General features: G+C 41.5%; 7 protein-coding genes across 21 annotated transcripts in view; 1 reads left to right on the top strand and 6 right to left on the bottom strand.

The window, feature by feature from the left end:
* The window catches only part of LOC134082992 (NACHT, LRR and PYD domains-containing protein 12-like), a 246786-nt gene extending 245163 nt beyond the window's left edge, over positions 1–1623 (bottom strand). For both annotated transcript variants that reach the window (XM_062539074.1, XM_062539083.1), the window contains exon 1: positions 1465–1623. The gene's annotated coding sequence lies outside the window, so the exon portion shown is untranslated. The remainder of the gene's footprint in view (positions 1–1464) is intronic.
* A 5533-nt stretch (positions 1624–7156) lies between these two features.
* LOC134083012 (uncharacterized) lies at positions 7157–15206 on the bottom strand. Its single transcript, XM_062539108.1, has 4 exons — positions 14396–15206; positions 10675–10837; positions 8819–9846; positions 7157–8647 (listed from the first exon to the last, which is right to left on the bottom strand). Exons 1-4 carry the CDS (start codon positions 14628–14630, stop codon positions 8376–8378), a joined length of 1698 nt encoding a protein of 565 aa, XP_062395092.1. The 5' UTR covers positions 14631–15206; the 3' UTR covers positions 7157–8375.
* Positions 15207–15509: 303 nt separating this feature from the next.
* On the bottom strand, positions 15510–70585 carry LOC134083005 (NACHT, LRR and PYD domains-containing protein 3-like; the record flags this gene model as incomplete). The annotated part of the gene is made up of 13 exons (XM_062539095.1): positions 70473–70585; positions 56078–56247; positions 55518–55616; positions 54851–54964; positions 52990–53055; positions 40305–40396; positions 38192–39989; positions 30853–31023; positions 26624–26797; positions 26232–26402; positions 22021–22194; positions 16827–17000; positions 15510–15657 (listed from the first exon to the last, which is right to left on the bottom strand). Coding segments are annotated over exons 2-13 (3321 nt in total), but the record flags the coding sequence as incomplete, so codon positions are not given.
* A 3134-nt stretch (positions 70586–73719) lies between these two features.
* On the bottom strand, positions 73720–117500 carry LOC134082663 (NACHT, LRR and PYD domains-containing protein 12-like). 8 transcript variants are annotated; one of them, XR_009939651.1, is made up of 18 exons: positions 117424–117485; positions 107968–108082; positions 107732–107836; positions 104159–104299; positions 103696–103812; positions 103078–103200; positions 102764–102886; positions 102174–102275; positions 90392–90483; positions 88253–90164; positions 87041–87211; positions 86105–86275; positions 84379–84549; positions 83905–84075; positions 81829–82002; positions 79903–80078; positions 78465–78511; positions 75981–76057 (listed from the first exon to the last, which is right to left on the bottom strand). XR_009939651.1 is itself a non-coding variant. In XM_062538541.1 (17 exons), exons 4-17 carry the CDS (start codon positions 104197–104199, stop codon positions 75522–75524), a joined length of 3951 nt encoding a protein of 1316 aa, XP_062394525.1. In that variant the 5' UTR covers positions 104200–104299; positions 107732–107836; positions 107968–108082; positions 117424–117485; the 3' UTR covers positions 73720–75521. The 8 variants fall into 8 exon arrangements, 7 of the variants coding, with proteins under 7 accessions (XP_062394525.1, XP_062394543.1, XP_062394534.1 ...); XM_062538541.1 differs by lacking the exon at positions 79903–80078 and having other exon boundaries at positions 73720–76057; XM_062538559.1 differs by lacking the exon at positions 79903–80078 and having other exon boundaries at positions 73720–76057; positions 88253–90161.
* A 4597-nt stretch (positions 117501–122097) lies between these two features.
* On the bottom strand, positions 122098–147047 carry LOC134076681 (NACHT, LRR and PYD domains-containing protein 12-like). The gene is made up of 11 exons (XM_062531852.1): positions 146941–147047; positions 140558–140674; positions 139400–139510; positions 137880–137950; positions 134574–136416; positions 132333–132503; positions 130942–131103; positions 130301–130471; positions 124749–124922; positions 123866–123909; positions 122098–122633 (listed from the first exon to the last, which is right to left on the bottom strand). Exons 1-11 carry the CDS (start codon positions 147045–147047, stop codon positions 122098–122100), a joined length of 3507 nt encoding a protein of 1168 aa, XP_062387836.1.
* A 13343-nt stretch (positions 147048–160390) lies between these two features.
* On the bottom strand, positions 160391–284085 carry LOC134082629 (NACHT, LRR and PYD domains-containing protein 3-like). 4 transcript variants are annotated; one of them, XM_062538507.1, is made up of 22 exons: positions 279210–279285; positions 276841–277312; positions 276432–276485; positions 276148–276267; positions 263229–263342; positions 200522–200635; positions 199205–199318; positions 198965–199057; positions 188555–188646; positions 186434–188225; positions 180569–180739; positions 179683–179844; positions 178931–179101; positions 177363–177533; positions 176477–176638; positions 175725–175895; positions 175419–175589; positions 171041–171214; positions 168978–169148; positions 168067–168240; positions 166473–166646; positions 160391–161025 (listed from the first exon to the last, which is right to left on the bottom strand). In XM_062538507.1, exons 5-22 carry the CDS (start codon positions 263294–263296, stop codon positions 160842–160844), a joined length of 4329 nt encoding a protein of 1442 aa, XP_062394491.1. In that variant the 5' UTR covers positions 263297–263342; positions 276148–276267; positions 276432–276485; positions 276841–277312; positions 279210–279285; the 3' UTR covers positions 160391–160841. The 4 variants fall into 4 exon arrangements, with proteins under 4 accessions (XP_062394491.1, XP_062394470.1, XP_062394483.1 ...); XM_062538486.1 differs by lacking the exons at positions 276148–276267; positions 276432–276485; positions 276841–277312 and adding an exon at positions 283985–284085 and having other exon boundaries at positions 279210–279379; XM_062538499.1 differs by lacking the exons at positions 200522–200635; positions 276148–276267; positions 276432–276485; positions 276841–277312 and adding an exon at positions 283985–284085 and having other exon boundaries at positions 279210–279379.
* Positions 284086–286090: 2005 nt separating this feature from the next.
* The window catches only part of LOC134082783 (far upstream element-binding protein 2-like), a 19349-nt gene continuing 17081 nt past the window's right edge, over positions 286091–288358 (top strand). For all 4 annotated transcript variants that reach the window (XM_062538784.1, XM_062538765.1, XM_062538775.1 and 1 more), the window contains exons 1-2: positions 286091–286190; positions 287586–287663. In XM_062538784.1, coding sequence (XP_062394768.1) covers positions 286124–286190; positions 287586–287663 — 145 coding nt within the window. In that variant the 5' untranslated portion in view covers positions 286091–286123. The remainder of the gene's footprint in view (positions 286191–287585; positions 287664–288358) is intronic.

The raw sequence follows: 288358 nt of genomic DNA, 5'->3' as shown, positions 1-288358 counted from the left end.
TGTACCGTAATACACCTTTTATTTTATGGTTATAAATGCTGGTTGTTAAGAACCAATAATATGCTTTAATAAGGGCACGTGATGTGCGAGTATAAAAGTGTGTGTGCAACAATAAACTTTCTCTTTGGCTGAACTCTCCACAAGTTGTGTGTGAAGCGTAGTTCCTCTGTCAAGTCGATATAGGATAGTCTTTCTGAGTACGTCTCCCTCGTATTAACTCTGGTAACAGACATGTTTGTACACGTTTCTAAGGCAGAAATGTCAGACACGTTGTCTCAACAAGTAGCAAGGGGAGTGGAGGCGTAGAAGAACGCAGAGTTGGAAAAATTCTTAGAACCGGTTTATGAGGCACGAAAATATGCATTTGGGCTCCTCTGTTGTTATGCGCTACCTGTCCTTGGATTGGGGGGTGGAGTGGAGTGGACGTGATCAGGCCTATCCTATGCAGCAGATCTATTGGGCAGACGCTTCTGTTCAAAGTAACATATAGGCCTATAATTCATATTTATAATGTTGTAACAACTCGTGGCGTCAAGGCTCAAATCAGCACGTTTATTGGGTCAGGAGCGGGGAACACGGACAGATCAAAAACATCTTTAAAGAACACACAGTAGTCACTAAGACATGCATAATAGATGAGCGGGGTCACATACAACGCACAGGAATAAACACACAAGGAAAGACTAGCCTACACATGCATACACCACAAGGTAAACGCAAATAACCTGCAACTAGGACTAGGCTAAAACCGACATCATAGCCTACATTCCAACATATAGGCGTACACATATGGGAGTCCAATACACGCACCGACGTCATAAAATGTATTGCAGTTTAAACTGTTGCTTTAGCCTCCAAAACAGCCTATAAATGCATGATGTCGATTGTCCTTTCAGTGACATTTCCACTCTTTCTTCGAAGGGTGAACAACTTTAATCCCATTCCCGATGCAGCACACCTGGGCATAGGCTAAATACATAGGCCTATCGATCAAAATGAGAAGTTTGGAATGTTATGGCGATTATTGTGCAGATCAATCTCCTTCAACATCTGGATCTTGCTCTCTTTAATGAACATATAGGATAGTAGGCTAATAATCCATTCGGTCAGTGGAAAACATGTTGCTGACAGCATGCAGTAGTGAATGTTCGGTGCGTGGTCTTGCGCGCCTGGGTTTTAATTTTTGACTTGACATAAAAGGGATAAAGACTAATTGAAATGTACAACATTGAAATTGAAACCTTAGTTGTATATTGGATTATGTTTTCCATTTTTTTTTTCAATAGCCTACTTGAGTTTTATTTTTCTCTGGGTAGTAGACTAGGTAAAGGTCTTAAAATCCTTTTTTTGATAACTGTTTCAACCTTGAATCAAATGCACAGCCTACACGGACCACCCATCTCTCTTAATCAGGCCATTTCAGAAGCAAAATAAACATAGATTGTAGGACATAAGTCTACTCACCACAAAATAGGTTATTCCAAAATATCAGTGTTTTAAGTCCAACAACGACTGTCCATTTCGTCCGTCGAACAAAATCTCTAAAATTGTGTTAACTTTGCCAGCTTTCACTTCCGTCATCGGGGTGTAACCCCGCGTAGGCTACACAGTAGGTGCGTTGGCGATGAGCTGCGGCTGACTTTTAGGCTGGCTTCATACGTCAACGAGAGCTTGAGAGTAGTGGGTGGGGCAACTAGCACACGTAGCTGATCCCGGACACTCCACCTGAGATGCCATGTGACTGAATTCACTCGCGGGAGACCTCGCTGGAGGAGACCTCGCGGGAGATATTGCGGGATTTTGTATTAAATAGGCCTACAGTAAAACTTGTATTCTTACTCATTAAAATGAGCATGGTGACTGACGAAATAAATTGATATGATGTGTTTAAATAAACCACTGTTGTCATACAGTTATAGGCCTGCATTGTAGCACATTAATTAAATATCAAGTGTTTTCCGTATACGTAGGCTATCTATTTAACCAACAGCATAAAATAGCAGAATATCCTCACGTTTCCAGTAGGCTAGCCTACCGCTGTTCCAGAAATCACAAATAAGAAGGTATCCCTTCGATTTCTGTTCATTTTAGCAGATTCTAACGTAAGGAGCAAATATTCTAGAACAGAGCAAGATGGATCACAGGGATAAGCTCCAGCGTCGTCCAAGACGCATGGTTACAGCAGAGAGGGTTAAAGCGGAAGGATCTTTGGTTACAGTGCTGTTGAACTGATCCGTCTTGATCCGCTCTAGAGTCTTTGGTAAGGAGGCAGAATGAGACACCTGTCATACTTGGCATGGGGAGATTCCTTCCAAACGGCCCTATCACAAATTTGAACTGACGTCATTGGGGTGGGTTTCAGCCAGCGCAGTTGCTTAGAAGACAACTGCGCTGGCTTAAGCTAGACGCAGACGCCCGCGATATTTTAAGGACATGTGACATGATGTCACGGTGGTAACTCCCACCGCGACTGCAAGAAGTCAGACATGATTTCTAACCAGTTTGCATTTCGTTTGTCCCAGTATGCACTGTGTTTAACCCAGCATGCATCACATCAAGTCAGATCTGCGCTGAATCTAGGTGCGTTTGACTTGACGAAAATCTGCGCAGATCTGACTTGATGTGATGCATGCTGGGTTAAACAGAGTGTCTATGCTTGTGTGTGTGTGTGTGTGTGTGTGTGTGTGCGTGTGTGTGTGTGTGTGTGTGTACCTGCATTTTCATGTGCATGTTTCCAAGAAGTTTTCATGGCACTGAAAACAAAGACAACGAGGACTGTTACTGGACGAGACCCCATGGATTGTGTGACGAGGCGGTGGGAGTGCTGTGGGCAGCAGATCACCATGGCGTCCGTCTCTATGACCCCGTGCAGGAAGGCTCTGGAGCTGACCAGGAGCCAGACGACGTCCGGCGTGTGTGTGTCAGTGTGTGTTCCGGGCCCACACGCGCTCCTGACCGCCGTGTGCACGGACCTGCCCTTCTCCCAGAAGTGTGTGAGTGTGTAGTCTAGTTAGTGTGTGAGTGTGTAGTCTAGTTAGTGTATGAGTGTGTAGTCTAGTTAGTGTGTGAGTGTGTAGTCTAGTTAGTGTGTGAGTGTGTAGTCTAGTTAGCTGGAGTGGGTGTACTGTGATCAACCCCCAAATGTGTAGTCTAGTTAGCTGTAGTGGGTATACTGTGGACCTGCCCTTCTCCCAGAAGTGTGTCAGTGTGTAGTCTAGTTAGTGTGTCAGTGTGTAGTCTAGTTAGTGTGTCAGTGTGTAGTCTAGTTTGCTGTAGTGGGTATACTGTGGACCTGCCCTTCTCCCAGAAGTGTGTCAGTGTGTAGTCTAGTTAGTGTGTCAGTGTGTAGTCTAGTTTGCTGTAGTGGGTATACTGTGGACCTGCCCTTCTCCCAGAAGTGTGTCAGTGTGTAGTCTAGTTAGTGTGTCAGTGTGTAGTCTAGTTAGCTGTAGTGGGTGTACTGTGGACCTGCCCTTCTCCCAGAAGTGTGTCAGTGTGTAGTCTAGCTAGCTGTAGTGGGTGTACTGTGGACCTGCCCTTCTCCCAGAAGTGTGTCAGTGTGTAGTCTAGTTAGCTGTAGTGGGTGTACTGTGATCAACCCCAAATGTGAATATGTATCCTGGCCTATTTTAAGTGGATATATACTGAGATGATGATGCTTTTTAAGTGGGTATACTGCGTATCACGTAGACTACACCACTGGCGTCCCAGAAGTGTGTCAGTGTGTAGTCTAGTTAGTGTGTGAGTGTGTAGTCTAGTTAGTGTGTGAGTGTGTAGTCTAGTTAGTGTGTCAGTGTGTAGTCTAGTTAGTGTGTCAGTGTGTAGTCTAGTTAGTGTGTCAGTGTGTAGTCTAGTTAGTGTGTCAGTGTGTAGTCTAGCTAGCGTCGGGCGTGTCAGTGTGTAGTCTAGTTAGTGTGTCAGTGTGTAGTCTAGTTAGTGTATCAGTGTGTAGTCTAGTTAGTGTGTCAGTGTGTAGTCTAGTTAGTGTGTCAGTGTGTAGTCTAGTTAGTGTGTGAGTGTGTAGTCTAGTTAGTGTGTCAGTGTGTAGTCTAGTTAGTGTGTGAGTGTGTAGTCTAGTTAGTGTGTCAGTGTGTAGTCTAGTTATTGTCGGGCGTGTCAGTGTCAGTGCGTTCCTATAACGGCCGTGTGCACGGACCTGCCCTTCTCCCAGAAGTGGCGGAGAGAGATCCAAGAGCAGCTGGAGCTGGAGCAGTGGGCGGCTGCTGCAGGGGCGTCTGGCAGCACAACATGGTGCTGTTTTACTCCTCAGCAGGATGGACCCCGGATCAACACATTGAGAGCCAATAAGGCACTGGGGCCCCTGCACTGGCTCTTGGAGAAGAGTGGCAACAGACATGTGGACATGGAGAGGGAGAGCAGCTGGACCGAGCTGCTGAGGAAGGTGCAGGAGGTGCTGAGGAGGTGCAGGAGGTGCTGAGCAGGTGCTGAGGAGGTGCTGATGAAGGTCCAGGAGGTGCAGGAGGTGCTGAGGAGGTGCTGATGAGGTGCTGATGAAGGTCCAGGAGGTGCTGAGCAGGTGCTGAGGAGGTGCTGATGAGCTGCTGATGAAGGTCCAGGAGGAGGTGCTGAGGAGGTGCTGATGAAGGTGCAGGAGGTGCTGATGAAGGTCCAGGAGGAGGTGCTGATGAAGGTCCAGGAGGTGCTGATGAAGGTGCAGGAGGTGCTGATGAAGGTCCAGGAGGTGCTGTGGAGGTGCTGAGGAGGTCAGGAGGTGCAGGAGGAGGTGCTGATGAAGGTGGAGGAGGTGCTGAGGAGGTGCTGATGAAGGTCCAGGAGGAGGTGCTGAGGAAGGTGCTGAGGAGGTGCTGATGAAGGTGCAGGAGGAGCTGATGAAGGTGCAGGATGTGCTGAGGAGGTGCTGAGGAGGTGCAGGAGGTGCTGATGAAGGTCCAGGAGGAGCTGCTGAGGAGGTGCTGATGAAGGTCCAGGAGGAGGTGCTGAGGAGGTGCTGATGAAGGTGCAGGAGGAGCTGCTGAGGAAGGTCCAGGACCAGTGCTGAACCGAGCTGCTCTTTATGGGAGGGGAGTGAGAGGAGATGACCGGTCTGACATGGAGCTGCCCAAGAGCGTGGACACTCCAGCACAGAGTGAGCAGGGCGTGGACACTCCAGCACAGAGTGAGCAGGGCGTGGACACTCCAGCACAGAGTGAGCAGGGCATGAACACAGAGGATTTGAACAGAGTCACTGGTCATTCACCAGAAACCACAAATCACCTGTGGCCTTCATGTGTGTTTGACAGGAGGGAGACAGGTTTTATGTGTGTGCGTGTGTGTGTGTGTGTGTGTGTGTGTGTGTGTGTGTGTGACCAGAGGGAGACATGTTTTAAGTGTGTGTGTGTGTGTGTGTGTGTGTGTGTGTGTGTGTGTGTGACCAGAGGGAGACATGTTTTACATGTACATTGGGCTCTGTGTGTGTGTTTTTGAATAGATTTAAAAGTACTCAACTGCCAGTTTAACATTCATTAAAGGGAAACTATGCAGGTTTGGCGATTTCATCACCCTTTTCGTTTTCACTCGTTTTACGCTTGCAGATTTCTCTGCAAAGCTTTCCCCTACAGCTTTAGCGTGTATATTTGACAAAACTCCCCAATCGGTCAGTCTGCCTTTTCACGAGCATGATGGCGAGGCTGGAGAGTTTCTGTCCCGGTGGCACAAACTTACATGCGTGGTTTTCCCGCTCAGAGGCACTAGGGGAAAGCGAGACAGCAGTCATTCGACCCAAAATAGTTCAGGCAAATCAAGCTAAAGAAAACGTGCGTAGTTCACCTTTAAACACTGGTGAGCATTACACTGCTGGTCGAGCTGAATACCATTTCAAGTCATTCTGAACAGATCTCTGAATCTCTATGGCAGGTTGCATTGTAAGTTGGCTCTGGAGTAGCAAAGACCAAAGTGTGCCGTCTTCACCTACTGAAGATCACAGTTTTGTCCTCTGCCTTCGAGTGGATACTGTGAAGTGCAAAACGTCTGCATTTCCAGTTTCTTCATCCCTGCAAGAATTTAACAGGTGCGATGATTGAAGATCCCCATGTTATTTTCCCATAGAAAAAAATCTCAAGATACCGGATCTCCTTATTTGGGCGGAGATGGTAGCTTTTTTGTAGGTGAACTTCAGAGGTCTATTGGGGGCTGAGGGCACGTGAACAGTCAGAGCCTCTCCCTCCTATACACTGTTAACAAAACTATAGCAACCTATAGTACAGTATACTGTGGTGCCTTGTGGCCTCTTGGAGTCTTCTGTCTGCCCTGTTCTACCCCGTCTCTCTTTCTTCTGCGTCACTGGACTCAACTGGACTCTGAACTCATTCTGCTTCTGCAGGTGATCCACATCATTACCCTATTAGACTCTGATTCAGTCTCCCCTTATCAGTTGGGCTGAACTCCGACTCCTTCTACTCTGCACATACCAACCAGTGCAGCGACTCGCCACTGCCATCTAATGTTGAGACTGAAAATTGCATCTCAAATGTTAAAGGGGAGATGAGTGTTGTGTGGGTAGATAGCAACTGTATGGAGAATGAACTGGTTGGTTTAATGACTTCATTATTGAAGACTTAATGTTTCAAGACATGACTCTTACATTTGGCTTGACAATAAACTATCATTTGGGGTCCATATTGAAAGCCTTTTTTTTTTTTTTTTAAAGATTTATTTTTGGGCTTTTTATGCCTTTATTTGGACAGGACAGTAGAGAGAATGACAGGAAGTGAGTGGGAGAGAGAGTCGGGGTGGGATCTGGAAAGGACCACGGGGCGGGAATCGAACCCGGGTCGCCAGTGTACGGTGCAGGTGCCCCAGCCAGTTGCGCCACTGCCGGGGCCGATATTGAAAGCCTTTAAAAAAAATGTCAGCCCTAAGTTAATAGCTTTTATTTTTGTCCAAATGTTTCTCCTTCACTGCAAGGAAAAGATTGGTCCAGACTACTTTCTTATTAATATTAGATTATGCTGATATAACATACAAACATGCATCTTCATCCTTATGCTGGACAATCTGGATGTTGTTTATCATTCTGCCTTGCTGTTCGTTACTAGTGCTACTGCAATTTAAAATGGTTCAATGAACACCACTGTACTGAGGGAAAAGTCATGTTTTAATTTTCATTGCAAAAGCATTGATGGGTAAATGACCTACATCTTCATCTGTATACCTGTTCACAGGCCACACCAGCTCTTACAGCACTCAGTCACCAGGAACAAACTGCAGAACACACTAAACCTGCAGTCATCACCATCTCATGGATTTAAAAATATGTTTTACTGTCAAAACGAATAAACCACACTCACTGGCACGTCTGTGATGTATCCAATAATCACAACTCCACCATACGTTACTTATCTGCATTTATCATATTGACATCAATAGTCTACTACTACATTAATCACATCTCCAGTTTGTTCTCTTTTCCTGAGCAGTCATATTGTAATGTGCACATCTGTACAGTGGAGTCATGACATTCCCTCTCTCACCTGCAGGGGGCGCCTTTACAACAAACTGAAGGGCAATCGCATAAAAAAAACACTACCAGGAAGCCAGGAAGGCGTGGTCACATTGTTTATAGTCGCATGAAAAACACTACCAGGAAGGCGTGGTCACATTGCTTATAGGCGTATGATAAACACTATCAGGAGTCACATTCTTTATAACATTTAGTCATTTCACTGACACTTTTGTTCAAAGCCACTTACAACAATCAAGTTACAGTAAAGGTACAAATCAGTTACAGTTGCAGCACAATAAGGTACAAAAGGCACAGTGTTACTAGGATACTGTCTGTGCAGCAATACGTACAGTACGAATATATAGAATAGAATAACAGTTCACGGCAAGTCAAGGGATGGAGAAGAGGGAGAGTCCAGATCAGGGCTGGTGTGGGACACTTCATTTCACTGGGAAATTACGTAATTACAAGTTCCAGTGGCCCTTGGGGGTGAGGGGCCATTACAGTACATCACAGATCTACATAAAGAACAACAATGGGATAGTCTATCCCTTCTTCTATCTTTCTTTATGTAGATCAGTGAGGATCGAGGCCCGAGGAGCGAGGGAGGACGTATAAACGCTGCATGAGAGGCACCCTATCTGTAGAAGAACCTATAGCCTGCCCTAGACAAGATAGCTTCTGGGCTACCACATACTGTAACAGTGACAAGCCCTCTGCACACGGTCTTGTCGAATTTGAGCGCTCCTCGAGTTTCTCTCAACAGAGCTACTTGCTCACTGAACTGGACATTGAATTGGTCGACGTTAAAAAAAGTTGGTCATTAAAGTACATCACACTATGTGTAGAAGAACCTAGCCTGCCCTGGGAGGGTTTCTTCCTATAGGTCTTCACAGTTCCGTGCTTTAAGGTTCTATGCTTTCTTGATGAGGTCTTGATAAAAGTAATAGTCCAGTTCTTTAAGGAGAGAGAGCATGATGCCACACGCTGTGTCTCCCTTTTTCAGCACCATGTCGATGAGGGAGGTCACCTGCTCATGCAGCACGCTGGTCCTCTGCAGGATGACTTGTGTCTCCATATTGTGCATTACAGGAGGTTGATGGGATTCAAGCCCTAGAACCAGACCTTTCAGCACACCTTCTGACGTCCGCTTGATGAGATCAGGCCGAATACAGGACAGTCGATCTAGGAAGAGATAATCAAGGCTTTAAAATAGTCTTCCACTGCTGTTATGCTCTACCCAGAACATCAACACAATGAAAATAAGGTAAAATTAGTATTTACTGCTATTTCAAATGATTTGTTTAGTATCATACACAGACAGTGGTTAAAAAGGTTATGGGTTGAGTGGTGCACCTTGGTGTGACATGGAGGCCATGTTCCCTTCTTCCTCTTCGGCCCTGGCAGCTCTGCTCGTGTGAGCCGCTTCTCTGGGGATCACGCTTCGGGAACGTCCGGATGCTGCTGAGGGAATTTCATGACTGGGTGCCACATCTCCAGTTTCACCATATTCAAAACTTTCCAGTGTAGCTTTCCATATGGACTGTCCTTCACTGATCAGCTCCAAATCAAAACAGTCATCTGCTTTATCAATGACCAACCGGAATAAGTCTGGAGGTCTAATGTATTTTAGGGTGATCTCTGATGGGGAACTTTTAGCATGGCTGGCAGATGACTTCAAGCTAAACTTTGTGTGCATCCAAATGGACATATCAGGTCGATGTGTTATGATCGCCTTTGCATTTTGTGTCCTCAACAAATCCTTTTCAACAGCCTGAATCATGGATGCATCCCGCGGCACGACATATGTGAGAAGAACCAGGGGTGTCACTCTGGTCCGGTAGATTAACACGTCCAGATGGGCTTTCATTGGGATTCCGAATTTCACCAGGACTTCTGTCAGTGAGAAGGAGGGCTTGAGGAGCTTTGCGTGGAAGCGGGTCAGCTCACATTTCTCTAGAGTTACACTGCTGTCGACCCCATGCAGAACTCTCACAGCCTCTCTAAGAGAGGAATCTGAACCTTCCAGACAGGCAAAATGGGGCAGATGAGCCTCCAACAGTTCACCTGAGAGCACTTTGATGTCCATCAAGGGACCAATTGGTTCATACTGCAACATGGCAAGCTCTGCTCCGTATACATGGGGGTCACTTAAGTGATACTTTAGAGAGACTTCAACCGCACACACCCAGCGCAAACCAGACGCTGTGCACTCAAAACTTCCTGGTGGAGAGCTGTGTGTATACACTGGCACTCCTGTCTCCATGGAAACAGAGGGTTCCAACAGGATCCAGTGGGAAGTGTCTTCAACATCTTCACAGGATTTGCAGCAGTTTGGTCGTCTGTCATACATACACTGAGTTTCACCAGCCGAAATGTCCAACCTTTAAACAAGTAGATCATCATCATCATCATCATCATCATCATCAATACTTATTCAGGAGTCAGGACACAAGAAAACACTCCATAGCACAATACAACCATATAAACTAAAATGCCAGTGGTTTTGAGGTGAACCTGACCGCACTCATTGCAGGATTTACTCATTGTGTTGAAATGATGCTGTTGGGTGATTCATCAGGTGGCTGATGATGGTGTTCCCAACTATACAACAACTGCATTAAATGTTTGCCAAATAATGAGTTTCCACCGAAAATATCTGCATTCATACCACCCACAATAAAGAGAAGCAGATGCATTTAGGTATTTAGATATTCATCGTCAGATCGTCACCAATCACTCATTGAGTTTAAAATAATGACATATTTATCACCACAATTAAACTCAATTCCTATGGCCCAATCACCATCCAGTCTAAGCACATCAACCAGCTGATCATATCTGTAATGCCATAGCACTGCAACACCGCCAGTTATTTTACCATCCTGGTACTTAAGTCAGTAGATTCACCCACCACATAAAAGTCTTTATGCAGGGGATTTTAGTTAGGTCATTTTTACATGGCTTTTGTCCTCAGATAATCATCTGTTAGTAAACAGCCACCAAACTGACACGGTGACAGGCAAATGCTTAAATCCCTCTAAATGAATGACACTTTAAAGGTATGGTGACTGCAAAGAAATTGCATTAGCAAAACCACCAGTAAACTATGGCTACATTGGAGTAATGCAGTGCCTGTGATCAAGCACGGATTCATAATGATCATAAAACCTTTTTAAATGAATGTATTCTGTAAATCTAAATCTTCTTACTCAGCCATATCTCCAGACAGTCCTCTCACATCTGTCCTCCGGTCAGGATTGTCCACAGAATCCAAATCCTCTTGGTCCAGAACAGTGTTTTCTGAGGAATCTTCCCTGATGACTTCAGACCCATGTGAAACACTCGGCAGCTCTGGATTAAACACTTTACCAACTGTGAAGATAAAAGGCATAAAAAGGCACATCTCAATAAGATATATAAAAGATAAATGGCTGAAATGTGTTCAGTGCTCCACCACCCCCATAACATCTACACTGACGCTACTTTTGGCAATTTAGACTCGAGAGGCTCAGTCAGCTATTCAGTGATGTTGGAAATGAGAGGTCTGGCCACACCTTTCCCCAACCCCCCAATAGTTTAGTTCATGAATGTCAATTTCAATCAGCACTCCCACCATAACACAGTTCAATCAGCACTCCCACCATAACACAGTTCAATCAGCACTCCCACCATAACACACTGTGAGTGTAGGGCAGCAGGTGCTGTAGGGAGCCTCATAGATTTTTTCTTGATAGAAAGTGATACTCGGCTTAAGCCTGCACTCTCTGGGTGGAGTTCTAGTTTAAATTGTCATTTTCAGCATAAGTAATGCACTCATGGCCTAGTGATGTTCAAAATGAGCTTGTGATTAGTGTGGAACATGGGCTTTAAGCAAAGATATGAAGATGATCTGCACCTTCGCTCACAAAACAAAGACATGTTTGAAGAAGCACAGCCACAAGTACTCAAAAAAGGACATTTCTGTGAAACAAAAACATGCAGGCTAAATGATGTCCATGTTTCTCTTTTAGTCAAGCAGTGAGTAATATGGGGTAATGTTGTCACTGAAGACAGGACCCTATTTTTTAATTAGATTTAAATAAAAAACACGGGTCATATCCCAGATAGATGTTACATCAACATTGAGCCAAATGGTTGATTTACGGTAATGGTTGAAAATTGATGGTGGGTCAACCACTGAAATATTATTGAATCAACATTGTATTACGGTTGGATTGAATAAGTCTATGGACTTATTTGGAACGGTCCAGGGGTGCGTTTCCCGATAACGATGGATAGACACTCTTACGAGGGTTTTCTACGATTCATCTTAAGATCGATCGTTAGGATTTGCCGACTGTTTCCCGAACATGCTCGTAGCGTGAACGCGCGTGCACTGCTCTTACGATGCTCTTAAGGGAGCTGTCCACGATAAAAGTTCTGAAATATCCCCTAATTTGATGGTGATGTCAGGTGACTGCACGTCATAGCTAAGCCACCGTCTGAACTTCGGATCTATACATTAATTCACATCAATACGAGAATAGAAAACCTTTGACATCTGCATGTAAGCATTCCAATTAGCCTACCACACGCATACTTTTGTATTATTTAACATTAGATTGTTGCCCCGTTTTTATGTTGGTTGGAAGATATGTAGGCCTATATTAGGCTTCGGCTAGCTTAGTCCTACATAGTTTATGCGAGTTCTTTGCTAACCTACTTGTGAGAGCACGGCGTGCTGCCTGTGCAATAATGTTTCGCGGTGTCACTTAAGCAGACGTTTGAATAAAGAGGTTGATAAGAAAATGAGGAAATGTGGAGGCTTAAACAACATAGCCTATTTTGACGCAGAACAGACTATAGTCACATATTCCTTTCTCTGTTTTTACCTCATAGGCCTAAGCCTAATAAAAAATAAAAATAAATAAAAGGCTAGGCCTACACAAAAAGATAATGGCAAACTTTTCTGGCAACGTCTCCTTTCATAACTTGTAGGCTATTCTTGTCCGGTTTTAATAACATTATGTCCATTGAATGAATGCTATTTTGCACGCTAAAATCTGAATCATCACAAGTAAATTTACAATAAAGAATGGTAACGTAAGTTGGATCCTTATATTCTTAGTTGTAATCCCCCTGCATATCCTGCTGGTGACTCCACTGAGGCATAGCGTTACGACGCTCTTAGGCAGTAACGAGAACTCTGGATCACTCGTAGATCTACGAGTGTTTTCACGATGCTCTTAAGCTACGATGGTTTCGGGAAACAGTCGGCAAATCTTAAGACGGTCGTAAGAGGGACTTTACGATCATCGTAGGCTTACGATGCTATCGGGAAACGCACCCCAGAACTTTCAGTCAGCCACTTTGACTACTTCACTTCCAACCTGTTCAGCTTTCCTATTCACCTGTGGTAAGTTTGAACTTAAAAAAATATTCCTGCTGTTTGTTGCGCTCTTGGCTGCTAAACAGTAGAAGTAAAATGTATGCATGGTACAGTATGTTCTGGTGAATCATAACTCATCATAACTCCCAACGTTAACCACAACACAAATCTTTAGAACAACCAAGAGCAGCCTAGCGGTGAGTGCAGCGCGTGCCGTGTGCAGTGTGATCGGGCCTTGATAGAACTCTGACTGCAGCACGCACAAGAGCAGCAGCATGCTACTGTAGCACTGGGCTCTGCTCAACACTGCACAAGAGCAGCAGCATGCTACTGTAGCACTGGGCTCTGCTCAACACTGCACAAGAGCAGCAGCATGCTACTGTAGCACTGGGCTCTGCTCAACACTGCACAAGAGCAGCAGCATGCTACTGTAGCACTGGGCTCTGCTCAACACTGCACAAGAGCAGCAGCATGCTACTGTAGCACTGGGCTCTGCTCAACACTGCACAAGAGCAGCAGCATGCTACTGTAGCACTGGGCTCTGCTCAACACTGCACAAGAGCAGCAGCATGCTACTGTAGCACTGGGCTCTGCTCAACGCGGCGGTGGGCCAGTTCTAGAGTGTGCAAGCCACTGCAAAAAATGGGATTCACAGCAGGTTGGCCCTGATGAAATGCAGCTCCTATTAATGACATTAGAGTGAAGATGTGTATGTCAGACAACTTTTGTACGATTCATGTCTTTCTGTTTCTGCTCAGCAGTATGACAGAAAACATACACAGCAGGACTTCAGTGACATCATACAAAACTGCCCATGTTACGCCCCTTGGCGTACAGGAGGATTAAAGAAAATCTAGATGTGGGTGAGTTTCTTAAATTGCTGTTTGCAGGTGATTTGTAGTACTGTCTGCTCTGCAAAACATTCCATTGTGATGAGTGTTGTCTCTGCTTCTCTCCCACAGTGTCATCTTCACATGGAGCCCTGCTTTCAGCCATTTGTTTTCATCATTTCAATGTCAAGTTTTGTGTAGACATTAATTAAATAAACCTGAATGTAAAAACCCTCTTCTGTTATCTTGTTCAGTGATTCATATATTATTATGTTTTTTTTTTTATCTAGTATAGCTTTTAGATAATGGTTGAACCATATTGATTCAGTAACATTATTTCAACATAAAATGAACTGAAATTTAAATGTAGATTCCCATTCAGATGATGGCTGAATCACCATTGATTCAATGTCAACATGGTTGATTAAACACAAAACAGAGGTGACACTTTCAATATCATGTCAACATCAGGCTTCAACGTAGTTTCTATATTTCTGCTGAACCATATTTAAACGTTGATTCAACTGAATTTTGCTATCTGGGAACTGAGATGGAGAGATAATGACATGACTGGACAACAGTAACTCCCATTGAGAAAAACAACACCCATTGAGTAAAGACAGGCACAGTGGAGACCTGCCTATACAGTATAAGTGTCTTCCACATCACACTTATTCATGCACAGTGTGAACACATGCTTCATGTTGAATACAATGGGATGGATTCATTCACCTCCATATATTTGTATATGTTTACAGTTTGGATGTTTCTTCAGTTCAGAGAGCAGCTGCTGTGCTGAGGGTCCAGGCTGATTCCTCCCCAGCCAGAGATGTCTGAGGGCTGATGGGTTTGATCTCAGCGCTGATGCTAACATTCTGAAGCCTTCATCTGTTATACTGCAGCTCTCCAGGCTGTAGGAGAAAGAAGGACACACACAGACCAAAGAGGGAAGCAGATAACACCTCATGTGTTCTGTAAATGCTGTTCAAGAAGAGTAGCTGTGTGCACATCCCACCTTGCAGGTGCAGGACAAATGGAGAGTAACTATGGAATGGAAGGAATGTAACACTGATAAATGGTCACCATTTGCCTGATGAAGACCCTGTAGGGTCGAAACGTTGCATTCTTTCATTAAACCGGGAGCAATTTATCAGTGTTGCGGACATTACATTCCTTCCCTTCTGTAAATGCTGGACATGTAAAACATAAAACTGTATGTGTGAGTGTAAAATGTTTAAGCCTGAGATTCAGCAGTTGACACTGTGAATTTTGCAATAACCTATGACATACCATTGTTTGTGGTGTGTGTGTGTGTGTGTGTGTGTGTGTGTGTGTGTGTGTGTGTGTCTGTGTACGTGCAAGCATGCATGCGTGTGTGTGAGTGAAAAAGAAGTATATGAAGTGAAAAGTGAAAAGAGGAGAAAAGAGGAGGATTAACAGTAACCCTTTATAACGAATAAGTGATATGTATTGTGTGTGTGTGTGTGTGTGTGTGTGTGTGTGTGTGTGTGTGTGTGTGTGTGTATGTGTGTGTGTGTGTGTGTGTGTGTGTGTGTGTGTGTGTGTGTGTGTGTGTGTGTTTGTATGTATGTGTGTGTGTGTGTGTGTGTGTGTGTGTTTGTATGTATGTGTGTGTGCGTGTGTGTGTGTATGTATGTGTGTGTGTGTGTGTGTGGGTGTGAGAGAGAGAGAGAGAGAGGAGAGAGAGATGAAAAGGCAGAAATATAAGAAGTGGTTGAAGTGTTAACCGATTTCATGTGAATGAGGAAAAACGCTGTTTAATTACCTAGCAACTCAGTATTTGGTCTTGTGATACTCACTCTAGTTTCTCTAGTTTACAGTTGGGATCCTCCAGAAGAGAAGAAAGATGCTTCACTCCTGAATCTGTTGCCTTATTCCCCTCCAGAAACAGCTCTCTCATGTGTGAGGGGTTTGATCTCAGTGCTGATGCAAGAGCTGTGAAGCCTTCCTCTCCAATGCTGGAGTGCTGCAGGCTGCAAAGAGAAAAAGGAGAAATACTTCATCTTCATTTCCATTACAATCAAACAGTACTTTAATCATCTATTAAATACAGTTGTGTGGACAAACAATATGTGCACTGGCATGCAATGAGAGAGAAATGATTTTTACTCATGACTAAACAGTAACCCTTTACATGTGAATAAGTGATATGTAGAGTGTGTGTGTGTGTGTGTGTGTGTGCGTGTGAGAGAGAGAGTGAGTGAGAGACAGAGAGAGAGAGCAAGAGAGAGAGACCAAGAGAAAAGGTAGAAGGCAGATATATAAGAAGTGGTTGAAGTAATTTTAATCGATTTCATGTTTTTGTATAAAGTCTTAAAATTCACTGTCAAATTCACTGGTACCAACTCAGTAAGAGAAGTAGGAGAATTGCTTCATCTTCATTTCCATAACAATCAAATAGTACTGTAATTATCTATTGAATATGGATGTGTGGACAAATTATATGTACACTGATGGGATGACAGAGAACTTATTTTTACTCATGAATTAACAGTAACCCTTTACATGTGAATGAGTTTTATGTGTTATGTCTGTGTAAATGTCTGTGTGAAAGAGAGAAAGAGAGAGAGAGAGAGTGAGATGAAGAAAAAAATGTAGAGAGATAAGAAGTGTTTAGAGAATACGTTTCATGTATTGCATGTGTGTGTGTGTGTGTGTGTGTGTGTGTGTGTGAGAGAGAGAGAGCAAGAGTGAGTGTGTGTGTGTGTGTGTGTGTGTGTGTGTGTGTGTGTGTGTGTGTGTGTGTGTGTGTGTGTGTGTGTGTGTGTGAGAGAGAGAGAGAGCAAGAGTGAGTGTGTGTGTGTGTGTGGGTGTGTGTGCATGTATGTGAGAGTGAGGGAGTGAGTGTGTGAGAGAAAGACAGAGAGATCAAGAGAAAAGGCAGAGAGATAAAAAATAATTTTAACCAATTTCATGTGAACCAGTAACCCTTTATACAGTATGTGAATGACTATTGAGTGTTATGTGAAATGTGTTGACTGTGTGTGAGATCAAGAAAAAAAGGCAGCAACATAAGAAGTGGTTGAAGTAAAGTTAACCGATTTATTGTGAATGAATATCAACTTGTGTCTTTGTGTGAAGTTTTACAATTCACTGTCAAAATCACTGATAGCAACTCAATATTTGATCTTGTGATACTCACTCTAGTATCTCCAGTTTACAGTTGGGATTCTCCAGAAGAGAAGAAAGATGCTTCACTCCTGAGTCTGTTGCTTTGCTCCCCTCCAGCCACAGCTCTCTCATGTGTGAGGGGTTTGATCTCAGTGCTGATGCAAGAGCTGTGAAACCTTCCTCTCCAATGCTGCAGTTCCTCAGGCTGTAAAGAGAAGTAGGAGAAATACTTCATCTTATACAACAATTGGGTTCTATGGAGCTGTTTATTTGTTTCTTATTGGCCGAGAGACATTCCATGAGATGAAATATCACACGATAATCAACTCAGACTTTTCACAGCTAATAATAAATCACTCCGCGATACAATGTGAAGTTGTGAAGTTTTAAACAATGTTTTGAACGTGTTGTTCGGCCGTAGCCATGAGGCCGGAGGCCGAGTGGCGCAGGCAACAACACCTGGAATATCCAGCAACAACCCACTCCCACTCATGCTATATTGCTTAGTTCATTTCTATAACAACCATACAGTACTGTAATTATCTATTGAATATGGTTGTGTGGAATACGGTTGTGCACTGGGATGCAGATGAGAGAGAAACTATTTGTACTGATTAAACAGTAACCCTCTACATGTGAATAAGTGATAATATGTATGGAGTTTGTTTGTGTTTGTCTGTATGTGTGAGAGGGAGAGAGAGAGAGAGAGAGAGAGAGAGAGAGAGAGAGAGAGGGAGTGTTTTGTGTATCTCTGTGTGTGTGTCTGTGAGTGAGTGAGTGTGTGTGTGTTGAAACGTCTATTCATCTAGCCGTACACCTTGACCTAAGGATGCTAGGAACGTTTAGGCCTAACTTTCCCTAACACAACCACGATAATACCTGACCCTATTCTAAGACATACAAACATAAACACTCTCACCGTGAACCATACAGTACCGACCAAAATGTCACCCACACATCACAACCCAAGCCGTATGACCAGAACCTCTTCCCTCAGGCCAACAGGGAAGAAGCCGAGAACAACCTTTGACTTACCCCACTTTCCTCCGGATACGCAGGCACTCGCGAACTAGAGCGCACCGGCCCGACAACTGATCCCTCACGGGTCACCTCTAATCTCCCTTGGAAAGAGTAGGGCTACTTCATGCACACCGGGGGGAAAGAACCCCTTAAGATGGAGACTCGGACCAAAAAGATGTCTTTCTCTTCCGCACTGGAAGCGGTTTTATTAGTTTTTTTTTGGTTCCAATAAATGTAATAGTAAAGTAAAAATCCAATAAAAGTAAAAGCTAAAAAGGTATAAAAATAGGACTGGAATACAAAATAAAAGAACAAAGAAAAACCTACTGACTAAAGGTTAACATCCCAATCACCATGCAGGTTCAAAAGCAACGACCAAAAACACAAAACTTCAACAGGAAAAATGATTCAAATAAATGTAATACAAAAGTATTTCTGTCTTCTTCTCAATGTTATCTAAGAAGCGACCCTGCGTGACCACCCCCCACCAGGTCCCAGCAGCCCGCTTCCTCTGTCGCTACATCTCGGAAAAGCGCAAAAACCCAAAAGCAAAAGCCTCGAACTTATCTTGTTCTCTCTTTTTATACTCCTTTCCCTAAGACTCCAACACTTCACCCGATTCTGGTGTAAACCAGTTTTTTGACAGTCAGATGATTTACCTTGCCATGACCCCTACACCACATTGACGTGTGCTTTTCTGGGTATTGTTCCATTCAGATATCTCTGAGCACCTTGTGTTCTTTTGTGGTTTGTCTTGAGTGAGCTTAGCAGACAGCCTACCCTCGTGTGGTTATATGAACATCCTGTGCACCTGCAGTCACCACATACCTTACACAGGCTTACATTTAAAAATGATAACATTTCAAACATAAAAATGTGAAATACTTCAAAGTTATATCATTGGCCAAAACTCCCTAACCATTCCTTGTGCTTGGGCATCTCTCACATTTTATTCACACAAGGTTTGGTTCACAAATTTAATTTCTTTTTTGTTTTCAAAGTCTCTCGGCAGCATGGTTCGTTCCAAATTTGATACATTTATTTTACAGTGTGTGTGTGGGAGAGAGTGAGTGCTTTGTGTGTCTGTGTGTGTATCTGTGAGTGTGTGTGTGAGTGTGTGTGTGAGAGTGAGAGTGAGAGTGAGAGTGAGAGTGAGAGTCAGTGAGTGTGTGTGTGTGTGTGTGTGTGTGTGTGTGTGTGTGTGTGTGTGTGTGTGTGTATGTGTGTGTGTGTGTGTGTGTGTGTGTGTGTGTGTGTGTGTGTGTGTGTCTGTGAGTGTGAGTGTGTGTGTGTGTGTGTGTGTGTGTGTGTGAGAGTGAGTGAGTGTGTGTGTGTGTGTGTGTGTGTGTGTGTGTGTGAGAGAGAGAGAGTGTTTTGTGTGTCTGTGTGTGTATCTGTGAGTATGTGTGTGTGAGAGAGTGAGTGAGTGAGTGAGAGTGAGAGAGTCAGTGAGTGTGTGTGTGTGTGTGTGTGTCTGTGAGAGTGCTTGTGTGTGTGTGTGTGTGTGTGTGTGTGTGTGTGTGTGTGTGTGTCTGTGAGAGTGCTTGTGTGTGTGTGTCTGTGAGAGTGAGTATGTGTGTGTGTGTGTGTGTGTGTGAGCACGAGAGAGATAGAGAGAGAGGGAGAGAGTGTGAGAGCGAGAGTGAGAGAGAGAGTGTGTGTGTGTGTGTGTGTGTGTGTGAGAGAGAGAGAGAGAGAGAGAGAGTGAGTGAGAGAAACTGAGAGTGAGTGTGTTTGTGTGTGTATCTGTGAGTATGTGTGTGTGTGTGTGTGTGTGTGTGTGTGTGTGTGTGTATGTATGTCTGTGAGAGAGAGAGTGCTGCTGTCCCAAGCAACAGAGAGTTTCCCACGTCCAAACTAGTCATCTCCACCATCCTGCCCAGAGCCCACTTCCACCCAGACACCATGAAGAAGGTGAACGCCACCATTCCCGTGGATGTGCCCTCATGCCAAACGCCCACCTGGCACACCACCCAATGCTCGGCCTACCCAGCCTGCATGACCATGTCCACCTCCATAAAGATGCCATCAGTGTTTTCATGTTGAAATGTTGAAAGATGTTGCTTTTGGTGGAAGTCCAAATAGGAAAGCAACCACAGCCTCCCAACACAGCAGACCATCCCCTCCTGGACTCCATTACAAACATCATCCCACATCCAGGCACCAGGCAAACGACACCCTGCAGCCGTGGACCCTGCGCCTCAACAGCCAACACACGAGAGGCCCGCGACTCAACACTGCACACCCCCGAGGCAACAGCATGCTCCCCAGCCTAGAGAGCCCCGCGACCTGGCACAGACACCCCACACAAAAGAAGCATCCTGAGTAGCAGCAGAGGAATCCCATGCCGCCACAGCAACATCCGGTGAGCCATTCCCAGGAGCAGCTGCACCAACACCCACCAGCACACAGACACCGGGGTAGCCACCCCAGGCCGAGGGTGCCTGCAGCAGGGAGCAGCTCCACCACAGGCAGCCATCATGACCTCCAAACACCCCATGGTAGGCCAGAGCAGCAGGAGCAGCCTACATATGCAACTGTGCTGAGAGGCTCATGCAACACCAGCAGCACTAAACTAGCAGAGATCAGAGATCTGCTGGACATCATATGCACACGGCTTATGGACCAGCCATGAGTCATACCAAAACTATTCATTACAACTGCTTATGAATAGCAACCATAACAACAACACAATAATAGTGATTATATTAGCAACATGTGTATGGTAGGTACATGTATAAGTGACTCTCTGTCCTACAGGATACTGTGAAATAGCCATTTCCTCCAGAAAACACGTAAAAGTTACACATTAAAGAGATTAGGGAGGTATAATTATTTGGCTAAAATTAGAAATAGCTGAATACATTACTACAATCAAAATAGAATAATCACATATCTGGCTTAGAATCTACAAAAAAACGAACACAGACAGCAAATGACATATTCCTCTGTGCTCTGTACATTCCCCCCTCTGAATCTCCTTATTATAATGAAGAGATGTTTGATACTCTCCACAGTCAGATCTTCCACTTTCAGGCCCAGGGTAAAGTGTTGATCTGTGGAGACCTAAATGCCAGGGCAGGATCCTTAGCTGACTACAACTCAGATGAAGCCAATAACCATATATTTCACAACAGTTACCCATCAAATACGTTAAACTTTTCCTGTAATGCTTTTGACAAGTCAGTCAATAAACATGGGAAATTGCTCATGGAGCTCTGTAAAAGCCTTGGTGTGTACCTGCTCAATGGTAGGGTGCAAGGGGACTCGTTAGGGAGATATACCTACAGCTCATCACTGCTCAACAGTTGATTACATGATTACAGATTTGGACCTCTTCACTTTCAAAGCATTCACGGTCAAATCACTAACACCTCTGTCTGATCACAGTCAAATTACTGTGTATCTTAAAATGAGTGAAAATACCAACACACACACAAGGCCCAGTCTGCTGTATAGCACTAGAGAAACCTACAGATGGGCCCATAACAGCAAAGAGGAGTACCTGAAAGCTTTTTGTCAACCTAAAGTAGGTTCTCAAATAGAAACAGATAATACCTACCTGCATAGTAAAGAGGGTGTAAACCATGCAGCTGAGGATCTAAACAACATTTCCCATCACCTGGCAACCATTTCTAACCTTGAAACTACCATATTACTAGGAGAGGAAGAAAAGAGCGCAAGAGTCACAGGAAGATACATAGATGCACATATACAGTCATACACACACACACACATACACACAGAGAGACAGACACACACACACACACACACACACACACACACACACACACACACACACACACACACATACTGTACACTAACTGACACACACACAGACACTTACATGCACTCTCATCCACACATGGACACACGGACTCACACGCAAGCACATATGCACACTGCCGTATCAGTAATGTATGATACATGATGTTTTGTTTTCTTTCGTTAACATACATGTGTGTGTGTGTGTGTGTGTGTGTGTGTGTGTGTGTGTGTGTGTGTGTGTGTGTGTGTATGTGTGTGTGCGCGTGTGTGTGTGTCTGTGCCACAGCTGAAGAAAGGATTGTTTCAAGTCATTTTCACCAATGTGAAACTGTGACTCTTTATATGTACATGTGTGTTACATGTTTTTTGTGTAAAGTTTTAAAATTCAGAGTCAAGTTCGCTGATAGCAACTCAGTATTTGGTCTTGTGATACTCACTTTAGTATCTCCAGTTTACAGTTGGGATCCTCCAGAAGAGAAGAGATATGCTTCACTCCTGAGTCTGTTGCTTTACTCCCCTCCAGCCGCAGCTCTCTCATGTGTGAGGGGTTTGATCTCAGTGCTGATGCAAGAGCTGTGAATCCTTCCTCTCCAATGCTGCAGTTCTGCAGCCTGTAAAGAGAAGTAGGAGAAATACTTCATCTTAATTTTCATAACAATCAAATAGTACTCTAATTATCTATTGAATATGGTTGTGTGGACAAACAATATGTGCACTAGGATGAGTATGAGAGAGAAATTATTTTATTCATGACTTAACAATAACCCTTTATCTGTGAATAAGTATGGAGTATACTGTATGTGTGTGTGTGTGTGTGTGTATGTGTTCTGAATCTGAATGTGTGTGTGTGTGTGTGTGTGTGTGTGTGTGTGTGTGTGAGAGAGAGAGTGAGAGAGTACTGCTGGCCAGTGAATGTTTTGGAGAACAAATTACCATATCATCACACATGTGAGGACAAGGACAAATGACCTGAGGACAAAACAAGAATGCGTGGCAGTGTCTGTCAGACATTTCCCACGTGTGCATGTGTGTGTGTGTGTTTGTGAGAGAGAGAGAGTGCTGTTGTCACAAGCAACAGAGACACTTTCCACGTGTGTGTGTGTGTGTGTGTGTGTGTGTGTGTGTGTGTGTGTGTGTGACGTTTCCCACGTCCAAAATAGTCATCTCCACCATCCTGCCCAGAGCCCACTTCCACCCAGACACCATGAAGAAGGTGAACGCCACCATCTCCCGTGGATGTGCCCTCATGCCAAACGCCCACCTGGCACACCACCCAATACTCGGCCTACACAGCCTGCATGACCATGTCCACCTCCACAAAGATGCCATCAGTGTTTTCGCGTTGAAACGTTGAAAGATGTTGCTTTTGGTGGAAGTCCAAATAGGAAAGCAACCACAGCCTCCCAACACAGCAGACCAAACCCTCCTGGACTCCATTACAAACATCATCCCACATCCAGGCACCAGGCAAACGACACCCTGCAGCCGTGGACCCTGCGCCTCAACAGCCAACACACGAGAGGCCCGCGACTCAACACTGCACACCCCCGAGGCAACAGCATGCTCCCCAGCCTAGAGAGCCCCGCGACCTGGCACAGACACCCCACACAAAAGAAGCATCCTGAGTAGCAGCAGAGGAATCCCATGCCGCCACAGCAACATCCGGTGAGCCATTCCCAGGACCAGCTGCACCAACACCCACCAGCACACAGACACCGGGGTAGCCACCCCAGGCCGAGGGTGCCTGCAGCAGGGAGCAGCTCCACCACAGGCAGCCATCATGACCTCCAAACACCCCATGGTAGGCCAGAGCAGCAGGAGCAGCCTACATATGCAACTGTGCTGAGAGGCTCATGCAACACCAGCAGCACTAAACTAGCAGAGATCAGAGATCTGCTGGACATCATATGCACACGGCTTATGGACCAGCCATGAGTCATACCAAAACTATTCATTACAACTGGTTATGAACAGCAACCATAACAACAACACAATAATAGTGATTATATTAGCAACATGTGTAGGTAGGTACATGTATAGGTGACTCTCTGTCCACCTATACAAAAAGATTTATTTTGAAATCTACAAAAAATAGAAAACAAGAAAAAGGCTAATTTAATTGGCATGATTCTTTTGAACTAGCGCTGCTTTGGCATGGCGTCTCTGGCTTCACTTGCGCACACTGGCACTTCAGCACACCCAACAGGCCTCTCACAGGTTCAGGTTGATTTTATGTGCGGATTGACGGCTCTGATCGGGACTACCTTGTGACGTCCTGATTGGCAATTAGCTCGACCTGCTTTCACACACACACAAAGTGAAAAAGGCGCAACACCCTGCCTGACCTGCTGGGCGAGTTTGGATTTCGCCCGGCAGCTCAGGCTGGAAACCTGCAATTCTATCTCCTCTATTCCCTGTCAGAACCTTTGGCTCCAATCACAAACTAGCTTATGCAAAAGATGCACCGGATCGTTGGTCTGATTGGTTGAAGGATTATCCAATCTTACGGAGTCATGATTTGAACGGTGCCAATAGAGCTCGACAGTCCCGGCCCTCCTCCGGAAAGAGCACGCCTCTCGTGCAGTAGAAATAAAGCGCAGACTCGTCATACTAGTGATGATAGCCAGACTAACACGCCACAGTTTTTCATATTATTCCCTTAACTAAGACCAAGTATGGTGAGACAAAATAAAACGTGGCGCTTTTCTAAGCAGGAAAGAAGGATAACTATAATGTGTGTCGGAATAGCAATTTGGACTGGGCACAGTAATATCCTCACTCCAAAGTGAAACTGAAAATCCAAGAGTGATGATTTCATGTGAATGAAGAAAAACAGATGTTTCTGGGTAAAAAAATCACTGTCAAATTCACTGATAGCAACGCAGTATTTGGTCTTGTGATACTCACCCTAATATCTCCAATTTACAGTTGGGATCCTCCAAAAGAGAAGAAAGAAGACTCCGCTTCACGTCGTGCCTAACAACGCCCCTTAGCTGTTCGATTATACAGTATAACGCACGGCCTCTCGGGGCTTATTGCTTAAATAAACATTGCGTCTTAAATCTTCTTCTAGTTCAACTCAGTTACATTTATATTTAATTTACATTTATTCATTTAGCAGACACTTTTTCCAAAAGTGACTTTCCAGGGCTATACATTGTGAGCATTCTACTCGCATATGTGCCTAAAAATAGTTTGCGCAAGTAGAAAAAAATAAAAAGAGCACACACATGTGAGTACGGATTTCAACCCTTTCACTCTCATTTTGCTTAATTATACCAGGATTTTTAATGAAGACGAAGGAGCGAAGCTGAGGTGAGCCAGGCAATAAAGAGGGCTCCACGGTAATTGTGAATCTAAAATCAATTTTACAAAATCCAAGAATAAGAACAGAGACAGTAACTGGACACATAATATAGCTGAGGTGAGGCAGGTGATAACGAAGGTGGCCAATGAGGAGGGACCCGACGGGAATTGTAAAGCAATTTACTAAAGATTCACAGACAGAAAAATGCTGATCTGGTACATGAAAATGTAACTAAATATGTGGAGAATGCAATGCAATTTAGGAGCACTCATGCATGCTAGCCTGACTCATGAACTCATGTTTTGCTCAGTATACAATGTTCATATATCCACTTGTAAGTAATATTCCAGTTGTTTGTGATCCTCAGGGGCAGATGTACTAACGCTTTTGCGCCCACTTCAGGCTTATTTGTTTCGCAACGTGCACATAGAAAGATGGCGAGGTATGTACTAACTAGCCGCAATGAGGTGAAGGCGCAGACTGCCTGTCGCAGGAACTGAAAATGGCAAATTGCGCTTTTCCGTCTCATGCATATGGATTTATGGGAGTGTCAGCTGACAGTAGGAGGTTCGTGTAAAAAGATGGGAGGAGAAGCGTTAAATGCGCCTAATTATGGATTCGCCTGTATGTACTAAAACTGCCCATGAAAGCGCCTAAATATTTCCGCCTTGTAAAAGCAGGTGTTAAATGCGATTTGCTGTTAAATGCATCTATAAGAGAATCATTCAAAGACAACAAAATCGCTAATTAGACCACCAGTTTTGCGTCTTTGTACTACACCAAAAGCAACCTTAACTTTCGATGGCTTTTCGAATGTTTACTTTCACTTTCACTCCATCCGCTTAAACTTTCCTACTTGTTAGATTTGATAAATCTTCCATAGCCTACGTGCACAAGTAAGCCTAGTTTGAGTAGAACTACTGCTCTAAATTATCTTCCTGCTTGCTGACATTATGCATTGTATTATTTCATGATCGCTAAACCTCGGATTCCTTTTAATGTTGTCATCAGTTAACTTCATTCAACTGCGCTTCTGATTGACGTGTCGTTCAGTTGTCCTTCGCAAACTGCGTTAGGGGGCGGAGAACGGCGCAGATTACCCAACGAATTTCAGGATTGGTAAATAGGACGTAAACTGAAGTATTTTAGCGTGCGCTTTCTGCGTGTTGGCCTTGGCGCAAAAAACGTTACGATCGCTATTCTTAGTACATCTGGCCCTCTGTGTACTAAAAATCTGGTTACGTTCATTTTGAATGCCCACACTGCAGTCTGGATTCTACTTCAACATTAGTCACTTTGTGACAATATGGCACAATGTAATACAAATAAGCTAACACCAACCTTAATGTCTGCAGTCTGCAGTGGGGACTAGACAGACCTTTAGAGAGAAGCTGAGCTCCAGAATCTCCCAGGTCATTGGTTTCCAGGTCCAGCTCTATCAGGGAGTTTGGAGACTGCAGAACTGAGGCCACAAGCTCACAGGACTTAAATGTGAGTTTGCAGCCAGCAAGTCTGTATGACAGTGTGACAAAATACAAATGATTAGTGATTAATGATAAAGAAGGGATGTGTAGGGGAATCTTCACATTAACATGTTCTCTCCAATTTCATGTGTTGAACCTGTACACTCCACCTATTGTTACTTTTTCTGTGTGAACAAAACTGTCTCAGGAAAACAAAACACTTGTGAAACTAGGAATGTAACTGAAGTGTTCTGTTTCTAGAGTACATACTGAAGGGCTTCAACTTTGTGGTGAGGATCCTTTAGTGTAGCAGATAACAGTTTCTGTGCTGATTCTCCAGGATGATTGTTGCTCACATCCAGCTCTTTCACACAGGAGGGGTTTAACATCAGGGCCAGAGCAAGACAAACATATCCTTCACTTGAGAAACCACACTTACAGAGCCTGTGAGAGAGAGAGATAGAGAGAGATAGAGAGATAGAGAGAGAGAGAGAGAGATAGAGAGATAGAGAGAGAGAGAGAGAGAGAGAGAGAGAGATGATGATGATGATGATGATGATGATGATGATGATGATGATGATGATGATCTATATTAATCCTGACAAGGGAGTTCAGTAAACCTCCAGGATTCAATGCTCAAACAGAACCAAATCAGACTTGAGTCCATCTCTAGGATTGCAGGTTTCCCCCAGGATTAAATGATATATTAGACTCATTAAACTGCTTAATAATGTAGCCTACAGGCCTCTTTGTTTTTATGAGATTTAAAATGAGACTTGAACAATTGCCATTTTTGCATTACGTTCTGACTCATGACAGCAGTGATAAAAAGTGTAAAAAGTCACATTAGCCTTTTCAGTCTCTCAGAAAGAGGCTCACATGTTGGCCTGGGAACCCATTTCAATCTGAGAGCACATTTGAATTTGCCCTGGCAGATCCATCTGACCACCCATCCATTCAAATCCATTTCCTGGAATAATTAACGCCCAGTCTGAAGAGTTGTGCCCACAACCCCTGCTCTCAGACCAGATGTGAATGCCTTCTATACTGTACGTTCATTTCTGTTTTGGATATCTAAGGGAAAGAATAAGGATTCTCCTATCTCTCTCGATTTACTCTCTTTGTCTTTGGCTGGCTAGGCTATGCCCTGCTCACTCTTCTGAAGGAACTCTCTCTCTCTCTCTCTCCCTCTCTCGCTCTCATTTAATCTGATGTATTTGTGATTGTTTCATTATTTTTTCAACTGACATCTAACTTGTATATAGTTTATTTGCTATAACAAGTGAAGTTAGTATAACTTGTTATAGTGTATCTGATTTGAACTTATGTCAAAGGCTGTGGATTGATGTGCATTTTGTTGTGTGTTTGTGCACCTATTTTGATGTGACGGTTTGAAGTCCTGTGATTGTTTACATTGTTGTGGACACCGCTATGATCACTACGTAGATCCCTAGAATGCTTATTATTGGTTGCTGTGCTGCACGTGTGATGAGACTGCATGTAAACATACACACCTGAGACCTTTCCCTACCAATGATTCTATTAGCCAGCCATTGGCTAGAATGCTAACTCCTTCCCCCATAAAAAGCCATGGACTCCAAACTTACGGGATCTCCACGGCAATCGAATGACAACAGCCTGAGCTAGCACGGTTTCTTGCCAGCGCTGGTTGACCCGCCTCCTTTAAGTGCCTCGGTTTGCTACTGGTAGATGTCAGAAAGCGGATTGCCGAGTTTAAACCAATAACACTCTTTCCGCTGCCTTGAACACGCCTCTACCCAGAGCCGTTGGAGCTGCTCAAAGTTGATTGGTTCTCGACCAAAGGGGGCAGTTCCGCAGATTTCGGGAACTCAGAAATCCTACTCAATGAGCAGTTGACCAGACCAGCAGCAAAAGCCTGAAGGCGTTGCGTCACTGGGAGGGCGTGCCAGGCTAGCTTGGTGATATTACCCCAGAGAGACTGTGTTATTCATCAAACTCTGATTCTACTTTTATTGAATAGTATTTTTATAATTTGTTTTCTTTTCTACTGTGTAATATTAATAAATCAGATACTTTTATATATATACTGGTTTCAGTGTTTTGTGTTGTTGTGGCCCGGGGTCTGAAATATATAATTACTGGTTGACCGGTGACACTTAGGCCTACATTCAATTGAAGTGATATTGGTTATAAATACTTTTAATGTTTTACTGGTAAAGAGCATGCAGTGATAAGAAAGAGATCATAAGTTTAATCTACTATGAATTTGAAGTAAACTAAACTTATCAGGACTTACAATGTAATTAAGAAAGCAATTCCTATAAGAAAGATCTTAAATTGAATCTACTATGAATTTCAAGGCAACCAGTTTCCTCCTTGAGTAAACTCAATTTGTCAGGGTTTATAGACAGGGAAAAATCCAGAACGATCTAATAAAGGTCACTACCAAACTTTTCTCAATTGATTCTATAGTACTTTTCCGCGTAGAATCCATTTCTGCTTGGGACATTTGTATATCACGCATAGTTAATGAGATAATTTGCATATTTGAATACATTAGGGCAATTCCATATCAGTTGGAACAGGTCCGACACCATGGTCCTCAGTTTTTCCTGATTTTTGGTCCAAATGCTCCATGTCTCATTAGAAGAAAACCAAAATTTTAGCTGGGTATCTTGTTTAGTTTCTGAGATATGGCTCTTCAAATGTGGTTAGACGTGTCCTAAAAAAAAGGCTGAAAATTCCTGAATTTAATGAGCACAACTTTTTTTTTAAACCCCTCTCCTCTCTTAAGGCTACCATATTATTTTCTAAAAATTTGAACACTGGGGCAGTACCCTGTGTTGTTGTCCAAAATCACAAAGGAATTACTGTCCTTCCCACCATTGGAGACTTATTCATCGAAACAAACCCATATTTTTTTTTTGAAAGCAATGAAAAAAAAGCCTGTTTTTGTTCTCTTATGGTCATGAATGCCTAGCACTCACATTGTTAAAACTCTGCATATATATAGTCCATGAGTAAGAGAACATGTTGACAAAAAAATTGAGATGTTTTTTTTTCTTATTTCGAGGCCATGAGCCTTCAAAGTTGGCCAAAATGGCGTTTTTCCTAAAAATGCCACTTTTATTGCCTTTTTCCAAGGACAAGATGAAATGCAAATCCAACATTTCTTTTTTCTACAATAGTGTGGCACTTTGTAGATCATGTGAATGTGGTAGATCCGACCTGTCCATTCTAATATCCCCACAGCACATGTCTGAAGCTAGAAAAAATGAAAAAATGTCTTGGCTGAAGGAGGTGTTGGTTTGGTTTGTATGAACCTCTTAGAAGGACAATATGGGATGTAAATCCATTTTATCTTTTTGAGGGATCAGAATGCCATCTTGTAAATAGGATAAAAATGTTGTATCCCATTTCTACTGTTTAGTGATCCCTTAAAATATGTCCAAAAGTTACTTTACAGCTCCTTATTTCTGAGTAGCAACATTACTATTATAATCAATTACCTATCTGTAACTTTTTAACCAAATCAACCAATGCATTGTCACTCTATGACTATGACTCATTCATAATTCTGCCCCCACTTGTGTGTGTGTGGTAATGATGAAGTCAACCAGCTACATTAGAATAGATGGATATAGGGCTAATCAATTTCCCAAGGGAAACTCTGATGCTGAAATTCTTTTCAAACTTTTACTGTAAAACTAAGCAGAACAACAGAGTACATTTCAGTTATTTCCTTCAATGTTTTGTTAGAGTGCAGTCACGAAGGCTAACATTCCAAGTTACAGAATAGAGACTAATGCGTTAGCTTATAATGTCTATGAGAAATCCAATAGAAATGCTAACGGTTAGCATAATCGATCAAATTAGATATTTAGAGCGAACTTCAGTCCATTTACAGCTTGGGCTACATAGGAAGATGTCTTTGTTTACAACTGAATATTAAAATACTCAAGGCTAATGTTTTCTTTCCATACAACAACGTTACCATGTAGGAAAAAACGACTGTTTAACTTATCAATGCCAATTGAACACAGCCGCAAATCCAGCGCAAAACATAAACATTAGACGTGCCTGTGACAACGTGCACCGTGAACATGTGACTTGCACTTGCACTGCTGCAGCCAGTGCCTTCTCTCACTTCTGTTGCACATCTCCTGATTTCGTGAATGTAGGCTATGGAATTTTAATGCGTGATGAGACGCCTGTGACCAGCCTGTGAGCAACAGACTTCTACAGTATAAAATAAATAATAAAAACTGCGTTAATGCACGATAAAATAATTGTCGGCGTTAAATGATTGATGAGTTAACGTGATATTAACGCGTTAACGTGCCCAGCCCTAGAACTGAGAGAATCCAGAGCCATTCTCTTTTAAAAACTGGATTGGTGTCAGCCAGGCTACTCACAATTAGGTCACCACCATAGTGGGATGTAGATAGACTGCTTGACTGTTCTGTTGATGTGGCTCTCTTCAACTATGATACAATAAATAAATATCAATCACCAACCTTAATATCTGCATCTTGCAGTGGGGACTAGACAGTCCGTTAGAGAGAAGCTGAACTCCTGAATCTCCCAGGTCATTGTGACTCAGGTCCAGCTCTATCAGGGAATTTGGAGACTGTAGAACTGAAGTCAAAAGCTCACATGACTTATCTGTGAGTTTGCAGCCAGCAAGTCTGTAAGATAGTGTCAAAAATACACATTATTACTCATTAATGATAAAGGGATAATGTAGCAAGTTACATAAACATTGCAGAAGTAGTTTACTACAGCAGAGTCTACGTTTTAATTGACAAATGTGAACCACCTTCATGCCAAGGCAGTGTTATGTCAAGAACCTGAACTCAGTCCAATAGACATACTGTAACTTGCGATCTACTTACATGATGTATAACAATTTCTATGTCAATAGGTATGCTTCTAATTGTTTACAAACAACTGAAAATGTTACACAGTGTATCTGTAAGTAGTGCATGGCTTGGGTGTGGTCAAAAAGTCAAACTGAGCACAATTACATTTTGTTAAAGAGTCACTTCACCCCTTAACTCCACCCACTTCACATTTCTGAAAAAGGCTTTCAAATTGGGCGAGACATTCTGAAATTTGGAAAGGGAGTGCAGCACTGCTGCAACCAATCAACCATGGTTTTTTCGTGTCAATCTGGGAATGAGTGCTGCAGACATGGCTTATCACAGGTAGGCTAATCAGGGTAGCAGGTGTTGGGGCGTTTCATTCCTAATTTGTAACGACCCGGTGACGTAGTGTTGGACGAGAAGTACAGGACTTCGTCAGCATTCCTTCCTTATTTTGGACCAACATGCCATGGCATGTTTCAACCTGTAGAATGCGCGGAGAGAGCAATATCTCCACTACAAAATCAGACGAAATGTTACTTTTGTCAAGAAACACGATTTTTGTCCATATTCTTTCTTCTAATGTCAGTTGGGGCTCCGCCCCTTTGGTCTGTGCTTTACAGTTTGCAGAGCATTTTACACATTTCGTTTGATCACCCCTAGACATACTTTGCATTACACATTCCTTTTCCACATTATTTTAAAAGTTAAAATACATTTATATAATTGAACCTTTAGCTATGGTGTGGTCTGCCATTTAATTTCACAGCTGATTTGACCCAGATAGCTGCGACCATTGCATTGTGGTGCATAAGTTTGCATTCAGTAAACTTCATAGTGACAATCAAAATTATTGCTCTTTCTGTATGTTCTGTCTGTTTTTACTGTACTGTTAATTCATTAGTATAAATTCATTAAAAAGGGCCTTCATGTGTTTCTGGTATGCAAACTACCCAACTACCCAGATACCAAAAGACATTATCAGGGATTAAAGCAAAAAAAAATCCTGAGCCTGAACTTTTTTAGACTCGTGCATGCGACTCTATACGACACTATGTTGGTCGATCGATTGGAAACCGGTTTACTTTTTGGAGTGTTTGCACACGACACAGGCCTTGTTTGTGATGTTGGACAACAAGAAAGGCCAATAGGTGCCAATAGTAGCCTAGTCCAACACACTACAATTGTATCAAATTTTTATATCAAGTCTTGCTGCTAATCTTTGTCTTTGACAGGTTACAAATTGACCTACAATCATAAGGTGTCATGTTGTAAGGATATGTGAAATTGGAAGGCAGGCATTAGAAGAATAAGATTTAGTTGCAACCATTTAAGTTAAAGTATTCATTCTTTCCCACAGATTAGAAGGCAATGTGTGGTGGTCGCCTCATGTCTGACTTTTTATCGCTTTGCTTTCATATAATGTGAATTTATTTATTTAATGATTTTTTAACAAAACGTAAAGCACACACACACACACACACACACACACACACACACACACACACACACACACACACACACACACACACACACGTGTGATTATTTATACATTCTGTATACTGACATTTCTGATATTCATAACAGCAAACTTTATGCAGCTTATAGCCTGCTATTCATATTACAACTCCACCTCTTAAATTCAGCTGTTTGACTGAAGCCTAAAATATTGTAAACAAAGTAGCATATTGGCTAGTTTATCATACTCTAGCTAGCTGGTTGGACTGCAGTGTCCCCACGTGTGTTTAAGTTTCAAGGTAAGCTCATACCTTTTCTCCTTGGGACAAGCCCGTTAAATCTTGGAGTTGAAAAACATTGGTATTGAGATGGTCAGTCAACTTGAATGCAGAGTTTTAATCAGATGTGTGCAGCATAGCCTACTAATGATGCTAACCGTATTTAACAATAGAGATCGCTAAGACATGTGACCAAAGTCATCAAAACACAAAGAATTATGGGTAGGTTTGGCTCGCCTGATGCCAGCCCATGTAAACTAGTGTTCTGGGTCTATGATCTGGCATGATAATAATGAAAACTAAGCGTGAAAAAATTGTGTGAAAAACAGAACATAATCTCGCGCTTCCTTAGTAATGCTATCCAAGCCATTCCTCGCCTTTTTGTCACCTCTGAAACATGACGTATACTATTATTTTTCCACGCTGGAAAACTATAAAAGATAAGCTTCATGTTACTCTATTGAATTTTATAACACAGCAGGTAAACGGCATTTCGACAACTGCACTTCGTTGTTCCCGCACGTCAGTAAAACAACTTAATTTTGGGCCACCTATTCCCAAAATGCGTTGCACGTCACATTCTCAATCTCTATAATTCAGCTAGTCGTCTTCTGTGCGTCATTGCGTTCACGATTGTGAATGTTTTTTTGGATTAAATGTGCATGTCGAGGGGCGGGTGTCCATTGAGTGCGCACGAGAGCGGGCCAAGGAAAATTCGTTTACTTCTATACTGTTTGGTAAAGTTGCACGCATAGTCTACAAAATTTGCGGAAGAACTTATGCTTCCACCCGCAGCGTCAGGTGCATCAGTGCGGCCACGCTTCCAGGGATGATCTCGTTATGGAGACAGACGCGGTGTGCACTAAGGGGAGTCTGTGTTTGTGTCCGGGTGTGTGTGTGTGTGTGTATTAAAGGGCGCGTGACGCGTGAGTGACAGAGAGGGAGAGCAGGGAAAGGAAATTCAGCTTAACGAATGCTGCGTGTTTTTCAATAGCGTTAACAAATAAATAATATTTTAAAAAATGAACGCAGTCAATGGCCGCACGCCAGAATTCCGGCATGGTGCCGGAAAACTTTAATCCCTGCGTTGGGGTGCAAGTGGGTGTTCTTCTAGGTGAGACTATTGGGAGGGGGTTTCATATATTTTAAATTAAACACAATGTGCTGTGGACAATATTTTCTGATATTTCTTATTATATGTGAAACATGTGTTAAACCTGTAAGAAAAACAAACGGACATCTAAGTAAAAAAAGTAAAAACTATCTCCTATGGACTTAGTTGGAATGGTCCAAATAGCCGTTTTGTTACAGAACTTTGTCAGCCAGCGTGCCAGTTTGACTGCTTCACTTCCAACCTGGTCAGGTTTCCCCTTTGCTTATGGTAAGTTTGAACTGAATTATGAAAACATATACCTGCTGTTGATTGAGTACTTGGTTGCTAAACGGTAGCTGTAAAGTCAGGTTGAAAGAGGCCAAGGAGGATTACAGGAAGAAGGTGGAACAGAAGCTGCAGGAGAACAATATGAAGGAGGTCTGGGATGGAATGAAGACCATCGCTGGCCTGAGGAGGAGTAGCAGCTCTCTTGAATTGGAGATTGAGCTTGAGGAAGCGCATGGCGAAACGCGTTGCTCAGAAATAAAAGCTTAAAAGTGTAGTCCAATGGTGTGCGGTGATCCTTTTTTCTTTTTTACACTTCTATAACAGGTTTGACTGCCCTGCTCCAGCTTCAATGGTTGGGCCTGTCCACCACCACCCCCGGACACTCTTGCTAGCTTAACTGCCAATACCCAATTCACACCTCCCCTCTCATTCTCAGTGCAGCACGTCTCCTCCTCCCCTCCCCCTCAGGGTGACCAAGACCATGGTAGCCCCTCACCCCCTCTCCTCCCCTCCCCCCTCACCATCACGGCAGATCAAGTTAGAGGACAGCTGAAGAAACTCCATCCCAGGAAAGCAGCCGGGCCTGAAGGACTGTGTCCAAGACTGCTCAAGGCCTGTGCTGCTGAACTGGGAGAGCCACTGGAAGTCTAGGTCTCGGGAGAGTCCCAACACTGTGGAAGACATCATGTCTCATCCCCATCCCCAAGAAACCACATCCAAGTGAGTTGAAGGACTTCAGGTCAGTCGCTCTCACATCACACCTGATGAAGACCTTGGAGAGACTGGTTCTCCTGCAGATTGGTGTGGATTGCAGACTACCTGACAGAGCAGCCACAGTTCATCAGACTGAAGGACTGTCTCTCTGACACGGTAATCAGCAGCACCGGAGCTCCACAGGGAACAGTGCTCTTTTCAGTCCTGTTCACCCTGTACACGTCTGACTTCTGCTACAACACGGAGTCATGCCACATGCAGAAGTTTTCAGATGATACTGCAATTGTGGGTTGTATCAGGGATGGGCAGGAGGAGGAATACAGGAGCCTGGTGGAGGCTTCATGCAATGGTGCAGACACAATCACCTACAACCAGGCATGCAAACTGGTCAGGGGTGAAAAAGGTGAGACTCTTCTCCGACCCCCCCCCCCCCCCCCCGAAAAAAAAACAAACAAACATGGAAACAAATCTTCCAAAGTGTGAGGGACCCGCTTTCTTTCTTTCTTACCATCTCTCTCTTTCTCTGTGCTTACTTATTATGTACTTATTACACATTTCTGTTGATTTCATAGGCCTAATGGACACTTAAATCAGAATAAGGAAAAGTCTGAATATTTGTTGGACCAAACCAGGTAATCAATAATCTTGCTTGAGACACACACTATTTCAAACTAATATTATTATATAAAATAGGGTAGATAGGCTTTAATTTTTCAAAATGTTTTAAAACTGTTTATTATGCAGCCTAGGCTACTACAGTACATATTGTGGTTTTTAGGCTATATTGTGCTAGTGTGTTTAACCAACCAATAAAGTTATGTGAACTGTCTTCATATTACATGTTAAACTGTAGGCTACCTGTAGGCACAGACTAGGCTACTGATCAGGGTCCTCCTGTAACTCGACAATCAAATGTAAATTTAATTTACGCATGGCTTACGTACTCGTAATGATCCAGGTGTTACTGAAAATTGTTGCAAGTCACACACATAACTCAAACGGTTACATGCGTTACGTGTGGTCTGAAGCAGTCGCAACTCTTTTTTGGCTACATTACAATAGCGAATCATTTGAGTTGCATATCTTTTGCGTAGGCTTTGCGTAAGGTATATGCGCAGTGTGCTTCGAGTAACAGGGCCCACTTTTCTTAAAGGTAGGGTATGGAATTAGCTTTGTTGGCCATTTTTGCAAAATCACTTGAAATCCTATTCCTAGCCCACTTATAGCCACTGAGTTGGAAGCACTGAAATGGAAATTAAACACGTCAATCATCTGCGGAACGGGCAGGGCTCGAAAAACTCCAGCCAATAGTATTCCTCACCCCATACCATCATTTCACAGCTCATTCGTCAATCTAACGTCTTACTCCTCCCCCTCCCCACCGCGCGCGACCCTTTCGAAAGCTGGTGACCGCGAGTCAGTGCTGAAACGAAACCAACTGCCTGCTGCTGCACGTCCATGTTCCCCTCTTGTTGTATGTGTCACTTCATTTCTATACAAACTAAGGCAGCGGATACCTACGGCAACTCAATCACCCACGCAATAAATAAGATATGTAGCAAAAATTACATTTTACCGTGACACGAAGAGTGTTGTAAACATGAAATCGAAACTTAACAGCTTGGAGCTACAGTGGAATAGGCGAACCAACGGGCCAGCACTAAACTCGGATATTTCAGGAGATAATCGCCCTGGTAAGAACAAAACCAGATTCTGTTCAAATATACACACCTATGGCTACTGAACCATAGGTACTACAACCCTTTGGAGGTGAATAAAGAATGTAATTGGGGAAGTTGATGTGAGTGATTGTATGGAGACTAGAGCTCATAGTGCTGTAGACGCCAGGCTGGCATTTCATTTAGCCTGGCTCGCTCTCGCGCTGCGCATTTGAATTGTCGCTCGTGCATGGAGGGCGGGACTTGAGGTTGTACAGTATATGTTCAAACTCTGCCGTCTGTTTTGCGACTTCCGTACCCAACCTTTAAAGACAGCATTATCATGTCAATCAACTAAGTCTCTGGACAAAACGAACCAGCCCAGTTTATGAGCATTTAATTCAACTGTCACATTAGCCTTTGATATACTGATAAACTCTGCCTATTTGCTTCACCTTTTGACGATCTAGATGGTTCAAACTGCACGCATTCTTCATCAAAAGAACTCGTTATGTCTACATGTTTGTCTAATTTCGCTAACTTTTATCATTAGAAGAAAACAACCTATGCTACGTTGCTACACTAATCTCAGCGTCTTTTTCTAATAGAAGTTGAAAGTTTTAACTAGCCCACCTGTGAAATCCCTGGGCATCTCTTCTCGCCAGAATCACTATATTCCACCTGACATCTCAGACGCATCTATCTGCGCTCACAACATATACTTGGTGAGCGCGTTCTGTTCTCGTTGCGTCTTTGTGAACAATTAGCCTCCACTAATGTTTATTAAACGCATAGGGGCTACATTCACGCATCCCTTGCTGAGCAGACACGTTTTAAATGCGGCTCTAGAAACACCTCAAGATACGTTAGCGTCTGCGCATGATTTCTAAACTCAGTTGTAAATTCAATTCACCTTGATATTTTCTCATCGGATCTGCACGAACCATGTAAGTCACCTATTTTTGATTCAAAACGGCGAATTTCGCCGAAAGGTGAGGAGTTTGCATGCCTGTACAACTCAACACGGCCAAGACCAAGGAGATGGTGGTGGATTTCAGGAGGTCTAAGCCTGCTCTGCTGCCAGTCACCAGTCACCTGGCTCTGTTGTGGGAGCTGAACTGGAGTGCATCACTTCAGTATCAGGCAATTGGACCCTGAACAAGCTACTCAACATCCTGGACAGTGACCGTCATCCACTCCACAGCACTATCATACAGCAGAAGAGCTTGATCAGCTGGAGACTACGCTCCCTGACATGCACAACGGACAGACTGAGGAAGTCATTTGTACCCAGGGCCATACAACTTTACAATGCTTCACTGAAAGTTGCTAAACGGTAGCTGTAAAATCAGGCTGAAAAAGGCCAAAGAGGATTACAGTAAGAAGGTGGAACAGAAGCTGCAGGAGAACAATATGAAGGAGGTCTGGGATGGAATGAAGACCATCACTGGCCACACACTGTAACATCAATAGAATCTATTCCATTTTAATCAAGAACTCACCGTGCTTTTCTGAAACACCTCACAGCTGGGATCAGTCTCTTGCGTCCCTCATCTGATGTGTTGTATTTCTTCAGATCAATCAGCTCATCCAGCACCTCCTCAGACATCAGAAGCATGTGGGCCAGTGCTGAACAGTGAGCAGGAGACAATTGACCTTTGAAATCCTTTGGTGACTCCAGATATTTTTTAATTTCTTGGTGCATGGAATGATCATTCAGTTCAAACAAGCAATGGAAAAGATTGATGCATCTTTCAGGAGAGAGATCTTCACGGTTGAGCTCTTTTATATACTGACATATGTTCTCAATGCTCTTTGAGGTGCGGTGTGTGTGGTTCAGTAGACCTTTCAGAAGTGTCTGATTTTTCTCCAGAGAGATGCCCATTAGGAAGCGAAGGAAAAGATCCAGGTGTCCATTCCTGCTGTCCAAAGCTTTCTCCACTACCTCCTTCAAAAGCCCATACAGTAATATCTTCCAGTCAATGATATCACTACAAAGACTTTGTAGTGTCTCAAGATCCCTCTGCTGATATGATATGAACACATGAAGTGCAGCCAGAAACTCCTGAATGCTCAGATGCACAAAGCAGTAGACTTTCCTTTGGTGAAACACAGACTCTTCCTTGAAGATCTCAGTACACATTCCAGAGTACACTGAGGCTTCACTAACATCAATGCCACAATTTTCCAAGTCTTCCTCATAAAATATCAGATTACCTTTGTTTAGATTTTTAAAAGCCAATTCTGATAGCTTTAGAATGAGTTCTGTTTGTGATTTCAAGAGCTTATTCTGATCTGCTTCATGTCTTTTCTGATATTTCTGATTCTTTCTGGTGGTCTGGATGAGCAAGAACTGTATGAACATCTCAGTCAGAGTTGTGGGTATTTCCTGGGTGTTGTCCTGTTCCAGCATCTGCTGAAGTACAGTGGCTGCAATCCAACAGAAGACTGGAATGTGGCACATGATGTGGAGACTCCTGGATGCCTTAATGTGTGAGATAATTCTGTTGGCCTGACTCTCATCACTAATTTTCTTCCTGAAGTACTCTTCCTTCTGTGGGTCATTGAATCCTCGTATTTCTGTTACCCGGTCAACATACTGAGCAGGAATTTGACTGGCTGCTGCTGGTCGTGAGGTTATCCAAATGAGTGAAGAGGGAAACACAGTTCCCTGAATGAGGCTCGTCATCAGAAGATCCACTGATGATATTTGTTTTAAATCAGATATCACATTGTTTTGAACATCAAAACACGATCGACTCTCATCCAAACCATCAAAGATTAACACAACCCGACAGTCTTTATATTCTTCACCATCATTCAGCTCCTTCAGCTCAGGGTAGAAGTCAAGCAGGAGTCTGTGAAGGCTATATTGTTCACCCCTCACCAAATTCAGCTCACGGAAAGGAAGGGGAAACATGAAATCTACATCCTGATTAGCTACACCATCTGTCCAATCAAGAATGAACTTCTGCACTGAGACTGTTTTTCCAATGCCAGCAACACCTTTGGTCATCACAGTTCTAATGCACTTTTTCTGTCCTGGTAAGGGCTTGAAGAGTTCATTGCAGTTGATCGGTTTGTCTTCTGTGGTGTGTTCTCTGGATGCTGACTCTACCTGCCAGACTTCATGTTCCTTATTCACACCTTCACTCTCTCCCTCTGTAATGTAGAGCTCTGTGTAGATCTCATTAAGGAGTATCTCAGCTCCTGCTTTGATGATGCCTTCAGATATGTTCTCAAACCTCCTCTTCAGACTGGCTTTATGGTTCTCTTTAACTCTCCCCAGGACCTCGTTATCTGTTTGGCATTAAGAAGGCCATAAGCAGAAAAAGCAAATTATTTTCTGATTGTATTATCATTAGTCAATCATAGCTCATGGTAATGTTCACACAACTGGCAGAAACAGGCTTCCATAGTAAATCAGTAGCCCCACTCCAAATCAGCTTGTTTTCATTCCTCTACAAAAATGCACTTAATGGGATGGTTCAGAGTAATTTCACCCAACCCAAAAATTACAAAAATGAACTTAAATAATTATCCCAATTCCTTTTATAGTCCATCAATATAATCAATATTTTTCTAATTATACTAGTAATCATCCCTGATCTTCACCTGTGTTTTTGTTGATGTTGTGTTCACAGGTGATGGTGTCACTCGGTACCTGTTCATGCACTCCACCCATCGACTGATCAGCCGTCAACTCACTACAAGCACATACACATGGAGTCAGTTAGCTAGCATACATATAAACATTACTATATGGTTAGGTTAGGAAGACATGGCATCAGTGTCTCCAAATGGATGCAGTAAGCATAAAGGTATACATTTAAAGCCAAAGTTGAGTGGTATTTAGCCGACACTTTGATCTAAAGCGACTCCCAACAAATTGACATAGATAGCTACAGTACACAGTTCATGCAGATTCATATTCCATATATGGCTGCAGCTAGATTAACAATATGGTATGTTGCTAGACTAGATGTGGTGGTTGCTATGCTAATTAAAATGGCTGTTATGCTGGTTGCTAGGATAACACAGACACATGACAGTGTCCACATCAAAATGTTTAGTAGTGGACAACTGGACACTGATAGCAGAGATCCAACAATGTCTTGCTGGCAAAATAAACAAAGTGCTCCTCACATCATCCACTCAGCAACTTGTATCAGAGGCTGTGTCTGAAACATCAGTACGCACGCTGGGCAGTGTGCATTTTCCGGAAGTTACGTCAGAATAGACTGTCTGAAAGTGAAGCGCTCTCACTAGTTGGGTACTTCGTTTGCCGTGATTTCCAAGCGTGCATCGATGCATCTTTTTTGCCCTCAGATATCCCATAATCCATTGCGCAGCGCAGGTCAAGCTCCACACGTCATGCAAATCGTCAACACACCCCCCTCCCCGAGTCAGGTGACGCCAACTAGTTAGTGCTGTCCAAATGTAGGTAGGGACGCATACTGAGGAGCAAGCTAACTAAGACGCTACTGGAAAGAAGGTACTATCCAGCGTGCACGCTTGACTTCTGGACACAGCCAGACTCAGACTCAGACTCAAAGCACATAGCCAAACTGATGATTCATGGGTGGCCTACAATGTGTTATTTAAAAACGAATATGAAGCGATTTTCTTTTGAACATTATGTTAACTATGACAAATCTTATGTTTTGGAAGAGCAAAAAATGTTTCAGACGAAATATTTTTTCAGACCCCCTGCAGTACCTACGCGGACCCCCGGTTGAAGACCTGCATTAGACTCAAAGCACATAGCCAAACTGACACATAAGAGACTATTGGGTCATTCCACGTCAAATCAACCAGAGCCCACGCACTTGCGTCTCAAAAAAATCTGAAAAAAATACCATGCGTGCCTATGTTACTCAGGAGACACTCTGTAAAATGTTTTTGTGCTAAGATCAATACTTTTCAAGTAACAGACAGTTTTGCGGGGGGAGGGGGGTGTCAAACTTGTTCTGCCTCTTTTTTTTGTCAAAGTTCACAAGCTCGTTGCTCAAGAACTAGAATCTGTAGGAGGCTCAAATTTTGCAGGCTGGTGCATAAATAGGAATAGTATGCAGTCAAATCACCACGAGTAGTCTGGAGGATCCTCCATGGTCATAGCAGTCCCTCAAAGTTGATCAAAATATTTTTGGAGTTCTTGGCTGGGCTCTGTTCTGTTTAGAACGCACAGTTTTACTCAACATAGGCTCTTGATTTTTTCCCCCTTATTGAGATCAGTAGAAACACTCTCCGAAAAAGCAATGAAGAGAAAAGAAAATCCATCAGGGACTGAACAGCAGACCTCACAAGTTTGAAAAATAATTTTGGATCTCATATTCAGAGCACCCTAACACCTTGTGGGAATATCCGAAGATTTTTTTTATATTTTTTTCTTTAATCTGCATTACCTCTTCTTTTTAAAAACACCAATTTGACTTGTCTTATGCAAATCTTTCTTTTTCATTTTCCACCCTAAACATGGACAAAATGCACCATTGGTTACTCTATACAAAGCATATCTCTCAATAGATCTCAATGGTGCATTTTGCCCTTGTTCAGGGTGGGAATTGAAAAAGAAAGATTAGCATAAGACAAGTCAAATTTGTGTTTTTAAAAAGAAGAGGTAATGCAGATTATAGAAAAATATATTTAAAAAATCTTTGCATATTCCCACAAGGTGTTAGGGTGCTCTGAATATGAGATCCAAATTTATTTTTCAAACTTGTGAGGTCTGCTGTTCAGTCCCTGATGGATTTTCTTTTCTCTTCATTGCTTTTTCGGAGACTGTTTCTACTTATCTCAATAAGAAAAAAAACCCAAGAACCTATGTTGAGTAAAAATGTGTCTTCTGAAGGCCTAAACAGAGCCCAGCCAAGAACTCCAATAAAATTTTGATCAACTTTGAGGGACTTCTATGACCATGCAGGATCATCCAGACTACTTGTGGTGATTTTACTACATACTATTCCTATTTATGCACCAGCCTGCAAAATTTGAGCCTCCTACAGATTCTAGATCTTGAGCAATGAGCTTGTGAACTTTGACAAAAAAAAGAGGCAGAACAAATTTGACACCCCCATCCCCCCGTAAAACTGGCTGTTACTTGAAAAGTGTTGATCTTAGCACAAAAACATTTTACAGAGTGTCTCCTGGGTAACATAGGTGCACATGGTATTTTTTCAGATTTTTTTGAGACGCAAGTGCGTGGGCTCTGGTTGATTTGACGTGGAATGACCCTATTGGACATCCAGTGCAGTTCTGTCTAGGAAGCATGTCCAGTGTGCATCACCACCACGGGCTACTGGATCTCCTCACATCCAAATCAGCAGCAGTGCTGCTCTACAGTCTCCATGACTACATGAACATCCACCATGTTCTCCCCCACAGGAGACACACAGGCAGCTCACCATGGACATGTAACACATGCAGCACCAGCTGTATGGCTCCACAGACTCATTACTAGGGTTGGGTATTGTTTTGGGTTTTATGCAGCACCAGCTTTATGGCTCATTACACACAGACCTGGTGAGCCAGTGTTACATCCACAGATATCCCACTGTACAGCTGGGGTAGGGCTGGGCGATATGGACCAAAAGTCATATCCCGATATATTTAGGCTGAATATCGATATACGATATATATCCCAATATTTTTCCCGCAAAGTAGCTGCTAGAACAAAGCACCCTTAAAATTTGATTTAAGGCCCCCTTAACATAAGATCAGTCACACAAACACCTCTAAGTATTCTCCTTAACATTTTCCCTCATGTATTTGAGTTTTCTCCTTATTATCTTAAGAAATCCCTCAAACCGTTGCACAAATGTCCAGCAGCCTAAAGGAAAACCCATATTATTATCTGAGTCAATGCTGATAAATGTAGTTAATTAACCACTTTTAACAATTGAAAATAAATAAATCTTCTGCTAATATTACTCTTCAATCAAATAGGCCTATCAGAAGTTATGTCGTTTATTTAGGCCTAGTGGTAACAGCTTGCTCAAGTTGTCCTTACTGATAGCCTACCATTATGAGCTTTGGTTTGGTTCACCAGGCAACATGTAACAAAAATGTTTTGGTGCACAAATGGTCTTGCTCTTTGGATGACAGCCAGAGGATAATATCTAACTAGCTAGCTATAGTTCAATTCATGTCTCAGGATTTACTTGATGAATGGATAAATGTCACCGAAAATTATCACGGTAAGATTATAGATCATTAAGCTTGAGGCTATTGTGTTTGGTGGATTGCTTTCTAATTGCATAACTTATTAGCAAGCTAGTTAGTTGCATATGTTGAACGTACCTGTTGAGTTATTTATCGCTAACATTAGCTACTTATAGGTACATTAGATGTACAGTATAACATCGTGAAATTAACGTCACTGTTCTAAGGTGCGCCGTGTTTGGCTGCGTCACCCGTCAAACTGGTCAAAGTTTATAATCAGATTTGTCGTGTTATTCGCTATACCATTTTATAGACAATATGTGCTCATATCTTGATATTAATTTGGACAGTCAGTCCCGCATTTCACCCTCAGAAAAGCATGCACATATTAGCAAAACGAACAATCTCCGTGGGAACTGGAATTTGTCGTGCCAGAAAATCCCTTTTAATGCAAATGAAAATCTAAATAACTTAACGAGTTTCCTTACCTAAGGATACCATTTAAGACATTTTGTGCAACACCCTTAAATAAATTCCTCACATAAGCCTTATGGTTGATACTTAAAGGACACAACTTAAGTGCTGTGTGCAACCCCGCTCTGTGTCAGAAAGAGGAGGGGCGGGCGCGGGGAGCAGCGCAGAGCTCCGGCCAGCGGCTTGCCTGGAGCAATCAAAGCGCAAATTTGAACTATATCGGTATATACGATATGGTCTAACTCCATATCTCATTTTTAAAAATATCGATATATCTAAAATATCGATATATCGCCCAGCCCTAAGCTGGGGTGCTGTGTTACATCCACAGATATCCCACAATGCAGCGGGGGTGCTGTGTATGAAGGCAGGACAGCCAAAGGTGAGGGGACAAGCATGCAGAATGAATGAATGAATCCACCACATCAATTATGCGTTTCTGACTTTGTTTCTCACAGTAAGCCTCAGAAGCTCTCACTAGATTCAGTAAGTGGGTATCTATGCAGAAGAATCAGTCAACAACTGTTATTGAACAGAAACAGAAACACGTTTGCAACACATTTTATGGCGTTGTAGCCTACATTTAACAATAGTTCACAGATGTTGCATCAACAGATGTCAGGTAAGTCTTTGAGGGTTCAGGGTTTAACATTTCAGCCTGGTGAAAACTAGAGAAGATGGCCAGCCATGTGTTTGCCCAGTACACAAAACGAACCTCTCTGCCACACTCCAGCACTAGTGAGTGCTCCGGCCATAGTACCGTGACCACCAAGATCACTTGTGTGTTACAGATGCACAGCCTGTGCCTCCATTACTGTCTAGCCACCAGGAGATCTAAAACACCTCTTCTTTCAGTGTGCCAACTTTGACATGAAAACTAGAGATACATGCACAGCTGGAATGTTATTCTTGAAGCAGCAAAACAATGTTTTTGTTACTCCACATAAATGTTCAATAATATGAATGAACATTTTAGTGAAATAAACGATACAACGTTTGAGTTCAGAATCCATAAAGAATAGGAGCAGCACACAGAGGAATAAGAAATAAAATCAACATATGAATCCATTACCAAAATAATTATGCGCACGTGCACTCATTCTCTCACTCTCTCCTTCCCTCACTCACTCACTCTCTCACTCACTCTCACACACTTGGGTTCAATGATGCATTCTGTAATAGCCATTCTTCTAAGTTGAATAATTTACTTTATATTTGTTGGAGAATTTGTTTGGTCTATTTTAATTAGTTATGAATGTTTGCCATTACTTAATTTGAATTATGATTTTGTTTTTTGTCTTTTATTTTTGTGCACTTTTGGGCGTAACATGGAGGTGACGTAGGTAGGCATCACAGCATATGGTGCCGGCATTCCAGGTTAGAGGGCATGGAGTACGGTAGTCTGGTGAAAAACACTTTTTTGACCACGCTTTTCTTTTACAAACCGTTTAAACAGTTATTTCGTTCAGACTTTACCTTGGATTGTCACGGGTGTGTCACGGGTGTAGCCAGGAGAGCAGGGTGTGGACCCAAGTGCGAGGCAAGACACAGCACGATGAGGCAAAATAAGGCAAATCAGGAATCTTTATGTAGTCTAACCAAAATTCAACTACACACACACCACGTAACACGACTAATGACAGACAAAGACTGAGGGAAGACAGAGGGCTTAAATACACAAGGGAACAAGACACAGGTGATGACACTGAAACAATAACCAGGTACAGGTGAACTTAACAAGGGAATGACAGGACTAATCATGAGAGACAGGTGAGGGGCGGAGACAAGAACAAACCAGACCACATGGAGAGGGTAAACAAAGGAGCACATGCAACAGGACACAGGAAGTAAACAGGAAGACACAAGAGTAGCAGACATGATGGAAAACACTAGACAGGGAGGACAAGACAGGACAGGATCATTACAGATTACTTGCAACATTCATTTTTGTTTCTGTAAGGACCAATAAACATCTTTATTTACCACGTAAAACGAAAAGGCGCGTCAATTCAGCCAGGCTCTAGTGCTTCATCGCCACCAGGAACTTTTTAGAAAAATGGACATCACAAAGTCAAAAAAGTTATTGGATTGAAAGGATTTCGTTACCAGGACTATGGACAAGGAGCTACATCAAAGTTTCAAAGTTGGATTCATGGAAGATCGTGAGTAATAAAAGATTTAAGCAACGTCGGGCCGCCGCGCTCGAAAAAGTTTTGAACTGTTTGCCGGGTGGGAACAAAGGAAACATTTGGACGTGTTTTGAAATGTTTGAACATTGAATGCTAAGAAAAACATAACGATAAATGGCAAACATGCATGAGCAAAAAGAAGACGAAGCAGAGGAGGAGGAAATCTTGTTTGAGAAGGAAAACAAATTGTATAAGTTAATCGGAACGCGTAGAGGGAAATTGGGTGTTCTCACCAGAAAACGCAACGAAATAAATGCTTTGATCGAAGCAGGACACACAAAAGAAGAGGTGAAAGGACCAGTTATGGACTTTATTGCATACTTGGAGGAATTTGCGGAACTGCAGAATAACGTGCAATCTTTGTTATCAGAGGAAGAGAAGGAGCCGGACAGAATCGACTGGTTTGAACCGAAGATGGCTAATTTTAGACAATTTCTAGATGGCGTAGAATATTGGTTTCAAGCCGATGAGGTAGACCCCGATCCTCGAGAACCAGCCGAAGGTTTACAAGGTGCAACAGCCGAGTCCGTGTCACCGTATGACAGTGTTTCACAGGCCGCAACAAGGCCGCGCAGTGCAGCCTCCAGTCGGGGCAGCAAGACCTCGGAGGCCCTGTCCGAGGCGAGGATACAGCGCGCTGTTCTTGCAGCGCAATCAAAGTCTTTAGAGGAGCAACTCGACCTCGACATGGAAGCTTTAAGACTGACATCAAAAAAGGAAAAACTCAAACTGCAAACAAAGATAGCTGAAGCAGAAGCCAGAATTAACATTCTATCAGAGGGTGAATTGTTGCCTGCTGATTTAAGTAACCTTGTAACATCTAGGGATGGCGAAAACTAAACATTTTCTTGACCGACCACCGAGGCTCATTAGCCGGTTGAAACCGGTTAACCGATTCGTTTAAAATAAATTATGCTATTTGAAATAACAGCCACGCAATTTCCCAACTCTCATCTCTCTGTCCTACGCTCATACACACAGCCCCGGCGCCCCCCTTTCACTCACGTCACTTTTTTAAATCCTACAGCGCCAATGAGTCCTGCAAACCAAGGAGCTTGTAAATGGAGGACAAATGGTTCCTTTGCTCCGAAAATGGTTTGGGTACAAGGTGATCCCGTTGCAAATAAAGGCGTTTGTCTAGCGTTAGAAGCTCATTTGAAGCTGAAATGGCTGAAACGGCTCACTTATGAAAATGACAGCTCCGAAGAGACGCAGCTTAGTTTGAGGAAGTGCTAACAACAATAACGAAAGATGATCATTACCTTATCTGTTAACATTGATGACCCTTCCTGAAATGTAGATGTAATGTCTTTCCAAATTTAAGCCCATCTTATGCGGAAAGTTGCTTAGACTGCAACATGATAAAACGGCACACTTCCAGATTGCAAAAGACGCACTGGCCACCGCTGTGACCTCGTGCCAAATGTTTTTATTGGTTTATTACGTAGCCTAGCCTACAAGCAGGCGTTATGAAAAATTGAGTGAGAGGGATAATTTGTTAACTTCACGCAAAAAAGATCTTCTTGGAATGAGATGGCTAGCTGTAGTAGCGTTTAGTCCACTGTCTTTAGCCTAATTTAAAGATGCCTCTTTTTTTTTTGTTTAACCGACTAGCGACAACTTTGGTCGGCTAACGTGGATACGGTCAACCATCGGTCAAACAGTCACCGGTTAACATCCCTAGTAACATCCAGAGCGTCAACCGAATACATTCTTCCAACAACATCAAAGAAAGCACAAACAAAGCAAAGAATACATCCGGAACATTTCAGACCTACTTCAACAGAAGTTAAACCAGAATTACAAAGTTCATTCTCTATCCCAGTCAAGCCATCCCAAAGCGCATTAAAACAATCTCCAAAATATACCCCAGTCTCCCACAATGATTCACTCCTAGAAGTGATGAAGAAACAAAACGACATAACAACACTACTCATTAAACAACAGGTTCTGTCTCAGCTACCACCAAGAGCCATTTCTGTCTTTTATGGAGATCCGCTTCAGTTCAGGTCATTCATGAAGTCATTCGAACAAACAATTGAAATTGATATACATCTGGGGAACCAAGAAAACTTGTGCACAGCTGCTTTCATCTGCCACCTGATCAAGGCTATAAGGAGGCCAAGAAACAACTGGAGTGGCACTTTGGGAATAAAATCAAGATCTCTTCTGCATTCCTGGACAAAGCGCTGAGATGGCCTGCAATTAGAGCAGAGGATGCGTCCAGTCTAAGGTCCTATGCTATATTTCTCAAAAGTTGTCACAACACTATGCAAGAAGTAGACTACGTTTCGGATCTTGAAACACCGTCTAATTTGAAGGTCATTGCTTCCAAGTTGCCTTTCAAGCTTCGAGAGAAGTGGAGAGGAGTTGTCAGCACCATATATGACAAATACAATCAAAGAGCATCTTTTAGTGATCTACTTGCTTTTATTGACAAACAGGCACGTATAATGTTCGATCCAGTTTTTGGAGAAATTCAGAGCCCACCGAGCAAAACTGCAGAGCAGAGGCAAGCTAGAGTCACCTCCACGTCCAATAGGGGGAGCAGTTTAGCGACAGCTGTGTTACCAGCCTCAAATGCAATCAGCATCAGCGCATTCACAATTCCCTGCATGTTCTGCAATAAAAATCACCCAATGGAAAAATGTCATGCATTCCAAAGCAAACTCAATAACGAAAAGGTGGAGTTCCTGAAAGGAAGAGGAATGTGTTTTGCATGCCTTCAAAATGGACACATGAGTAAATACTGTTCGAACAAAATGACCTGCAATGTGTGTAACCAGAGGCATCCTACAGTTCTTCACATACCAACCAAAGAAAACCAAACAAACAAAAAAGGTTCTGCTACTGTGGTCTCGCTGGCTACCGGTAGTGATACTGGGGCCGGAAAAAAGGAATGCGCTCTCGCAATTGTGCCCGTCAAAGTTAAATTAGAAAATGGAACTAAATGTGTTCAAACATACGCCTTCCTGGATCCTGGAAGTTCTGCAACCTTTTGCACTGAAGACTTATCCAGACAGCTACAAGCACCGGGAAAGAGAGTAGAAATTATTTTAAAAACCATGGGTCAAGAAAGGCCAGTAACCAGTTACAAAGTGTCCGGCATTGAGATAGCTGCTCTTGACAGTGACACCTTCCTCAAACTCCCAGACGTTTTTACTCAAAAATCTATCCCTGTGACACATGACGATATACCGACTGTAAAAGACTTAAGAAAATGGTCTTATCTGGAGGAGGTTGACTTTACCCCTATCAATGCAAGCATCGGGCTGCTAATAGGAGTCAATGCTCCAAGAGCTTTGGAACCTTGGAAAATCATAAACAGCAAAGATGGAGGACCATATGCTGTTAAAACCCTGCTTGGTTGGGTTATTAATGGACCTCTCGGCTATGGAAGTGTGAATAATGTTAATGTTCATGTCAACAGAATATCCATCACAAATTTGGAGAATCTGCTGATAAAACAATACAACCAAGACTTCATGGAACAGCATTATGGAGAAAAGAGTGAATTGTCTCAGGAAGATGAACAGTTTATGAAAATTGTGTCTCGGTCAGCTGAACTTAAAGATGGTCATTACCATTTGAAACTTCCATTCCGCAATGCTAACATAAACATGCCTAACAATAGGCAAATAGCATACCAAAGAACTAAACATTTGTTGAAAAGATTTGAAAAGGATCAAGTGTTCTTTAATGAATACAAAGCCTTTATGAATGAGGTCATGGCAAAGGGGTATGCTGAGGTTTTACCTCAGAATGAGCTGCAGCATCAGACTGGCAAGCTGTGGTATTTGCCACATCATGGTGTCTACCACCCACGCAAAAAGAAGCTGCGTGTGGTTTTTGACTGCGCTGCAACATTCAGTGGAACCTCTTTTTTTTTTTTTTTTTTTTTTTGATTTTTTTTTTGGGCTTTTTATGGCTTTAATTGGACAGGACAGTAGAGAGTATGACAGGAAGCGAGAGGGAGAGAGAACTGGGGTGGGATCCGGAAAGGACCACGGGGCGGGAATCGAACCCGGGTCGCCGGCGTGCGGTGCAGGTGCCCCAGCCAGTCGCGCCACGGCTGGGGCCTGGTGGAACCTCTTTGAATAAGGAACTTCTCCAAGGTCCTGACCTGACTAATACGCTCCTTGGCGTGCTATTCCCCTTTCGTCAGGGTCCTGTTGCCTTCATCACTGATGTAGAAGGGATGTTTCACCAGGTTCGCGTGGCAAAGGAAGATATTAACTTCCTGCGCTTTCTTTGGTGGCCCAATGGAGACATCTCTAAAGAGCTGGTCGAGCACAGAATGACTGTGCATATCTTTGGTGCAGTATCTTCCCCTAGCTGTGCCACATTTGCTTTACGAAAAACAGCAGATGACAACCAGGGTCAGTACTCAGAAGAAGTCACAAACACTGTAAGACAAAACTTCTATGTGGACGATTGCCTGAAGGCAGTCAACAGTACAGAACAGGCTTTGCTTTTGTATCAGCAACTCACTGAGCTATGCACAAAAGGTGGCTTCCATCTGAACAAATGGATCAGTAATGATCGCACTGTCCTCGCTGCAATTCCTGAAAAGGACAGAGCTAAAGAAGTGAGAACTTTGGATTTAAGCAAAGAACAGCTGCCGATGGAAAGAGCACTTGGTTCTCAATGGGATGTGGAAAAGGATCAATTCACCTTCAGCATTGACATCAAGTCTCACCAAACAACCAGAAGGGGAATCCTGTCTGTTGTCTGCTCAATATACGACCCCCTTGGGTTTCTAGCTCCCGTAACTCTGGTCGCAAAGCTGATCTTGCAGAGTCTATGTAAGCTGAAACTGAGTTGGGATGAAAACATATCACATGATATAGCAAAGACCTGGGAAAAATGGCTTGATTCACTTCATCTTCTGAGCAGTGTTGGTGTTAACAGAAGCTTTATTCCATTAGGCTTTGGTGACATTACATCTGCACAACTACACCACTTCTGTGATGCTAGTGAGGTTGGCTATGGCGCCGTATCCTACCTCCGGCTCACAAATAGTATGGACGAAGTTCGTGTGTCCTTTGTATTTGGAAAAGCTAAAGTTGCACCGCTCAAGTGCACAACCATTCCCAGAATGGAGCTTGCAGCAGCAGTCTTGGCTGTACAACTAGATCATATGCTTAAAGCAGAACTGCAGTTCTTATTCGCAGATTCTGTCTTTTGGTCAGACAGTATGACTGTTTTGCAGTACATCGCCAACAAAAGCAAACGATTCAAAACCTACGTTGCAAATCGCGTCACTGTCATCCATTCTCTCTCAAAAGAAGAGCAATGGAGGCATATCTCCTCAAAGGAGAATCCAGCTGATGCAGCTTCCCGTGGCTTATCAGTCAAGGCATTTCTCCAGATCCAAACCTGGTTCAACGGGCCAGAGTTCCTTCGCACCCGTTCTCAGTGGCCAGGAGCAACTAAGGATGTGGATTTTATTCCGGATGACGACCCCGAAGTAAAGCAAGAAGCAGCTGTTCATGTCCTGTCTGCTCATTCTGTGAAAGAGTCTTGCCCTACCAGCAAACTGCTTTCTTATTTTTCCAAATGGGCAGATCTGAAACGTGCAGTTGCATGGTTTTTAAAATTCAAGGATACACTTCAGCAGAGGTGTGATGAAAAGAGAAATCTGCAAATTGACGTCAAACCTAAAATGAAAAAGAAAACATGGACTTACCAACTTTCAGTGGATGACCTTAAAAGAGCTGAGAAAGCAATAATCAGTTTTGTGCAAAAGCAATACTTTTCTGAAGAAATCTCAAATCTGACTGATGGAAATCCCATAAAGAAATCTAGTCACCTATTAAAACTGGATCCTGTAATGGAGGACGGCATCCTAAGAGTAGGTGGACGGTTGAGCAGATCAGCATTACCTGAAGAGGCAAAACATCCTGCCATCCTGCCAAAGAGTAGTAACATCTCCGAGCTCATTCTCCGCTGTGTACATGAGAAAGTTGGACACAGTGGGAGGAATCATATGCTTTCCACACTCCGACGGCAATTTTGGATTCCTCATGCAAATGCACTAGCTAGAAGGATCATCAGAGAATGCATGACATGTCGCAGACAACGTCAAAGACCTGGGGAACAGAAGATGTCAGACCTCCCATCTGACAGACTTGAGATGGACCTCCCTCCGTTTACTCTGGTCGGAATGGATTATTTCGGGCCTATTGAAGTAAAAAGGGGAAGGAATACTGTTAAAAGATATGGTGTCATATTCACGTGTCTAACCTGCCATGCTGTTCATCTGGAAGTGGCTCATACACTTGATACAGACTCCTGCATCAATGCCATGAGAAGGTTCGTCTGCAGGAGAGGACAAGTCAAAGAGATAAGATCTGATAATGGAACGAATTTCATAAGTGCAAATCGCGAATTGAAACAGGCACTACGAAACATGAACCAAAGCAAAATTCAAAATGTACTCAAACAGGATGGAGTCAAATGGACTTTTAACCCACCTTATGGAGCTCATCATGGTGGCGTCTGGGAGCGTCTGGTGCAACAAACCAAAAGAATTCTCTGCTCTGTCACCCAACAACAAATAGTAGACGACGAGGCTCTCAGTACCATATTCTGCGAAGCTGAAGCTATTCTGAATGACAGACCAATAACACCATCTAGTGATGACCCAAACGACCTTGAGGCTTTAACACCAAATCACCTTCTTTCGTTAAAAGGGAAGCCCACTCTACCACCTGGTCTGTTTGAGAAACATGAAACATATGGAAGAAGGCGCTGGAAACAAGTCCAGTACCTCAGTGACTTATTCTGGAAAAGATGGGCAAAAGAATATCTCCCCTTAATGCAACAGCGCCAAAAGTGGAACAGACCACAGCGAAGTTTCTCAGTAGGAGACTTGGTCCTTTTAGCTGATGAGTCTGCCCCCCGAAATTCATGGCCTTTAGGGCGCATTATACAGACAATGAGGAGGGTTTGTGAGAAAAGTATGTGTTAAGACACAAACCAATGAATTGGAAAGGCCCATCACCAAGTTATGCCTTTTGCTTGAGGCCAATTAAGTTTGAAGACTTTAATTTATTGAATTGAATAGTTTTCAGTTATGTTCTTTAAATGCTTATTGAAATGAGATTTTAATTTTTTCTATGAAAACTGAACTATAATGCACATTAGGTGCAAAAGTAAAAACTACAAAGACATTATCTATGCTAATGCAAACACTTTCGTCTTTATTAATGACTAATGACTATTAATTTTGAAAGGTCAACTTCCCTTTTTTGGATCCAGTGGACATTTTTGTCTGAAGACTGAGTTTTTCATTACCCCTTTTTTGATGGATTACCCTTTTTTTTGATGGATTACCTACATTCGCTCGTACATATGCATTCAGACCCACCTATATTCGGATGAACTATTGCACACACTTCAATGGACTATTGCACACACTTCAATGGACTCCTTTTATGATATACATAACTATGGACATTCAAGTTATGCAATAACAACTGCAATACATTGTAATAACAACTGTATAAAGTGTTTGGACGTTCGTTGCGTACTACTGTTCTATGAATGATGATGATCATAAGTAATGGCTATTCATGTACATAATTTATGTTGCACATGAAATTAGGGGCCGGAATGTTATAGCCATTCTTCTAAGTTGAATAATTTACTTTATATTTGTTGGAGAATTTGTTTGGTCTATTTTAATTAGTTATGAATGTTTGCCATTACTTAATTTGAATTATGATTTTGTTTTTTGTCTTTTATTTTTGTGCACTTTTGGGCGTAACATGGAGGTGACGTAGGTAGGCATCACAGCATATGGTGCCGGCATTCCAGGTTAGAGGGCATGGAGTACGGTAGTCTGGTGAAAAACACTTTTTTGACCACGCTTTTCTTTTACAAACCGTTTAAACAGTTATTTCGTTCAGACTTTACCTTGGATTACTTGCAACATTCATTTTTGTTTCTGTAAGGACCAATAAACATCTTTATTTACCACGTAAAACGAAAAGGCGCGTCAATTCAGCCAGGCTCTAGTGCTTCATCGCCACCAGGAACTTTTTAGAAAAATGGACATCACACATTCTGTGCATTTCCTTGTTTTAGTGTGCTGCTTTTACTTAGTGTGTTTTTTCCCCCCTGTATCATAATTCATTTCATTATTTATTTATTTATTTTTTGCACATAACTTTACTTATGGACTTGTTATGTATGATTTTTTTATGTTTGATGAGTGAATATGAATGTCGAGACAAAATTTAATTTCATTGAAAATATATTTACTGAAATAAATGTTCATTGTTTTATCCCTACTGTACACACTCACACTCACTGACTCACTGACTCACTCACTTGGATTCAGAGTGTGGTGGGTCACTGCTGAAGTCTGGACCTTTAAACATGGACCCATCACTCTTCATAGACACACAGCTGGGCACTGGAGATGGAGGTCTGTGTGTCTCTGATCTGGTAACACAAAGACACAATAAATCAACTAACATTTAGATTAATTTACACTGCTTTTTAAAGAGACCCTATGCAACTTTTTCATAGTCATAAAATCGCTCAGAAATCGTTGTTTTGCTTGACTGACCAGTTTCATCGAAAACAGTAATATTTCCTCCCGCCCCCAGTGTCCCTATCCGCTATTGCAACCTTGCAGTTTCTGCAGGAGACGATCGCTCCTTGTTTACATCTGGAAGTCAGAGACGCATAAGGAACAAGAAGAACCACGCTCGCAATTTATATATTTATATATAGCCTATACAGTATATGTATAAATATACAGTACACGCTAGAGCTGTCGGGGAAGCTCTGCAGAGAAATATGCAAGCATAAAACGAGCGCAAACGAAAAACGAAACCGAAACCAGAGATGAAATCGCCAATCCTACATAGTTCCTCTTTAAAGACTGCTATAATATAGTCACACACAGATACACACAGCCACAGACACACACAGATACACACTCGTGCACATGCACACGCACACACACAAACACACACTCACACTCACTCACTTGGATTCAGAGTGTGGTGGTTCACTGCTGAAGTCTGGACCTTTAGGCATGGACTTATCACTCTTCATGGACACACAGCTGGGCACTGGAGATGGAGGTCTGTGAATGAAAAGAATATATACTTTTTTGATCCCGTGAGGGAAATTCAGTTCTCTGCATTTAACTGAATTAGTGAACACACAGTACACAGTGAACACACAGTGAGGTGAATCACACAACCCAGAGCAGTGAGCTGCCTGCCCAACCAGCGGCGCTCGGGGAGCAGTGAGGGCTTAGGTGCCTTGCTCAAGGGCACTTCAGCCGTGGTGGACTGGTCGGGGATCGAACCGGCAACCCTCCGGTTACAAGCCCGAAGCCCTAACCAGTACACCACGGCTGCCCTGTGTGTCTCTGACCTGGTAGCACAACCACACAATCAATCAACAAAACATTAGATTAATTTACACTGCTATTTATAGACTTCTATAGCACACACAACACATACTCACACAAAAGCAAAGATACAGAACAGTATGTATGAGAATGAGTGGAGCAAGTAGGTCTGAGATCAGGAAACTCACCCTCCACCAGAGTGTGTTGGTGACCCAGGATCAGCCATGTCTTCAGCATTCTTCATGGTCCTAAAGCCGTGTTCTGCAGACTCTGGTCTGAGTGTCTCACTGGGACCTGCAGCCTCCTCTCTCTCCTGAGAGTCACTCATCCCAGCAGCAGTGCGAGAGTCTCTCTTGACCTGAAGAGGAATAATATAGCTTTACATATCACAGCAGTAGTGGGGTAATAATTATTCTTCCTACTAACATCATTTGCAGTGCATGGGGTCGGCAAAAGGCGGTCTGTGAGCCAAAGCGGTATTACACATTGCCAGCCTTCATTGGGCCTAGCAAGAAAGCTACTTAAGATTACTGTGTATATCGCAGTCACTTCTATAAAATCTTTACTAGCCCAGTCTGTACCAAACACATCCCACCTTATTAGGCTACCTGCTTGCCGACTATGAGGGCAGTGGAAAGTGAAAGTAAGGCGATCGCACAAATTACAAAGCAGTTGAAGTAAACAGCTTTTACAAATAACGAATCCCGATTTCCACTCCGTTGCTGCTGGGGCTTTTGCTTGAAAGACGTAGTAGGCTATAGCTTCTTAGCCTCGCGAGCCATCCACGTACTTCCGGCCAAGGATTGCCTCCACTACGAGTCTGGCCGTGCTCCTCTGTGGAGCATTCTGCTCGGTAGAATTGTAACAGAACGCCCCCCCTCCAGAAAGCAGCCAATAAACGAAGAGACGGGTTGGTGGGGGCGAAAGGGGGAGGGCGCTCGTGACGATGACGTTAAACGCCTGCGCTATGTTGTTATGAGTAACTATCGCCGATTGGGTGAGAGCTGTCCAATCAATTCAAACCAGAAATGGGCGTTACTTCCCGCTTCCTGCAAGCGCTTCAGAGCAAAGAAATTCCAGACCATAATACGAAATGAAATGGTAGTATTATGGGATGGTCAGGACCAGGCTAATAGCTTCTTATCCTATAACGGAATAAATGGTTTACTTTAACACGGTGGAGAATGACGCATTTGCCGGTTCAGTGCTGTAGCCTCGCAAAAAAAATTAGAGCTAGAATTTCCTAGTCATAACAATAATAATTTCTTTGGATTATTTTCTTCTTAAATATTATTGGGCTACATGTTTTACGTTCAATGTAGGCTACACTGCGAGACATGTAGCCTTAAAAAGACAATAACACATTCACGTTGCAAGGAGTCAAGTCAAGTCAAGTTTAGAGCGTATTTCATACACAGCTAGGTCATTCAATGTGCTTTACATAAACAAAAAACAAATTATATCTATATAAATAAATATTATTTTTATTTATTTATTCATTTATTGAAGACATTAGTGAAGGTGGAAGCCCTGTGTTGTTAAGGCGGTCGCCTTAGCAGGAAAGCACTGTGGGAAACCCTGGGCACAGCAGCACAAGGGTATCATGCAGCACCTGAAATAGTCCCTGTAGGCTTCCAGCAACAAGGTTGAGCTGCAGCAGCCGTGACTGGATTAATACACTTGAATGAGAGTAGCCTATAGTCCCATGTCAAATCAGCCTAGAAAATCACCACCTTTCATTTTCCGTTGGTCTTATTACACTTTCTAGCTTCAGAGGAGACAAGTATTAAGTAGGAAAATTACCGGAAATCTTAGTCACTTTTAAATGTGATGCTAGCAAGCGAGATGCTAACGGTCTAATCCGATTCTATGATCTAGGCTGGAACTAAAAGTGGTATGGCCAGACTCAGAGAATGGCTGGATAAACTGGAGAAAGGTAAAAATCAATTGCTTAACTCAAGGGGAGGTGAAAAATGAGTGTAATTCCCCAAATGGTGGAATATCCCTTTAACTATCATCATTCCACTTAATTTGGACAAGGTCCTCGGTGCGAAATTGTAAGCATTAGGCTACTGGGCAATCTGAATCCTGTCCCACGCCACTCGCAACTGTCTCCTACTGCCTCGTGCCTTGCCTACTGTCTTGTGCCAGTTGCTCTATGGGTTAGGTTTAGAGTTAGGGTTGATATATAGCCCAGTAGGGACAGTAGGTGAGTGACACAAGTCACACGATAGTAGCAAGGGACAGTAGGCAAGTGGCATGGGATAGGAGGAAAGTGACACAAGACAGAAGGCGAGTAGCAAGTGCCACCAGCAGTAGTAATAAATAATCTCTTGATAATTATCTACCATGTTCATTTGTCACATAGGCTATATCTCACTTCTCTTTTGTAGGCAACGTCTCATTTGCCATGTAGTCTGCAGCTTTCAGGTCCACAGGAAAACCACAGACATCTACTTCAACAAAAACTTTTTTTTTTTTCCTCTCGGAGTCGAGAGAACAGGAAATGGGTTTTGTGACTATACCAACCATGGACGGATTATGAGCCCCTGGGCACAGACGGGAGAAGGGGCACCTGCCTGCCTGCCTTAGAATGTTGGTAACTGTGTTGTTGCCTGGAGTTGAAAGGATGGCCTGTACGATAAGCCCTCAGCTGTCCGCACGTACACCGGCCACCACAATCGAATCTTATAGCCGAACTATAATACCAGGCACCTACTGTCAGGTTAGGTTACGCGCCGACCTCTGCGATGTCAATGACCTAAGACTTCTATGTATACAGATAAACCCCGGACTGTCTAGAGGAAGGTGGTCAAGTCTTCCCAAAGAATAACCAAGCTTTTTAGTACATAAGAAGTCAGTGGAACATCAAGGCCCTGACAGTTAACTCACGCGTAAAACATTCGGTCTCAGTAAACAGCTGAAACTCAGGTCATTTATAAGAGGGGCTTAGTTTCAAGGCTTAAACTAAGACTCAGAAAGAATAGAAAAGAATCACAGAAGAGAGACGTTATCTTTACCATCCTGTTTGGGAAGTGGTAGCCTCATCCCAAAACAGAATACAAGCTGAAAGAATCGGACGTTGGATTAAAATAGTTTTATAATTCAGCATTTTTAAATACAGCAAAAATGCGGCACAATACAGCTTGTTGGTTACAATATGTAGGAAAAAGATAATTCCATGTTGTGGTGAGAAGGAAAAACAAAAGAAATTAATCCAATAGACGTAGTAATTCCATTTTGTGTTGAAAAAGGAAAAACGAAAGAAATTAATCCAATCGTGTCGAAAAAAGCAAAGAGACAAAATGAATTCTCGTTCCGTGATCTCCCTTGTCCGGGTGTAAGGCCACGAGCAGCAGGTGGATGATGCGGAGTTCCGATGTTCACTGGAGCAATAAGTCCCGCATACTTGGTTTCGCGACGACGTACGGAGTTCACATAATAACTATCAGGAGCTACAGAGTAACGCAACACGTAAGACGAGGAAAGAAGAAGAAGCAGCCTCGGACTTTGGTTGACCTGCTTCTTATAGTACTGATTTTCCGTGACCCCATGGTCCTCCCCTACACATTCCTGGGGCGGTGCCCTCTTCGCAGAACTTCATGGAAACTAAACTTACTTCAGAACTTTCTAGACAGTCAATGGCACACATCTCCGGGTTACAAAGCGGAGTTTTACATACATTCAGTGTTGACGAGAACATTCTAATTGAGACAAAGATGCGTTCAATATCGGCATTTACAGATTTTAACACACAAACAGTTTACATTTGATAACAGGCATTACACATTAAGATGTAGCATGCATATTACATTCTATTGAGAGTTTCTATCAACAGTGTATAGCCTACTTAAACATGTTGGTTGGTCACGTTCAAACATCGTAGGCTACACATTTGCGTTCGCAGGGAGTATATTTGTTACATTCAGGATTATAAGTATTTCATTGCATTTGGTTACATTGTCGTGGTTTATTAATCAGGTAGGCTAAGAAGAGGCATGTCTTTATTGAAGGCACGTAAGTCGTTTAATAGGATTTTCATACATTTTTATTTTCACACATTATTCCCCAAAACCCCATATCTAACGTAACACTTCTTGTATGTTGTTATTAGTCAGCACTTTCATAGCATAACATTGTGTTCAGTCATTCATTCTGTCGTTTATTGGATAAGAATTTTATAGCGTCATTCATCCAGCCTTCACAACTTTCAGTCTCACACGCTCCTCATCACCAAGCGTTCAATTCAGTCTTTCGGAGCTATTTGTTCAAGTAGGCCTAATCACACACATTCTTCAACAGTTAAGCACATTCCTTCTCTTTCATTCACACTGGCGCACTTGATTCAATAGTGGTTAGCGGGACAACAGTGTACTATATGGTTTCTGTTACGTTACTTTCTTTATCTACTTAAGCATAGTTTTCAAGGCAGGTGTCTATCCTTGAGAGGACATCTCACATCTGGCTGATTTGCGCTGACGCAAAAGCAGCGAAGTGGACGCGAATTCACGCATGCGTTCGGTGCTCCATGGGTGGGGCCTAGGAGTCACGACACCCCCTACTTGGAGCAAAGGGCGCACAGGGGATTCGAGTCAAAATGTATTGCAAAGAAGCCCAAAGGGCTCAAGTTTGAAAATCATGAAAACACATCAAAACGACATGGGTCACTGGGTAACTGTAGGCTAAATAATTGAGATCTGTCGATATGGGGACAGAGTCCACAAGCATAAACCAAACGTGTTTATCAAATCAAACAAACTATCAGAATACACTCTATCTAAAGCCATGGGATCAGAGGGTTGTGTAGTAGTCCCTTGCCCACCACTCAGGCCTAGCGGAGAGATATGTTCCACACGAAAGGGTGTAAGTTTAGCCTGGAGCAAAATTAACAATACTATCGTCTTTCGGTCACCTCTCGCGTCGCCGCACTCGAGCTTGGGGCCAAGGTGAGCTACAACAGAACCCAATCCGATATGGCTTGATATTCCGTGGTTTGTTGAGGTGGAGCTTGAGCCATATTTGAGGCTGTTCTCCTCCGTTCGGTTTGGACTACATTAAGAAATAAACAAAGATTTACCCAGCGCCCCATTGCCATACATGTGAGGCTTTTTCAAAGATTTGTGTGATGCTTGAATATGCGGAGTGACCACACGACTATGTGCAGGATGCTATTAAGACTCTATAGGTTAACATGTTGGTGGATGCAGAAAAGGGAATCAAATCATCCCGCGCAACATTCAAACTTCTCGTGCATCACAGAATACATTCAACATTGCATAATGTATAGGGTGGAATAACATGCAGGGTCATAAACCAGTACATTTCCAAAGAGGCCATCAGAAAAGGTGAAAGTACATACCAGGAATGTTAAGATCACACAATATTAGTCCAACAAAGTTAGTCGAGGGTAGCCCATTCAGTCAGATGGAAAACGAACGTATTGTTATGTTTCAGTCTTCACAAAGACACAACATAATTACTAGAGGAAAGATTTCGTTGTATTTTAAAGTTAGCAAAAAGTCCATCAACAAATGATCATACAAAATCAGTAGCATAATTGATCCTACGATACTCACCCATGTGTGAACTGGCCCAGCAACATAGCACAAGGTATAATCAATGGTTAGTTTTCGCAATGACATGCGGATTAAGATCATAAGTGGCAAATTGTTAAAACCATGCATACTAAATGGGAAGCCTACTCTGCTTGTAGAATAATTAAATTATCATATCTGTCAATTGTACTACTCACGGAATAAGCAAAAGTTGGAAAAGGCCTATGCCTCCGGAGATAAGAGTTCGTCCGAAAAGTGAAGTCCAAGCGCAACTTGGGCAGAGACCCAAAGCTTTTACGCACAGGGTCGTTCTACGTTGCGGCAAATAATGTCACAAAAAAAATGTAATGACAACGTAACTTTAAGATGGTTAGAACTATCTTGATAATGACTAGTCCCATAATGGACAAAGAATTTGGAATACATATTTCTTTATCATTTAACTCTGGGGAAATTATTGACATTATTCAACTGTTCAAAAATTCAGAGATTTTATATATTCTGGCCTACCACATTTATAAGGCCGTCAATAACGTTGAGAAAGTTAAATACTGTGGCACAATATTTACCTAACTAAGTATAATGAACAAAAACTTACGTATAGACCCAATTACGGAACTGCTTGCCCATAGAAGTGAGTCCTCACTGTTGCTCAGCACTTCGTGAGCTTTCAGGACTATAATAAGAGATGGTTGAGAGAGATGCTTTGTCATGAAAGGTCTAAAGACATCTAACTGCCTTACTTCGTACCTACATCGTACCTACATGGGAGGCTCCTCCCCTACCAATTCTTCTTACCCACTCTGCGTCGGGGTCATCTGCAGGACCATCATGTCTGTTTGCGTTCACTTCTACATAATGTCTTTAAATTTACTGGGTTTAACAATATCCAAGATAAAATGTAAAATACAAATTCCCCTTCTAGTAACTAGGACATTCCCTAAATGTGTCTAGGAATGGACTGATTGATTTTGGTTAGCATCTGCATGAATCCTAACACCTCTAACAATAAACCATTAACGTTGTCTTCCACTGGGAAACATCCAGCTGTGTGGGTGTCTTCACACTATCCCGTATGGAGAACTTTGCAATGGAAATATATGTTGTCTCTCGTAGAAAGCACTTTAACATTATTACTACAGCTGAAATCCAAATAAACCTATTAGACCATTCCTATTCCTGTCACCGAATATGCATCCACAAGTTTGAGGTAGCCAAGATGATTCTGTACGGAGTAACTTACGTTTAAGTTTACTCTACGTTTCTGAGAGCCTCGCGCATTGAAAATCCAGAAAACCAATTTCACTTCTTCCAGCGCAAATATGCGTAACTGATTTCCCTCTTCACACTGCGGTGTGGTAACTTAGACAAAACCTGTAAATTCAACTACATCCATATGACTTTTGTAACATGAACAACTACTAAGGATAACCGAGCAACACACAAACTGTTTTCTTGACAACGTCACTATAATTATCCTATTATTGTCTACTTTACGCGCAATAGATAACATGTCAACTTGCGGGCGCGCCTTTAGGTGCGGACAGAAATCTCTCAATGCAATACCATTCAGCACGAACCAATTCCAGAAGGGACGAGGTTATCGGGACTTTCGAGATAAAATGTCATAGGCTATGGGCAGAAAAACATGACAACAGTCTCGCATTGAACTGTAACAACATTAGTATTGAACTGGCAATTACCCAAGTGTGACATTCTCCACATGAAATTTCGTTTCCTCTGCATAAAGTTATCAATAACTAAAGAGGCTCATCTTGCTCATCAATATCATAACAGCACAATGCCCTAACCTTACCGGACTTTCACGTAACTTGTTCTTCATCGAAAGTTATATGCATGATATTACCGAGTGATATGGAACTATTAAAACCTATAGTAGGCCTACAAAGTTTGCATTTGTCTAGCACAGTGGTCTTTGAATTGTATCAAATCGCATAAAATGATAGTCTCAACAGGACGGTTCACGGAGGACTATCAGCAGAGCCTATTCCAACTCCGACATTGTACAATTTCGTTTTTACCTTGCCCAAAAGTTTTCCATCGAACCATTTAACGTCACTTATTTCTACAATAAGGGTAATAGTATGAAACTTGAAAAGGATATTCTACAAGTCCTTGGTCTACTGACTGAGAACCATTATCTGATCAGATCCCCACAACTCCACAGAGTTGGTTTCCGTCACGCATCACTGCTTCCAAGGCTCCTCTACCCAAGCCTCTAGAGGGCTGCCAAGATGGTTGTAAAGTAACTCCAATATGCATCGCTGACGTTTTTACCAATCAAGGTCATTCAGAGGATAACTACCCAACTAAATCACTATAAGTCCAAAATGATTTGTAAAGCAATGTTACAATATCCAATACATGCAATCTAACTACAGTAGTTTAACAACAATGTTTGAAATGGCCAACGCTCCTCTGAGATTCTACGTGTTGACTGAAGCAACCTACTAACGAGGACCCTGCGCAAGATTCACTACGGACCCGATGAAATAGACTTGAGAAGTAAAGCCCCAAATATCTAAACAGTTACCATTCACATTTGCAACCTCCAATTAACGTAGTACGTTGTTATAGCACATATGCCTAGCCTACTCAACGACGAAATTCTAGGCTATCTACTGACTCCAAAAAGCCTATGTTAGGGAAACCATCTAATGAGAACGAGGTGTGATATCCTACTGCGCACTTAACAACACAATTAGTCGATCTTTTTACTTGATAAGGAATTCAAATTCAACCTTTTGAGAAGATCAGCTGCTGGACTTTGGGGGATTCATTCGAACTCTGCCTCACAAAACTCATGTGATTGTAAACGTCTGGAAATCACTATCAGGATCGTCGGTTCCCTCAAGGAAAAACACTCAGACATGAATCAAAGGACAAGTCCTTGTGGTGAAGGCTAAAGACTTCCAAAATGTAATATTTACCCAAGTAACAACGGTGAATCTGGCTAAAGCATCGTCCTCTGCCCGAAACAGAAATTAACCTACAGAAAATATATGTTCCAGAGATAGCCGAACTGTCAGGAAAATGTTGGGAAATTCCACTACGCACAGATGTTGGGAAATTCCAAAACGTTGGAAACTCCAAAAATGTTGGAAAGTCCGCTACCCCCAACAAGGGTCATAAATCCGACTCTGTCCTGATGAGACAGGCGACAAAAAACAGAACACCTTGGGATCGTGAGTTCGAGAAGCTTCCCATGTCAGTTCACAATTAATGGCCTTTTTGGTTGCACCTGGCACATCGTCGGAATGTCAAACTCCCAAGAAGTGGCGCCGTTCCCTAAAACAGTAGTCCAAGTAGGCTACTCACAAACTCCGAATACAATTTTCAGACTATGGTTATGTTGGACAAAATCACGATTAGTAAAAATAATACACAACATCAACGCATCTTCCCGCAACTTTGCTTCATAGCACAACATATAGTCATGGGCTGATGTGAAACATGTCGAATATAAAGATTACCATTCTATGTAAACTAATATTCTAAAGATTTGTTGCGAAGACTGTCTAGAGCGGAACCCCTGCGCCCACAATGAGCAGTGGGTACGGTTCGCAAACATCTCCTTATCTACTCCAAAACCCAATAAACATTGTCCTTTCCGCATAAGAATAATTTTAATCTCTATTCGAACTGCTGTTTGCTTAATGTCCAAAAATGAAACACTAAAGGCCGATGATCCGGCAAACATAATCTAGTATGTCTATGTCTAGTGGCAACTGTACGTAACTATCAATTTATCCATTCTGCAAACTTTCAGCTAGACAGGTTACCAAACATGAATGAAATCAAAGACGCATCTTGGTGGATTAGTTGCAAACGAAACAATTAGGCTACCTTTGATTCGTACTTCCAATAGTTTACGTAGGCTACGTAACCGAAGCCCTTTTCTCCCTTCACTGACCACAGCATTACATTGAAACTAAGCGCAGGCTATTAACTTAAGACGTGGCACTTACACTTTCCTCTGGTTTGATTAACAGTCGTCTCTCTCCGTCTATGCGGCGCACGAGATTCAAAACATAGTCTTTTTAATTATTTATTTTGTTTTCTAAAGTATTTTACTCGCTATGTTGAACTGTCTCTCATCGTCCTTGCTTCTTCAGCTTGTGTCACAGACGGGTGTGACTGATCGCAATCTCCAAGAGTCTATCCACTTTGCATGATAGCTGCGGCCGTGTCCTACGTCCTGTTAAGTAGCCAGAGTCACAAGAATACATTTCTAAGAACTTTTAACACAAATGGGAGGATATGTAAACGAGGTTGTTTACCGCATAAGGCAACACCGAAGTACTATGGACAACGTTTCATCCCGATCACTATGACAAATCAAATACTGCATCTTCACGCAGCCATGGATTCCCAAACTTACAGAGTGGGCTATCCCTCTGCAGGAACTGTTACAAGTTATGTATTGAAACACGACGGAGTCAGGATCATTTAGATTATCTATAAACCATTCAAAATCATACTATATCCAATTAGGCTACGAAACCAACACTAAAGCACTTTCACCTATTGCGCGCACGTTCTTTGATTACCCAGTTTTATGTATCATTCTGTCGGATTATAGATTCGCTACCTGAGCTGGTAGACGGGATGTAGGGAATGCAGAAATGCCATTCACCATTCTATGCGTTGGTAAACCACTGAAATGAGTTTTAGAAACTTTAGTTCAAGGTACGAAAACTCTTTATTGTTGTCTTAAGGACAAGGCAGTCGGGAGTTTAAGTTATTTCTTATTTTGCTTACTTAAGTAACGACGATAACACATTATAGCAGCGAAACAACATGGGTCCTGGCCAGACACCCACGAAGCGTCACCACCACAATACATCACCGAAGCACAAAAGTTTTATGTAACTATACAAGTTATTAATCACTTTTTATCCACTTATTTATCCTATTGCTTTACTATTGCACGCAACTAAGAACTCATCAACTATACATGCATGATTAGAGACCGAATGGTTGTAAGCGCGTATGCTCTCGCAATGGTATCCATACCAGTGATGCCTTCAGCCTATCTGAAATCTCGGTGCTTACTGGAGGGGCGCGACCCCCTCAACCACAAGTAGGGAGACTCAGACGGCCGTGGAATTTGAGGACTGGTGGTTTAACCGCAAATTATTAAAAGTTTAAAAGGTTGAAGAGCCCATGGTATGGCTAATATTGTAGCAATTAATGCAAGTAATCAGTAGCATACCTGATGCGTTCTATGCATCGTTACCGCAAACACAGGGCACGAAGTATGAAGTATGATTCACAGGAAAAGTGTAATATCACATCAGACACTTGTTACATACTTTTACCGAGGGGTTGTATATTAAAGCCATGTAGTCTTTTACGTGTTCCTTTAGTAGGAAAAGTCTCGTCTACTGATAGAGAACCACATAAAATTAGGCCGAAACAGGAGATTTCTCTGCCACAACCAACATAACATAAAGCGCCAGCACAACGCAATGCTCCTGTGGCACCAGGCACCTGTTACACGTCCACTTTTGACGATGGGTCTTGCTAAACCACATATGCCGTTTGATATTGTCTAGCTGATTGTTCCTCCTGCTCCAAAACTTGTCTCTATCACAGTAGGAACAAAGAAAACAACTCAGTCTGCCATCGTTAAAGTTCAAGCTGGAATGCGCTGACATCCGTCTTTACGCACAGCTCTCCGACTATAAACTCGCCGACACAGCACGAAGTGGCGGGGATGTGGGTATAGATCTTCTCCAAAAACTTAAGATATTTGTTTAGATATCTATTTTAAGTTTCATGTACCACTTGTCTAGGGTAACCCGTCCTCTGGCGCTTTTATGGCCTTCTGCCTTATCACCACACGCAACAAGTGCAGCCTCTTATCTGATCTACGCAACCAGTGCAGCTTCTTTCTGACGCTACACCTGCTACTCTCCCAGTATGCCGGCTTACTGGGACCCGCTCCAACAGCGGACTCGGTACACCAACTTTCTGTAATGTTTGTCGAGGAATAACAACGTTAACCCGTGGGGAAGAGGACTTTTCTGTTTCTCACAGCATGCACAAACTAGGACGACCAAAGGCGTCTCCAATGCAATTATTAGCATGAGTCTTAGAAAAAATCGTTTCTACTCAATCCTCTAATAATGCTCCTTATTAGTCCGTTAACATCCCACTTCTGACACCATGTGTTGTTGCCTGGAGTTGAAAGGATGGCCTGTACGATAAGCCCTCAGCTGTCCGCACGTACACCGGCCACCACAATCGAATCTTATAGCCGAACTATAATACCAGGCACCTACTGTCAGGTTAGGTTACGCGCCGACCTCTGCGATGTCAATGACCTAAGACTTCTATGTATACAGATAAACCCCGGACTGTCTAGAGGAAGGTGGTCAAGTCTTCCCAAAGAATAACCAAGCTTTTTAGTACATAAGAAGTCAGTGGAACATCAAGGCCCTGACAGTTAACTCACGCGTAAAACATTCGGTCTCAGTAAACAGCTGAAACTCAGGTCATTTATAAGAGGGGCTTAGTTTCAAGGCTTAAACTAAGACTCAGAAAGAATAGAAAAGAATCACAGAAGAGAGACGTTATCTTTACCATCCTGTTTGGGAAGTGGTAGCCTCATCCCAAAACAGAATACAAGCTGAAAGAATCGGACGTTGGATTAAAATAGTTTTATAATTCAGCATTTTTAAATACAGCAAAAATGCGGCACAATACAGCTTGTTGGTTACAATATGTAGGAAAAAGATAATTCCATGTTGTGGTGAGAAGGAAAAACAAAAGAAATTAATCCAATAGACGTAGTAATTCCATTTTGTGTTGAAAAAGGAAAAACGAAAGAAATTAATCCAATCGTGTCGAAAAAAGCAAAGAGACAAAATGAATTCTCGTTCCGTGATCTCCCTTGTCCGGGTGTAAGGCCACGAGCAGCAGGTGGATGATGCGGAGTTCCGATGTTCACTGGAGCAATAAGTCCCGCATACTTGGTTTCGCGACGACGTACGGAGTTCACATAATAACTATCAGGAGCTACAGAGTAACGCAACACGTAAGACGAGGAAAGAAGAAGAAGCAGCCTCGGACTTTGGTTGACCTGCTTCTTATAGTACTGATTTTCCGTGACCCCATGGTCCTCCCCTACACATTCCTGGGGCGGTGCCCTCTTCGCAGAACTTCATGGAAACTAAACTTACTTCAGAACTTTCTAGACAGTCAATGGCACACATCTCCGGGTTACAAAGCGGAGTTTTACATACATTCAGTGTTGACGAGAACATTCTAATTGAGACAAAGATGCGTTCAATATCGGCATTTACAGATTTTAACACACAAACAGTTTACATTTGATAACAGGCATTACACATTAAGATGTAGCATGCATATTACATTCTATTGAGAGTTTCTATCAACAGTGTATAGCCTACTTAAACATGTTGGTTGGTCACGTTCAAACATCGTAGGCTACACATTTGCGTTCGCAGGGAGTATATTTGTTACATTCAGGATTATAAGTATTTCATTGCATTTGGTTACATTGTCGTGGTTTATTAATCAGGTAGGCTAAGAAGAGGCATGTCTTTATTGAAGGCACGTAAGTCGTTTAATAGGATTTTCATACATTTTTATTTTCACACATTATTCCCCAAAACCCCATATCTAACGTAACACTTCTTGTATGTTGTTATTAGTCAGCACTTTCATAGCATAACATTGTGTTCAGTCATTCATTCTGTCGTTTATTGGATAAGAATTTTATAGCGTCATTCATCCAGCCTTCACAACTTTCAGTCTCACACGCTCCTCATCACCAAGCGTTCAATTCAGTCTTTCGGAGCTATTTGTTCAAGTAGGCCTAATCACACACATTCTTCAACAGTTAAGCACATTCCTTCTCTTTCATTCACACTGGCGCACTTGATTCAATAGTGGTTAGCGGGACAACAGTGTACTATATGGTTTCTGTTACGTTACTTTCTTTATCTACTTAAGCATAGTTTTCAAGGCAGGTGTCTATCCTTGAGAGGACATCTCACATCTGGCTGATTTGCGCTGACGCAAAAGCAGCGAAGTGGACGCGAATTCACGCATGCGTTCGGTGCTCCATGGGTGGGGCCTAGGAGTCACGACATAACTCAGTTGAGCTTAGGGGATGAAGGGGCATTTTATGGAGTTTTGTGAAATTAAATGGACAGATTGAGACTTGAATGGTTGTGATTGAGACTATTAGGCCTAAATAATAATTAACTGATTCAAGGCAACTTGCTGTAGAAAAAAAGATGCCAAATACAAAGCATGATAATCACACATAGCATAACTTGCATTATTTCAGATATCAGGGATGAATATCATAATCCATGGTAGGGCTCTATTAAGACATAGCCTGCCACAATTTTGTTATGTAGCCTAGATGACTCACAAGGTTATGCTCTCTATAGCCTGTGTGTGTGTGTGTGTGTGTGTGTGTGTGTGTGTGTGTGTGTGTGTGTGTGTGTGTGTGTGTGTGTAGGCTATAGTCACCTGTCTGCCAATGTTCAGCCCTTATTACTGTATTACACGGCTTATTATCATTTGGGAAGGAACAATTCAAGGAAAAGTCATGCTACATTAAACCACCCATGTTGTTCCTTTAGGCGACTTTGTGTAGGCATAGCTGCACTGCAGACGCAATTTCACACTTCACTGTCTACAATTAATTTTGACTTTTAAACAGTTAAAGGCCTTGACTACGGACACAATCCACTGCCTACAAAAAGTGATCCATAGGCATATTAGGGCCTACTCACCCAGAGACATGTCAAGTTGCATTTAGGCTAAACATGTTTCAAAGATCGACAAACCATCTTGACATTTTGTGCACTCGATAACACCACTCCCTTTCCTTCCGTGCATCTTTTCTTTCCGTTACTGAAACTAAGTGCGCTAGATACCCATCTCTCTTAATCATGCCATTTCAAAAGCAAAATAAACATAGAAGGCAAAATATACATAGATTGTAGGACATAAACCTACTCACCACAAAGTAGGTTCTTCCAAAATATCAGTGTTCTAAGTCCAACAACGACTGTCCATTTCGTCCGTCGAACAAAATCTCTAAAATGGTGTTAACTTTGCCAGCTTTCACTTCCGTTATCGGGGTGTAAGCGTTGGGTGCAGGCCGACTGTGATCAGGAAGTCAGGGTGTTCTGACTGATGATGACGCCGCAGTCTGTCTCACATCGGGCACATTTACAGTTTTTTTCTGATTGCTTAAACACATTTTTTGTAACTATTGGCTATTTTTTTTGCAAAACTCTAGGCTACACAAATAGGAAAATCTTTCACCAAATTAGAAAAACATTGTAGGCTAGTTCTTGAATCTCTTGCAAAAGGTAACACACCTAACTCTTCAAACATTCGTAAAAATTGTGTTTTCGTTTCACAAGCCATCATGGCATAACCACACAATGTGCCAACACATGGTATATGACATAGCAAAGTAGGCTGTCAGTTTGAGGTCATACTTTTATAAACATACAGGGATCCAAACTCCAGTATCAGTATTTATTTCAAAACAAGTGTGTGCTTCCAAGTCAAAACACAAAACAGTGATTTCACTGTGACAGAAAAGCAAAGCAAAAAAACAGTCTACATCATGTTGTATATTTGGGTCCGGCCATAAAATTTCATCTACATCACATGCAATGTCCTCCAGTCCAAGGCCCCGGGGGAAATATCTTGTGGAATGCCGTATCCAGGCCTGACATGATGCCTGGTCAATATCCCCGCCTCCTCCATTGCCTGTAAAAGGGCTATGCATTGATGGGGATGACGTTCATAGACCTTTCAGCGCCAGGCAGAGAATAGCTCTTCAATTGGATTCAAGAATGCAGAGTATGAGGGGAGGTTGGGTACAACGAAGAGTGGGTGATCTGTAAACCAGTTGCGGACCAAAGCAGCCCTATGGAAACTAACATTTTGGCTGAACATGTTAGGCTGAACCTGTTGGCCAGCTTCCCTCAGGCTCAGGCTCATTCTATGTTCCACTGTTGTAGCTCTGATGCCATCTGAAATTATATTTCTTCCTCTTCTTACCCTTCCTCTTCCCCCTCCTTGTGCCCCTTTTTCTCCTCCTTGTCCTCTTCCTCTAACTTCACCTCCTTGCCATCCTCTCCCTCTCCCTTCTTCACCTCTGCATCCTCTTCCTCCTCCTCTTCCTCTTTCTTTTCCACCTCCACGTCTTCTTCCTAGGCCTCCTCTAATTCTCACTCTTCTTACTCTTCCTGCTCCCTCCACTGTACTCCACAGGGACAGCTTACTTAGGCAGCTTGCAAAGTGAACTAATGATCTAAAACAGTTTTCATGATAGATGATCAAAATAGTGTAAATATAGCATATGATTATACATGTGTATAATTTTGCTATAGGAGTGTGTTGGAAATGTGTAAATTGAGTGTAAGCAGTGGGTAAGAGGTTTGGAGCGACTGTTCACACTCAGCGACACTAAATCTAAACAGTCCACACAGGCACCACAGATCACTCTGTATGGCACAAAATAGAAGAGAGCCAGAAGTCTTTGTTACGTCCAGCCAGATCACAGACTCTTAAATTACACATCAATTACAAATGTACATGGAGACAACATTCACATCTGGAGATCTTTAACCTTTAACCCAGGGTATCCTTATCATGGTAACAGGAGGTCATTCACATCTGGTGACCTTTAACCTTTAACCCAGGGTATCCTTATCATGGTAACAGGAGGTCATTCACATCTGGAGATCTTTAACCTTTAACCCAGGGCATCCTTATCATGGTAACAGGAGGTCATTCACATCTGGTGGACATCTCTCTCTCTTCTCTCCCTCTCTCTCTTCTCTCCATCTCTCTCTCCTTCACCAGGACCCCTCTGCACTGTGCTGCCTCTCTCTCTCTAATCTCTCCATCTCCCTCTCTTTTCTCTCTCCCTCTCTCTCTCTTCTCTCCATCTCTCTCCTTCACCAGGACCCCTCTGCACTGTGCTGCCTCTCTCTAATCTCTCCATCTCTCTCTCTTTTCTCTCTCCCTCTCTCTCTTCTCTCCATCTCTCTCTCCTCCAGCAGGACCCCTCTGCACTGTGCCGTCTCCTGTAAGAATGTGCAGCTGTGGAGGTTCCCAGTGCTCACAGTTCCCCCTACACCCAGTGTCTGTGTGTGTGTGTGTGTGTGTGTGTGTGTGTGTTTGTGTTTGTGTGTGTGTGAGAGAGTCTGAGTTTGTCTCCATGTCTCCATGTAGACAAGGCTTCCTCCCACTCAGGCATATTACATTTCTTCAGCGATATGAGAAGGTTGGACGTTTGGGAGAAGCTGTGTCAAGGCGGGAACTCTGAAATGGGTGAGATCTCTCTGGTGAAGTGAATTTGAATAAACCAATCACACACAACCAGCGTTAAACTCTGATCTATCTCTCAGCAATTGGAAACAACCCTGTATCATAAGAATGGGACATTCAGTCATCCTGTGTGACATACTAAGCAGGACAGTATACTATACCTACACGCCATTGGCTGCAATCCTATCATTAACATGTCATGATGACAGGGTATCCAAATCTGAATCAGTATGTCATTGCATCAACAAAGTAATTTGCTGAATTTATATTTGGAGTTCATTTGGAGTGGTTTTACTTCATTATTCACTAATGTCTAATCTCAATTTCATACATGACGACAGTAACAGTTCAAGTGAGTCTTATTGTAGGGTTATTTTACTACTTTCATTCATGTTCATTAGCCATTATTATAATTTCATGTAGGATGTGGGTGACTGGTGACTATGGTTGACATGCCGGGATGGTGGGATGGAGTCAACTTTTCAGACACTCCTGAACTCACCAAAACAGGAGACTGTGTCCTCCAGAAGCACATGCCCTACTGGTCGTGTCTGTGGAGGGGTCCTTCATAAAGAAAATTATTCAGGGAAAATATTCAGGACCACTTGACGCTTCTCGGTGAGAATGTCTGGGGTCATATCCTGGTATTGTTCATAGATAGAGACTGGCTGGGAGATGCCACTGAGGGAGAGACCCCCAAACCCCCCCCCCCCCCCCATAACAAATCCCAATTGAAACTTAAACTAGATTAATTTCATTCAATAACATTTGGTGAAACTAAGCTAGACCGACTTCACTTCAACTTCCTAAATGTAATGGTTCATAACTTAAATCCACAAAAACATGAATGGGTACCTACTCCTAATTAATGGATATAAATTCTCAAAAATATTGACAGCTTTGATACAATTAAAGTTGTTTATTCAGAACGTTAAAACATTTACCATCAGAGGATGAAACATACTGCAGCACTCAGAGAGTGCAAACCTCCGCCAGGCAAGAACATAATCACCTCCTGGATCCAGAAGGTGATACAGATCACTCCCAAAATATACTTGTTTCTTCTTTGGGTCATTACAGACCTTCCCTTAAAAATTTCATTGAAATCCATCCATAACTTTTTGAGTTATCTTGCGAACAAACAAACAAACAAACAGACAGACAGATAGACAGACAGACAGACAGACAAACCCAGTTGAAAACATACTGTAACCTCATTGGCAGAGGTAAAAACACAATTGAATATTTCAGTGTCTAACATGACATTAAGAAAAAAAAAATCTTTATCCAGGTTAACTCAGGAGTTCTCCCTCACTGAGTATAGCTTATGCTTCAGCTGACTCTATCAAAACATAACATGTTTATGTCATATTGACACAGCCTTTTTAAAGGTACTCACAATCCTTATCAGTATTTGAAACCCCTATACATAAACAACAATCATGCAGAGCGCTAGCTTTTTACAACACCAACAACAATGAAGACCTTCTCTGCACTGAACGGGTCTGCGTTGGTTGTAAAGAGAGCAACAGGAGTGTCACTGATACCTGGATTTCTGCTGAAAAATCTCATCATCAGAGTTCCAGAAGGTTGATATGCTCAACACCTTCTGTCATGATTTTGATCCTTATATCAACCTCAATGAAAACTTAAAGGAGAGGTTCGGTGTGAAATTGACCTTAGCTGTACTGAAAGATGTTGCCGAGTACTTAGATGTGTCTAGATGTCGCTCACCCCCTTGCAGTCCGAATTACGCCGTTTTTAGCCGAGCTTGCATTAAGCTTGTAGCTAGCTGTGGGGGAATAGCTTAGCCTATGCAGCTAAATCGCTATTTTTACACCATTCAAAACTCAATACTGCATTGGTAGACTTCTGAGGGTCCTGACATGTAAAATGAGATACTGAGAACTTTGGAAGTGCACAGGAAGTTCATTAAAAAAGACTGTTTATACAAGCACAGACACAGTTGATGCAAAACTTCAAAAGATTCGTGCTGGCATCGAGGCAGCAGCATAGTCAATGTGTGTCAATGCAGAACCATAAAAGAGCCTTAACTGTTAACTGTGCCTAACACACACAGTAGGCCTGCACTCCAGACTCATATAATATCTACAAACAAATGCAGCAAGTTACAAGCATAAAAGCATAAAACATCATAATGTTGCCGAAAACATTCTTATAAACCCCAATTTCAATAACGCATAAAATAATATGAAACTACTAATATAAATAACTTTGAACACTATCAACACAGAAGCATTCGTCTAGAACACATTTCCACTGCATCAGACCATCACACTGTTTGTATGAACAGGAGTGTGAGACTGGTGCATAAGGTCATGTGATCTGGCACGGTGCACAAAGAGGACAGAAAGATGATGATGAGGAGATATATATATATATATATATATATATATAGAGAGAGAGAGAGAGAGAGAGAGAGAGAGAGAGAGAGAGAGAGAGAGAGAGAGAGAGAGTGAGAGAGAGAGAGGGGGGGGGAGGGGGAGAGAGAGAGTGAGAGAGAAAACAGGAGGAGAACAAGTGCGGGCAGTAGGAGGTGAAGATGAGGAAAGAGAGAAGAGACAGAAACAAAGAAAAGGGGAAAGAGAGAGGGCACACACACATACAGACACACATGAAGAGAACACAAGTCCAAAGGCAATATCTACTGCTGTATGAACAGGAGATTGATGGAAGTACTTGTTGGAGGAAGAGCTCATGTGTTCTGGCACAGGGACACTGAGGATTCATAAGCAACCCAAAATGCTGGACAGAGAGGCTTAGTAAATGTGGAGTTAAATGTGTGCAGGTGGGTGAGTGTGTCAGAGGAGACACTGTAGAAGGACAGAGTGCCAGCTGGACAATCCAGGTACACTCCTACTCTACTGGAGCCAGAGGAGGGGGCAGGTATGTCAGTGTGTTCATTATTGTGGCAGGCAGAGTAACTGTCAGGAGAGCACTGCAGACTCCAGGACTTGCCATCTCGTCCCTTTATGATGTCCCCACTCCCCCCTTTCCTCGTGGTGCTTTTATAGACCACAGCTATATCAGCACCATTCCCACTCCACTCAGCCTCCCAGTAGCAGCGTCCAGACAGACCCTCTCTACACAACACCCGAGACCTCAAATCAAATCTCTCTGGGTGGTCAGGATACGGCTGATCCTCTCTCATACGTGTCACCTTCCTGTTCCCCTCAGAGAGAGAGAGTTCTCTTCCTGCTGTCTTTGGGTCCAGTGTCAGCTTACAGGCATCTGCAGATAAGAGCAGAGGAGAGAACATCCTCATCAGAATATGGGATATGACCAGAGGCGGACATTCCATCTACCTATCTATCCATTTATCTATATACCTGGCAGCTAATTAGGATGCGCTGGTTTACTAAATGGTTGGATGAAATACTTGGCAGGACTTTTACTCTCTGAACCCGGGATGTCCACCTCTGGATATGCCCAGAAATACACTCCTAAACTAGCCTGGGTTTTCCCATACTGCCTTGCGCGGTGATTTCAATCCCGCTGCTAAGCCAGTCTGGAAACTAACGCCCAAATGTTCGCCTGATGTTGGCGAACCAATCACAGAACATCCGAGAAGTTTCCGTTGCCTTCTTGCGTCTACATTCGACGCCAAAGGATTTACGGCAGCCCTTAGCGTTGCATACGAACGAGTTGGGTGAGCTATGCGCATTTGATAGACATCCGTGGCGCCCAATGAACGGATCTGGGCATTTTTTCAAATACGAGAAAATGAACGCCTGGTTGCCAGACCACGTCTCATTTGAGAAGTGGTAGGCGTTAGCCAGGCTACTCCTAAACCTTGTGGAAGGCCTTCCCAGAAGAGTTGAAGCTGTTAAAACTACAACGAGTGGACCAACATCATATTAAACTCTATGGATGAAGAATAGGATGTGACTGAAGTTTCCTATGGGGGTCAAGACAGGTGACCCAAAAATATTTTGGCAATATAGTGTATATATATATATATATAAAAAGAAATACAACTGAAAACGATTTTCTGCGGCAGGGCACCTTTAAAGGGTAATGTGAACAGTCAAACAAAAATAAGATCTGAACAAAAAATCCAAATTGAGCATTAAAGGGATAATCCGGAGTGAAATGCACTTTAGATCAATTTTTCGGACTATTGGGAGTACATACGTTGAGTTGACACCAAACCGTACCTTTCCGGAAATGTTATTAAAATGTTGTTAGCGCGTTGCTAGCTGCAGCAGCGACATTTACGGAAAGGTACTGACTCGATTAAATTCATTCTGGACTCTCTATCCGACCACATAAAGACGTGGGGATACTTCGGTTTGGCTTTAGGGACCCTCTACTCACTACCACGTAAGTGTAGTGTTGGTTGGAACAGTAGAAGAGGTATAAAAATAGCGTTTTGTAGCGGCGAAAGGACTTGCCCCGGTCACTTCCAGGCTAACGAGTTTTGGCTAAAAACGGTGAACTCGAACTTTCTCAAAATACATCCGAATGACATGATTTTGGTGTCAACTCAACGTATGTTCTCCCAATAGTCCGAAAAATTGATCTAAAGTGCATTTCACTCCGGATTATCCCTTTAAGACTTGTGGTGTGAACGGGAGTGGGTTTATTGTGCAATAATCTTGCTGTGTAATCATCTTGATTTGCCATACCAGTGAGGTGGATGGATTATATCAGCAGAGAAGAAGTGCTCACCTACACAGATTTAGACAGACTTGTAAACAATATTTGGAATAGGCCTTTGGTGTATGAGAAAGCCTTAGATCCTTAAGTGCAGCTCATGATAAATGGGGCAAAAGTAAAAAACATAAAAACAAAAAAAAGTGTTGCGTTAATAATTTTGTTTGGTGTAGAAGAGATATTTTCCAAAACGCTATATCCACTAGCCTAGAAATCTAGACGCACCCTAGCGGCCAAAAATATTTTTGCCTAGCGGGATGGTCTAGGGTCGCACCGTTAAGGCCAAGCCTGCGTTCGGCACCAAGTCAGTCAGTCCAATCAGAACGCTCTATCTGTGTACGGAGTCCTTGAGCCCGCCTTAGCTCACCTTCGGCTTCCGATATTGACACCAAGGGGCTGGACCATGGGTCCTCGTTCGACGAGTTGGGTGTGAGACCGTGTTGCACAACCATAGAGAAAAACGAAAGATGGATGAGGCTAACGAAGCGCGCTCGTTTGAATTGGCTTTGGAAGAGTTAGACTTGGGCTTTTCTTTGCAAGTTGAGCAGAAAGAAGCACTCAAGTCATTTGTTTTAAAGAAGGATGTATTTGCCGTTTTGCCGACCGGCTACGATTGGTCACAAATGCTGGCCTATTACGTGCAGAGGCAGTTTAAAAGACAACAGGCTTCAGCTCTGTGAATGGTCCAACCCCAGACTATACATTTCTGTATGGTTTGACTTGCCAGGCTATATATCCACCATTTTAATGAATTTTCGTAAATCATTTTTTAAACATTTTTAGAAAGAAACCCCTGCAATGGCACAGGGCACACCAGGGCCTCAAGTGAAAAAGGTCCAAATAAAGAATGCTCTAACAGAAGTGAGCAATGTAATAGGCTGACCCTCTAACTCTAAATCTCTACTATTACATACTGCTACACCTTTCAAGCTTTTGAACTCCATCTTCAACTATATCAGGAGAATGAACCATTAAAACTTACATTTCTGTAATCCTGGTCTCAATCGGAGTTTTGCCCAGTGGTCAGTCCTGTAACACACACACACACACACACACACACACACACACACACACACACACACACACACACACACACACACACACACACACACACAAACACACGTTGTGTTAATCAACAACAATATGGTAATGATAATGAGATTTTTAAGACTCTTTTGGCCAAAGCACCTTTTACAATGACATAATATGTGTAATAATATGTAAAAATACATTTATTCATTTAGCAGACATTTTATCCAAAGCAACGTAAACATTGCAACTATATTACAATTAAGTGTAAATGTCTACATTAAGAATAATAGCAATTAAAAAAAAAAACAATATCAACTAGATAACGTAATTTCGAAATTACCAGTGCATGAAAATGGAGTCATAGTTGATGACAACTGACAGTTGGAGCGGTTAAACAGTTGCATAGTTGAGTAGTTCAAATAGTTAAAATATTTAATAGTGAATTATATTAGTGAGGACTTTTATTTTTGAACAGTTGTAGGCAGAGGGAACAGTTGGCAGGAGTCATAGTTGATGACAACTGATAGTTGGAATGGCTGAACAGTTCAATAGTTGAGTAGTTTAAATAGTTAAATGATTTAATAGTGATTTTTTGTAGTGAGGACTTTGAATTTGAAACAGTTGTGTTTTTATAGATGTCGATAGTGTAATGGATGTATAACAGATTGTATAATGATGTTGACAAATAGTTTAATGGGTAGATGAGTGAATGCTTTGAAGAAGATGACTGGATAGAAAGTTGGATGAAATGTGTCATATCGTTGTAGAATGGAGAGAGACGGAGAGAGTTGGCCTGGTTGAGCAGCAGCAAAGATCGTATAGTTACTAAGATGAATCATAAAGGGGTTTTTCAATGGAATGAAATGGCACCACTTCCGCCTCCTAAAGGGGCGTGATCAGTGACGAGATAATCGGTTTAGAACGGTGTAGAATCAGCAGAAGCAGAGCAGCAGGTGCCGTTGATAACAGGTTTATTTCTCCCATAGCAATGATACCCGTTTGCCTCCTAAATGGGAGTGGCAGTTGCGTCACAATGAAACCAGAATTTACCCTCATATGAATCGTCTCGCTTTATAAACCGCCTCTGGCAGCAGGCTTGTGCAACATTCCGAATTTTAGAACTGAATTGGAATTTGAATTTAATTGATTTCGCCCCACAGGAAGTTGAATTGGAATTGGAATTGGAATGTCCGGAAGTGGAATTAAATTCATGGCCATTCAAAACAATACCAGTTACACAACATATAGAGAATGTTTGAATCTCATACACATTCAGTTTTGGGAAGGTTACTTTGGAAATGTATTTGGTTACTGTCTTAAATTACACCTTGTGTGTTTGATGCAATCATATCTGACATATACTGTGGAGCTTCATTGTTAAACACTACCCTTGTCAGTTTAACTGGCTCTTTGATGGGGCCTAGTTGAGCGGCGGGCAGTTGATACAGGTGCAAATCAGTCTTATTAGCCCATTGTGATGCCATAGTGCCAAGTCTATGGGGGAAAATACGCTTCCATAGACATCTTATTTGTAGGCAAACTTCAGAGGTCTATACACAGGAAACTATTGAGGGAACACAAACCATTGGACACGATCAAAGAGACACAGGTGAACATGGAACAAGATAATCAAGGAACAATTACAAAACTTCCCACTGAGCAACCAACGTCTATGGACGTCCAAACAGTGGTCTGTCCAGGCTGTGATCTGGACGTCTATTTTACAGTCAAAATGAGTTGATAAATGACACTGGGACAATAGTCCAGCCTGACCCCATTCGGGACGTCTATAGACCGCCAAAATTAGTTGCAAATAGTTCTGCCATTCTGGCTACTCTGAGGACGTCTTCTGGAGGTCTAATTAAGTCTTTCAGACGTCTTCAAGCGACGCCTACATCACACCCAGAACAACACATCTATTCAACATCCAGGAAATACGTCTTAAAAACTTTCATTCTGGCTACTCTGAAGACGTCTTCTGTAGTTCGGCGACCACGTCTTCTGGACATATTTTGGACCAGTTTTTGCTCAGTGGGTTAACAGGACTCAGGTGAGCAGCAGAGGCAAAATGAACAATGGAACACGTGGTTGACGGCGCTAAAAAAAACAGGGATGTAGAACAAAGAAATCACGGTAACACTTTACATTACAGATCGGTAATAAGTGGGTAATTTTATGGTAATATGTATGCAATTCAATGGTAATAATATGTTTAAACCACATATTACAAATAATTAATGTGTAATTTCTAGACAATTACTGCTCAATTACCATACAACAACAATGCAAATAACTTGGATTTAAGGGTAAAATAAGATGGTAATAACTGCTGTAAATATGTACTTACCGAAGCGATAAATATTTAGGATTTAGTTATTGTGACAAAATATGTGACCTGTTATCTGTTGTTATGATGAAATAAATTAGGTAATTTCACAATAACAATATGGTATTAGGGCTGTAAAATACTGTTTTGTCTTTTCGAAAGGTTTTTAGTACGGTGGGGTCAAAAAGACAAAACAGTATTTTACAGCCCTGATACCATATAGTTATTGTGAAATTACCTCATTTATTTCATCATAATAACAGATAACAGGTCACATTTTACCATCAAACTAACTACTACAAAAACTTTGACCACTGTGTAATTGTGCCATATAACACTTAGAAGTTACTAAGTTACTGTAATTTAGTCCTTCATAGCACCATCATGTTGGTATAATTACAGAAATATTATGTCACAATAAGTCAATCCTAAATATTTATTGCTTCGGTAAGTACATATTTAGAGCCGTTATTACCATTTATTTTACCCAAGTTATTTGCATTGTTGTTGTATGGTAATTGCACAGTAATTGTCTAGAAATTACGCATTAATTATTTGTAATATGTGGTTTAAAAATACATAAAATACACGCCCCCAAAACCGCAACCCGCAACTTCACAAAAAAACAAGCCCAAGTCGCTTATAACAAGCGGACTATGGCAATACTGGAGCTCTGGCCTAGGGTGTGGCTCAGGGACAGTATAGCGACACGTAGTGCATTGTCTGTTGTGGTTGACACATTCTCGATAATGAACCAAATTTGGTGGACATGTGTGTTGTATTAATCTGTAACTTTTACATTAAAACTACCTAGTGAATCCTAGTGCCTAAACAATTGAAAAAAAAATACAAATGATAATTATCTAATAACTAATTATATGCTGTGATCTACAGGCTAGTCAAGTCAAGAAAAATGGTCTATAACTGGAGTTGATTTGCAACCACTACATATAAATAATTATTCAGTGACAGATGTCTCTGTTCATACTTAAGTTTCTTCAGTGCACAGTGAAGATCCTTTAGTCTGGCAGATAACAGCTTTACTCCTTTCTTTCCAGGATGATTGTAGCTCAGATCAAGCTCTTTTAGATGGGAGGAGTTTGAAGTCAGAGCTGAAGCCAGAACATCACAACTGTTCACAGAGATGAAACAACCTGAGAGTCTGAGAGAGAGAGAGAGAGAGAGAGAGAGAGAGAGAGAGAGAGAGAGAGAGAGAGAGAGAGATAGGCAAGGGATAATCCAAGAGCTACATTCACCAGTAACATGAGCACAGAAATTAAGTCTGTTTTTTTATTCTGAATTTTCCATGGGGGTATTCCATAAACCTTGCTGGCTAGCCTGGCTTGAAATAGCATAGACTTTCACTTGGGGCTGAAGCCGTTCCATTAACTCAAGTTAGCTGCATCTTGCCCTCCTTTATCTAAATGAGGCTTAGGTCAGCTTCATGTCTGCTCGTGCACGAGGTAGAAAAGTAGACCAAACCCATAGATTGACAAAAAGAGGATATATGTCGTAAAATTAAGGCAATACTATATATGTTCTATTTACAGTGCCATCTACAGGATTTTCATCTTGAATTGAACATCGAGAGAAATTAGATAGTTGCCTTCATAAATAGGAGAATAACAAAATCATACATTTGGGCTAAACAGCAATGATCATGGTTTGAAATGGGAGTTTGATTGTCTTCACCCTGAACAAAACGAGTGAATAAAAAGTAGCCTGTAAACTCAAAAACTCATATATTCAACAATATAGCCTATGTTCACTGGCAGCCGTGGCCTACTGGTCAGGGCTTTGAGCTTATGACCAGAGGGTCGCCAGTTTGATCCCCGACTAGTCCACGGCTGAAGCAAGGCACCGAACCCCTTACTTCTCCCCAAGTGCCGCTGAATGAAGGCAGCTCATTGCTCCGAGTTAGTGTGTTCACCTCACTGTGTGTTCACTGTGTGCTGCGTGTGTTCACGGATGGGATAAATGCAGAGACTGAATTCCTTGTATATGCAAGCATACATGGCCAATGAGCCTGATTTGATTTGTTCTTATATTAAAAGGGTTCACTCCAAATTATTGTTTTGGTGGTCATAAAAGAAATTGATATCAAAGTAATAGCCTATTGTCTCCTGTAAGTAGCCTTCTAGTTCTGCCAAAATGTTTGTGAAATGTAATTGTCTGTAATGCAATGGCTTTCAATTAGTCATTTAATAGGCCTATGTAATTTGTGTAGCACACAGTTGATTTGATATCCATGAACTATCCTCAACACATGAAGCGGTTTTAATTATTAGTATCCTATAAAGGCTACAATTTGGCTTGCATCAGATATAATGTAGCCCATGCACTGACATACAGTAGCCTATTTACTGTCACTGAACAGGATACTAAATGTGCATGACCATTTATCAATAGTGGACAAGCCTTTCATTAAAGTATATAACAAACATGACATCATTAATGTGTTAACATATGTAAATTCATAGTATGGGAAGTGAACCCGAGGACACGCAAAGATTGAAATCAATTACTAACCCGTTGCGCTGCGCATTACACCATGAATGACGTAAATAATGCTGAGTAGCAAGACTAAAACTATGCAAAAATAAAACCAAACTATGTCTTTATGGACCTTGCAGTGCACTGGCAAATTTGTTTTCCGGTGTGTTAAGCAAATTTGTCTTGATAATACTCCTTCAATTTTTCGTAATGCACTCACTAGCCTTGCAGGTTTTATGTCCATTTGGACAATGCTCGCACTCGCAAGTCAAGCTAAGCTCATGCCATGAAGCTAACATGACAGCTGTCGCCAAGCTGTCATGTTAGCCAACCAAAGTCAGCAGCTTAGCTTGCTGAATATTAAATCTCATCAAAATGATCTTTCCAGCATGATTTGGTACCAATCAGTCACACCATCAGTCACACCATTATCACACCTCATTTCACATGTGATTTAGTGCTCAGCTGCATGATAACTCCAAAACTTCCATTTTAAGGGGCCTGCAAGTCTAAAGTGTAACACAGCTGGAACAATGCTAAGTGAAGGAGCATTTGCCCCATAATTACCTACCTTAATTTCTGCAGTTTACAGTGAAAACAAAACAGTCCTTGGCATAAAAGCTTAACTCCAGAATCTTTCAGGTCATTGTTACTCAGGTCCAAGTCTATCAAGAAGTTTTCTGACTGCAGAACACTGGCTAACCTCTGACAGGATTCATCTCGGAGGTTACAGCAAGTTAGTCTGTAAAAGGAAATATAATAGACAGAACAGAGACAGATCACATTTAAATCACACTCTCTAAAATGACAGAGGGACGCTCATTTATGGGTCTCAATCATATTTCCCAAGACCACTGTTACAATGTAGTTGTGTCACTAGGTGGCACTCTAGTGTTTAGCTAGTAACATACCTATGGTGCTGGCCTGTTTAAGTGAGGTTTCTTGGTGAAAAATTGTAAAAGGCCGTCAGAGGTCCAATGCACAAGTTTAGTGAAAAAAATAATGTGACAAGATGTAAGGCAATAAAAAAATGTCAAACACCAACCTTAATGTTTGCACTTTGCAGCGGGGACTAGACCATCCTTTAGAAAGAAGCTTAACTCCAGAATCTCCTAGGTCATTGTCACTCAGGTCCAGCTCTATCAGGGAGTTTGGTGATTGCAGAACTGAGTCCACAAGCTCACAAGACTTATATGTGAGTTTGCAGCCAGCAAGTCTGTAAGACAGTTTCACAAAATACAAAATATGACTCATACAGTATATGATAAAGAGGGGCTAATCGTTACCAATTCTCCCTATACATAAATATATTGAATGAATACTCTAATGTAATGCCATGTAAGGTAATGGTATACCACCAAATGATTGAAGAGCTTTGGAAAATGCATTGGAGGCAGAGGCAGTAATATTCAAATTTGTGACTTGGTAATAAAATTGGCGGGTCCGCCTCCGTCTATGTAAAAAGGAAAGCCGTTCTGCCATAAAGGTGCATATAGCATGGAAAACCTGGCAGTAAAAAAAAGACCTAGAGGCTCATGTTTGACTAGGACTACATGCATGCCCCAATGGAACCGATGGCAATCTGTTCACTGCCACTAACAAAAAACGACTTTGTAGGGTTGGGTATTGTTTGAATTTGAACAATTCCGATTCCTTCTTTAGATATTGGTTCCTATTCTCGACTCTGATTCATTTAAAAGGCAGGGTCAAAAAAGTTTTAAATGAAACGGCCTTTCTGAATGAAATTTCTGAATGATATGAATTTCTCACACGGCTGTTTTCAACTTCAATATAAATATATAAAATGTATGAACTTGAACATAAATCAATTATTAATACATTTTCACAGGGGTATATACTCTACTCAAAACCTCATGAAAACAAATTTACACACTAGTGTATGATGCTGCAGGTAGGCTGCTGAAACATGTTTCTGTGCTCCCACTGATGGGCTAGCCTGGTGCAGAATAGCAAATCAACAATAAGAAACAACGTAAGGTTAAAGCCTGCTTTGGGCAAAGTCCATCGGCTATTTGGCTTTCAGACTCACTTGTTTTTCTCCATAAGCAGCAAAATCAACGTATTTTTCCACTATTCTGAGTAGCTTTTCTGAAAATGATCTTACTCACTTGTTTGCCTCAGCCTAATTTATTTTTTTGCAGAAGCCTGGACGTTACCCTTCAATATATCATCTGGCTGCACAGCTACAATAATTACTCTGTTAAAGTTAAGTGATGTAATTTTGCGTTCGCTAAAAGAGGTGATGATTTGCAAAAACCGCCTGGTTGCGCAGTAAAGCTGTTTGCCCCCGTGACGCCGGACTTAATGGTTACATGCCGTCAGTCCGACATGCTTTTTGTCAGACACGCCGCTAATTCTGACATGTTGCCAATCTGACACATTTTAGTACCGCTATTCCTACCAGTTCTTTTTTTTCAATGCAATTTATATTTGCGGTTCCTGTATCAAATTCCAACATGATTCTAGCTTGTGTCTTTTATTTTTCAATTTTCTTTTTTATTATAATCTTTACTTTACTATGTTTTTGTATGTTACTGTTTTGTTTTGTTTATGTAAAGCACATTGAATGACCTATGTGTTTGAAATGCACTATATACTGTAAATAAACTTGACTTGATTAATTTCACCTTTGGAGTCAGCCAGGTTACTCACAAGTAGGACACCACAGCACAGTGATGTAGGCTGACAAGGCTCCCTTAAACTATCAGGAAATGCAATGTCATGGTCATGAAGGGATGTCAATCACCAACCTTAATGTCTGCAGTTTGCAGTGGGGGCTAGATAGTCCTTTAGAAAGAAGCTGAACTCCAGATTCTCTTACATCATTGTAACTCAGGTCCAGCTCAATCAGGGAGTTTGGTGCCCGCAGAACTGAGGCCACAAGCTTACAGGACTTGTCTGTGAGTTTGCAGTCAGCAAGTCTGTAAGACAGTGTGACAAAATACAAATTATTAGTCATTAATGATAAAGAAGGGATAATGACTGTCTACAAAGTCTCCTTATAAATACATCTAATGAATGAATAATGAATCATTCCAAAAAATGAATGAATGAATGATAATCATTCCAAAGAGCACTTCTACTCTACAGTACTGCCACACTCCTCACAGTTCTTTCAATCTAATTTCATATTCATAAACAGCAAGTACAAAAGAATTTTTTTCACAGATCTGAGCTCATTCATATGTTCAACAGCTGTACAACCAATTATATTGTTAGTAATTTAATTCAATTACGATTTACCAAAGCATGATTTAAAGGAGAATGATTTATACAGTGACAGACAGAGGAGGACAATCACTGCTTTTGAACACAATAAATGGCTGCCCTGATGGAATACGTATAGAACAACACAGGCATGTAATATTTTTTAAATTGAGTCAACAACTATACAGCATTTAAAACCTTCATTGAAAGCTGTACTGTCTGTGCTGTATACTTGCTGTACTCAAACGGAGTTTTATGCACCAACAGGTTTTTACTGTTGGTTGCACCCTTTGGAAATTGAAAGTGAAGTAAGAGAATCCAAATCCATTCTTTAAATAAAAGTGACTTGGCATCAGCTACTTAGAAATAGTACATCACAGTGCAGTGATGTAGGCGGACTGTTTGACTGTGATGCTGCTGGTATGGCTCTCTTAAATGGTCAGAAAATGCACAGCAATAAAGAAATGTAAAATACCAACCTTAATGTCTGCAGTTTACAGTGGGGACTAGACAGTCCTTTAGAAAGAACCTGAACTTTGTAATCTCCCAGGTTGTTGTCACTCAGGTCCAGCTCTATTAGGGAGTTTCGTGACTGTAGAACACTGGCTAAAATCTTACAGGATTTATCTGTAAGTTTGCAGCCAGAGAGTCTGTGACAAACACAACATATTACCCATTAAAGATAAAGAAGGGATCACGTTTACAAATGATCCCTATACTGTAAATAAATACAATGAATTAATATCCGAATGTCATAATATGCTGTAATGTCAGTTATATACGTAACTGAGTTTCTGCCCTACAGTATACTGCCATACTCCTCACAGTGCTTGCAATCTAATTTAATGAAATAATCTCATTTTCAGCAGCAGCTTGTGAGATGTAATCTCTACACAGATGAGAACAATGTATTTTAGTTAAAAAATAAATTTTCCTTTTTCTAATTTTCCTTCCAGGGTGGATTTTTCCTCAATGTTTTCAATAATTCTGGAGGGTACTGTATATTTAAGCAAAATAATAGATTTTTCATGCATTAGTATATTTTGGTAGTGAACACCAACGATGATACGATTCACGGTTTATTAAATAAGCTGCGGCCTAGTGTTTCTCACAGGAAATATGTTAGCTAAAAAGTGTCTGTTGGTTGATATTATTATTATTATTATTATTATTATTATTATTATTATTGCATTTTGGTTAGATAAACAACTGCTCGTTCTACCTCTTTCTGTGTCTTGCTGCTTCAGCTGTCAGCAGCAATAGTTGGACCCTGGAAATATTGTAAATAAAGTAGGCCTAGCCTAATTGTCTAGTGTATCATACTGTAGTCTACTGGTTGGGCAAGTCCGGTTCAAGTTTCAAAGGGATATTTTTCTCCTTAGAAGTCTGGGAAAATACTTGGTGGGTTCAGTAAGTAAGTGGGAGGATTCACTTATATTAGGCTGCAGGCTATACAATTGACTCACACGCTACTGATCAGAAAGCCATCAAACTTCTATGTATTGACATTTTGTGAAGCAGCATTGTCATCAATACATCAGCAGAGGCATTTAAAGTATAATCACGCACAACATCATCATTATCACATCATCATAACATTATCTCATAAATGCAAGTTTCAATATCATCAATAATAATGAATTTATTCATGATATTACTCATACGTTTATTCATCTCTATCAGAAACTCACCGTGCCTTTCTGCAGCACATCACAGCTGGGATCAGTCTCCTGCGTCCCTCATCTGTCGTGTTGTATTTCTTCAGGTCAAACTCATCCAGCACCTCCTCAGACATCAACAAGATTTGGGCCAGTGCTGAACAGTGAGCAGGAGACAACTTCTGTTTAATGTTTTCTGGTGATGACAAGTATTTCTGAATTTCTTTGTGCATGGAATGATCATTCATTTCAAACAAGCAGTGGAAAAGATTGATGCATCGTTCAGGAGAAAGATCTTCTCTGTTAAGCTGCTTAATATACTGGCATGTTTTCTTTATGCTCTTTGAGGTGTTGTATATTTGGTTCAGTAGACCTTGCAGAAGCATCTGATTGCTCTCCATAGAGATACCCATAAGGAAGCGAAGGAAAAGATCCAGGCGTCCTCTCTTGCTTTTCAAAGTCTCATCCACTGCACTCTTAAGCAACACATGTAGATGGTCTTGTGATTCTATTCCCAGCCCTGACCAAAGGTAAGATATAATTGAGGGCCTGGGGTAATATTGTGAATGTAAGCCCAGCAATGACCAGAAGAATGATACAGTTGAGAGGCTGGAATCATCATGTTCTTCATTGAGGGGGAAGTCCAGTGCTTCAAGGTTCTCAGTCATGTAAGAGTGAAACGCAAACAGAGCTGCCAGAAACTCTTGAATGCTCAGATGCACAAAGCAGTAGACCTTCTTATGGCGAAACACAGATTCTTCCTTGAAGATCTCAGTACACATGCCAGAGTCTGAGGCTTCACTGACATTAATGCCGCAATCTCTCAGGTCTTCATCATAAAACATTAGTCGTCCATCTTGAAGATTCTTGAAAGCCAGTTCTGCCAGCTTCAGCAAAATGTCTTTCTGGGAGTCTAGACATTTATTTTTATCCACTTCATGTCCACTTTGATACTTCTGATGCTTCCTGGTGGTCTGGATAATCAAAAAGTGTATGAACATCTCAGTCAGAGTTTTGGGTATTTCTTGGGTGTTGTCCCGTTCCAGCATCTGCTCAAGTACAGTGGCTGCAATCCAACAGAAGACAGGAATGTGGCACATGATGTGGAGACTCCTGGATGCCTTAATGTGTGAGATGATTCTGTTGGCCTTACTCTCATCACTGATTTTCTTTTTAAAGTACTCTTCCTTCTGTGGGTCATTGAAGCCTCGTACTTCTGTCACTTGGTTGATATACTTAACAGGAATTTGACTGGCTGCTGCTGGTCGTGAGGTTATCCAAATGAGTGCAGAGGAAAACAGAGTTCCCTGAATGAGGCTTGTCATCAGGACATCCACTGATGATGTTTGTTTTAAATCAGACCATGTTACGTTCTGCTGGAAATTCAGAGGTAACCGACTCTCATCCAAACCATCAAGGATGAACATAACCTTACAGTCATTGTATTCTTCACCATCCTTTAGATCCTTCAAATCAGGGTAGAAGTCAAGGAGGAGACTGTGAAGACTATACTCATCATCCCTGACTAAATTCAGCTCACGGAAAGGAAGAGGAAATATAAAGTCTACATCCTGGTTGGCTACTCCATCTGCCCAATGAAGAATGAACTTCTGTACTGAGACTGTTTTTCCAATGCCAGCAACACCTTTGGTCATCACAGTTCTGATTTGCTTCTTCTGTCCAGGTAAGGGCTTGAAGATGTCATTGCCGTTGATTGGCGTATCTTCTGTGGATTGAGATCTGGATGCTGACTCTACCTGCCAAACCTCATGCTCCTTATTCACTCCTTTACTCTCTCCTTCTGTGATGTAGAGATCTGTGTAGATCTTATTGAAGAGTGTCTCAGCTCCTGGTTTGATGATGCCTTCAGATATGTTCTCAAACCTCTTCTTCATACTGGCTTTGTGAATTTCTATCACTCCCCTTGGGACCTCAGTTCCTCCTGCTTGACATAGAGAAGGTCATGTTAACTAGATGTGCAAAATATGACCAGAACTCAGTCCTGCACATTCTCTCGGCAAAATAAATCACACTTGTCAATTTGTGTCCCTAACCCATTCCATCTCCTACCCTTGCAACTCATGTTGAAAGCTTAATAAAGGCTGTGCGCTGAAACGTGAGTTAGCAAATAAAAGAGAAAAAGAGATCATTTCTCATTTCTCTAATCCTCACCTGTGTTTTTGTGGATGTTGTGTTCACAGGCGACAGTGTCTCTCAGTGCCCGTACATGCTGTCCACCCATCAACTGATCAGCCATCAACTCACTACAGGTAAAAACATGTGGAGTCAGTCAGCATAAACATTAGTGCAGTAGAGTCAGATGAGCTCTAAACTACACAAACCCTGACAAGGAATAATGGATACAGTGTTTTTTTTAAAAAAAATGCAACAAAAACTCCACTGGATTCCACTTTGGATGACCATCTAAAATACGTTCCTTATTGACCCATTTAGTGCAGGCAATTGTGTACAATACATGTTCTGTTCATGCTATATTAACACAGCCTGCATCCAAATCACTGTCGGTGGGCACAGGTCGAATCTTCTAAAATGTCCTCACTTACACAACATTTACCACATCTTTGTTGATTGTGGGAAACTGCATTATGAATGTCTTTCTTTCTTCCTTTCTTTCTTTCTTCAACATTTCAGTTCTGTTCAACTAGATGTTATTTAGTTTGAATATTCAATACCCAACACACATTCCTAAAAGTAAGTGGAGTAAAATGTCTGCATTTCAGACTTTGTCATCCCCAGAAAAGAGTTTAACAGGTGCAATAATTACAAATACCCATGTTACTTTCCCAAGCTGTTACTTTCCCAAAAACAGCAAGATATCAGATGTCCTTATATGGGCAAAGATGCCAGCCTTTTTGTGTCAAACTTCAGAGGTCTGAGTCACGTGACATCTTGACTGCGATGCAGGTGTAAAATCTTCAGCTCGCCCAGAGATTTACCCCAAAACCGTTTAAAATCAACTAAAACTCAGTTTATCTTTACCAACTTAACTATGACTTCAACGACAACAAAAAGTGGCCAGAAGAGAGAACTGGAATTGTCTCCAGCGAAGAAAAAACCCAAAGAAACAGAGTCGATATCTAGAGATGACTGTAATGTATTGTTCCACCACTGGGTGGCACTAGCAGTCTAGTATATATATTAGGTCTGACTTGATTCGTGGTTCAGTTGAATAATGCTACACACAATAAAGTTGTGAACTGTGCATCCGTGGCTCATCGTGTATTCCGTGACATCCATTATCTTACATGGTGTCAGAAGTGGACCATGGCTATGGCTACACCACCGTTTGAGCACCCAAGGATCGACTGGGATGCGGCTGATTTATATCAAGAATTCAGCAGGTTTCGAAGTCACGTTGCCTTCGTGTTTGATGGACCCCTATCCGAGCTAAGCGGGAAGCAACAGGCCGGCTGGCTAGGTATGTGGATAGGAGAGCAAGGCAGGGAAATTTACAAAACTCTGACCTGGGCTGATGGAGATAAGGAGGATCCGGAAAAGGTACTGGATAAGTTTGAAGCCTACGTTAGACCGAGGAAGAATAAGAGGATCGCTCGTCACCGCTTCAAACAGAGGAAACAAGGTACGAGTGAGGGATTTGACAACTTTGTGAAAGACTTACGAATACTGTTGATGGACTGTGAATATACAACCCCAGATGACATGCTTATCGATGGCATTATCGCCGGTGTCTATGAGAAAAAAGTACAAGAACGATTGCTTGACAAAGGGGAAACGTTGACGCTGGATAAGGCTTTAGAGATTGCGCAGCAATATGAAATGTCCCGAAAGCAAATGAAAATTGTCCGCGATGAATCCTCATGTTCGCAAGTGTCTATGGTAGCGGAAAACGCGCCACCCAGAGCTGCTAGTCAAAATCGGAAAACTCGCTATCCCCCCGAACGTTCAAGGTTTGCTCAGCAGAAGCCCCTAGCCTCCTGTCCTAGCTGTGGCAAGCACCCCGAGCATAAGTGGAACGATGGAAAGTGTCCAGCCAAAGGCTCTACATGCTCATACTGCCACAAAGCGAACCACTGGATGGCTGTGTGCCGCAAACGTGCTGTTCATTCACTAGACGTAGCAGAGCACGAGACCGATGAAGAGATTCTAAACATTAGCCTGACTGACACTGTACACCCTGTTAACTCGCTAGCAGCTGATAAATGGGCAATACACGTGAACATTCTGTCTCAGGAAGTCACGTTTAGAATAGATACTGGGGCCAAATGCAATACTCTGACTCTGAGCAGCTACCAGAAGCTCGCGCATGCAGGTGAGTTGAAGCGCTCCAACAAGCTGCTGCGCTCTTACTCGAATCACAAGCTCAAGCCAGTAGCTGCAGTTGATCTGCCAATTCGCCATAAAGAGCAAACAGTGAAGGCCGAATTCGAGATAGTGGATATTGCCCAGGAGAGTGTACTTAGTGGGTCCACAGCTGAAGCTTTAGGCTTGATAGCAAGACTTAACTCCCTGCATGCCACCTCTGAGAAACGACAGTGCAAGGCCAGCCTTTCAGAGGCTATTCCACAAGGCCTGTGTGACTTTCCTGAACTGGTTCGCACAACAGGGACCTTACCTGGCAAGTACACAATAAAAATTGAGCCGAACGCCAAAGGGGTTGTCCATCCTGTGCGCAGGCAGCCCGCCGCGCTTAAAGAAAAGATTGTGCAGAAACTACATGAAATGGAGGAAGATGGATACATTGCTAGGGTGGAGCAGCCCACTGAATGGGTCAGCTCTATGGTGGCAGTCTACAGGGGAGACAAGATCAGAATCTGCATAGATCCCAGCGATCTCAATAAAGTAATCAAAAGAGAGCACTACCCAATGCGGACCGTAGAGGAAGTTGTAGCCTCCATGCCGGGCGCACAGATCTTCTCTGTCCTCGATGCCAAATCGGGTTTCCTCCAAATTGAACTGGATGAAGAGTCCTCAGTACTCACGACTTTCAACACGCCCATTGGCAGATTCAGGTGGCTAAGGCTACCATTTGGCATCAAATGTGCACCCGAAATATACCAGCGCATCATGGATGGCATGCTTGAGGGCATCACGGGAGCCATAGCCATCATGGATGACATATTGATTGCAGCCCCCAGCGTAGAAGTGCACGATGAAATCCTACGCAAGGTGATTGAGCGAGCAACCAGCTACAATTTAAAGCTGAATTTCAATAAGTGCCACATTCGCCAAAGCCAGGTGTCATACGTGGGCCACTTACTGACTGCAGATGGTCTGAAACCAGACCCAGCCAAAGTCGAAGCTGTCAGAGCCATGGCAGCACCCACTGATAAAGAAGGGATACGCCGATTCCTGGGATTTGTCACATATCTGTCCAAATTCATACCCAACCTGAGTGAAGAAGATGCACCTCTGCGACAACTTCTGAAAAGCAATGTGGAATTCTCATGGCAACCAGCACAGGAAAAAGCCTTTGCCAGGCTCAAAGACCTCTGTTCGCATCCTCCAGTACTGAAGTACTTTGATCCAGCGCAGCCTGTGGACATTTTCTGTGACGCCAGCAGCAGTGGGTTGGGCGCTGTACTACTGCAAGACAATCATCCAGTCGCTTTCTCATCCAGATCTCTGACGGATGCTGAGACTCGCTATGCTCAGATAGAGAAAGAGACGCTGTCTATCGTCCACGCATGCGCCAAATTCCATAATTACATCTTTGGCAAGCCCGTCACAGTGTATAATGACCACAAGCCACTGGAGGATATTTTCAAAAAGTCCCTCCTGGCTACACCCATGCGCATTCAGAGGATGCGCCTCCGCCTGCAGTGGTACGATTTGACGGTCAGATACAGGAAAGGGAAGGATATGGAGCTGCCAGACACACTGTCAAGAGCCCAGCTGCCATACAACACTCCAGAGCTGAAGGAGTTGGAGTGTGTGTCCATGCTGAACTACGTGGCTGTGAGTGGGGAGAGGTATGCTGAGCTCAAGGAGTGCACAGAGAGGGAACTTAGCTCTCTGCAGAATTCAATACAGCGCGGATGGCCATTGAAAAGGAGGAAGGCACCAGCAGCTGTCCAGCCGTACTGGGACTCAAGATCCCAGCTTGCGATAAGCGATGGAGTGATATACAAGGGGCTGCGCATAGTTGTCCCACCCACTATGAGGCAACGCATGTTAATGCTCATACACCAATCTCACCTTGGAATGGTGAAGAATAAGCGAAGAGCGCGGGAAGTACTTTACTGGCCAGGCATGAATGCTCAGATAGAGGAAATGGTGAGAGATTGCACCATGTGCGCAGAATACCAAAATAGGCTACCCAAATTGCCACTGAAACCGACAGAAACTCCTGAGCTTCCCTTTGAACAGGTGGCCTCAGACATTTTTGAGTTTGAAGGTAAACATTACATTATTTTAGTGGACTATTTTTCAAAGTTCATTGAGGTAGATGAACTAAAAGACCAGCGCAGCCGCACCACCATCGAGGTGCTGAAATCTCAGTTCAGTAGACATGGCATCCCCGCCGTCATTCGAACCGATAACGGCCCGCAGTATGGATGTGAGGAGTTCAGAGATTTCTGCCAAACTTATGGCATTGTGCATCAGTCCTCATCCCCTCACACTCCTCACTCTAACGGAGAGGCGGAGAGAGCAGTGCAAACGGTGAAAAGAATGTGGAACAAGGCTTCAGATAAACACTTGGCCCTGCTCAACTACAGGACGACCCCCCTAGAATCAGTGGAACTGTCTCCTGCACAGCTCCTGATGGGTAGGAGACCCAGGAACCAACTCCCTGCTGCCCGACAGCTGCTGATTCCCAAGGCGTACGACTCCTCTAAAGTCAGAGACATACTCGACCGATCCAAAGCCCTCCAGAAGCATTACCATGATAGAAACAGAACAACTCCACACCGCTCGACACTGCAACCGGGAGAAGAGGTGAGGATGCAACCATACCCAGGCAACAGAAAGTGGTCTCCGGCAGTCGTCATCCGAAAACACAGCGCGCCCAGGTCCTACGTCGTGGACCATGGAGGTAAGGAGTTCCGCCGCAACATACAGCATCTCCGAAAGAGCACAGCAACGGCCAACCAGTCGCGACACTTCATGCCAGACGACACATGGGGAGAACCGGCCAGCGATCCAGATCCAGCCGTCCTGCCAGGCCCAGCCATCCTTCCAGCCGTCCAGCCAGGTACACCCATCGACAGAGCAGGTACAGCAGAGACACTTCCCTCACTCGGTGAGGCTTTAGGCCCACCTACAGAGAAACATTTGAACTCTGGCCAAGTGCCAAGCCCTATGCCCTACATCACTAAACAGGGCAGAGCAGTAAAGCCTCCTAAAAGACTGGACCTGTAGGCTTTTATTATGATGGTAGTTCATTCAGTAACTTTCTGATATAGTGCCAAAGTGCTATAGTAGTTGCTCAGACAATTTATATTTTTGGGCTAAACAGTTATTTTGTTACTGTTGTTCTTTGTTATCGGTTAGGCCACCTAATGTTTAATTGTTAAATAATGTGAATCACATTATGCTTAAAGTTGATTTCGCTGCTGAGCCCTTTCTAACAATGTTATGTTTTCTTTATAGGCTGAAGAAAGGGAGATGTAATGTATTGTTCCACCACTGGGTGGCACTAGCAGTCTAGTATATATATTAGGTCTGACTTGATTCGTGGTTCAGTTGAATAATGCTACACACAATAAAGTTGTGAACTGTGCATCCGTGGCTCATCGTGTATTCCGTGACATCCATTATCTTACAATGACCTTGATGCAGCCATTTTAAGTGGAGTTAGCAGGGCACTTCAGGAACAACAGCGAAGTTTTGATGCTTCAGTGGCCCAGGCTGTAAAGGAAGCTCTGGAATCTACACTCCTACCTCAACTTACATCTTTGAAAAACGAGATCTCATCGGCTAACCATGCCATTCGGAACTTAGCGTTGGACGTGAGCCACCACGCTAGCAAGGCGCAGAGAACCCAAGCTACAGTGGAGTCTCTTCAAGGAGCAGTTCGCTACAACAAACATGACCTCAATGCTACTGCCTCCAAGCTGGTCCACTTACAGAACAGCCTGACTGAAATGCAGGATAGAAGCAGACGAAACAACCTCAGGCTTATAAATCTTCCTGAATCTGTTGAAGGATCTGATCCGGTGGGTTTCCTGCAGACCAACCTTCCCAAATGGATTCCGTCCCTGGCTGGACGCAACATAGAGATTGACCGCTGCCATCGCATATACAACAGCGACTTTGGCAAGTCTGGAGCTACCCAAAAACCCCGCACTATCATTTTCCGTCTGCTGAGATACTCCGATAGACAAGCTATTCTGAAGGGGTCACGCACAGCTCCCCCAGTCAAGTATGGTCAAGCCACTCTTTACTTTTTCCCGGATTACAGCCCTCCTACTGCCGCTAAGAGGAGAGAATTCACACCAGTGATCAAAACGCTCAAGGCCGCCGGTCTCAAGTCCTTCCTTTTATACCCTGCAACCCTCAAAGTGGAGCACGGAGGATCTCAACTCATCTTCAACACCCCGATTGACGCCGAGAAATTCTTGCAGTCAGTGGATCCCAACACATCGGCCATCCCGGTCAGTGTGGAGAACATCTTCGAGCCACTGAATGCTAACACTCAACCATCAACCTCTGCAGCTGAGACCCAAGATCACCGAGCGAACACAACTTCTCGCCTTGATACACCACTCATGGACATGTAGGCTAATGCACACACCGACGATAATACAAACATTATGGGTGAATATCAGACCTTATCAGATCTTAAAGTATTTGCTTTATTCCTTAGCAGTTTTCATTACATGAGTGTTGCGTTATTATTCTTACGATACTAGCTTGTTAAAACTGAGTGTTATAACTTTAGCATGTTGCTAGCGTTTTGGGGGGTCTTGCGGCGAGCTAGACCCAATCTGCGTTGCTGTTGATAATGCCACGGATCTACGTGATTTTGTGTTCTGCAAAGCCTGAAGGAGCATTTGGCGTCCTCGCGGCTTGCAATTGTTCTGTGTACATAGTTTCCCTCATCCCTCCCTGGTTTTCTTTTGGCAAACGGTACTATTTGTGTATAATATACATTATAGGTAAAGTGAGTGAAAATGTGTTTTTAAGCTCAACGCTCGTTCTGATTATGAGCACGTCTCTACTGGATTATGCCTTTATCTCTCCCGGCCCGTTAATATGTCTGACCTTTCTGTAATAACATGGAATGTAAATGGCTTGAATTCCCCTGTCAAAAGAACCAGGTGTCTGGAATTTCTCTTCCGTAAAAAAGTTTCACTAGCTATCATTCAGGAGACGCATTTAAAGAGCTGCGATGTACATCGATTTCAAAACAGGCGTTTTAAAATTCTAACCCATTCTTGTGCTTCTAACAAAACAAAGGGAGTATTGATTTTGGCTGCAAGACATCTTCCACTGACTGTCCAACATACTTTCAGCGATGAGAATGGTCGCTTTACTTTAGCCGTCGTTACTATATGCCGAGCCAGATTAGTGGTAGCCTCAGTCTATGCCCCTAACAACCTTGATCAGGATTTCCTTCACTTGATGCGCGATAAATTTATAGGTATGCCAGACTCTAATTTGCTTATTGGGGGAGACTTTAACTGTGCCATGACTGATATTGATAGAACTTCTTCTTCCATAGATCCACAGTCTTCCTTAGCTCTTAAGAATTTTGTTACAGACTTGAATCTCATTGATATTTGGCGATTTCAAAATGAAGGTAGCAGAAATTATACATTTTTTTCCAATAGGCACAAGTCATTTTCTCGAATTGACTACATATTTCTAAGCCAATCTCTAGTCCACTTGGCCCAACCAGACATCTTGCCTATTCTGCTGTCTGATCATGCACCTGTGCTGTGTTCTATTCATCTAAAGGATATCCCTAAAAAGGCCACAAGGTGGCGCTTTAATGATTCCTTGTTATTAGATAAGAGATTTGAAACTCAGATTCATGAAAAACTGAATGAATTTCTTGAAGTAAATAAGGACCAATGTGATAACCCACAGATCCTATGGGAAACTGCCAAATGTTTTCTAAGGGGCTTTTGCATCTCTTTTTCATCCCATTTAAATAAAATTAGGAATAGAAGATTTGAAGAATTGGAGCTTAACATCAAAAACCTAGATCTAGAACAAAGACAAAATCCAACTGATACTACAGCCAATACACTTGCTGCCTTGCGCTCTGAGTATAAAATGCTAAGTCTCAAAAAGGCAGAATTCACGCTACAACGTACTAGGCAAAGATACTATGCTGAAGGAGAGAGACCTAGCCACCTTCTAGCACTAAGGCTGAAGGAAAATGAATCAAAAGCGAATATATATGCTATCAGAGGCCCAAATGGTTTGACCCTCACAGACCCGATAGCTGTTAATGAGGTCTTCAAACATTTCTACTCAGATCTCTACTCCTCAGAAGTTTCTGAGGATCACATGCAGAGTGGGTCTTTCTTTGATGATCTTGATTTACCAAAACTTTCTCCTGAGGAAGCAGATCGATTACAATCACCGCTTACTCTGGACGAACTGAGTATTGCCATTAGGTCTCTTAACAAAGGTAAATCACCAGGACTGGATGGTTTACCTCCTGAACTTCTCCTTCTTATTTGGGATAAGGTTGGTCCTCTCCTCTTAAATTCAATTAACTATGCCCTGGAGACTGGTCAGTTCCACAGAGATCAAAATGTGGCCCTTATCTCATTGCTATTAAAAAAGGGAAAGGACCCACTTGATTGTGCTAGTTTTAGGCCCATCTCCTTGATTTGCTGTGATGTTAAAATATTTGCCAAGGTGCTTGTACACAGACTAGAAGAATACGTAAGCAAGTTGATTAGCTTTGATCAGACAGGCTTTATTAGAGGGCGCACAGCATCAGACAATATACGTAGGCTCTTACACATTCTAAACTCAGCTGACTCCTCCCCTGACCCTATTGCTCTTTTTTCATTAGATGCTATGAAAGCCTTTGACAGGCTTGAATGGAACTATATGTGGGCTGTCCTAGATAAGTTTGGTTTTGGTCCAAAGTTTATTGATATGCTTAAAACTTTGTATAACTGCCCAACTGCATGTGTAATGACCGGTTCAAAAATATCATCCCCTATCAAATTAGAGAGAGGTACCCGTCAAGGGTGTCCCCTTTCCCCTATCCTTTTCTGTCTTTGTGTTGAGCCTTTAGCACAAATGGTTAGGCAGAGTAAACAGATTATACCTGTGAGATTGTATGACAAGGATCATCATATATCACTTTTTGCTGATGATATCCTCCTGTTTTTATCTAGGGTTGAATCCTCAGTCCCCCAAGTCCTACAGCTGTTTGATCATTTTAGACGTCTTTCAGGCTATAAGATAAATTGGGATAAGTCTGTTTTGATGCTCCTCAACAAAACATCACAGGTTGTTAATCTACCCCCATACATCCCTATCAAGAATTCTTTCATTTATTTAGGCATTCACATTCACCCAACAATTGCGCAAATTGTGAAGGAAAACTTTGTCAAGGTCATGAAAACTATCCAGTCTGATATCCAAAGATGGATTAGGTTACCAATGTCTCTGCAAGGAAGAGCGAACATAGTCAAAATGAACATACTACCCAGAGTTAACTTTTTATTTTTTATGATTCCTTTAGCCCCTCCTCCCAATTATTACAAGGATATTCATTCGGCGATCTCTCATTTTCTTTGGAGCGGTAAACGCCCAAGAATAAAGCTAACTACATTACAGCGTCCTAAACTACTTGGAGGCCTTGCCCTTCCAAACTTCCAGTTTTATCACTGGGCATTTCAAATTAGAGCTTTGCATGTTTGGATTGACCCAGAGTCTAAAGTACCTTGGAGATCTATTGAAGAAGCTATGGTGAAGCCTCATAGATTACAGGATCTGCTTTTTGCTGGGTTGGGTAGGGCCAACCAGAATTTAAGGCTGGGTTGTATAATTGCACACTCCTTGAATATCTGGAAACAAGCAGGGAAATGCATGAATATTCAACTCTTCACCAGTGCACAGGCACCCCTCTGGCACAACTTTAAACTTTTGACAGGTGGCAAGCCATTTCAAAATCCATTATGGTCCTCTCAAGGCATAAATGTGTTTAGTGATTTATATGATGATAATAGCCTGTGTTCATATCAGAATCTCCAAAACTCATTCCACTTACCTGCTTCGTCATATTTTGTCTTTCTTCAGTTACGCTCTGCACTCAGAGCATATGGGGTCCCGTGGGACCGACCACCGAGATCCCACCCTTTGTTTGAATGGGTTAAGCCTTCCAACTGCTTGAGAGGCAGAGTCTCTTTTATTTACAACGCCTTATTAAATAATTCTGCTAAATGTCTACCCATTGAAAAAATGTGGGATAGGGAGCTCTCTACATTTAATCAGCCCCTAGACTGGGAGATAATTTGGTTCAACTTATCCCAATGTTCCAAAAATGTAGCCCACCAACTGATTCACTACAAAAGTATACATAGATCATATGCGACCCCATACAGGAGATTTAAAATGAAACGGGCCCCTAACTCTATTTGTAATATTTGTAATGTCTTACCCGGCACATTTCTACATATGTTTTGGGAATGTCCCACAGTTGCCAAGCTATGGACATTTGTAGTGGAGGAACTGTCACAGTTACTTGATATCACTATCCCCAGGACACCACACATTTGTCTTTTGAATGATGACTCGGACCTTGACTATTCCATAATCCAAAAGAAAATGTTGATGGCAGGTTTCACGGCATCTAAGAAAGTTATTTTACAGTTATGGATCAACCCTTGTATACCATTTAAACGTTTTTGGATAAACTATTTTGATAGCATTGTAAATTTAGAATATCATACTGCCCGGTTGAACAAGGCCCAGGTGTCCACCCTGCAAAAATGGGAGGCATTAATATGCAGGGTCCAAGATCTCATGCCCCTTGTGCAATGAGTTGCCTTTATGTGTGATACATATTGCTGTTGAGTGTTTTTTTTGTTTTGTTTTTTTTCTTTCTGTAAACTCTTTTACCATGTGTATGGTTTACTATCTAGCTCTCATGTAACCGTCTTGCCACCCCCCCCCCCCTTCCCCCCTTCCCCTGTTTATAAAACTCAATAAACAGTTGATAACAAAAAAAAAAAAACTTCAGAGGTCTACTCTCCCAGCCTATATAGGAGCCTACACTGACAGGTGGTCCTGTGTGTGTGAGGGGGAAGTTTCAATGGGGTCATCCTCACAAAAAACAATTGCATGCTTTCGACTATTGGTTTGGGCATTTTGTTATGAAAATAAAGTACCAGTTCAGGCACCGGCATCATTTTAAATGTATCGATTTAGCAGCGGTAAATAAAACCCAATCGATAATCAAACAGTTGAGAGTGTACTCAATCAGAGACACTCACTCCAATGCACATGCACATTCTCCTCGTAAGGGATAATGTATAGAACGCTGGTTATTATCGGGAAAATAAGTATACTGACACTGGGGCAAACCTTGCTTCGCCCAGAAAGTACTTACTGTATTTTCCCGATAATGACCTGCGTTTTACACATTATCCTGCTTATTATACGGCTCCTTGCCAAAATGAGAAAATAAATTTAACACAATGTGTCTTTAGCAATGACATGGCTACCGTATCGTGGTTTCAACTAAGTTCGCCACACAGATAGAACTTGAAAGTTTCCAGTGTTCCGTGGCAACATTTGATTTAGCTGACTTTTACTTTCAATGAAATTTCATTGCAATAAGTGAACGGACTTGTTGTGGAGTGATATGAAAGACCTGAATTAGAAGTTCAAACTCTGTTGCCATTGAGAGCGGACATTATTTCTTTCAAAGGTCCTCTAGTCAAAATTAATGACGGGTAGAACTTTGGGAAATCCCATTCAAGTCAATGGAGCGTTCTACTTGCATTGTGAAGAGCTGTATAATAATATGCAATAATTAATGTTCAAAAAAACTCACCCAGGTGTAGGCTGTGCTGCTGGTCCATTGTTCAGAGCTGGAGGATCATGCATGGATCCATCACTCTTCATAGACACACAGCTGGGCACTGGAGATGAGGGTCTAGAAATTGAATAAAGAAGTAATAGAAAGATGAATAAATATAGCCTTTAGTATCGTTGTGTTGTGACTTGAATGAGCAATGTGCCTCTCGTCTGACAAAGGACTTCACACAACAAAGAATCCTCCTTTTGTGGATTTTACAGAACTTTGGCAGGTGAGCACATGATACATACTGTACGTACACATCAGTAGCCGTGGCTACATTAGGCTGGTCTCTAACTTGGGCACAGAACAGTTATGTTGTACTACTATCCGAGCTGTGAGCCTATCAACCTAAAAACTGAAACTGACATGTTCGCTATACGTGATCCTGTAACGTTCAGGGCCAATCAGAGGAAGCATCCCAACATAAACATCATAGCTGGAACGTAGAGGCAGAGGACAATATATGTGAACAGCCTTACAGTATTAATATACTATGACACTATATATAAATAAACAGTTATTTCCACTCACACACACACACACTCCACAAAATAAACACTCACTCAGGTGTAGGCTGTGCTGCTGGTCCACTGTCCAGTGATGGAGGATCATGCATGGATCCATCACTCTTCATAGATGCACAGCTGGGCACTGGAGATAGAGGTCTGTGTGTCTCTGATCTGGTACTGGAAAGATTGGGGGGGGGGGGGATCAACACAGCCTTTGGTATCAATAAACTATAATACGGTACTACACAATATAAATGCAATAATTGCCATGCAAACAGACACACACTCACTCACACACACACACACACACACACACACACACACACACACACACACACACACACACACTCCACAAAATAAACACTCACTCAGGCTTATCCTGTGCTACTGGTCCACTGTCCAGTGATGGAGGATCATGCATGGATCCATCACTCTTCATAGACACACAGCTGGGCACTGGAGATGGAGGTCTGTGTTTCTGTGGTCTGGTACTGGAAACATGAAGAAAAGTAAATCAACACAGCTTATACTAATGTTGAGTTGTGACTCCTTGAAGATGCATCGCTCATTTGATGTGGGTTAAATACCTTCACACAACAAAGAATCCTCCTTTTGTGGATTTTACTGAACTTTGGCAGGTGAGCACATAATACATTATACACAGAACAGTTGTACTACTGTCCATTCAGTGAGCTGTGAGCCTATGAACCTAAAAAACGAAACTGACATGGCATTCTTATACGCTCGCTATACGTGATCATGTCACGGTCAGGGCCAATCAGAGGAACTATCCCAACATAAACATCAAAGCTGGAATGAAGAGGGAGAGGACAATATATGTGAATGAAGAGGCAGAGAGGATAATATATGTGTAATATATGTGAACAGTCTTACAGTATCAATATACTATGACACTATATAATAAAAAAAAAATGCCATTTTTACCATTCAAACACACACTCACACTCCACAAAACAAACACTCACTCAGGTGTAGGCTGTGCTGCTGGTCCACTGTCCAAAGCCGGAGGATCATGCATGGACCAATCACTCTTCATAGACGCACGGCTGGGCACTGGAGATGGGGGTCTGTGATTCTGTGGTCTGGTGATACAAATATGGAGAAAACAATCATCACAGGCAAGAATGATTTAAATTGTGGTGGGGTGGGTGTGGCATCCAGCACTTCTGTCTACAATATGAGACGTTCCGCACCACTAGTGCTAGAAGCATAATAATTATAATGGGTGACGATTAAGAGTGATTTGTGTGTGGATTTGATTGGTTCAAAACGTGTGGGAAAACCGGTCTCGGTCTCCATTGACTTTGTATTGAGAGAAGGTGCCTTCACAGCAGTTGTGACATCATATTTATGAGACAAATCTGCCCCCATCGTTTTTTGGCTTTGAAGAAATGATAATGAGATGAGGAGTTGTATCAGGAAACTCACCTTTCATCATCAGAGTGTGTTGTTGACCCAGGATCAGCCATTCTTCATGGTCCAACAGCTACTTGCTGCAGACTCTGGTCTGAGTGTCTTACTGGGACCTGCAGTGTCCTCTCTCTCCTCTCCCCCAGAGATTCTCTAGGACTGAACAGGAGAAATATGTAAGCAATAACTCTGATGGCCATGATAACAGTTGGCCAATTTTGGGTATGTTTTTTGGGATTTTTTATCCCCTTTGATCTTTTAAACAAAACAGTAAAGAGAGTGGCAGGAAGGGAGTGGGAGAGAGAGATGGAATGGGATCAGGAAATGGCCCTGATGGACTTGATCCCAAGTCCCTGTAGCAAAGCCATCGATATATCAAAGTTGCCACACTACCGTGTACAAAAAATGGCGGCACATCCGGTATCTCATTGTCGTTCAGTAGTTCCTTTCAATGGGAGAATGAATGAACATCTCAGGTGTTATAATAAGACTTTTCTACATGACCTATGGTCGTGTGCATAATAATGCATTTTCAGTGAGTAATATATGCATGTGGAAATGCAGTTTATAGTAATTTTCATTGAGTATTTACCATAAATATTAATGCGATCGCTGCTGTCTATCCCGTAGTAAACCAGGGACCAAAGGAACTACTGAGGCTAACCACTAAACACGTGACCGCTCTAATCTGGCTCTAACATGGAAGTGAACGGATGTCGCAACTTTGATATATCGATGGCTTTGCCCGTAGGTATAGATATTACAAAGTCCCCAAACAGTGTTGTGTGGGTGCTGACTGTACTTGTGCCACAGTGCCCCCCAATGGTGACATTTAACATATTATTTTAAGGTGCCTTGTGTTTGACATGAAGACATTTTGTTTCAGTCGCATGATTACACTACAGCAATAAAGCACTAAAGCTTCAGAATGTTGCACATGACACTTGCATACTTGTCAAGGATTATCATTTGCTGCTTGTGAAAAAAGGACATGCATAGGCTACAGCGATTTTTGGATGTATTTTGGATGTTTTACTTTTTCCATTTGACAGTGTTTACCATAATGTCTCCTACATTGTTACCACATTCTTGACAGTGAAGTTCTGGCAACACGTCAGTACTTAACTCTAAATTACACAAAAATAATGTTTAATAGTGTACCTAATACCTATCATGACCATGAAAAAATACGTTTCTTGATTTAGGTTAATTAAACATTTCAATTATGCAATATACTATTTTGGATTTTATGGTCAGGTTTTGTTACATGTCATACAAATACATAGTCTATGTTTTATAATAATTTCATAAGTTCTGAGTTTCACTCGCTTGTTTTTATTGGAATCCATTTCCTTGTCTATTGTTCAAGTGGTAGACTGGTTGGACCACTTGTTCAGGCGTTTAAGGTGCAGCTTCAATGTCAAAACAAAACAATTCATGAAAAATTAACTCTTTCACCCCGGCAGATCTCTATTGATTACTATTGATTGCTCTGCCTTCAGGCAGCATGTAGACGTGGTAAGGGGATGGAGACCCGGTTGCCTTCTTAGTGCTGGGAAGTACGCCAACTCAAAACAGGGAGATGATTAGGAGTGTTTTGGTACTCCCTGGGCAACCGTGATTAATATCTACAGACATGTTCAAATGCACCATAAGCAGCAGTACGACTAATGTAAAGCAGAAAAAAAACTGCAGAGTACTTTTCAAATAATTATATATAGACAATATTTCTCTGAAACTTGATTGCAAATTATATCACATTTGCATCAACTGTCGGAAACATGACGACAGAATAGGACATTTTACGCACATTTAATAAAATAACTCAGCCTACTCTGTTTTGAGTTTCACCCGCTTATGTTTCCTGAATCCATTTCCTTGAAGCTCAAGCTCCAGACTGACTGGACTTGTTCAGGCACTGGTGTTTAAGCAGCAGCCAAAGTGTCAAAAGAAAAACAACTCATGAGAGATGAACTCTGTCATCCCAGCAGATCTCTGCCGTCATGCATGACGAATGTAGAGCATAAAAAAAGCAGTGCTGGTCTTGCCGCCGAGACATTTTTAAATGTATAATATAATGAATGAATAATTCACTGAAGCTTGATCGTAAATGAAATCACAATTGTAGCATCTCTCAGAAAAAAATAACACTAAGGTGCTGTATTGTAATAGAGATTGTGAGACATCTATTTCACAGTTTGTCTGTATATTGTAGTGTGTGTACAATTCTAATTGTCATGGTAACTTCATGTGTCATTTGATGGTCTTTTTTTACTTTGTAAGAGCGTTTAGACTTTTTGGAAAATGCTCTTCTGAATTTCATCAGAATTTGAGTTTTGAGAGGAATTAATTTGCATTGTGTTTGTATTTGATCATGGAGCGTGTCATCTACACAGAAAAAAATGGCCATGCACGAAATTGGATAGGCCTTATCAATCAAAGTAACGAAACATGTGAATCCTTTAGGAAGAACAGCAAAACGATCCATCTTGAGTTCTTGACTAAGTGTTAATCATTGTTTCCTGTTTGTCTTTTACAATCAACATCTTGTCAAATCTAAACATCTCACTTCTCCAGTGGAACCCATTTAACATTTAAAAAAAAAAAATCTTGTTTGAGTCGGGCATTGAGGCTGCTCTACAGGGTGACTCCAGAACAAACGGTTTCCTCTGGCACTCTCTTTGCCAACTGCACAGACCAGTTTAACATGTTAGATGTCAAGACAGCATTCAAAACTGGTCATCAAATCTATTCTAGGACGAAACTACAAAACATGTCCCTGTGTTGCCTTCTCAGCCAATTTGCAAATTTGAAACAATGCAGCAGATCACAACTGGCACTGAAACAAACCATGTTATGTGTATTGACATCATAACTAATACCCTCTCTAATCTGATTCCCTCTCTGGTGAAATGGTGGTGAAGGTGAACCATTCCTCTATAAGGCAGCAGACTTCCCTCCTGCTTGTGGTTCAGGTAAACACTAACACACAAAAAAAAAACAGTGGAGAATGCATGTATATGGCCAACTATGCTAATAGAGCATAGTAGACGACCCACACTACCAATGGAGAATGCACTAACCAGATAACAAAATTCAGCTGAATCAACATTTAAATATGGTTTGGCAGACATATTGAAACTACGTTGATGCCCAATGTTGAAATGATATTGAAAGTGTCCCCTCTGTTTTGTGTTAAATCAATATTGGATTTTCAACCATACTGACATCACCTAAATGGGAATCTACATAGCAACATTACATGACAAAGTGCTATTTTTTGCTTTTACAATATGACCACATAATGGTCTGGAAACCATAATTGTCATTATTCTGCTGTAAATTATACATAATTTATTTGACAGTTTGCATATCATGAGAGTAAAAAAAATAAATGACATACTTTGTCTTGTATTGGTGCTTCAATGTCTTGACGACAGCGATATACTATTTAAGATAGTAATATACTATTTCAGTCTGTTATTACTGTTATCACATGAGACTTCCTTTTTACTGTAATTTCTACAAACATTTGTTTTTGAAAAAGTGAATCCAAAAGACAGTAAACGCTCATTTAATAAAATAACTTACTCTATGTTCTGAGTTTCAGCAGCTTGTTTTTCTGGAATCCATTTCCTTGAAGCTCAGACACTAATCTGGCGGGGCTTGGTCAGGGACAGGTGTTACAGAAGAAGCCTCGGGGCCAAAAGAAAAACAACCCATGAAAGATGAACTCTTTTACCACAGCTGATATCTGATATCTATGTAATTGGTAGAATTAAGGAACAGTAATGATATTATTCTTGTATATGCTCTTTTGTATGTACCTATTTATTTGTGTGTTTTGTCTTACTGTATTCCTTATTGTGTTTTATCAATGGATCCAGTGATATCTGCACATCTGTCAAGGATTATCATCTCCTGCGTATGTGACTCTGAAATCTAAGAGATGTTATAGACTGAGAGGTCTATCAGAACTGTAATGTAATATGTTTATGACTATCTTATAATTTTACACTAAGTACCATTGTCTGTGGATCTCCAGGTACTTTCTTTGCCAAGCGCCCAGACCAGCTCAGCAGGTTAGTTCATGCTGTTTTGAAAGTGTGTGTGTGTGTGTGTGTGTGTGTGTGTGTGTGTGTGTGTGTGTGTGAGAGAGAGAGAGACTGAATTTGAGTCTTTTCTCTGCAAAGCACTGTGAGTGCTTGGAGAAGTGCAATCAAATGGAATAGTTATTTACATGGAGTTCATCGTTTACCATTTACTAGCAATCTAATGACATTTTTAAAACGACCCATTACATTATATATTACAATAGAAATAATAATTGAAGTTAGTGTGCCTTCTCCATGAAAATATGTCTACGAGACATTCAGAAATAGTTGTTTGACTGATCAGCCAAATGTGTGGTGTTGCCTGAGGTTCCTAATTCAAGTCCACTGCAGAACTGAACAAAATAATCATAAGGCTGTGTATCTTGAAATTCCTGTATGTGACAAACTGGATGTGCATAAATATCTTGAACCTCATGTGTTGCTAATAAGGAAATACAATTCTTTTGAGGGGAACTTTTCTCCACTGTGGAATGAAGAAGGAAGACTACAAGGAAGGGGATTCAAATACACCTAACCTCTACCATTTATTAGTATCGTTTTTGTTGTTGTTGTTGTTGTTTAAGGATTAGCATAGAGACAATAATCCCCCTTTTCCACTATGGGGTAAAACAGATGGAGTAAAGCCTCAGACTTTTTCGATTTTTCGAAACATTTAAAAACAGATCGTTTTTTTTTTTTTTTTTTATTGTTGCCTAGCAACAATGTGACTTGTGGCTGCTATGGCCCCCGGGGCCAAATGAGAGCCGCCATTAATGCCGATTCTAAATCTGATTAAACTTTCTTTGTGAGTTTGTCTACCAAATGTGAGGCTTTTATTGTAAAGTTTTTCAATTGAACTGTAGCGACTAGGCCCAAGCAGTCGCTGAGAGGCTAAGGTATGGGATGTAGCTGATTGTCTGACGCGCTTGTACAAAAATATCCGCTGAGATCCAAGACGTTTGACCGGTTTATTGAAAAGTATAGTCCAACGTAAACAGCAAAAAACAGTGGTAACAGCGATAAACGATAAGTGATAAGCGGTCAACAAAAAATACGGCCTCCCAGTAGCTCACCCTCTCACTGTGTCTAGCTACTTCCTCCCGTGCACCTGTTGATAAACTAATTAGATGTAACCGCCCCCAATTACCGTGTCATGAAAATAAACCACAAAAGACTAACAAAATACAAAACCCAAATAACCCAAATATAAACCATGAAATTATATTACTAATGTTCACCAATAATCAAAATGTATATAATTATAATAATAAACCCAATCATGGCTCCTACATACCAGCCCCTAATTATTAAGTTATTACACAATAATTACACTTGCACATAATAGGAGTCATGAAATGATTAAATTAAACAGAATAGTCATAGTACATTCTTCTTGGTCTTCTTCTGCTTGATCCTGTAAAAAGTCAGTCGTAGGGCCAGAGGTTACTAGCACATAGCCCTGTGATCTGTGTTCACCACAGTCACTATTAGTCATGTGTCAAAGTCAGAGGTCTAGTCAATTGTCTAGGCCTTATCATCTGGAACAGCCGCCTCACCTCCTGGATCGGCCTCCTGCAGCAGACATACTTTGGTAATAGGCCGGTTGAGGCAGCTACTCTTAGTCTTGATGCGCACCTGACGCACATAGCCCCTTCGGTCCGGAAAGGTTTGTAGGACACGTCCTACGACCCAGGAGTTACGAGGTGCGGTGCTGTCCACTATAAGCACCAGGTCTCCAGGGACAAGGTTTCGCTTTGCACCGGACCATCTCTGCCGCTCCTGCAATTGGGGTAAGTACTCCTTAACCCATCTCTTCCAGAACAGGTCCGACATGTACTGGACCTGCTTCCATCGCCTGCGTGCATACGTGTCTGCTTCCTGGAAGACTCCTGGTGGCAAAGATGGTAGTGCCTTCAAAAGCAGTAGGTGATTCGGAGTCAATGCTTCTAGGTCATGAGGATCCATGGAAGCTTTAGTTATTGGTCGGCCATTGATAATAGCTTCCACCTCACAGAAAACTGTGTGAAGTCCTTCTTCATCTAAACTTTGCACATTCAAGGTGGAGTTGAGGACTTTACGGACTGATCGAATCAACCTCTCCCAAGAACCACCATGATGGCTGCCAGCTGGGGGATTGAAAGTCCATTTTATCCCTTTCTGAAGGAGAACATCATTGATCTGTAATTGATTCCACTGCTCAATGGATGTTTTCAGCTCTTGTTCTGCTCCCCTGAAATTCGTCCCATTATCTGAGCGCAACTCCCGTACTTGACCACGTCTTGCTATAAAGCGCCTGAGAGCATTTATGAAGGCATCGGTGTCGAGTGAAGGTGCCACTTCAATGTGGATTGCTCTTATGGCCATGCATGTAAAAATTACTCCATACCTCTTCACAACACTTCTTCTGCTCCTCACCTCGAAAGGTCCAAAGTAGTCCACTCCTACCCGAGTAAATGGAGGTTCATCTGGAGTCACCCTTTCAAATGGCAAGTCTGCCATTAGCTGAGACACTGGCTGAGCATTCAAACGTCGACAGCTCACACACTTTGACAGAACACTCCTTATGGCTGTACTAGCTCCTGAGATCCAGTATTTCTCACGCAGCTTGGACAACATATGGTTCCGCCCGCTATGTCCCACTTCTTGATGGACGTGTCTTAGCAGAAGGGTTGAGATATGCAAATCTTTTGCCAGTATTATGGGATGTTTAGCTTCCGCTGGCATAGATGACCTGCTGAGCCGGCCACCAACTCTCAGAACCCCATCTTCCAGTAGTGGGCAGAGTGTGTGGATGTGACTGTGAGCCTTGACACTTTTGCCTTTCTCCAGCATGGCAAATTCTTCTGGAAACCTTCTCCTTTGGCTGAATTTGATGATCTCCAGCTCTGATTTCTCCAACTCCTCCACTGATAGACAACTTGAAAGTGTCTTTCTCTTGAATGTTTCCATATCCCTCTCCAATGAACGTCGTTGTTGTTCTTCATCCAATCCTGATTGCACAAGAGCCATATTCAACTGTCTCCTCTTCTGACAGAGAGATGAGAGCCAAGTTTTGAATCTCAAGATCCAGGCTACACACTTCCTCAGCCGGATCCAAGAGCTGAAGTGGTGGATCATGCGAGATACTGCATCAGCCTCCTCACTGGCCTGTACAGCATTCACTGTGGTTTCTTTCTTAACCTCAGGGTCATCATCTGCTAATCTATGGCTATCCTCGGGGTTGACAGGCCACTCATCCTCTGCTTGAAGAAGAAAACGAGGCCCTGACACCCATGTTGTATCCTTGAGAAATGCATCTCCTTTCACACCCCTAGAGGCAACATCAGCTGGATTACTTGCCGTTCCAACATACCTCCACTGAGCGGGTTGTGAAGCCTTGCGAATTTCTGTGACTCTGTTGGCAACAAAGACTCTGAACCGGGATGTCTCATTTCTGATGTATTTGAGCACTGAAGTGCTGTCGGTCCAAAAAACAGAATCTTGAAGTTGCATGTGCAGCTCTTTCCTCCACAAGATGTCAATGCGACTGGCCATGGTGGCAGCGATGAGCTCCATTCGGGGGATGGTAGCAGGTTTCAATGGTGCCACCCTTGCCTTTCCCATGACAAAAGCACTGTGCACCTGTGATCGTGCATTTTGTGACAGCAGGTAAGTCACTGTTCCATAGCCATCCTCGCTTGCATCACAGAAATGATGTAATTGCGCTGCAGTCACTTCACCAAAGTCTGGTGGTTTCAGACACCTCATGATGTTACATTTCTCCAAATGACAGAGTTCATCCAGCCAACTTGTCCACTCCTGAGCCACGGTCTGGGGTATGACATCGTCCCAGCCAAGTGCTCTCCTGCATAGATCCCTTAAAATCTTCTTAGCAGACAAGACGACAGGACTCACGATCCCAAGAGGATCATAAATGGAGCTAACTGTAGAGAGGATTCCTCTCCTAGTGAGTGGTCTTTCCTTAACAACAATCTTAAACTTAAAAGTATCAGACTGAATGCACCACTCTACACCAAGCACTCTCTCAACGGTTGGCGAATCTTGGTCCATGTTCAACATTTTCATGTCTTTGGCTCTGTGCTCTTCAGGTATTGCATTCAGGACGTCACGCCTGTTGCTTATCCACTTCGTGAGTCTGAACCCACCTTTAGCACAGATTGCGATGAGCTCATGATAAAGAGACACCGCTTTCTCCTCTGAAGCCACAGCTACGAGGCAGTCATCCACGTAAAAGCTATGTAGGACTTTATCCACTGCTTCCTCACTGAACTGTTCTTTGTTGTCCTCTGCGCATTTCCTGAGGGCAAAATTGGCACAACTGGGAGAGGACGTTGCCCCAAAAAGATGCACCAGCATCCTGAAGTCCACATGATCTTGACTTAAGTCTCCAGCCGGCCACCAGAGGAACCTTAGGAAGTCAGCATCCTCTGATGGTACTTTGACTTGGTGAAACATCGCCTCGACATCCGCCATGATGACCACTGGCTCCTTCCTGAACCTGCTCATTACTCCAATCAGTGAGCTTGTGAGGTCTGGGCCCTGTAAGAGTTGAGCATTCAGTGATGTTCCTTGAAAACTTGCTCCACAGTCGAAGACAACCCTGATCTTTTTCTTCGTGGGGTGGTAAACACCTTGATGCGGGATGTACCAAACCCTGCCATCACTCCGTTCCAAATCCTCTTCAGGCACCCTTTCAGCATAGCCTTTGTCAATAAGATCTTTCATGAAGGCCTTATAGTCAGCGTGGAATGAGGAATCCTTCTGAAGCCTCTTCTTCAGATGTAAGGCACGCTGCTCAATGATCTTCCTATTGTTTGGCATGCTAACGTCCTTATTCCTTAATGGCAGGTTGATCTGATAATGACCATTGACCCGTCTTGCTGAACTTGAAACCAGCTCCATGAACCTTTGCTCCTCTCTTGACAAGCCAGGCTGTTCCTCCATGCTGCATTCAGGGAAGTCAGTCTTAAACTGCTGCTGCCACAGTTCGTCCAAAGTCACAACGGACACTCTGTTGACCATCAACTCTGGCTGCTCACCTCCACTGTCTTCATTCAGCGGCCCATTCACCGTCCAGCCCAACATTGTTCTTATTGCATAGGGTCCTTCTCCAACACTGCGAATCACTTGCAAGGGTTCCAAGGCTTTAGAGACATTAGTCCCAATCAACAGCTCAATCCCTGCATCAATTTCAGGCAAGTGAACATGCTTCAGATAAGGCCATCTCTGAATATCACTCTGTCTTGGAATGTTCCTCTTGTGAACCGGCATGTGTGTTTGTGTATAGGCCTTGGGCAGCTCACAGAAATGCTCCCCAGTCAAGCCAGCCACTTCCAGTCCTGGCACCACATGGCTGCTCACCACTTTCTCTTGGCCCATTGTCCGTAGGAGAATATGGACTTTTTCCTCTGGAATGTTCAGTTTTTCCCTCAAAGCCTCTGTACAGAACACTGCCGTACTTCCTGGGTCCAAGAAAGCATAGGTGGTGACAATCTTATTGCCCTTCTTTGACTTAACTTGCACCGGAACTATTGGAAGCTTACAGTCATGATCACCAGCCCCTGTAAGCCCACTTGACATCAGGGCGCTGTCTACGGACACCTCAGATTTCCTCTCAGCTTGATCTGGATCTTTCTCCATTTCTTTTTGTGGAATGTGAAGAACAGTTGGATGTTTGAGACCACATTTTGCACAGGAAATACGTTTTCTGCAGACTTTGCTCATGTGTCCAATACACAAACAGCCAAAACAGACACCCTTCTCTCTTAAGAAGCCTATCTTCTCCTTGTGTGCCTTCTTCCCCAACTGTGGACATAAATCCAAAGCATGTCCTTTCCCGCAACAGATGCATGTCCTCCTCGCTGACTCGACATACTCCTTTCCTTTAGTTCCGGGCTGAACTTTGTTTATCACAGGAGCTACTGTGGTAGCAAAGCTGGTCCCCTTTATTCCAGAACGAGCTTGTGGATTAGGCTTGTTTACTCCTCTATTAGTAGTCAGTGCTGGAGTGTCCTGTATGTTCCCAAACACTGGGTCAGTTAGAACCCGCACTTGCTTCTCAATGAAAGTGGTAAGGTCAATGAAAGTAGCTCTCTGGCTGCGCCTATCCTGTAGTTCACAGGCTACAGAACGCCACTTGTCTCTGAATTTGTAGGGCAACTTTTTTATGATGGTCAGCATGTTAGCAGGTATGTTCAGCTCATGCATGTATTGCACCTCTTCCATGACGTTACAGCAACCTCTGAGAAAAAGGCTAAAATCACGAAGAGCCTTTGCATCTTCATTCTTGATTGATGGCCAAGAAAGAGCTTTTTCCATGTATGCATATGAAATCCTCTGCTCATTTCCAAACTGCTCCTTCAACAACATTTTTGCTTTAGCATAGCCTCTCTCAGGCTCCATATGCTGGCAAGTTCGGATCAATTCTTTGGGGTGACCCCTAGTGTGCTGTTCCAAGAAGTACAGTCGGTCACTGTGATTTGCAGTGTTCCTCTCCACACTGTTCTCAAAGGCTTTCACGAATGCATGATATCTTAGTGGATCACCATCAAAGACTGGTATTTCTCTCTTAGGCAAAGACGAAAGGCACTGCTGTTGCACCAACAATGAAGTTATTTCATTTTGTTTGCTCATAATGCTAAACATATTGCCTTGATCTTCATTTGGACCAATATGTAAGGCATTTCCATCTTGCATTTCTCCTAGAGCACCGTGATCCACTGCATATAGGCTGGGTCCATGTGAATGAATGAACTGCGATGGATTTCTCTCCTTAGGTCTTGCTCCTGCATCCAGGTAGGCATGGTTGTGGCTTTCATGTTGTGACCTCTGTGGTACAAATGACTTAGCTTTAGCACTGAGGGTCAGTGTTTGTCCTTTTGCCAGGTAGGAGTTCATTCCATCCGCGCGCTTTGATGCAGAAGTTCTCCCGCTCAAGATGCTCCGAGACTTGAGCACATCCAGTTTGGCCATGTTTGCCGCAATTTCCTCGTCCAATTTAAGTTGTTCCTTCCTTTTGCGTAGCCGTTCCTCCTCCTCTTCCAGTTCATGTTTATCCTTTAATATTTTTTGTCTTGTTCTTAAAGCTGCCAAGTCAGCCTCTGCTTTGAGACGTGCAGAAGATATACTGGAAGCAACAGACTCTCTTCCTGTGACAGACTTTCTTGATTTGGATCTCCTGCTTCCCACATTTGACACGCTGTCATTTGGTTTTACATCATCTTGCAGATCATCTGCATCAATGACTGAAGCAGCCTTTTGTTGAGTTTCTTCAGGTGTTGGAGTAAACACCTGTTCATTCATTTTATCAGAGTCAGTTTGATCAGGTAACACAAGCCTTTCCTCTGGCTCATTCAACCACTGCTCAACATGTCCTTGAAATGTGTTGCTATAGGTCGTAATGCTGGAAAACCATTCATTATGGATCTTCTGTTGCCCCTCAGGGAGTAAAGGCATCAGCAGGTCATGTGACTTGGTGGCATTTCCACATTGAACAATTAAACTCTCCAAAAGAGATTGCACTTCTAAAACATTTTCCTTATTTTGCATTAACGTTTTCATTTGTGGTATGAAGGCTTTCATTTTATTCACACTAATTTTCCTTTCATTTTGAAGCCTTTCAATATTGTTTGCCAGAGCCTTTGCTGTAGGCTTAGATTGCCTTTTCTCACTCTCCATTTCAGAGCTTGAAACTCCCGTTTGACTCATTTTCTTTTTTCCAGCTACTTCTCAATAAAGTTGCATCCAAACAAAAAGTTCAAAGCACTTCATGCACATTAGCAAAGCAGTGGCAATTTCAAAGAGTCAAAGCTGAGATTCAACATAGCATAGAGGTGGCTTCAATGCATCCAAACAATTCCACAGATCCACAAACGTCTCTCTCATTAGCAGAGCAGCGGCAATTTCAAAGACGCAAAGCGGAGATTCAACGTAGAATGGAGGTAGGCTACAGTGTATCAAAACACTTCCACAGATCCACAAACGTCACGCACATTAGCAGAGCAGCGGCGATTTCAAAGAGACAACGTGGAGATTCAACGTAGCATAGAGGGTAGGCTATGACAGCACAATATCCACACAATCAACGGCAGCATTCGGTATGACCAACTCAATCCAATATTGTCCCCAATGGACAAACAACAGCATATGCGTGCAGCATTCCTTACAAAGCTGTACAGCTTAATGCCCAGACACCAGCAAGCCTACCTGGCTTTGAGTGCATCTTCCGAAGCTGTGGCGTGATGAACGAAAGTCCGTGCAGTCTTCCTTCCTTTATCTCCGGTGATCCTTGAATTCTCACACTTGGTCCTTGAGACGTCCGCAGTTGCTTTTCTAATGCCGTTTTTTGTTGACAAAAATGTAGCGACTAGGCCCAAGCAGTCGCTGAGAGGCTAAGGTATGGGATGTAGCTGATTGTCTGACGCGCTTGTACAAAAATATCCGCTGAGATCCAAGACGTTTGACCGGTTTATTGAAAAGTATAGTCCAACGTAAACAGCAAAAAACAGTGGTAACAGCGATAAACGATAAGTGATAAGCGGTCAACAAAAAATACGGCCTCCCAGTAGCTCACCCTCTCACTGTGTCTAGCTACTTCCTCCCGTGCACCTGTTGATAAACTAATTAGATGTAACCGCCCCCAATTACCGTGTCATGAAAATAAACCACAAAAGACTAACAAAATACAAAACCCAAATAACCCAAATATAAACCATGAAATTATATTACTAATGTTCACCAATAATCAAAATGTATATAATTATAATAATAAACCCAATCATGGCTCCTACATGAACATTTGAGCTCAACTCAACTATGTGGATAGAGGAACAAGAGTCAGCACTATAGTGAATTAACTGAACTGAATGGAAACTAAACTGACATGAATTCTGGTGCCACATTCACTCCTCTTTCATTGAGGTGGACCACACAGAACAGTCTTTAGTGTGAAATATTAAAGTTTGTCTTCAGTGTTGACATCTGTCTACATGTTGTGTTTAATCTGATTTCTATCTTCCCATTTATTGAAGACACAACACGGCCAATGGACTAGGTCTATACACTGTACAATCTTCACTGACAAAACCACATATGCAGAAGACACATGCATACAGTATACACATACACACTGTACTTGACAGGTACATACACTGGACATGATACATACAGATATTTCATAAAGTAACTTACGGTAGGTTTTGTACGGGGTGTCACTGGCTTGTGTTCCTGGAATCCATTTCCTTGAATCTCCGTCTCTCTCTGAAAAGAACTGGCTGGACTTCTTCAGTCACAGGAGTTAGAGGAGTGTAGATACGATCAAAACAACTCATCATGAATTTGAGAGTTCTCGCGAGAGCACAATTTGAATGGTGTCTGCAAGAGACTCTGGCAATGATGCATGTTACTTTTGCCCCTTGCATCAGGGGAAACCAATCACATCGGTGTATCTGATACAGGCCAGCCAAAGACGAGAAACAGATGATTGTGCCGCAACAAAATTACAGTACATTTCTCCTGATGAGTGAACAACCAGAAGTGAACCTCACAGTCATATTGCACAGACATCTTGTCAAAGAACAAACAAATATGGTACATATGGTGGTTGCTATGCCAAATAAATCGGTTGCTATGCTGTTTTCTAATCATGTTGTTTGCCATAGTGGCTAGGTTGACATTATATTGTTGTTTGCTAGGTTGCTGTTATGGTAATACAGGTGGTTGCTAGGGTATTGCTAGGGTACATATGTTGATCGCTATGCCAAATAAAATGGTTGATATGCTGATTGGTAGGGTAATCCTGTTGGTTGCTATGGTGGTTGCTAGGGTCACATTATAATGGTGGTTGCTAGGTTGTTGCTAAGACAATTAACATGGTTGCTATGGTGTTGCTAGGGTACATATGGTGGTAACTATGCCAAATAAAGTGATTGCCATGCTGTTTGCTGGTGTAATCAGGTTGGTTGCTATGGTTGTTACTCTGCGCTATTATGGTTTAGCTGTAGTTGAACAAGCACACTGGTGTCATGTAAGGGCCCTGTTTATGTTGCACAGCACTTGTATTTTATTTATGTTTATTTATGTTTGAATATGGTTATTGTATCAATGTTTTCATGCTCTTAACCTGCCCCTGATGGTAGTTCCGGTTTAACTCTTAACTGCCCCTGGTGGTAGTTCCAGTTTAACCCTTAACTGCCCCTGGTGTTACTTCCAGTTTAACCCTTAACTGCCCCTGTTGGTAGTTCCATCACTAGTCACTGCTGAAATAATCTGGGTTGTGAAACATGATACCAAGAAAAAGCCTTAGTCACCTGCAGCACCAAGACCTTACAGGTAGACAGATTATTCAGTCCCGCTCCCGCCCGCAATAATGTGCCATTTTTTTGTCCCGCTCCCGCCCGCATCTGTACCATATGGTCCCGCTTCCGCCCGCAAAACCCCACCTGTGATATTATGTCCCACCCCTGCCCGCAAATGCGGCAGGCAGGCATTTTGTAGTAAATGTACCTTTCTTTAGAGAAGTAGTCTACATTTGAAGAACTAGGCCTACATCGGAAGCACTAGATGTGCTCTGTTCCTCTGCCATGCTGTCTATTTACGAAGCTTTCCAACACGGAACACTTTGGAATTGTCTCTAAACACATGTGAGCAAGATGACCCCAAACAACAACATCCGCAAGTTTAGGCTGCATTAAAACGTTTTTATTGCTCAAACAGAATCTCCATTAGGCTACAACTACAAGTTAAAGGAGAATTCCGGTGTGAAATTGAGCTTAACTGTACCGAAACATGTTAAGGTGTACTCACACACGTGTTGAAGACGGACCTTCGCTCACCCCCCAGCATTCTGAACTCCGCCGTTTTCAGCCTAGCTTGCAGTAGGCTTGAATCTATTAAATTGGGCATCACGTAGCCTATGCAGCTAAATCGCTATTTTTAAACCATTAAAAAGGTTCCAAGTAATTCCACACTGCATTGGTAGACTTCTGAGGGTCCTGACATTTAAAACGAGATACTTAGAACTTTGGAAGTGCACAGGACGTTTATTAAAAAAGACTGTTTATTCAAGCAGTACCTTCATAGAATCTCTCCGCTGGGCGCCATCTTGTGGTGAAGTCGCGATAAGTCGACTGACGAGCACAAACGAACAGGAAAGACAGGGGGACATATTGCAAACATTTTGAGCTTTGTTACTCATCATGCTCATGTAGACAGTATAACTATATATTTCCTATGGAATTACTTTTGCAATATGTTACTCTCCCAGCCTGATAGAGCAAGGTAATAGGCACACACACACACACCGAACACACAAACAATGCGCACATCAATAACACACTGCCATTACACTAGCCTATATTGTAGGCCTAAGCTAATATTTCATTTGCGGGAGTGCAGAGTATGCCGCCGCCCTCCCGCACCCGCGAGTGCACCTCTATCATCCCGCCCGCTCCCGTAAAGAGCTTTTAAAATGTGTCCCGCGCCGCACTGTTTTGCGTGCAGACCTCTACTTACAGGCACAAAAACCCAAGACATTGGTTGGATTTATTTTCTTATTGGAAATTGGAATATTGTGAAATACCAGGGGTGTCATGATTCTCGATACAATTTAATATTAGATTTTAAAGTCATGATTTGATTTGATTTTCAACCTTTTTTTCAGGGGGCTTTTATTTTCAAACCGTTCCAACCGCGAGCTTGTAAACAGAACAAACAAATGCAGCAAAAACAACCATATGGATAAAACATCATATAATGTTGCTAAACATATTCTTCTAAACTTCAATCTATGCACCAAATATGGGAAACTAATTAAAACCAATATGTAAAACATGAACACTATCCACGCAGAGTTGTTTGACCAGATGCATTTACATACATGCATAATAAGGTCATGTGATCTGGCACAGGATCAGAGAGAGGAGGATATATACAGTATATATATACAGCGTCCTCCACAATTATTGGCACCCCTGGTTAAGATGTGTTAAAAGCCTTAAGATAAATACATTTTTTATTGTAGAAGCATACTCTCACACTGAAAATTGTAGAAAAATGTAACCTTCAACTCAAGAGAATTTTAAGGTGGGAAAAAAATCCCTGACTGAGAAATAATTATTCTTCATAAAATCACCTGTTCCACAATTATTGGCACCCCTAACAATTCCTAGGAAATAAATGTAATTAAAGTATTTCTGTCATTTCTGTCATTTCTACAGTAGTTTACAAAGTCAATCAGAGTATGTAGGAACATTTAATTAGTAATTCTTAACATCCTGTTTCCCTGGGCTATCAATATGACGTGACACAGAGGCATTTTCTCTTCAACATGGGAAAGACAAAGGAACACACTGTTCAAGGTAAGGCAGATGTGTGTCGACCTTCACAAGTAAGGCAATGGCTATAAGAAAATAGCCACTCGCACACCTACCCATATCTATGGTCAGAGGAATCGTTAAGAAGTTTAAAACAACTGGAACAGTGGTAAACAAGCCTGGAAGAGGACACAAGTTTATTTTGCCACCACGCACAGTGAGGAGGATGGTAAGAGAAATAAAAAAATCTCCAAAACTCACTGTTACAGAATTGCATCAAATGGTTGCATCTTGGGTCCACAAAGTCTCCAAAACAACCATCAGGCGCTATCTACATGCCAATAAGTTGTTTGGGAGGCATGCACGGAAAAAACCTCTCACTCAAAATCATAAGCACAAACATCTGGAGCGGTACGGGACCTTCAACTGGGACCGTGTGCTTTGGTCAGATGAGACAAAGTTAGAGCTTTTTGGCAACAAACACTCTAAGTGGGTCTGGCGTAACAAAAAGATGAGTATGCAGAACAGCACCTCATGCCCACAGTGAAGTATGGGGGAGGATCGGTGATACTGTGGGCCTGTTTCTCTTCCAAAGGGCTTGGGAACCTTGTTAGGGTGCATGGCATCATGAATGCTTTGAAATACCAGGACATTTTAAATCAAAATCTTGTGGCCTCTGCCCGAAAGCTTAAGATAGGTCGTCACTGGGTCTTTCAGCAAGATAATGACCCTAAACATATGGCCAAGTCTACACAGAAATGGTTCACCAGACACCATACCAAGCTCCTACCATGGCCATCTCAGTTCCCAGACCTCAACCCCATTGAAAACCTGTGGGGTGAGCTGAAGAGGAGAGTGCAGAGGAGAGAACCCAGGTCGCTGGATGATTTGGAGATTTTGTGCAAAGAGTAATGGTCAAAGATCCCTCTTTCTGCTTTCTCTAATCTTGTGAAACATTATAAGAGAAGATTAGGTGCTGTTTTATTAGCAAAAGGGGGTTGTACAAAGCATTAACATCAGGGGTGCCAATAATTGTGGCACACATGATTTGATGTAAAATAATTATTTCTTAATGTGGGATTTTTTTTCCTTCTAAATAAATGCACTTGTATTATAGGTTGGATTTTACGCTTTTTTTCATTGTGGTCCTATATTATTTGGAAAAAAAATGAATTTATTAGAAGCTAAAGAACACATCTTAACCAGGGGTGCCAATAATTATGGAGGGCGCTGTATATATATATATATAGAGAGAGAGAGAGAGAGAGAGAAGGAAGAGAAGGAGAGAGGAAGAGAGAAGGGTAGAGACTAAGAGGGAGGAGTAAGAGACGAGGAGAACGAGTGGAAAAGAAAGAAAGGGGCAGAGAGAAAGGAAGCGAAAAGAGGTGGCAGAGAGGGAGAAGTGGAGAAACAATCATGTTGGGGTAAATATAGAGAAAGAAAGACACACACACACACACACACACACACAAAGAGAAACACACGCGTCTGAAAACAGACCAGAGACAGATTTGCTGCTGTATAAACAGGTGACAGGTGGATGCAGGAAAACTCATCTGATCTGGCACAGGGACACTGAGGAATAATAAACCCTAAACCCTGGACAGAGGGGCTCTGTGAACGTGGAGTGGAATGTATGCAGGTGGGTGAGTGTATCAGAGGAGACGCTGTAGAAGGACAGAGTGCCGGCCGGCCAGTCCAGATACACTCCTACTCGTCTGGAGCCGGAGGAGGGGACAGGTATGGGAGTCTCATTATTATTGTGCCAGGCAGAGTACCTGTCAGGAGAGCAGCATAGACTCCAGGAGTTAGCATTACGTCCCAGTATGATGTCAGCATTAACCCCTTTCCTCTCAATGCTTTTGTAGGCCACACTTATGTCAGTCACTTCAGGCCCATTCCACTCAGCCTCCCAGTAACAGCGTCCAGACAGATCCTCTCTGCAAAATACCTGAGGCCAAAAATCAAATCTCTCCGGGTGGTCAGAATACGGCTGCTTCTTCAATACCCATGTCACCTTTCTGTTACCCAGAGAAAGAGCAAGATCTCGGTGTGCTGTGTTTGGGTCCAGTGTAAGCTCAGAGACATCTGCAGATAAGACAGGACAGAAGAGAGAACATCCCGATCAGAATTTGGGGAGTAAAAGCTATAGTACTGCTCAACCCCCCCCCCCACAGACACACACACACACACACACACCGAATTTGGAATATAGAAAAAATGGAAAGTGAATGTTCATTTTGGTTAATTAATTGCAAAAAGAATAACATATTAAAAATAAACGTTGATTTATCACATTTCGTAGTGACATTTGGCCCCGTGCAGTCTGGCTTGTGACTGAAGGAGGCAGACGAGAAATCACTACTTTGAATGAAACATTTAGCCTACGTTAAATGTATAAAAAATATTCTTTATATATATAGGGGTTAAGATCTGTGCACACAGGATCAAACTGTTGTGGATGGTCATCTACTTAATGGTTTGTGGCACCAATAAACGATTACAAGAAAACATCACAACAACAGCATAGTCTTTAGTATCACTGTTGTATTAAATTTCAATAAGGCTTTATGTTGACTGGGGCTGTTGCATTCTGGGAACAAGCTTCCAAGGGGTGAAGTTATATCAACTAAAGTCATCAAGTTATATCAACTAAAGGTGTCAAGTTATATCAGCTAAAGTGCTGAAGTTAATCAACTAAAGCTATCAAGTTATACAAACTAAAGTTGAGTTGAGTCAAATAGCAACATGTATTCGAGTTAACTCCGTTGTAATGTTTAAGTTGAAACAACAAATTGGGTTTTACAGTGATACCACTTCAATGTAGGCATCTATGTTTGATAACACCAAATTAGCAAGTATTTTATCCGATTGCCGAAACTTCTTTTTTGATGTTGGTCCATTCCTTGATGAATTGCGCTGCAAATTATCAGACGAGTGAAAGAAGCACTGGGCATTAATAGAATTCATGGCGCTGCACACCAGCAGTTTCCTTGTAGTTTGAGAAACGCTGAAGTCAGTGGCTATCAGTCATTGGAGGTATTGCCGTTTTTTTACGTCAAAAGCTGCGTAGTAAACAAACAAGCTCTGTCCTAACCATAGACAACACAGCACATACCGTGAATAATTATTCGCCCTGGCAGAACAGATTGCCTGCATTTTCATGGTGGCATGGCTAAAAATATGTATTTGAATATTCCATTTAATCTGAATTTAAGACAATTTGATACTTTTTAAGGCCTAATTTTTAGGAAAGGTCATGTTACGACTTTTTAAGGTCCCGAACAAACACATCAAACGAAACAACCACATAGACTTACATCTCTGTACTCCTCTCAGTCTGATTTCTGCACAATGGTCAATCCTGTGACACACACACACACACACACACACACACACACACACACACACACACACACACACACATTAGTAGTGTAAAAGTTGTATCAACAATAGTGGAACAATAGCACCTGGATCTGGACCCTCCAAAAAGAGATAAAACATCAACGTGTGTGTGTATGTGTGTGTGTGTGTGTGTGAGGGCTGACATTCAATATTGTTACGTCAGCTAACATTTAGGCCAAGTACAGAGCTCCGGTGATACATCTAGCAGTCCCAAGAAGCCTGAATGATAATATAGTTCCTTGTATGTATATGCTTAGACAATCGCTGTCTCATTTTACAGTGTAACATGTAAATAGGGATTTTGTTTTCAGTAAGTTTATCTAAGTGCGGCTATTCACATGGAATATTTTACCATTCATTCTTTCAACTGTGTTGTCTAATCGATATCTTCCCTGCTGATGGCAGCTCAATATAATATTTTTTAAATGCAGTAAACTGTCAGTGAATGCTAGTAGAAGTGTGGTATTGTTGTTATACTGTTACATCATTTTAGTATATTACTAATATTAGTGTTTTCATGTAGGCTATACGATTACTTGAGCTTTCGATTTTTGATGATTGTTATTGTTGTATGTCACTTGGGACTAAAGCGTCAACAAAGAACCATGACCATAAACTAATTATCTTGCCTGTCTCATTGTATATGTTGTGGTCTACTATCATAACGTCACAGAAAAAAAACAGCCCTCTGTGATTAAACTCTGATCAATTTTTGTGAACTTCTTCTGTGAACTCTAAAATCAGTTTAATTTGCATCATTACTCTTTGTGACAGATTGTGCAGATTCTCTGTACATACTTAAGTGTCTCCAGTTTACAGTGAGGATCCTCAAGTCTAACAGATAACAGCTTTAGTCCTGATTCCCCAGGATGGTTGTAACTCAGGTCCAGCTCCTTTAGGTGGGAGGAGTTTGAAGTTAGAGCTGAAGCCAGAAAACCACAACCTCCCATAGAGATGAGACAATCAGAGAGTCTGTAAGAGAGAGAGAGAGAGAGAGAGAGAGAGAGAGAGAGAGAGAGAGAGAGAGAGAGAGAGAGAGAGAGAGAGAGAGATGACAATGATGGGGTGAAAGTGTCATGAATGACTATGGGTAATGCAGGACTGTGCTTTACAGTTTTTGCCCGTTGCTTGAACACATTTGGCAAAACTTCGCTCACCGTACCAAAACCCTACACACTAGTGGAACATAACACAACACTGGGAAATAAACCTTTCACATGTATGCCAAATTAAAACTCTTCTATCAGTACCTAAACTCTGCAATCAAAATCCAACAATCCTTTGTCAAAATGTAACTCTGGTGACAAAATGAAACACACTTGCATCATATGCATACACTTGCATATCAGGAGGAATACACTAGTCTACTTTATATAAAACATATTTGCTTGAATACATCTAGAAAAACTTCACTCATTGTGCCAAAACTCCAAACACACGTAAACATGACACAACACTGGGAAATATACCATACACATGACCATTTCCAATGGCAAAACTGAGGGCTTTTTGTAGATAGCTGATTGGTGTTCAGTTTTGCAAGTAAGTGTGTTCAGGTGTGTATTTGAGAGTTTGCAATTACCCGATGTGTTTTGTATTTTGGATATATGTGTTTAACAAATGGTACTCTGAGATTTCATTTTTGAACGAAGTGTCTTATGTATGACAAAGAGAGTAGTATGCAGGACCAAGTGTGTTGCATAAAGGAGTAGGCTAAAGCCTACCTTACATTGCCAGACTTTGCAAAGATTTGGAAAAGATTTTTGAAAGACTACAGTCTCAGACCCTCTCACATCTAAAGACAATTCATTGAGTTTTTAGTCACAGACTAGTCACAGGCCAGTCTCAGATTAGGATTTTGCAAAGACTGTGGTCACTATTTACAAGACTGCTGCTAGATTCCTTCAAATTATTTCCATCGTGCACTAGGCTATACGTCATCATCAACAGGAACTCACATGATAGGCTACTCATATCAAAGTATTTTTTTTCGCGTTTCTGCAGCATTGTTTGATAGTGTGACATCACTAACAGATATAGAGTTGTTCTGTCACGTAGAATAGCCGACTAATAAATTATAAGAAATTAAATAACAAATAATCATACAGGCTACAGCTGTCGCCTATTTTGCCCCTTCCGTTTTCGTGTTCGTCGACCGAGGTCACTATTGGTTTTTAATGTTCACGTCACTATTTGCATGAGCCACGACTGAAAAGACTTACGATAATATCAAACATGTTTGATATTGTCGTAACGGCAAAACTAGAAAAAGACTGACTCCGACGGACTTAAAACCGCTAAGATTGGCACCTTACACTAAACGATTTAGATGACGGGAGCGCGCCGAGATTCTAGTACAACTGGCAAGATTTCCGCCCGATTTTGGAAAAGTAGTCGGCGACTGTTAAAACAGACCAAAATCGTGCAATGTAAGCCAGCCTTAAGTGTGTTGCAGAATTGCAACTAGAGTGCAAAGCAGCACTTTTGTTTAAGGTATAGGTACATGTGTTTGAGATATGGCAACAAAACTTCAAGTTGCGTTACTTTAGTCTAAGCATGGGTCTATAGTGTTCAAGCATCGGGCAAAAACTGTAATACTGTGTACTAATGTTATATCATGAATGGCTGTGGACACTGGACTGTGCTTTAATACTGTGTAGGCCTACTGATGTTGTACTGTGGATATGTGTTGTATATGGTTCATTGTTGAATGGGAAAGCGCTGGCTGTTCCGTACGTGGTGGACTTTTAACAGACTAGCGATGGGACGCTGCGTTTGTTATGATGAACTAAGCAGAGGTGGAAAACTCCAGCTTCAGAAAGTAAAAGTCCAATCATGTATTGGTTCTACCTGTGCACTTAACAGGTGATCTCATCAATTAGCTGCTTGACCTGGCTGAAGAGTTGTGTTAAATAGAATCAGCTGGTTTGAGTGAGTGGTTGGCACAGATTTGTGGTAGGACTTTTACTTTCTGAAGCTGGACTTTTCCACCTCTGGAACTAAGCGGCGACTGGGTGGGACAACAGTCTAATTGCCATTGACTCTGTAACCCCGCATTCACACTGTCTCCGTCCGTCAACGGATCACGGAGGTTGGATCTGCCGTATGTGTATTTGCATACACGTGATCTGATTGGCTGACGGATCCGTCGCTGCCTGAAAAGTTGAACATTTCTCAACTTTCTTGACGGAGGCAACGGAGCTGAAGCGACGGACGGACCCACAATGCATTTCGAGTCTGCCCCATGCAAAGTGAATGAGATCCGTTGACGGACGGAGACAGTGTGACCCCGCATTCACACTAGGTGCGTTTGACTTGACGAAAATCTGCGCAGATCTGACTTGATGTGATGCATGCTGGGTTAAACAGAGTGCATACTGGGACAGACGAAATGCAAACTGGTTAGAAATCATGTCCGACTTCTTGCAGTCGCGGTGGGAGTTACCCCCGTGACATCATGTCACATGTCCATACAAGATCTCGGGAGACTGCGTCTTAGCTCAGCCAGCGCAGTTCAGCGCAGTTCGTTTTTAAGCAACTGCGCTGGCCAAAACCCACCCAAATGACGTCAGTTCAAAGTTGTGATAGGGCCGTTTGGAAGAATCTCCCCATGACGAGTATGACAGGTGTCTCGTTCTGCCTCCTTACCCAAGACACTAGAGCGGACCAAGACGGATCAGTTCAACTGCACTAAAACCAACGTCTGGGATGACGCTGGAGCTTATCCCTGTGATCCATCTTGCTCTGTTCTAGAATCTTTGCTCCTTACGTTAGAATCTGCTAAAATGAACAGAAATCGAACGGATACCTTCTTATTTGTGATTTCTGGAACAGCGGTAGGCTAGCCTAGGCTACTGAAAACGTGAGGATACTCTGCTATTTTATGCTGTTGGTTAAATATATACACACGGAAAACACTTGATATTTAATTAATGTGCTGCAATGCAGGCCTGTTAACTGTATGACAACAGTGGTTTATTTAAACACATCATATCAATTTATTTCGTCAGTCACCATGCTCATTTTAATGAGCAAGAATAAAAGTTTTACTGTATTTAATACAAAATCCCGCGATATCTACCGCGATATCTACCGCGAGGTCTCCAGCGAGGTCTCTCGCGAGTAACTTCAGGTACGTAAGCTCAGTCAGACTGTCCGGGATGAGCTGCGTGTGCTAGTCGCCCCTCCTGCTAAGACTCTGCAGCTCTCGTTGACGTATGAAGCCAGCCTAAGTCAGCCTAAGTCAGCCGCAGTTCATCGCAAACGCACCTACTGTCTCCTGGGAGCTTTGGAATGGGATAGGTCCCCCCTCTTGATAAAAAGGGGCAGTCTGGAATGGTGGAGGAGCACGGAGGTACCGACGGTCTGGGAGGCACAACGCCGCTGGCTATGCGGGGGAAGACGGCTGTACGATCGACGCCGGGTTGACATTCCACGCAAGCTAAGTATTACCAACAGGGACGTTGTTGTTTCATTGTTGTGGATTTGTACCTGTTTAATACTGTCTAGGCCTACTGATGTTGTACTGTGGATATGTGTTGTATATGGTTCATTGTTGAATGGGAAAGCGCTGGCTGTTCCGTACGTGGTGGACTTTTAACAGACTAGCGATGGGACGCTGCGTTTGTTATGATGAACTAAGCAGAGGTGGAAAACTCCAGCTTCAGAAAGTAAAAGTCCAATCATGTATTGGTTCTACCTATACATGAAGACGGCTGTACGATCGACGCCGGGTTGACATTCCACGCAAGCTAAGTATTACCAACAGGGACGTTGTTGTTTCATTGTTGTGGATTTGTACCTGTTTGAGAAGCTACTGGCCCAATCCCAATGTCAGCCCTAAAGACTAAGAACTAAAGACTCACAGACTTAATTGATCTCAGGTGCTAAGTGAGTGAGTGTGTGAGGCCACATAGGCTCAGATAGGTATTTGGGATTGGGACAGCACTTCACGAGATCACATGTACCTTGGCGATGTTTACTAACAAAGACGTTGCTAACATTTGCACCATGCACGTGTGTCGTGCGCGCTGTTGTTTACCTTCATTTCCGGATTTTTCTATGATCTCCGCGGTAAACGTCACAACACTTTGAACTGTGGGTAATTCCCTTAGGTTAAGTCTGCACCGATGCAGACTCACGGAAAGGGCTCGGTAAGTCTGTACTCAAACCCTCCCGCCCGTTGTAATTCGACATTGGGACAGCCCTAAACCCTTACGAATTGCGCGAGAACGCGCACCAAAGTCCGTGAGTTCGTGAGTCCGGACATTGGGATTGGGCCACTGTGTACATCGGCGGGTGTTCTGATTACGGCTGTGTTGCAGCGGAGTGAGGGCGTCAGAGGAGGCCATCAGCTGACGGGGGAAGCCGACACTGCGTGAAGACCACGGCGAAAGATCCAATCAGCTCGTAACCAACCGTGGGTGTCTTGGACAACTCTCATCGCTCTCTATTCCGAGGAAACTTAAGGGAAGTCTTTGTTCGTACTAAACTCTAGCTTATAACCTTTGCCAACTGCTCTGTGAGAGCTGTGACTGAGCCACTGTGTGTTTTGGTTCCGGTATAGCGTGGAGGCGGAGCCTGGGCTACTACGTCTGCAGACGTCGACAGGGGATGTTCACCGTGGCCTGAACGGCACGACTACTACACCGACGGTGAACTTTGCCGCATCTGTGGGTTCGTTTCTCTTTGGATTATCGGGGACTGGAAGTGTTGTCTTACATACTGGTCGGTGGGGACAGCCGACCAGTATGGACTTATTTTACTAACTGGATTGTTGGCAGGGGACGTTGAGCGTGCTGGGGCTGTATCACTGCTCGTCATTGCTGGGCTGGGAGCTTCCCCATTCCCCCCCCTTTTATTGTGTGGTTTATTGCACTGTAATGAATTGATAATGGAACATATTTATTGCTGAATTTGACCTGGTTGTGTGAAGACTGCCGTGAATTCTCTTGGAAGTGTGTATGCACTGTGTGTGGGGGTGTTAAGCCTGCCTAGCCTTGCAAATGTTAATTGGGTGTGTGACTGCCCCTAGTGGTGCCCTTCTACATCAGTCTGCTGACCTTCAGTCCTGTGTGTCTTTTGTATGAATAAAAACTAAACTTAAACCAATTTGTGTTGTCTGTGTCTTGGGTGGATCTGAGGCCTGTGACTTGGGGAACAGTAGCCCTTGTGCACGACAAAAGCACAAGGGTTAATCCACTCTGACACACAGAGAGATTTGTTTAATAACAAATTGATTAATAATTTGATCAAATGTCGAAATATAGGGACACAATGAAAGTGATGTAATGCAGTGAGGATTTTAGATTCTGAGCCTAGAAATGTTGTGATCATAAAAGGTTACCAACCTTAATGTCTGCAGCTTGCAGTGGGGACTAGACAGTCCTTTGGAGAGAAGCTGAACTCCAGAATCTCTCAGATCATTGTGACTTAGGCCCAGGTCTATCAGGGAGTTTTGTAACTGTAGAACTGAAGCCACAATCTCACAGGATGTCTCTGTTAGGTTGCACTCTGCAAGTCTAGAACACAGCATGTCAAAAGGCAAAATGTTCCTCAGAAATGATGAATGAGAGGTAAGGTGCTGTGAGTTTGTCCCAATGGATTTAAATTTTTATGTTACCTTGACACAATCCATTGTCAATCTAATTAAATGATTCAGCAAAGCATGGTTTAAAGGAGTGGGTTTTAAGGATGAAAGACAGAGCTTTTGTACACAATCAATGCACTGATGAAGTCAGAATACAAGTATTTTCTTTGAAATTGAGTGCACATTGTATAGCACAATGAAAAAAAGCATGGTTTATTGAGAAATCTGTGTTTGCTGTATTTACCGAATAGATTAATTTCACAATTTTCAATAGGTATCAGCCAGGCTACTCAGAAGTAAAACACAGTCATGTATAGGCAGACTGTTTGACTGCTATTTGATGTGGGTTTCTTAAATTATCAAGTAATGCATGGCCAGACATCAATGTCCATCACTACTAACCTTAATGTCTGCAGTTTGCAGTGGGATTCTTTAAAAAGAAGCTGAACTCCAGAATCTCCCAGGTTATTGGTACTCATGTCCAGCTCCATCAGGGATTTTGAAGATTGCAAAACTGAGGCCACCAGCTCACAGGACTTATTTGTGAGTTTACATCCAGCAAGTCTGTAAGCCAGCGTGACAAAAATGATAACTACATCAGAAACTACTTGTTTATCTACAAAAATGCAAATAAATTAAGTGAAGCAACATGAAATTATTTCTCCTAAATAACAGATGCCATTGAGAAATTCTCCCTACACTGTAAAAAGGACAGTCTGGGCTGTCTAATTTATCAAATGTATTAATTCACCTGGCAAACGTCCGGCCACTAGCAGACAAGATGGATTAGCTGCTGCTTCTAAACCAAACCAACTCGGACTTTTACAGATCTGCCACCCTGTGTTTCACTGAAAACATGTCTGGTTTCCAACTCATCCAAGCGGGCCGCAAGACAATACAATACAATAACAGAAAACCTGGGTTCACTCCTACAGTAATTATAGGAAGCTATGCCAAGCCAAACAGGAGGCCTACAGGAGTGGGGACCGGGACCTATATAAGCAGGCCAGGAACAAGGAGATCAGGGTAGCCAAAAGAATGTACAGTGAGAAGCTAAAAAATAGCCTCTCAGCCGACCACCCTGCATCCGTTTAGTCCTGCAACAGGTCAGCAATTACAAAAACTGCAGATAATCCCAGACCGGCTAATGACCTGAACGACTTTTACTGCCGGTTTGAAAAGCACCTATTATCACACCCATCATATCACACACAAAGGTTTTCCCTCAACACCCAACCCCCTCTCCCCACCTGAACTAACAATCTGCGAGAAGGATGTGTGCCGGCTCTTTCAGAAGCAGAAGATCAAGAAGGCTCAAGGACCTGATTCTGTTGTCTACTTTATGTGTCTGGGCTGAACAGCTGACGCCAATCTTTACGCAGATCTTCAACCAGTCCCTTCCCCCCCCCCCCACACACACCCTCCCATTCAGAACACCATAGCATCCAATGTGGATTCCTTTAGGCTCAACCATTTCACAGGACTTAAAATGGTCTCCCCACATTGACGCTATCCAGAAAAAAAGGTCAGAAGATGTTACACTTCCTGAGACAGCTAAAGAAGTTTAATCTGCCTAACGAGCTGCTGACAGCTTTCTAATCAGCCATCATTCAGTCTGTCATCTGCACCCCCATCACTGACTGGTTTGGGGCGGCCACCAAACGAGACAGGGCCAGACCGCAACGGACAATTAGAACTGCAGAGAGGATTGTTGGAGCTGATATCCAGGCACAGGTACAGGGTCAGGAAAAGTAGACATTGAAGAAATGCACAGCAATAAATTATACTCAAACCTTAACAGCTGCAGCTTGCAGTGAGAACTAAACAGTCCTGTAGCAAGAAGCCGAACTCCAGAATCTCCCAGGGCATTGTTCTTCAGGTCCAGCTCTATCAGGGAGTTTGGTGTCCGTAGAACACTGGCTATAATTTCACAAGATTTTACAGTGACTTTACAGCCAGCTAGTCTGTAAAGGAAAATACAATAGACAAATCAGTATCAAGGTAAGCTTGATTGCTACTCAGGTTCAGTTCTATCAGAGTTTGGAGACTGCAGAACTGAGGCCACAATCTTATCGGACTTATTAGGCAGTTTTCTCCTTTTCAGAAGTTTTCTCTTTTGATTCCTTACCAGAAGTTTTTATTGGAACAGATTAAAACCAGGGGCCTCTTGAATTTTGTCCAAAAATTCAATATGCAGCATTAGTCCAAAATGGCACATTTGTACACACTCTTAGTTATGTTAAGTTATCATTAGTGCTATTTTAGCAAGAAACTCAATGAGCAAGTCACTGATGAGGTTTGTTTTGAACAATATTACTGGTTAAAAAATGGTATTTGAGAAGCGCAAGAAAGGAAGACAGGAGACAGGTCTGTAGTTCCTCACATCAGTTGGATGTAGGGTACTTTTTTTGGGAAAGCCTTGACTCTTGCATGTTTAGAAGAAGAAAGAACGATTCCAGAACTATTGTTGGATGACTTTGCTGAAGCAGAAGAGAAACCTCTTTTTCATCAAGAGGAGAGAAAGAGTTCAAAGATGCCATCATGCAAACATAAGGCAAAGCTGTCATTTTTTGCTCATCAAACTGAGCACTTATTTTAGCAACTTTTTCAGTGAAAAGTGTTGCAAAGTCATCTGCTGACATTGAAGTAGCTGATGGCGGTGATTGAGGATTGAGAAGACAGTTGAAAAAGTTTGTTTTTTTTTACTGTCAGTGAAGCTCTCAATCTTGCTCTGATGGAATACCTTTTTTGCAAGTGTAACAGAGGATGAAAAAGATGACAGCACAAACTTGTAGTTACCAAGATAATTTCCATCTCTGGATTTATACTATTTCCTTTCATTTTTGGGTCCAAATTCACCATTTTGGGGATATTATTGATTTTATATAGATTTTTTGAAGTATCTAAATGACATACATGCAGTTTTGGTAGTGATCTGGATCATCGTCTGGATCCAAGAGGCATTTTCTTGTCTGTTTGTTTGGATCCAGGAGATGCTTGGCAGAGGTCTGTGCTCTCAGAGTGCTTTTCTAGTTTGAACTGTATTTAACCTGTGAGAGGTTTATGTTTGAAGGAAATTTGATTTGTAATTTGAAAAAAAATCTTATTCTTATTTGTTTGTACCTTTTTCTGCACTTAATTCAGCTCAAACCGCTTAACATGCCAACTTGATTGAGACACCGTTTTGTAGCTTTCTCAAAGCTTTACCAGCTTTTAATTTTTTTTACCGGCTTTTCAAGTTTATACGTTTTGAGATATTTGCAATAAAAAAAGTGTATTTTCTCCCCTAAGACTTGAATGGAGGTCTGCGACATCATATACTGTAGAGCCAGCTGGGTTTAATTATGCCCAGAGCCGTTGGCCTAATCAGAACATTGGCACCTGACAGGAATCCCATAGAACTCTGAAGTTCGCCTACAAAAAAAGCCACCATCTTTGCCCAAATAAGGAGATCCGGTATCTTGAGATTTTTTCTATGGGAAAATAACATGTGGATTTTGAATTTTCGCACCTCCCGGATCTCCTTATATGGGCAAAGATGGCAGTTTTGGATCCTTTTTGAAGGCAAACTTCAGAGGTCTTTTGTCTCAGCTCATACAATTTGGCTCTCCCTGATCTACACATCCTGTTGAAGTGTTTCCTGTGAGTTTAAATAAAAGTCCCAGCCAACTCTCAAGCTTTGAGCATTATATCCAGCATGGCTTGAGGCGCATGCTTCGAATTTGGCACCAGTGTTTGTATGGACTCAAAGAATAGTGATTTGATTTTGGAGTTCACTGTCATGTTGGAGGTTGATATCTCAAGAACGCTTGTCACATAAGCTATACATATGGTATGTCGGTTGTATGAAAAACACTATTGCAGGTATTACAATAGACTATGTGCACAAAATGCTCTCTGAATGCTGCTTTGTTTCTGGTTGAGCCAGGTGTGTTTGAACCTGCTGCTAGTGTAAATGGAATTAGTTTTTTACTGTTTTGCTGTTTATGCGTAACACCATTCATATGTTTATCCCATCTCCATCAGAGACTTACCGTCCATTTCTGAAGCGCTTCAAAGCTGGGAGCAGTCTCTTACGTCCCTCATCTGACGTGTTGTACTTCTTCGGGTCAAATTCACTCAGCACCTCCTCAGACATTAGAAGCATTTGGGACAGCGTTGAACAGTGAGCAGGAGATAACTTCTGCTTGATCTTCTTTGATGATGACAAATATTCCTGAATTTCTTTGTGCGTGGAATGATCCTTCATTTCAAACAAACAGTGGAAAAGATTGATGCATTGTTCAGGAGAGAGATATTTTCTGTTCAGCTTCTTTATGTAATCACATGTCTCTGAGATGCCATTTGTGTGGTTTAGGAGACTATTAAGAAGTCTCTGATTGCTCTCCAGGGAGATACCCATAAGGAAGCGAATGAAAAGATCCAGGTGTCCATTCCTGCTCTTCAAAGCCCTGTCCAATGCACTCTTTAGCAACCAATCTAGGTGAGTTGGTGATTGTAAGCCCAGTACTGATTGAAGAGTAAGACATGATGACTTTAAGGGGCAGGGATAATCTCCATGTTCTTCACTGAGGAGGGAGTTCAGTGCCTCAAGGTTGTTGGTCACATAAGAGTGAAACACATACAGAGCGGCCAGAAACTCCTGGATGCTCAGATGAACAAAGCAGTAGGTCTTTTGATATAACACAGGTTCTTCCTTTAAGATCTCTGCGCACATGACAGAACATTCCGAGGCTTCACTGATGTCAATGCCGCACTTTATCAGGTCCTCTTCATAAAATAACAGATTGCCATTCTCTAGATCCTTGTAAGCCAGTTCTGCTAGTTTCAGTATACTTTCTTTCTGCGATTTCAAGAGCCTCTTCTTCTTATCTGTTCCATAGTCCCCTTGATATTTCTGATCCTTCATTTTGCCCTTGACGAGCAAGAAGTGTATGAACATTTCAGTGAGAGTTTTAGGGATTTCCTGGGTGTTGTCCAGTTCTAGCATCTGTTGTAGCACAGTGGCTGCAATCCAACAGAAGACAGGAATATGGCACATGATGTGAAGACACCTGGATGTCTTAATGTGGGATATGATTCTGTTAGCCTGACTCTCCTCACTGATTCTCTTCCTAAAGTACTCTTCCTTCTGTGGGTCAGTAAATCCTTGTGCTTCTGTAACTTGGTTGATATACTGCAGAGGAATTTGATTGGCTGCGGCTGGTCGCGAGGTTATCCAGATGACAGCAGAGGGAAACAGAGTTCCCTGAATGAGGCTTGTCATCAGAACATCCACTGATGATGCCTCTTTTAAATCAGACATCATGGTCTGTTGGAAATTCAGAGGTAACCGACTCTCATCCAGACCATCAAGGATAAACACAACCCGACAGTCTTTATATTCTTCACCATCCTTTAGCTCCTTTAACTCAGGGTGGAAGTCAAGCAGGAGCTTGTGAAGACTATATGTTTCACTCTTGACTAAATTCAGCTCACGGAAAGGAAGTGGAAACATGAAGTCTACATCCTGGTTGGCTATCCCATCTGTCCAATCAAGAATAAACTTCTGCACTAAGACTGTTTTTCCAATACCAGCAACACCTTTGGTCATCACAGTTCTGATGTGCTTCTCATGTCCAGGTAAGGGTTTGAAGAGGTCATTGCAGTTGATTGCTGTGTCTTCTGTAGCTTGAGATCTGGATGCTGACTCTACCTGCCAGACCTCATGTTCCTTATTCACCCCTTCACTCTCTCCCTCTGTGATGTAGACCTCTGTGTAGATCTTGTTGAGGAGTATCTCAGCTCCAGGTTTGATAATGCCTTCAGATATGTTCTCAAACATCTTCTTCAGACTGGCTTTATGATTCTCTATAACTCTCCTCAGGACATCATTCCCTGCTTGACAGAGAGACGATCACATTAATAACTTTGCTGTTAATAACCTGTGAACATTTTTGAAGGCTACAATGTTTTGTTTACTTTGGCTTTGGCCTTTATTTGGGGCAGGCTTTTATTCGAGGCACAGTAGGCTAATTTGGGATTTAATTTATTGATGTTATTATATTGCTAAATGTTTGGGCTGATGGGCACTGAAATCTGGGGGGTACTTGATGGTTCACCATTAAGTTTCATGCAGTTGAAAGTGTTGGGATTTCTGACCTCTGTTTATTGCAAGACAAGGCAGCCGCTTTCATTCATTCATTGAAGGTGTGCTGTGCTAAACCTTATCGGAAACCTTATCGAGCAACCAAATTGGCTAAATTGAATTATTTTTAAATTATGCATGACTTACTTTTTATTAAATGTGTAGGATGGAATGCCTCACAACAACAACTGTGTTTAAATGTATTGCTTTAGCCTCTGGCAAGCTCAGAAGGAGGCGACAAGTGACTGATAGCTTAAGAGCAATGTGTTGGAGACCCAGGGTGTAGGTAGGACAACGCCTTTTCATTGGCAACGGTAATACACCCCATCAACAAGAGTTAACCTTCCTGTTATCTTTTTTTTTGCTTTTTGCTTCATGACTTTTCCTCATGTGAAGGGTAAACAGAGTAAGCATATCATTTGCACAATATGTTTTCAATGTCCTGTACAAATATGTTGTACATTGGTGTTCCTTGGGGTCAGTTTGACCCTGAGCCGATTTAGCTGTATGAAACATTAGTTACATTAACATTTGACAAATCATGGATGTTATTGTAATAGTATGAGAACATATTAGGCCTATTATTATCATTATTATATATATACAAGTACAGCAAGCATTTGTGCACACTGGATGGGCAATATTTCCAGCCATAAAAGTGTGTGTGTGTGAGGCCCCAGCCGTGGCGCAACTGGCTGGGGCACCTGCACCGCACACCGGCGACCCGGGTTCGATTCCCGCCCCGTGGTCCTTTCCGGATCCCACCCCAGCTCTTTCTCCCGCTCGCTTCCTGTCATTCTCTACTGTCCTGTCCAATTAAAGGCATAGAAAGCCCAAAAAATAACCTTTAAAAAAAAAAAAAAAGTGTGTGTGTGTGTTTGTGTGTGTGTGTGTGTGTGGGGTGGGGTGGGGTGGGGTGGGGTGGGGTGGGGTGGGGTGGGGTGGGGGGGCTTTTGATGGTGGTTATTACACTCTTTTTAAGTAAAAAGTCGGTAAATCAAAACAGGGTCTTAGTGCTCATGGACTAATGCCCAGTTAGCCTCAGCTTGTGGGGGCAGCGGGGTTGGATGTATTTAGCATATGGTGCCATATACAGTATCTATAGAATCTCCACAATAGACAGATAATTAGGTGACATTTCAGGATTCTGAAGTAGCCTCTAGAACAGTTTTTTGAATATTGTGGAATCCTATTGATTACCGATAATACTCACCTGAGTTGTTATTGTATCCATCCAGTACCTCTTCTTGCACTCCATCCCTCAAATGATCAGCCATCAACCCACTAACATAAACATGGAGTTAAAGCAAACATTCAAACATTAGTGGAGTGGAGTCACAAATAGCCCTCTGTTAGAGAAACTCTGTACACAAACTTTGCAACGATTCGCAAGTTAGTTCTTCGGTAGCAAAAAAACTACGTTTGTCTTCTTATCGTATAGTGGAGATCACACTACCCACTCGAAGGCAGTGGACAAAAGCGTGTTGTGCAAAATGTCTGCATTTTAGACTTCTTCATCCCCGTGAGAGTTTAACAGCTAGGTGTGATAATTCAAAAGGTAGACGAAAGGTATGACATGACATTCAACTTTCACTTATATTCCTTTCTGGCCAGCATTGTTCAACAACCTCATAGGACAAGGAAAGTAGCTCTACAACTTAATTCACAATTAAAGGGATGAGGGCTTATGGTTGGTTGTCACCGGGATACAGAACTAGAGTTCAGAGGGGTGACAGCCGCAGGAAAGAAGTTTCCTCTGAACTTGCCATCTCATTGTTGTCACTGATGAGACCAATCACCGTAATGTCGTCTGCAGACTAAGGTCTGTTGGTTAGGAAGTCCATAATTCAGTTACAGAAGGATGTACTGATGCCCAGTTCACTGAGTTAGGTAATCAGTTTGGAGGGGATGTGTTGAATGCTGAACTAAAGTCAGTGAACAGCATTCTGACATAGGCATTGCTATTGTCAAGATGGGGCAGGGCAGAGTGAAGTGCTGAAGAGATGGCGTCCTCTGTGCACCTGTTCTGACGGTAGGCGAATTGGAAGGGGTCCAGTGAGGGTGATAAGCAGGTCTTGAGGTGGTCCAGGATTCACTTGATGATGATGGGGATGAGTGCAGCATTAAGGTTTGTTGCAGTGTAGTGTTTTGGCACAAGCATAATGGAGGTGGTTTTAAAGCACGCAGGGACTGCTGCCTGAGCTAGTGACAGATTGATAAGACCACAGACACCATATCCTTAACTGTGGAGTTAATAGTTTTGTAATCTGTGATGGCCTGGATGCCTTGCCACATGTGTCGGAGGTCAGAATTGAAATGACCCTCAATCCTTAGCTTGTGGTTGTGCTTGGCCTTTTTGATGCCCCTTTTCAGGTTAGTCCTGGATGAGGTTAGCATCAACTGATCTCATGTCTTCAGCAGGAGTCTGAGCTCACTGTTCCTACATGGCTTCTGATAAGGGAAAGTGGTAATCTGTTTGAGGCGGGTGACCCTGTTGATGTTGGAGTTGATACAGTCCAAAACAGAGGAGGCATGTGAATGAATGTCCATGTGGGAGTCATGGGTGGCCTGAGCTGTGAACACTCTCCAGTCAGTGCCATGTTTTGTTGACATAAATCCACAGACCCCCATGTCAGGGCTTACCGGAGTCAACAGCTGTTCTATTAGCACACACACACACACACACACACACACACACACACACGCACTATTAGCACAAAAACACACACTCACTCAGGCTGTGCTGCTGGTCCACTGTCCAGAGCTGGAGGATCATGCATGGATCCATCACTCTTCATAGACACACAGCTGGGTGTTGGAGATGGAGGTCTGTTTATCTGTGATCTGATAACAGAGAGATGGAGAAAACAAATCAAAATGGTACATACACACACACACACACACACACACACACACACACACACACACACACACACACATCAGAAAACAAACATATAAACAGACCCCCCCCCCCCCACACACACACACACACACACACACACACACACTCACTCAGGCTGTGCTGCTGGTCCATTGTCTAGAGCTGGAGGATCATGCATGGATCCATCACTCTTCATAGACACACTACTGGGTGTTGGAGATGGAGGTCTGTGCATCTGTGATCTGATAACAGAGAGATAGAGAAAACAAATCAAAATTGTCTTTATCACTGTAATACTATTTAACCACACAGTAAATAAATGCAATAATTAGCATTATTATACGGCTGTTTACAATGCAAATACAAAACTCCATTGACTTGAATGGGATTTACCAAAGTTCTACCAGTCATTATTTTTGACTAGAGCAGTGTTTCCCAACTTTTTTCCTTGAAGGCCCACTTGCCTGTGTCTAAGACAAGCCAGGGCCCTCTACCCAAACTCCTACACACACAAGACATTGCCTTATTCAAAATGTGGGGTCCAGGGAAGAATTACCAATGCCTAGCCTAGCCCAAGCTGAAGGTTGCTTACGCAAGTTCAGAGGTCAGAGGTAATAAATAGCTACATGAATTTAAATTTGTAACAAAAATATATTACATTGAACGGACACCCTGCAATCCCTGGCGGACCCTAGGTTGGGAACCACTGGACTAAAGGACCTCTGAAAAAAATAATGATAATAAATAATGTCAATCGCAACAGAGTTTGTGCTTCTAATTCAGATCTTTAATAAGTCTGTTCGCTCATTGCTATGGAATTTCATTGAAAGTGAAAGACAGCTAGTAAGATGTTACCACGCAACACCTGAAACTGTCAAGCTCTATCTGTGTTGCAAACTATTTTATTTGTTAACGGAAGCCACGAAACAGTAGCCAAGTCCTTCCTAAAGACACACACACACACACACACACACACACACACACACACACACACACACACACACACTCACTCAGGTGTAGGCTGTGCAGCTGGTCCATTGTCTAGAGCTGGAGGATCATGCATGGATCCATCACTCTTTATAGACACACTGCTGGGTGTTGGAGATGGAGGTCTGTGTATCGGTGGCCTAATAACAGAGAGATGGAGAAAACAAATCAAAATTGTCATTATTACTGTAATCTACTATTTAATCAAACAGTAAATAAATGTAATAACTAGATGTACCGCAAAACGGTACAAAATATGACCGACGCAGAGTCATGCATATTCTCTCCACAAAAATGAATCATGCTTGTCAATTTGTTTCCATCTCCTTCTGCATCCCCTGCTGCAACTTGTCTCTAAATGAGTATGCGCATATGCGCTTGCTTTTGTGTATGTGTGCTTCTCTATCTGTGAGTTTTCGCTTGTGTGTGTGGTGGGGGTAAAGTCAAGTCAAGTCAAGTCACTTTATTTATATAGCACATTTAAAACAACAGCCGTTGACCCAAAGTGCTTCACAGGTAGAGTTATCTTATAAAAAAGTATCAACAAAAGGAGAATATACATAATAAGTGTCGAAACTGACAGTAAGGCACACGCCAGAAATAAAAGTTACAATGCTCATAAACTAAAGATAAAACATAATAATGAATAAATGAGTGAATGAGTAAATAAATAGACAAATAAATACATAAAAGGGCTATTAAAAAAGTGCAAAATAAGGAAATACTAAAAACCAATAAAAATTGATTGAATAACAGATAAATCTACATTAAAATAGGACCAGAAACAACAAGAAAACAAAAGTAATTTAAACAGAGCTAAAAGCAAGGGTAAAAAGGTGGGTTTTCAGGCTAGACTTAAAACGAGATGGTTTTGCAGGACTTGACATGGAAAGGGAGGCTATTCCAAAGTTTGGGGCCAGTAACTGAGAAAGCCCTGTCTCCTCTAGTTTTAAGACGAGCATGTGGGACTGTGAGGAGTTGCTGAGAAGATGACCTGAGTGACCTTGGGGCAGAGTAAGGAGTTAAAAGTTCTGTAATGTAAGAAGGGGCTAATCCATTAAGAGCTTTAAAAACAAACAGTAACATTTTCAAATCAATTCTAAATTTGACAGGAAGCCAATGTAGGTTAGCCAGAACAGGTGTGATGTGGTCCCTTTTCTTAGTTCCTGTTAAAAGTCTGGCAGCAGCATTTTGGACTAACTGAAGCTTTGAAATGTTGGACTGGGTCAGACCAGAGTATAGGGAATTACAGTAGTCAAGGCGGGATGTGATAAAAGCATGTATGACAGTTTCAAGATCATTGTGAGATAAAAAAAGGTTTAAGCTTAGCTATGGTCCTTAAATGATAAAAGCTGCCCTTCACCACACTGCTCACTTGTTTGTTAAAATTCAGTGAACTATCGACTAGGACACCAAGATTTTTAACTATCGGGTGTAGATTTGCAGATAGGGGGCCTCGTGCACTGGTCGAGCTGTTGACGATGGTGGGGGGGCCAAATAAAATTACTTCAGTTTTACTGTCGTTGAGTTGGAGAAAATTGCTAGCCATCCAGGATTTGATATCGTTGAGGCAGTTTAGCAAGTGACTGATTGAGCAAGTACTACGTGGTGTTATTGGCAAGTAAAGCTGAGTGTCATCTGCATAGCAATGGTATTGAATATTGTATTTTTGAAAGATTGAGCCGAGAGGAAACATGTACAAAGAAAATAAAAGGGGGCCTAAAATTGAACCCTGGGGAACACCACAACTTATGGGAGCAGTGGATGAAGAGCAGTTACCTAAAACAACTGAGAAAGACCTGTCCTTCAGATAGGAGGTGAACCAATTTAAAACTGGACCGTGTAAGCCTACTCTGCCCTCCAGGCGTTTTAAAAGAATGTCATGGTCAATTGTGTCAAATGCTGCACTAAGATAAAGCAAAACTAAAATGGCACAAGAACCAGAGTCAACACAAAGCAGGATGTCATTAAGAACTTTCAACAGTGCAGATTCAGTACTATGCAGAGTTCTAAAACCAGACTGAAATTTCTTAAGGATATTAAAAGTGTTCAAATCAGGAGTGAGCTGAGAGAAGACAACCTTTTCAAGGATCTTGGAAATAAAAGGCAACTTGGAGATGGGTCTGTAGTTCTTAAGGTCACTCAGGTCTAAATTAGGTTTCTTTAAAAGAGGTTGGACAGTAGGGTGCTTTAAAGTGGGAGGGACGACACCACTTAAAAGAGAGCTATTAATTGTGGCCAGAATCAAGGGGCAGAGTACCATAAAAACTTCCTTAAGAAGATGTGAAGGAATAGCATCTGAAGGACAGAGGGAGGGCTTCATGTGTGAAACTATTTCGGATAGTTGGGTAGATGATACTGGTGAGAAATGGAGTTGCTGACCTGAAAGATAAGTTCAGTAGTGACAGGGTTTACTTGTGGGATATTGGCTCTTAGGATGTTAGGATTTTATCTATAAAAAAGTGTAAAAACTCCTCACAGGTAAAAGAAGTGGAAGCAGAAGTATGAGTGGACGACGGATTTAAGACAGAATTAATAGTTTTGAACAGCACTTTGGGTCTATTTGCATGATTGTTTATCAGAGTGGCATAGTAATCAGCCTTTGTCTCTTTAACTAAAAGTTGGTATTGTTTTAAAACATCTTGTAAAATTTCAAAAGACACACAGAGTTTGTCTTTTTTCCATTTCCTCTCCGCCTGTCTGCAGGCACGACGGAGAGCACGAGTGGATTCGGTTTGCCAGGGAGCCGAGCAGAGGGTCTTATGTTTTTTTTATTTTCAGGGGGGCTACTTTGTCCATAGTATCAGAGCAAGCAGAGTTGAAAATAGAGACCAGTTCGAGAGCGTCAGAGCATGAGGATAGGGCTGCAGAGATTTGGGGTAGGTGTGTATGAGTGAAAGACTCAGAGAAGAGGGTGGCTGTGGCTGAGTTTATAGACCGGGAGAGGAAAGGGGGTGGAGATGAGGGAGAGACAGGGTTGGACCAGGTGGACTCAAACTCAATAAGAAAGTGATCAGAGATAGTAGTAGTGTCAGTAGTTGTGCAGTTACAAACAGGGAAACCAGAAGATAGCACCAAGTCTAGTGTGTGCCCTTTCTGATGGGTTGGGCCTAGAACTGATTGAGTTAAATTAAAAGATTCAACAAGACTTAAAAACTCAGTGACCATAGGCTTAGATGGACAGCAAATGTGAATGTTAAAATCCCCTAAAATCAATAACCTATCAGAGCGAGAGGCCATGACAGATAAAAGATCAGAGAATTCTTGAATAAAAGTGCTACTAGTTTTGGGAGGTCTATACACCAGAGCACATAAGACAGGAGTGGACACATGTATCATCAGAAGCTGCACCTCAAAAGAGGAGTAGGCATTGGTGGGTAGGGAACGACATTTGAATGTGTCAAAGAAGATGGTAGCTAAGCCACCTCCACGACTGAGGACCTTGGGGAGCTTATGGAGAGGAAATGAGGAGGGCAGACATCACCAAGTGACGACAGGTCACCCGTGCTGAGCCATGTCTCAGTCACAAACAGAAAGTCCAGGTGATGAGAAGTAATAATGGGATGTGTGTGTGTGTGTGTGTGTGTGTGTGTGTGGGTGTGTGTGTGTGTGTGTGTGTGTGTGTCTGCTTGCCTGCCTTTGTGTGTTTTATGTGTGTGTGTGTGTGTGTGTGTGTATGTTCACGTGTGTGTGTGTGTGTATGTGTGTGTGTGTGTGTGTGTGTGTGTGTGTGTGTGTGTGTGTGTGCATGTTTGTGTGTGTGGGTGTGTACGTGTTTATGTGTGTGTGCAGTGTTGGGAAAGTTCACTTTCTACATGAACTAGTTCAGTTCATAGTTCACAAATTTTAAAATGAACTCGTTCAGTTCATAGTTCATAATTCCAAATTATGAACGAAGTTCACAGCTCCAAAAAAGTTCAGTTCAGTTCATTTTTGACAATATGTTGCGAACTATACTCTTCTAAAATTGTTGCCACATGCAGCCAGCAATTTCAATATAGCCATTTTCAGACAGGTTTTACGTACATTCTACTATAATTGCTTGCCGCATTTCTGACGGTAGCGGACATTCAGACATGAAGCATGCAAAATGAATACGGTCTCCTGTTCACATCTAATGTATAATTTCCAATTGGGCTTTGGTTTGCGGGGCAGAAATGTGGCCGCGCTGTCAGAAGAGTAGTTTTTACCATGCTGCATTCGCTACCTGCTAACCTGACTTTCGCCAGATCCTGTAGTTCGCTGTCTGCTTCACACAAGGATCTGGGACTTCTCGATAGGAGATGTATTTATGAAGGCGGGTCCTTGTAAAACATCCTCGCATGTGATTTGATAAACCACTTGCCTGTTATCTTGAATGACGTGCTAGGCTTCTTCAAGCTCTTGCCAAACCCGGTCGGAAGAAGAGTAAAAACATCCTTGCCACCAATAAATGTCTTCAAAACTATTCTCTGTTAATCTTTTAAAGAATGAATACTCGATAGATTCGACAAAACGGTTAAAATAGCAGAATCAATGTCAGCACAAGACTCCTCGCTGCGTGCCGCCATTGTTATTTGAATCAAACACTCGCTTCGGCGCTCCTGATTGGTTGCTCATTTTTTGATCACTGGCAGGGGTTTGGATTGCCCTCGCGTCCAGACCCTTGTGTGGAGCTCAGCGAAACGCCTCTGGTGGAGCATGGCGGAACTACAAGGGTCTGGCGAGAGTCAGGCTAGCTACCTGCAGCGTGAGAGATGGAACTGTTCAGTGACATAGGGCGCTTTAAAAGGCTACACGTAATACTTCCCTTGATCATCAAGTGCGATTTTTTCCGCGATTGCATTCACATAGCAGCTGTGGCAGCATTACGGAAACATAAGTCGGCAGCAGGAAAAGTTCCTGTAGTAGGCCTAAGATAGATATACGGAAATATGAATTCAGGCAGGCATAGAATCTGGCATAGACAAGAAGCACACGCAACGGTTGGGCAACACTAGTGCTATTAACGGTGTGTTTTTTGCCTGAACCTTATTGAACGAAATTAAATAAGAGTGAACGTGACGTTCACATACACCAGAATGAAAGCGTTCACAGAATCGTTCATCAGGCAGAAATACAGTTCGTTCGTTCAAGTTCACCAAAATTATGAACGAGTTCATGAACTTTTCGCACGTACACACACACTCACTGTGTGTGTGTACGTGCTTATGCCCGTCTGTCTAATATGTGTGTATGTGTGTGTCTTTGTGTGTGTGTGTGTGCAGTTTTAAACCTGTCAACCAAAGATACATGTGATTACAATGCCTCATTTTTGCTTTTTCATTTTTGACTATAGGCGTGGCGCTAAACATTAAATGAGTGGTTATGGGATGGGTTGACATGGCCCCTAAGCCCTATGGTTCTCGAGATATTCACATAAAACTGTGTCTGGCCAGCTACAAGTCAGTTGGTGTGGTCAATAAAAGTACACATAATTTAATTTATTTTATGGCCCCCCACGAAACTTGGCATGCATTCAGATGGTGTCATAATGGTCCTTACACTTCCAATTTTGTGCAGTTTTGACCATGTCAACCAAAGACACCTGCAATTACAACGCTTCAATTTTCCTTTTTCATTTCTGACTAGGTGGCGCTATACAGGAAATGAGTGGTTATGGGATGGATTGACATGGCCCCTTAAAACCAACATACAAAAAAAATCTTCTAGATAGAAAGCTGTGTCCGGCCTACCCTCCTTTCGGGGATCCAGTCTGGCGGGAGGGCAATGGATCGTAACCAAAAGCAATGGTTCCATGCTATCCTTGTGGGATCGCACACCCTGGTCTTTCAGTGTCCTGGGACTCCTTGATGGAAATTTGCTCATCCAAAAAAACATCTGACTAAACATTTGCTGTGCGGCGGTCATAATATTGATGTTCTTCATATTCATTGTGATGCTTTATGGGCCTCATGCACATGAAAGAGTAATGTCATGTCATTATGCTGTTCTGAACACATACTGTCCACTAGCCTATGTGGTGCACCCCTCTGCTTTAAGCTTATACATCTAGTCCTTATGTTAGCTAACTGTATCTATCAGAGCAAGACTTTAGAGATGGCGCATTACGTGCACGTGCAGTGAGGACTCTTATTAAAAAAAAAAAATGCCAGGTATCGAAATGATCCAGGTCCCGTTACTACCGTTTACGTCGGCACCAGTGCCATATAAGAACGGGGTTTTTGTGCCCAGCCCTAGTTATCACTGCAGCTAGCAGCAGTCACAAGACTTTACACATTATTGGATTGTGATGTGAAAAGAATGTCATCGATAGTGCTGGATGCCACACCCACGCCAGAGTCTCCATTGACTTTGTATTGCGAGAAGGTATTTGTCAAGTCATCTTTTTGAGTAGGAGATGTGGAAGTGGAAGTGGAAAACTCACCCTCCATCAGACTGTGTTGGTGACCCAGGATCATCCATGTCTTCAGACTCTGGTCTGAGTGTCTCACTGGGACCTGCAGCCTCCTCTCTCTCCTCAGAGTCACTCATCTCAGTAGCAGCGGGATAGTCTCTCTAGACCTGAACAGGAGAGATATGTCAGGAATACTGTAATGTCGACTTGCTGTATATTCAAACAAGCTACAAAGATAAATATCCAGTCCCCACAACCTTGCTGATATCATTTTCAAACATATCAACATTCCACAGGAAGTTCCTGACCTCCAGAAACTAAACAGACTTGTTTAACGTTAACCGATTTCTCCACCTGTCAGCCCTTGCTGACCCAAAACAGAGATTCTGTTCTGATATTGAGCCTCCGAATATTGGCCCATGATTACCCATTCAATTCTTTAGATCTTTCTGCAGCATTATGAGGAGACATGATATAATTTTCATGATAATTTTTGGGCTATTTTGGGGCTTTTATGTCTCAGACAAGAGAGTAAAGAGTGTGTCAGAAAGAGAATGGAAGAGTCCACATACTGTAGGCACTTTGATGGTAATGTGGGTGCTGTACTTGCACCACAGCGCCCCCCAATGGGAACATTTAACATGTTATTGTAAAGTGACAAGTGTTTAAAGGGACATTCCGCCATTTTTGGAAATACGCTCATTTTCCACCTCCCCTCGAGCAAAACAATCGATATTTACCTTGTTCCCGTTCATCCAGCCATTCTGTGAGTCTGGCGATGCAATAGATGCATAGATCATTGAATCGGATTAGACCATTAGCTTCTCGCCTGCTAGCTTCATGTTTAAAAGTGACTAAGATTTCTGGTAATTTTCCCATTTAAAACGTGTCTCCTCTCAAGTTAGAAAGTGCAATAAGACCAACTGAAAATGAAACCTGGCGTTTTTCTAGGCTGATTTGACATGGAACTACACTCTCATCTGGCGTAATAATCAAGGCAACTTGCAAACGTACCATAGGCGCAGTGATGTCGTACGCAGCATCTGAAAATAGTCCCCATAGACAACAAGCAGTAGTAGTGCCAGTAGTTTGCAAGTTGCCTTGATTATTACGCCAGATGAGAGTGTAGTTCCATGTCAAATCAGCCTAGAAAAACGCCAGGTTTCATTTTCAGTAAGTTTAAGGCGAGACACGGCAGTTGAAAACATTGTTTTTGTGACCTCCGGTCAATTTCGAGATTTTGTGCTAGTTTGCTACCTTAGCATGTATTCTACCACCCTACTACAACAACAAAGTCCGATTTGCACATTTAGGTGTTTATTTCACGAACTTTTGTGTGCTCGCGCCTATGTATTTCTTCACATTTTCTCAAAAGTTCCCATTCTAAAATGTCATGTACTCCCGCGAACGTGATCCAAATCATATCGTGTCTCACACCGTTGGAAAGCTCTGCTCCTCCTGAATAACGCCATGCAATCCAAATATGGACATTTCCTTTGTATTGGCAACCAATCGCGAAAGTTCAAAGACGAGTCTAAGCTGAGAACGAATCTCATTGGCTGTGTTTCAAGGCTGTTTTCTCAAAACTAGTTATTTGCGGTTTTGAGTCATTTTCCGGTAGATACTTCTCAGCCTCTGTAGCACCTATCTACACCAAACTTTCCAGTTATACACTTAACAGTATTCTGAAGACATTTACAGAGGGATTTGTTAATACATCATTCCTGGCCTGATTTATGTGACATGTTAATCAAAAAAGCATGGCAAAAATCGTTTTTTTAAGGCTATGGACAGTATATTTGGATTTCCTAGGCAATGAAAGCAGATATCCTGAAATCCTTCTGTAATTTTATTGTAATCTTGTTTGTAAACAACATGAAAGAATAATTTTGCACCTGGCTTTATCATATGCTCAGATGTATCTACCGGAAATATATGCAAAATCATGCATATTTAATGAGATAATGCCTCATTTGCATAATTAAACATACACATTTCAAAAACTTGTAATATATTTTTTTCTTATACTTGTATAAGTAATCAACTGAGGAAGTTTCATGGTGATACCTATTATTTAAAAATTTTACCCTATTCAACTGTAGTGTCTCGCCTTAACTCACTTGTTTTTATGGACTGCATTCCCTTGAAGCTCAAGTACTAGACTGGGCGGACTTGTTCAGGCACAGGTGTTTAAGAAGCAGTCTCAATGCCAAAAGCAAAGTCATGGCAAATTAGTTATTTGACCCCAGCTGATCTCTTTAATTATGCATACCTGTGAGGGATTATCATTCCTGTCATATACGTGACTCTAATCTCAAAGATGTCACAGTCTGAGAGGTATAGTAGAGATGTGGTCTAATATTTATGACTTTCATAATTGTACTCTGCTGAGTTCTATTGCCTCTCTCTGTGGATCGATAGGTATGTCGTTTGCCAACTGCCCTGGGGGGTTGCCTGAAGCCCTCTTAAAACTACATAGTTTGTAACCGCTACATTAAGTTCTATCTTAACATTTTCACCTGTTTCCCAAAAGGTACTTTTCTATGACTGTCTTTTTGTACGTCCTTCATCATTAAGAGTGGTCTAAAGCACTCCAAGAACTCTCTTAGCTGCACCTCAGTAATGTTTCAGTTTGTGATGCAAGTAGCCGCCACTGTAACCTACAACAATCTTTAGAAATCTGTTATGCATGCAACTCAAATATGGTATATACAGTATAATATCATTTTTCACCAATGGTTGTGTGTAAGTAGGCTAAATAAGAAAGTAGTTTCAGGAAATGTTTTCACACAAATAATAAAATGTGCATGCATTTGAACATAATTAAAAGCTTTATTCTCGTCTTTCTCACTTTTTTCTCCACCATCCTCTAATGTTTAATGTGGAAGGTTGCTTTCATTGAAAAAGTAAAACAATGCCACAAAAGACTGAAATAAATCAGTAATTAAATGAGGCTGCTGGTCAATCAGCTGTGAAAATCTAATACTGTTATGAAATCATATTCAATCATTGAAATATCTTAATATGGAGTGATAAAGGATGGCATAAAGGTGTTAGGGGATGATAGCTAGTCATACCAATAGATTGCGGATCACTTCTCCCTCAAGAACTTTGAAAACGTTGTTAATTGACAATGAGAGACAGGGAAGGATTTGGAAAGGACACCGGGATGGGAATCAAACCCAGGTCCCCAGCATACGGTGCAGGTGCCACAGCTAGTTGTGACACAGCTGGGGCACTCGAGGTTATACTTGAGCAATCTTTTTTTTTGTGTGTATAATGAACAAATGAACACAGTACTGTGCTTGAAGTGAAACAAATATTTCTGAGCAATTTATGTCAACCAATGCAGCACCTTGAGGGTGGACAGTGCTTTGTATGTCTTAGGGACAGTTTGGGAATCATGACTATGAGGGTAAATAACTTTGGTTTACCTTTGGAGTCTTTGCAGCCTGCTAAGAGTGAACATTATCTGCAAACTGACCCCAGATCAGTTCAGCAAGTTAGTTCATGCTGTTCTGAGCACATCAATACAGGACTCAAAATTGGTGGTGTATAGTTCTTTCAGCTGGGAGGACCAGCAATTTGGGCTTTTAGAGGTTTAGCTGAAGGTGATGTGCCTAAGAGACATGCAGAGATTGAGGTGCAGACTGTAGAGACTGAGGGGTTGTCAGGTGGGAGCGAAGCACTGCAATTGCAGTTTTCATGTGCTGCGTGCAAATCACTACGCCAAAGTAGCAGTGCTTTTCTTGAATGAAAACATAGTTTCAAGTTTATATCCTTAGACAATCCACTATTTTTTATCCTATATGTTGTAACTATATTAAGGTGTGTTCATGAGCAACTGGCATTTCAGCATAGTTAGCCTTAACTGGCATTTCAGCATAGTTTGCCTTAACTGATCAGCTTCTGAGTCATTGGAATGGTTATTTGACTTGTTTTGGGTTGAATGATGGATAGCGCCTGTGAGCGGAAAAATCATGTGTGCACGTTTGTGACACCGGGCCGGTGGCACTGACAATCAGAAAGTCTCCAGCCTGGCGATCATGTCATGAAAAGGCAGACTGACCGATTGAGGAATGTTGTAAAATATACACGCTAACGCTGTAGGGGAAGCTCTGCAGAGAAACCTGCAAGCGTAAAACAAGCAAAAACAAAAAGTGAAAGCAAAAACAGTGAAGAAATCGGCTCCTCTTTAAGTTCTGCTAATGGAGGGTGCTTCAGACTGCATGCACAGAGACAAGATGTTAAGTGTCATGTTATCTAACTTTTGCAGAGACAGTGAGTAAGTTAATTTCCTAAAATGTGACTCTCCACGGCAAAACCAGTCGTTTGTCGCAACAGGCGTTTCTGAGAAAAATGACCATTTATGTTACTTGTGCTAAAATCGTGGATTTTTTTTGTGTGTGCTTTGAAACAGTGGGAGGTCTACTGTACGGCCATGGATACATTTAGCTAAAAAACTTAGCTTTTCTAGTCTAAAAACGTGTGTTTCTTGAGGTGAGAAATTCAATTCCAGCAGGAAGTTAGAGGCGTCTCGTTTTTGCCGCTCTATTCCAATGTTTACGGTAAATGCACTCATTGACAACCACCAAGCTATGCGCGGGCTGTGTCGTTGTACAGTATATACACGTAAGTACCGTAAATCTTAAAATAGCGGCGACCTTACAAAGCATTCGCGAGTGTTGAGCCGACGGTTAACTTCAGAGGCAGATTTCTCCGTTTCTCTCCTGGCATGACAGGATGAACTCAACTCCTTTGAATGTTTATATCTCAGTAATATGACGTTCAATTCATTAGATATAGGCTAGGTATCGTTTTGAAGGTTGATTATGCCCCTTTGTGAAAACTTAATAACTATAATTTTTAAAATTTCAACATGTGACTGATTTCGCCGTGGAAGGTCACAAATGTTGGCGTGTTCCTTTAAGGTTTCTGTCACACACAGAGTCTGTTAAAGAGCTTCGGAGAGGAGGGGGAGAAGTGAGACAGTTATATTTGTCACTCTGAGCAGTTTGGTAAGTAGCAGTGCTGCCTGAGTCTGCAGTGGAAAATGTGCCAGAGGTCAGCGAAGCATTTATCACATGTGTGATAGTAGCTGGTGTGATGATAGAGCTATGGTTTTAAGTAGTTTTGTGTTCTGTACAATATCAGTGCCTGAAGTTCCTACTTGAAGTTCTGGGCAGAACTGAACAACAGAATCATAGGCTGTGTATCCTGAAGTTCCTGTATGTGACAATCTTGATGTGCATAAATATCTTCAACCTCAAGTATGTTGTTAATAAGGAAATAGAATTCCTAATGAGGGGAATTTTTTAGGGAAACTTTTCCCCACTGTGGAATGAAGGAAGGGAATTCAAACACACCTAACCTCTTACCATTAATTGACATCATTGCTGTTTGTTGAGATATGTTTTTTTTATTGTTTAAGAATTAGACAATAATGACAATATGACAATAATGCCTCTTTTCCACTATGGGGGTAAAACAGATGGAGAAAAGCCTGAGACTTTTTCTATGTCCATGATTTAGGCTGAACCGAGGACTTTTGGAATGCGACACAACAATAAAACCAGAGACATTTAAGAACAGACTGGTAGCTTTTTTTCACTGTTGCCTATAGTGACTTAGCTTTTTTTTGTGAATAAAAACGACACAGGCCTGCAGACAGTGTTGGGAAAGTTCACTTTCTACATGAACTAGTTCAGTTCATCGTTCACAAATTTTAAAATGAACTAGTTCAGTTCATTTTTTCAATATGTTGCGACCTATACTCTTTCAAAATTGCTGCCACAGCCAGCAAATATTTCATTAGTTTAACATGAAATAGCCATTTTAGACAGGTTTTACGCACATTCTTCTGACGGTAGGGGAAATTCAGACACGAAGCATGCGAAATGTATACGGTCTCCGTTTGTTCACATCTAAAGTAGAATTTCCATTTCCAATTGGGCTTTGGTTCGCTGGGCAGAAATGCGGCCGCGCTCAGAAGAGTGTAGTTTTTACACCGGGAGGAGGATACCTTGCTGCATTAGCTGCAGCGTGAGAGATAGAACTGTTCACTGACATAGGGCGCTTTATAAAGCTACACGTAATACTTCACTTGATCATCAAGTGCGATCTTTTCCGCGATTGAATGCATAGGCCTATAGCAGCTGTGGCGGCAACATTACGAAAACATAGGTCGACAGCAGGAAAAATTCTGGTAGCCTAGTACACGAAAATATGAATTCAGACACAGAATCTGGTATAGACAAAGAAGCGCACGCAATGGTTGGGCAACAGTTTAGTGCTATTAACGGTGTGTTGTTTTGCCTGAACCTAACGAAATTAAAAAAGAGTGAACGTGACGTTCACAGACACCAGAATGAACGCGTTCACTGTGTCGTTCATCAGGCAGAAATACAGTTCGTTCAGTTCACGTTCACCAAAATTATGAACGAGTTCATGAACTTTCGTTCAATGAATGCGTTCAGGCACAACACTGCCTGCAGATATATACAAACTGCAAAACAATTAAGGACAGCTTCTTACAATTTTATGACTTGTTTAAATGTCCTTGTAATGAATTTGATGTAGGCTCACGGTGTTAATGCTAAGCAATATTTAGAAGTTTCTAGTATTGTTAGCTAATCTCTCCGACGTTACAGCTCCATATGGAGGCCTCAGATTGTTTCAAAAGTCCTGTCAATGATTATCATTCCCTGCATTTGTGACTGAATTCTCGCAGATGTAGTATGAGTAGGCTATTATGGTTGGAGTAGACTATTGTGTAAGGGGTAATGGACGACACAGCGTTAGGTTCACAGAAAGAAATGCAGGTTTGAGGTGGCAAATGACCCAGCATGTGCCAGCGGACACCTTGCTCTATCCTTTTCCAAAAAATAAATAAATAAATAAATAAAAACATTTGATTGACATTTTTAGAAATAGCTGCCATGGCCCCTAGGAACCAAATCAGAGGCACTTCTGTGCCTCTTAAATCTGATCAGACCCCTTTTGTGAGTTTCTCTACCAAATGTGATGATTTTATTATCAAATGATCATCTGAGCATTTGAGCTTAGCACGTGGATAAAGGAACAAACTTCAACACAAAGTAAAATAACTGAGCTGAACGGAAACTAAACTGACATGAATTCTGGTGCCTCCATTCACTCCTTGCAATTGCATTCCATTCACTCTATTCACTCCATGCAATTTCATGATTACTGGCACAGTAGCAAGATTTTTTTTCACAATTGTGACCGGCAGGATTAAGGAGGAAATCAGATGTGGGCAGAGGAGGAACACACAGAACAGTCTTTAGTGTTAAATATTTAAGTTTGTTTTCAGTGTCATTGTGCAGTTTAGTTTTCAGTCAGTTGTGTCGTTTCTCTTCGTGTCGACATGTTTGTTCATCTGTCCACATGTTGTGTTTAACCCTTTCATGCGCAACGTCCACATGCGTGGACAGTAACTTTAACTCTGTTTTCTACTTATGTATCATGTTGATATACACCAATCCACTTCAGGGCAGTTTTAGTAGGTCCTTGGCAATATATTAACAATATGTATCATCTTATATTTGGAATATTGACTGCTTGATGACATCATCAATTCAACATGAGTGACAGTAATGGCCATATGCTGAATGCTCCAGGCATATCTGTAAAAATCTAGTACTCAAGAAGGCAAAATCACGTAAAAAAAAATATTATGCTGTACAGGAGAGTGTATTGAACAACTCTATGTTTTCAGAAATTAAATCGGATGTAAAATGGAGTTTGTAGACCCTAAAAAGCAACTGTCCACGTATGTGGACGTTGCGCAACAGAGGAGTTAAATGGCTAAAAATTAGATTTTGTAACTAGGACTTTTTTTTTCTTTTTTTTTTCAAATATGATTTTAATTGCTTTAAATTACTAAGAAACAAACATTTGGTAAACATATTTATAAATAATGACCTAATTACATGTGGTAATGCCAAGGTGGTATGGTAATATGGGGGTAGTAGAGGGGTGGGTGAGTAGTAGAGGGGTGGGTATGAGAGTACCAGAGGGGTGGGTGGATTAGTAGTAGAGGGGTGGGTAGTAGGGATGTAGTAGAGGGGTGGTTGGGTAGTGGTGGTAGTAGAGGTGGGTAATATGGGGGTAGTAGAGGGGTGGGTGAGGGTTGGTGAGCAATAATGGGGGTAGTAGAGGGGTTGGGCGGGTAGTATGGAGGTAGTAGAGAGGTGGGTGAGTAGTATGGGGGTAGTAGAGGGCTGGGTGGGTAGTATGGAGGAAGTAGGGGGCCATAGTTTCCACATTTTCTGTCATTACATTTTATTCTTTTTTACCCCTTTGTTGCGCACTGTCCACATACGTGGACAATAACATAACTTCTATATAAAAGCATATTTTTTAAAAATTCCACCTGATTTTCAATATTGGGCTCATATAGAGTAATAAAATCAATACTAAAAAAATCTAGACACTTTTTTTCATAATGCGTGCATGAAAGGGTTAATCTAAATTCTATATTCCTGTTTTTTAGATGAAAATACAACACTGCCAATGGACTACAACATTCACTGATAAAATCACATATGCAGTAGACACATACATACAGTATACACATTTTTTATACACACTGTACTTGACAGGTACATACACATATTTCATTAAGTAACTTACGGTAGGTTTTTTATGGAGTGTCACTGGCTTGTGTTCCTGAAATCCATTTCCTTGAATCTCAGTCTCTCTCTGAAGAGAACTGGTTGGACTTCTTCAGTGACCTGAGTGTAAATACGCTCGTCATAAATTTTAACTCATTAAGTCCTGTGGGCGGACTGTTTCCCATCATGATAAACTATCTGCACTGCTGCCAACACCCCACGGTTCCTCCACAGTCATCTAGACATGAATTGGGATGGAGATGTTACATCACACACTTTTCCCATCCTATACCTCCATAATCATCTAGACATGGAGGGAGATGGAGATTCTGCCCTCCACACCCCGCTGTTCCACCCCACACTTCACTCTCTGCCTCCAACAGCAGCTATATGTGGTTGGGGGATGGACACCCATATGGAATATGGAGGACGAAAGATGACAGGATAAATAATTAAATGCAGAAATAATGTGTTGCGCTGTGAAATGCGTTGCTTATGTAAATATGGTGGTGGCTATGCCATATAAAGCGATTGCTATGTCGGTTGCTGGTGTAATTGTGTTGTTTGCCATGGTGGTGGCTAGGTTGACATTATATTGGCGGTTGCTAGGTTGTTGCTAGGATATTGCAGATTGTTGCTAGGGTGTTGCTAGGGTATATACGGTGGTTCCTATGGCAAATAAAGTAGTTGATATGCTGGTTGCTAGGGCAATCATGTTTGTTGCTATGATTGTTACTCAGCACAGTCACAGTTTAGCTGTGGTTGAACACGCACATTTGTGTCATGTAAGGACCTTGTTCATGCTGCACAATGCTTGTCATGGCATTTTTGAGTCTGTTAGGAGGCACAAAGGCACAGTTTAGTACATGCCCCCAGAGCATAGCCTAGACGCTTTGGCTGCTTTAGCTACCAAGCTAACTCATGTCAGACTGCATCGATTTTCTTTTCATGTTTTTTCCCAACCGACAGTGTTCTGTGAACATGATCGACTGAGCTCCGTGTGGAAATTGGCCGGAGTGCTCCTTAAGTTGCAGATGCTGGAGAGCCCTCTGGTTTTGGGCCGGTCACCTTAGAGGCTCATGAACATGTGACGGAGGGTGACGGTGTGTCCATTCGTAGGTGCTGGAGAACACGGAAGGCCGTGTTGGTCGATGGTGGCAGTCCTTCCACTGTGACATCATCTTACAGTTTAACTCAGTTGAACAAAGTGTTTTATGGTTTGCAACAAAATAATGATTAGCAGTAGCCTACCTGGGGGATATTATGGTATAGTGGTTGTGAATGAATGGAGTGCAGTCAGTGATGGAATCAATGTAGGAAAGGGAGTGTGTGAGAGAAATGTGTGTGCGTGCGCGTGTGTGTGTGTGTGTGTGTGTGTGTGTGTGTGTGTGCTTGTGTGTGTGCCTGAGTGTGTTGTGGAGAGGGTAATGAATGCATGAGAGAAATAGTGTGTGTGAGTGTGTCTGTCGTGGGCAGGGGTCAATGAGTTTCAGGATCTCTGAGTGTTGGGGTGCAAGAGCGAGATCTTCTTCCCACATACAGGATGGGAGAGCGATAGACGCTGCACCCCACTGAGAAATTTGCTCTTTCACCCACAAATCCTCCTGCAATACCTGAAAAAATCATTCATATCTACACTGACAAACACTCTTACAGAAGGTAACACCATGGCACGTGTCTTACTGCATGATATTCAACAATGCTTAAAATGTTCTCCCCATTATAGACTCAACAGCATACCTGCCAACTTTTCAAACCTTGGAGTGAGATTTTGTTGGCAGTGATCAAAATGATGCATGCACGCAGCCACACAAGTTGGTGGCTCAGATATCAGTACATGGTTCCACGTTAACTCTTAACTGCCCCTGGTGGTAGTTCCAGGTTAACTCTTAACTGCCCCTAGTGGTAGCTCCAGTTTAACTCTTAACCGATCCTGATGGAAGCTCCAGTTTAACTCTTAACTGCCCCTGGTGGTAGTTCTAGTTTAGCTCTTAACTGACCCTGGTGGTAGTTCTGGAAAGAGAGGAGGAGAAGTAGAGGGAAAGAGAGAGACAGGAGAATAAGTCTAAGAGAGTCTACGTCTAAGGGTATAGCCTAAGAAATGGGGAAGAGAATGAGGAGTAAGAGAGAAGGAGGACCATTGAAACAGAGAGAGAGATAGATGGAAAAGAAAGAGGGGGGAGAGAGAAAGGAGGAGAAAAAAGATGGGTAGAAAAGATGGGTAGAAAAAAGATGAGAGGAGAAACACAAACACACACACACACACACACACAGAAACACATACATCTAAAAACAGTCCAGAAAGAGATACAGAGGGAAGAGGATGAAAAAGAGAGAGTGAAGAGAAAGGGCAGGAATTAGGAGAGATAATGATGAGTAGAATAGTAGATGCAGAGGAGAAGAGAAACAGAGAGAGACAAGGGAGGGGGAGTAGGGAGAGAGTGGAAGGACATGTATATATAGAGAGAGAAGGCAAGAGAGACTGAGGGTAGAGGGAAAGGGAGGGGAAGGAGAGACCAGGCCAGACCAGAGCCAGATCTGCTGCTGTATGAGCAGGTGACAGGTGGACACACCTGTTGGAGGAGGAGCTCATGTGATCTGGCACAGGAACACTAAGGAGTCACCTCTAAACTCTAAACCATAAACCCTGGACAGAGGGGCTCAGTGAATGTGGAGTGGAACGTGTGCAGGTGGGTGAGTGTGTCAGAGGAGATGCTGTAGAAGGACAGAGTGCCGGCTGGCCAGTCCAGGTACACTCCTACTCTACTGGAGCGGGAGGAGGGGACAGGTATGTCAGTGTATTTATTATTTTTCTAAAGTCTATAATTTTGGGCTTGTATGCCTTTAATCAGATAGGACAGTGGAGAGTGACAGGAAGTGAGTGGGAGAGAGAGAGTCAGAGTGGGATCTGGAGAGGACCACGGGACGGGAATCAAACCCGGGCTGGACAGTCAGACAGGTGACCAAGGAGCCAGTGGTCACTATGAATGAGATCTAGAGTTCCTTTGAGAAGGCGAGAGAAGCGTAAAGAAGGACAAAACAAAGACTCTATTCTATACTCTAACTATTTGGCCACAATTCCCAATGGAAGAAACCAGCACTGAGCTGCACTGATGTGTCCTTGCTGTACCACTGAGCTGATGTGTCCTTGCTGTACCACTGAGCTGCACTGATGTGTCCTTGCTGTACCACTGAGCTGATGTGTCCTTGCTGTACCACTGAGCTGCACTGATGTGTCCTTGCTGTACCACTGAGCTGATGTGTCCTTGCTGTACCACTGAGCTGCACTGATGTGTCCTTGCTGTACCACTGAGCTGATGTGTCCTTGCTGTACCACTGAGCTGATGTGTCCTTGCTGTACCACTGAGCAGATGTGTCCTTGCTGTACCACTGAGCTGATGTGTCCTTGCTGTACCACTGAGCAGATGTGTCCTTGCTGTACCACTGAGCTGATGTGTCCTTGCTGTACCACTGAGCTGATGTGTCCTTGCTGTACCACTGAGCTGATGTGTCCTTGCTGTACCACTGAGCTGCATAAAGGAATGTGACCCCGTTTCTCCAGGTGTGGATAAAGGAACGTGACGCCGGTTCTCTAGATGTGGATAACGTGACCCCGGTTCAGCTGCAGAAGCTGCTTCCCTGGCAGACATCTTCATAAAGGCGTAAAGGCCAGCCCTGGACATACACCCACTGGGGAGGGAACAGAGAAACAGACCCCACCGGCGACCTCCGCCACCCAAGACCAGTGACAGGAGTGGTCAGTTCAGCAGTGGTTTTTCACTGATTGTCGTTACCAAAACAGCATGTCATTACTGACATGTTACTTCATTTATAGTAAACATAGCTGTATCTTCAATGTTGAGCTGCTACATGAAAAGCTTCATGACAAGTTAACTGCATATTCAAAGAAAAAAAAACATCCAAAACTACTTTACCAGAACATTTTGATGGTGAGAATATAACATATTTCAAATCTATTTAAACTCAGCTGTGGCCATCATTATATCATTTTGAGAAGACACCCGTAGATATGTAGCCTACAGTACCTACAGCAATTGTTGTTAACAGGGTTGGGAACCAACTCCTCCTGTCCTGAGTGACGCTGTCAAACTGACCCCCAAAGTGCTGCTGATGTGCAGGCTGGTGCCTTGCATGGTATGAAATTGAAAAGATGAAGAATGATGAATGCAATAAAGATTATTCTATTCTATTCTATTGTCCTCTGTTATATTCCATCTTATTACACTGTCTGCTCTTCTGGTCTGTGTAACAGTAAATGTGTCCTCACTGCAAGTAGTAAGACTACAGTAAAACTCACTAGAGTAAGGCTTAGTAAGACTGGAGTGGACCTTTAACTGGTGTAATCTCTTACTAGCCTGCCCTGCAGATTGTAGTACACTCATCACGCACATGCAAGCACACACACACACACACACACACACACACACACACACACACACACACACACACACACACACACACACACACACACACACACACACACACACACACACACACACACAGTGAAATACAACATTACAATACACCTCACTGGAGTAAGGCTCAATAAACATTACAATAAATCTCACTGGAGTAAAGCTTAGTGAGGCTACAGTAAAACTCACTGGAGTAAGGCTCAATAAACATTACAATAAATCTCACTGGAGTAAGGGTTAGTGAGGCTACAGCAAATCTCACTGGAGAGGCTTAGTGAGACTACTGTAAATCTCACTGTAGATTGTAGTATACTCATCACACACGTGCACATGCGCGCGCGCGCGCACACACACACACACTGAAACATGTGACTATTGTCTTGTAATTGTCTTCATATTGGGGTCGAGGCTGGCATTACAAAGGAAGTTTTACATAAATGTATTGATAGTACTGCAATATGAATCTTATTCTTTGTGGATTTTTATTTACTTCTTGGATGCCTGTCTAGAAATGTCTGTTCAAAATTCATGTGAATTGCCACATTACATATATTTACTGATACAAATGTTTTTGTATTAAAAACATTCTTCATAAAGTACTGCGTATATTTTCTGTGTATTTACAAAGGTCACTTTAAAACATATGACTTCAAATATTAATGTGATAAAACCTGAACACAACTGAGAGGGAGAGATCATTAAAGGATGACATAACTGGAGAACAGAAACAGAACAAAACTCCTATTGAGTAAAAAGGACTGCCCTATACAGTATACATACAGTACAGTGTCTTCAACATCAACTTATTTATGCACAGTGTGAACACGTCTTTCATGTTGAACACAATGGGATGGATTCATTAAACTCCATGCATTTGTATATGTTTACAGTTTGGATGTTTCTTCAGTTCAGAGAGCAGCTGCTGTGCTGAGGGTCCAGGCTGATTCCCCCCCAGCCAGAGCTCTCTGAGGGCTGATGGGTTTGATCTCAGTGCTGATGCTAACATTCTGAAACCTTCATCTGTTATACTGCAGTTATACAGGCTGTAGGAGAAAGAAGGAAACACCTCATTAGATCAGCTGAATGTAAATATAAATCAACTTTCTCAGCCAAGTATACTTGCGTACACAAGGAATTTAGTCCCTGCATTTATCCCGTCCGTGAATTATTGAACACACTGAGCACACAGTGAACACACAGTGAGGTGAAGCTCTCAGTAACCAGAACTTAAGTGAGCTGCTTTCATACAGCAGCACTCGGGGAGCAGTGAGGGGTTAGGTGCCTTGCTCAAGGGCACTTCAGCCATGGATGTGGGCATGGGAGAGCAGTGCTCAACCACATTTTTCCTACTGGTCAGGGATCGAACCCTTCAAAGCTTGGAGGCCATCTAACCAGTAGGACACGGCTGCCCCCTGAATGACACACTCACACCAATATTGATTTTAAGAATGTTTAGATCAGGGATGGGCAACTGGCGGCCCGCGGGCCGCATGCGGCCCGCCTCCTCACTCAGTGCGGCCCGCGGATGATCATTTTTACTGTGATTAAAAATGCATGTTTTTTTTTTTTCTTTCGCACCGTCATTGTAATTATACTGTTCGCCGATAGATAGCGCCTCCTATGCAAACCATCTCGTACCCTCGGACCTTTACCATCGCTGAGGAAAAACAGTGCACACATGGAAGAAAAGTAGAAAACTCATTTAAAACCGTAGGCTACCTTTCAGTCAAAATCGGAAGCAGTGTCTGTTCATAGAATGGTAAGGCAAACCCATGTCAACTTTTGCTAGAAACTATATCAGCCATGAAAGATTTAAACTTAAGTCGCCACTACACTACAACACCTTGCGAAAAGTTATCAGAAGTAGCCTGCCCTACACACACGGAGCTTCTCGGCCGCTGTCGTAGCCGACCTCAAATCAAAAGTAGGCTAGCCTACACTAACAATAGCGACTAATTGCCAGAACTACACAGGAATCCGTCTTTTGCTGTTTTGCTTGAGCTTGCCAAAGCAAAGAAGCTATATCAGATGGCGAAATTGTTTGGGTGCGCAGTGGAGGTAAAAACTTCGAAACGGTATATTTGTCCCGACGCATGGTGACACGCATCATTGTTGACATTCTGATAATGTCGAGGGGGGGAGCTGAGACAAATCATGTATGACTGCAAGTAGGCCTACTGTAGCTTACTTTTTGGCGTTGGATGAGAGTACAGATGTGATGGATGTTACATGTTACATCTGTACTCTCATTATGGACGTTAGGAAATGTCTATAAATTCTTAAAAATGGAGTGGGAGCATACATGCATTGAATATGAGGCTTGTTGCACTTCATGATGGGCCATTGTTTTTCAGTTCTGTGCCATCATTGAATGGTGATATACAGTGAGGAGAAAATGTATTTGATACCATGCTAAAGTTGCCTAAAAAGAGGAATATAAAATCGTCATTTGACAATTGATCTTAATGTCTTAATTCAAAAATTGAGTAAAAATAAAACCGCTAAGTACGCCAATTTTCTTTGTGATGGAAGAATGTTTCGTAAATAAATAAATGTTCTTCCTAAATGCTAGGGGGAAGTAAGTATTTGACCCCCAATGTAACCCTATGGGAATTCAACACATAGGGTTAACATAGGGGCGGGCAGATTTTTATTTTTTAAGGCCAGCTATTTTATGGATTCAGGATATTATGCATCCTGATAAAGTTCCCTTGGCCGTTGGAATTAAGATAGCCCCACATCATTACATACCCTTTACCATAGCTAGAGATTGGCATGGTGCTTTTTCCAGTAGGCCTATTAGCCTGTTTGATGCTCATTGAGCTCAATGCAAATCAAACAGGCTAATAGGCCTACTGGAAAAAGCACCATGCCAATCTCTAGCTATGGTGAAGGGTATGTGATGATGTGGGGCTATTTTAATTTCAAAGGCCAAGGGAAATTTATCGGAATGCATAATATCCTAGATCCATGAAATAGCTGGCCTTTAAAAATAAAAATCTGCCTGCCCCTATGTTAACCCTATGTGTTAAATTCCCATAGGGTTACATAGGGGGTCAAATACTTCCTTCCCCTAGCATTTAAGGAAAACATTTATCTATTTACGATACATTCTTCAATCACAAAGAAAATTGGTGTCCTTGGCGGTTTGATTTGTACTAATTTTTTGAGTTAAGGCATTAAGATCAATTGTCAAATGATGATTTTATATTCCTGTTTTAGCAGGGTATCAAATACATGTGCTCCTCACTGTATGTGAGCCCTTTGCACTGAAAATAATACTTATCACTGGCTGTAAAATATTTGTATTTGTTGTTAGGGAGTCTATGTTAAAAATGCATTTGAGCATGAAAATTGACATATTTCGTTCTTCAGAATTATTTTGCAGCATCAGATGTGCGGAAGTGCGCGGCCACATTTGGCCCTCCGATGGTGATGATAAAAAAATGTGGCCCTCTTAGTCATGAAAGTTGCCCATCCCTGGTTTAGATGATGCCCCCAGTCCTTTGTAGCACTTGGAGCACACTGGCCAATAGCTGCAACTGTTCCACTGCCCTCCATGTTACAGTTTTTCTCAATTGCTTACACACAATTTCTGGTACTTGAGACACAATTCCAGTAATATGTAGCTCATGCACCAACCTCCTGAACTGATTCTGCTGAACTATAAGCACAATTTCTGCTTTACACTCAAATTGCCGTTCTAAAACACACTGTTTTCAAAACACTACACACAATTCTCTGCAATTTTCATGAAGAAAATGTCTTGTTCTCTCAAGGAACACACTGCCATTCAAATTCTAAAGCTAACTGCCCTACCATGGACAATGACTCATCACATGGGCAAACACTTGTCACACAGTTTTACAATTATCAATCACAGCTTCAGTAAACAGTAGTAGTACAGGCAGAGGCAGAGCCAGAGGAGTGAGAGTAAGAGGAGGAGGACGGGGAGGCCAAGGGCCGTAATCTCCGATGAGATCCGAGCCACTAGAACATTGCAGTGCTGCGTATCAATACAGTACAGTACTGTACAGTATACAAGCTCAATGAGCACAGTATAGGCCTACAGTTTTGCCTGTGGGCTGTTCTGTAGGACTGTAAAAACAAACTATGTTTCAAGTATTTGGGGAAAGTATTCCTACTTTGTATTCCTACACAGTTTACAGTATTTCACTATTTGTTTGGCAGCTGAAGGATTACCAACACAAGGGCTTCTGTCTCCTGAACAGGAAACTGAAATCATGAGCATTGTCCTAGAAGAAAATGCCATAACATTACGGCAAATATAAAGAAACGTGTTTGTGTGTGTGTGTGTGTGTGTGTGTCAGGCAGTGCTGATGCAAGAGCTGTGAATCCTTCCTCTCCAATGCTGCAGTTGTTCAGGCTGTAAAGAGAAGACTAAGAGTTCACTATCCTATATTTACCAGATAGATAAATGTGGGAGTGCTTTGTCTAGGTCACTAGTCAGGGTCCTGACGAGCTCCTCGTGAACAGAGAAGCAGAGGTAGCAGTTGGGTGTTGGTCGCTGGCCGTGGTCCTGAAGTGCCCCGCTGGATCCCACTGACTGGCTGCACTGGCAGCATCTGGTGATATCAGCACCCCCATCACAAGTGAGACGGCAGGTGAACGGGAGACGAACGGGCAGGTGGTGGGTTACGAGCGACAACAACTGCTGCAGTAGCACCGGCAGGTGAGCCTTGACTAAGCTATCAGGTTTGTAGGAAGTGGAGGTGTGGCTAAGTTTTTATCACACTCCTCTCAAACTTCCGTTTGCAACGACATTAGGAGAAATACTTCATCTTAATTTCCATAGCAATCAAATAGGTGTGTGAGTGTGTGTGTGTGTGTGTGTGTGTGTGTGTGTGTGTGTATGTATATGGGTGTGTGTATGTGTGTGTGTACAGTATGTGTGTGTGTGTCTGAGAGAGAGAGAGAGTAAGTGTAAATGCGTGTGTGGTGTGTGTGTGTGTGTGTGTGTGTGTGTGTGTGTGTGTGTGAGAGAGAGTGTAAGTGAGTGTAAGTGAGTGTGTGTGTGTGTGTGTGTGTGTGTGTGTGTGTGTGTGTGTGTGTAGTGTTTGTGTGTGTGTGTGTGTGTGTGAGTCTCTCTCTAGCTCTCTGTATGTGTGTGTGTGTGTGTGTGTGTGTGTGTGTGTGTGTGTGTGTTTGTGTGTGTGTGTGTGTGTCTGTGTATGTGTGTGTGTGTGTGTGTGTGTGTGTGTGTGTGTGTATGTCTGTGTGTGTGTGTGTGTGTGTGTGTGTGCGTATGTGTGTGTGTGTGTGTGTGTGTGTGTGTGTGTGTGTGTGTGTGTGTGCGTGTGTGTGTATGTACAGTGAGGAGCACATGTATTTGATACCCTGCTAAAACAGGAATATAAAATCATCATTTGACAATTGATCTTAATGCCTTAACTCCAAAAATTAGTACAAATCAAACCGCCAAGGACACCAATTTTCTTTGTGATTGAAGAATGTATCGTAAATAGATAAATGTTTTCCTTAAATGCTAGGGGAAGGAAGTATTTGACCCCCTATGTAACCCTATGGGAATTTAACACATAGGGTTAACATAGGGGCAGGCAGATTTTTATTTTTAAAGGCCAGCTATTTCATGGATCTAGGATATTATGCATCCCGATAAATTTCCCTTGGCCTTTGAAATTAAAATAGCCCCACATCATCACATACCCTTCACCATAGCTAGAGATTGGCATGGTGCTTTTTCCAGTAGGCCTATTAGCCTGTTTGATTTGCATTGAGCTCAATGAGCATCAAACAGGCTAATAGGCCTACTGGAAAAAGCACCATGCCAATCTCTAGCTATGGTAAAGGGTATGTAATGATGTGGGGCTATCTTAATTCCAACGGCCAAGGGAACTTTATCAGGATGCATAATATCCTGAATCCATAAAATAGCTGGCCTTAAAAAATAAAAATCTGCCCGCCCCTATGTTAACCCTATGTGTTGAATTCCCATAGGGTTACATTGGGGGTCAAATACTTACTTCCCCCTAGCATTTAGGAAGAACATTTATTTATTTACGAAACATTCTTCCATCACAAAGAAAATTGGCGTACTTAGCGGTTTTATTTTTACTCAATTTTTGAATTAAGACATTAAGATCAATTGTCAAATGACGATTTTATATTCCTCTTTTTAGGCAACTTTAGCATGGTATCAAATACATTTTCTCCTCACTGTATGTGTGTGTGTGTGTATGTGTGTGTGTATGTGTGTGTGTGTGTGTGTGTATGTGTGTGTGCGTGTGCATATGCATGTATATGTGCATGTGTCTGTGAGTGTGAGTGTGTGTGTATGTATGAGAGAGAGAGAGATCAAGAAGAAAAGGCAGAGAGATAAGAAGTGTTTGAAGTAATGTTACAGTAACTTATTTCAAGTGAGTGAATAAAAATTTGTGTTTTGAGTTATGTTTTAAAATTCACTGTCAATGTCACTGATAGCAAATATTTGGTCTTGTGATATACTCACCCTAATAGCTTCAGTTTACAGTTGGGATCCTCCAGAAAATAAGAAAGATGCTTCACTCCTGAGTCTGTTGCTTTACTCCCCATCAGCCACAGCTGTGTCATGTGTGAGGGGTTTGATCTCAGTGCTGATGCAAGAGCTGTGAATCCTTCCTCTCCAATGCTGCAGTCATTCAGGCTGTAAAGAGAAGACTAAGAGTTCACTATCCTATATTTGCCAGATAGATAAATGTGGGAGCGCTTTGTCTAGGTCACTAGTCAGGGTCCTGACGAGCTCCTCGTGAACAGAGAAGCAGAGGTAGCAGTTGGGTGTTGGTCGCTGGCCGTGGTCCTGAAGTGCCCCGCTGGATCCCACTGACTGGCTGCACTGGCAGCATCTGGTGAGATCAGCACCCCCATCACAAGTGAGACGGGAGGAGAACGGGAGACCAACGGGGAGGTGGTGGGTTACGAGCAACAACAACTGCTGCAGTAGCACCGGCCGGTGAGCGTTAACTAAGCTATCAGGTTTGTAGGAAGTGGAGGTGTGGCTAAGTTTTTATCACACTCCTCTCAAACTTCCGTTTGCAACGACATTAGGAGAAATACTTCATCTTAATTTCAATAGCAATCAAATAGGTGTGTGAGTGAGTGTGTGTGTGTGTGTGTGTGTGTGTGTGTGTGTGTGTGTGTGTGTGTGTGTGTGTGTGTGTGTGTGTGTGTGTGTGTGTGTGTGTGTGTGTGTGTGTGTGTGTGTGTATGGGTGTGTGTGTGTGTGTGAGAGAGTGTACATGTGTGTGTGGTGTGTGTGTATGAGAGAGAGTGAGTGTAAATGTGTGTGTGTGTCTCTCTCTCTGTATGTGTGTGTCTGTGTGTGTGTGGTGTGTGTGTTTCTCTCTTTTTCTGTGTGTGTGTGTGGTGTGTGTGTGGGGGGGGGTGTTTGTGTGTATGTGTGTGTGTGTGTGTGTGTGTGTGTGTGTGTGTGTGTGTGTATGTGTGTGTGTGTGTGTGTGTGTGTGTGTGTGTGTGTGTGTGTGAGAGAGAGTGAGTGTAAATGTGTGTGTGGTGTGTGTGTATGAGAGAGAGTGAGTGTAAATGTGTGTGTGTGTGTCTCTCTCTCTGTATGTGTGTGTGTCTCTCTCTCTGTATGTGTGTGTCTGTGTGTGTGTGGTGTGTGTGTTTCTCTCTTTTTCTGTGTGTGTCTCTGTGTGTGTGTGTGTGTGTGTGTGTGTGTGTGTGTGTGTGTGTGTGTGTGTGTGTGTGTGTGTGTGTGTATGTGTGTGTGTGAGGGTGAGTGTAAGTGTATGAGTGTGTGTGTGTGTGTGTGTGTGTGTGTGTGTGTGTGTGTGTGTGTGTGTGTGGGTGTAGTATGTTTCTGTGTCTGTGAGTGTGACACAGTGTGTGTGTGTGTGTGTGTGTGTGTGTGTGTGTGTGTGTGTGAGAGAGAGAGAGAGAGAGAGTGAGAGGAAAGGCAGAGAGACACTAGATAAGTGTTCGAAGTAATGTCAATCAACAGTATTTCATGTGAATGTTGAAAAAGGTGTGCTTTTTGTGTGAAATTCAAAATGCACTGTCAAATTCCCTGATAGCAACTCAGTATTCGGTCTTGTGATACTCACTCTAGTATCTCCAGTTTACAGCTGGGATCCTCCAGAAGAGAAGAAAGATGCTTCACTCCTGAGTCTGTTGCTTTACTCCCCATCAGCCACAGCCCTCTCATGTGTGAGGGGTTTGATCTCAGTGCTGATGCAAGAGCTGTGAATCCTTCCTCTCCAATGCTGCAGCTCTGCAGGCTGTAAAGAGACAAAGTAGAAATACTTCATCTTAATTTCCATAACAATCAAATAGATCTCTAATTACAGTATCTGTTGAATATGGTTGTGTGTGTGTGAGTGTGAGTGTGAGTGTGAGTGTGAGTGTGAGTGTGTGTGTGTGTGTGTGTGTGTGTGTGTGTGTGTGTGTGTGTGTGTGTGTGTGTGTGTGATGAACCCATTAAATAGAAATGGGGACACAACATGAGAAAGACCCAGGAGTTTGAGAATATAACAGAGTTTTTTTTTGGGTGGTAAAGACCACACAGCGCCTCACATGTCTAAATTCTCGGTAACACAAATAAATAAGCCTGTCAAGCTACCTCCTCTATTATTATTATTATTATTAATAATAATGGAAATCGGAAATCAAAATGCAGGTGAGTGTTCCGCAAGCCTCCTGCTGCACTATCGTAACCTGCGCTGAAGTGCCAAAAGGAAAACAAAGCTCCACCGTCCCGTTACCAAATATGTACAAGAGTTTGTCAAAAAGAGGAAACAGAGCAGCAAAGCTGTAGTCTAGTAGTTGCCCCGTCTGAAAAACGCTGATGGCCTGCTAGAGAAACACAGCGGTGTGTGTGTCGCGTGCAAAGGAATAAGACGGGCAGCTTTTAACTGGTCCAGCCCCGTACAGACAATTCATATCGTGCTCTCACAACAACTCTGGATTTCCAGGGTAACAATGTGGCACAATGTAATACAAATAATCTAACACCAACCTTAATGTCTGCAGTCTGCACTGGGGACTAGACAGTCCTTTAGAAAGAAGCTGAGCTCCAGAATCTCCCAAGTTGCTGTTATTCAGGTCCAGCTGTAACAGGGAGTTTGGAGACTGTAGAACTGAGGCCACAAGCTCACAGGACTTATCTGTGAGTTTACAACCAGAAAGTCTGTAAAACAGTGTGAGAAGATACAAATTATATGTCATTAATAATAACAAGGGATCATGATTTTTGATTTTAATAAATACATATAATAGATGAATACTCTAAGGTAATGGCATATACTGCAATGGTACACTCTAAAAAGTGGTGTGTTAAAAATGACAAATTGTGTAGAATTGTAACACATCTGCTGATTCACGCAGAGCGTTACAAAATAAGACCCTCGCCCAGTCATGCACATTATCAAACATAAATCACATCAGTCAATTTGTCTCCATCCATTGTGTTTGGAAATTAGTGTGTGCATGTGTGCTTGTTTATGTGTATATAGTATGTGTGCTTCTGTGTGTGTGGGTTAGCATGTGAGTGTGTATGAGGGGTAAGTGGGTGTGTGTTTATGTGTGTGTTTATCTAGCATCATCATCATCATCATCTTTTATTTGACAGACTCAATGTCCACAGCACTACAACACCTAGGCCTCTTCAGTAGAATCCTAAACAACCTGTAGCTTCTGTAGACTGGCCTCTGTAGACTCTGCCCATAGGGCTGCAGTGTACAGTGGAGTACAGTATGCTATGCTTTATATAAAAGGTTGGAGTTTTGCTTTGTCAGAGCAAATGGAATTTTCTTGTCAAAATATTAGCTTGGACATACAGCATGCAGCACTATCTATATACAGTATATCATCATCAGACATCTAAAGAATGATGGGCCGGCAACAATGGGTGCTCTATAGATCAGTGGGATTGAGCCGGAGGACCGAGGATCGAGGACCGAGGAGGGAGGGTTGAGAAGAGTCCATTGAGAGCTCTGGTCTCGCCCCGTGGTCCTAGTTTGACCTTGGGTCTCCCCACTGAATGGTTCTGTGTCATCCTTGTGGGGCCCTCCAAGTTTCATGCACCCCGCTCTTTCAGTGCCCCATGAATCCTGGACAGAATATTACTGATGTGGAAAAAAAAAGAACTCTGTGGTACATCTAGTTATAATAATAATAATTTTAAAAAGCAGGCTTCTTGGCAATGTAGACTTGTCTTGGCCAAGTATACTTGCGTAGAAGGATTTGGTCTCTGCATTTATCCCATTCGTGGATCTGTGATCAGTGAATTTGTGAGCACACAGTGAGGTGAAGCACACACTGCCTTCATACAGCGGCGCTCGGGGAGCAGTGAGGGGTTAGGGGCCTTGCTTTTCCCTACTGGTCGGGGTTTGAACCGGCAACACTTTGGCTACAAGCTCAAAGCCCTAACCAGTAGGCCATGGCTTCCCCAACTCCATGACTACAGGAAGAGGACAAGGCAGAAGCCCACTAGGACGTGTCTGTGGCAGTTTGAGGACAAGAAACGCTGCATCAAAGGATCTAAATGGTAGGAGCCAAAGAACATTGTTGATAACAGAAGAAGTGATGGTGTAAAATAAAAATGTGCCGGCACACGATTAAAATTACGCGTTATGCTTGGTCCTTAATCGAATCGCGATTAACACATTAATGCGGACCCCTAATTGTATGTCCCCATTTAAAACTGTCTGTAGACTGTGGCACTGTCTCACAATCTCATACAATTCATCACTGAGTTTACAGCCAGCTAGTCTGTAAAGGAATAGACACGACAGTAGCAGATAACATGACTGGTACATGACACTTGCTGACACAGCAAAGATGCACATATTCCTGGCTCTACTCATATTTCTACATATAAATTATACCTAATCCATTATCCTCTCTTGTGTGTAGGGGAATCTTCACATGTTCTCTCCACTTCAACTTCAACTTATCATGTGTTGAACCTGTTAACTCCACACATTGTTTCTTTTTCTGTGTGCACAAAACTGTCTCAGGAAAACAAAACAGTTGTGAACTAGGAATACAACTAAAGTTTTCTGTTTCTAGAGTACATACATAAGGGCTTCAACTTTGCGGTGAGGATCCTTCAGTGTAGCAGATAACAGCTTCTGTGCTGATTCTCCAGGATGATTGTTGCTCACATCCAGCTCTTTCACACAGGAGGGGTTTAACATCAGGGCCAGAGCCAGACAAACATATCCTTCACTTGAGAAACCACACTTACAGAGCCTGAGAGAGAGAGAGAGAGAGAGAGAGAGAGAAAGAAAGAAAGAAAGAAAGAGAGAGAGAGAGAGAAAGAGAGAGAGAGAGAGAGAGAGAGAGAGAGAGAGAGAGAGAGAGAGAGAGAGAGAGAGAGATGACGATGATGAACTGTATTAATCCTGACAAGGGAGTTCAGTAAACCTCACATTAGCCTTTTCACTCTCTCAGAAAGAGGCTCACATGTTGGCCTGGGAACCCATTTCAATCTGAGAGCTTTGAATTTGCCCTGGCAGATCCATCTGACCACCCATCCATTCAAATCCATTTCCTGGAATAATTAATGCCCAGTCTGAAGAGTTGTGCCCACAACCCCTGCTCTCAGACAAGATGTCAATGCCGTCTATACTGTATGTTCATTGCTGTTTTGGATATTTAAGGAAAAGAATAAGGATTCTTCTCTCTCTTCTACAGTATTTACTCTCTTTAGGCGCGTTTCCATTTGCGAGTTACGGGGTAGGCCTAAAACCGAGGAGGCGGGAACTTTTGCAGGAATCTGCTTTCAAGCAGTCCTTTCAGTCCTTTGCGTTTCCATTAGAATTGCTTCACGATTGCGGCACTAATTAGATTAACTAAAATTGCATAGCAGCTAGCAGCTGCAGCAATACCACACTGATACACCTTTGCTAAAAGTCATTATTATATTTTACTGACGTGCAGAGACAGTAACTTAAACATTCTTACTCCCTAAATTAGTCTATCCTCCTCAGAGGCGAAAAACAAACATTTTTGAATCAACTTAACCTATTTTACACATATGCACTAATGTAGCACCTAAGCTCACGCATAATTTATTTGCATAGAGCTAGCGCATTAGTGTCTGTTGCCTGGTGGACTATAGACTAGCATACCATATGATAAGGCTTAGGCTATGTGTTGACACTTTTCAAGAATAAGCTATGAAGAAAAATGCTGAAGCAGCACAGGACGGGAGTAGCCTCGCGAGCCATCCACGTACTTCCGGCCAAGGATTGCCTCCACTACGAGTCTGGCCGTGCTCCTCTGTGGAGCATTCTGCTCGGTAGAATTGTAACAGAACGCCCCCCCTCCAGAAAGCAGCCAATAAACGAAGAGACGGGTTGGTGGGGGCGAAAGGGGGAGGGCGCTCGTGACGATGACGTTAAACGCCTGCGCTATGTTGTTATGAGTAACTATCGCCGATTGGGTGAGAGCTGTCCAATCAATTCAAACCAGAACTGGGCGTTACTTCCCGCTTCCTGCAAGCGCTTCAGAGCAAAGAAATTCCAGACCATAATACGAAATGAAATGGTAGTATTATGGGATGGTTAGGACCAGGCTAGGACGGGAGTGCCTCTATAGCCTCGGCCTCACTTCGACTCTCACAGCGTGAATTTCTGTCAATTAAACCACGCTATTGTCTTAGCAATAAAGATTTATTGATGGGTAGTATTGTGATGTCCAAGTCCCATGTTACGGGTTCTTCTTCCATGCATGCAGTGAATTGATTTGGATTAGTCAGACAACAGTAACTTAGCTTAAACTTCAGCTTAAAGTTAAATTAATAGAATCGCAATTCTAACCAGTACATGCCTATTTTTAGCGGACATTCGTTCATCCAGTGTTGGCTACCTCAACTCAACAAGTTAACAGCCTAACTTGTAATGAATTCAGCTGTAACTGATATCTGCCGTGCTGTCTTTAAAATAAATGTGCTTGTCGTCTTCCACTCACACATCCTTTGTAAATGACCCCACTACAATGCTTTATTTTATTATGAAATTTTGATTAATATTTGTTTTAAATCATTTTGGTTTAGTATAAAGTGAATAGATCCTTGTTTGCTCTAAGAAAGAGGGGGGGACTTTTATTGTGGAATGATGAGTTGTGACTGACTGTTTTTCTTAAGTTTCGATTTTGGTATTGGCCTCATGCAGAGATAACTTCTCCAGAGAGAAAAGTTTTAGTTAGTTTAAGGACCCGTATGAGGCCATTAGCTCTTACGGTGCTTACGGTGTTTATTAAGGTTGACAGTACTAAATCGTTGTTACAGTATAGGTACACGGTCTTGTTGCTGTAAAAGAAAAGAAATAAACGAAGAAATTGCACCAGTAAAAGTGTACGCCACTCTTCAATACGGGGATCCTTATACCCTTTACACCTCGAGTTCTTTCAGAGCCGGCACTGAAGTACCTACCCCAGGGCAGGCACCCCGTTGGTCCTGTAAAAGTTCCCGGAACGTCGCGATACAGGGCCGATCCTGTAATGGAAACCCGAACAAAAGTTCCGAACGACTCGGAAATCAAGTTCTAGTTCCGATCCAGTTCCAGTTTCCTTTGGCTGGCTAGGCTCTGCCCTGCTCACTCTTCTGGAGGATATCTCTCTCTCTCTCTCTCTCTCTCTCTCTCTCTCTCTCTCTCTCTCTCTCTCTCTCTCTTTCTGTGATGTATTTGTGATTGTTTAATTATTTGTTACTGGCATCCAACTTCTTATAGTGTACTTGCTATAACAAGTCAAGTTAGTATAACTTGATATAGTGTATCTGATTTGAACTTACATTCAATTGAAGTGATATTGGTTATAACCACTTTTAATGTTTTACTGGTAAAGAGCATAGTACATAGTCTGGCTATCACCACACTAAGGTCAATCTTTTAAGATTCAAAATTAATCTGGGGAGTCTACGCTTTATTTCTACTGCACAAGAGGCGTGATGAATGGCATAGTTCAAATGACTGCATACGCTTGGTTAGTCCTTCAACCAATCAGACCAACTATCCGGGTGCGCCTTTTGAATAAGCTAGTTTGTGATAGGTAGGCTATTTAAATGTTATTCAATAGAATGAGGTGAATGAGGTGAAAAATGTGAATATCGTGCAAAAGTTCATTTCTCCCGCATGGCCTTGGTATTATTCCCACCCTGGATTGGACCCAAAAGATGTAGACAGGAAGCAGGAGAGACAGATGTGCAGGTTTCCAGTCTGAGCTGCAGGGCAAAATCCAAATCGCCGGCAGATCAGGCAGAGTTAATTCAGCCTACATAGTGCATTGATATGAGTATAGAGCATCATGGGCTTGGGCAGTCACTTAATTTAAAGAAAGTTGTGGGTGCTTAACATTTCACTCATGCATCATGTTTGGCAAAATCAGTTACGTAGTGCATGGGCTATTGAATGGAGAGTGAGATTTTTCCTATTTTGAGGGTTTTAGTTGACATGAAACATGAATATGAACATCTTTATGTAGAATGCTGATATCTAGCCAAGTTCTATCAATGATTACACATTTACATAACATATTGCCATTATCAGTCATGACGGCGTAAAAGAGGTGTAAATAATGCCATGATGTCTTTCAATTCTCCTTTTCACTCTCTCAGAAATCGGCACACAAGTTGGCCTGGGAACCCAGACAAATCTGAGAGCACATTTGAATTTTCACCGTGAGGTTCATCAGACCACCCCTCCATTCAAGCCCATCTCCACACGCCCAAACCCCAGGAACCAATAATTACGCATGTGGCTTTATACCATGAAGGACAGAGCAGGATGGTTACTGCTTTGTACACAATCAATGGCTGTGCTGATGGCATCAGTATTACACAATGTAGATGTGTATTTTCTTTGGACATTAGTAAACAATTGCATTCAAATCAATCATTTACAAGCAAGATCTATTTGAAGAGTTTGATTCCAAAATGCTATATATCCATTTTTAAAAACATTAAAAAGTCATATTATTTAATTGCGTATTTCAGGTAATAAAAATGCAGTTGTTTTGTTTTGATTGAGTAAATATAAATCAACTATACTGTACATAAACCAATACAGTTCCACTGTAATTACTTGCAAAACAAATCTGGGAGAATCCAGAGCCGTTGGTTTGGTGTCAGCAAAACAAGTAGGTCACCACATTATGTGATGTGGGTAGACTGTTTGACTGTTATGTTGATGTGGCTCTCTTAAACTATCAGGAAATGCACAGCAATAAAGAAATGTCATTCACCAGAGGCGGACATCCCTGGTTCAAAAAGTAAAAGTCCTGCCAAGTGTCTGATCCAACCATTTAGTAAACCAGCTCATCCTAATTAGCTGCCAGGCAGATCAGATAATTAGCTATATCACCCGTGTTAAGTGCACAGGTAGAAATAATATACATGTATGGCAGGACTTTTACTCTCTGGGACCAGGAATGTCCGCCTCTGTCATTCACCAACCTTAATATTTGCAGCTTGCAGTGGGGACTAGACAGTCCTTTCGAAAGTATCTGAACTCCAGAATCCCCAAGGTCATTGTTATTCAGGTCCAGCTCTATCAGGGAGTTTGGTGACTGCAGAACAGTAGTCACAATTTCACAGGACTTATCTGTGAGTTTGCAACCAGCAAGTCTGTAAAACATTGTGACAAAAGACAACATATTTCTCATTAATTATAAAGAAGGCATAATGTTTGCATATTCTCCTCATAAATAAGTATAATGGATGAATACTCTAAATAGCCATACATAAATGTCAATCACCAACCTTAATATCTGCAACTTGCAGTGGGGACTAGACAGTCCTTTAGAAAGAAGCTGAACTCCAGAATCTCCCAGGTCATTGTTGCTCAGGTCTAGCTCTATAAGGGAGTTTGGAGACTGTAGAACTGAGGCCACAATCTCAAATAATTTATCAGTGAGATTGCAGTCAGCAAGTCTGTAAGACAGTGTGACAAAATACCCATTATTACTCATTAATGATAAAGTGATGTTTTCTTAACTATCCTTATGAATACATGTAATAGATGAATACTCTAATGTAATAGCATATACTGCAATGCTACACTCTAAAAAATGATGTGTTAAAAATTTAGGTTATAATGGCTAGCCAGGTTAATTAAAAATGCATACTCTGCTTAAAATGAATGTTTTAAGTCCCTGAGCTGTCGGTAGACTGTGAAACAGTCTCAAAATATCACAGGATTTATCTCTGAGTTCACAGCCAGCTAGTTGTTAAAGGAACAAACACAACAGTGGCAGATAACATGACTGCTAAACAACAATGGCTGAAACAACAAAGTTGCAGGTGTATTGAGGTTCTCACTGTTATTCCAGATGTAAAACATATTAATTATGCCTCATCTATTATCTTATAAGTAATTCTCTCTTGTGCAGGTGGATCTTCACATAAACATGTCCTGTCCAACTTCAACGTATCATGTGTTCAAACTGTAAACTCTTGTAAACTCTGAACTCTAGAAATGCAACTGAAGATTCTCATTTCTATAGAGTACATACTGAAGGGCTTGAGGATCCTTCAGTGTAGCAGATAACAGCTTCTGTGCTGATCCTCCCGGGTGATTGTTGCTCACATTCAGCTCTTTCACACAGGAGGGGTTTACCATCAGGGCCAGAGCCAGACAAACATATCCTTCGCCTGAGAAACCACACTTGCAAAGCCTGAGAGAGAGAGAGAGAGAGAGATATGATAGTGAGTGATTCCAGTAAACCTCCTGGATTCAGTATTCAAACTGAACCAAAGTATAGATGAATCATAGATTATTAGACGTATTGAACTGCCTAATGATGTAGCCTACAGGCCTCTTTGTACATACGTTGATATGAGATTTATGAAAATATGAGACTTGAACTATTGCCATTTTTGCATTAAGTTCGGATTCATGACCACAGTGACAAAATGTAGTCTTACATGTTGTTGGCCTAGGAACCCATTTTAATCTGAGAGCACATTTGGATTTGCGCTGGCAGATCCATCTGGCCATCCTTTTGTTAAAATCCTTTTCCAAAATATCTAAACAACCAGGAACCAATCATCACCACTTATCTGTCACGGGCGGGTTTTATACGATGATAGACAGAGGAGGACAGTTAGGGCTTTGTACACAACCAATGGCTGCACTGAAGTCCACAGAATTAAAAAACACAAATGTGTATTTTCTTGGAGGATGAGTAAACAATTGCACCTTTTGTTTATGATAAAGCCATGTTTGTTGTACTTCTGAAAGGATTTGATATGAGTTTAATGTGCCTATTTAATTTCACCAAAGGCAAGTCAGAAGTAGGACACCAGAGTGATGTAGGCAAACAGTTTGACTGTTATGTTGATGTGGCTCTCTTAAACTATGAGAAAATACATTGCCATAAATAAATATCAATCACCAACCTTAGTATCTGCAGCTTGCAGTGGGGACTAGACAGTCCTTTCGAAAGAAGCTGAACTCCAGAATCTCCCAGATCATTGTTGCTCAAGTCCAGCTCGTTCAGGGAGTTTGGTGACTGTAGAACTGAGGCCACCACCTCACTTGACTTATCTGTGAGTTTACAGCCAGCAAGCCTGTAAGACAGTATGCCAAATTACTAATTATCACTAATTTATGATAAAAGGATAATGCAAGTTACTTTAACATTGTATAACGGTATGTTGTACTACATGTCCCAAGATCCCTGCATACGCTCCGCCTTCACCTGGCTGTGAGGCTTACGTGACATACGTAGTGTGTTTGTCTTTAATATAAATTAACCTGTCACCGGTGCTGTCTTGCTGGGAGAATTTTTTGGTGTTGGTTTTCTTGTGTCTCTCCGAAATCTTCTGCTGTGCCATTTGTTTCGTTTCAGTGAACGAGTCATTGCTCAACCGGCAAGTGACTGTGCCAGTAGCGGGTTACTAGGTTCAGTGTGTACCCATTTCGGGGTGTATCGCAGTATTGTTTTTTTTTTTGTCCATTTAAACACTTGTAGAGAATAGTTTCCTCTAGTGTGTGTGAATTGCTTTGCAGTCCCATAGACCGTCCCGTCCCCCCTGTGTTCAAACGCCTTTTGCCTCCACTTCGTTGTAGGCCTGATATCCTGGCTGTGTCCAGAAGTCAAGCGTGCACGCTGGATAGTACCTTCTGTCCAGTAGCATCTTAGTTAGCTTGCTCCTCAGTATGCGTCCCTACCTACATTTGGACAGCACTAATTAGTTGGCGTCACCTGACTCAGGGAGGGGGGTGTGTTGACGTGCATGACGTGCATGACGTGCATGACGTGTGGAGCTTGACCTACGCTGCGTAATGGATTATGGGATATCTGAGGGCAAAAAAGATGCATCGATGCACGCTTGGAAATCACGCCCAAGTACCCAACTAGTGAGAGCAGGGGGTCAGGATATGACTGATTAGCATCGCCGATTAGCAAGGCACTTCCTCGTCGCCATTTTCCAGAAATACATCATGTCCGGTGCCGTTTCTCCTCATGCTGATCAGATGCTGATTGGTGGCTGTTCCACTCTCAGCTCATGCACGAGCTTAGTGTGGGCACGAGCTCTCCTTCTGTACCTTACGTCAATCAGTAACCTGCCACTTAATTGGCTTAGCAAAACGGCACCGGAAACAAGCCCCTTGAAACGCCATGTTGAAGCCTGAAAAAATCAGGCTTTTCACTAGCCTAGCATTCCCATTGAAATGAATGGGGGCGGGACTTGTTCACTTTCTCCAGTTCTTATAATACCTCCATGAGTGAGAGCGCTTGACTTTCGGACAGTCTATTCTGATGTAACTTCCGGAAAATGCACCCTGCCCAGCAGTGATGGGAATAACGGCGTTATTAATAACGGCGTTACTAACGGCGTTAGTTTTTTCAGTAACGAGTAATCTAATTGATTACTGTTCCCATCTTGATAACGCCGTTACCGTTACTGCCAAATAATGGATGAATACTCTAAATAGCCATACATAAATGTCAATCACCAACCTTAATATCTGCAACTTGCAGTGGGGACTAGACAGTCCTTTAGAAAGAAGCTGAACTCCAGAATCTCCCAGGTCATTGTTGCTCAGGTCTAGCTCTATAAGGGAGTTTGGAGACTGTAGAACTGAGGCCACAATCTCAAATAATTTATCAGTGAGATTGCAGTCAGCAAGTCTGTAAGACAGTGTGACAAAATACCCATTATTACTCATTAATGATAAAGTGATGTTTTCTTAACTATCCTTATGAATACATGTAATAGATGAATACTCTAATGTAATAGCATATACTGCAATGCTACACTCTAAAAAATGATGTGTTAAAAATGTAGGTTATAATGGCTAGCCAGGTTAATTAAAAATGCATACTCTGCTTAAAATGAATGTTTTAAGTCCCTGAGCTGTCGGTAGACTGTGAAACAGTCTCAAAATATCACAGGATTTATCTCTGAGTTCACAGCCAGCTAGTTGTTAAAGGAACAAACACAACAGTGGCAGATAACATGACTGCTAAACAACAATGGCTGAAACAACAAAGTTGCAGGTGTATTGAGGTTCTCACTGTTATTCCAGATGTAAAACATATTAATTATGCCTCATCTATTATCTTATAAGTAATTCTCTCTTGTGCAGGTGGATCTTCACATAAACATGTCCTGTCCAACTTCAACGTATCATGTGTTCAAACTGTAAACTCTTGTAAACTCTGAACTCTAGAAATGCAACTGAAGATTCTCATTTCTATAGAGTACATACTGAAGGGCTTGAGGATCCTTCAGTGTAGCAGATAACAGCTTCTGTGCTGATCCTCCCGGGTGATTGTTGCTCACATGCAGCTCTTTCACACAGGAGGGGTTTACCATCAGGGCCAGAGCCAGACAAACATATCCTTCGCCTGAGAAACCACACTTGCAAAGCCTGAGAGAGAGAGAGAGAGAGAGATATGATAGTGAGTGATTCCAGTAAACCTCCTGGATTCAGTATTCAAACTGAACCAAAGTATAGATGAATCATAGATTATTAGACGTATAGAACTGCCTAATGATGTAGCCTACAAGCCTCTTTGTACATACGTTGATATGAGATTTATGAAAATATGAGACTTGAACTATTGCCATTTTTGCATTAAGTTCGGATTCATGACCACAGTGACAAAATGTAGTCTTACATGTTGTTGGCCTAGGAACCCATTTTAATCTGAGAGCACATTTGGATTTGCGCTGGCAGATCCATCTGGCCATCCTTTTGTTAAAATCCTTTTCCAAAATATCTAAACAACCAGGAACCAATCATCACCACTTATCTGTCACGGGCGGGTTTTATACGATGATAGACAGAGGAGGACAGTTAGGGCTTTGTACACAACCAATGGCTGCACTGAAGTCCACAGAATTAAAAAACACAAATGTGTATTTTCTTGGAGAATGAGTAAACAATTGCACCTTTTGTTTATGATAAAGCCATGTTTGTTGTACTTCTGAAAGGATTTGATATGAGTTTAATGTGCCTATTTAATTTCACCAAAGGCAAGTCAGAAGTAGGACACCAGAGTGATGTAGGCAAACAGTTTGACTGTTATGTTGATGTGGCTCTCTTAAACTATGAGAAAATACATTGCCATAAATAAATATCAATCACCAACCTTAGTATCTGCAGCTTGCAGTGGGGACTAGACAGTCCTTTCGAAAGAAGCTGAACTCCAGAATCTCCCAGATCATTGTTGCTCAAGTCCAGCTCGTTCAGGGAGTTTGGTGACTGTAGAACTGAGGCCACCACCTCACTTGACTTATCTGTGAGTTTACAGCCAGCAAGCCTGTAAGACAGTATGCCAAATTACTAATTATCACTAATTTATGATAAAAGGATAATGCAAGTTACTTTAACATTGTATAACGGTATGTTGTACTACATGTCCCAAGATCCCTGCATACGCTCCGCCTTCACCTGGCTGTGAGGCTTACGTGACATACGTAGTGTGTTTGTCTTTAATATAAATTAACCTGTCACCGGTGCTGTCTTGCTGGGAGAATTTTTTGGTGTTGGTTTTCTTGTGTCTCTCCGAAATCTTCTGCTGTGCCATTTGTTTCGTTTCAGTGAACGAGTCATTGCTCAACCGGCAAGTGACTGTGCCAGTAGCGGGTTACTAGGTTCAGTGTGTACCCATTTCGGGGTGTATCGCAGTATTGTTTTTTTTTTTGTCCATTTAAACACTTGTAGAGAATAGTTTCCTCTAGTGTGTGTGAATTGCTTTGCAGTCCCATAGACCGTCCCGTCCCCCCTGTGTTCAAACGCCTTTTGCCTCCACTTCGTTGTAGGCCTGATATCCTGGCTGTGTCCAGAAGTCAAGCGTGCACGCTGGATAGTACCTTCTGTCCAGTAGCATCTTAGTTAGCTTGCTCCTCAGTATGCGTCCCTACCTACATTTGGACAGCACTAATTAGTTGGCGTCACCTGACTCAGGGAGGGGGGTGTGTTGACGTGCATGACGTGCATGACGTGCATGACGTGTGGAGCTTGACCTACGCTGCGTAATGGATTATGGGATATCTGAGGGCAAAAAAGATGCATCGATGCACGCTTGGAAATCACGCCCAAGTACCCAACTAGTGAGAGCAGGGGGTCAGGATATGACTGATTAGCATCGCCGATTAGCAAGGCACTTCCTCGTCGCCATTTTCCAGAAATACATCATGTCCGGTGCCGTTTCTCCTCATGCTGATCAGATGCTGATTGGTGGCTGTTCCACTCTCAGCTCATGCACGAGCTTAGTGTGGGCACGAGCTCTCCTTCTGTACCTTACGTCAATCAGTAACCTGCCACTTAATTGGCTTAGCAAAACGGCACCGGAAACAAGCCCCTTGAAACGCCATGTTGAAGCCTGAAAAAATCAGGCTTTTCACTAGCCTAGCATTCCCATTGAAATGAATGGGGGCGGGACTTGTTCACTTTCTCCAGTTCTTATAATACCTCCATGAGTGAGAGCGCTTGACTTTCGGACAGTCTATTCTGATGTAACTTCCGGAAAATGCACCCTGCCCAGCAGTGATGGGAATAACGGCGTTATTAATAACGGCGTTACTAACGGCGTTAGTTTTTTCAGTAACGAGTAATCTAATTGATTACTGTTCCCATCTTGATAACGCCGTTACCGTTACTGCCAAAAAATGCGGTGCGTTACTATGGGCTATATCATTTTTTTCCTCTCCATCAGACCAACTAGATCTCAGGAGGGCGAGGCAGATTAATTTTACCGTTCTTCCTTGGGTAGTGAGCACGAGACAAGCGCATACATACTGACGATTGGCTGAGGTTGAGTAACATTTCATGGTAAGCCAATCAGAGGTAGAGTTGGGCGGGTGTTCCTAAACTTGCATAGTAGCCTAGTTCGACACACAGCGCGGCGCATCACAAATGAGTTGGTCAAAGTGAAATCGGTATGGCGAACGCAAATAGGCTACTCCAAAAACAGCATTCGCTAAATGGAAGTAGCCAACAGTCATTATTTTTTCTTCCATGAAATGAAAAGAACGAATGTAATCGTCAAATGCACATTATGCCCTAGTCAAAAGTGCCTTGTAGCCTAAACATCAGTGTCGTAGCCTAATTCAAACTCACTCAAACATCTCTTAACATCGCATGCCTCCACAAAATGAGTGGCCAAGACTGCCGAAAGCGAAGGAGACGGCTACAAAACCAAAGCAACAGAAGCTTAACAATTAAGAATAAGCCACGAACTTTTGTGCTGGTTGTGGTAGCGCATTAGCCTACTAACGAAATGCGGTCAAGGTGTGAGGTTATGGTGGAATAAACAACAGCATCGGACGCGATTCAGCCAATCATGATCAAGGACTGGAACCATCCGTTTTAGAGGCATAGCCTACTTAATTTCTGCCCAGTTCTGGCCTGTTGAGGGGCAATAAATATCAAAAAAGTTCCAAAACATCTATTGTGTTATTTGTATGGATCCACTATAGAAACATAATATCTACATAGCCTACATGCCATTTGATTGGAGTCTCACTCCCTCAGCAACATTAGAAAGATGTGTGTACATTGTTTCTCTTAATATTGTATTAAATGTCCATTTGCCCATTTCATTACAACATTGAGATTTATTATTAACAATTGAACATACACCTGTATTTTAAGTTCTGTTAAAGAGGTGGGTTCGCATTTAAAAATTTACTTGAAAGTAACGCACCAGTTACTTTCTGAAGTAACTAGTTACTTTTATAATTTGTAACTGAGTAACTAATTTAGTTACTTTTTGAAAGTAGTAACTAGTAACTGTAACTAGTTACTTTTTAAAAGTAACTTTCCCAACACTGCTGCCCAGCGTGTGTACTGATGTTTCAGTTTCAGACACAGCCATAGTATCCGTTTTTCAGCAGTGGCCATTGTAGAGAGCTGCCCCACCCCCCCTTTTTTTTTTGGTTCCTCATGCCTGCCACTAGAAATCTAGACGCACCCTAGCGGCCAAAAATATTTTTGCCTGGCGGGATGGTCTAGGGTCGCACCGTTGAGGACAAGCCTGCGCCAGCATCGAGTTCAGCCGAGCCAATCAGAATGCTCTATCTGTGTACGGAGTCCTTGAGCCCGTCTTAGCTCACCTTCGGCTTCCGATAAGACGCCAGGGGGCTGGACCATGCGTCCTCGTTCGACGAGTTGGGTTTGAGACCGTATCGCACAATCAGGGCTGCCAAGTCATTTCTCACGCAAAATATTTCCCCATTCAGCGCACTATATATTTTTTTTCATGATGATAAACTTTGGTCATTGCCTTGCCATAGTTCGAGCTCTGATTGACTGACAGTAATAACCAATCCATCAGTCAATTGTGCCTAAATCTCACCAACCATAGAAGGCATCACGCAATATAAACAAATGTGACCCTGTAAAGCGGAACCAGTCGTTTCAGTAAAATTTACTAAATTAAGTTAGTGTGCTCATGTGAACGGCCATAAACTAAGCTTTCCAACGATATGTATATCGAGGGTATTAAACAAACTATCGCTAAGATAACCGCATCCAAAGTTGACATGGTTCTCCTGTCACGATATGCCAGAAGGGGAGAAATCACCATTTTAAGCGGCGCGTGCACAACGGGAATGACAGCAAATGTGTTGAATCTTCGCCGGGTTTAACAGTCAAAACGTTGTTTTTCCGTGAAATGCGTTCACGATATGAAACTGTAGACTGTATACAGTCGAATTATGCGAAAACGTGAAATTCAACATTTTAACCCGGAAGTTTGTTATTGTTGATTTTCTCAAAATAACGTTGTGCGCAAAACGACTGATTCCGCTTTGAATGCTCACAAATCAGAAGCAACGTAAGGCGGGTCTTGGCGCCTCTAACTTGTCTTTCAAACACAACAGCGCCGACTCCGACAATTAGATTTTAAACGTTCTACCTGCTAGTTTTTGTTCACTGTTGATTCGCTGTTTCTCCTTGATTTTCCAAGTTAACGTTAAGGCTGCTAAGTCTATCATTGTCCTATACCTGTTGCAGAGCTGTGTAACATTTATTTGCCTCTTTCTTGATAAGTTCACACTTTGAGTGTGACAGTCAAAAAAAATGTCGCCAAAAACAAAAGATGGATGAGGCTAACAAAGCGCGCTCGTTTGAATCGGCTTTGGAAGAGTTAGACTTGGGATTTTCTCTGAAGTTTGAGCAGAAAGAAGCACTTAAGTCATTAGTTTTAAAGAAGGATGTATTTGCCGTTTTGCCGACCGGCTACGATTGGTTACAAATGCTGGCCTATTACGTGCAGAGGCAGTTTGAAAGACAACTGTTCATCCCACCCACAGGCTTCAAATCTGTGAATGGTCCGACCCCAGACTATACATTTCTGTGTAGTTTGGCTTGCCAGGCTATGCCACTAGAGGAACTGCTGAGAAACAGCTAGGGCATCAGGCCAGCCATGACGAAGAAGAACATCTAACCTTATCAACTGGATTTACGAATAGTCAGTTTCCTTGTGTAATTTCGTAAAATTTTTGGGGGGATTTATATATTTTTGGAATCCTTAGAACCTGAAGAATCAGGAAATCTTTGTTTGACAATTTTCAGAAGTCATTAAAGCAGTCATTTTGGGTCTTGAAAATGGTGTACTATTGCATTAAAAACGCCATATAATGCTATACCGGTAGATAGGGTTACATTTTAAACTTTTATGTATCACCACAAAACTTCCTCAGTTATTTACTTACATTAAGACAATATTTTTTTGTATTACAAGTTTTCTGAAATGTAATGTTTAAATATGCAAATGAGGCTTAATATACTGAAATAGGCGTTAATTTGCACAAACTTCCAAACCTGACATGTACATATAATAGTAGCTATCCTTTATGGAGGATTAAGGTTTTAGCCCTTTATTATTAAAATACTTGTTCCTGATAAAAAAGTAACTATTAAGTATTTAAAAACAATGGCAGAAAACGCCTTCATTTATGTATTCCTCAATCAAGAACCTTTTCAATGCTACTGACTGTGGAATTGACTGTTTACCATGATACAAGTTTAAAAAAAACTGGTGGGTCTTATGAATAAGCAGGGCTATTGTGTGTAAACAGCTCTTGCCAATGCTGTGGTAGAAAACACAAAACACTTTCAAGGCATGTATGCACACCCTTTCCTGAAGAAGGGTAACATTTGTCTGCTTTGCTTCCGACAACACTGAAACTTCAATATGAACCTTCTTTGGTAAGTATGCAGCACATACAAACTTCGCCAAAGTAGATAGCTGATCCTTTTCACTTTTTTGTGAGAGCATCTGTAGAGCTCTGAGGACACAATCATCTGCTTTCAAGTAGATGTTGAACCATGTGGCCTTTTCTATTCAAGAAAAGCGCCTGGTGTTGGCTACTGCTGTAAATGCATGAAATGGTTTATTAAGCATGATCATGATGATTTTTTCTGTACATAATTTATCATGAATTCATGCATGTAAGCCTTCTTGAAATATCAGGGGATTAACTAGGTATTAGTTACTCATGAGTTCATCATGTTTGTGGCCCCTCAACTAAAGTGGTGAATAATGATGTGTGTTTAGAGAAAGAGTTTAAGAAAGTGTGTTTAGAGAGTTTGTACAAATTAAGCCCAACACAAATAACAGGCTATGGTAACTAATGCTTAGTTAATCTTCTAATAATTCAGGAAGGCTTACATGCATGAATTCATTATGTTTCATGCTTAATAAACCATAGTTCATAATGATGTAGCCACCATACTTAATGCTTTAGTTGATGCGTTGTTCATGCATGAGGTCATGAATGACATATGGTGAACTCATGTCAATTCCTGATGATTCATGAGATATTAAGCCATTAAGTAATGCATAAATCATGAATGAAATCATGTATGAATTCATGATGATTCATGTACCCTTACCGCAAAGTGTTACCAAAATGTGCTACTTTATAAAAAATGCTGACATTTCAATTCTTTATTCCTCCACTGTAACACCATAAGAATCCTTTCCATCTTAATAAAAAAAACTCACTGTGCTTTTCTGAAACACCTCACAGCTGGGATCAGTCTCCTGCGCCCCTCATCTGACGTGTTGTATTTCTTCAGCTCAAACTCATCCAGCACCTCCTCAGACAAGAGAAGCATGTGGGCCAGTGCTGAACAATGAGCAGGAGACAACTGGCCTTTGAAATCTTTAGGTGACTCCAGATATTTTCTAATTTCTTGGTGCATGGAATGATCATTCATTTCAAACAAGCAGTGGAAAAGATTCATGCATCTTTCAGGAGAGAGATCTTCTCTGTTGAGCTCTTTTATATACCGACAGATCACCTTAATGTCCTCTGTGGTGCTGTATGTGCGGTTCAGTAGACCTTGCAGAAGTCTCTGATTGCTCTCCAGAAAGATGCCCATAAGGAAGCGAAGGAAAAGATCCAGGTGCCCATTCCTGCTCTTCAAAGCTTTATCCACTACCTTCTTTAGAAACGTAGCCTGTGTTAACCATCTGTCACCACAAACAGAGTGTAGTGTATTCCAATTGCGCTGTTGATACGATATGAATATATGAAGTGCTGCCAGAAACTCCTGAATAGTCAGGTGCACAAAGCAGTAGACTTTCCTCTCGTGAAAAACAGAGTCTTCCTTGAAGATCTCAGTGCACATGCCAGAGTAAACTGAGGCTTCACTGACATCAATGCCACACTCTTTCAGGTCTTTCTCATAAAATATCAGATTGCCTTTCTCTAGATTATTAAAGGCCATTTCAGCTAACTTTAAAATGATTTCTTTCTGTAATTCCAAGAGCTTTTTCTTATCTGATTCGTGTCTTCTTTCTTGATATTTCTGATTCTTTCTGGTGGTCTGGATGAGCAGAAAGTGTATGAACATCTCAGTCAGAGTTGTGGGTATTGCCTGGGTGTTGTCCTGTTCCAACATCTGTTGTAGTACAGTGGCTGCAATCCAACAGAAGATTGGAATGTGGCACATGATGTGGAGACTCCTGAATGCCTTAATGTGGGATATGATTCTGTTGGCCTGACTCTCATTACTGATTTTCTTCCTAAAGTACTCTTCCTTCTGTGGGTCATTAAATCCTCGTACTTCTGTTACCTGGTCGATATACTGAGTAGGAATCTGACTGGCTGCTGCTGGTCGTGAGGTTATCCAGATGAGTGCAGAGGAAAGCAACGTTCCCTGAATGAGACTCGCCATCAAAAGATCCACTGAAGATGTTTGTTTCACATCAGACAACTTACTCTTCTGTTTCAGATCCAGAGTCAACCGACTCTCATCCAACCCATCAAAGATGAACACAACCTGACAGTCTTCGTATCCTTCAACATCATTCAGCTCCTTCAGCTCAGGGTGAAAGTCAAGGAGGAGTTTGTGAAGACTAAACTGATCACTCCTCACCAAATTCAACTCACGGAAGGAAAGGGGGAACATGAAGTCTACATCCTGATTGGCTACCCCATCTGTCCAATCAAGAATGAACTTCTGCACTGAGACTGTTTTTCCAATGCCAGCAACACCTTTGGTCATCACAGTTCTAATGCACTTTTTATGTCCAGGTAAGGGCTTGAAGATGTCATTGCAGTTGATTGGTGTGTCTTCTGTGGTTTGAGATCTGGATGCTGACTCTATCTGCCAGACCTCATGCTCCTTATTCACCCCTTCACTCTCTCCCTCGGTAATGTAGAGCTCAGTGTAGATCTCATTGAGGAGTATCTCTGCTCCTGGTTTAATGATGCCTTCAGATATGTTCTCAAACCTCTTCTTCATACTGGCTTTATGGTTCTCTTTAACTCTCCTCAGGATCTCATTATCTGTTTGGCATTAAGAAGGCCATAATCAGAAATAACAAAGTTGAGAGAATAAAGCTAATTGTTTTCTGATTGTATTATCATAAATAAATCATAATTAATAGATAGCTCGTAGTAAAGTTCACACAACTGGTAGAAACATAGCAATTCAGTAGCAACCACAGTTCATTTTCATTCCTCTACAAAGATGCACTTAATGGGATGGTTCGGAAAACTTCACCCAACCCAAAAATGACAAAAATGAACTTAAATAATTATCCCAATTCCTTTTATAGTCCATCAATATAATCAATATTTTTCTAGTTATACTAGTAATAATCCCTTATCTTCACCTGTGTTTTTGTTGATGTTGTGTTCACAGGTGATGATGTCACTCGGTACCTGTTCATGTACTCCACCCATCAACTGATCAGCCATCAACTCACTACAAGCACATGAACATGGAGTCAGGTAGCATACAGGTAAATATTACTATATAGTTTGGAAGACATGGCATCAGTGTCTCCAAATGGATGCATATGAAGCATAAAGGTAAGTACTAGTGGAGTGGTGTCATATATCACTAGACGTCAATGTCAGGAGTCCCATACAGTGGGCGTATACATTTAAAGCCAAAGTTGAGTGGTATTTAGCCGACACTTTGATCTAAAACGACAACAAATTGACATAGATAGCTACAGTACACAGTTCATGCAGATTCATATTCCATATTCCTATGGCTGCTGCTTGATTAACAATATGGTATGTTACTAGACTAGATGTGGTGGTTGCTATGCTAATTAAAATGGCTGTTATGCTGGTTGCTAGGATAACACAGTATCCTGACACAGGACAGGATCCACATCAAAATGTTGTAGTGGACGACTGGACACTGATAGCAGAGATCCAACAATGTCTTGCTGGCAAAATGAACAAAGTGCTCCTCGCATCCACTCAGCAACTTGTATTCATTAGACTCAAAGCATATAGCCAAACTGACACATAAGACACTGACACTGAGACTAATGGACATCCAGTGCAGTCACCTGCTGGGGAACTAGAGTAATTGCACGTGTGTACTGAGAGTTGCTTGCTGTGGAGAGCTGCACACTGCTTGAAACACTTTCATACTGTAGACTTGCTGTGTTTGGAATGAACTTGTCACCATTGATATTAGCCTACCCCTCAGGCAAGCTCTGCCTGCCTCAGTTGAATGTCTGTCTTTTGTGTTCAATAAATGTTTTGTTTAAGGAATTCATGTCTCGTTATGCTTATAGAACCTGTGCAGCTCTGTTCCAATAAAGGTCTCCATCTCCTATAGATTCCCTGAGGCGCTAGGTCCCAGGGTGGCGTAGTCAGGCTACAGACATGGGGTGTTTAGGCGCTTGCCCTGACCACCCTGTTACACATGCAGCACCAGCTTTATGGCTCATTACACACAGACCTGGTGAGCCAGTATACAGTATACACAGTTGCTATGCAGGTTCATGTTGATTCCTATGGCTGCTGCTTAATTAACAATATGGTATGTTACTAGACTAGATGGTGGTTGCTATGCTAGTTAAAGTGGCTGTTATGCTGGCTGCTAGGATAACACATTATCCAGACACATGACAGGGTCCACATCCAAATATTAAGTAGTGGACAACTGGACACTGATAGCAGAGATCCAACAATGTATTGCTGACAAAATGAACAAAGTGCTCCTCGCATCCACTCAGCAACATGTATCAGACTCAGACTCAGACTCAAAGCACATAGCCAAACTGATGATTCATGGGTAGCCTACAATGTGTTATTTAAAAACGAATATGAAGTGATTTTCTTTTGAACATTATGTTAACTATGACAAATCTTATGTTTTGGAAGAGCAAAAAATGCTTCAGACGAAATATTTTTGCAGACCCCCTGCAGTACCTACGCGGACCCCCGGTTGAAGACCTGCATTAGACTCAAAGCACATAGCCAAACTGACACATAAGAGACTATATTGGACATCCAGTGCAGTTCTGTCTAGGAAGCATGGCCAGTGTGCATCACCACCACGGGCTACTGGATATCCTCACATCCAAATCAGCAGCAGTGCTGCTCTGCAGTCTCCATGACTACCTGATAAGCAATCATGTTCTCCCCCACAGGAGACTCACAGGCAGCACACAATGGACATGTAATGCAAAACATCCAGCTTTATGGCTCACTGCACACAGACCTGGTGAGCCAGTGTTGTGTCCACAGATATCCCACTGTACAGCGGGGGTGCTGTGTATGAGGGCAGGACAGCCAAAGGTGAGAGGACAAGCATGCAGAATGAATGAATGAAATCCACCACGTCAATTATGCGTTTCTGACTTTGTTTCTCACGGTAAGCCTCACAAGCTCTCACTAGATTCAGTAAGTGGGTATCTATGCAGAAGAATCAGTCAACAACTGTTATTGAACAGAAACAGAAACACGTTTGCAACGCATTTTATGGTGTTGTACATTTAACAATAGTTCACAGATGTTGTCCCTCATCAACAGATGTCAGGTAAGTCTTTGAGGGTTCAGGGTTTAACATTTCAGCCTGGTGAAAACTAGAGAAGATAGCCAGCCATGTGTTTGCCCAGTACACGAGAAAACCTCTCTGCCACACTCCAGCACTAGTGAGTGCTCCGGCCATAGTACCGTGACCACCAAGCTCACTTGTGTGTTACAGATACACAGCCTGTGCCTCCATTACTGTCTAGCAGCCAGGAGATCTAAAACACCTCTTTTTTCAGTGTGCCAACTTTGACATGAAAACTAGAGATACATGCACGGCTGTAACGATTAGGCAGTGACGTTAATTATGAACATTTATTTACATGGAATGTTATTCTTGAAGCATCAAAACAATGTGCTTTGTTAGTCCACATAAATGTTCAATAACATCCCAGCAAGCAAGCCCACGCGGGCCCCTTTTGGGCTCACTTTGGGCTGCCACAGGGGGCCCATGAGGGCTTGCTCATCGGCAAAGCGCTGGCCCCGCAGAGCTGGCCCCGCAGGGGCAGCCCTCACTTAGCCCTAATAGCCCTAACTAGGCCCGCACAGGCCCCTAATGGGCTGCCCTCATCTAGCCCTAAGCCCTCTCTAGGCCCACACTCAAAAGCGTGGGCCCTGTAATGGCCACGCATGGGCAGCCCACATTACTATGCACCCTAATAAAGTTCCCTTGGCCTTTGCAATTAAAATAACCCCACATCCTTACATACCCTTCACCATCCCTAGAGATTGGCATGGTGTTTTTTCAGTTAGTCTATTAGCTGGTTTCATGCTCATTGAGCTCAATGCAAATCAAACCAGGTAGTAGGCTAATTGAAAAAAAAAAAAAAAAAAACACCATACCAACACCATACCAATCTTTAGGTGAAGTGAAGGGTATGTGATGATGTGGGGCTGCCTGCCTCATGAGAATTTAACACATGGTTGATTCCGTGTCAAATCAGGACACTTTCGGATCTCATTGTCACAGATTGCATTTTGCATTTTGTCCATGCTCAGGGTGGGAAATGAAAAAGAAACATTTGCATAAGACAAGTCAAATTGGTGTTTTTAAAAAGAAGAGGTAATGCAGAAAAAGAAAGAAACAAATATTTAAAAAATCTTTGTATATTCCCACAAAGTGTTAGGGTGCTCTGAATATGAGATCCAACATTATTTTTTTATCAAACTTGTGAGGTCTGCTGTTCAGTCCCTGATGGAATTTCTTTCTTCTTTTTCTGAGAGTGTTTCTACTGATCTCAAAAAGGGGGGGAAATCAACAGCCTATGTTGAGTAAAAATATGTCTTCTGTAAGTCTAAACAGAGCCCAGCCAAGAACTCCAATAAAATGTTGATCAACTTTGAGGGACTGCTATGACCATCCAGGATGATCCAGACCACTCGTGGTGATTTTACTGCATACTATTCCAATTTATGCACCAGCCTGCAAAATTTGAGCCTCCTACAAATTCTAGTTCTTGAGCAATGAGCTTATGAACTTTGATAAACTAAAGAGGCAGAGCAAAATTGACACCCCCCTTCCCCCGTAAAGCTGTCTCTAACTTGGAAAGTATTGATCTTAGCACAAAAACATTTTACAGAGTGTCTCCTGGGTAACATAGGTACAAATGGTAATTGTTTTCAGATTTTTTTTAGACGCAAGTGCGTGCGCTCTGGTTGATTTGACGTGGAATGACCCTCTTGTGTTTTGACTTATTGAATCTCCTTTACTGTAAGTCACACACAAATGGTTCTTATGTTCTTTGAAAGCACTTTTCCAGCTCTATATTTTCCATAAATGACATACAAAACCCAAAATGAAAGGTAGCTGAGTTATCAGAGATTATAATATTAAGAAATGAATAGCAAAAAAATCCATATTTTATCATTCTTAATTTTTTCCCTAAAGCTAGCCTGGAATGTCATTGACATCTCCAGAAAATTTGGTCTGTGATTTTTGAGGCATTGGGAAAAAAAGAAAAAGAAACCAACCACTGCAAAATACAATTCATTTTAAAGGGATATTCCGCCATTTTTGGAAATACGCTCATTTTCCACCTTCCCTCGAGCAAAACAATCGATATTTACCTTGTTCCCGTTCATCCAGCCATTCTGTGAGTCTGGCGATACAACTTTTAGCTTCAGCCTAGCATAGATCATTGAATCGGATTAGACCATTAGCTTCTCGCCTGCTAGCTTCATGTTTAAAAGTGACAAAGATTTCTGGTAATTTTCCCATTTAAAATGTGTCTCCTCTCAAGTTAGAAAGTGCAATAAGACCATCTGAAAATGAAACCTGGCGTTTTTCTAGGCTGATTTGACATGGAACTACACTCTCATCTGGCGTAATAATCAAGGCAACTTGCAAACGTACCATAGGCGCAGTAATATCGTACGCAGCACCTGAAAATAGTCCCCATAGACAACAAGCAGTAGTAGTGCCAGTAGTCTGCAAGTTGCCTTGATTATTACGCCAGATGAAAGTGTAGTTCCATGTCAAATCAGCCTAGAAAAACGGCAGGTTTCATTTTCAGTTGGTCTTACTGCACTTTTTAACTTGAGAGGAGACACGTTTTAAATGGGAAAATTACCAGAAATCTTAGTCACTTTTAAACATGAAGCTAGCAGGCGAGAAGCTAATGGTCTAATCCGATTCAATGATCTATGCTAGGCTGAAGCTAAAAGTTGTATCGCCAGACTCACAGAATGGCTGGATGAACGGGAACAAGGTAAATATCGATTGTTTTGCTCGAGGGGAGGTGGAAAATGAGCGTATTTCCAAAAATGGCGGAATATCCCTTTAATAGGACACCTTCAATTAAGTACTTTATTATAGTAGAGATCATGCACGCTTTTTCATGAATGATAATGAAAATAAATACTAGAGTCACAAGTAATAGACCTCCACTCTAGGTTACGCTGAAGGTAGAGGAACAAAAGCTAAAATCTCATGTTATACTTCATCAGTGCCTGTGATGTATCAAAGCATTGTGACTGTATGTGATGATAACTGGTGGCTAGCATGTGTAGAAGAATCGCTGTATGAAAGGTAGACGTGTTTTGGTCCCAGGTTGTCTGAAGCCGAGTTCAGAGGCGAGTTTTGGGAGGCGTTGCCTAGCCATGACTTTACGCGCCTGACCGCCCACCGATTTCAATTTGTGGAGCCACGTTACGGCTATGTCTTTTGAGCATGTTATAATAAAAGTTGACTACACAATACTACATGCTAAACAGTGCATTATACAGTCTCTGCTCTGTTTCTAAGGACGTTGCAAGAATCCATCTATTAAATGTCGTTAAATAATTAAATTGCCTTCCAATAGTTTGAAGCGGAGCTTGCCACCGAGTAGTTTCAGTTTCTGTTGCGCAAAGGCACACACACATGCATTCAAGGAACGCTCACCTAGTTGTGTGGCTCTATGTTTAATCACATCGAATTAGCAAGTAGGCTATTTCCTCCTGATGGCAGAAACGTTTGTTTTCGTTGCTACAGCAACCTGTCAGATCAGTTAGTAATGTGGCCCAGTCTGAACAGAGCCATATACGATTTGGACACTTGCTATAAACAGTGTGGACAGTCAGCCCTTAAAAATGAGATATGAGAAGGAATCCGATTTGAATCAGATTAATTTGCAGTCTGAACGCAGCCTTGGCCTCTTCAGCCATTAATTTGCGAATAAAGTTCATGGTCATGCTTTTGTACTGTATGTGGATACATTGAACATTGGAAGCCGCCGACGAACGTGTGCGAAGAGTAGGCCTATACCAATACGCTCACGAAATGGAGGTAGTCAGAAGGCTGAGAAGTTTGCGGATCTCTCTTCCCCAGTTGGCCATCTTCCAAAATCCAAAATGAAAAGAAAGGTAGCTTTGAACTTGTGGTTAAAGCTGTCCTTGTCTCTTGTGTTATTCTGACCCGCTGTTTCTTGTCTTTTAACCTCCTGCCTTGGCAAATACGTCATCAGTCACACACCCATAGACATACAGTATATACGTAAGCCTATGCACACACCCCTAATCGCGGTGTTGACCAGTTCCTTTCACACTGAGCCCGCCTCGGCAATAAGACTACCCCTCGAGACGGGTTCATTGCCGGGATGGGCTGACTCCCCTCCCTGTGTCGGTCCGTGTGAAAGGAACAGCCTTAAAGGGATAGTTCGGGTTTTAAGACACGAAGTTATATGGGTTCCCTGTCAGCAACGTTGTGCATCAGCACTGACTTACCCCCCGACAGCGTCCTGTGAGCCGAGATCCAGCCGGTTTTTGATCGTTTTTTATGCTGAAGAAAGTAAAGTGTTTTTCTTCTCAAAACCATATGCGTTCAAAAGAGTGATAGACTATATTTGCACCACAAAAACGTTGTCCAGGAAAAATTCAAACCTCGTTATCACTGTGCGCTACTGACAGCTGGACAACGTTTTTGTGGTGCAAATATATCACTCTTTTGAACGCATATGGTTTTGAGAAGAAAAACACTTTACTTTCGTGACCCCAGCAACTTGCCGGACTACTTTCTTCAGCATCAAAAACGATCAAAAACCGGCTGGATCTCGGCTCACAGGACGCTGTCGGGGGGTAAGTCAGTGCTGATGCACAACGTTGCTGACAGGGAACCCATATAACTTCACGTCTTAAAACCCAAACTATCCCTTTAACGTTAAACTTGGGTAATATTAGCATTATATTTGTCAGTGTGAAAGGAGCTTATGTCTAGCACTACAGAGTTAAAATTGAACTTTCTACTACACCCTCACGGACCATCTCCATCATACACCTTCCCATACTGTCCGGATAAACTTGTCATGGATCATCAGGACATGCTTTTAGTAGTGGAACCTGTGACTGCAACATGAACTACATTCATTGTCAACCAAGGACACAATTGCTGCATCACAGGCACTGATGAAGAATCAAATGAGATTGTAGCTTTTGTTCCTCTTCCTGCAGAGTAACCTAAAGTGGAGGTGTATTATTTGTGACTCCAGTGTTGATTTTCATTATTATTGAGTGGCCAAGGAGTAGCCTGGCCTCGCCTGTCTACGTACAGTACTCCCGCTCAAGTTCTTTTTCCCTACAGTACTCCGTCTGGAATATTGTGATCCACCCTTGTTTAGTCCGGCAAGAGCACCTTTGTCCAACCAGCGAACAGAGGGCGTTCCTGAGAGTGATTACATTTCAGTTTCAAGCCTAACATTATCATTGTGTCCCCCTTGGTTAACATACAGTACGTCATTACTAAACGTTAGTGATTGAACTCCAATGATTTCAAACTTCAGACAAACGTCCACAAACCAGGAAATACACATTTGCCAATGAACCTACTGTAGGACAGACTCTCTGCGAAGTCAGAGAGTTATGGTTTCCAGGCTAGCCAAGGAGCCTATTTAGGTGCATTTTTGTATTTTGTGTTACAGGTGAAGGACTTGTTTCATTCATTCTCACTGACAACATTATGAAAGAGTGCATGGTCTCTACTATGATAAAGTACTTAATTGAAGGTGCCAAAAGTGTGAACTGAAGAGGAAAACAGTCCTATTAAAATGAATTCTATTTTGCAGTGGCTGGTTTCTTTATTTTGTTTATCCATTTTAAGCATACAATAATGTTTTATGGCTGAAAGAATCAATGCAAGTTCAGAATAACTGAAACTTGATTAACTGAATTAGTCACACCTGTGTTTGCAATACAGTTTCATGTTAAACTGGCCCATTAGTGACTTGAATATGTGATGCCACCTTATAGGTCACAATATCTGCAATGCCTCAAAAGCCACAGACCAAATTTTCTGGAGATGTCAATGACCTGACAGGCATTTACATTTTTAGAAAAAAAATGAAGAATTTTAAATATAGTTTTTTTGCTATTCAATTTGTAGTATTATAATCTCTGATGACTCAGCTACCTTTTATTTTGGGTATTGAATGCCATTTATGTAAAATGTGGAGCTGAAAAAGAGCTGCCAAAGAACGTAAGAACCATTTAGAGGGCAGCCCATTAGGGGCCTGTGCGGGCCTAGTTAGGGCTATTAGGGCTAAGTGAGGGCTGCCCCTGCGGGGCCAGCGCTTTGCCGATGAGCAAGCCCTCATGGGCCCCCTGTGGCAGCCCAAAGTGAGCCCAAAAGGGGCCCGCGTGGGCTTGCTTGCTGGGATGAATGAACATTTTAGTGAAATAAACAATACAACGTTTGAGTTCAGAATCCGTTAAGAATAGGAGCAGCACACAGAGGAAGGAATAATAATCGTTAACTAATAAAAAATACAATCAACAGATGAATCCATTACCAAAATAATTATGCGTATGTGCACTCACTCACTCACTCACTCACTCAGTCACTCACTCACTCACTAACCCCCTCACTTACTCACTCGCTCGCTCGCTCACTCACTCACTCACTCACTCAGTCTCTCACTCCCTCGTTCACTTGCTCACTCGCTCACTCGCTCACTCACTCACCCCCTCACTCACTCACTAGCCGTTTACTGACTGCACAGATAGCCGGCGATGCACGGGCTTTTAGCCGGCTAGTCCCGATTGTACTCACTGATAGCCGGCTAATCGACGGGGTGATTTACGCTGCCAATTGTCCTCCCCTGGGGGTACACATATCGCCGGGGCGACTGCAGTGAGGACGCGAGGCGGATATGCGGCGGCTTTGCTGAGACATGGGCGGAGCTGTCAACAACGAGAGTTGTGCGCACACACTGCTGAAAGATTTAAAATCAGCAAACAGCTGACTGTATGCTGAGCACAGCTGTCAGATCATCATCATACTGTTCACATATTAACACTGCTCCTTGGTCTATCTACACTGTTCTTTCAAATGTCAATGGCAATTAAATCGCCAAACATCTCAGCATTTATTTATTAATTTGGTAACATATGGGAAAAACATAGCCTATCCTGCTTTATCTACAGCCAGGATAAATTAGCTAGACCTTGGCTAGCTTGCTCAAATAACCATTGACAACGTATTTCGTTAAAGCATGTAGGCTAGGCCTATATCATACCCACCCTAAGGTTTAAGAAACATAACAACGTTGTCCAATTTTAGTTTAATGCATTTTTCTGAATTGGAGAGGTCTCCTTATGAGGGTAGGCGATCTGCATTTTAAATGGCTAATCGCTAATCGCGATTAGCATCGTTGGTTTAAACTTTGCAGAGCTGTTTTGTTGTTATCACAAAAATACTGGTTAACTGCTGTTAGGAAGACAGTTGGAATCTGGCAGACGTGAGGCAGTGAAAGGTATAATGCATAGTCCAAGCGGAATGAGTGGAGAGTTGATATTGTGACGAGGCAAGAATTACTCTGTTAGGAAATGTTTATTACCAGATGAATATGAGGAATGACATTACATGGAAGTGGCCTGTTTAAGATCCCCGTGGCTATATCCCACAACATGGTGGCATCCCCTTATCCCACAACACATCATCTGACTAGTCTAGTACACCTATAATGCGTAACCGTCAACTAACAGGCTGCTTAACCAGAAGCCGTAGGATACATTTCCCCCTTGCATGAACGTAACACAAGCATATCCGAGCCACGCTACAATATTGTGTCACATCAAGCTAGCAAGTCTAGCTAGCCACAAACAACAGTGCATACCAGACTGTATAGAACAGGTGCATACTGCATAGGCTACTAATGGCACTTTTTTACGGTCAGTGAATAGCACCGAGTGAAAATCAATGTTTGCTTTATATCTAGTGACAGTGGTGATGTCGTCATTTTGGATAAGTAGAGTAAACTTAGTCAGAAGATCTAGAAATATCAAACGGAGGAGCAGAGAACTTGACAGAGAGCTGCACGCTGTTTTGAGAATGACAGTAGTGTCACGAGACTTCGACGCCTATGTTGTTGTACGTCACTGTTCAACTTCACACCCAGTTCTTACATGTTTACGCCTACACCGAGGCGGCTTTGGAATATCGCGCCTCTTGTCCTCACTGACCTAGCCGGGGAATGGCCGGTTAAACCTAGCCGCGGATGAGCCGGCGTTCAGTCAGTTAACGGCTACTCACTCAGTCTCTCACTCCCTCGTTCACTTGCTCACTCGCTCACTCACTCACTCACTCGCCCCTCGCCCGCTCACTCACTCAATCACTCACTCTGTCACTCTCTCACTCTCTCACTCACTCACTCACTCACTCACCCCCTCGCTCACTCGCTCACTCACTCTCTCCCTCACACACTCACATATTTACTGAAATAAATGTTAATTGTTTTTCCCTACTGTACACACTCACTCACTCACTCACTCACTTGGATTCAGAGTGTGGTGGCTCACTGCTGAAGTCTGGACGTTTAGGCAGGGACTTATCACTCTTCACAGACACACAGCTGGGAGTCTCTGATCTGGAAACACAAAGACACAATAAATGAACACAACATTTAGATTCAGTTACACTGCTTTTTAAAGACTGCTATAGTAAAGACACACACACACACACACACACACACACACACACACACACACACACACACACACACACACTCACTCACTTGGATTCAGAGTGTGGTGGTTCACTGCTGAAGTCTGGACGTTTAGGCAGGGACTTATCACTCTTCACTGACACACAGCTGGGCACCGGAGATGGAGGTCTGTGTGGATCTGATCTGGTAACACAAAGACACAATCAATCAACAAAACATTTCGATTACAGTTTTTCTCAAATGCTAAAACACATTTCACAAACGTTTCCTCCATGTTCCCCAATGTCTAAACACAATACCCTTTTCTAAAGCTACATAAGCACAACCACACCTTCTCACTTCAAAACTCAAACTTTCACACCAAAAGAGCAGCTCAAAGATTTCAAAAATGTAAACACTATACACATCATTACACACTACAGCAAAACAATTGAAAACACAATGGTTCTTTGTTTCATAACTGCCAATGCATAGAGTAACGAATCTTCTTAGATCTCTGCAGAGGATTAGGCATTTGGGATTAGGTTATTTTCCAAAAAATATAAAATATATCCACCATTTTACTAATGAATTTTCATAAATATATTTTTTAAATTTTGTTTTTCAAGTAATCTCAGTGAAACTGTATTGGGTTATGTTTAGTTACAGTAATTTATCTTTACTCAATAAAAACGAAATAACTGCATTTTTATTACCTGAAACACACAATTACTGTAAATACAGTAACATGATTTGTTACAGTACAGTAATGTCTTTAAAATGGATTTATAGAGTTTTGGAAAAGAGCTCTTCATTTAGAGTTGTGGGTTTCATACGAAGAGTACAAAAATTATCCAAGTACACTACTGTAACACAACTCAATACAAAAACTATTGCACACAACAGTACTCTTGAAAACGAGATCAGGGTGTGAAATTCTTTTATTTTCTTTGTTCACACCACACACACACACACACCACAGTCACTGTGCGCATTAGCAACACGTGTCTTCATTTTTGAGTCGTTGTGTGTAATGAATGACGCCAGGTGTGTTCCTTGTGTTCAGTCATTGCTGACTGTGGCAAGCATTTTGCATCACATGAGCTTTCATTTGAGAATGTGTTTTCCAAGCTGTGTTTTAGCAAGGAAAAATGTACTTAGATTTATGAGAACGGAGGATTGTGATTTGAGAATTGTGTCTTCATGTGAAATGTGTTTATGGTATTGAAAAATTGTGGCTAGATTCAGTAAATGTGTTTAGACAACTGGTCATTTTGTTTAGAGGATTGGCTTTTGTGTTTTAGCATTTGAGAAAAACTGTAATTTACACTGCTTTTTAAAGACTGCTATAATAAAGGCACACACACACACACACACACCCACACGCACATACACTCACTCACTCACTTGGGTTCAGAGTGTGGTGGGTCACTGCTGAAGTCTGGACGTTTAGGGAGGGACATATCACTCTTCATGGACACACAGCTGGGCACTGGAGATGGAGGTCTGTGTGTCTCTGATCTGGTAACACAACGACACAATAAATCAACACACCCTTTAGATTCAGCTACACTGCTATTCATAGACTGCTAATAGGCACGCACACACACACTCACACAAAAGCAATAAACAGAACTCACACACACACACACACACACACACACACACACACACACACACACACACACACACACACACACACACACACACACACACACACACACACACACTCACTTGGATTCAGAGTTTAGAGTTTCACCTTTAGATTCAGCTACACTGCTATTCATTGACTGCTATAGGCACGCACACACACACTCACACAAAAGCAAAGATACAGAACAGTATGTATGAGAACTAGAAATGCAATTCCAAGGAATTACCAGTGCATGAAAATGCAAAAATAGATAGATAATGTAGATATGGTTACTAAGGTGTAGCTAGGGTAAACATGGTGGTTGCATAGTTTACAGAGAGTTGATAGTGTGAAGGTAGACAGTTTAAAGATGAAACGTTCCAGTTCTAACTTAACTAATGATTTCTATTCATGTTAAAATGTTGATTAGCTAACTTAGCTAATGACTTCTAGCAGTTACGCTAAAAATGCTTATTATGCTAGCAATGCTTACTTTACTAACAATGCTAACCAGGTTGATTAGCTAACTTAACCGATGATTTCTAGCAGTAATGCTAAAAATGCTAACTATGCTAAATTTGCTAACTATACTAACCAGGTTGATTAGCTAACTTAGTTGATGATTTTTTACAGTTATGCTAAAAATGTTAACTATGCTAACAATGCTAACTATGGTAACTATGCTAACCATGCTAACAAGCTAACTTGCTAGTGAGGACTTTTATTTTGAAACATTTGTTGCTAGGGTATCCATGGTGGCCACTATCAGGAAACAAGAAGTTACTGCAGTATAATCATGTTGGTTGCTATGGAAACGGTCATAAACGCTTAATTTTAATGGTTGCTATGTTGGTTGCTAGGTACATGGAGGTTTCATGTAGTTGACTGGAGGCATAGTGGATGATAACTGACAGTTGGAATGGTTGAACAGATCAATAGTTGAGTAGTTTCAGTGGTTAAATGATTTAATAGTGTATTATTGCAGTGAGGACTTTTATTTTGAAACAGTTGTGGACAGAGGAAACAGTTAACAGGATATGTAGTCTTCAGAGAGATTGTATGCTTATAGCCAGAGAACTGACAGTTGATACAGGTGTAATCAATTTAACTGGCTAGTCTTAAAGGTAGGGTATGGAATGAGCTTTTTTGGCCATTTTTGCAAAATCACTTGAAATCCTATTCCTAACCCACTTATAGCCACTAAGTTGGAAGCACTGAAATGGAAATTAAACACGTCAATCATCTGCGGAACGGGCAGGGCTCGAAAAACTCCAGCCAATAGAATTCCTCACCCCATACCATCATTTCACAGCTCGTTCGTCAATCTAACGTCTTACTCCTCTTCCTACTCCCCCTCCCCACCGCGCGCGACCCTTTCGAAAGCTGGTGACCGCGAGACAGTGCTGAAACGAAACCAACTGCCTGCTGCTGCACGTCCATGTTCCCCTATTGTTGTATGTGTCACTTCATTTCTATACAAACTAACTAAGGCAGCGGATACCTACGGAAACTCAATCACCCACGCAATAAATAAGCTATGTAGCAAAAATTACATTTTACCATGACACGAAGAGTGCTGTAAACATGAAATCGAAACTTAACAGCTTGGAGCTACGGTGGAATAGGCGAACCAACGGGGCAGCACTAAACTCGGATATTTCAGGAGATAATCGCCCTGGTAAGAACAAACCAGATTCTGTTCAAATATACACACCTATGGCTACTGATCCATATGTACTACAACCCTTTGGAGGTGAATAAAGAATGCAATTGGGGAAGTTGATGTGAGTGATTGTATGGAGACTAGAGCTCATAGTGCTGTAGACGCCAGGATGGCATTTCATTTAGCCTGGCTCGCTCTCGCGCTGCGCATTTGAATTGTCGCTCGTGCATGGAGGGCGGGACTTGAGTTTGTATATGTTCAAACTCTGCCGTCCGTTTTGCTAATTCCGTACCCAACCTTTAAGAGAACCAGAGTGTATATGCTTGAAGCCTGAGACAGAGTAAATAATTTAAAAGTTGAATGTAGTCTAATTAATGTTGATAGACAGAGAGTTTAATGGATGTTGATAGACAGTTTAATGGGTGGATGAGTGAATGGTCTGAAGAAGATGAATGGATAGAAAGTTGGATGGAATGTGCCTTATATTCTTGTAGAATGGAGAGACACAGCTCTCTACTGAGAGTAGTGGATACAGATACAGGGGTAATCAATTTAACTGGCTAGTCTTAAGAGAGACAGAGTGTAGAGATACCTGAGCCTGAGACAGAGTAGATTGTTTAAAAGTTGAATGTAGATCGTCTAATTACAGTGCATGAAAATGCACTGTACTGTTATTCCAAGTCTTCTTATTACAGTGCATGAAAATGCACTGTACTGTTCTTCCTCGGTCTTCTTCTTCTTATTACAGTGCATGAAAATGCACTGTACTGTTCTTCCTATTCTTCTTATTATTACAGTGCATGAAAATGCACTGTACTGTTCTTCCTATTCTTCTTATTATTACAGTGCATGAAAATGCACTGTACTGTTATTCCAAGTCTTCTTATTATTACAGTGCATGAAAATGCACTGTACTGTTCTTCCTCGGTCTTCTTCTTATTATTACAGTGCATGAAAATGCACTGTACTGTTCTTCCTTTTCTTCTTATTACAGTGCATGAAAATGCACTGTACTGTTCTTCCTCGGTCTTCTTCTTCTTCTTCTTCTTCTTATTACAGTGCATGAAAATGCACTGTACTGTTCTTCCTCGGTCTTCTTCTTCTTCTTCTTCTTATTAGAGTGCATGAAAATGCACTCTACTGTTATCCGATATCTTCTTATTACAGTGCATGAAAATGCACTGTACTGTTCTTCCTCGGTCTTCTTCTTATTACAGTGCATGAAAATGCACTGTACTGTTCTTCCTATTCTTCTTATTATTACAGTGCATGAAAATGCACTGTACTGTTCTTCCTAGGCTTCTTCTTCTTATTATTCTTCTTCTAACGCACGCAAATCAGCTAGAACCGTTTAACGTAGAAACTTCATTCAAACTGCGTTAAGCAGGTCTTACTTACGACATGTGTGCTATGACTTTTCAACTTTGTAACTTTTATACTTTTTAAACTATTAGTTAAAAACTATTACAATTTCCCCCATAGACTTAACATTGCTCATTATGACATCACGGCAGCAATTAGAATCTTACGCCAGGTGGCCGGCCACCTGGGCACCAACTGTCAGTTTCTCTGGCTTTAAGCATACAGTCTCTCTGAAGACTACATATCCTGTTCACTGTTTCCTCTGTCCACAACTGTTTCAAAATAAAAGTCCTCAGTGCAATAATACACCATTAAATCATTTAACCATTGAAACTACTCAACTATTTAACTGTTCAACCATTCCAACTGTCAGTTATCATCAACTATGCCTCCAGTCAACTACATGAAACCTCCATGTACCTAGCAACCAACATAGCAACCATTAAAATTAAGTGTTTATGACCGTTTCCATAGCAACCAACATGATTATACTGCAGTAACTTCTTGTTTCCTGATAGTGGCCACCATGGATACCCTAGTAACAAATGTTTCAAAATAAAAGTCCTCACTAGCAAGTTATCTAGTTAGCATGGTTAGCATTGTTAGCATAGCTAGCATTTTTAGCATAACTGCAAAAAATCATCAACTAAGTTAGCTAATCAACCTGGTTAGCATTGTTAGCAAATCTAGCATTGTTAGCATAGTTAGCATTTTTAGCATTACTGTTAGAAATCATCGGTTAAGTTAGCTAATCAACCTGGTTAGCATTGTTAATAAAGTTAGCATTGCTAGCATAATTAACATTTTCAGCACAACTGCTAGAAATCATTAGCTAAGTTAGCTAATCAACATTTTAACATGAATAGAAATCATGAGTTAAGTTAGAACTGGAATGTTTCAACTTTAAACTGTCTACCTTCACACTATCAACTCTCTGTAAACTATGCAACCACCATGTTTACCCTAGCTACACCTTAGTAACCATATCTACATTATCTATCTTTTTTGCATTTTCATGCACTGGTAATTCCTTGGAATTGCATTTCTAGTTATTATTAAACTTCTTCTTCTAACGCTCGCAATTCAGCTTCAACCGTTTAACGTAGAAACTTCATTCAAACTTTGTTGCGTAGGTCTTGCTTATGCCATATGTGCTTTATATTTTTCAACTTTGTAACTTTTATACTTTTTAAACTATTAGTTAAAAACTATCACCATTTCCCCCATAGACTTAACATTGCTCATTATGACATCACGGCAGCAATTAGAATGTTACCCCAGCTGGTCAGCCACCTGGGCACCAACTGTCAGTTTCTCTCAGGCTCCTCTCTGAAGACTACATATTCTGTTCCCCTGTATCCTCTGCGCACAACAGTATCAAAATAAGTCCTCCTAATTCCATCCAACTTTATATCCATTCATCTTCTTCAAACCATTCACTCATCCACCCATTCTAAACAGTCTGCCTATCAACAACATCAATTAGACGCTCTACATTGAACTTTTAAACAATCTACTCTGTCTCAGGCTGGCTCTCTTAAGACTAGCCAGTTAAATTGATTACACCTGTATCTGTATCCACTACTCTCAGTAGAGAGCTGTGTCTCTCCATTCTACAAGAATATAAGGCACATTCCATCCAACTTTCTATCCATTCATCTTCTTCAGACCATTCACTCATCCACCCATTAAACTGTCTATCAACATCTATTAAACAATCTGCCTATCAACATCCATTAAACTCTCTGTCTATCAACATTAATTAGACTATCTACATTCAACTTTTAAATGATTTACTCTGTCTCAGGCTTTAAGCACACTCTCTCTTAAGACTAGCCAGTTAAATTGATTACACCTGTATCAACTACTCTCAGAGAGCTGTATCAGTGTCTCTCTTAACAAGAATATAAGGCACATTCCATCCAACCTTCTATCCATTCATCTTCTTCAGACCATTCACTCATCCACCCATTAAACTGTCAATCAATATCTATTAAACAATCTGCCTATCAACATCCATTAAACATTCTATCTATCAACATTAATTAGACTATCTACATACAACTTTTAAAGTATTTACTGTGGGTCCCTCTCAAGCAGCGTTTATATGTCCTCCCTCGATCCTCGATCCTCAATGATCTACATAAAGAAAGATAGAAGAAGGGCTAGACTATCCCATTGTTGCCGCTCCATCATTCTTTATGTAGATCAGTGAGGAGCGAGAGAGGACGCGTAAACGCTATGAGAAGCACCTTCTGTCTCAGGCTTTAAGCATACAATCTCATTAAGACTACAGATCCTGTTTCACTACTTCCTCTGTCCACAACTGTTTCAAAATAAAGGTCCTCACTGCAATAATACACTATTAAATCATTTAACCATTGAAACTACTCAACTATTGAACTGTTCAACCATTCCAACTGTCAGTTATCATCCACTATGCCTCCAGTCAACTACATGAAACCTCCATGTACCTAGCAACCAACATAGCAACCATTAAAAAGTGTTTATGACCGTTTCCATAGCAACCAACATGATTATACTGCAGTAACTTCTTGTTTCCTGATAGTGGCCACCATGGATACCCTAGCAACAAATGTTTCAAAATAAAAGTCCTCACTAGCAAGTTAGCTAGTTACCATGGTTAGCATAGTTAGCATTGTTAGCATAGTTAGCATTTTTAGCATAACTGCAAAAAATCATCAACTAAGTTAGCTAATTAACCTGGTTAGCATTGTTAGCAAATTTAGCATTGTTAGCATAGTTAGCATTTTTAGCATTACTGCTAGAAATCATCGGTTAAGTTAGCTAATCAACCTGGTTAGCATTGTTAGCATTGCTAGCATAGTAAGCATTTTTAGCGTAACTGCTAGAAATCATTAGCTAAGTTAGCTAATCAACATTTTAACATGAATAGAAATCAATAGTTAAGTTAGAACTGGAACGTTTCATCTTTAAACTGTCTACCTTCACACCAAAGATTCTAGAACAGAGCAAGATGGATCAGTTGCGTCAAAAGAATGAAGTACGGTACAGGACGCCATTTCGGTAAGCTCAGCAACATTTCTGACAGAGTTCCAATCATATAAACCCACTTCAACAGCTGTTTTTGCCGTTGCCAGCTGTTTTTTGTTTTGTTTTGTTACTCGGTAATGATCTGGCCGTGTGAAAGGCACGATTTATTACTTTTCGGCTTACCAAAATGGCGCCCATGGAGCGTTAAAATGTACTTAAAAAAATCCAACGTATTCTCCGGCCAGTGATCCATCTTGCTCTGTTCTAGAATCTTTGCTTCACACTATCAACTCTCTGTAAACTATGCCACCACCATGTTTACCCTAGCTACACCTTAGTAACCATATCTACATTATCTATCTATTTTTGCATTTTCATGCACTGGTAATTCCTTGGAATTGCATTTCTAGTTCTTCTTCTAACGCACGCAATTCAGCTTCAACCGCTTAACGTAGAAACTCCATTCAAATTTTGTCACGTTGGTCTTACTTACGCGATGTGGGCTTTGTATTTTTCAACTTTGTAACTTTTATACTTTTTAAACTATTAGTTAAAAACTATTACAATTTCCCCCATAGACTTAACATTGCTCATTATGACATCACGGCAGCAATTAGAATCTTAGGCCAGGTGGCCGGCCACCTGGGCACCAACTGTCAGTTTCTCTGGCTTTAAGCATACAGTCTCTCTGAAGACTACACATATCCTGTTAAACTGTTTCCTCTGTCCACAACTGTTTCAAAATAAAAGTCATCAATGCAATAATACACTATTAAATCATTTAACCATTGAAACTACTCAACTATTGAACTGTTCAACCATTCCAACTGTCAGTTATCATCCACTATGCCTCCAGTCAACTACATGAAACCTCCATGTACCTAGCAACCAACATAGCAACCATTAAAATTAAGTGTTTATGACCGTTTCCATAGCAACCAACATGATTAAACTGCAGTAACTTCTTGTCTCTTGATAGTGGCCACCATGGATACCCTAGCAACAAATGTTTCAAAATAAAAGTCCTCACTAGCAAGTTAGCTAGTTAGCATTGTTAGCATAGGTAGCATTTTTAGAATTACTGCAAAAAATCATCAACTAAGTTAGCTAATCAACCTGGTTAGCATTATTAGCCAATTTAGCATTGTTAGCATAGTTAGCATTTTTAGCATTACTGCTAGAAATCATCAGTTAAGTTAGCTAATCAACCTGGTTAGCATTGTTAATAAAGTTAGCATTGCTAGCATAATTAGCATTTTTAGCGTAACTGCTAGAAATCATTACCTAAGTTAGCTAATCAACATTTTAACATGAATAGAAATCATTAGTTAAGTTAGAGCTGGAATGTTTCATCTTTAAACTGTCTACCTTCACACTATCAACTCTCTGTAAACTATGCAACCACCATGTTTACCCTAGCTACACCTTTGTAACCATATCTACATTATCTATCTATTTTTGCATTTTCATGCACTGGTAATTCCTTGGAATTGCATTTCTAGTTCTTCTTCTAACGCACGCAATTCAGCTTCAACCGCTTAACGTAGAAACTCCATTCAAATTTTGACGCGTAGGTCTTACTTACGCGATGTGGGCTTTGTATTTTTCAACTTTGTAACTTTTATACTTTTTAAACTATTAGTTAAAAACTATTACAATTTCCCCCATAGACTTAACATGGCTCATTATGACATCACGGCAGCAATTAGAATGTTACCCCAGCTGGTCAGCCACCTGGGCACCAACTGTCAGTTTCTCTCAGGCTTTACAATCTCTCTGAAGACTACATATTCTGTTCCCCTGTATCCTCTGCGCACAACAGTATCAAAATAAGTCCTCCTAATTCCATCCAACTTTATATCCATTCATCTTCTTCAAACCATTCACTCATCCACCCATTCTAAACAGTCTGCTTATCAACATCAATTAGACGCTCTACATTCAACTTTTAAACAATCTACTCTGTCTCAGGCTGGCTCTCTTAAGACTAGCCAGTTAAATTGATTACACCTGTATCTGTATCCACTACTCTCAGTAGAGAGCTGTGTCTCTCCATTCTACAAGAATATAAGGCACATTCCATCCAACATTCTATCCATTCATCTTCTTCAGACCATTCACTCATCCACCCATTAAACTGTCTATCAACATCCATTAAACAATCTGTCTATCAACATCCATTAAACTCTCTGTCTATCAACATCCATTAAACTCTCTGTCTATCAACATTAATTAGACTATCTACATTCAACTTTTAAATAATTTACTCTGTCTCAGGCTTTAAGAGTACACTGGCTCTCTTAAGACTAGCCAGTTAAATTGATTACACCTGTGTCAACTACTCTCAGAGAGCTGTATCAGTGTCTCTCTTAACAAGAATATAAGGCACATTCCATCCAACCTTCTATCCATTCATCTTCTTCAGACCATTCACTCATCCACCATTAAACTGTCAATCAATATCTATTAAACAATCTGCCTATCAATATCCATTAAACATTCTGTCTATCAACATTAATTACACTATCTACATACAACTTTTAAAGTATTTACTGTGGGTCCCTCTCAAGCAGCGTTTATATGTCCTCCCTCGCTCCTCGATCCTCAATGATCTACATAAAGAAAGATAGAAGAAGGGCTAGACTATCCCATTGTTGCCGCTCCATCATTCTTTATGTAGATCAGTGAGGAGCGAGAGAGGACGCGTAAACGCTATATATGAGAGGCACCTTCTGTCTCAGGCTTTAAGCATACAATCTCATTAAGACTACAGATCCTGTTTCACTACTTCCTCTGTCCACAACTGTTTCAAAATAAAGGTCCTCACTGCAATAATACACTATTAAATCATTTAACCACTGAAACTACTCAACTATTGAACTGTTCAACCATTCTAACTGTCAGTTATCATCCACTATGCCTCCGGTCAACTACATGAAACCTCCATGTACCTAGCAACCAACATAGCAACTATTAAAATTAAGTGTTTATGACCGTTTCCATGGCAACCAACATGATTATACTGCAGTAACTTCTTGTTTCCTGATAGTAGCCACCATGGATACCCTAGCAACAAATGTTTCAAAATAAAAGTCCTCACTAGCAAGTTAGCATAGTTAGCATTTTTAGCATAACTGCAAGAAATCATCAACTAAGTTAGCTAATCAACCTGGTTAGCATTGTTAGCAAATTTAGCATTGTTAGTATAGTTAGCATTTTTAGCATTACTGCTAGAAATCATCGGTTAAGTTAGCTAATCAACCTGGTTAGCATTGTTAGTAAAGTTAGCATTGCTAGCATAATTAGCATTATTAGCGTAACTGCTAGAAATCATTAGCTAAGTTAGCTAATCAACATTTTAACATGAATAGAAATCATTAGTTAAGTTAGAACTGGAAAGTTTCATCTTTAAACTGTCTACCTTCACACTATCAACTCTCTGTAAACTATGCAACCACCATGTTTACCCTAGATACACCTTAGTAACCATATCTACATTATCTATCTATTTTTGCATTTTCATGCACTGGTAATTCCTTGGAATTGCATTTCTAGTTCTTCTTCTAACGCACGCAATTCAGCTTCAACCGCTTAACGTAGAAACTCCATTCAAATTTTGACGCGTAGGTCTTACTTACGCGATGTGGGCTTTGTATTTTTCAACTTTGTAACTTTTATACTTTTTAAACTATTAGTTAAAAACTATAACAATTTCCCCCATAGACTTAACATGGCTCATTATGACATCACGGCAGCAATTAGAATGTTACCCCAGCTGGTCAGCCACCTGGGCACCAACTGTCAGTTTCTCTCAGGCTTTACAATCTCTCTGAAGACTTTCTGTTCCCCTGTATCCTCTGCGCACAACAGTATCAAAATAAGTCCTCCTAATTCCATTCAACTTTATATCCATTCATCTTCTTCAAACCATTCACTCATCCACCCATTCTAAACAGTCTGCCTATCAACATCAATTAGATGCTCTACATTCAACTTTTAAACAATCTACTCTGTCTCAGGCTGGCTCTCTTAAGACTAGCCAGTTAAATTGATTACACCTGTATCTGTATCCACTACTCTCAGTAGAGAGCTGTGTCTCTCCATTCTACAAGAATATAAGGCACATTCCATCCAACATTCTATCCATTCATCTTCTTCAGACCATTCACTCATCCACTCATTAAACTGTCTATCAACATCTATTAAACAATCTGTCTATCAACATCCATTAAACTCTCTGTCTATCAACATTAATTAGACTATCTACATTCAACTTTTAAATTATTTACTCTGTCTCAGGCTTTAAGAGTAGGCCTACTCTGGCTCTCTTAAGACTAGCCAGTTAAATTGATTACACCTGTATCAACTACTCTCAGAGAGCTGTATCAGTGTCTCTCTTAACAAGAATATAAGGCACATTCCATCCAACCTTCTATCCATTCATCTTCTTCAGACCATTCACTCATCCACCCATTAAACTGTCAATCAATATCTATTAAACAATCTGCCTATCAACATCCATTAAACATTCTGTCTATCAACATTAATTAGACTATCTACATACAACTTTTAAAGTATTTACTGTGGGTCCCTCTCAAGCAGCGTTTATATGTCCTCCCTCGCTCCCCGATCCTCAATGATCTACATAAAGAAAGATAGAAGAAGGGCTAGACTATCCCATTGTTGCCGCTCCATCATTCTTTATGTAGATCAGTGAGGAGCGAGAGAGGACGCGTAAACGCTATATGAGAGGCACCTTCTGTCTCAGGCTTTAAGCATACAATCTCATTAAGACTACAGATCCTGTTTCACTACGTCCTCTGTCCACAACTGTTTCAAAATAAAGGTCCTCACTACAATAATACACTATTAAATCATTTAACCATTGAAACTACTCAACTATTGAACTGTTCAACCATTCCAACTGTCAGTTATCATCCACTATGCCTCCAGTCAACTACATGAAACCTCCATGTACCTAGCAACCAACATAGCAACCATTAAAATTAAGTGTTTATGGATGTTTCCATAGCAACCAACATGATTATACCGCAGTAACTTCTTGTTTCCTGATAGTGGCCACCATGGATACCCTAGCAACAAATGTTTCAAAATAAAAGTCCTCAATAGCAAGTTAGCTAGTTAGCATGGTTAGCATAGTTAGCATAGTTAGCATTTTTGGCATAACTGCTAGAAATGGTTAGCTAAGTTAGCTAATCAACCTGGTTAGCATTGTTAGCATTGTTAGCATAGTTAGCATTTTTAGCATAACTGTTAGAAATGATTAGCTAAGTTAGCTAATCAGCCTGGTTAGCATAGTTAGCATTGTTAGCATTTTTAGCATAACTGCTAGAAATCATTAGTTCAGTTAGAACTGTAATGTTTAAGCTTTAAACTGTCTACCTTCACACTATCAGCTTTCTTTAAACTATGCAACCACCATGTTTACCCTAGCTACACCTTAGTAACTATATCTACATTATCTACTGTATCTATACATTTTTGCATTTTCATGCACTCGTAATTTCCCTGGAATTACATTCTCTAGTTACAGTGCATGAAAATGCACTGTACTGTTCTTCCTAGGCTTCTTATTATTACAGTGCATGAAAATGCACTGTACTGTTCTTCCTAGTCTTCAACTTCTTCATCTTCTTATTATTATAGTGCATGAAAATGCACTATACTGTTATTCGAAGTCTTCTTATTATTAAACTTCTTCTTCTAACGCAGCCAATTCAGCTTCAACCGTTTAACGTAGAAACTTCATTCAAACGTTGTTGCGTAGGTCTTGCTTATGCCATGCCTGCTTTGTATTTTTCAACTTTGTAACTTTTATACTTTTTAAACTACTAGTTAAAAACTATTACAATTTCCCCCATAGACTTAACATTGCTCATTATGACATCACGGCAGCAATTAGAATCTTAGGCCAGGTGGCCGGCCACCTGGGCACCAACTCTCAGTTTCTCTCAGGCTCCTCTCTGAAGACTACATATTCTGTTCCCCTGTATCCTCTGTGCACAACAGTATCAAAATAAGTCCTCCTAATTCCATCCAACTTTATATCCATTCATCTTCTTCAAACCATTCACTCATCCACCCATTCTAAACAGTCTGCCTATCAACATCAATTAGACGTTCTACATTCAACTTTTAAACAATCTACTCTGTCTCAGGCTGGCTCTCTTAAGACTAGCCAGTTAAATTGATTACACCTGTATCTGTATCCACTACTCTCAGTAGAGAGCTGTGTCTCTCCATTCTACAAGAATATAAGGCACATTCCATCCAACATTCTATCCATTCATCTTCTTCAGACCATTCACTCATCCACCCATTAAACTGTCTATCAACATCTATTAAACAATCTGTCTATCAACATCCATTAAACTCTCTGTCTATCAACATTAATTAGACTATCTACATTCAACTTTTTAATTATTTACTCTGTCTCAGGCTTTAAGAGTACACTCTGGCTGTCTTAGGACTAGCCAGTTAAATTGATTACACCTGTGTCAACTACTCTCAGAGAGCTGTATCAGTGTCTCTCTTAACAAGAATATAAGGCACATTCCATCCAACCTTCTATCCATTCATCTTCTTCAGACCATTCACTCATCCACCATTAAACTGTCAATCAATATCTATTAAACAATCTGCCTATCAACATCCACTAAACATTCTGTCTATCAACATTAATTAGACTATCTACATACAACTTTTAAAGTATTTACTGTGGGTCCCTCTCAAGCAGCGTTTATATGTCCTCCCTCGCTCCTCGATCCTCAATGATCTACATAAAGAAAGATAGAAAAAGGGCTAGACTATCCCATTGTTGCCGCTCCATCATTCTTTATGTAGATCAGTGAGGAGTGAGAGAGGACGCGTAAACGCTATATGAGAGGCACCTTCTGTCTCAGGCTTTAAGCATACAATCTCATTAAGACTACAGATCCTGTTAACTGTTTCCTCTGTCCACAACTGTTTCAAAATAAAAGTCCTCACTGCAATAATACACTATTAAATCATTTGACCATTGAAACTACTCAACTATTTAACTGTTCAACCATTCCAACTGTCAGTTATCATCAACTATGCCTCCAGTCAACTACATGAAACCTCCATGTACCTAGCAACCAACATAGCAACCATTAAAATTAAGCGTTTATGACCGTTTCCATAGCAACCAACATGATTATACTGCAGTAACTTCTTGTTTCCTGATAGTGGCCACCATGGATACCCTAGCAACAAATGTTTCAAAATAAAAGTCCTCACTAGCAAGTTATCTAGTTAGCATGGTTAGCTTTGTTAGCATAGCTAGCATTTTTAGCATAACTGCAAAAAAGCATCAACTAAGTTAGCTAATCAACCTGGCTAGCATTGTTAACAAATCTAGCATTGTTAGCAGAGTTAGCATTTTTAGCATTACTGCTAGAAATCATCGGTTAAGTTAGCTAATCAACCTGGTTAGCATTGTTAGTAAAGTTAGCATTGCTAACATAATTAGCATTTTTAGCACAACTGCTAGAAATCATTAGCTAAGTTAGCTAATCAACATTTTAACATGAATAGAAATCATTAGTTAAATTAGAACTGGAATGTTTCAGCTTTAAACTGTCTACCTTCACACTATCAACTCTCTGTAAACGATGCAACCACCATGTTTACCCTAGCTACACCTTAGTAACCATATCTACCTTTTTTTGCATTTTCATGCACTAGTAATTCCTTGGAATTGCATTTCTAGTTCTTCTTCTAACGCACGCAATTCAGCTTGAACCGTTTAACGTAGAAACTTCATTCAAACTGTGTTACGTAGATCTTACTTACGCGATGTGGGCTTTGTATATATCAACTTTGTAACTTTTATACTTTTTAAACTATTAGTTAAAAACTATTACAATTTCCCCCATAGACTTAACATTGCTCATTATGACATCACGGCAGCAATTAGAATCTTAGGCCAGGTGGCCGGCCACCTGGGCACCAACTGTCAGTTTCTCTGGCTTTAGCATACAGTCTCTCAGAAGACTACATATCCTGTTAACTGTTTCCTCTGTCCACAACTATTTCAAAATAAAAGTCCTCACTGCAATAATACACTATTAAATCATTTAACCATTGAAACTACTCAACTATTGAACTGTTCAACCATTCCAACTGTCAGTTATCATCCACTATGCCTCCAGTCAACTACATGAAACCTCCATGTACCTAGCAACCAACATAGCAACCATTAAAATTAAGTGTTTATGACCGTTTCCATAGCAACCAACATGATTATACTGCAGTAACTTCTTGTTTCCTGATGGTGGGCACCATGGATACCCTAGCAACAAATGTTTCAAAATAAAAGTCCTCACTAGCAAGTTATCTAGTTAGCATGGTTAGCATTGTTAGCATTGCTAACATTTTTAGCATAGTTAGCATTTTTAGCATTACTGCTAGAAATCATCGGTTAAGTTAGCTAATCAACCTGGTTAGCATTGTTAGTAAAGTTAGCATTGCTAGCATAATTAGCATTTTTAACACAACTGCTAGAAATCATTAGCTAAGTTAGCTTATCAACATTTTAACATGAATAGAAATCATTAGTTAAGTTAGAACTGGAATGTTTCAGCTTTAAACTGTCTACCTTCACACTATCAACTCTCTGTAAACTATGCAACCACCATGTTTACCCTAGCTTCACCTTAGTAACCATATCTACATTATCTATCTTTTTTTGCATTTTCATGCACTGGTAATTCCTTGGAATTGCATTTCTAGTTAAACTTCTTCTTCTAACGCTCGCAATTCAGCTTCAACCGTTTAACGTAGAAACTTCATTCAAACTTTGTTGCGTAGGTCTTGCTTATGCCATATGTGCTTTGTATTTTTCAACTTTGTAACTTTTATACTTTTTAAACTATTAGTTAAAAACTATCACCATTTCCCCCATAGACTTAACATTGCTCATTATGACATCACGGCAGCAATTAGAATGTTACCCCAGCTGGTCAGCCACCTGGGCACCAACTGTCAGTTTCTCTCAGGCTCCTCTCTGAAGACTACATATTCTGTTCCCCTGTATCCTCTGCGCACAACAGTATCAAAATAAGTCCTCCTAATTCCATCCAACTTTATATCCATTCATCTTCTTCAAACCATTCACTCATCCACCCATTCTAAACAGTCTGCCTATCAACAACATCAATTAGACGCTCTACATTGAACTTTTAAACAATCTACTCTGTCTCAGGCTGGCTCTCTTAAGACTAGCCAGTTAAATTGATTACACCTGTATCTGTATCCACTACTCTCAGTAGAGAGCTGTGTCTCTCCATTCTACAAGAATATAAGGCACATTCCATCTAACATTCTATCCATTCATCTTCTTCAGACCATTCACTCATCCACCCATTAAACTGTCTGTCAACATCTATTAAACAATCTGTCTATCAACATCCATTAAACTCTCTGTCTATCAACATTAATTAGACTATCTACATTCAACTTTTAAATTATTTACTCTGTCTCAGGCTTTAAGAGTAGCCTACTCTGGCTTAAGACTAGCCAGTTAAATTGATTACACCTGTGTCAACTACTCTCAGAGAGCTGTATCAGTGTCTCTCTTAACAAGAATATAAGGCACATTCCATCCAACCTTCTATCCATTCATCTTCTTCAGACCATTCACTCATCCACCCATTAAACTGTCAATCAATATCTATTAAACAATCTGCCTATCAACATCCATTAAACATTCTGTCTATCAACATTAATTAGACTATCTACATACTATCTACATACAACAAGTATTTACTGTGGGTCCCTCTCAAGCAGCGTTTATATGTCCTCCCTCGCTCCTCGATCCTCAATGATCTACATAAAGAAAGATAGAAGAAGGGCTAGACTATCCCATTGTTGCCGCTCCATCATTCTTTATGTAGATCAGTGAGGAGCGAGAGAGGACACGTAAACGCTATGAGAGGCACCTTCTGTCTCAGGCTTTAAGCATACAATCTCATTAAGACTACAGATCCTGTTTCACTACTTCCTCTGTCCACAACTGTTTCAAAATAAAAGTCCTCACTGCAATAATACACTATTAAATCATTTAACCATTGAAACTACTCAACTATTGAACTGTTCAACCATTCCAACTGTCAGTTATCATCCACTATGCCTCCAGTCAACTACATGAAACCTCCATGTACCTAGCAACCAACATAGCAACCATTAAAATTAAGTGTTTATGACCGTTTCCATAGCAACCAACATGATTATACTGCAGTAACTTCTTGTTTCCTGAAAGTGGCCACCATGGAAACCCTAGCAACAAATGTTTCAAAATAAAAGTCCTCACTAGCAAGTTAGCTAGTTAGCATGGTTAGCATTGTTAGCATAGTTAGCATTTTTAGCATAACTGCAAAAAATCATCAACTAAGTTAGCTAATCAACCTGGTTAGCATTGTTAGCAAATTTAGCATTGTTAGCATAGTTAGCATTTTTAGCATTACTGCTAGAAATCAACGGTTAAGTTAGCTAATCAACCTGGTTAGCATTGTTAATAAAGTTAGCATTGCTAACATTATTAGCATTTTTAACGTAACTGCTAGAAATCATTAGCTAAGTTAGCTAATCAACATTTTAACATGAATAGAAATCATTAGTTAAGTTAGAACTGGAATGTTTCATCTTTTAACTGTCTACCTTCACACTATCAACTCTCTGTAAACTATGCAACCACCATGTTTACCCTAGCTACACCTTAGTAACCATATCTACATTATCTATCTATTTTTGCATTTTCATGCACTGGTAATTCCTTGAAATTGCATTTCTAGTTATAACAGTGCATGAAAATGCACTGTACTGTTCTTCCTAGGCATTTTATTATTCTTCTTCTAACGCACTTAATGCAGCTTCAACCGTTTAACGTAGAAACTCCATTCAAATTTTGTCACGTAGGTCTTACTTACGCGATGTGGGCTTTGTATTTTTCAACTTTGTAACTTTTATACTTTTTAAACAAGTTGCGGTAAGTGATTGCGTCACATCCTGTTTGTTACTGCCACTGTTTAGCGTTGTAGCTTGTGGTGCTTCCCCGCTGTTTCCACGTAATCTGTTCACTTCGAACACATCGGGGTTTTATCTACGTATAACTCTACTCTAACCACCTGTGTAGCCAACTCACTTGCTTTTCTTAAAGACGATGCCTCGTCTCGATCCTGTCCCTACCTCTCCTCCTCCTAACGCTCTGTGTTGCCCGGCGTGTCACATGCTAGCTTACTCCCCAGCCTCCTTTAGTGGACAAGATACTTGTAATAAATGCAGACGAATAGCTAGCTTGGAGGCGAGGTTAGATGAACTCGAGGGCCGCATCCACGCGCTGAATCTGACTAGCAAACAGTTAGCGACAGAATCTCCGGTAAGCAGTGTGGATGCACTAGCCATTAGATCTACAGATAGGCCTACAGATAGCGTAACCATGACAGCCCCCTCGCAGCAGGGGACTAGTCCCTGGGTGACTATTCGGGGACATAAATCCAAACAGAGGCCCACTGCTAACCACCAACCCCTTCACGTTTCTAATCGATTCTCCCCTTTAGCTAGCCAAGATAAACCTGCCTCTCTGGTAATTGGCGCCTCTACTATACGATACGTGAAGCTAACGACTCCATCGGTTATAGTTAATTCAATATCTGGGGCCAGAGCTAACGACATCGAGTCAAATTTGAAAGTGCTGGCTAATGCTAAGCGTAAATATTCGAAAATAGTCATCCACACCGGCACCAACGATGTCCGATTGCGTCAATCGGAGATCACCAAGCAAAACTTTATTTCCGTGTGCAGGTTCGCACAACAGATGTCTGATTCTGTAACTTTCTCTGGACCCATACCCATTAGAAGAGGTGACGAAATGTTCAGCAGAATTTCGGACCTCAACCGCTGGCTGTCAGAGTGGTGTGCCAATAACAATGTGGGCTTCATTGATAATTTTAGCTCCTTCTTGGGGAAGCCTAGACTGTTGAAAAGAGACGGTATCCACCCCACTCCGGAGGGTGCTGTTCTCCTTTCAAGGAACATAGACCATCACCTAACCGAGGCTAGTTCCTGACGAACCAGAGGTTAGTCCAGGCAGCAGAGATATTGTCTTACACAGATCTCTGTCGTCCCAGAGTCACCCAGATAGGCCAACACAGGGCCAAATAGAGAGGGTGTCTGTACCAAAGCTGTCTCGTGCTCGACCCATTAGGGGAATTGATTTTAGCAATCTTATTCAAATAAAAACATCCTCGACTACACAATCCCCCCAAAAAACGCAACTTAGGCTTGCTTTACTTAACATTCGATCTTTATCAAGTAAGACCCCCTTGGTTAATGAAATTATTACTGACAACCACATAGATGTAATGTGCCTCACTGAAACCTGGCTTAAACCAGATGAATACCTTCCATTGAATGAGTCCACACCTCCTTCCTATCTAAACCACCATGTACCACGCCATACTGGCAGGGGTGGTGGAGTAGCTACAATTTATCACTCTAGCCTTCTCACCTCTCCCAAACCCGCACATAAGCTTACATCTTTTGAAGTCCTAATTCTTAATTTTATACATCCAGACTGGAAAACTAATCTGCCTGTAACCGTGGTCACACTTTATAGACCCCCAGGCCCCTACACTAACTTCCTAGAAGAATTCTCTGATTTTCTTTCCACTTTAGTTGTCCAAACAGAAAAAATACTTATATTGGGTGATTTTAATATTCATATGGATAATTTGAACGATAGTCTCACAATTGCATTCCAATCTCTAATTGACCATCTCGGCTTCTCCCAAAATGTTAATTCACCCACACATCGTCATAACCATACTATTGACCTAGTCTTGTCATATGGCATGAACATAGAAAAGTTAACAATCATACCACAACACCCCACCCTAACTGATCACCATCTAATTATTTTTGAAATGACACTACATTATTTAGTACCTAACTCCACTCACTACTATAGTCGCAGCCTATCTGAAAAAACGACTGCAGACTTTCTAGAACAAATTCCACTAACCCTTTCCACATTTGTGACTCAGGATATATTAGAGGGCCCTTCTCCTAAAACAGAAGGTCCTTCCCTCAACTCAACAGAGGTCGATTTACTAACTGATAATGTAATGAATGCACTACACTCAACCCTAGACTCTGTAGCACCACTCAAAAAGAAAACAAGGAAACAAACAAGACGCGCTCCATGGTATACATCAGAGACTAAAACCCTTAAGCAAAAAACACGCAAACTAGAGCAAAAGTGGCGCACCACTAAAATGGAAGTCTTTCGCCAAGCATGGAGAGATAGCCTCATCGCTTACAAACAAGCACTTAACAAGGCCAAGTCAGCTTACTATTCCTCACTGATTGAAGAAAATAAAAATAATACAAAATTTCTTTTTAGCACAATCTCCCGCTTAACGAAGAGCCATAATGAAGTAAGCCAATCTATTCCTTTAAGCTTAGATAGTAATGATTTTATGAACTTTTTTAATGATAAAATTGAAACAATTAGAGTTAAGATCAACAACCAGTCAGTTTCACCAAATACACATACTCCATTGCTAAATAATAGTGAAAACATAACAGAATCACAGATGCAACCTAGAACAACATTTAATTATGACCGCCGCTAGCGTAGCTAGCGAAGCGGTCATATAGTTGTTGTCAAAGTTTTTTTTTTTTTTTTTTTTTTTTTTCTTTTTTCCCGTCATTTTTCGTCAACGATTCCCGGGACACCGTAACACCGGAGCGCATGAAACTTGGTGGGCATGTAGCCCCAGTAGAGTTCTATGGAAAATTTTCGTTTCGTCCCCGGGGGTCACTCCACCCCCGCGCTGCCCCCGCCCGAAGCCTAAAAATGACAGTTTTTCCTACATAACTACCTGAACCGTGGCACCGAGGATGACAAAATGTTTATGGTATGTTGTTCTCTAGAGCTTGCATCAACTTAGCTTATAACCAGTCATTTGTGATTTGCCCCCCCATCGTAAAAATTGAAAATGCAATGTAATATTGCTTTAATTGCCCCTATCTTCAGATGAGATGTTATGAACTGCACCAAATTTCATGTGTATGATTAACCTGACACCCTCTGGGAGTATGCCAAGTTTTGTGGAATTTCATCCATGGGGGGCTATAAAATAAATGGATTTATGTGTACATTCAGGACTGTATACCCATCGGCCAGTAGATGGTGGTATTATCTGGAGTCTAAATCCCCCCCTGGGGATTTCAAAAACTGTTCCAAACATCTCAATCTCTGCTAGTTTTTGTCCTAGAAACATATAAGTGACACCATTAGAAACCTTTAATCAACTAGTTTCCAAATATGTTTTAAAAGAGAATGGTTGCTCTGGGTGCAACAAACATGCAGGAACACACACACACACACACGCACACACACACACATAAATACACACACACACGCATACCTACACACACACGCACCACTACATACACACATGTACATAAAACATTATACAAACACATGCACAAACACGCCCACACACATGCACACATACACCCTTAAACACACACACCTACACACACACACACACACACACACACACACACACACACACACACACACACACACACACACATGCACACACACATCTTTGAGTACATTTTGTGAGACCACCGGAGCTGAGAAGTGAGTGTGTGTGTGATGTACTATAGCCTGTGTGTGTGGGTGCGTTTCTGTGTGCCCATCTGTGTGTTTGCATGTGTGTATATGTGTGTATGTGCATGTTCTGTGTGTGTTCTCTTTCTTTCTCTCTCTCTCTCTCTCTCTCTCTCTCTCTCTCTCTCTCTCTCTCTATGTCTGTGTTATCTGTGTGTATTCTGTGTGTGTTCTCTCTTTCTCTCTCTCTCTCTCTGGGTGTGCCTGTGTGTGTGTGTTTGTGTGTGTGTGTGTGTGTGTGTGTGTGTGTGTGTGTGTGTGTGTGTGTGTGTGTGTGCGAGTGTGTGTGTGTGTGCGTGTGTGAGTGTGTGCCTGTGTATGTGTGTTTGTGTGTGTGTGTGTGTGTGCACACGCGCGCATGTGAGTGTGTGTGTGTGTGTGTGTGTGTGTGTGTGTGTTATCTGATATTGGAGTGACAGTGACGGCAGAGAACACAGTGAACATATACTCAGAAACACATTAAACACACACACAAGCAGACACACACTCACACTAGACAGAGAAGCACTCATACACAAAAGCAAGCGCACACATGCACACACTCATTTACATACATAAAAGTTGCAGTAGGGATGGAGTAGGCGATGGAAACACAAGCGTGATTGATATTTGCGGAGAGAATGTGCAGGACTGAGCGGCGGTCATATTGTGTATCGCTTTGCGGTACATCTAGTTCATTTACACCTATTGACACATTAGAGCTCACCTCCACAATTTCCTCATCAAAATCTGCAACTAGTCTGCTAGACCCTATTCCCACTCACCTTCTTAAGACCGCCCTCCCCCTCCTCGATAATGCGTTACTTCAGATTCTAAATAATTCAATGTTATTAGGACATGTTCCACAGCAGTTTAAGATGTCTGTTATCAAGCCATCACTCAAAAAACCTAGCCTTGACCCTAACATCCTAGCTAACTATAGGCCTATATCTAATCTCCCTTTTATATCAAAAATACTTGAAAAAATAGTATCCAAACAAATTAGCGCCTTCTTACAAACTAACAAAATTCAAGAACTGTACCAATCTGGCTTTAGAGCCCACCACAGTACCGAATCAGCCTTAGTTAAAGTGTTTAATGACCTCCTTATCGCTGCTGATAACGGCTATGCATCAATACTAGTCCTCCTTGACCTCAGTGCTGCTTTTGACACCATAGATCATGACATACTACTCCACAGGCTTGAACATTCCATAGGTATCAAAGATTCTGCACTTGCTTGGTTTAGATCATACCTTACTAACCGCCAACAATTTGTACAGGTCCATAATGAACCATCCTCCCAGACTATGGTTAAATATGGAGTGCCTCAAGGCTCAGTACTAGGGCCCCTATTATTTTCTCTTTATATGCTTCCTCTAGGTTCTATAATTAGAAAACATGGCATTGATTTCCACTCTTATGCAGATGATACACAATTATATATTTCCATAAAACCTGATGAACCAACCCCGTTAGCCAAACTCAACACATGTCTGAGAGACATAAAAATTTGGATGACTAATAACTTCCTGCTATTGAACTCAGATAAAACAGAAGTTATGGTTTTAGGTCCTAAGAAGACTAGGGATATCCTATCCACATCACAGGTTACATATAGTGATCTCTCACTGACCTCATCCACAAGTGTTAAAAATCTAGGAGTTACAATTGATCAAGAACTTCTACTCAATAGTCACATAAAGCAGATCACAAAAACCTCATTTTTCCATTTAAGGAACATTTCAAAGATAAGGAAGTCCTTATCCTTACCAGACGCTGAAAAATTAATCCACGCTTTTGTCACTTCCAGGCTAGACTATTGTAATGCGCTATACGCCGGCTACAATAATACCTGTCTAAAAAGCCTACAGCTTATACAAAACGCAGCTGCTCGCACACTCACTAGGACCAAAAAATATGAACATATTTCCCCCATCCTAGCATCTCTACATTGGTTACCTGTTAAAAGTCGCATTGACTTCAAAATTCTACTTCTCACATACAAAGCCATAAATGGCAGAGCACCCGAATATATTAAAGATCTTCTAGTCCCATATAATCCACCTAGACCCTTACGATCACAAAATACTGGACTTCTTGTAATTCCAAGAATTTCAAAAACTACAGTAGGAGGCAGAGCCTTTTGTTACCGCGCACCCCTCCTCTGGAATAATCTTCCTCCCTCAATTCGATTAGCAGACACCCTCCCTATTTTTAAGTCTAGACTTAAAACATATCTCTTTAGTGCTTCTTATAGTTAGGTATGGTGCAGTGTGGAACTTCAACCATCTCAGGGTCTTACTGGAACGGACCACCTCTGCTGTGGGCTTGTGTGACTGGTGCCCCAGTCATGCATCCCATGGTGGCTACTGACCACACCTGAGCTGGTGCTGACCACCCTCCGCCATGCCTTAGTTATGCTGCTTTAGCATTGCGCTGTCATGGACTTCTTATGTGGCATGCCGTACAACTCCTCTTCTCCCCTCTCCCTCTGTCTCTCTCAACTCTCCCTCTTTCCTTCTCTCCCTGTCCTGTCCTCTATAGTGTAGCTTGGGGGGGAGGGTCCCGCGTGCTGTCTGTTGCGTGTGCGGGCATTTGTTCATTCGCTGCGCATGCGGGCTTTTGTCCATTTGCGCCGTTTCGGTCATGGGCCTTCCCCGGGTGGGCTTGCGCATCATGTCTGGGCTGCGCGCCCGGGTGGTGTGGCTGGGTGCTCTGGGCCGGTCGGGGTCCGTTCGCTGGTGGCGTTGCTCGTCCGCGGGGGGCCTCCCGTCGCCGTCTGTAAATGGGGGGGGGGTGGGGTTCGTGTCGGCTCCATTCGGCAGTGGCTCTGCGTGGACGTATATTGGCGGTCTGGCTGGGGCATGCGGTCTGATCAGATGTGCACGGCTGTGCATTTTGTGGGATGGGGGGGACGGGGGAGGTGGGAATGCTGGGAGTGGATGGCGGAGGGGAGGGCTATGTTGCGGCATTGTATTGGATTGGGCTCGCGGTCCGGGCCTTCTTGGGGTGGTGTTTCTAGAGTGGAAGTCCAATGGTTTTAACGATTTTAATTACATTACACCAATGTCCAATGATTTTAACGATTTTAATTACACTACATCGCCTCCCTACGCCTCCCGACCCTGTCAACAGGATGACAGGATGACACGTCCAAAGACATGAAGCATCCTGGACTTTTGCTCTGGGGGCGCTGCTTCCGGGGGGCCTGGGCGGCGGCGCGGATCGGATTGTGTGTCCTGGTCAGGCCGTGGTGTGTGTTCGCGCGGTGTTGTGGTTGGGGTGGGGCTGGCGCGGGCCCCGTTCTCTCTGCTCGCGGATGGTGGTGGGGGGTTGTCTGCGGATGGGTGGCGCCGCCTGTGGGCGGACTCTGGCTGGCCATGCTCAGCCGTGCTGCTCCGACGCGCGGTTCAGGGGTGGTGTGTGGGTTCGCCTGGGGGGGGGGCATTGGGGGGGGCATTGTGGGTGGGTGGATGTTGCGTGCGTGGTGGGTGGGTGGATGTTTGCATGCGTGGTGGACGATGTGCGGGATGCCTCTTCGGGTTTAACTGGGTAACCTATTCCTACGCACCTGTCCCCACAAAAGAGGTGTGTAAAAGCGTTTTGTAAATCCTCTATAGTATAACCATTTATATCACAATTGATATACTTATTAATACTTAATATGACTTACAGTAATACTAACACACTTTATTTCTCTTCCCTTTCCCCTATACCTCACCTGTGAGGTAAACCACTACCAGCCATCAACCATCTCTGTGCCTGTCCCTCATCACACCTGAAGTCACATCCCTCTGACTGCCCTACCATCGCCATTGCCTTCGCCATCCCTATGACTGCCCTACCATCGCCTGCTGTGGTTCCCTGCCCGAATCTTTGGCCCTCGGATCCCAGCGACCCATCATCTTCCGAAATAACTAATGGATTACTAATGGACAATTTATTCCCTACACTGGACTATTTGAACTTTCATTGTCATTGTAACTTTCAAACTACAAATGACTGTACTGTAACTGACCCAAGGCAGATGGGTTGGGCCCTTGAGTCGTGGGTCTGTCTGAGGTTTCTTCCTATATGTATCTCCAATTCTAGGGAGTTTTTCCTTGCCCCTGTTACTCATGGGCTCTCTTTGAATGTCTAACACTCTGTAAAGCGCCTCGAGACATGTGTAATGTATTGGCGCTCTATAAGCGACATTAAATTGAAAATTGAAAATAAACTATTAGTTAAAAACTATTACAATTTCCCCCATAGACTTAACATTGCTCATTATGACATCACGGCAGCAATTGGAATCTTACGCCAGGTGGCCGGCCACCTGGGCACCAACTGTCAGTTTCTCTCGCTTTAAGCATACAGTCTCTCAGAAGACTACATATCCTGCTAACTGTTTCCTCTGTCCACAACTGTTTCAAAATAAAAGTCCTCACTGCAATAATACACTATTAACTCATTTAACCGTTGAAATTACTCAACTATTGAACTGTTCAACCATTCCAACTGTCAGTTATCATCCACTATGCCTTCAGTCAACTACATGAAACCTCCATGTACCTAGCAATCAACATAGCAACCATTAAAATTAAGTGTTTATGACCGTTTCCATAGCAACCAACATGATTATACTGCAGTAACTTCTTGTTTCCTGATAGTGGCCACCATGGATACCCTAGCAACAAATGTTTCAAAATAAAAGTCCTCACTAGCAAGTTAGCTAGTTAGCATGGTTAGCATTGTTAGCATTTTTAACATAACTGCAAAAAATTATCAACTAAGTTAGCTAATCAACCTGGTTAGCATTGTTAGCAAATTTAGCATTGTTAGCATAGTTAGCATTTTTAGCATTACTGCTAGAAATCATCGGTTAAGTTAGCTAATCAACCTGGTTAGCATTGTTAGTAAAGTTAGCATTGCTAGCATAATTAACATTGTCAACATAACTGCTAGAAATCATTAGCTAAGTTAGCTAATCAACATTTTAACATGAATAGAAATCATTACTTAAGTTAGGACTGGAATGTTTCATCTTTAAACTGTCTACCTTCACACTATCAACTCTCTGTAAACTATGCAACCACCATGTTTACCCTAGCTACACCTTAGTAACCATATTTACATTATCTATCTATTTTTGCATTTTCATGCACTGGTAATTCCTTGGAATTGCATTTCTAGTTATTATTCTTCTTCTAACGCACGCTATTCAGCTTCAACCGCTTAACGTAGAAACTCCATTAAAATTTTGTCGCGTAGGTCTTACTTACGCGATGTGGGCTTTGTATTTTTCAACTTTGTAACTTTTATACTTTTTAAACTATTAGTTAAAAACTATTACAATTTCCCCCATAGACTTAACATTGCTCATTATGACATCACGGCAGCAATTAGAATCTTACGCCAGGTGGCCGGCCACCTGGGCACCAACTGTCAGTTTCTCTGGCTTTAAGCATACAGTCTCTCAGAAGACTACATATCCTGTTAACTGTTTCCTCTGTCCACAACTGTTTCAAAATAAAAGTCCTCACTGCAATAATACACTATTAAATCATTTAACCATTGAAACTACTCAACTATTGAACTGTTCAACCATTCCAACTGTCAGTTATCATCCACTATGCCTCCAGTCAACTACATGAAACCTCCATGTACCTAGCAACCAACATAGCAACCATTAAAATTAAGTGTTTATGACCGTTTCCATAGCAACCTACATGATTATACTGCAGTAACTTCTTGTTTCTTGATAGTGGCCACCATGGATACCCTAGCAACAAATGTTTCAAAATAAAAGTCCTCACTAGCAAGTTAGCTAGTTAGCATGGTTAGCATAGTTAGCATTTTTAACATAACTGCAAAAAATCATCAACTAAGCTAGCTAATCAACCTGGTTAGCATTATTAGCAAATTTAGCATTGTTAGCATGGTTAGCATTTTTAGCATTACTGCTAGAAATCATCGGTTAAGTTAGCTAATCAACATGGTTAGCATTGTTAGTAAAGTTATCATTGCTAGCATAATTAGCATTTTTAGCGTAACTGCTAGAAATCATTACCTAAGTTAGCTAATCAACATTTTAACATGAATAGAAATCATTAGTTAAGTTAGAGCTGGAATGTTTCATCTTTAAACTGTCTACCTTCACACTATCAACTCTCTGTAAACTATGCAACCACCATGTTTACCCTAGCTACACCTTAGTAACCATATCCACATTATCTATCTATTTTTGCATTTTCATGCACTGGTAATTCCTTGGAATTGCATTTCTAGTTATTACAGTGCATGAAAATGCACTGTACTGTTCTTCCTCGGTCTTCTTCTTATTACAGTGCATGAAAATGCACTGTACTGTTCTTCCTCGGTCTTCTGCTTCTTCTTATTATTACAGTGCATGAAAATGCACTGTACTGTTATTCCAAGTCTTCTTATTATTACAGTGCATGAAAATGCACTGTACTGTTCTTCCTAGGCTTTTTATTATTATTATTCTTCTTCTAACGCACTTAATGGAGCTTCAACCGTTTAACGTAGAAACTTCAATCAAACTGCGCTGCGTAGGTCTTACTTAGGCCATGGGAGCTTTGTAATTTTCAACTTTGTAACTTTTATACTTTTTGAACTATTAATTAAAAACTATTAAAATTTCCCCATAGACTTAACATTGCGATTATGACATCATAATAGGGCAATTAGAATCTTATGCCAGGTGGCCAGGCCAGCTGCAGCAGCTCTCTCTCTCTCAGGCTTTAAGCATACAATCTCTCTGAAGACTACATATCCTGTTTCCTCTGTCCACGACTGTTTCAAAATAAAAGTCCTCACTGCAATAATACACTATTAAATCATTTAACCATTGAAAATACTCAACTATTTAACTGTTCAACCATTCCAACTGTCAGTTATCATCAACTATGCCTCCAGTCAACTACATGAAACCTCCATGTACCTAGCAACCACCATAGCAACCATTGAAATTAGGCGTTTATGACCGTTTCGATAGCAACCAACATGATTATACTGCAGTAACTTCTTGTTTCCTGATAGTGGCCACCATGGATACCCTAGCAACAAATGTTTCAAAATAAAAGTCCTCACTAGCAAGTTAGCTAGTTACCATGGTTAGCATAGTTAGCATAGTTAGCATTTTAGCATAACTGCTAGAAATGATTAGCTAAGTAAGCTAATCAACCTGGTTAGCATTTTTAGCATAGTTAGCATAGTTAGCATTTTTAGCAAAACTGCAAAAAATCATCACCTAAGTTAGCTAATCAACCTGGTTACCATTGTTAGCAATTTTAGCATTGTTAGCATAGTTAGCATTTTTAACATTATTGCTAGAAATCATCAGTTAAGTTAGCTAAACAACCTGGTTAGCACTGTGAGCATAGTTAGCATTGTTAACATTTTTACCATAACTGCATGAAATCAGTAGCTAAGTTAACAATCAACCTGGTTATCATTGTTACCATAGTTATCATTTTAACAGGAATAGAAATTCATTAGTTAAGTTAGAACTGGAATGTTTCAGCTTTAAACTGTCTACCTTCACACTATCAACTCTCTGTAAACTATGCAACCACCATGTTTACCCTAGCTACACCTTAGTAACCATATCCACATTATCTATTTTTGCATTTTCATGCACTGGTAATTCCTTGGAATTGCATTTCTAGTTATTATTACAGTGCATGAAAATGCACTGTACTGTTCTTCCTAGGCTTTTTCTTATTATTCTTCTTCTAACGCAGCCAATTCAGCTTCAACCGCTTAACGTAGAAACACCATTCAAATTTTGTCACGTAGGTCTTACTTACGCGATGTGGGCTTTGTATTTTTCAACTTTGTAACTTTTATACTTTTTAAACTATTAGTTAAAAACTATTACAATTTCCCCCATAGACTTAACATTGCTCATTATGACATCACGGCAGCAATTAGAATCTTACTCCAGCTGGTCAGCCACCTGGGCACCAACTGTCAGTTTCTCTCAGGCTAGAGCATACAATCTCATACAAGTGCATACAATCTCTCTGAAGACTACATATTCTGTTCCCTTGTATCCTCTGCGCACAACAGTATCAAAATAAGTCCTCCTAATTCCATCCAACTTTATATCCATTCATCTTCTTCAAACCATTCACTCATCCACCCATTCTAAACAGTCTGCCTATCAACATCAATTAGACGCTCTACATTCAACTTTTAAACAATCTACTCTGTCTCAGGCTGGCTCTCTTAAGACTAGCCAGTTAAATTGATTACACCTGTATCTGTATCCACTACTCTCAGTAGAGAACTGTGTCTCTCCATTCTACAAGAATATAAGGCACATTCCATCCAACATTCTATCCATTCATCTTCTTCAGACCATTCACTCATCCACCCATTAAACTGTCTATCAACATCTATTAAACAATCTGTCTATCAACATCCATTAAACTCTCTGTCTATCAACATTAATTAGACTATCTACATTCAACTTTTAAATTATTTACTCTGTCTCAGACTAGCCAGTTAAATTGATTACACCTGTATCAACTACTCTCAGAGAGCTGTATCAGTGTCTCTCTTAACAAGAATATAAGGCACATTCCATCCAACCTTCTATCCATTCATCTTCTTCAGACCATTCACTCATCCACCCATTAAACTGTCAATCAATATCTATTAAACAATCTGCCTATCAACATCCATTAAACATTCTGTCTATCAACATTAATTAGACTATCTACATACAACTTTTAAAGTATTTACTGTGGGTCCCTCTCAAGCAGCGTTTATATGTCCTCCCTCGCTCCTCGATCCTCAATGATCTACATAAAGAAAGATAGAAGAAGGGCTAGACTATCCCATTGTTGCCGCTCCATCATTCTTTATGTAGATCAGTGAGGAGCGAGAGAGGACGCGTAAACGCTATATGAGAGGCACCTTCTGTCTCAGGCTTTAAGCATACAATCTCATTAAGACTACAGATCCTGTTTCACTACTTCCTCTGTCCACAACTGTTTCAAAATAAAGGTCCTCACTGCAATAATACATTATTAAATCATTTAACCACTGAAACTACTCAACTATTGAACTGTTCAACCATTCCAACTGTCAGTTATCATCCACTATGCCTCCAGTCAACTACATGAAACCTCCATGTACCTAGCAACCAACATAGCAACCATTAAAATTAAGTGTTTATGACCGTTTCCATAGCAACCAACATGATTATACTGCAGTAACTTCTTGTTTCCTGATAGTGGCCACCATGGATACCCTAGCAACAAATGTTTCAAAATAAAAGTCCTCACTAGCAAGTTAGCTAGTTAGCATGGTTAGCATAGTTAGCATTGTTAGCATTTTTAGCATAACTGCAAAAAATCATCAACTAAGTTAGCTAATCAACCTGGTTAGCATTGTTAGCAAATTTAGCATTTTTAGCATTACTGCTAGAAATCACCGGTTAAGTTAGCTAATCAACCTGGTTAGCATTGTTAGTAAAGTTAGCATTGCTAGCATAATAAGCATTTTTAGCGTAACTGCTAGAAATCATTAGCTAAGTTAGCTAATCAACATTTTAACATGAATAGAAATCATTAGTTAAGTTAGAACTGGAATGTTTCATCTTTAAACTGTCTACCTTCACACTATCAACTCTCTGTAAACTATGCAACCACCATGTTTACCTTAGCTACACCTTAGTAACCATATCTACATTATCTATCTATTTTTGCATTTTCATGCACTGGTAATTCCATGGAATTGCATTTCTAGTTAAACTTCTTCTTCTAACGCTCGCAATTCAGCTTCAACCGTTTAACGTAGAAACTTCATTCAAACTTTGTTGCGTAGGTCTTGCTTATGCCATATGTGCTTTGTATTTTTCAACTTTGTAACTTTTATACTTTTTAAACTATTAGTTAAAAACTATCACCATTTCCCCCATAGACTTAACATTGCTCATTATGACATCACGGCAGCAATTAGAATGTTACCCCAGCTGGTCAGCCACCTGGGCACCAACTGTCAGTTTCTCTCAGGCTCCTCTCTGAAGACTACATATTCTGTTCCCCTGTATCCTCTGTGCACAACAGTATCAAAATAAGTCCTCCTAATTCCATCCAACTTTATATCCATTCATCTTCTTCAAACCATTCACTCATCCACCCATTCTAAACAGTCTGCCTATCAACAACATCAATTAGACGCTCTACATTGAACTTTTAAACAATCTACTCTGTCTCAGGCTGGCTCTCTTAAGACTAGCCAGTTAAATTGATTACACCTGTATCTGTATCCACTACTCTCAGTAGAGAGCTGTGTCTCTCCATTCTACAAGAATATAAGGCACATTCCATCCAACATTCTATCCATTCATCTTCTTCAGACCATTCACTCATCCACCCATTAAACTGTCTATCAACATCTATTAAACAATCTGTCTATCAACATCCATTAAACTCTCTGTCTATCAACATTAATTAGACTATCTACATTCAACTTTTAAATTATTTACTCTGTCTCAGGCTTTAAGAGTACTCTGGCTGTCTTAAGACTAGCCAGTTAAATTGATTACACCTGTGTCAACTACTCTCAGAGAGCTGTATCAGTGTCTCTCTTAACAAGAATATAAGGCACATTCCATCCAACCTTCTATCCATTCATCTTCTTCAGACCATTCACTCATCCACCCATTAAACTGTCAATCAATATAAAACAATCTGCCTATCAACATCCATTAAACATTCTATCTATCAACATTAATTAGACTATCTACATACAACTTTTAAAGTATTTACTGTGGGTCCCTCTCAAGCAGCGTTTATATGTCCTCCCTCGCTCCTCGATCCTCAATGATCTACATAAAGAAAGATAGAAGAAGGGCTAGACTATCCCATTGTTGCCGCTCCATCATTCTTTATGTAGATCAGTGAGGAGCGAGAGAGGACGCGTAAACGCTATGAGAGGCACCTTCTGTCTCAGGCTTTAAGCATACAATCTCATTAAGACTACAGATCCTGTTTCACTACTTCCTCTGTCCACAACTGTTTCAAAATAAAGGTCCTCACTGCAATAATACACTATTAAATCATTTAACCATTGAAACTACTCAACTATTGAACTGTTCAACCATTCCAACTGTCAGTTATCATCCACTATGCCTCCAGTCAACTACATGAAACCTCCATGTACCTAGCAACCAACATAGCAACCATTAAAATTAAGCGTTTATGACCGTTTCCATAGCAACCAACATGATTATACTGCAGTAACTTCTTGTTTCCTGATAGTGGCCACCATGGATACCCTAGCAACAAATGTTTCAAAATAAAAGTCCTCACTAGCAAGTTAGCTAGTTAGCATAGTTAGCATTGTTAACATAGTTAGCATTTTTAGCATAACTGCTAGAAATCATCGGTTAAGTTAGCTAATCAACCTGGTTAGCATTGTTAGTAAAGTTAACATTGCTAGCATAATAAGCATTTTTAGCGTAACTGCTAGAAATCATTAGCTAAGTTAGCTAATCAACATTTTAACATGAATAGAAATCATTAGTTAAGTTAGAACTGGAATGTTTCATCTTTAAACTGTCTACCTTCACACTATCAACTCTCTGTAAACTATGCAACCACCATGTTTACCCTAGCTACACCTTAGTAACCATATCTACATTATCTATCTATTTTTGCATTTTCATGCACTGGTAATTCCTTGGAATTGCATTTCTAGTTACAGTGCATGAAAATGCACTGTACTGTTCTTCCTATTCTTCTTATTATTACAGTGCATGAAAATGCACTGTACTGTTATTCCAAGTCTTCTTCCGCAACTTCTTCTTATTATTCTTCTTCTAACGCACGCAATTCAGCTTGAACCGTTTAACGTAAAAACTTCATTCAAACTTTGTTGCGTAGGTCTTGCTTATGCCATGTGTGCTTTGTATTTTTCAACTTTGTAACTTTTATACTTTTTAAACTATGAATTAAAAAACGATTTCCCCATAGATTTAACATTGAGCTATTTCCCCATAGACTTAACATTGCTCATTGTGACATCACGGCAGCAATTAGAATCTTAGGCCAGGTGGCCGGCCACCTGGGCACCAACTGTCAGTTTCTCTGGCTTTAACCATACAATCTCTCTGAAGACTACATATTCTGTTCCCCTGTATCCTCTGCGCACAACAGTATCAAAATAAGTTCTCCTAATTCCATCCAACTTTATATCCATTCATCTTCTTCAAACCATTCACTCATCCACCCATTCTAAACAGTCTGCCTATCAACATCAATAAGACGCTCTACATTCAACTTTTAAACAATCTACTCTGTCTCAGGCTGGCTCTCTTAAGACTAGCCAGTTAAATTGATTACACCTGTATCTGTATCCACTACTCTCAGTAGAGAGCTGTGTCTCTCCATTCTACAAGAATATAAGGCACATTCCATCCAACATTCTATCCATTCATCTTCTTCAGACCATTCACTCATCCACCCATTAAACTGTCTATCAACATCTATTAAACAATCTGTCTATCAACATCCATTAAACTCTCTATCAACATTAATTAGACTATCTACATTCAACTTTTAAATTATTTACTCTGTCTCAGACTAGCCAGTTAAATTGATGATACCTGTATCAACTACTCTCAGAGAGCTGTATCAGTGTCTCTCTTAACAAGAATATAAGGCACATTCCATCCAACCTTCTATCCATTCATCTTCTTCAGACCATTCACTCATCCACCCATTAAACTGTCAATCAATATCTATTAAACAATCTGCCTATCAACATCCATTAAACATTCTGTCTATCAACATTAATTAGACTATCTACATACAACTTTTAAAGTATTTACTGTGGGTCCCTCTCAAGCAGCGTTTATATGTCCTCCCTCGCTCCTCGATCCTCAATGATCTACATAAAGAAAGATAGAAGAAGGGCTAGACTATCCCATTGTTGCCGCTCCATCATTCTTTATGTAGATCAGTGAGGAGCGAGAGAGGACGCGTAAACGCTATATGAGAGGCACCTTCTGTCTCAGGCTATAAGCATACAATCTCATTAAGACTATAGATCCTGTTTCACTACTTCCTCTGTCCACAACTGTTTCAAAATAAAGGTCCTCACTGCAATAATACATTATTAAATCATTTAACCACTGAAACTACTCAACTATTGAACTGTTCAACCATTCCAACTGTCAGTTATCATCCACTATGCCTCCAGTCAACTACATGAAACCTCCATGTACCTAGCAACCAACATAGCAACCATTAAAATTAAGTGTTTATGACCGTTTCCATAGCAACCAACATGATTATACTGCAGTAACTTCTTGTTTCCTGATAGTGGCCACCATGGATACCCTAGCAACAAATGTTTCAAAATAAAAGTCCTCACTAGCAAGTTAGCATGGTTAGCATAGTTAGCATTGTTAGCATAGTTAGCATTTTTAGCATAACTGCAAAAAATCATCAACTAAGTTAGCTAATCAACCTGGTTAGCATTGTTAGCGAATTTAACATAGTTAGCATTTTTAGCATTACTGCTAGAAATCATCGGTTAAGTTAGCTAATCAACCTGGTTAGCATTGTTAATAAAGTTAGCATTGCTAGCATAATAAGCATTTTTAGCGTAACTGCTAGAAATCATTAGCTAAGTTAGCTAATCAACATTTTAACATGAATAGAAATCATTAGTTAAGTTAAAACTGGAATGTTTCATCTTTAAACTGTCTACCTTCACACTATCAACTCTCTGTAAACTATGCAACCACCATGTTTACCCTAGCTACACCTTAGTAACCATATCTACATTATCTATCTATTTTTGCATTTCATGCACTGGTAATTCCTTGGAATTGCATTTCTAGTTATTATTAAACTTCTTCTTCTAACGCTCGCAATTCAGCTTCAACCGTTTAACGTAGAAACTTCATTCAAACTTTGTTGCGTAGGTCTTGCTTATGCCATATGTGCTTTATATTTTTCAACTTTGTAACTTTTATACTTTTTAAATTATTAGTTAAAAACTATCACCATTTCCCCCATAGACTTAACATTGCTCATTATGACATCACGGCAGCAATTAGAATGTTACCCCAGCTGGTCAGCCACCTGGGCACCAACTGTCAGTTTCTCTCAGGCTCCTCTCTGAAGACTACATATTCTGTTCCCCTGTATCCTCTGCGCACAACAGTATCAAAATAAGTCCTCCTAATTCCATCCAACTTTATATCCATTCATCTTCTTCAAACCATTCACTCATCCACCCATTCTAAACAGTCTGCCTATCAACAACATCAATTAGACGCTCTACATTGAACTTTTAAACAATCTACTCTGTCTCAGGCTGGCTCTCTTAAGACTAGCCAGTCAAATTGATTACACCTGTATCTGTATCCACTACTCTCAGTAGAGAGCTGTGTCTCTCCATTCTACAAGAATATAAGGCACATTCCATCCAACATTCTATCCATTCATCTTCTTCAGACCATTCACTCATCCACCCATTAAACTGTCTATCAACATCTATTAAACAATCTGTCTAACATCCATTAAACTCTCTGTCTATCAACATTAATTAGACTATCTACATTCAACTTTTAAATTATTTACTCTGTCTCAGGCTTTAAGATACTCTGGCTCTCTTAAGACTAGCCAGTTAAATTGATTACACCTGTGTCAACTACTCTCAGAGAGCTGTATCAGTGTCTCTCTTAACAAGAATATAAGGCACATTCCATCCAACCTTCTATCCATTCATCTTCTTCAGACCATTCACTCATCCACCCATTAAACTGTCAATCAATATCTATTAAACAATCTGCCTATCAACATCCATTAAACATTCTATCTATCAACATTAATTAGACTATCTACATACAACTTTTAAAGTATTTACTGTGGGTCCCTCTCAAGCAGCGTTTATATGTCCTCCCTCGATCCTCGATCCTCAATGATCTACATAAAGAAAGATAGAAGAAGGGCTAGACTATCCCATTGTTGCCGCTCCATCATTCTTTATGTAGATCAGTGAGGAGCGAGAGAGGACGCGTAAACGCTATGAGAAGCACCTTCTGTCTCAGGCTTTAAGCATACAATCTCATTAAGACTACAGATCCTGTTTCACTACTTCCTCTGTCCACAACTGTTTCAAAATAAAGGTCCTCACTGCAATAATACACTATTAAATCATTTAACCATTGAAACTACTCAACTATTGAACTGTTCAACCATTCCAACTGTCAGTTATCATCCACTATGCCTCCAGTCAACTACATGAAACCTCCATGTACCTAGCAACCAACATAGCAACCATTAAAAAGTGTTTATGACCATTTCCATAGCAACCAACATGATTATACTGCAGTAACTTCTTGTTTCCTGATAGTGGCCACCATGGATACCCTAGCAACAAATGTTTCAAAATAAAAGTCCTCACTAGCAAGTTAGCTAGTTACCATGGTTAGCATAGTTGATGATTTTTTGCAGTTATGCTAAAAATGCTAACTATGCTAACAATGCTAACTAAGTTAGCTAATTAACCTGGTTAGCATTGTTAGCAAATTTAGCATTGTTAGCATAGTTAGCATTTTTAGCATTACTGCTAGAAATCATCGGTTAAGTTAGCTAATCAACCTGGTTAGCATTGTTAGCATTGCTAGCATAGTAAGCATTTTTAGCGTAACTGCTAGAAATCATTAGCTAAGTTAGCTAATCAACATTTTAACATGAATAGAAATCATTAGTTAAGTTAGAACTGGAACGTTTCATCTTTAAACTGTCTACCTTCACACTATCAACTCTCTGTAAACTATGCAACCACCATGTTTACCCTAGCTACACCTTAGTAACCATATCTACATTATCTATCTATTTTTGCATTTTCATGCACTGGTAATTCCTTGGAATTGCATTTCTAGTTATTATTAAACTTCTTCTTCTAACGCTCGCAATTCAGCTTCAACCGTTTAACGTAGAAACTTCATTCAAACTTTGTTGCGTAGGTCTTGCTTATGCCATATGTGCTTTGTATTTTTCAACTTTGTAACTTTTATACTTTTTAAACTATTAGTTAAAAACTATCACCATTTCCCCCATAGACTTAACATTGCTCATTATGACATCACGGCAGCAATTAGAATGTTACCCCAGCTGGTCAGCCACCTGGGCACCAACTGTCAGTTTCTCTCAGGCTCCTCTCTGAAGACTACATATTCTGTTCCCCTGTATCCTCTGCGCACAACAGTATCAAAATAAGTCCTCCTAATTCCATCCAACTTTATATCCATTCATCTTCTTCAAACCATTCACTCATCCACCCATTCTAAACAGTCTGCCTATCAACAACATCAATTAGACGCTCTACATTGAACTTTTAAACAATCTACTCTGTCTCAGGCTGGCTCTCTTAAGACTAGCCAGTTAAATTGATTACACCTGTATCTGTATCCACTACTCTCAGTAGAGAGCTGTGTCTCTCCATTCTACAAGAATATAAGGCACATTCCATCCAACATTCTATCCATTCATCTTCTTCAGACCATTCACTCATCCACCCATTAAACTGTCTATCAACATCTATTAAACAATCTGTCTATCAACATCCATTAAACTCTCTGTCTATCAACATTAATTAGACTATCTACATTCAACTTTTAAATTATTTACTGTCTCAGGCTTTAAGAGTACACGCTGGCTCTCTTAAGACTAGCCAGTTAAATTGATTACACCTGTGTCAACTACTCTCAGAGAGCTGTATCAGTGTCTCTCTTAACAAGAATATAAGGCACATTCCATCCAACCTTCTATCCATTCATCTTCTTCAGACCATTCACTCATCCACCCATTAAACTGTCAATCAATATCTATTAAACAATCTGCCTATCAACATCCATTAAACATTCTGTCTATCAACATTAATTAGACTATATACAACTTTTAAAGTATTTACTGTGGGTCCCTCTCAAGCAGTGTTTATATGTCCTCCCTCGCTCCTCGATCCTCAATGATCTACATAAAGAAAGATAGAAGAAGGGCTAGACTATCCCATTGTTGCCGCTCCATCATTACAGTGCATGAAAATGCACTGTACTGTTCTTCCTATTCTTCTTATTACAGTGCATGAAAATGCACTGTACTGTTCTTCCTAGGCTTCTTATTATTTTTCTTCTTCTAACGCTCTTAATGCAGCTTCAACCGTTCAACCTAGAAACCTCATTCAAACTTTGTTACGTAGGTCTTACTTAGGACATGGGTGCTATTTATTTTTCATCTTTGTAACTTTTATACTTTTTTAACTATTAATTTAAAACTATTAAAATTTCCCCATAGACTTAACATTGCTCATTATGACATCACGGCAGCAATTAGAATGTTACCCCAGCTGGTCAGCCACCTGGGCACCAACTGTCAGTTTCTCTCAGGCTTTACAATCTCTCTGAAGACTACATATTCTGTTCCCCTGTATCCTCTGCACACAACAGTATCAAAATAAGTCCTCCTAATTCCATTCAACTTTATATCCATTCATCTTCTTCAAACCATTCACTCATCCACCCATTCTAAACAGTCTGCCTATCAACATCAATTAGACGCTCTACATTCAACTTTTAAACAATCTACTCTGTCTCAGGCTGGCTCTCTTAAGACTAGCCAGTTAAATTGATTACACCTGTATCTGTATCCACTACTCTCAGTAGAGAGCTGTGTCTCTCCATTCTACAAGAATATAAGGCACATTCCATCCAACATTCTATCCATTCATCTTCTTCAGACCATTCACTCATCCACAGATTAAACTGTCTATCAACATCTATTAAACAATCTGTCTATCAACATCCATTAAACTCTCTGTCTATCAACATTAATTAGACTATCTACATTCAACTTTTAAATTATTTACTCTGTCTCAGGCTTTAAGAGTAGGCCTACTCTCTTAAGACTAGCCAGTTAAATTGATTACACCTGTGTCAACTACTCTCAGAGAGCTGTATCAGTGTCTCTCTTAACAAGAATATAAGGCACATTCCATCCAACCTTCTATCCATTCATCTTCTTCAGACCATTCACTCATCCACCCATTAAACTGTCAATCAATATCTATTAAACAATCTGCCTATCAACATCCATTAAACATTCTGTCTATCAACATTAATTAGACTATCTACATACAACTTTTAAAGTATTTACTGTGGGTCCCTCTCAAGCAGCGTTTATATGTCCTCCCTCGCTCCTCGATCCTCAATGATCTACATAAAGAAAGATAGAAGAAGGGCTAGACTATCCCATTGTTGCCGCTCCATCATTCTTTATGTAGATCAGTGAGGAGCGAGAGAGGACGCGTAAACGCTATATGAGAGGCACCTTCTGTCTCAGGCTTTAAGCATACAATCTCATTAAGACTACAGATCCTGTTTCACTACTTCCTCTGTCCCCAACTGTTTCAAAATAAAGGTCCTCACTGCAATAATACACTATTAAATCATTTAACCATTGAAACTACTCAACTATTGAACTGTTCAACCATTCCAACTGTCAGTTATCATCCACTATGCCTCCAGTCAACTACATGAAACCTCCATGTACCTGGCAACCAACATAGCAACCATTAAAATTAAGTGTTTATGACCGTTTCCATAGCAACCAACATGATTATACTGCAGTAACTTCTTGTTTCCTGATAGTGGCCACCATGGATACCCTAGCAACAAATGTTTCAAAATAAAAGTCCTCACTAGCAAGTTAGCTAGATAGCATAGTTAGCAATGTTAGCATAGTTAGCATTTTTAGTATAACTGCAAAAAATCATCAACTAAGTTAGCTAATCAACCTGGTTAGCATTGTTAGCAAATTTAGCATTGTTAGCATAGTTAGCATTTTTAGCATTACTGCTAGAAATCATCGGTTAAGTTAGCTAATCAACCTGGTTAGCACTGTCAGCATAGTTAGCATAGTTAACATTTTTACCATAACTGCATGAAATCAGTAGCAACAATCAACCTGGTTATCATTGTTGCCATAGCTATCATTTTAACAGGAATAGAAATCATTAGTTAAGTTAGAACTGGAATGTTTCAGCTTTAAACTGTCTACCTTCACACTATCAACTCTCTGTAAACTATGCAACCACCATGTTTACCCTAGCTACACCTTAGTAACCATATCCACATTATCTATCTATTTTTGCATTTTCATGCACTGGTAATTCCTTGGAATTGCATTTCTAGTTATTATTAAACTTCTTCTTCTAACGCTCGCAATTCAGCTTCAACCGTTTACAGTAGAAACTTCATTCAAACTTTGTTGCGTAGGTCTTGCTTATGCCATATGTGCTTTGTATTTTTCAACTTTGTAACTTTTATACTTTTTAAACTATTAGTTAAAAACTATCACCATTTCCCCCATAGACTTAACATTGCTCATTATGACATCACGGCAGCAATTAGAATGTTACCCCAGCTGGTCAGCCACCTGGGCACCAACTGTCAGTTTCTCTCAGGCTCCTCTCTGAAGACTACATATTCTGTTCCCCTGTATCCTCTGCGCACAACAGTCCTCCTAATTCCATCCAACTTTATATCCATTCATCTTCTTCAAACCATTCACTCATCCACCCATTCTAAACAGTCTGCCTATCAACAACATCAATTAGACGCTCTACATTGAACTTTTAAACAATCTACTCTGTCTCAGGCTGGCTCTCTTAAGACTAGCCAGTTAAATTGATTACACCTGTATCTGTATCCACTACTCTCAGTAGAGAGCTGTGTCTCTCCATTCTACAAGAATATAAGGCACATTCCATCCAACATTCTATCCATTCATCTTCTTCAGACCATTCTCTCATCCACCCATTAAACTGTCTATCAACATCTATTAAACAATCTGTCTATCAACATCCATTAAACTCTCTGTCTATCAACATTAATTAGACTATCTACATTCAACTTTTAAATTATTTACTCTGTCTCAGGCTTTAAGATATTCTGGCTCTCTTAAGACTAGCCAGTTAAATTGATTACACCTGTGTCAACTACTCTCAGAGAGCTGTATCAGTGTCTCTCTTAACAAGAATATAAGGCACATTCCATCCAACCTTCTATCCATTCATCTTCTTCAGACCATTCACTCATCCACCCATTAAACTGTCAATCAATATCTATTAAACAATCTGCCTATCAACATCCATTAAACATTCTATCTATCAACATTAATTAGACTATCTACATACAACTTTTAAAGTATTTACTGTGGGTCCCTCTCAAGCAGCGTTTATATGTCCTCCCTCGCTCCTCGATCCTCAATGATCTACATAAAGAAAGATAGAAGAAGGGCCGCTAGACTATCCCATTGTTGCCGCTCCATCATTCTTCATGTAGATCAGTGAGGAGCGAGAGAGGACGCATAAACGCTTTGAGAGGCACCTTCTGTCTCAGGCTTTAAGCATACAATCTCATTAAGACTACAGATCCTGTTTCACTACTTCCTCTGTCCACAACTGTTTCAAAATAAAGGTCCTCACTGCAATAATACACTATTAAATCATTTAACCATTGAAACTACTCAACTATTGAACTGTTCAACCATTCCAACTGTCAGTTATCATCCACTATGCCTCCAGTCAACTACATGAAACCTCCATGTACCTAGCAACCAACATAGCAACCATTAAAATTAAGTGTTTTTGACTGTTTCCATAGCAACCAACATGATTATACTGCAGTAACTTCTTGTTTCCTGATAGTGGCCACCATGGATACCCTAGCAACAAATGTTTCAAAATAAAAGTCCTCACTAGCAAGTTAGCTAGTTAGCATGGTAAGCATAGTTAGCATTGTTAGCATAGTTAGCATTTTTAACATAACTGCAAAAAATCATCAACTAAGTTAGCTAATCAACCTGGTTAGCATTTTTAGCAAATTTAGCATTGTTAGCATAGTTAGCATTTTTAGCATTACTGCTAGAAATCATCGGTTAAGTTAGCTAATCAACCTGGTTAGCATTGTTAGTAAAGTTAGCATTGCTAGCATAATTAACATTTTTAGCATAACTGCTAGAAATCATTAGCTAAGTTAGCTAATCAACATTTTAACATGAATAGAAATCATTAGTTAAGTTAGAACTGGAATGTTTCATCTTTAAACTGTCTACCTTCACACTATCAACTCTCTGTAAACTATGCAACCACCATGTTTACCCTAGCTACACCTTAGTAACCATATCTACATTATCTATCTATTTTTGCATTTTCATGCACTGGTAATTCCTTGGAATTGCATTTCTAGTTCTTATTATTCTTCTTCTAACGTGTTTAATGCAGCTTCAACCGTTTAACGTAGAAACTTCATTCAAACGTTGTTGCGTAGGTCTTATTTAGGACATGTGTGCTTTGTATGTTTCAACTTTGTAACTTTTATACTTTTTAAACTATAAATTAAAAACTATTAAAATTTCCCCATAGACTTAACATTGGCCTCTATGACATCACAATCGGGTCGTTAAGCAATTAGAATCTTATGCCAGGTGGCCAGCCCCACCTGCAGCAGCTCTCTTTCTCTCTGGCTTTAAGCATACAGTCTCTCAGAAGACTACATATCCTGTTAACTGTTTCCTCTGTCCACAACTGTTTCAAAATAAAAGTCCTCACTGCAATAATACACTATTAAATCATTTAACCATTGAAATTACTCAACTATTGAACTGTTCAACCATTCCAACTGTCAGTTATCATCAACTATGCCTCCAGTCAACTACATGAAACCTCCATGTACCTGGCAACCAACATAGCAACCATTAAAATTAAGCGTTTATGACCGTTTCCATAGCAACCAACATGATTTTACTACAGTAACTTCTTTATTCCTGATAGTGGCCACCATGGATACCCTATCAACAAATCGTGAGCTGAGAATTATAAGGTTCTATCTCCATTTTGGTCGAAATTGAGTTTTTGACATCATCTGATCCATTAGGTGCTTATTAATGCCTGTGTGGTGTTATTTTTGTGAAAAAAAAAAAAAAAAGGTTAATTATTAGCAAAATAAAAAGGTACTACATAACAGTATTGCTGGCTATGTAAAACTTTGATGCTCAATATCTCAGAACTACCCTAAACGGAGATAGAACCTTATAATTCTAAGCTCACGAAATGTTTCAAAATAAAAGTCCTCACTAGCAAGTTAGCTAGTTAGCATGGTTAGCATAGTTAGCATTGTTAGCATTTTTAGCATAACTGCAAAAAATCATCAACTAAGTTAGCTAATCAACCTGGTTAGCATTGTTAGCAAATTTAGCATTGTTAGCATAGTTAGCATTTTTAGCATTACTGCTAGAAATCATCGGTTAAGTTAGCTAATCAACCTGGTTAGCATTGTTAGTAAAGTTAGCATTGCTAGCATAATTAACATTTTTAACGTAACTGCTAGAAATCATTAGTTAAGTTAGAACTGGAATGTTTCATCTTTAAACTGTCTACCTTCACACTATCAACTCTCTGTAAACTATGCAACCACCATGTTTACCCTAGCTACACCTTAGTAACCATATCTACATTATCTATCTATTTTTGCATTTTCATGCACTGGTAATTCCTTGGAATTGCATTTCTAGTTCTTCTTCTAACGCACGCTATTCAGCTTCAACCGCTTAACGTAGAAACTCCATTCAAATTTTGTCGCGTAGGTCTTACTTACGCGATGTGGGCTTTGTATTTTTCAACTTTGTAACTTTTATACTTTTTAAACTATTAGTTAAAAACTATTACAATTTCCCCCATAGACTTAACATTGCTCATTATGACATCACGGCAGCAATTAGAATCTTACGCCAGGTGGCCGGCCACCTGGGCACCAACTGTCAGTTTCTCTCAGGCTAGAGCATACAATCTCATACAAGTGCATACAATCTCTCTGAAGACTACATATTCTGTTCCCCTGTATCCTCTGCGCACAACAGTATCAAAATAAGTCCTCCTAATTCCATCCAACTTTATATCCATTCATCTTCTTCAAACCATTCACTCATCCACCCATTCTAAACAGTCTGCCTATCAACATCAATTAGACGCTCTACATTCAACTTTTAAACAATCTACTCTGTCTCAGGCTGGCTCTCTTAAGACTAGCAAGTTAAATTGATTACACCTGTATCTGTATCCACTACTCTCAGTAGAGAGCTGTGTCTCTCCATTCTACAAGAATATAAGGCACATTCCATCCAACATTCTATCCATTCATCTTCTTCAGACCATTCACTCATCCACCCATTAAACTGTCTATCAACATCTATTAAACAATCTGTCTATCAACATCCATTAAACTCTCTGTCTATCAACATTAATTAGACTATCTACATTCAACTTTTAAATTATTTACTCTGTCTCAGGCTTTAAGAGTACACTCTGGCTCTCTTAAGACTAGCCAGTTAAATTGATTACACCTGTGTCAACTACTCTCAGAGAGCTGTATCAGTGTCTCTCTTAACAAGAATATAAGGCACATTCCATCTAACCTTCTATCCATTCATCTTCTTCAGACCATTCACTCATCCACCCATTAAACTGTCAATCAATATCTATTAAACAATCTGCCTATCAACATCCATTAAACATTCTGTCTATCAACATTAATTAGACTATATACAACTTTTAAAGTATTTACTGTGGGTCCCTCTCAAGCAGCGTTTATATGTCCTCCCTCGCTCCTCGATCCTCAATAATCTACATAAAGAAAGATAGAAGAAGGGCTAGACTATCCCATTGTTGCCGCTCCATCATTCTTTATGTAGATCAGTGAGGAGCGAGAGAGGACGCGTAAACGCTATATATGAGAGGCACCTTCTGTCTCAGGCTTTAAGCATACAATCTCATTAAGACTACAGATCCTGTTTCACTACTTCCTCTGTCCACAACTGTTTCAAAATAAAGGTCCTCACTGCAATAATACACTATTAAATCATTTAACCACTGAAACTACTCAACTATTGAACTGTTCAACAATTCCAACTGTCAGTTATCATCCACTATGCCTCCAGTCAACTACATGAAACCTCCATGTACCTAGCAACCAACATAGCAACCATTAAAATTAAGTGTTTATGACCGTTTCCATAGCAACCAACATGATTATACTGCAGTAACTTCTTGTTTCCTGATAGTGGCCACCATGGATACCCTAGCAACAAATGTTTCAAAATAAAAGTCCTCACTAGCAAGTTAGCTAGTTAGCATGGTTAGCATTGTTAGCATTTTTAACATAACTGCAAAAAATTATCAACTAAGTTAGCTAATCAACCTGGTTAGCATTGTTAGCAAATTTAGCATTGTTAGCATAGTTAGCATTTTAAGCATTACTGCTAGAAATCATCGGTTAAGTTAGCTAATCAACCTGGTTAGCATTGTTAGTAAAGTTAGCATTGCTAGCATAATTAACATTGTCAACATAACTGCTAGAAATCATTAGCTAAGTTAGCTAATCAACATTTTAACATGAATAGAAATCATTACTTAAGTTAGGACTGGAATGTTTCATCTTTAAACTGTCTACCTTCACACTATCAACTCTCTGTAAACTATGCAACCACCATGTTTACCCTAGCTACACCTTAGTAACCATATTTACATTATCTATCTATTTTTGCATTTTCATGCACTGGTAATTCCTTGGAATTGCATTTCTAGTTATTATTCTTCTTCTAACGCACGCTATTCAGCTTCAACCGCTTAACGTAGAAACTCCATTAAAATTTTGTCGCGTAGGTCTTACTTACGCGATGTGGGCTTTGTATTTTTCAACTTTGTAACTTTTATACTTTTTAAACTATTAGTTAAAAACTATTACAATTTCCCCCATAGACTTAACATTGCTCATTATGACATCACGGCAGCAATTAGAATATTACGCCAGGTGGCCGGCCACCTGGGCACCAACTGTCAGTTTCTCTGGCTTTAAGCATACAGTCTCTCAGAAGACTACATATCCTGTTAACTGTTTCCTCTGTCCACAACTGTTTCAAAATAAAAGTCCTCACTGCAATAATACACTATTAAATCATTTAACCATTGAAACTACTCAACTATTGAACTGTTCAACCATTCCAACTGTCAGTTATCATCCACTATGCCTCCAGTCAACTACATGAAACCTCCATGTACCTAGCAACCAACATAGCAACCATTAAAATTAAGTGTTTATGACCGTTTCCATAGCAACCTACATGATTATACTGCAGTAACTTCTTGTTTCTTGATAGTGGCCACCATGGATACCCTAGCAACAAATGTTTCAAAATAAAAGTCCTCACTAGCAAGTTAGCTAGTTAGCATGGTTAGCATAGTTAGCATTTTTAACATAACTGCAAAAAATCATCAACTAAGCTAGCTAATCAACCTGGTTAGCATTATTAGCAAATTTAGCATTGTTAGCATTTTTAGCATTACTGCTAGAAATCATCGGTTAAGTTAGCTAATCAACATGGTTAGCATTGTTAGTAAAGTTATCATTGCTAGCATAATTAGCATTTTTAGCGTAACTGCTAGAAATCATTACCTAAGTTAGCTAATCAACATTTTAACATGAATAGAAATCATTAGTTAAGTTAGAGCTGGAATGTTTCATCTTTAAACTGTCTACCTTCACACTATCAACTCTCTGTAAACTATGCAACCACCATGTTTACCCTAGCTACACCTTAGTAACCATATCCACATTATCTATCTATTTTTGCATTTTCATGCACTGGTAATTCCTTGGAATTGCATTTCTAGTTATTAAACTTCTTCTTCTAACGCTCGCAATTCAGCTTCAACCGTTTAACGTAGAAACTTCATTCAAACTTTGTTGCGTAGGTCTTGCTTATGCCATATGTGCTTTATATTTTTCAACTTTGTAACTTTTATACTTTTTAAACTATTAGTTAAAAACTATCACCATTTCCCCCATAGACTTAACATTGCTCATTATGACATCACGGCAGCAATTAGAATGTTACCCCAGCTGGTCAGCCACCTGGGCACCAACTGTCAGTTTCTCTCAGGCTCCTCTCTGAAGACTACATATTCTGTTCCCCTGTATCCTCTGCGCACAACAGTATCAAAATAAGTCCTCCTAATTCCATCCAACTTTATATCCATTCATCTTCTTCAAACCATTCACTCAACCACCCATTCTAAACAGTCTGCCTATCAACAACATCAATTAGACGCTCTACATTGAACTTTTAAACAATCTACTCTGTCTCAGGCTGGCTCTCTTAAGACTAGCCAGTTAAATTGATTACACCTGTATCTGTATCCACTACTCTCAGTAGAGAGCTGTGTCTCTCCATTCTACAAGAATATAAGGCACATTCCATCCAACATTCTATCCATTCATCTTCTTCAGACCATTCACTCATCCACCCATTAAACTGTCTATCAACATCTATTAAACAATCTGTCTAACATCCATTAAACTCTCTGTCTATCAACATTAATTAGACTATCTACATTCAACTTTTAAATTATTTACTCTGTCTCAGGCTTTAAGATACTCTGGCTCTCTTAAAACTAGCCAGTTAAATTGATTACACCTGTGTCAACTACTCTCAGAGAGCTGTATCAGTGTCTCTCTTAACAAGAATATAAGGCACATTCCATCCAACCTTCTATCCATTCATCTTCTTCAGACCATTCACTCATCCACCCATTAAACTGTCAATCAATATCTATTAAACAATCTGCCTATCAACATCCATTAAACATTCTATCTATCAACATCAATTAGACTATCTACATACAACTTTTAAAGTATTTACTGTGGGTCCCTCTCAAGCAGCGTTTATATGTCCTCCCTCGATCCTCGATCCTCAATGATCTACATAAAGAAAGATAGAAGAAGGGCTAGACTATCCCATTGTTGCCGCTCCATCATTCTTTATGTAGATCAGTGAGGAGCGAGAGAGGACGCGTAAACGCTATGAGAAGCACCTTCTGTCTCAGGCTTTAAGCATACAATCTCATTAAGACTACAGATCCTGTTTCACTACTTCCTCTGTCCACAACTGTTTCAAAATAAAGGTCCTCACTGCAATAATACACTATTAAATCATTTAACCATTGAAACTACTCAACTATTGAACTGTTCAACCATTCCAACTGTCAGTTATCATCCACTATGCCTCCAGTCAACTACATGAAACCTCCATGTACCTAGCAACCAACATAGCAACCATTAAAAAGTGTTTATGACCGTTTCCATAGCAACCAACATGATTATACTGCAGTAACTTCTTGTTTCCTGATAGTGGCCACCATGGATACCCTAGCAACAAATGTTTCAAAATAAAAGTCCTCACTAGCAAGTTAGCTAGTTACCATGGTTAGCATAGTTAGCATTGTTAGCATAGTTAGCATTTTTAGCATAACTGCAAAAAATCATCAACTAAGTTAGCTAATTAACCTGGTTAGCATTGTTAGCAAATTTAGCATTGTTAGCAAATTTAGCATTGTTAGCATAGTTAGCATTTTTAGCATTACTGCTAGAAATCATCGGTTAAGTTAGCTAATCAACCTGGTTAGCATTGTTAGCATTGCTAGCATAGTAAGCATTTTTAACGTAACTGCTAGAAATCATTAGCTAAGTTAGCTAATCAACATTTTAACATGAATAGAAATCATTAGTTAAGTTAGAACTGGAACGTTTCATCTTTAAACTGTCTACCTTCACACTATCAACTCTCTGTAAACTATGCAACCACCATGTTTACCCTAGCTACACCTTAGTAACCATATCTACATTATCTATCTATTTTTGCATTTTCATGCAATGGTAATTCCTTGGAATTGCATTTCTAGTTATTAAACTTCTTCTTCTAACGCTCGCAATTCTATGGAAGCCCGTTTCCGCCACTTGGTGGAAAAAAACTGGCAGATACTAAGTCATAATTATGAGATGCAAAGTCGTAATTATGAGATAGAAAGTCATAATTATGAGATAAAAAGTCATAATTATGAGATGCAAAGTCATAATTATGAGATAAAAAGTCGAAATTATGAGATAAAAAGTAGAAATTATGAGATAGAAAGTCATAATTATGAGATAAAAGTCATAATTATGAGATAAAAAGTCATAATTATGAGATAGGAAAGTCGAAATTATGAGATAGAAAGTCATAATTATGAGATAAAAAGTCATAATTATGAGATAAAACAGTCGAAATTATGAGATACTTTCTCATAATTATGAGATGGTAAGTCATAATTATGAGATTATAATAAAGTCGTAATTAAGATTATAAAGTCAAAATTTTGACTTTATTGGTTGGTAGCCTGCCTTGACCTCGCATCACTTCCTTCCCGTTCAAAACTGTTGCCGGCAGTGTTGCGCACGTTCACACTCTTCAGTAGCCGGCCTACCTAAATCTAACAAGTTAGGATTATTAAAACAATATTTGAGATGGGAAAGTGGTGCTAAATTTCCATAACCTTTATTCAGTGAACGGGTAAAGCCGTCCGTTTGTAAGCAAAATCAAGAAATACGATCTTTTAGTTCTGTTTACCGTTACCTAGCAACCCCAACAACAAGTGAGTGAATAATTAGTATTCTAGAATTCCACCACAGCAGGGCGTAGTGCAGGGGGTTAATGAGTGGTCTACCATGCCTGAGATGTGGGGTTCGAATCCCAGTAGACCTACCGTTTTTTGCATATCAAAGTACGATCGATTACTTCTTTTTTCTTAGATGACGTTACTTCGCGGCTTTTTGAACCTATAATAAATATATATATTTGACAGGTTCAAAAAGCACAAACTCTTATTTGCCGCGAGGTAACGTCATTTAAGAAAAAAGAAGTAATCGATCGTACTTTGATATGCAAAAGACAGTAGATCGACTGGGATTCGAACCCCACATCTCAGGCATGGTAGACCGATCATTAACCCCCTGCACTACGCCCTGCTGTGATGAAATTCTAGAATACTAATTATTCACTCACTTGTTGTTGGGGTTGCTAGGTAACGGTAAACAGAACTAAAAGATCGTATTTCTTGATTTTGCTTACAAACGGACGGCTTTACCCGTTCACTGAATAAAGTTTGTGGAAATTTAGCACCACTTTCCCATCTCAAATATTGTTTTAATAATCCTAACTTGTTAGATTTAGGTAGGCCGGCTACTGAAGAGTGTGAACGTGCGCAACACTGCCGGCAACAGTTTTGAACGGGAAGGAAGTGATGCGAGGTCAAGGCAGGCTACCAACCAATAAAGTAAAAATTTTGACTTTATAATCTTAATTACGACTTTATTATAATCTCATAATTATGACTTACCATCTCATAATTATGAGAAAGTATCTCATAATTTCGACTTTTTATCTCATAATTATGACTTTTTATCTCATAATTATGACTTTCTATCTCATAATTTCGACTTTCCTATCTCATAATTATGACTTTTTATCTCATAATTATGACTTTTTATCTCATAATTATGACTTTCTATCTCATAATTTCTACTTTTTATCTCATAATTTCGACTTTCCTATCTCATAATTATGACTTTTTATCTCATAATTATGACTTTCTATCTCATAATTTCGACTTTTTATCTCATAATTTCGACTTTTTATCTCATAATTATGACTTTGCATCTCATAATTATGACTTTTTATCTCATAATTATGACTTTCTATCTCATAATTACGACTTTGCATCTCATAATTATGACTTAGTATCTGCCAGTTTTTTTCCACCAAGTGGCGGAAACGGGCTTCCATACAATTCAGCTTCAACCGTTTAACGTAGAAACTTCATTCAAACTTTTTTGTGTAGGTCTAGCTTATGCCATATGTGCTTTGTATTTTTCAACTTTGTAACTTTTATACTTTTTAAACTATTAGTTAAAAACTATTACCATTTCCCCCATAGACTTAACATTGCTCATTATGACATCACGGCAGCAATTAGAATCTTACGCCAGGTGGCCGGCCACCTGGGCACCAACTGTCATTTTCTCAGGCTTTAAGCATACAATCTCTTTGAAGACTACATCCTGTTAAACTGTTTCCTCTGTCCACAACTGTTTCAAAATAAAAGTCCTCACTGCAATAACACACTATTAAATCATTTAACCATTGAAACTACTCAACTATTTAACTGTTCAACCATTTCCACTGTCAGTTATCATCAACTATGCCTCCAGTCATCTACATGAGACCTCCATGTACCTAGCAACCAACATAGCAACCATTAAAATTAAGCATTTATGACCGTTTCCATAGCAACCAACATGATTATACTGCAGTAACTTCTTGTTTCCTGATAGTGGCCACCATGGATACCCTAGCAACAAATGTTTCAAAATAAAAGTCCTCACTAGCAAGTTAGCTAGTTAGCATGGTTAGCATGATTAGCATTGTTAGCATTTTTAGCATAACTGCAAAAAATCATCAACTGAGTTAGCTAATCAACCTGGTTAACATTGTTAAAGACTACACATGTCCTGTTAAACTGTTTCCTCTGTCCACAACTGTTTCAAAATAAAAGTCCTCACTGCAATAATACACTATTAAATCATTTAACCATTGAAACTACTCAACTATTGAACTGTTCAACCATTACAACTGTCAGTTATCATCCACTATGCCTCCAGTCAACTACATGAAACCTCCATGTACCTAGCAACCAACATAGCAACCATTAAAATTAAGTGTTTATGACCGTTTCCATAGCAACCAACATGATTATACTGCAGTAACTTCTTGTTTCCTGATAGTGGCCACCGTAGATACCCTAGCAACAAATGTTTCAAAATAAAAGTTCTCACTAGCAAGTTAGCTAGTTAGCATGGTTAGCATTGTTAGCATAGTTAACATTTTTAGCATAACTGCAAAAAACCATCAACTAAGTTAGCTAATCAACCTGGTTAGCATTGTTAGCAAATTTAGTATTGTTAGCATAGTTAGCATTTTTAGCATTACTGTTAGAAATCATCGGTTAAGTTAGCTAATCAACCTGGTTAGCATTGTTAGTAAAGTTAGCATTGCTAGCATAATTAGCATTTTTAGCATAACTGCTAGAAATCATTAGCTAAGTTAGCTAATCAACATTTTAACATGAATAGAAATCATTAGTTAAGTTGTCTACCTTCTGTAAACTGTCTACCTTCACACTATCAACTCTCTGTAAACTATGCAACCACCATGTTTACCCAAGCTACACCTTAGTGACCATATCTACATTATCTATCTATTTTTGCATTTTCATGCACTGGTAATTCCTTGGAATTGCATTTCTAGTTCTTCTTCTAACGCACGCAATTCAGCTTCAACCGCTTAACGTAGAAACACCATTCAAATTTTGTCGCGTAGGTCTTACTTACGCGATGTGGGCTTTGTATTTTTCAACTTTGTAACTTTTATACTTTTTAAACTATGAATTAAAAAACGATTTCCCCATAGATTTAACATTGAGCTATTTCCCCATAGACTTAACATTGCTCATTATGACATCACGGCAGCAATTAGAATCTTACGCCAGGTGGCCGGCCACCTGGGCACCAACTGTCAGTTTCTCTGGCTTTAAGCATACAGTCTCTCAGAAGACTACATATCCTGTTAACTGTTTCCTCTGTCCACAACTGTTTCAAAATAAAAGTCCTCACTGCAATAATACACTATTAAATCATTTAACCATTGAAACTACTCAACTATTTAACTGTTCAACCATTCCAACTGTCAGTTATCATCCACTATGCCTCCAGTCAACTACATGAAACCTCCATGTACCTAGCAACCAACATCGCAACCATTAAAATGAAGTGTTTATGACCGTTTCCATAGCAACCAACATGATTATACTGCAGTAACTTCTTGTTTCCTGATAGTGGCCACCATGGATACCCTAGCAACAAATGTTTCAAAATAAAAGTCCTCACTAGCAAGTTAGCTAGTTAGCATGGTTAGCATTGTTAGCATTTTTAGCATAACTGCAAAAAATCATCAACTAAGTTAGCTAATCAACCTGGTTAGCATTGTTAGCATATTTAGCATTTTTAGCATTTTTAGCATTACTGCTAGACATCATCGGTTAAGTTAGCTAATCAACCTGGTTAGTATTGTTAGTAAAGTTAGCATTGCTAGCATACTTAGCATCTTTAGCTTAACTGCTAGAAATCAATAGCTAAGTTAGCTAATCAACATTTTAACATGAATAGAAATCATTAGTTAAGTTAGAACTGGAATGTTTCATCTTTAAACTGTCTACCTTCACACTATCAACTCTCCGTAAACTATGCAACCACCATGTTTACCCTAGCTACACCTTAGTAACCATATCTACATTATCTATCTATTTTTGCATTTTCATGCACTGGTAATTCCTTGGAATTGCATTTCTAGTTCTTCTTCTAACGCACGCAATTCAGCTTCAACCGCTTAACGTAGAAACTCCATTCAAATTTTGTCGCGTAGGTCTTACTTACGCGATGTGGGCTTTGTATTTTTCAACTTTGTAACTTTTATACTTTTTAAACTATGAATTAAAAAACGATTTCCCCATAGATTTAACATTGAGCTATTTCCCCATAGACTTAACATTGCTCATTATGACATCACGGCAGCAATTAGAATCTTACGCCAGGTGGCCAGTCCAGGTGCAGCAGCTCTCTCTCTCCCTCACATACACTGGCTCTCTTGAGACTACATTTTCTGTTCCCCTGTATCAACTGTATCAACATAAGTCTTCCTAATTCCATCCAACTTTCTATCCATTCATCTTCTTCAAACCATTCACTCATCCACCCATTCTAAACAGTCTGCCTATCAACATCAATTAGACGATCTACATTCAACTTTTAAACAATCTACTCTGTCTCAGGCTCTCTTAAGACTAGCCAGTTAAATTGATTACACCTGTATCTGTATCCACTACTCTCAGTAGAGAGCTGTGTCTCTCCATTCTACAAGAATATAAGGCACATTCCATTCAACTTTCTATCCATTCATCTTCTTCAGACCATTCACTCATCCACCCATTAAACTGTCTATCAACATCCATTAAACTCTCTGTCTATCAACATTAATTAGACTATCTACATTCAACTTTTAAATTATTTACTCTGTCTCAGGCTTTAATCATATACACGCTGGCTCTCTTAAGACTAGCCAGTTAAATTGATTACACCTGTATCAACTACTCTCAGAGAGCTGTATCAGTAGCTACGTTTACATGCAACCATCGGAATGACCAATCGGATCGGTCAATTGGATCGGTGGAAGTTTACATGGCAAGGAGTATTTTGGATGCGCGCGTTTACATGCAGCTTCAAGCACATAAAGCCTGCTTGCAGTTTTGCTCCCCGAGATGGACGTGAGAGCTTATAGCCTATGACGTTTGAGGCGTGAGATATTCCCTACTTCCAATCCTCTGCCTCTGCTTTCTTCTGTTCAAAAGCAACATCATAGGCCTAGAGTTTCGTTTCTTTTCCTTATAATTAGAATGACTAAAACGACGAAAATATAAACTAAAATTGCGTCCTCCTAACACACTCACTGGCCGATTTCACACTGCACAGCAAGTCGGTCAGCAAATGCTAACTTCATGCACGGTCATACAGAAGTATTCCAAAGCCAAAAATATAGCTGATTATCCTGTAATCTGACGGGGTAGCAAACCACCAAAACGTCTGACTGTTCGCTAGTTGTTTTGCACCTCAGATGTTGTTTAACAAGTCCCAGCAACACAAATTCAAACTTGTACGGAAATGCATTCAATCAGGTCCTTGCCGTCTAGCTTCCACACTGTTCTTTCAGACATCGCAAAATATCTGTCTCCACTGTAGTCTCCGAAACATAGCCTACCTGTTAATATTTGGCTTTCAGAAAACGAGACTTCATCACTGCATTTCAGTCGTTGCTTTTACCAAAGCCTACGCAGCTGCCAGTTAGCGTAGCCTATCCAACTGCCTGCAGCCTAGTAGGCTACTTCCTAAACTTCAAAGATGCTGTCAGATTCTGTGGTTGTTTTGAAAGTGTCACGAAACTAAATAGCCTATTCTTCCGATGCCATGTTATCCGTCACTGTTCAACCCATAGACCTAAAAGAAAATATGGTTCAACCTCACGCCCAGTGCTTATGTTTACACCTAACCAAAGATCTTTCATTACTAGCTTTAACCCTCTCTGCCTACACCGTGGTGGCTTTTTTGATAAGAGAAATATTGCGCCTCCTTTTCTGAACATGCGCAGAGGGGAAGAGTAGCAGAGAACGATCCGATCCAGTGTATACATGACAACTATTTTACTACCGGACGTGTCCGTTCCACCTCTTTCAATCCGATCCAAATTTCAATCCGATCGGCGATTTTCATTCCGATTGTTTTGTTTACATGAAGGAATTTCATTCCGATTGGGCCTGAATCGGATTAGAAAGGGTGCATGTAAACGCTACTGTCTCTCTTAACAAGAATATAAGGCACATTCCATCCAACCTTCTATCCATTCATCTTCTTCAGACCATTCACTCATCCACCATTAAACTGTCAATCAATATCTATTAAACAATCTGCCTATCAACATCCATTAAACAGTCTGTCTATCAACATTAATTAGACTATCTACATACAACTTTTAAAGTATTTACTGTGGGTCCCTCTCAAGCAGCGTTTATATGTCCTCCCTCGCTCCTCGATCCTCAATGATCTACATAAAGAAAGATAGAAGAAGGGCTAGACTATCCCATTGTTGCCGCTCCATCATTCTTTATGTAGATCAGTGAGGAGCGAGAGAGGACGCGTAAACGCTATATGAGAGGCACCATCTGTCTCAGGCTTTAAGCATACAATCTCATTAAGACTACAGATCCTGTTTCACTACTTCCTCTGTCCACAACTGTTTCAAAATAAAGGTCCTCACTGCTATAATACACTATTAAATCATTTAACCATTGTAACTACTCAACTATTTAACTGTTCAACCATTCCAACTGTCAGTTATCAACTATGCCTCCAGTCAACTACACGAAACCTCCATGTACCTAGCAACAAACATAGCAACCATTAAAATTAAGCGTTTATGACCGTTTCCATAGCAACCAACATGATTATACTGCAGTAACTTCTTGTTTCCTGATAGTGGCCACCATGGATACCCTAGCAATAAATGTTTCAAAATAAAAGTCCTCACTAGCAAGTTAGCTAGTTAGCATGGTTAGCATGGTTAACATAGTTAACATTGTTAACATAGTTAGCATTTTTAGCATTACTGCAAAAAAAAACATCTAACTAAGTTAGCTAATCAACCTGGTTAGCATTGTGAGCAATTTTAGCATCGTTAGCATAGTTAGCATTTTTAGCATTATTGCTAGAAATCATCAGTTAAGTTAGCTAATCAACCTGGTTAGCAGTGTTAGTTTAAGTTAGCATTGTTACCATAGTTAGCATTGCTAGCATAGTTAGCATTTTTAGCATAACTGCTAGAAATCATTAGCTAAGTTAGCTAATCAACCTGGTTAACACTGTGAACATAGTTAGCATAGTTAACATTTTTACCATTACTGCATGAAAGCTAAGTTAACCAATCAACCTGGTTATCATTGTTACCATAGTTAACATTTTAACATGAATAGAAATCATTAGTTAAGTTAGAACTGGAATGTTTCATCTTTAAACTGTCTACCTTCACACTATCAACTCTCTGTAAACTATGCAACCACCATGTTTACCCTAGCTACACCTTAGTAACCATATCTACATTATTTATCTATTTTTGCATTTTCATGCACTGGTAATTCCTTGGAATTGCATTTCTAGTAGTTCTTCTTCTTCTAACGCAGTCAATTCAGCTTCAACCGCTTAACGTAGAAACTCCATTCAAATTTTGTCGCGTAGGTCTTACTTACGCGATGTGGGCTTTGTATTTTTCAACTTTGTAACTTTTATACTTTTTAAACTATTAGTTAAAAACTATTACAATTTCCCCCATAGACTTAACATTGCTCATTATGACATCACGGCAGCAATTAGAATCTTAGGCCAGGTGGCCGGCCACCTGGGCACCAACTGTCAGTTTCTCTCAGGCTTTAAGGATACAATCTCTCTGAAGACTACATAATCTGTTCCCCTGTATCCTCTGCGCACAACAGTATCAAAAAAAGTCCTCCTAATTCCATCCAACTTTATATCCATTCATCTTCTTCAAACCATTCACTCATCCACCCATTCTAAACAGTCTGCCTATCAACATCAATTAGACGCTCTACATTCAACTTTTAAACAATCTACTCTGTCTCAGGCTGGCTCTCTGAAGACTAGCCAGTTAAATTGATTACACCTGTATCTGTATCCACTACTCTCAGTAGAGAGCTGTGTCTCTCCATTCTACAAGAATATAAGGCACATTCCATCCAACATTCTATCCATTCATCTTTTTCAGACCATTCACTCATCCACCCATTAAACTGTCTATCAACATCTATTAAACAATCTGTCTTTCAACATCCATTAAACTCTCTGTCTATCAACATTAATTAGAGTATCTACATTCAACTTTTAAATGATTTAAATCTGCCTATCAACATCCATTAAACTCTCTGTCTATCAACATTAATTAGACTATCTACATTCAACTTTTAAAGGATTTAAGCCTACCTTACACTGACAAGATTTGGGAAAGATTATTGAAAGATTGCAGTCTTTTGAGTAAAGCTTGAATGATAGGCATTAGTTCAAAGACTACAATCTTTCAAGAATCTTTCCCAAATCTTGTCAGTGTAAGGTAGGCTTTACTCTGTCTCAGGCTTTAAGCACACTCTGACTCTCTTAAGACTAGCCTGTTAAATTGATTACACCTGTATCAACTACTCTCAGAGAGCTGTATCAGTGTCTCTCAACAAGAATATAAGGCACATTCCATCCAACCTTCTATCCATCCATTCATCTTCTTCAGACCATTCACTCATCCACCCATTAAACTGTCAATCAATATCTATTAAACAATCTGCCTATCAACATCCATTAAACATTCTGTCTATCAACATTAATTAGACTATCTACATACAACTTTCAAAGTATTTACTGTGGGTGCCTCTCAAGCAGCGTTTATATGTCCTCCCTCGCTCCTCGCTCCTCAATGATCTACATAAAGAAAGATAGAAGAAGGGCTAGACTATCCCATTGTTGCCGCTCCATTATTCTTTATGTAGATCAGTGAGGATCGAGGAGCGAGAGAGGACGCGTAAACGCTATATGAGAGGCACCTTCTGTCTCAGGCTTTAAGCATACAATCTCATTAAGACTACAGATCCTGTTTCACTACTTCCTCTGTCCACAACTGTTTCAAAATAAAGGCCCTCACTGCAATAATACACTATTAAATCATTTAACCATTGTAACTACTCAACTATTTAACTTTTCAACCATTCCAACTGTCAGTTATCAACTATGCCTCCAGTCAACTACACGAAACCTCCATGTACCTAGCAACCAACATACCAACCATTAAACTTAAGCGTTTATGACCGTTTCCATAGCAACCAACATGATTATGCTGCAGTAACTTCTTGTTTCCTAATAGTGGCCACCATGGATACCCTAGCAACAAATGTTTCAAAATAAAAGTTCTCACTAGCAAGTTAGCTAGTTAGCATGGTTAGCATAGTTAGCATTGTGAGCATAGTTAGCATTTTTAGCATAACTGCAAAAAACATCAACTAAGTTAGCTAATCAACCTGGTTAGCATTGTTAGCAATTTTAGCATTGTTAGCATAGTTAGCATTTTTAACATTATTGCTAGAAATCATCAGTTAAGTTAGCTAATCAACCTGGTTAGCATTGTTAGTTTAAGTTAGCATTGTTACCATAGTTAGCATTGCTAGCATAGTTAGCAATTTTTAGACAACTGCTAGAAATCATTAGCTAAGTTAGCGAATCAACCTGGTTAGCACTGTGAGCATAGTTAGCATAGTTAACATTTTTACCATAACTGCATGAAATCAGTAGCTAAGTTAACCAATCAACCTGGTTATCATTGTTACCATAGTTAACATTTTAACATGAATAGAAATCATTAGTTAAATTAGAACTGGAATGTTTCAGCTTTAAACTGTCTACCTTCACACTATCAACTCTCTGTAAACTATGCAACTACCATGTTTACCCTAGCTACACCTTAGTAACCATATCTACATTATCTATCTATTTTTGCATTTTCATGCACTGGTAATTCCTTGGAATTGCATTTCTAGTTGATGTTGATAGGCAGACTGTTTAGAATGGGTGGATGAGTGAATGGTTTGAAGAAGATGAATGGATAGAAAGTTGGATGGAATTAGGAAGACTTATGTTGATACAGTTGATACAGGGGAACAGAAAATGTAGTCTCAAGAGCCTGAGAGAGAGAGAGAGAGAGAGAGCTGCTGCACCTGGACTGGCCACCTGGCGTAACATTCTAATTGCTGCCGTGATGTCATAATGAGCAATGTTAAGTCTATGGGGAAATGTTTAATAGTTTTTAATTTACAGTTTAAAAAGTATAAAAGTTACAAAGTTGAAAAATATATTGCACAGGTCTCCTTAGTAAGACCTACGTAGCAACGTTTGAATCAAGTTTCTACGTTAAACGGTTCAAGCTGAATTGCGAGCGTTAGAGGAAGTTGGATTAATAACTAGAAATGCAATTCCAAGGAATTACCAGTGCATGAAAATGCAAAAAAAACTATAGATATATAATGTAGATATGGTTACTAAGGTGTAGCTAGGGTAAACATGGTGGTTGCATAGTTTAAAGAGAGTTCATAGTGTTAAGGTAGACATTTTAAAGCTTAAACATTCCTGTTCTAACTTAACTAATGATTTCTAACAGGTATTCTTAAATGTTAACTATGCTAACAATGCTAACCACGTTGATTAGCTAACTTTTAGTTATGCTAAAAATGCTAACAATGTTAACAATGCTAACTATGTTAACGATGCTAACCAGGTTGATTAGCTAACTTAGCTAATCATTTTTAGCAGTTATGTTAACAATGCTAACTATGCTAACTAGCTAACTTGCTACTGAGGACTTTTATTATGAAACATTTGTTGATAGGGTATCCATGGCTGCCACTATCAGGAATAAAGAAGTTACTGTAATAAAATCATGTTGGTTGCTATGGAAACGTTCATAAACGCTTAATTTTGATGGTTGCTATGTTGGTTGCTAGGTACATGGAGGTCTCATGTAGTTGACTGGAGGCATAGTTGATGATAACTGACAGTTGGAATGGTTGAACAGTTAAATAGTTGAGTAGTTTCAATGGTTAAATGATTTAATAGTGTATTATTGCAGTGAGGACTTTTATTTTGAAACAGTTGTGGAAAGAACATCTCCTCTCATAGCACTACTTACTAGTTTTGCTGATTCTACGAACAGTTGCACTCATTGATGTACTTACTACACTTATTGACGCAGTTATCGAGGTTTTGTTTATTGTTGTAAATTGTTGCTGGAATTGCTCTTAAAAGCTTGAAAATGTTTTTTTTTTACTATGTTGTAAGTTAAAAAGCGTAATGCAATGTTGTAATGTAAAAAATACATGTGCATAACTAATATTGGATAAAACAACATGAAGATTCAATCTTCTATGGATTCTTGTGAATGTTTCAGCACCCATATGTTGCATCTACTTATTATACTGCAGCTACACTGCAGCCAGAGGCAAGATTTTTCCCCTTTCAGTATTAATCATTATTTTCAGGATAATAAACTTTGGTCCTTGTCTTGCCTTGCTGTAGTTCGAGCAACTCTGATTGACTGACCAAAATAACAAATCCATCAGTCCTTAGTGCCTAAACCTATCCAACCACGGAAGGCAAAACGCAATATAAACCAATCAGAAGCAACGTAAGGCGGGTCTTGGCATTGAGCGCGGAGCCCCACATTTAAAACGTTCTCCTGCTTGCTAGATTTTGATCACTGTTGATTCGCTGTTTGAGTTTCCAAGTTAACATGTAGCCTACTGTTGTAAGGCTGCTATAAGTCTATCATTGTCCTATATTTGTTGCAGAGCTGTGTAACATTTATTTTCCTCTTCTCTTGGTCAGTTAACACTTGAAAAAAATCTCACGCTTGCCACTTTCTGAAACTTGGCAGCCCTGCAGTCTAGTGCTTCAGATTATATCCAGTGGTGTATCTAGCCCAAGTACGTTCAGGTGGCATACACACAACAATCCGTTTTAATGTTTTTATGTTGACAACAAGTCATGTTGTACAGAAACACGATAGTAGTTAATTTCAGTGTGCTAGTGATTTAGTTGCTATGTGTTTTCAATAGGTTATAATGGGTCAACAAGCTAACAAGCTAACTCTACCGTTAGTAAGTAAGTAAGTAAAATTTATTTATAAAGCACATTTACACACAGCATAAGCTGACCAAAGTGCTGTACAGTGAAAGACTAAAAAAGGACACAAAATAATACAAAGTAATACAAAGAACATTTGCTAAAACATAGGTAGTGAAATAATAACATTCAAGACAGGACAGGACAGGGCACACAACACAGAACATATGGAGAAGAAACAGAAGTTAGAGAGCTTACGTTAACCTACAATGATCTATGTGTCACATTTATGTCGCATATAAACAATAAACCGTATCAAAAATAAACCATTAAAAGTGGTCAAGAAACCTTAATTCACATTTAATATTTCCAGTTACGACCCCCAGGGCCGCCGCCATTGTTTTCTGATTTTTTTGTTACTGCCACCTCTGTGTACAACGCAGGCTTCTGATTTGCTCTGAGTGGTTCACATTTGCATAAAGATTCTATGATGTCATGATCACAATATTAAGTCTATGGCGAAATTTTAATAGTTTTTATTTAATAGTTCAAAAAGTATAAAAGTTACAAAGTTGAAAAGTCATACCAACCCGATCCATTAGATGACCTACGTTACAGAGTTTGAATGAAGTTTCTAAGTTAAACGGTTGAAGAGAAATTGCTTGCAGAAAAAGTGGTAAGCGGAATAATAATAAGAGGAATAAGAAGTCTAGGAATAACAGTACAGTGCATTTTCATGCACTGTAATAAAACAGAAACAGAAACATGTTTGCAACACATTTTATAGTGTTGTACATTTGACAATAGGTCACAGATGTTGTCCCTCATCAACAGATGTCAGGTAAGTCTGTGAGGTTTCAGGGCTTAACATTTCAAAACCAGAGAAGATATCCATGTGTACGTCATAACCAGTACGTGACGCAATCCTCTCTCCCCCTCTAGCACCAGTGAGCTCCCCTGCTCCAGCCATACCGTGACCACCAAACCAAGCTACAACACCTCTCTGCTTCTTTCAGTGCGCCAACTTTGTCATGAAAACTAGAAATACATGTATGGCTGTAATGATTAGGCACTAACATTGATTATGAATCAATTCATAATTGAATTATCAAGCACTTTGGAAACCTTGTGTTTGCTTAAATTGTGCTATATAAATAAAGTGGATTGGATTGGATGAAAATTTGTTTATGTGGAATGTTATTCTTGAAGCATCAAAACAGTGTTTGTGTTACTCCATGTAAATATCGAATAACATGAATATCAAACCTTCACTGAAAATTTCATCGAAATCCATCCATAACTTTTTGAGTTATCTTGCGAACGAACAAACAATTGAAACAAACAAACCCCAATGAAAACATAACCTCCTAATACATACACACACATACACACACACGCACACACACACACACACACACGCACACACACACACACACACACACTCACTGGGATTCAGAGTGTGGTGGTTCACTGCTGAAGTTTGGAGGTTGAGGGAGGGACACATCACTCTTCATAGACACACAGCTGGGCACTGGAGATCGAGGTCTGTGTGTCTCTGATCTGGTAACACAAAGACAGAATAAATCAACACAACCGTTAGATTCACTTACGCTGCTTTTATAGACTGCTACAGTTGACACAATAAAACAACAACCGTTCAGTTACACTGACTTTTATAGACTGCTACAGTCTTTGAAAGGTGCCAGAGGGGCAAAGATACACAGACACAGACACACACAGACACAGACACAGAGGGAGACATCACTCTTCATGGACACACAGCTGGGCACTGGAGATGGAGGTCTGTGTGTTTCTGATCTGGTAACACAATGACACAATAAATCAAAAACCGTTCAGTTACACTGACTTTTCTAGACTGCTACTTTTTTATGACGAGGGCACGTGTTCTACCACCTGCTGACCAGTGCATTATTTGAGAAGCCAGAGGGCCATTTTGAAAAAATAAATGACACACACACACACACAAACTTTTAATAAGACAACCATCTTAAAACGTCTTCATGCCATCCCTCATCGACTCTTCACGACTAAAAACAGGAGTTTTCCATGCTGAAAGTTTCCTATAGTCAAGACATGGGGGACTACTTGGTAGAGCCCGACCAGTTTATCGACCAATAATAGGCATTTTCCAAACTGTCTGCATTTAAAACAGCCTGTGTGTGTGTGTGCTAGGGTGTCACTATTTTACAAATCCTCGAGTCAATTAGATTTATTTTTTAATTCTAAAGTCACGCCTTTTCCTGTTCTGTTTCGGGAGGCTTTTATTTTGAAAGCCTTTTTAATTTTTAACCCATTCCAACCGTGAGGTTGTAAACAAAACCAACATTAAATATAGACATGAACATAAACTGCAGAGGGTCATCCCAGTGCTCAGATTGAGATAAAGTTTGTGAACGGTGCTTGAACCAACGGTTCATGAACTTTGGATGGGTAAAAATATAATGATACAAACAAAGCAGGTCCATGGCACTTAGTCAAACGAAAAAAATAGATAGAATTAAAAAGCCTTTATCAGGTATGGCTTAAGTCATATTAATTGAAAAATCGCACAAGCCATATGTTTCAACCCAGAGTGGTCTTCTTCAGGGCAACGCAGATGCCTACTGGAACATAGTGAAATGAAACAACACAGAACGATAATTCGATTGTTTGAGCACACTCCAAAGAGACCCAAGGTTAGCATCCATGGAACATGTATTTATCAATGTGCATTTCAAGCCTTAAAGTAATTTTGGACCGCAACTAGATCACGTGAAAAGTTGAGTAAGCTAAGTTAGTGTAAGGCTAATTGACGTGAATGGACGGCAAAATACCTTCACACCCATGATTTCAGAGTAGCAAGAGGGGCTCTAATTTTGGTCGGTTAATGTGATTCTTTTTTTTTTAAATTGCTGCAGCCTAAAATTAGAAGAGTGTTGACACAGTTCAACATGTGTGTGTTTATTTTTGCTATTGGCATTCATGCTGGAATCCTGACAACAATATGTTGAGTGAAACTGGACAGGCCATAATAAATAAACAGGCCTCTCCAACACTGTAATCAGCAGCACAGGTGCTCCACAGGGAACGGTGCTCTCTCCAGTCCTGTTCACCCTTTACACGTCTGACTTCTGCTACAACACGGAGTCATGCCACATGCAGAAGTTTTCAGACGATACTGCAATTGTGGGATGTATCAGGGATGGGCAGGAGGAGGAATACAGGAGCCTGGTGGAGGACTTTGTGCAATGGTGCAGACTCAACCACCTACAACTCAACACGACCAAGACCAAGGAGATGGTGGTAGATTTCAGGAGGTCTAAGCCTGCTCTGCTGCCAGTCACCATTGAGGAGGTCAATGTGGAGGTGGTGAACACATACAAGTACCTGGGCGTACATCTGGACGATAAACTGGACTGGTCAGTCAACACTGAAGCAATATACAAGAAAGGGCAGAGCAGGCTGTACTTCCTGAGGAGGCTGCGCTCCTTCAATGTCTGCAGCAAGCAGACATTGAGGGATGCTGGGCGACTAGACAGGCTGGTAAGGAAGGCTGGCTCTGTTGTGGGAGCTGATCTGGAGTGCATCACTTCAGTATCAGACAAAAGGACCCTGAACAAGCTACACAGCATCCTGGACAATGACTGTCATCCACTCTACAGCACTATCATACAGCAGAAGAGCTTGATCAGCTGGAGACTACGCTCCTTGACATGCACAACAGACAGACTGAGAAAGTCATTTGTACCCAGGGCCATACAACTGTACAATGCTTCACTGAAGGGAAAAGGAGAGTTGGACTTCTATGCATAGTATATCTGCACCTCCACCCTCTTATACACTTACATGGCATGGCTTACATGTCTACCCTCATGTCTAACTCTTATATTATTACTATGTTAAGTTTATTTTAATTGTCCATATATTTATACTAGTACTGTTATTATTATTACTATGCTTACATTTTGTACTGTACATATTTATTACTGGTCACTAGAATTTAATCTTGCACTGTTGCACTGTTGGACTTATTTGCACTACCAACTTGACACACACCTCAGACTGGATCACAGTACCAATCCTCAGTACATTCATGCATACCTTATCTATAGTATTCTACTGCTCCTTTAGTCATGTTGATTTGTTGATTTGCTTTTTAATTTTCCTGTTTACATTGTTTACATTGTACTGTATGTTGTGTGTGGTGTCTTAAGCTGCTGGGACCTTGAATTTCCCCTTGGGGATCAATAAAGTATCTATCTATCTATCTATCTATCTATCTATCTAATAACCTCTGACTAGTTCTGACGACCCCTCATCTGGTGCTTTATCTAAAAGTCACTATCGTACACCACTTAAAGCACACTGCACTACTGACCAAGAGAAACCTGGTCAGAAATCGGAGGCGAGTTGTTTATGTTATCTTAAGAGCGCATGATCATCAGTGACACAACACACCCTGCTTCTCTCATCCACAGGAACACGCACATCCATGCAAAACATTACATGATTACAATGGGAAACATACAGTATAATAATTGTTGAAGGAGTTCTGTACTGATACGGAACTACTGAGGTGCCCAAACGCGGGTGGTGGCTATGGCTGACGCGCTAGATGTTGCCTAAAGTCCGTGGCTAAACTACACTGTTGGCTTACTGTGAATTAAAGCAAAACGCCTGTAAACGGTCTTCAAGTTGAATCAAGGTGATCCATTTATTCCAACGAGTCCAAATACATCAGCAGGTACAGTAGTCACACAGGCCGTTAGCATTGCCTTAGCGGTCAAAACCCTTTGCCCTTCCGGGTAGGACACCTGACCAACAACACATCAGTTCCTACCTTTATACCTGACCGAAAGTACTAAACATGCGCCACCCAGTGGAAAACAAAAACATAACATCCAAGAGAGACCATACATTTTGGCTCCTACACACCGGCCCCTAATTGATGATGGCAGGAAGACACAGCAATTCAAATAAATGAAAACAAAAAAGGAACCAAAATGTAGGAAACACCAAGTGATAAGTACAATGTAATAACACGTTCAGAATCATACTCCATGAACTAAGCAGAGTTTGGTCACAGGTCTTTCAATGACGTTGGATTTCGTCTGCAACCTGACAGATCGCACCAGGCCATGCCTATCAGGAAATACCCCTAGCACTCTGGCAAGGGGCCAAGATCCACGGGGGGCAGAGGCATCCATGATGACAACTATGTCTCCAGCTTTCAGACTCCTCCTCTTCTCATTCCATCTCTGTCGTTCTTGGAGCAGTGGCAAATATTCTCGGACCCATCTCTTCCAGAACAAATCCGCGACATATTGCACTTGTCTCCATCTTCGTCTAACATACTGGTCATGAGGCTCGAAGACTCCTGGTGGCATAGCTGGCTTTCCCTTTAGCAAGAGCAGGTGGTTGGGTGTGAGCGGTTCTAGATCAGTTGGGTCGTCTGAAAGCTTGGTAAGAGGTCGGTCGTTCAAAATAGCTTCCGCCTCGCAAAACACTGTATGCAAGGAGTCATCATCCAGTGTCTGCTGACGTACCACTGAACTTAGGACCCTTCTCACCATGCGGATCATCCTCTCCCAGACGCCACCATGATGTGAGCCTGCTGGTGGGTTGAAGCTCCAGCGTATTCCAGCTTGTGAGAGGACTCCTTCAATCCGCTGGTGGTTGAGCGCAGCCATCGCTTCTTTCAGTTCCCGGTTTGCTCCAATGAAGTTGGTACCGTTATCTGAGATCAGGTGAGTCACCTGCCCTCTTCTGCTTATGAAGCGCCTCAGAGCATTGATGCAGGCATCTGTTTCCAGGGAAGCTGCCACCTCCAGATGTACCGCTCTGCTGGCTAAGCAGGTAAATATGGCTCCATACCGCTTGCAAGTTCCTCTTCCTTTCCTTACTTCCACAGGACCGAAGTAGTCTACCCCAGTGTTGGTGAAGGGGGGTAAGTCTGGCTGGACCCGCACCTCTGGAAGATCCGCCATCTTTTGTTCCAGGAGACGTCCATGGTAACGTTTACAGAAAGTGCATTCTGAGATTACTTTCCTGATAGCTGCATTTGCTTTAGTAATCCAGAACTTCCTCCTCACAGATGACACTGTGTGTGCACGGCCAGCATGACCTAGGCTTTGATGGACATGCTTGAGGATGAGTGCTGCGAGGTTCTGCCCTTTGCTGAGGATAATAGGGTGTTTGGACTCCTCTGGCATTGCTCCTCTACTCAGCCTTCCTCCAACTCTTACTAGGCCATCGACCAAGACTGGGTCAAGCCTGTACAGGGGACTTTGGCGACTCACTGCTGCCTTTGCGGAGGACAGAGCAGCAATCTCCTCCTTGAACTGCTGCTGCTGGGAATAGCGCACTACTGCATTCTCTGCCTCCAGCAGATCGTCTACTGTTAGGATGTTACCCCTGGGTGTCACAGTGAAACTTTGGCCATCAGCTGTACTCGACTGACTTGCCACAGGCCCCTTCAGCTGTTTTCTCCAGCGAGCCTTCTCCAATAGAATGGCCTTCAAACGTAGAAACCAAGCAGCTGCTTTCTTGAGCCTCTTCCAGTCAGAGAAATAGCTAATGAGCTGGGGCCTCATTTATAAACGATGCGTACGCACAAAAGAATGCGTACGCCACCTTCTACGCACGCTTTGTTATTTATAAAAACTGAACTTGACGGTGAAATGTGCGTACCTCCACGCAAGCTCTGACCCATGCGTACGCACATAAAACGGAACAGGAAAAAGTGCGACCTCGAGAGTAAACAGGGAGAATGACCTGAAATTGGTTCAGTAATCGAAGTGTAACACAAACAGAACATCACGTTGACAGTGTTTAAAATATAAAATGCGATTGATTGTTGTTTGGAGAGTTGTACAAAATGCCAATGCTATTTGAGGCAATAAAGACAAATGTGATATACGTTGGATGTTTTTTGTAATTGGCTACGTTTTGTTAATTAATACAGGTGGATAAGTAACCAAATCAAGTAATTAATTAATACTGTTCATACGCTACCACACATGTTGCTTGTTAGGTTGCCTACTCTGTAAACGGTATATAAAGGGATTTGCCGTGCTAGGTCTTATGATGCACTATGGCGTATTTAGCATTGCTGGAAGATGTGGCAAATGGAAGAATAAGGAGAGAGCGTGTTTTCAGAGACCAACAAGATTTGTTGGCCAATGATGATGAATGGCTCATGAGCAGATTCAGATTGCCACGAGCTGTCCTCTTACAGCTGATCGCGGAGTTGGGACCATTGTTGGAGAGGGGTACCCGCCGGAACCATCCCATCCCGGTGTCGCTGCAAGTGCTGACCTGCATAGGCTTTCTAGCTACTGGGACTTTCCAAAGAGAACTGTCTGACCGGTCGGGAATCTCTCAGCCAACCTTCAGCCGCATTTTGCCAGACGTGTTAGGAGGTGTAATTCGTTTATCGCAAAACTACATCCAGTTTCCTTACACGGTGGGTGAACAGGCAAATAAAAAAGCGCAATTTGCAGCTAAGTCCGATTTCCCAAATGTGATCGGTGCTATTGACTGCACTCATATTGCTATACGGGCACCGAGTGTAAATGAATTTGCCTACGTCAATAGGAAGCATGTTCATTCACTTAATGTCCAAATTGTATGTGACGCGGACATGGTGCTCACCAATGTTGTTGCCCGGTGGCCTGGTTCAACCCATGACTCATTTATACTGAGAAACAGCAGCGTTGGGCGCAGGCTGGAGGCTGGAGCTGTGCGCGATGGCTGGCTTCTGGGTGCGAGTGCGTACATTTGTAACCATACCTCAATTCTTAACATTCAACCCTTTACTCATTCAGTTTTGTTGTATAGGTGACAGTGGTTATCCGCTGAAACAGTGGCTTCTCACGCCATTCATGAACCCCCAAACGCCTGAGGAGACCCATTACAACTTGCGTCACAGCCAGGCGCGCGCGGTTGTGGAGCGCACCATCGGTCTCCTGAAGGGCAGGTGGCGTTGCCTGGATGCCACGGGGGGGGCCTTGTGTTACAGACCCGATAAGGTGTGCAAGATTGTAAGGGCCTGTGCTGTGCTGCACAATGTGGCACAGCTACGAAATGTGCCTGCACAGGTGGAAGAGGTCAACCTTGCTCTCGACCCCGATCCCCATCCCCAGGCATTCCACCCCAACGCAGGAGCCCTGCGCCAGCGCGAGGAGGTGATGCGCCGCTTGTGAATAATAAGGTAAGGACAGGAATCATTAGCATACTTTTGAACAAATTCTTTAATGTTGGCATTTAGTTCAGACAACTCATTTTTTATTTCTCTCAACTCGCGGGCGACCTCCCGGATGGCTTCCACGTGTTCCCGCTGCACCTGCAGTACTGCATCAGTTAGGACCCGGGCACTGGTGGCTGGTCGCGGAGTGGCTGCAGGTGGATCAGAGGCCGTGGAAGGACTTGGGACCTCCGCTGCCGCAGCCGCAACATTGGCCTCACTAGAACACCCAGCAACTATAGAGAATTTTGTTGTTAATAATAATAAAACAATCAAATCAAGGTGACTTTTTCTGATTAATTTCACACTCATTTCAAAGACAGGGTAAAGGTACATGTGGGGTGGTTCCTTGATACATATCTATGAAGAATGTATCTTGCGGACAAACAAAAAAACAAATACATATAGCCTACATACCCGAGTCCTCGGCTGTCTGTGGCCCGACATCAGTGTCACCCTCCTCCTCACGCACAATTCCGCTCAGGAGGGTCTCTCCTATGATTCCAGCCAGTTTCTCGTCCAGCTGGGTCAGTTCTGGCTGTCCTTTTCCCCCGCCCGTTGCACGGACACTTTGGCGGTGTGCTGCGATCCGTTTTTTGGCGTCCACCTTAATGTCGGACCATTTTTTTTTAATTTCCACTATAGTGCGGCCTTGAGAAGCTGCGGCGTTGACCGCATGGGCCACATGCTCCCATTCGCAAGTTTTTTTGGCGTTTGTTATTCCCGAACTATGTCCCCCAAACAAAACTCGTTGACGCTGTTCAACTTCGTTGACTAGAACTTCCACCTCACAGTCGGTGAAGTTGCGCTTCTTTGTCTTTCTGTCGCTTTTCGCCATATTCTCCACATATATCAATATTCATTGAGGGCGTTTCGCTGAATATTTATAAGCAATTATGGGTGTGTCTTGAGGTACGCACAGGTGCCGCAACTTTGAAGTGGATTGTGATTTATAAAGGGTAATTGGCGTGGAACATGCGTGCGCACGGTTTTATGAATCAGAATATTTTTTTGCGCACGCACATTCTGAGTTTCGAGCGTACGCCATTTTCTGGCGTCAATCCTGCGCAAAGTTTTATAAATGAGGCCCCTGGTCAGTTGGTGTAACAGCATTGCACACGTTGATGGCATTCGTGGCTGCCTCTCTCTTCACCTCCTTGTCCTCAGCACTCAGGGAAACATCAAAGACATTGTTAGGCCAGTCCTCCTCACGCTTCCAAAGAAATGCAGGCCCTTCCCACCACCTACTGGTCTTCAGGAAACCTGCCACCCTCAATCCCCTTGACGCGTCGTCAGCTGGATTGTCTTTGGAACCGACATGCCTCCATTGCTTTGGTTCTGATGACTCTCTGATAGTGGAAATCCTGTTGGCCACGAACGTGTGAAATCTCTTATCCTCATTCTTAATGTACTTGAGGACAGAAGTACTGTCCGTCCAGAAGACAGAATCCTCGAATGTCCACTTCAGTTCTTCCTTCAGCATGGAGTCCATCCGCACAGCGAGAACTGCTGCAGTCAGTTCAAGCCGGGGAATTGTCACTGCCTTCAGTGGTGTTACTCTGGCTTTGCCAAGGAGAAAGGAGACTTGTACTTGACCTTGCTCATTCAACATCCTCACGTATGTCACGGTCCCATACCCAGCTTCGCTGGCGTCGGCAAAGTGATGGAGTAGGGCTCGAGCAACCTTGCCATACGTCGCTGGATTGACACACCTGGATATCTTGAAGGTGTTGAGCAGGTCCAAGTCCTCCAGCCATGAGTTCCACTGGCATAAGATGTCAGGTGGCAAGGAATCATCCCATCCACCTCCTCTCCTGCATAGCTCCTGTAGCATGATCTTAGCAGGTAATGTGACAGGGGCCAGGAAACCCAGAGGGTCATACACTGAACTGATGGTGGACAACATACCACGTCTGGTAAGTGTCTGTTGCTTCAGTTCGATCTTGAAACGGAATGAGTCAGTTTCCACGCACCAGAGTAGACCTAGGGCTCTCTCTACTGGCAGATTGTCACGGTCAAGATCCAGTTCCTTTAAATCCTTAGCCCTTCTTTCTGGTGCAATGGCCTGCAAGACAGCACGGCTGTTGCTGACAAACTTCTCCAGGGTGAAGCCTCCCTTCTGACACAGTGCAGTCAGGTCCTTGATGGTCTGAATAGCATCTGCTTCTGTGGCAGAGCTTTTCAAGTAGTCGTCGACATAAAAGTTTTCCTTGACAGATTTGCATACAGCAGCGGGGAATTCAGACTGGTGGTCGTCAGCGGTCTTCCTCAGTGCGTAGCTAGCGCAGCTTGGCGAGGATACAGCACCGAACAAGTGAACGGTCATCCTGTACTGCTGCAGCTCCTGAGTGATGTCTCCGTTCGGCCACCACAGAAAGCGGAGGAAATCTCTGTCTTCCTCTGCGACCTTCACCTGATGGAACATTGCCTGTATGTCACCCATAAACGCCACAGATTCCTCTCTGAAGCGCAGCAGGACTCCCAGTAAGGAGCTTGTGAGGTTAGGCCCCTGAAGCAGCTCTTTGTTCAAGCATGCACCTTGGTAGGTGGCACCACAGTCGAACACCACCCGAAGGGTACCTTTCTTTGGGTGATGGACTGAGTGATGGGGAATGTACCAAACTCTACCAGGTTCACCTTGACGCTTTGGCAGCAGCACAGGTTCTGCATAGTTGTTGCTGATAAGGCCATTCACAAAGTCAGCATACTGATGGTGCAAGCTTGGGTTATTTAGAAACCTTCTCCTCAGGCCCTGCATCCTCTGCTTCACTGCAGCAATATTGTTGGGCAAAGACACCTCTTTCCTCTTGAGCGGCAACTTCAGGCAGTACTTTCCATCCTGCAGTTTTGCTGACTGGTCCATTGTCTCCATAAACTTGAGGTCATCTCTAGACATTTCCTTTTCCTCCGAAGCCTTTTCCGTGAAGTCGTGGTTGTATTGACTCACAAGCATCTGTTCAAGTATTTGAAGTGAGATGCGGTTCACTGTGGCGGAGGGTGTTGGTGCGCCACTGCTTCCACTCAGAGGACCGTTTACGGACCGACCTAAGACTGAACGAGTCGCAAACGGACTGTTATCGCGGCTATTGATGACCTCCCAGGGCTCTAATAGTCTGGGTGCGTTGGTGCCAATCAACAGGCCAACATCCGCCTTCACATTTGGGATGTGCACCTTTGACAAGTGGGGCCACCTAGCCAGATCCTTAGATGTGATCATGTTTTCCACAGTGACAGGCATTTGCTTCTGTGTGAATACCTCGGGCAGGGGATAAAAGTTGTCACTGTTCATCTCTGAGACCTCTAGACCAGAGAGGGTGTACGCAGCAACGGCCTTTTGTTGTCCCATTGTCCTCAACAGGAGGCTGGTTTTCTTGCCTGTAAGATTGAGTTTTTGCATGAGGTGTTCAGAGCAAAATGTAGCTGAGCTACCAGGGTCTAGAAAGGCATAAGTTGTTATGATGCGGCTTCCTTTGGCAGACTTCAGCTTCACAGGTAGAATGGACAGTACACACTGGTCTCTACCGGCCCCTGCATGCGCACATATATCGCTGGAGGACTGCTGGGTGTCAGCAGAATCCTTGGACTGTTCTGGGGTCTGCTGCTGTTTAATATGAAGCACAGTTGGATGAGCCTTTCCACAGATCTGACATGTCAAGCGCTGCTCACAGTCTTTGCTCATGTGTCCAGTGCGCAAACAGGCAAAGCAAACTCCCTTCTGCCTCAGGAAAAGAATTTTGTCCTTGTGCTTCTTGCCTCTGAACTGCCTGCATTCCTCCACCAGATGGCGACGATCACAGCACAGGCATTTCACTTCCTCCTCATCCTCATCCTGAGTCTGGTCCTGGCCTTCATCAGACACGTCCGTCGCAGCAACAATGTTTCCCTTTACACTGCTCCTAGGCTGGGGCTTGAACTTTGACGGTGGCTTAGTCATAGGTGAGGCGGAGGGTGGATCCTGTATATCGCCAAACAAGGGGTCAGACAGAATTTTGACACGTCGTTCAATGAACTGCACCAGGTCAAAGATGTGAGCTCGGTCATGCGTTTTCTCCATAATGTCATGAGCTGTAGTGCGCCACTGTTCTCTCATGAGCAGCTTTGAGAGAATGGTCCTCATGTTTACAGGCATGTCCAGTTCCTGTACATAGCTCAGCTCATGCATGACGTTACAGCAGCCACGTAAAAACAAAGAGTAGGCCTGCAGTGCCTTCATATCCTCTGCTTTAACAGATTGCCAGGCCAAAGCCTTGTTCATGTAGGCGGTTGCCAACTTGTATGGGTTGCCGAAGTGCTCAGTGAGGAGGCCCTTTGCCACTACATAGCCATGCTCGGGCACCATATGCTGGCAGCTGCGCACCAATTCCTGGGGCTGACCCGTGGTGAACTGCTCTAAGTAGTAAAGGCAGTCTCCTTTGCCAGCCTTACTCTCCACACCCTGTTCGAAGGCCTTCATGAAGGGCCGAAACTGGAGAGGGTCACCATCGAACACTGGTATCTCTCTTGATGGTAGAGATGAGATGCGTTGTTCATGGACCAAAGCGGCTGTGATGTCATTTTGCCTTTGCATGATTTCCAGTAGGTCCGGTGAGCTTGCTGTGTTGTGTGAGGCATTAGTGATGGGAGACAGTTGCACAGGCCTCACCTGCTGTGGTTGTGCAGCCCTTACATGCTGTGATTGTGCTCCATGTGGTAGCTGAGGCATAGTGTATTGTTTCAGAACGTCATTGCACCACTGCTCAGTCTGTTTCCTGCATGCTTCTGTAGACAGTATGTTGCTAGGTGGTAGTGGGCCTTTGGCAGAGAGGTGTGTTGTTTGCTGTGGTAGAGCAGGTTTAAATTCCATTGCACTGGGATTAAGATTAGCCACTTTCACCTTCTCCTTCTGCAAATAAGAATTCGTGCCATCAGAGGGTGCTGCTGAGTGACTCCTTCCATCAGAGGCATGCAGCACTGCTAGCTTAGCTTCTGATGCCGCCAAGTCAGCATCCAGATCAAGCTGCTCCCTTCTCCTCCTCAGCTGTAGCTCCTGCTCCTCAATGGCATGTTTCTCCTTTAAAACAGCTTGTCGAGCAACCAGTGCCGCTCTGTCTGCCTGGGCCAGCTTCCTGGCTGAGCGTGTGCTTGACCTGCCACTATTACCACTTCGATGTGACCTTCTGCTAGCCACATTGGAAATGCTGTCATTTGGGTTAATACCAGTGCCACGTTCAACATTTTCATTTACAGCTGTAACCGCACCATTGCCATTCACAGGTACACTTGCATCAGCATCATGCACAGCCTTAACCTCAACATTCACATTCACAGGCCCCCTATCAGTATCAGCAGCAGCATTATTTTCAGTAGGCAAACCAGCATTGAAAACAGCAGGTAAACCAGTGTGAACATTTTCAGAGCCCTTAGCCAGAAAAACCTTAATTTCAGAAATAGCATCATTGTTTGAGATCATTTTTGCTTTAAACCAAGTAGGCTATCATGCTTTTCTTGCTCTTCAACAGGTAACAAACTCAACAATGACTCATGAATGCGTTTTGCATCATTACAATTCTCAACCAAACATTTCAAAGCCTTTTGTAATTGAGGAATGTCGTGCTTTAAACCGTCCACAGATTTCCTAATTACACTTGCATTGTCCAATTTTAATTTTCTGTCCGCCTGCAAAGTCACAAGTTTATCAGCAAGAGCGTTTGCACGCTTACTTTGCTGATCGCCACAAACAACACTACTAGGTTTACTAGCAGCTATTTGTTGTTTATCACGCACGTCCATTGTGGCGAGAGTTCGAAGGAAAAATACGACAGTTCGATGTAGCCGAAGAAAAAAGTCGGCGTAAAGAAAAATCAAATCAGTAACGCAACGCAAAGTCGATCAGTCAGGCCCGTTTCAAGGAATTTGGGGGCCCTAGGCAAAATGGACTTAGAGGCCCCCCCCCCCGCCCCGCCGCTGCTGATGCACCTCCAACCACCACCAACCCACCCGGAAGACAACACATAGACAGACTGTTTCACACACACTTTATTTTCTGCACAGGTCATTGTCTAATAATTTCACAGCGCACACTATCAGAGAGAACTCTTGGCCATTGTGCAGGGTCATCAGCTATGATAGAGCTTGTAGTACCTTGTGCAGAGGTAACATCAGAGCTGAGAACTTCTGCAGACTCAATTGACATTGAGGCCATGGAATCACTGCATACAGTCTCTCCCATGTCCTCTTCTTCCTCACAAATGAGAGGTGGAGCTGGGAAATATAATATTTTATTTGTCATGTACAGGGTGCATCACATAAGGATAGCCACTTAATCAAATATCTGAAATGTACAAAAAAAATGAGTGATCATTTTATTATAATGTTAGCATATTCATAGAGATCACTAACAGCTCAGAGAGAGAAATGCACTCTACCTTCATCAATGGAGGCATCCGTAGGTAGAGGGCTTAGAAATTTAAGCCAAGTACCTTGAAGGAGAGAGAAAAGATTGGCATGTCAGTTTCTGATTTTGATATTTAGAAGAAATACAGCTGCTTTCACAACTACCAATGCTTAAAACAACCCAAGGTTATGTTTATGTTTAACACACGGAGTTTTACTAGCTTGACATATTTAAACATTCTGCTGTCTGAGTATTGGACAGATGAAGTTGATGTTTTAAAGACGGAACAGCCAGCTTTCGGCTTCGTGCATGTGAATGACGATTTCCACACGAACAAACTGACTGCCACCGCTAATAAGTCCAGTTGAGCTAACGTTACTGTACATATTTTTGTTGCTACATGGCTAATTCATCCGATGTACTAGTAAATGATCACTTACCGCTATCTGTTTTTCTTATCTTCTTCTTCCTTTCACTTCTTTCTTTTCTGGCTTCCTGAGACTCCGCTTCATGATTGCTGGTGTTCATCAGAGATATTTCTATATAGGCCTAAAAAGGACTTTGGTTTCATATTTTCCCGGCACTGGAATCACGCAACTGTCTGAGTGCTGGCTGGCTGGCTACCGTCAGCAACGGGGGAGGGGGCCCCCTGAGGGGGATCCCGAAAATAGCGTCATTGCACTTTTCTGCATTGACCATCACAGAATTTAAAGGGGAACACACAATTTGTCGTTGCATTTTATTCATAACCAGTCGGTGTCTGGGGGCCCCAGGCAAGCTCGGGGCCCCAAGCAATTGCCTGGTTTGCTTGCCTTGTTGCGACGGGCCTGCGATCAGTCCGAACGACGCACGAAATCCCAAAGTCAAATGTCTGCCGGCATTTACACTGATGTTGTTTTTGGTACCCGGGTACTGTGTGCACACAAAATAAAAGAATTAAATGGCCATTAAATATTGTAGCGCTACCATACCCCTTTCGTCGGGCGCCTGTAGTCATCAGCTGATGTTGGCAGCAGCACTCACGTATAGTATCCAATCCACATCGAAACGAAACTCCTTGTCATTGCCCACGAATCCAAACAAATACTCCACAAGGAAGGCTCTTCATGCTCCTAAATCCACAAGCGCAGAAGACTCCGACGTGCGAACTAATTACAAACTATCGCAGGGTTTTGACTAATGTTGAAGGAGTTCTGTACTGATACGGAACTACTGAGGTGCCCAAACGCGGGTGGTGGCTATGGCTGACGCGCTAGATGTTGCCTAAAGTCCGTGGCTAAACTACACTGTTGGCTTACTGTGAATTAAAGCAAAACGCCTGTAAACGGTCTTCAAGTTGAATCAAGGTGATCCATTTATTCCAACGAGTCCAAATACATCAGCAGGTACAGTAGTCACACAGGCCGTTAGCGTTGCCTTAGCGGTCAAAACCCTTTGCCCTTCCGGGTAGGACACCTGACCAACAACACATCAGTTCCTATCTTTATACCTGACCGAAAGTACTAAACATGCGCCACCCAGTGGAAAACAAAAACATAACATCCAAGAGAGACCATACATTTTGGCTCCTACAATAATATTACTAAATGTATCACACAGTGAGTTGTTATTCACCATCATTTGCAATTGGGTAATGACGGAAAAAAGTGATTAAGCAAGAGGCATATGACGCTGAAGCTGACTGACACACTGTCACAAAATGTATTGTTTTTTAATCATCTCCACCTGACAGCTTGTATGTCACAGACACCAGAAGCCTTGCACACATTCACATGTAAAACGACACTGTCATCCTTAAAAGTACTGATACTAATAAGTGTGTTGTGACTTTTTTTTTTTATTTTCAGCTTACTACAATACATTTGTAGTACAGTAATTTCCCGCATAATAAGCCGCATTGTGTATAAGCCGCAGGACAGTGTTTTATGCAAGTTAAAATAAACAAAGTCATATTAACACCATATTACTGTAACTGCCCCCCTGTATTAACCTCCTAGCTGAAGAAATTTAGCAAAATCAATGTATAAGCCGCGGCTAATAGTCAGGAAATTACAGTAGTGGCGCATGCAACACCGTGCAACACTACCGTCCACAAGCTAAGAATTTTGTTCACATAATATAAGGACACCAATAGACAGTAAGGGGAACACCTGGAGTGCAGATCACATAAACATTCACACAAGCACATGACCATTTACACAACTCTAACAGCATTATAAAATGCACTACAAATGCTACCAAAGACAGCAAAGCCAACTGACACAGGTGTTGATGAGAGACGCAAACACAACAGCCCTAAACTGCCCTACCATCGCCATTGCCTTCGCCATCCCTATGACTGCCTTACCATCGCCTGCTGTGGTTCCCTGCCCGAATCTTTGGCCCACGCATCCCAGCGACCCATCACTTTCCGAAATAACTGGATTACTAATGGACAATTTATTCCCTACACTGGACTATTTGAACTTTCATTGTCATTGTAACTTTCAAACTACAAATGACTGTACTGTAACTGACCCAAGGCAGATGGGTTGGGCCCTTGAGTCGTGGATCTGTCTGAGGTTTCGTCCTATATGTATCTCCAATTCTAGGGAGTTTTTCCTTGCCCCTGTTACTCATGGGCTCTCTTTGAATGTCTAACACTCTGTAAAGCGCCATGAGACATGTGTAATGTTTTGGCGCTCTATAAGCGAAATTAAATTGAATTGAAATTGAAATTGACACATTTGTTTCAGATTCAAACAAAAACAGAACAGTGTGAATGTATGAGAATGTGTGGAGCGAGTAGGTCTGAGATCAGGAAACTCACCCTCCACCAGAGTGTGTTGGTGACCCAGGATCAGCCATGTCTTCAGCATTCTTCATGGTCCTAAAGCCATGTGCTGCAGACTCTGGTCTGAGTGTCTCACTGGGACCTGCAGCCTCCTCTCTCTCCTGACAGTTACCCATCCCAGCAGCAGTGAGAGAGTCTCTCTTGACCTGAAGAGGAAATATAGCTTTACAAGTCACAGATGCAGTGTTCCCAAGCAACAGTGGGGTAATCCTTATTATTATTACTAATAGAATAATTGTTAAACAGGCAGTCCATGGGCCAATGCTGTCCAGTGAGCAACGAAATTTGGCCCACCAGATTATTCTGGTAATCCGACTTGTTTTTTTAGCATATTCACCACTCGGACCACTGCTGCTTTGGTCCAAAGTCCTCCTGGCCTTACACTTGTCTACCCTGCTGTAGTGGTCACTACCCTTCATATACCAGAGACATCTGGGAGTGTGATGCTAAAGTGCACAGCTGAGCAATTACAACACTGGGCGTTCAGAAAACATTTTCAATTCATTCAGAATTGAGAGCTGAGGGCACGTGAACAACAACAGCTGAATATTTGTGTTCATTTCTCCTTTGTCATGTAGGTGACGTCTCATTTGTCATGTAACCTCCAGCTTTCAGGTGCACAGAAAAAACACAGACATTTACTTCAGCACGTCACTTTTCTCTGAGTTGAGAAAACAGAGAATGGGTTTAGCAGCTATCCTAGTCTAGCCTACCATATGCCCAAAAGCATAATTTTGTGACTAAACCAACCATGGACGGATTATGAGCCCATGGGCACAGACAGGAAAAGGGCTCAGTTGAGATACAGGGGGGATAAAGGGGCATTTTTGTGAAATGAGACTATAAGGCCTAAAAAGTAATAAGTAAGTAACTGATTCAAGGCAACTTGCTTGATTATCACAAACATAGCATCATTTGTATTATTTGACTGAAGGGCCCCATTCAGATATCAGAGATGCATATCATAATCCATATAGGGCTCTAATATGATATATAACATCACCCATGACACCCATTTGACAGAGGAGCCCTATTCAGTTATTGGGGTGGAGAACACAGTAGCGATTTCAGGCAGAGGCTTGGGATTCAGGGCCCCCTGAGTCCTTGCACCCGGTTGGCCCATTCAGTAGCCTATCAATCCCTGACACCAGCAACAGCCTATCAGAGATGAATAACATAATCCATGGCATAGGGCTCTATTACTGTAAAACATACTGTATCATAGGCTATCACAATTAGAAATGTTTAAATCCAAATAGGCCACTACACCAATATACAACTCTGCAAGTTTATTTGGCATACAACACTCAAAACAAAATTTGGGGAATTCATATAAGCCTCGTTTTTACTTTCTTTTTGTTTTTATAGTTTTGTTATGTAGCCTATGACTCACAAGGTCAGTGTAGGCTAAATGTGTGTGTATAGCCAGCTGTCTGCCAATTTCATCATGGGTAACCAAGGAACAATTCAAGGAAAATCCATGCAACATTAAGCCACCTCTGTTGTTGCTTGTACTGTAGGCCTAGGCATAATTGAGCGGCCACACCAGCATCGCAGTGCACAAAACAATACAGTGTACATCGTCAAAGCCATTTCACACGTCACTGTACGGCCCACATAGGAACTTGTTTTATTTGAAAAGTCGGTCTATGGGACTTAACATTGTACAGTAGCTGCTCTTCGATAGGAACGCAACCTCTTGGGGCGCTGGTTTTCACTTTCCCTCCCTATAGAATATAAGCCTACTCACCATGACGTAGGTCTTTCTAAAATATCAATGTTTCCAAGTCCAACAAAGCCTATCAATTACATCCGTCGTCGAACACAATCCCTGAAATGGCGACACCTTCTCTCAACCTTTCACTTTCGATATCGGCGTTCAAGCGTCACTTACAGTAGCCTACACTACTGTGTTCAGGATATCAGGGACTCATTCTGCAATTTGCTGATGGCACCAGTGTAGTCTTGCTCACGTCCAGCATGGAGCTCAGCCACAACCTCACACTGAACATCAGACACATTTTATTTGTGGATTTAATTCATTATTTGTTTATTACAGCCAACTAAAAGGGTATGAATTATTTGCACGTTGTACTTCAGTTCAGAAAGAAATGGGTGGCCTAAGCCTTATCAAAAAGTCCTATAGGATTTCAATCAGATTGTGGAATCCTCGGAGGGTTGTCAAAAAAAAGTAGAAACTGCATCTGTATCTGTATCTTATCTGTAGTCTTTATATCAGGATTTCTTCCCCAAAACAGCAAAAATACAATATAAGTTGGACCCCCTTCTAACAAAAAAAACTTTTTTTTTGCAAATGTCACAATGTCTTCACAAAATCACACGCTTTGCACTTCCACACGCTTTGCACTTCCACACGCTTTGCTTCAGATCATGATATAGTCCATATACAATCATGTTGTGTATGTATTTTTGCTTCTGAGGGCTTCAGAGACAATATGAAGTAGGCTTCATTTCTGACCTGAGGGATAATTATGTGACTGATCATTACAACTGATTAAATGTGTATAGTATTTAGTTGTCTTTGAAACATTCAAAAATGACCTGGAAATAGAAACAGGGTGTTAAGGAAGAACCATTCTGTCGTGGTTCTGTAAATGGGACCAATGTATGATTTGAGAGCTACATACTGCACATTAGCAACCAACTCTCTGTGCCGTGTCTTGTCCCTGTCACTTGTTATATGTGCTGCAGAACAGGAACCTGCTGCGTATCACTGAGTCAGGCCCGTTTTAAACTGTAACTTTGTTACTTTTAATGCTTTCCTGTATAATAAATATGAAATGAAATGAATATGAGTAGGAATCTGACAGCAGACTCTGTTGTTGAAGGCTTCCAAATGGAGCCGTGTTCCAGTGCAGTTTAGTAACTGATAAACAGTCTTGTTCATGCTGCTGCCTACAAGCACCTGATCTCCTCCCTGAGGACTCTTATCATGATCTAGAGTCCAGATGATCATGATCTAGAGTCCAGAGCAGCCCTCTGCAAATTAGCCACCAACTCTCTAGTTCTGGGTAGGAAAGGCCCAGCAGGAGACATGACGATAGATGTGTTCCAGTCTGGGGTCACATGACACGGGGTTACAGCCAATCAGCACAAGGACAACATTTAACATTCAACCATTTATGTCAAAAGACACTGAAATACTGATTATTGTCCCTGTCTACCAGATGTGAACATGTAAAGGATTGTTACTGAACGGTTTGTGATGATGTTCGTAATATGGCCTCGTCCAAAGACCACAAGACTGCATTGTACTCCTTCGTGTACAGACATCTATAGATGCCAAACAAGTCTAGATGCTTCCGTGTAGAGCGTTTCTTTTACAGCGTAGATCAATAATGTGGTCTTTGCCAATCTTTTGGTTGTCCCTTACATCATATACATTTCTATTTAGCCACAAATAAAGTGAATGCACTTACCTAAAGACCACTTTAACCACCTACTGTATATTCCACCGACACTGTCTGGTGACTTTATGTTCCTGTTATAAAATGTTTTACAGGTAACACCAGGACTAAAGTCCATCATTCAGCCTTGAGTCAATTTCCTTAAAGGAACAGTAGCATGGTGTGTGTGTGTGTGTGTGTGTTTGGAACTGAAACAGTAGCATGGTGTTAGCCTGACTAATGCCAAACCTCATCTCAATCTACAACATTCATTTAAGCAAAAAGCCCCAAGAGGCCGTCGTTGATTATGAAACAGCTAAGGGGCGTGGTTAAGGCACGACGTCACGCGCAAGCAGCACTTCAGCCGTGGATGTGGGCAAGGGAGAGCAGTGCTCAACCACTTTCCCCTCCCACATTCTTCCTACTGGTTGGGGATCAAACCCTTTGGTTACAAGAAGCCCTAACCAGTAGGCCATGGCTGCCCCCAGATCAGTGATCTGACATTTACATGACTTTCATAGCACTTCAGCCGTGGATGTGGGCAAGGGAGAGCTGTGCTGAGCAGCACACCTTTTTCCTGTTGGGGATCAAACCCTTTGGTTACAAGCCAGAAGCCCTAACCAGTAGCCCAAGACTGCCCCCAGAGCAGTGATCTGATATTTACATGACTTTTATAATTCTCCATGGCCCCTCTCTCAGATCTCTGGGCACTCTCTTTGCCAACAGCCCAGACCAGTTCAGCAGGTTGTGAACACGGAAGAGAGTGTTTGTAGATAACTCTGTCAATGGAATAGGACTGTACTGTACATTTAACAATCTCTACCGATATAAAACAACATGCACACACAGTAAACACATACATGTAACACATGTAAAACTATGAGGCTAATAGGCCTACACCTGGAACTGGAATATCAGTGGCTAAGAGACAGATAAAAGATTATACTAAAACGTATTTATTAGGCACTTCAGCCATGGATGTGCTCAACCACTTTCCCCTCCCAAATTCTTCCTACTGGTTGGGGATGAAACCCTTTGGTCACAAGCCAGAAGCCCTAACCAGTAGCCCATGGCTGCCCCCAGAGCAGTGATCTGATATTTACATTTCTTTTATAATTCTCCATTGCCCCTCTCTCAGATCTCTGGGCACTCTCTTTGCCAACAGCCCAGACCAGTTCAGCAGGTTGTGAACACGGAAAGAGTGTTTGTAGATTAACACAACGCTGCCAATGGAATAAGTCTATACACTGTACAATCTCTACTGATGAAGAACAGCACACACAGTAAACACATACATATTCACATGGGACATGATACAAACATACATTTAATAAAGCAACTTACTGTACGGTAGGTTATGTGTGGAGTGTCACTGGCTTGTGTTCCTGGAATCCATTTCCTTGAATCTTCGTCTCTCTCCGAAGAGAACTGGCTGGACTTCTTCAGTCACAGGAGCTAGAGATGTGTTGGTACGATCAAAGTCAAAACAACTTTTGTCATGAATATTTAACTCCTTCATGTCCACCCATCCATCTATTTTCTACACAAGCTCTTTCTAAGAAGATACGGTTAAATCAGACATTTCTAGGCTGTTTTTAGCCCATACACATTTTAATAGATGTGCATGTCTATGTTATTGTTTTTCTATTATTATTATTATTATTATTATTATTAACCCTTTCATGCATGCATTATTAACTTTTCCAGGTAGCCTACCTGTAGGTCATGTGATAAATGACATCTCAGACCATTGTTCTCATTGCCTGAAGAAGATCCCACTGCGGATCGAAACGTTGCCTTTTTATACTAAATAAAGTGTATTTTTGGAGCCTACCCAGTGTGCGGACCAATCCATTCCATTATCTACAGTATACTTTTGTCCGGCACCTGGATTATTTCTGTGGATGTGCGCACCCCAACCAAACGCAGTTGACATCTGGCCAAGAAAAAGTGCTTTTTTTGGAAAACATAATTTTTAAAGAAAAAATACAAATATTTATGTAGTATGGAAACTGTAGTTTCTGAAAATAATAGTGGTCACTCATTTTGTCAATGACCTCACTGTGAATGTGTCCTATGGTGTGACATTTAAAAAGTACAAAGAAATGATATTGAATAACATTAAAAAATACATGAAACAGAATTGTTCACATTATTAAATCATTATTTTCTTAAAATTATATTGATTTCACATAATCACATGAATAGATGAACTTGATTGACTTTTTCCTATGAATGTCGATACCTTTTTTTCCGCCAACCTTACAAAACTGTTTGAAATTGTACCTATCTAAGAGGAGCTATTATTGGAGCTCCCCTCATGCCAAACCTGGCTTTTTTTTTAAGTATGTTTTGAAATTAAGGATGTTTTTCTGTTGTTTTATACTTGTCACACTATAGGACAAAATGTCACACTAAAGGACAAAGATAGTTATTGCATGAAGTGATTCAGAATATATGTAGTGTTTATTGTAACAGTGATAAAGGAGGACATTTGTTGGATAAGTGTTGCTTTTTCCAGGTTATTTTTTTTATGATAACCCATTGTCAGTCAATAGTAATAGTACTTAACTGTGTTGAACTAATTTGTCGACTATGAAACTACGGTGAAGTTTCACCTTGTCTATGAGTTCAAATAATAGGTGAGTGCAGATGCATGTAGGCTATACTCTGCTAGTCACAAACGGGTATTAGTAAAGCAAGGTTTAGTGGAATCCCTGTTCCATATAGTCTTGTGTGCATGCAGATTCCTTCAAATGTGCTGCTGTGTGAAGTTGCATTGTTTGCTGTTAAAGGAAATGATAGATATTATTCTCATTGTTTTAAAGGATGTTACGCTCAAAACACACCCATGACTGATTAAGAGACATAAGAACAACCCTTTTGTGTCCAGCACCTGACAAAATCACACCATTAAAAAAACCCAAGTGAAGACCCGTCTTGTTGTGTAACACTCACTGCTCCAAATTGTAAACGATAGCTGACTGGTTCAGCAAAGCTTACGTTGTCTCGTCGCCTTGCCTGACCTGAAGTAATTGATGAATTCTTGCCGCCACATTGAAATCCATTTCAGTGTTACGTCTTTTGTAAAGCGTGAGTAACCGCTCAAAGTCTGAAACCCCATGGTGAGAGTATGAGTTAGGTGTTCATGCTTTGCTGTAGACTGGGTAAACCCTGCCTGATCAGCCGGCGATTTGGGTTTCACCCTGCGGCTCAGGCTGGAAACCTGCTATCTCTCCTGCTTCCTGTCCACATCTTCCAAAACTAGCTTATCCAAAAAGGTGCACCCGGATCGTTCGTCTGACTGGTTGAAGGACTATCCAAAAGCGTTCAGTCACTTGAACGATGCCCATTGATCTTGTGCAGTAGAAATAAAGTGCAGACTCCCCAGACGATCTAAAAGATTGAGCTTAGTATGGTGATCGCATTGCTTTGCCTTGTCTCCAGATTGCAGCCAAAATCGGAGGAGATGCTGGACCCCCGATGACAAACAACGGAGGAGCTGAGAGCTACCCCTTCGCCGCCCAGAAACGTTCTCTTGAAGACGCAGGTACAAACACACACACCCCAAACAATGGAGGAGCTGAGAGCTACCCCTTTGCTGCCTAGAACACACACACACACACCGTGCGTCAACACACACTCACCACAGTCACACACATAGAGAAAGTGAAAGTACACACACTGCACCCGGAGCAGATGCACAGCGGCAACCATTTCAAATGGAAAGCTGCACACTTAATGAGGCAAGTCTCTCGCACTGTCCCCCTCCTCATCTACTCATGATGAACTGTGTACACACACACAAGTATGTTTTCATTGGACAGCAGTTAGTCCTGACTCACCTTACCCCATACACCCCCCCCACACACACACACACACACGTATGTTTTCATTGGACAGCAGTTAGATCTGACTCGTACTGCACACACACACACACACACACACACATATGTTTTCATTGGACAGAAGTTAGTCCTGACTCGCCTTACCCCATACCCCCCCCACCCACACACACACACACACATGTATGTTTTCGTTGGACAGCAGTTAGTTCTGACTCGTACTGCACACACACACACACACACACACACACGCGCACGCACACACACACACACACACACTTTCATTGGACAGCAGTTCGTCCTGACTCGGACTACCTGCCTGCACCCTACCCCACGCGACCACAGATGGCTGCCCTGGGCTGATTGCCTGCGCCCATTAGACGGGCATGTGGTCCCCCTTCCTGCCAGCCTGCTGTCTGTTGGCAGAGCTCTCCGCCGCCCTGCCGGCCGTGCCCAAGAGACCCGTGATGTGCCCGACCTGCCGGTCCTCTCGTCAGGGCATCGGGGGGTTGGATAAAGATCACTGATTGGATTTGGTTGAATTGATCGTGACGACAGTCCAATAGTGATGGATTGCCATTTATATATAAAAAAAAAAAAATGAATTGTTGCCAGCGGAAATGCTGCCGGTAGAGTTCATATAATGACTAGTAATTATGAACTAAATTAATTAACTAACTTGAGTTAATGAGCTGTTTCTGTTGTGTTGACACACCTCATTATCACTGTTGACATGGAGCATGTAGCCTGCTCTACACACCTCATTATCACTGTTGACATGGAGCATGTAGCCTGCCGTGAGTGTGTGTGTGCACAGGAAACGTCCGTTAACTCTGGCGTCACTGCTGTTGACATGAGTCATGGTGGCTGTTCTGTGCAGTTCCAGCCTGCTGTGTGTGTGTGTGTGTGTGTGTGTGTGTGTGCAAAACCGTGATGGTGATGCTCATCCTTAGTTTTGGGCAGCTTAGTGTGTGTGTGAAGTGATGGTGATGCTTGTGTGTGTGTGTGGAGTGGTGGTGATGCTCATCCTTAGTTTCAGACAGGTGTGTGTGTGTGTGTAAAGTGGTGATGGCTCATCCTCAGTGTTGTCTCCTCCTCAGACGAGCCAGAGAGTAAGAAGATGGCCACCCAGAGCGACAGAGACTCCGGCGCCATCCCCGAATGGGCCGCACAAGCATGTATGGACACATGGAGCACGCACACTCACCCACACACACTGTCACACACACACACACACACACACATACACACTCTCTCTCACTCACATACACACTCTCTCTCTCACACTCTCTCATACTCTCACTATCTCACACTCACTCCTTCTCCCCCTCTTACGCACACACTCACTCACTCCTTCGCACACACTCACTCACCCCCCCCTTACACACTCACTCACTCCCCCCCCCTTTTACGCACTCACTCCTTCTCTCCCTCTTACACTCACACTCAGACGCACACACACACTCTCCTTTTCCCCCTCTTACGCACACAACACTCATTCCTTCTCTCCTTCTTGCACACACACATACGCACACTTCTGTTCTGTTGCCACACACTCATTGTCAATACTTTTCCCTGTAGTGTGTGAAATGCACAAGGGATAATTTGGAAAGGATCCTGTAGTTCCATCTTTCTTGTTTCTAGTTGAATTATTAATTGATTTCGATCGCATCATAATGTGTGTTTGTTGCTGACACGTAGTGTGTGTGTGTTGCTGTGACATTATGTATGCGTGTATTTGTTGCTGATGCATTGTGTGTGTGTGTGTGTGTGTGTGTGTGTGTGTGTTGCTGACACATAATGTGTGTGTTGTGACATTATGTATGTGTGTATTTGTTGCTGACACATAATGTGTGTGTTGCTGACGTCTCTG

The sequence above is a fragment of the Sardina pilchardus genome, chromosome 1, assembly GCF_963854185.1.
Source record: "Sardina pilchardus chromosome 1, fSarPil1.1, whole genome shotgun sequence".
NCBI classification, from domain to species: domain Eukaryota; kingdom Metazoa; phylum Chordata; class Actinopteri; order Clupeiformes; family Clupeidae; genus Sardina; species Sardina pilchardus.
This window is presented reverse-complemented; position numbering and strand designations above follow the sequence as displayed.

Coding starts and splice junctions, on each gene's coding strand:
- LOC134076681 (XM_062531852.1), bottom strand. CDS start 147,047: ATGAGTGACTCTGAGGAGAGAGAGGAGGCTGCAGGTCCCAGTGAGACA. Junction 136,417..137,879: donor TGGATACAATAACAACTCAG/GTGAGTATTATC, acceptor TCTGTCAAGCAG/GGAATGATGTCCTGAGGAGA. Junction 130,472..130,941: donor TGCAAACTGCAGACATTAAG/GTTAGTAGTGAT, acceptor GCTGTGTTCTAG/ACTTGCAGAGTGCAACCTAA.
- LOC134082663 (XM_062538550.1), bottom strand. CDS start 104,199: ATGGCTGATCCTGGGTCAACAACACACTCTGATGATGAAAG. Junction 103,201..103,695: donor GCAGCACAGCCTACACCTGA/GTGAGTGTTTGT, acceptor TCATGTTTCCAG/TACCAGACCACAGAAACACA. Junction 90,484..102,173: donor GCAGCACAGCCTACACCTGG/GTGAGTTTTTTT, acceptor TTTTACCTGTAG/TGAGTTGATGGCTGATCAGT.
- LOC134083012 (XM_062539108.1), bottom strand. CDS start 14,630: ATGAGGTGTTATCTGCTTCCCTCTTTGGTCTGTGTGTGTCCTTCTTTC. Junction 10,838..14,395: donor ACATATACAAATATATGGAG/GTGAATGAATCC, acceptor TTATCTTCACAG/TTGGTAAAGTGTTTAATCCA. Junction 9,847..10,674: donor CTGTCTGGAGATATGGCTGA/GTAAGAAGATTT, acceptor ACTTGTTTAAAG/GTTGGACATTTCGGCTGGTG.
- LOC134082629 (XM_062538486.1), bottom strand. CDS start 279,349: ATGGGTAACTGTCAGGAGAGAGAGGAGGCTGCAGGTCCCAGTGAGACA. Junction 199,319..200,521: donor CCACCACACTCTGAACCCAA/GTGAGTGAGTGA, acceptor TTGTGTTACCAG/ATCAGATCCACACAGACCTC. Junction 171,215..175,418: donor TGCAAGCTGCAAATATTAAG/GTTGGTGAATGA, acceptor TCTCTCTCTCAG/GCTCTGTAAGTGTGGTTTCT.